General features: G+C 38.0%; 6 protein-coding genes, 2 long non-coding RNA genes and 1 pseudogene across 14 annotated transcripts; 7 read left to right on the top strand and 2 right to left on the bottom strand.

Moving 5' to 3' along the window:
• Window positions 1-17117: 17117 nt before the first annotated feature.
• LOC308641279 (olfactory receptor 13D1-like) lies at window positions 17118-18062 on the top strand (the record flags this gene model as incomplete). The annotated part of the gene is made up of 1 exon (XM_081279749.1): window positions 17118-18062. The coding sequence occupies one exon, from the start codon at window positions 17118-17120 to the stop codon at window positions 18060-18062; it is 945 nt and encodes a 314-aa protein (XP_081135875.1).
• A 22770-nt stretch (window positions 18063-40832) lies between these two features.
• LOC308642389 (olfactory receptor 13D1-like) lies at window positions 40833-41777 on the top strand (the record flags this gene model as incomplete). Its single annotated transcript, XM_081281260.1, has 1 exon — window positions 40833-41777. One exon carries the CDS (start codon window positions 40833-40835, stop codon window positions 41775-41777), a length of 945 nt encoding a protein of 314 aa, XP_081137386.1.
• A 21102-nt stretch (window positions 41778-62879) lies between these two features.
• LOC308641954 (olfactory receptor 13D1-like) lies at window positions 62880-63824 on the top strand (the record flags this gene model as incomplete). The annotated part of the gene is made up of 1 exon (XM_081280538.1): window positions 62880-63824. One exon carries the CDS (start codon window positions 62880-62882, stop codon window positions 63822-63824), a length of 945 nt encoding a protein of 314 aa, XP_081136664.1.
• Window positions 63825-79087: 15263 nt separating this feature from the next.
• On the top strand, window positions 79088-81113 carry LOC308640759 (WW domain-binding protein 11-like; annotated as a pseudogene). The gene has a single exon. The product of its transcript is annotated as a WW domain-binding protein 11-like (transcript).
• A 4235-nt stretch (window positions 81114-85348) lies between these two features.
• LOC308640832 (protein NipSnap homolog 3A-like) lies at window positions 85349-117153 on the top strand. Of its 3 annotated transcripts, none has more exons than XM_081278755.1 (6): window positions 85349-85517; window positions 90363-90573; window positions 92276-92434; window positions 93810-93959; window positions 97305-97391; window positions 116724-117153. In XM_081278755.1, the coding sequence occupies exons 1-6, from the start codon at window positions 85458-85460 to the stop codon at window positions 116735-116737; spliced, it is 681 nt and encodes a 226-aa protein (XP_081134881.1). In that variant the 5' UTR covers window positions 85349-85457; the 3' UTR covers window positions 116738-117153. The 3 variants fall into 3 exon arrangements, with proteins under 3 accessions (XP_081134881.1, XP_081134880.1, XP_081134882.1); XM_081278754.1 differs by lacking the exon at window positions 116724-117153 and adding an exon at window positions 97482-98453; XM_081278756.1 differs by lacking the exons at window positions 93810-93959; window positions 116724-117153 and adding an exon at window positions 97482-98453.
• A 2959-nt stretch (window positions 117154-120112) lies between these two features.
• On the bottom strand, window positions 120113-121604 carry LOC308640884. Its single transcript, XR_014020370.1, has 3 exons — window positions 121491-121604; window positions 121252-121320; window positions 120113-121109 (listed from the first exon to the last, which is right to left on the bottom strand). It is a non-coding gene; the product is annotated as an uncharacterized lncRNA (long non-coding RNA).
• Window positions 121393-132370, top strand: LOC308640882 (protein NipSnap homolog 3A). 3 transcript variants are annotated; one of them, XM_081278859.1, is made up of 6 exons: window positions 121393-121609; window positions 124717-124927; window positions 126216-126374; window positions 128579-128728; window positions 131352-131438; window positions 131529-132365. In XM_081278859.1, the coding sequence occupies exons 1-6, from the start codon at window positions 121550-121552 to the stop codon at window positions 131603-131605; spliced, it is 744 nt and encodes a 247-aa protein (XP_081134985.1). In that variant the 5' UTR covers window positions 121393-121549; the 3' UTR covers window positions 131606-132365. The 3 variants fall into 3 exon arrangements, with proteins under 3 accessions (XP_081134985.1, XP_081134983.1, XP_081134984.1); XM_081278857.1 differs by lacking the exon at window positions 121393-121609 and adding an exon at window positions 121653-122186 and having other exon boundaries at window positions 131529-132370; XM_081278858.1 differs by lacking the exon at window positions 121393-121609 and adding an exon at window positions 122201-122616 and having other exon boundaries at window positions 131529-132370.
• An 8658-nt stretch (window positions 132371-141028) lies between these two features.
• ABCA1 (ATP binding cassette subfamily A member 1) lies at window positions 141029-273345 on the bottom strand. 2 transcript variants are annotated; one of them, XM_081278752.1, is made up of 50 exons: window positions 272688-273345; window positions 252580-252741; window positions 241854-241947; window positions 238031-238172; window positions 236577-236695; window positions 219080-219201; window positions 216854-217030; window positions 203512-203604; window positions 198821-199061; window positions 196410-196549; window positions 195964-196080; window positions 192047-192244; window positions 191154-191359; window positions 190387-190563; window positions 188732-188954; window positions 187189-187410; window positions 185898-186102; window positions 184717-184830; window positions 182237-182408; window positions 180952-181083; window positions 179769-179911; window positions 179414-179551; window positions 178468-178688; window positions 177111-177189; window positions 176107-176309; window positions 174948-174996; window positions 174603-174716; window positions 173396-173544; window positions 171595-171719; window positions 170303-170401; window positions 161801-161990; window positions 160808-160902; window positions 159660-159692; window positions 158521-158626; window positions 157627-157701; window positions 156952-157121; window positions 155267-155444; window positions 153187-153302; window positions 152933-153077; window positions 151302-151425; window positions 150153-150282; window positions 149773-149893; window positions 148710-148772; window positions 147971-148077; window positions 145222-145363; window positions 144745-144879; window positions 143606-143709; window positions 142922-143014; window positions 141897-142140; window positions 141029-141295 (listed from the first exon to the last, which is right to left on the bottom strand). In XM_081278752.1, exons 2-50 carry the CDS (start codon window positions 252643-252645, stop codon window positions 141155-141157), a joined length of 6792 nt encoding a protein of 2263 aa, XP_081134878.1. In that variant the 5' UTR covers window positions 252646-252741; window positions 272688-273345; the 3' UTR covers window positions 141029-141154. The 2 variants fall into 2 exon arrangements, with proteins under 2 accessions (XP_081134878.1, XP_081134879.1); XM_081278753.1 differs by lacking the exon at window positions 177111-177189 and adding an exon at window positions 177217-177289 and having other exon boundaries at window positions 272688-273343.
• On the top strand, window positions 147958-173389 carry LOC308640833. The gene is made up of 3 exons (XR_014020361.1): window positions 147958-148095; window positions 169921-170028; window positions 173212-173389. It is a non-coding gene; the product is annotated as an uncharacterized lncRNA (long non-coding RNA).
• Window positions 273346-288358: the final 15013 nt, after the last annotated feature.

Below are 288358 nucleotides of genomic sequence, written 5' to 3'. Positions count from 1 at the left end.
CAAGAATCTTATATCTAGCAAAATTAAGCTTCAGATTTGACAGCAAAACAAAAACCTTCCATGATGAACAAAAGTTAAAAGAATAAAAGAAAAACAGAACATCCTCAGCAAAATATTCCATGAGGAGAAAATGAAAAACTATAAGGAAACCCAGCAAAGGAAGGAACTACAGTAAAGTAAAAGCCAATCAAAGGAGAAACCAAGTCAAGTAAAACACCAGAAACACACCAAAATGACCAGGAATAAAGAAACATATTTCAATAATAATCCTGAATGTTAATGGCCTAAACTCATCAATTAAAAGACATAGACTGGCTGATTGGATTTTTTAAAAACAAGACCCAAAAATATACTGCCTTTGAGAGACTCATTTTATTGAAAAAGACATCCACAGGCTGAAGGTGAACTGAAGGGAAAAAAACATACCACTCACATGGACTGAGCAAACAAACAGCAGTTTCCATCCTCATATCAAATAAAGTGACTTCAAACCAAAGTCAGTCAGAAGGGAGAAAGAAGGATGTTTAATACTGCATAAGAGAATCATACATCAACAAGACATAATAATCACAAATATTTAGCCCCAAACAATGGAGCATCCATGTATATCAAACAAACCCTTATAAATTTCAAGAATTGAATAGACCACAACACATTAATACTGGTGAATTTAACACACGTCTTTCACCACTGGATAGCTTTCCAAACAAAAAATAAACAAACTATAGACCTCAATAATACTATCAATAATTTAGACTTAACAAACATACATAGACTATTTCATCCATCAACAAATGAATGTACTTTTTTCTCAGCAGCACATGAATCCTTCTCTAAAATAGACCATATGTTACACCACAAAGCAAGTCTTAGCAAATACAAAAAAATGGAGATACTACCCTGAATTCCATCACACCATAATGGAATGAAATTAGAAATCAATGATAAAATAAAAAATATAACAAAGTCCAACACCTGGAGACTAAATGACAGACTACTAAATGATGCATGGATAATAGAAGACATCAGGGAGGAGTTAAAAAAATTTTTAGAGGTAAATGAGAACACTGACACAACATATCAAAATCAACTATGAAGGCAGTGCTAAGAGGAAAGTTCATTGCATTAAGCTCTTTCATTAAAAGAAGAAAAAGTCAACAAATAAATGACCTGGAATTACATCTCAAAGCCCTAGCAAAAGAAGAACAAATCAACATAAAAAGCAGTAAAAAACAGGGAATAATTAAATCAGGGCTGAAATCAATGAATTGAAACAAAAGAGACACTTGAAAATTTTGAAAAAAAGTAGATTATTTGAAAAAATAAATAAAATTGATAAACCCTTAGCCACCCTAATGAAAATAAGGAGAGAGAAAACACAAATTATTAAAATTTATGATGAAAAAGGAACCATCATGACATCCACAGGCTGTCAGACACTACTGAAATACAGAAGATAATTATGAACTATTTTGAAACTTTATACTCCAATAAAATACAAAATCCCAAAGACACCAACAAATTTCTAGAGGCCTATGATGTGCCCAAACTGAATAAGGAGGACATATACAAATTAAACAGATCAATTACAAGTAAGGAAATAGAAGACACCATGAAAGGCCTACCAACCCAGAAAAGCAAGGGACTAGACAGATTCTCAGCCAAGTTCTACAAGACCTTCAGAGAAGAATTAATACCAATACTCCTCAAATTATTCCATGAATGAGAAAAGGAGCGAACCCTTCCAAACTTATTCTCCTAAGCTAGTATCACCTTAATACCAAAGCCAGACAAAGACTCATCAAGGAAAGAAAATTTCAGACCAATATCCCTGATGAACATAGACACAAAAATTCTCAAATTCTGGTAAATTACATACAGAAACATATTAAAAGGATAGTGCACCAAGATCAACTGGGGTTCATCCCAGGGATGCAAGGATGTTTCAACATAGAGAAATCAATAAATGTAATTCACCAGATCAATAGACTCAAAATAAGAACCATATGATCATACCAATGGATGCAGATAAAGCATCTGACAAAATACAGCACACTTTCATGTCCAAAACACTGGAAAAACTAGAGATAGTAGGACATACCTCAACATTGTAAAAGCTATCTATGCTAAACCCAAGGCCAATATCATTCTAAATGGAGAAAAATTAGAAGCATTCCTTCTACAAATGGGAAAAGTCTAGGATGCCACTTTTCCCCATGTTTATTCAACATAGTCCTTGAAACTCTAGCCAGAGCAATTAGAGGGACAAAAGAAATTAAAGCTATATGAATAGGAAAAGAACTCAAACTATCACTATTTGCTGATGACATGATTCTATACTTACAGGATCCAAAAAAATCCACCAGAAAAATATATAGATGAAATAAAAGAATTCAGCAATGTAGCAGGAAATAAAATAATACCCATAAATCAAATGCATTTTGATATATCACTGGTGAATCCTCTGAAAGAGAAATTGGGGAAACCATCCCATTCATAATAACCTCAAAAAAAAAAAACACTTGGGAATCAATTTATCAAAAGAAGTGAAAGACCTCTACAAAGAAAACTACAGAACATTTTTTAAAAGAAATTAAAGAAGACATCAGAAGATAGAAAGATTTCCCATTCTCTTGAATAAGTGGAATTAGTGTCAAGACGGCCACACTACCAAAAGCACTATACAGATTCAATGCAATACCAATTAAAGTCCCAATGTCATACCTCACAGTAATAGAAAAAGCAATCATGAAATTCATCTGTAAAAATAGAATAGCCAAAGCAATACTTAGCAAGAAGTGTGATGGAGGAGGCATCACAATACAAGACCTTAAACTATACTACAAAGCAATAGTAACAAAAACAGCCTGGTAGGCACTAAAACAGACATGTAAACCAGTGGTACAGAATAGAAGACAAAGAAACAAACCCAAATAAAAATAGTTAGCTCATAGTAGACAAAGGTGTCCAAAACACACATTGAAAAAAGACAGCTCCTTCAACAAATGGTGCTAGGAAAACTGGAAACCCATATTCAACAAGATGAAATTAAACCCCTGTCTCTCACCATGCACAAAATTCAACTCAAAGTGGATCAATGACCTAGGAATTAGACCAGAAACCCTATGCCTAATAGAAGAAAAAGTAGGCCCAAATCTTCATCATGTTGGATTAGGCCCCAATTTCCTTAATAAGACTCTGAAAGTGCAAGAAATGAAATCAAGAATCAACAAATGGGATGGATTCAAACTAAAACGGTTCTTGTCAGCAAAAGAAACAAACAGTGAGGTGAAGAGAGAGCCTACAGAATAGGAGAAGATTATTACCACACACACATCAGATAGCGCACTACTCTCCAGGATTCATAAAGAACTCAAAAAACTTAGCACCAAAAAACAAACAGCCCAATCAATAAATGGGCTAAGAATTTGAGCAGACAGTTCTCAATGGAAAATATACAATAAATCAAGAAATATTTGAAAAAAATGCTCAACATCTCTAGCAATTAGAGAAATGCAAATCAAAACTACTCTAAAATTTCATCCCACTAGGAGTCAGAATGGCAATTATCATGAATATAAGCAACAATAAGTATTGGGGAGGATGTGGGGGAAAAGGCACATTTTGTTGGTGGGACTGAAAATTGGTGCAACCAATCTGGAAAGTAGTAAGGAGAGTCCTTAAATACTTGGAATGGAATCACCTTTTGACCTAGCTATCCCACTCCATGATCTATACCCAAAGGACTTAAAAATAGTATACTATACTGATGCAGCCACATCAAGGTTTATACCAGCACAATTCACAATAACCAAACTGTGTAACCCACTTTGATGCCCTTCAATAGATGAATGGACATAGAAACTGTGGTGTATATACACAATGGAATATTAGTTGACAATAAAAGAGAATAAAATTATGGCATTTGCAGGTAAATGGATGGAGCTGAGAATATAATGCTAAGAGAGGTAAGACAATCCCAAAAAAATAAAGACCAATGCTTTCTCTGATACATGCATGCTAATCCATAATTGGGTGGGGCATATGATGAGTGGAGGAACTTTGAGTTGGGCAAAGGGGAGGGAGGGATGGGGAAGGGGAATGGGGATAGGAAAGATGGTGAAATGAAATGGACATCATTACCCTAGGTGATTGCACAAATGGTGTGACCCTATTTCATGTACAACCAGAAAAGTGAAAAATTGTGAACCATATGTATTAAATTGAAGAGCATTCTGCTATCATGTATAACTAATTGAAACAAATAAATTAATTTTTTTTAAAAAATAACAGGAATACCTGTATGAGTATATCTCAATGAATTCCACATTTATATAAAAATGAATGTAAACACATGAAGGAAGACCAGAAGAGTATAGGAAGGATAATGGGGCTGCAGGGAAGTACTAGGGAATGTATTAGAGCAAATGATGTTATGTGCATTTATGAATATGTAAAAATTAAACACAATACTATGTATAATGAGAGTGCACTAGTAAAAACACATTTTTAAAAGAGTAGAGATGCAGTGGCTGCTTTATTTTCCTCCCAAAAACATTTAATTCAGTATTCATCACCCAACAGTTACCTAACAAAAATCTAATGATTCTACTGGGACTCTGTAAGGAAAAGTGAAGAAAAGTTTTTATTCTTTTAATATCAATTACTGTTAATAATAAAAATGCAACATCACTTTATTGCAATTTTGTCCACTGTATAATCCAGCATTACACACATGAAAATGCATACACACAATAAAAATAGTCATATATATTCAGAAACTTAATGAAGGGAAAGTTGGTCTATGCCTCCATCTAGTGACTATATAACAGGGCATTAAAAAAAAAAAAGAAGGTACTTACACAGGGATGTACCTCCAGAACATAAACACCTAGAGTTGAGCTGAAGCTGCTGCCCACCTACTCAGTTGAGCCAGCATTGAATCCACCTCTCCTACTTCCTGCTGCACACTTGTATGATCCCAGCTTTTCAACAAAAGCTAGCAGGAGCACCATCAAGAGACTATATACCCTCAGCCACCTAATAATTTCCACCACCATGCAATTCATGTCTATTTGTAATACAAGGTGTAACAATGTATCTTCACACTCAAAGAGGAAATAGGCAAAATAAGTTGGTCAGATAAACCTCATAAACTGCTTTTAAGAGGATAAAGTTATAAAATATTTTGTCAACACTTGGTAAAGATTAATATGAACATAATTTATGAACTAGGATTTCCACCGCGTGTTTCGTATACTACAGCAGCAGTTTGTAATCTCTAGTACACACAGAGTCAAAGGAAGTCTATTAAGGACTCTGTAGATCTCGTAACTTACATAATTAAAGGTTATATATTTATTGTAACTGCATTCTAATTGAAATAAAGCATTCCTTTGTTTATGAAGGGAGGTAATAAACCACAATATTATAGCAGATCTTCTGACTTTGTTAGCCAATAAAACTCATAGATAACATCAAACTTCATTTACAGTTCCTGCAAATACAACAAAATTTCTAGGCTCAATACCACTTTAAAATTATGTCTTTTTCACCCAGCACTAGATCTTCTGAGTCCCCTGATAAGAATGAAAAAAATAAGAATGAAATGAAATGAAATAGAAGATTTAAATCATGACATTTGCTGGTAATTAGATGGAAATGAAGAACATCATGCTAAATAAAATAAGCAAGACTCAGAAAATCAAGGGTCAAATGTTTTTCTCATATATGAAAGGTAAAGCAAAATAAGAAGTGGAAAGGATAGGGGATCCCATAAAAATAGAAGAGAGCACAGTGGATTAGAGGAAGGAAATACAGAGGGATTAAGGGCAGATGGGAAAAGGGAGGAACTGCAGAATTATATTGACCAAATAATTCTATGTACATATATGAATATACCACTGAATTTCACATTTACCAATATCTATGAAGCACTGATTTTTAAAAACAATAAATAAATAGATGAAAAAACCGTAGAAGAGAGTAAGGGGAATAGGGAAGCAAGGAAGGGCAGGAAAAAAGTACTAGGAACTGAAATACAGCAAATTATATTCCATGCAAGTTTGAGCATATCAAAATGATTCCCCAATATTACACATAATTTTTATGCTATAATAAATATACCTTTTAGAATAAAAGACTTAAAGGCAAGACCTGAAACCATGAAATAACTAGAAGAAAACCTAGGAGAAATACCTAAGGACATTGGAATGGGCAAGAATTTGGGAGATAAGACTGAAGCACAGGGAATAAAAGTGAAAACAGACAAATGGGATTATAATGTGCTGGAAACTTGTAGAATGGTGGAATTCCTTGCACACTTCTCTTAAGGGCCCATGGCATGGCAACAGCTGAAAAAGTAGACAGCTAAGATGTGAACTAGCTTGAGGAAGTGCAACCCTATTTCATTTAATATCCAGACAGGAAGAAGTGGTTAAACTGCTACAGAAAGTGATAATATATAGCAATGAGTACCACTGTCCTAAAACTCTTGGAAACTGAAGTCCCAACATCTTCTCTTTCAGAGTGATAATAAATTTTGAGAGACGAAGTCTTTCTCCCACTGGACAGTATTCATCTTATTTGATGGTTCGGCCTTTTTTATATGCATGAAAACCAAATAAAAGAACACAAATCTGATGACATCATCAGGCTACCTTATGGATTGATAACCCCGATGTCAAAAAAGCCTAATGAATAAGAAAATTAAAGAAGCTATGAAAAGAGTCTTGTAGCAAACACCTGTATTTTCTGAAAACTATGAAATAGTTTGAGGCATTTGATATTTTCAATGGGAAAACAGATCTTGTCTTTGTGTTCTGATATTGTGATATTATGAGAGTTTGCATGCTTACACAACCAGATAGCAACTCCCATTTTTTTTTCAACATAAAATATTCATGAAAACATTCAGAACAGTGTCTTATCTGCTGGATTTACAGTTGTCAGGAAGTCTGCCAACTGGTCCCATAAGGATCTTGATGCTCTTTATCAGGATAATATCAAGTGCACACACTCACTCTCTCACACCACCTCATTCTATGAACACAGCCATCATATTGTTATGTAGCTACATTCAGTTGTCCTAGTTTTATCCTAAAACCCCAGCCAACAGCTAGCATTCTACTATCAGACCTGCAAGTAAGCAAGCATTCAGATGATTCCAAACCACAGATTTCAAACTGCCGAAACTAACACCAGGAGGAAACCTGTCCAACTAAGCCCAGCAGAAATTACAAGGTCAATAGCAAACTAAATGTTGTTCTTGTTCTAACATACTAAGTTTTGCTATATTTGTTATCTATAAACAAATACCCAGAAATAAAATAAGAAAAAAAGAAAAAAAAAGAAATCCAGAATTTCTACAATGTACCATTCACAATGTTCAAGATATAACACAAAATTTCTACACACACTCAAGCAAAATGGAAACTCATTATGAAATAATTCAAAGGATGCAATAAATAAGGATTTTCAAGTAGACATTATAACTATTCATTAAATTTTTAAAACAGATCATATGAAAAAACATAAACAACATACTTAGCACCACATAAAATAAGTAAATAAAATAAAGGCATTGTATCTGGCTACAACTAAAAATATAAATAAATAAATAACATTACCCAAATCCCAGATTTGGGGGAGACTGAAGTAACAGATTCACACAAAATAATAAAGGACCAAAAGAAAATTCCAGAAGTGAAAACTACAACATGTAATTTTTTAAAACCACTGAAATTTTAACAAACTCAACATGAAATTTAAAAAAAAGAGGTGCAAGTAAACATAAACTCAATAGTAGTTACCTAAGTTAAAAAGAGAGGTAAAGAGTATATGATTAGTTTTCTACCAGAAAACTAAGTGACATAATAGATACACAATAGCAATTTCTTTTCTTTCTTGATAACAAAACTGAGATTTATATTTAACCATCAGCTTCATGGTCAGGAATGGTGGGAAAGAAGAAGCATGTTTATTTAAGGCTAATATGTAAATCATATTTCCTTTTGTAACTGATGTTATGTATGCTTATCTTTAGATAGGCATATGACCCAGGTCTCGAAAATTAGACTGAGAATGAATTAGACAGACTTTCTGGGAATGCTTCTCGCCCTTAAGAAGAGCAATAGGCAGGGACCTGATCTATGTTCCTGACTTTTCTAGTATGAGGATTTGATTTCTGTCACTGCCAGCACAGTAGCAATAACCAAGAAAAATGGGAATAGCATGGATGGTGGAAGGAGACCCTCATCGTTGTACAAAATACATGTATGAAGATGTGAATTTGGTGTCAACATACCTTATATACAATCAGAGACATGATAAATTGTGGTATAAAGGTGTATTAAGAATTGCAATTCAAAAAATAATAAATAAATACAAAAAAATAAATGAAAAAAAAAACTGGAAAACCCTTGGGTCCTTGATAATCTCTCTAAGTCTTGAATCTATTAAGCTATGGAGTTCTTGTTAAGTGAGTTAAAAAATGCTTTACTTTATAATACACTGTGAAGTTGCATTTTCCCTAAGTTGCATCCAAGGAAACTTTTCTGACATGAAAAACTTGTCACTGAGTCTATTTTATCTCAAATATTTCCTGATTCTCATGACCAAATAAGGTAATAATTTCTTCCTTTAAGTCGCTACTTTTTTCTTTGCACATATGCTCTATTTTAATCTTGAATAGTTGTAATGTTATTTTATTAACAGTGTCTATTTTTATTTTCAGAAGTGCTACATATAGAGGAAATATTTTGAATCTCCAAATCTACTATGACTTTTTTCTAATAGTTTCATTTAGATTGTCTCCTGCTTATTGATGATTCCATAGTAATCTTTATGACAAGGACTTGTGTTTATCATTTTGTATATCCATACAACAATGACTATTTTGCATCAAAATTGAGCAAAGGGCTACCACATAGATCCTATTTCCTTTTAATTTTAAAGGCAAACAGAGGTGAAATAATGGAAATGAGAAACACATATGATGCCATAAACTGTAATTGATTGCTTCTCTTTCAAATTATGTGTTCTATCCTCTCATTTGATATTGAATTTACTTTAAACGAACTAAAGTCCTTGAGAACAACTGTTCTAAATAAGGCCTACATGATTACATAGGTGTCAAAAGACTACAAGAGGAACATAATTAAAATATTAAAATCTGGAGGTAGTACAGCATGCGCAGGGTTAAGGAAGTTGAAATAGGATAAGTAGAGGAAGAGGACGCTACCAGGGAGCCATGGCAGGAGTTTGTTGTTCATTCCCTAGAGGATACATGTCCACAGCTTTGGTTGTTACACACTTATATCTATTTCACACAACCAAGATAAAAATGTATTGCACACTCACTCATTTTCTATTCTATGTAAAGGGCATTACAAAATTTATGATAATTGGAATTAGATTTTATTAATAGGGAATAAGAATAATGCCCTCCAACCTTGTAATCATCTTAATGCTGAAGACAAGTAGAAAGTACCAAGAAATTCAAGAGGGACCTGTATAATTTCCACTCATCCATTACACAGGTTTTCTTCCTCTCTATATTCCATTTGAAAATGATAGGTTTCATTAAACACCTGCTTTAAAAATAACATAAGCCTGGGGCTGGGGTTGTGGCTCAGCAGTAGAGTGCTCACCTAGCATGTGAGAGGCGCTGGGTTTGATATTCAGCACCCCATAAAAGTAAATAAATAAAATAAAGGTATTGTATCTGGCTACGACTAAAAAAAATAACATTACCCAAATCCATCTTTTGGGGAGACTGAAGTAACAGATTCACAATTTTGAGGCCACCCTCAGCAACGTAGTGACACCCTGTCTCAAAATAAAAAATAAAAGGGGCTGGGATGTAGCTCAGTGGTAGGGTGCCCCTAGGTTCAATTCTCAATATCAGAAATAAAGGAAATCAGAAAACTTATAAAATACATGAACTTTAAACAGAAGGTTATAAAATAGCAAGTACAACATGCTATCAATTATACTTCATACCTTATGAAGTATATTCATAAAAATATGCTAAAATTTCAGTACTTATATCTAAAATTATAAATGACTTTCATTTCCTTCTTTGGTATTTTCTGAATAAATCAATTCTCCATTATAAATTTATATTATATCTAAAATAAGAGAAAATTAATTCAAAGAAGAAAACAATGCTATTTAATGAGTAAGACACGATTAGGTCTTTGAGACATTATGCTTCGTATCGTACAATTTGTTACCATTAGGAAGATTTAAATTCAACTTTAAATCACTTGTGGGATTATAGAGTCTCTTAGAAGAAATCAAAGATGGATTTTAAATTGGCTGCCAGAAGCACCAATAGGCCCACTGGAAATAGTAGGAACCAAGAGGTTAGAGAATACATAGGTGGCAGATTGACTTACTACAAACTCCAATTTATAACATGGGTTTGTATTAGACATAAAAGCTTTACTTTGATGTGCTTCTCACTGACCCCAACTACTAGCATTCATCAGGAGCTGCAGGATTCTAATGTATGGGTGCTATGATATTATTAAGCTCAAAGAGAAGATAAATAAGTTTAAAACTAATATGAAGAGGAACAATCACAGCTACTTAATTCTTGAATTTATACTTCAGCATGAAGCCATGAAGTATCTTCATACTTCAATATATAAATAGAAACAATCAATGATTTACTAGAGGAAGTGAATATTAGTTATATCCATGCTTATGTCTACAATGTCTTATTTGTTTTGAAGATTGTAGTCCCAATAAACCAGGTAATTTATTCTATGTGGAGAATTTGAGAACCCTACACTAATATTTAAATGAGGTAAATTACAGAAGAGTTGGGGAGAGCTATTTTCAGAAAACAAAAAGGATGTAGCAGTTAAGAATTCTGAATGATTCATTGTATTTGGTAAGTTTTAATAAAATAGTGAAAAGAACATGGGCTATATTTATTTGATGAAGGAAATACCTTCAATATTTATGAACATCATTTTAAATTATTTTCTTCTTACGCTGGAAAATTAAAATATGGCAGTTTAGGAGTTCAGAGTGAACTGACGTACTATATACTGTGCACTCCCTTTGTGCCAAAATCTTCAGGTATGTTATGTTAATCATCTTAACACTGCAATGAGGGCATGATTAACCAATTTTTCATGACGCTCATGACACACAAGTTTGTACAGCTGGTAAATCATAGACCCAGACTGAACTCTAGGAATCCTGACTCTAAATCAACTGCTCTTTCTATTAAAACATGGTCCTTCTCCATAAAGATACATACCTAACAATAAGAGCAAAGAAGATCAGACAAAATAGGCTTACATGGCAGAGCCTTAGAAATAATTGTGTTGCATGTGCTAATCAATCCCAAAGAGCCTATGGCACAGATAGAAGTTCCTATAGGTAAGAGTTTAAAGCTTCCTCTGTATTCCTGGTATGGGAGGGATGCATTTTGTACTCACATAATGATGGTAATTTAAAAAAAGAATTAAAAAAAACAGAATAATTTTTAAGACTGTGTGAAAAAAGAAAAAAGAGGGCTTAATTCTAACTCATCCACTACTGTTTATTATCAACTCCTTTTGTGGCTTCTAGGAAGTTATTTATTTAGATAAACACTAGGGGCTTCATGCCAGTGAGTGATATTTCATGCTGTGAAGAAAAAAGGCACTTTGTAAACATTAGGATAACCTGGAGGAAGCGAGATGATTGTTGTCATATACTGTTCAAACATTCCATGGGTTAAAATCAGAGAATTTGGGTAAATAACATACTTTACAACTTAATACTCTTTCTTTTTGATAAACATGCAGAGAAAAAGAGTGAATGCTTCATGATCAGCAGTTTGCTTTCTTTCTTCCCACAAGTGATGCACAATGGTGAGGACCAATCTATGACTGAGTTTTTGGAGAGATGAATAAAATGTGAAGGACCAGGAATCAAAATTATACAGTTTTCTGACAGAAAGAAAAGAGAGGTAAAGAAGCCCCTGATCTTTCCTCATGCTTCCTTTTGTCTACCAGGTAACTCTGTTTTTGTGTGTGCATGTGTGTGTGTGTGTGTGTGTGTGTGTGTGTGTGTGTGTGAGAGAGAGAGAGAGAGAGAGAGAGAGAAAGAGAGAGAGAGAGACAGACAGACAGAGAGAGAGAGAGACTACAGTATGATTTACAATGACTCCTATATACACTGTCAAACTTTATCACATTCATGTGAGTGTTATTTGTTCTTTTTAGTTATACATGACAATAGACTCCATTTGGACAACTTTATACAAACATGAACTATATCTTATTCTAATTAGGATCCCAGTCTTATGGATGTACACAATGTTGAGATTCTAAATGGTGGATTATGGAATTATTTTACAATAACTGAGACTGTGTCAGGCTGTTTGCTAATAGTGGATATCTGTGTGAGATTTACTGAATGAAATCAGAACACTAAATGGCATTGTATTCATCTAAATAATATAAAGCAACAAAAGTTTCCTTCAAAATTTCTGCCCAATGACTGTTTTATTTTCTGCTTGGGTTTGAAAGAAAACTGGTGTGAAAGTTGTGGATGTCCATTCTGCTATTCGCTTCCTATAAAAATTGGGAAATAGTATATTCTATATTTACAATAATAAAATATAGTCCAATTAAAAATTATTTGGAAAATATGGAGAAGATTAAATTCTTAATGCTTCAAGTCTCACATTCCAGGGAAAACCTCAATAAACACAGTGTAATTCCTTTTGGCAGGTTTTTTACAAAACTGCAATCATTTATATAGTTTTGGGAAACTTCTTTTCTCTGGAAATATGTCATGAGCATTATCCTCCATTATTTTTAACACTTCTCTAAGACTACAATATGCATTGGTAATATTACATGTGACTTTATGTCTTTTCACTTGTTACGCCATGGCCATCATATGCCAGAATTTCAGTATCTTAGAGGAAATAATATAGCAATTACTAAAGTATAATTTAACTTGAAATAAGAGACTGTGTGCAATGTCATTTATTTTTATATTCTGATCCAGTTGTTGTAACTGTCCATTAAAATGTCAAATAGTAATAATGCATTTTAATGGCTTTTAGGAAAATACTTCCAGCATCTCAACACTTGAAATTATATTGATCAACACTTTGAGAGAGATGATTTTATCATCTTAATAATTTATCTTCCTCAGTCTAGATTCCAAAAAGTTTGTACCAAGAATAAATCCTGTATTCTATCAAATGCTCTTGCACATAGAGTTAGATGGCAGTGAATCTTATTTTTGTAACGAATTCACTTCATATTTTATCTTGACAATCTTTCAGGCATTAATGTGGAATTTCAAGCATTAATAAAAAATAAGTAATTTCACTTTATTGTGTAGTTGGATGTACCTTGTATGCTTTATATATACAGTTATAAATTGGATTGAACAAAACTTTATTGGCTTTCACACATTTGGGTAAAAATGATATTTTAATTTCATAAAATAATTTGTAACAATTTTTCACATTAAAGTGTTAGATAGCATATAAATTATTTGTTTCTTAAAATCCCAATAGTTATTCTGCATTCAGTGTCCACCTGGAAAGTCTCACATCGGAGCCCTGCTAGATATCACAATATAAATGGCATTGTTTGTGTTGAATAAATAAGTAAATGAAGTATGCTATGAAAGTAGGAAGCAAAGGGTTGTGTGACATACCAGGAGCATCACCCTCCCAATAGAAGGTGACAAAGTTTCCTAGAAAAAAACAACATCTGAATTGAAAGAAGTCCTTCCAGTTTAAGAAAACAGCATGTACAAAGACAAAAAGAAAAAAAGAATTTAGTGTTTCAGGATGACAAAAAGTCACTAGTGTGGTCATTGCAGAGCACTGCAAGTGTCACTAATGGTTTCAGAATTTCTACTTCAAAGGGACCAAAGAATGATTCCATGGTTGGCTGGAGGTCTTTTAAGCTGTGTTGCATAGGCAGCACATAGTTTTTCCTCAGACTGTATTCCTCTGTTGGTGTGACTTTTATGAGGATGCTGATGAGGAATATTCCAGGGTAAACCCACCCAGTAACTCCTTACTGCACACCAAAATGGGAAGAGAAATATCAGAAATGAGAGGAGGAATGAAAACTGAGGGAGACAAGATAGACTTTTTGTGATGGATTAACTATATTTATGGCAACATTACTTTTTTGCTTTCTCTTAAAATCATCCTTAATATTGAAAAAATATACACCTTGCCTGAAAGTTTTTGAACAGAGAAAAAGGAAACCACGTTTTCTTCATGCCTATTTTTCCAAGAACCCTACTCTAGAATACAAATGTTTAGTGAACTTTATTTAACTACTTTATTTTACTTTATTTGACTACTTTTCCTTCTTTTCTTATTCTTCTCTTCCCTGTCCTCCCTCTCTTCTCCACAAATGTCTTACAATAAATTAAAACTACTATCTTAACTCTTTCCTTTATGGAATAAGTCCCTGTGGCCAATGTGCCTAGACAGGAAAGGAAAGATAGGAAGAAGGGAATAGTTTTCAATATGCTGATACTAGCACTATCACGTTTTTAGCCTTATCAAAAATCACTGTCCCAGGGATACTCTCCAAAAGGAAGACAAATGTAAAGGGGAAAAAAGGAAGATGAAATTATATTTCCCATCCTGTCTTGTCCCTGATAGGAAGACGGTTCTGTCATCTTGTGACCCCCCAAGTAGTAAGTCGTTCGTCTATATCTTCAAGCTCTTGGGATACAAACAAGCCAAAGAAATCTATAGTTATGTGATATATATGATTCAAATGAATATTTTCATTCTATCACGACAACTCAGAGAACACAAGCTACAACAGTGAAGAAATAAAAAATAAAAGATGAAATCCTTTATATAATATGTTTACATTCGTGTTTAAGCATCTTAAAAGTAAGTATGAAATAATTGGAATACAACTAAGTTTTTGATTATATAGTTTAAAGTTATAAGTAGACAGAACTTCAGAAAATATGAGTTGGGAGGAAAAAGGTAGAAAAGGCCAAATCTTTGGCTAAATTATATTGCTATATTGTGTGCATGTCCAAATATCAACAAATCTCATCATTATGTATGACTATAATGCACCAATAAAAAATGTGAAAAAAGAAAAAATGTTAATTTATGAAGCATAACTCGAAAGGATACAAAATTCAGAGAAGAAAGCAAAAGGCCAAAATTAAGGTAACTGAAGTTCCGGAAGTGTTTACTTTTTTTGAGAGGAAAGCCAAATGCTAACAATTCCAGGTGTGTGTTTGCTAGAGGCAAATATATTGGTACGGGTTCTCAGCTCATTATTCCTGATTATTCTAATCCTCATAATTGTGAAATTCCTTCCTACATGTGGAAAATTAAGGATGCTATGATCCAGCCTTCAGAGCTTTCTGTCATAACACTTAAGGTCAGAAATAAAACAAACTGTCTTGATTCCTATGTAAGTAACATTTTTTAAATAGTTTTCTGCTGCTTAAAATCAGTATAGGAATCTGTGACATATAGTCTGCTCTGGTGGTTAAGAGGGCTGACTCTAGAATCATGACTAAAATACTCAATTCTAGTTTGATCATCTATTATATCATGACCTTGTGAAAGTTACTGCAATTTTTGTGTCTTTGTTTGCTCCACATAAAATGGAGTTTAAAGTGGTATCTGTATTACAGAGTTGCCCTGAAGTTTAAATCAGTTAACACATACAGTGAGTTACATTAATCTAATATACTTACAGCAAACTCAATATAAAATAGCCAGTATTAGTTTAGTCATTTACAGAAGCTTCATGGCCAAAAAGAAAAAAATAGGAAGATCCATGGATGCATTACAAAGCATCAAATATAATAAATGAAATAATAGATATATTAATATTATTTTGTGCAATGATAGGAATAGGCCTAGAAAACATAAAATATACACCTAAAAGGCAAGTGGTAGAGAAAAAGGAACGGAGATTTTAGATTGACTGGAAATGTACACAAGTAAGAAGGAAAGGTAATGTTTGGTACTTAAATTGAAGAACGGTAAATTACAGGCCCTAGAAAATGTGTGCATAGTTGTGTACAGTGAGGCACACCTGTAATCCCAGCAGCTCAGGAGGCTGAGGAAGAAAAGTCACAAGTTCAAGGCCAGCCTCAGAAATTAGCAAGTCACTGTCCAAAAAAATAAATAAATATATAAATAAATAAAAAGTGCTGGGCATGTGGCTCAGTGGTTAAGTGCCCCTGGGTTCAATCTCTGGTATGTGCACCCCACAATAAGGAAAACAAAATCTCCGCATAATGGCAGCTCAGATCCCTTTGTGCCAGCTAGTTGTTAGAAACCAAACTCCAATGAATCTCAGAATCTTAATTGATTACATGTCCTACAGATCAGGAAATATTCATTTTCATCAATGACATTTCCCAACTTCAATCCACATTTTTTTAAAAATCAACTTTTCCTTCTAAGCCCATCAAGGAGATTTTTAAATTGTAGTTTATTACAGTTACAAATAAAGAACTATATATTTATTTTTGTTATATTTTATTATATTGTATTCTAACAGAGTTTTAGATGACATGTTGAAGCTCTCTATTGTACTTGCCACCTAATAGATGTTATCTTATTTAATTCTCACAAAAAATGCCAAATAATTAATAACATCCTCCATTTTCCAGGCTGAGGTTAGTAGCTGAGCTAGTTGAAACTCAAAATAGTTAGGTAAGTTAAAATGGATCGTACTGAAGATAAGTGGCATGGCACTAAATCTACATGGTACTTTAATTTTGAATGAGCTTTATTAGAATAGTTTTATTTCAAAACATTCATTAATAAAGATTTTTTAAGGTATACATATTTGAATGCAGTTTGTCTTAAATTTATACATAATAAAAGGCCTGGCACTTCTTAGCACAATTCCAAGTCTCCATTGCTATTTGATGCTGGATACTATTACCTATCTTTCAGTGTCTCTTTCATCATTAGTAAAATTAATATACTATCCCTGCTGTTACTGATTACAGGACATGTTCTAAAAAATCAAAATAAATAAATAATGGAAGTGAAATTATTAGATATAATACATCAAAAGTTCAGATTTCCCTGAGTCACCTCCTGATATGAACTCTGTAGTTGACAAGGGCACATGAAGATGAGGAATTATTCTGCAGTGACTGAATTCTTTCTAATGGGGCTTTCTCAATACCCAGAACTACAGCATTTTCTCTTTGTGTTCTGCCTCATCATGTACAAGATAATCCTACTAGGAAACAGTCTCCTCATTATCATCAGCATCCTGGATCCTCGCCTCCATACTCCCATGTACTTCTTTCTTGGAAATCTCTCATTCTTAGACATCTGTTACACATCATCATCCATTCCCTCAGTGCTTATTATATTTATGTCACAGAGAAAATCCATCTCCTTTCTTAGCTGTACTCTACAGATGTTTTTCACCCTTGGCTTGGGCTCCACTGAATGTGTTCTCCTGGCTGTGATGGCCTATGACAGGTATGTAGCCATCTGCAACCCACTGAGGTACCCCATCATCATGAACAAGGTGTTATACATGCACTTGGCTGTGTGGTCCTGGGCCATAGGCTGCATGAACTCCTTAGTGCAAACAGTCATGACAATGGTGTTGCCTTTCTGTGGTAACAATGTTATTGATCATCTTACCTGTGAGATCCTGGCTCTTCTAAAACTTGTGTGCTCAGATATATCAATGAATGTGCTTATTCTGACAGTGGCAAGTATTGTTTTATTGGTGATTCCTCTGCTGTTAATTTTTGTGTCCTATATTTTCATTCTCTCTTCCATCCTGAAAATTAATTCTGCTGAGGGGAGAAAAAAAGCCTTTTCTACCTGTTCAGCCCACCTGACTGTGGTGATCTTATTCTATGGGTCAGCCCTTTTTATGTACACAAAGCCCAAGTCAAAGAACACCAAAGTATCTGATGAAATCATTGGACTGTCCTATGGAGTGATAACCCCAATGTTGAATCCCATCATCTATAGCCTGAGGAATAAGGAAGTAAAAGAGGCTCTGAAGAAAATTTCAAACAGATACTTGCATCTAACAAAAGTATGAAAGGCCTTGAAACATGTGATTCTCTCAACACAGGATCAGATCAGGTGTATTATAGTCACAGAAAAAGTCTGCTTGTAAGGCCATACATAGGACTCTGTTCTTTTCAACATGGAATGCTCATATAAAGCTTCTGAATATTGTCTTGTTTGCAGTCTCTCTATGTGCACAGCTCCTCTAATTAGTCTCTAAACATCTGTCCATCATATGCATCTTATTCTCTCTGCCCTCTGCTATCTCTTCTATTTTTCTTCCTTCCTCATTTTTTACTCCCTCTTCTCCCCTGTCTCCTTTTCCTCTTTGTCCTTCCTCTCAACTCTCCTTCATCTATTTCATCTCTCTTCCTTTCTTTTGTACTCTCAGTCTCATTTCTCTGTCATTTTAAATTGAACATGTATTGATTTATTTTTGTCTGGAATCCATTCTTCTGTTAAAAGTATCCTTCTTTCGATGAATCCACAGTCCATCCACTTGAGTTTGTATAGTTCTGGACAGAGCTGATCCAATCCTTTGGAAATAGTATAAGCATTAACATTGGCCTAATTGATTAAAAACAAAATCCTTCCTGCCTCAGTGATTGATTTAACATTTCAAGTGAGCCAGGTCAGGCTATTCAAACACAATCTGTACTGTCCCTGTATGAGAAAAAAAGGGAACACTTCTTGCTAGAGTTGCTAAGTAGGTAGAGTATTCATCTGGAGGCAATCTTTGCCCATACATAGAGAAAGTCTAAATGAAAGATAAAACAAGAGTTGTGAGAGGGAGGGGGAAGGGATGTATGATGCAGTGATTTTAGCTCCTTTATCAAGCTGTCTAAAGTCAAATTCCCAAGCATTTTTTGGTTATATGAGTTATTATTTATATATGCTTATATTAGTCAATTATTTAATTGAATAATTAGAGTCAATAAAAGTAATTTCTTTAAAAAACTAACTTTGAATTGGACTCTTAATTACGTACAATCAAATAGTCTTAACTAATGTATTTCTTTGTCACCGCTCCATTCTTATTTTCAGACAAAAAAAAATGTGGGGATATATTATTTAAGTAGCCCCAAGTTCTCCAGAACTCAGGGGTCCTCCAATTCCTTTCTTTAACTAAATTATGATCATATAATTTCTGTTCTGAATGAAAGTAAATACTTTAGTCAACTCCCCAATAATTTCTTTTATTTATTTATTTATTTATTTATTTATTTTTATTTATATATGACAGCGGAATGCATTACAATTCTTATTACACATATAGAGCACAATTTTTCATATCTCTGATTTTATACAAAGTATATTTACACCAATTCATGCCTTCATACATGTACTTTGGATAATAATGACTATCACATTCTACCATCATTTCTAACCCCATATCCTCTCCCTTCCCCTCCATACCTCTGCCCTATCTAGAGTTTATCTATTCCTCCCAGGGTCCTTCTCCCTATTCCACTATGAATCAGCCTCCTTATATTAGAGAAAACATTCAGCATTTGGCTTTTTGGGACTGGCAAAGTTAGCATTATCTTTTCTAACTTCATCCATTTACCTGCAAATGCCATGATTTTATTGCTAAGTAATATTGCATTGTGTATATATGCCACATTTTTTAATCCATTCATCTATTAAAGGGCATCTAGGTTGGTTCTACAGTTTATCTATTGTGAATTGTGCTGCTATAAACATTGATATGGCTGTTTCCCTGTAGTCTTCTCAGCAAAAGAAACAAAGTGAGGTGAACAGAGAGCCCACATTTTGGGGAGCAAATCTTTACCCCTCACACATCAGATACAGCACTAATCTCTAGGGTATATAAAGAACTAAAGAACTCAAAAAGTTAAACACCAAATAAACAAATAACCCAATCAATAAATGGGCCAAGGACCTAAATAGACACTTCTCAGATGATGATATACAATCAATCAATAAATATATGAAAAAAGTTCATCATTGCTAGCAATTAGAGAAATGCAAATCAAAACCACTCTAAGATTTCATCTGATTCCAGTCAGAATGGCAGCTATTATGAATACAAACAACAATAGGTAATGGCTAGGATGTGGGGGGAAAGGCACACTCATACACTGCTGTTGGGACTGCAAATTGGTGCAGCCAATATGGAGAGCAGTATGGAGATTTCTCCCCAGTAATTTCTAAGCAGCATTTATGTTTTCTAAAATTCTGGTTTTCACTTTTGCCCCAGACTATCTTTCTAAACTTTACTACCATTCCTTGGGTAATCTTAAATGCCTTTTTGTTTTAAAACTCAACAGTATATTTTGCCCACAAGGAATGGACATTAGTCTCCTAAATAACCATATTCTACAGGTCACTATATTTAAAATCCTTCTGTAGACTGAAAAATAAGATCAGTGAGACAGCAAGAAAAACATCACTGTTTTTGTTATCTCTTAGCCATGCCAATGCCCATGGCCCCTCTCAAGTCTATTTTCCTCTTTATAGCTTTCCTGCTACCAGGTTGATAGTGTCTATTCATTTTTAAAAGAACAGTGCTTACTCACCAGGAAATTGGGCCTTAATGATTTTAAAATATTGAAGTCCAATCCACAAGAATCTTGAATTATGAGTTATGTTTGAAAAATGTATCAAGCTGCACACTTAGGATTTGTCCACTCTCAAAAAGATCCAATAAAGTAATGCACAACCCATTGCCTGCCTCACATTATAAATATTAGAATAATCATCACAGCCTTCTAATACTAAGGTCCACATGATTCATTCTTCACAATGCAAGAACCATGATTGGAATCCAAAAATCAAAACCAATTTTAACATCCTTTATTTGAGTTTCTTATAAGTTCAAATACTAGAGTAATATTTTTAAAAATCCCATTGTATTTTAAAAATCCCTGCTTACAGCTGCTCTGGAGAATCTCCTTCCATCATTTCCTAAGACCCAGTCTTCTTACAGTTTACATCCTTTCTTTTTCCATTCCAACCTTCCATGATCAGGATATTCTTTTCATATAAAATAGTGAATACTCTGATGGCAAGGAATATAGAGCGACATGGATTTTAAAGAAAATGAACATTTGAGCCCAAACTTCAGGGCAGGGGGGAAAGTTGTTAAAATTCTCAAAAAGATTTATCCTACAATATTACTTACCAATGCAAATCTAGCTTTTTACACCACACTTCACAGATGTTATCTTTCTACCACTTTATCAACTTCTTTAGGAAGAAATTATTTCTTTCTCTTCTATTCTAATATAGGTTTTATAATGTGTCTCTATTACATTTCTTATATATGTTTTATATGTATTCAATGTAGCATAATTTGAGGATGGGCTTAGAGGTCAAGAAGAAATGATTATGAACAATGGTTTACTAGAATTAGGAACTTTCATGCATTAGACTCTACATTTCCCATGAACTAAAATGTTGAATTTAGTACCTAGACTGGGGGGGGGGGGGTAATTAGGAGTGAATTAAAAAATGCAAAATGTCTTATTAATGTTTTTCCAATGTCATGCAATGAAAAATACATACATTCTTCAAAACTTTATACATATATACCTATCTCTTCAAATAGACTCTGAATTTCCTGAAGGGAAAATATGAAACTAATCTTTATTTAAGAGATCTTGGTATCCAGAAAAAAAGGCATTTATTATAAAGTGTGTTGACTAATTGAATACATGTGTTGCCAATGTCTAGGCTTGGCACAGAATCACGAGCCACCACAGCTTTGTAGATTCAAACAGCAATCTTTATTCCTGAACTCACACTGGCCTCTATACACACGTTCTGGGGAAATCCAGTTCTGCTGCCGCCCAATTCACCTACTCCACGAGGCTTTCTTCTCCAATATCCCCTTTTTTCTCACGAGAACTCAACGGGAACAAGCAGCAGGAACACCCTAATCCCGGCAGCAATAATCTTCAACCTCCAACTTCCCTAAAACCCCTATTGTCTAAAACCGGGAACGCCCTAAACCCAAGGAGAGGGATACTTCCTCAAACCTGCAGGATACACCCTAATCCTGGATCCACCCTGGTACTTGAGCAAGGTCACCTTACATGCAATGTCAACAGCGAAATTCCAAGGCAAGTCCATTTAACATGGGGTACGCTGGCAAGGAAATTTCGATGCGTCATATCTACTTGGCAATGGCCCTCAGCAATGTGTGACTGCCTTTTTATGCTATACATAAATAAGGATATTTTCCATTTCCTAAATAAACCCTATAATGGCCATTCACTCCCACAAAATTGCCAATACTGTAATCAACCTGTAAAAACTCAAACTGCCTCTCAAAAAGGTCTCCTCTAACTTAAAGCCTTTTTTAAAATCCTAGCACAATTCTTAGCTCTTCTTCATCTGTGTTAAATTTCCATAGCAAACTATTTAGGTTTTGGAATATTTATTATGTTAAGGTTTATATTCTCTTTACAATTAACCTTCTATTCATTGAAATTTTAACAGGGGAAAAGCCTATGACTTATCTGGTCTTGTAATCATACTGTAAGGGTCCAGCGAAGCGTCGGAGATGGAGACTACAGGAGACTAACTTCATGCAATGGCAAGGGGGATTTTTATTAGGGATCCGTTCCAGCGCGCTGGGGCTCCATGCTCACTCAAGAAGGGAGAGCAGCCCAGAGCCCAGAGCAGAGGTCAAGCATAGCTTAAGTACACTTTTTGGAGAGGGCGATGGGCTTTGCATACATCAGAACAAATCATCATGAGGCGCGGGAAAATTGAACAAAAATTCTGATACATGATTAGTCCATTCATTGGTGGGAACAGTTTGGGCAGGGGTGATTGGTCACTTCTAAGTGGGGTACACATTCAAACTGATTGGTTCTGGGGCCTATATGCTTACGTGCCATGCTACCTGGAACCCTTAGCTATTAAACAACCAGGGAATCAATGGAGATATTTACTGGGCAGTTCCTGCATTGTCCTAACAACTTCACAGAGATTACAGGTTCCGGGGATAGCAGGGGAATTGTAACAATAGACTTTTTCAATTCTAACAATGGTCTTTTACTTTTTAGCCCGGGCCTTGTAATCTAGAAGCTTTACAATGCCCTAGTCTTTTACACTTTAACTCAGGATTGTGCAGCTTAGAAATTTTACCTTTACAATACAATTATTAACAAAGTGGGCTTCAATAAGAACATTAACGATGTCATTGTAGAGTGCCTTTTTGTATGAAGTTTACTAACTTAAGAGAATTTCATTTTCATAGAATATGGGAAATATGACTGTGATATACATAATACATGCAACTACTAAAGAAAAAATTCTGGTTAAACTAATATGCCCTGTTTTATATATAGTATTTTTTAAATTCTGGGCATCAGAATATTGACTGTTAACAGATTGGCATAGTCTACCCAATCCATTTACACATACATATAATCTCCGAGCTAGTTGCAGAGACTTGACAATAACCAAAAGAAAAAGACATTAATATGAAGAACAATGAGTCCTATATGTGTACCTTGGCCCTGAGATCGAGCATAATAGGCATTTTAAATATAACCAGTCCAAAACAGAAAGTTGATTTCCCTATCCTCAAACTACTTCTCAAGTCTGGGTCATCTCAGGAAGTATAGCACCACACAGGAATGCCCATCCAACCCAGCATAATATATTGTGATCACTTTCATTGCTACCATACTATTCCAAGGCACATGGTCTCACCTATGCTAATGCAAAGGCTTCCCAAATTCCATTACAGACTTTTGTTCTCCCACATTCCACTTTTGTTCTCCCATAATTCATTATTTGCACAGCAAATGGAGTTTTGTTTTTAGAATGGCACATACTTAAGTCATAAAAGGGATAAAAACCTATTAATGGTATTTTTAAAATCAGAATAGTGGCTGTAGGAGAGGGGTTATTTCAGGTATCAACTGGGCTGGGGCACGAGGGAATTTTCTGAGGTTATGTTAAAGTTCTATAACTTGATAGGTGTTTCAGTGAAACAGGCATGAATTTGTCAGAACTTTCTTACATTTGTTTATTGAAATTGTTTAAAAGAATAACTAAATAAATATGAAACTCTAGTTAAAAAAACACATGCTAAACTATTTAGAGAAAAGTGTAAGTAATACAGTTTGCTTAGAAATGTATCCAAAAAATGACTTGGACTTAATGGAGGGTTACAGAAATAGATACTCAGACTGATATAAGCAATTCTGTAAAATATTGATGGTAGAATCTAGTTGATGGGTATGTGATAATTAACAATTTTTTTTTACTTTTTCTTTATGTTTCATATTTCCATAATATGGTATACAAAAAAGTATATCATTAATCTGTCAGTAATACACTTTTTGAATGAATTTTGTATCCATAAATGAGACAAGGAGAGAATTTGGATACTAAATGATATCATTATAAATTCTCTTAAACTTAGTTTAAGAAAAAGTTCTACTATTTTAAAAAGGAAAACTTTTTAATAGGTTATTTACAACTTTTACAAGAGAGAAATTAAAAATAAATTTTAATGGTCCCTGTGAAACTTAATTTCCTATACTGAACTCTTGTCATGGTTTCGGTGGCTAATCCTAGGGGGATGAGCACAAGGGGAGAAGGAAAGTGAAGAAAAGAAATACATAAGAAGATTTGTTAGAATCAAATTCTAAGATAATAAGGAAATGAGAAAACAAGAAATTCTTTGATATGATGTGTTGTTGACTGTGGTCATTCCTAGGTTTTTGGCTATTTCTGACAGAACTAATGATTCCGCAGGCATATCAGACTGTATAGACTTTAGCAGTTGGCTTTAAAGTTGGCTCGTCCTACAGCATTTATTTTTAAGTATACTTATTGAATACAATTAAAGCCAAGAAGTTTTGATGATGCCATTCATATATCCACAAGATATTTGCCTGTAAACCTTATAACACTGCTACCCTTAAAACAATCAAATTACAATAGATTAACTCTAGATAGGGAAGAGGGGTGGAAGGGGAAGGGAGGGGGCATGGGGTAATTAATGATGGTTGAATGTGTTTATCATTATATCCAAAGTACATGTATGAAGACACGAATTGGTGTGAGTATACTATATATACAACCAGAGGTATGAAAAATTGAGCTCTACATATGTAATAAGAATTGTAATGCATTCCACTGTTATATATAAATAAATAATATGGGGAAAAAAACATTAAAGAAAGCAAAAAAAAAAAAACAGGTTACATAATCACATTTCCTGGAGCCTTTTCTGACCTGGAACCTGAATAAAAAATAAGTTGAATTTAATTCAAACAATCTATAAATTAGATGATCTATTACTATTCCATGCTACTCATGTTCTCACACCAGACATGTGACAAACATTTTTATAAATGTGAGTTACTATTGGGTAAGGCTAACATAAATAGACAGTGGATATATTGTAATAATAATTCAGGTGATTACAGAACACAGGTGTTAATATGTAGGCTATATTATGTATCATTATTTAAAATGGGAAATGAGACTACTCAACGTATTGAACACTAATGGTATTAGTGATGAAAGACCTACTGAGTATGAATTTTATGCTCCTGATAAAAGTTAAAATTTCCAAGTGTTGAGAGACAGCAAAAATGAAAAAGTCAGTGACTGAATAACAAGTGAAATAAATTACTTAAGACATTAATCAAGACAATTTGATGACAAAGACTATATAATATAATAATCTAAATTCAGAAGGAATGATGTCTTTGTGAGAAATGCATGAAGATTTAGGAATCTTAATGTCTTTTACTCTCTCATACAGCGGAATGGTATTCAGGAACAAAAACGCAAACATATAATCCCAATGCAAATACCACAATAATTATATAAGAGTCATAAAGCAAAACAGATTTTATTGAACTAAGATAGAAAATTTTATCATGTTTTTAAACTAGTTGTCTCACTATAATAGTGAAGTCATAAGAATAATTATGTAGATATATGGTGTGTACAAAACTACATGCTTCTATATGTATATTGACATTGGTATTTGCCTTACATCTCTTCTTTAAGATACCAAATTATAAAATAAAGAATTTACTTATTAGCTTTAAAACATAAAGAGTAAAATGATAACACCTAGAATAAGACCCCGTCTGAAGTAGATACCTTTCGGGTTTTTTGTATGTGCAATACAGCCTAGGTTTTGTAGTTAAATTTTGCAGGTTCATTTAGATTTTAAAATCTAAAACTTATGAAAGGTGGTTTTAATTCTTCATTTTATAATATGTAACAATGATTACATAAGGCTTACAATTAAGTAACTCACTTTTAAAAAGGTAAATACAAGTATATAAGCATGTTTATAAATAAGCAAAATGTAATGGTAAAAATAAATGCCTAAAAGGAAACCTGGAAATTGGTCTAAGACTGTCATGATGCTTCCCACATAGAATAGTTATTCCAGTTTCTTAAAACTGAAGTTCAGTCTGCTTTTAATAGTGAATGATCTTATTATATATTAATATTATATAATAGCATTTATTTTCTCAGATGCTTCAAAATAATAAAAAAGTTAGCAATGAACACAAAACCTCAGGTCAATGGAATAATTTATTAAAATTATCCAAATAAAATAACTGAAAACTTGGAATTCTATATCATATTAAACTTTCATGAGAGAAGGCAAAGTAAAGACATTTTTAGGGAAAAAAGAAAAAGATTTTTACAATACAGACAGTCCTAGAAAAAAAATCCCTAAGCTAAAAGAATGAAATTAAAATGAAAATACAGTAAACAAGGAAATTGCTAAATACATAGGTATATCTAAACTGTCATTGGCTTTGTAAAAGAAAGAAAGAAAGAAAGAAAGAAAGAAAGAAAGAAAGAAAGAAAGAAAGAAAGAAAGAAAGAAAGAAAGAAAGAAAGAATAAGGGACTTAAAAACAAGATCAAAAGGTACAACATGAAAGATGATAAGAGAGTTTAAATGTAAACATTTTAGGGCCCTTGTATACCCATCTTTAAAAGTTAATGTAATCTTGGGGGGTACATGCTTGATAGTAGAAAATGTTTTAAATGCAATAAAATGTTTATAAAACTGAGGATGCATTGCAGGGTGGGGGGGAAGCAAGTTTCAATGAATACCAAAGACATTCAAACCAAAACCCATATTCACAATACAAAATACATTATAAATTCATTTCAAAAATAACCCCTCCCAGAAAAATAACATTTAAATATAGAAATTTGTTCAAATGATCAGTAGTATTTGAAAGTTAGAAGCAGCTGAAGATTGTAATTTGGTTTATTAGATGTGATAGACATGCTAAAATGTAAAACCCAACATGATGAATGGGAAAATGAAAATGCATAAATTTGCTGTAAGATATATGGAGATTTCTTTTCTTTATTAAAGAATTCTTATAAGAAAACATGCATATTTATTAAAATGGTCTCCTATGTCAAAGTATTTGCACAATCAGAGCTAACATATAAACTCTTCTTGTAATAGCTGATTATTTTGAAAGATTGACATATTGAATTCTGGAGACACCACCAATAAAAGTGATGAAACAAAAAAAAGTGAGAATTAAAAAACGAACACTGTTAAATAATTCATAGGTTAAAAAGAAGATAATGGAAACTTTAAAATATTTATAAAGTTAATGATAATAAAATTACTCTCAAAATTTGTGTGATAAAGGAATTACGTGGTCAAATACATACTCTGGAAGACAAGAAGGATGGAAAATTAATGCTCTAAGAATCCAGCTTAAAGATTTAGAACAATGAGTAAATAAGGAAATCCAAATACAGGTAGAAGACTAATAAGTAGTTTAAAAATTTAGTAAGACACAACAAATAAAAACAAATAAAAAGTGGGCAAAGAAGTTGAATAGGCATATTTTCCAAAGAGGACATGTGAATGGCCAAAATGGGCAGGAAAGATGCTGAGTATCACTGATCATTAAAGAAATGCAAATCAAAACTACAATGAGCTACTACTTCACAGCCATAAAGATGACTACTATCAAAATAACAAAAGTATCATGTGTGGAGATGTGGAAGTATTGGAACCCATGTGCTCTATTAGTAGGAATGTGAAATGATACAGCCACAATGGAAATAGTGTGAGTGTTCCTCAAAAACTTAAAAATGAAATTACCATACAAAGCAGAAACTCCACGTGTGAGTACACACCAAAAATAAATAAATAAATAAATAAATAAAGGCATGATCCCCAAGATATATATATATATATATATATATATATATATATATATATCCATATTCATCACAGCATTATTACAATATAAAACACTGAAGTAACACAAGTTTTCTCTCAATGGATACATGAATAGCAAAATGTGGTGTATACCTTCAGCCTAATAACATTCAGCTTAAAAAGAAGGAAATTTTGACAAAGGCTCTATAGATGAACCTTGAAGACATTATGCTAAGTGAAATAACCCAGTCACAAAAAGTCAAATACTGTATGATTCTACTAGTATGAAGTAGCTATTCCAAAAGTAAAAAACCAAAGAGAGGAAGTAGCTTGCCAGAATCAGAGAAATAAAAGGAAGGAGATTATTGTCTCATAAGTACAGTTTTAGCTTTACAAGATGAAAAGAGTTATAGAGATGGATACTGGTGATGGTTGCATCACATTATGAATGCATTTAATATCAGTGCACTGTACACTTAAAAATGATTAGATGGTAAAATTTAGGTTATATGTACTTTTACCTCAGTAAAAAATGATAATTTTTTTCATTTACTAGGTCAAATGATTCTAATCCAACCCCTATGATATATAAATTAGTTCATAAAAGATTACAAAGCAGGTATGTAAAGCTGCCCTACCTTTTATAAGTCTGATATAAACTTGAAGCAAAAACTGATCAGGGATAATATGAGACAGGAAAACTTATGGAACAATCTCACTTATGAACATATGCAGAAAAATACTAAATAAAATCCTAACAAAATCTATAAAGCTACAAAACAACAATACCTAACAATAAAATAGGGTTTCTTCCAAGATGCAAGGATTTCTTAACATTAAAAAATAATATAGTGCAATTCATGATAATATTAATTGGAGAATTAAAAACAAATTATAATTTCAGTAAATGCAGAAAAATATTTTAATAACATTCCCTATTCATTCATAATTATAAAAGGTAAATAACTTAGCAAACTAAAAACACAAGATTTTCTTAACCTCATAAAACTTATTTATTGAAAACTTAAAATTCATAAATTATTTAGTAGTTCAAAAAGAAAGAAGAGAATGCCTGTTTTTGTACCCTATATTCAACATTGCAGAGATCCTACAAAGAAAGGTGAAGAGGGGAAGATAGGATAAGGAGAGTAAGTGAAAGAAGGAAAAATGGAAAGAAAAATGAAAAATAGGACGATAGGGAGCACATGAGGAAGATAATAAGGAAAGGCATAAAGGAGAAAGGGACTGACAGGAAGTGTGAAGACTACACAGAAGTAACACAATTCTCAGTCCTGACTGAAAAGGCTGTCTATGTAGAAAGTCAGAAAAAAATCTGTAAAAAGAAAAAATTTAAACTCATAAGAGTCTCTGACATGGCTGCCAAGCACAAGATCAATATGCAAAACTCAGTAGTAGTTTTTGCAACATGTACAAATGGTTAGAGAACATACTTGAAGAGCATATTAGGAAGCTGGTCACAGTGATATATCCCTGTAAATCTAACTACTCAGGAGGTTTAGCCAGCCTCATAAGTTCAAGGTCAGCCTCAGTGAGAAACTCTCTCAAGATAAAAATAAAAAGAGCTAGGGATAAGGTTCAGGGGTAGAGCATCCCTGGGTTCAATATCCAGTACCATGAGTTGGGGTACCAAGGGGTGGGAAAGAAAAGGAGAGAAGTGGGGTGGGGAAAAAGGAGAAGGATATCAACAACAAAAGCCAACAAAAAGTATAAATTACCCGTGAATAAAAACTGCACAAGGAATTTTTGAAGAAAAATATAAATATTCACTAAAACACACTGCACAAAACCTCTCATAAGCTGGGCAACTAAATATCGTTTATGTGAGGAAACTCAAGAATAAACATGCAAATTCATCCCAATTCTTTATATGAATGTAATGCAATTTCAATCAAAATATACTTGAGGTTTGTTTTTTTTAATTTTCTAAGTTTACCCCAAAATTCAGATTAAGTAGTAACAATCAAGAATAGGGGATGTGGCTCAAGCCGTGGCGCGCTCGCCTGGCATGCGTGCGGCCCGGGTTCGATCCTCAGCACCACATACCAACAAAGAGGTTGTGTCCGCCGAGAACTGAAAAATAAATATTAAAAATTCTCTCTCTCTCTCACTCTCTCTCCTCTCTCACTCTCTCTTTAAAAAAAAAAAAAAGAATAGCCAAGACGATGATAGAATAAGAAATGCATATTTACTTAGCCAAATGACAAGATCAATAAAAAACAACAGTAATTCTGATATCTTACCATTGGCATAGTTCAAGAGAGATATATCAATGCAGTAGACTATATACAGCAAGCAGAAATAATCTGAGTTTAGGTGGAATTTTTTATCCTAAACTAATGGTATTTGATTTAAGAATACATTACAAACAGTAGGGAATGATCAACTAACTATTTAATAATTTTTGCTTTAGTAATGGCCTTCTAATTTTGAAAAAAAAATCAAATTAAAGCTATACATTACTCTGTGACCACAGTGAGTTTAAGACAGATTAAATATTTAAGGTCTGAAAGCAAAACTATATAACATCTGGTAGAAAATATTAAAGTATCTTCATATACAAGGAAAGGAAAAGTATACCATAAATATGGCCAAAAGAAGCAGAAAATGTAAAAGACTACAAAAGTGAAAATAGACAAATGGGATAATAATGCACCAAAAACTTTGGAATGGTGGAATTCTTTGCATTCTTCTCTTAGGGGCCATGGCATAGCAACAGCTGAAAAAGAAGACAGGTAAGATGTGAACTAGCTTGAGGAAGTGCAACCCTATTTCATTTAATATTGAGACAGAAAGAAATGGTTAAACTGCTACAGAAAGTAATGATATATAGCAAATTGGGAAGGCAGTCTTTCTCCCATTGGACAGTAACCATCTTATTTTATGGTTTAGCCTTTTTTATGTATGTGAAAACAAAATCTCATCACAAATACATCTGATTGAGATTATCAGGCTATTTTATGGAGTGATAATCCCAACATCAAAAAAGTCTAAGGAATAAGAAGATTAAAGAAACTATGAAGAGAGTCCTGTAGCAAACACCTGAAAACTATGAAATAGCTTGAGGCATGTAATATTCTCAATGGGGAAACAGATCTTGTCTTTTTATACTGATATTATGAAAGTTTGCATTCTTACACAACCAGATAGCAACTCCCATTTATTTTCAACATAAAATATTCATGTAAACCTTCAGAACAGTGTCTTATCTGCCGGATTTATAGTCGTAAAGAAGTCTGCCAACTGGTCCCTTAAAGATTCTGATACTCTTCATCAAGATAATCTCAAGTGCATAAACTCCCTCTCTCACACCACCTCATTCTATGAACATAGCCATCATGTTGTTATGTAGCTACATACAGTTGTTTTAGTTATATCCTAAGACCCCAGCCAACAGCAAGCATGCTACTATCAGACCTGTAAGTAAGCCAGCATTCAGATAATTCCACCCCACAGAATTCAAGCTGCCACAACTAATACCAAGAGGAAACCTGCCCAATTAAGCACAGCACAAATCATAAGGTCAATACCAAAATAAACATTTTCCTTGATCTAACCCACTTAAGTTTTTCTGTAGTTGGTTACCTAGAAACAAATAACCAGAAAAAAAAATGAAATCCAGAATTTCTACAATGTACCATTCACAATATTCAAGAGATATCACAAAATAACACACAATCAAGCAAAATGAAGTCTGATCATGAGATAATTCAAAGGATGCAATAAATAAGAATTTTCAAGTAGACATTATAACTATTCATTATTTTTTAAATAGCTCATATGAAAAAACAAGCAAGAAATCTTTGCAAAAAAAAAATACTAACTATAGAAAGAACCAAAAGAAAATTCTGGAAGTGAAAACTACAACATATAATTTTTAAAAGCACTGGAAGTTTAACAGCAAACTCAAAATGACATTTAAAAAAAGAAGAAGAGTTGCAAGTAAAGATAACTCAACAGTAGTTATCTAAGTTAAAATGAGAAATAAAGAGTGTATGATCTGGGGTTGGGGTTTTAGCTCACTATTAAAGTGCTTGCCTAGCACATGTGAGGCCCTGGGTTCAATCCTCAGCACCATATAAATAATAAATGAATAAAATAAAGCCATATAAAAAAGTTACTCCATTAAAAAAAAAGATCCTATGATCTGTTTCCTATCAGAATGTTAAGTGACATAATTGCTTAAACAATAGCAATTTCTTTTCTTTCTTGATAACCAAACCTAGGTTTATATTTAACTATCAGCATCATGCTCAGGAATGGTGGGGACATGAAAAAGCATGTTTATTTCAGGCTAAAATGGTAAATCCTATTTCCTTTTGTGACTGATGGTATGTATGCCTACCTTTAGATAGGCATATGACCCAGGTCTCGAAAATTAGACTGAGAATGAATGAGATGGACTTTCTGGGAATGCTTCTCGCCTTTAAGAAGAGCAATAACCAGGGACATGTTCTATGTTCCTGACTTTTCTAGTATGAGGATTTGATTTCTGTCACAGCCAGCACTATAGCAATAACCAAAAAAAAAAAAAAAAGAAAAGAAAAGAAAAAGAGAAAGAGGAAAACTTGTAACCTTGATGACATCTCTGAGTCTTGAAACTATTAAACTATAGAGTTTTTGTTAAGTGAGTTAATAAATGCTTTACTTTAGAATATAATTTGAGGTTGCATTTTCCATAACTTGCATCCAAAGGAATCTTTTCTGGCACCAAAAACTTGTCACTGAGCCTATTGTATCTCAAATATTTCCTGATTCTCATGATAAGGTAACAATTTCTTCCTTTAAGTCACCAATTTTTTCTTTGCACATATGCTCTATTTTATCTTGAATAGTTGTGATGTGATTTTATTAACAGTATCAAATTTATTCTCAGAAGTGCTATGAATAGAGGAACTATTTTGAATCTCAAAATCTACTCTGAATCCTCTAACAGTTTCATTTTAAATTGTCTTCTACTTATTTACGATTCCCTACTAAATTTGGGGGCAAGGATTTTATCATTTTTTTATATCCATACAACAATGAGTATTTGGCATCAAAATTGAACAAAGGACCCACCACATACGTTGTAGGCCCATTAAATCTTAAAAGATGAACAGAAGTGACATAATGAAAATATGAAACACATACCATGCCACTAAACTGATTGCTTCTCTTTCAAATTATTTGTTCTATCCCCACATTTCATATTGAATTTACTATAAATGAGCTAAAATTCTCTAGAGTAACTGTTCTCCTAATTAAATCCTACATGATTACAGAGGTGCCAAAAGACTATAAGTGGAATAGAATTTAAATCTGAAGGTGGTATAGCATGGGCAGGGTCCAGAAAATTAAAATAAGATAAGCAGAGGAAGATGTTGCTGCCAGGGAGCCATGGCAGGAGTTTGTTGTTCATTCCCTAAAGGTTACATGTCCACATCTTTGGTTGTTACACCCTTGAGTCTATTTCATATCATCAAGATAAAAATGTATAGCACACTTACTCATTTTCCATTCCATAAAAAGGGCATTACAAAAATATCTGATAGTGGGAATTATCTTTTATTCACAGGGAGTAAGAATATTACCCTCAAACATTGTAGTTACTTTAAAAATGCTGAAGACAAGTAGAAAGTGCCAAGAAATTCAATAGGGGGACTATTTAGTTTCCACTCATGCATTACATGTGTTTTCCTCCTCTCTGTATTCCATTTTTAAATGATAGGATTCATTAAAACCCTGTTTAAAAATAACATCAGCCACATCCCAGCTATTTGGGAGACTGAAGTAGGATAATCACAAGTTTGAGGCCAGCCTCAGCAACTTAGTGAGACCCTGTATCAAAATCAAAACATACAAGGGACTGGGAGTAGCTCAGTAGTAGGGTGCCCCTAAGTTCAATCCTCAGTATAATAAATAAATAAAATCAGAAAATTTATAAAATACATGAACTTTAAACAGAAGGTTATAAAATAGCAAGTACAACATGCTATCAATTATACTTCATACTATATGAAGTATATTCATGAAAATATGCTAAAATTTCAATACTTATATCTAAAATTATGAATGACTTTCAATTCCATATTTGGGCTTTTCTGAATAATACAATTTTCCTCAATGAATTTCTACTATTTCTAAAATCAGAAAAAAATTCAAAGAAGAAAACAATGCTACCAATAAGTAAGACACGATCAGGTCTTTGAGACATTACCCTTAGTATTCTACAATTTGTTACCATAAAGAAGATTTAAAATTTTCAACTTTAAATCACTTATGGGATTATAGAGTCTCTTAGAAGAAAAAAAGATGGACTTAAATTGGCTGCCAGAGGCACCAGTAGGCCCCCTGGAAATACTTAGAACCAAGAGGTTAGAGAGTACTTAAGTGGCAGATTGACTTACTACAAACTCCAATTTATGACATCGGTTTGTATTAGACATAAAAGCTTTACTTTGATGTGCCTCCCACTGACCCCAACTACTAGCATTCATCTGGAGCTGTAGGATTCGTATGTATGGATTCTGTAGCATGATTATACCTCAAAGAGAAGATAGCTAAGGTTAAAACAATATGAAGAAGAATAGTCAAGTTTCTTCATTCTTGCCTTCATATTTCAGCATGAAACCATGAAATATCTTCATGAAGAACAAAGAAGAAGATCAGATCACAGTAGGCTTCCACGGAAGAGCCTTGGAAATAACTGAATGGTTTGCATGTTCTAATCAATCCCAGAGTGAGCCTATTGCACAGATAGAAGTTCCTACAAGTAAGAGTTTAAAGCTTCCTCTGTATTCCTAATGAGAAAGTGATGCATTTTGTATTCACATGATGATGTTAAAGAAAAAAGAAACAGAATAATTTTTAAAACTATGTAAAAAAAAAAGAAAAGAGAGTTTAATTCTAACTCACCCATTACTGTTTATTATCAACCTTTTTTAGGGCTTCTAGGAAGTCATTTATTTAGATAAGCACTAGGGGCCTCCTGCCAGTGATCTTTCATATTGGGAAGAACAAAGGCACTTTCTAAACATTAGGAAAACCTGGATTAAGCAAGATGACTGTTGTCATATATTGTTCAAACATTCTATGGGTTAAAATCAGAGAATCTGGGTGAGTTTGTATCCTTTACCAACTACTACTTTCTTGTTGATAAACATGCAGAGAAAAAGAGTGAATGCTTCATAATCATCGTTTGCTTTCTTTCCACAAGTGATGCACAATGGCGAGGACTAATCTATGACTGAGATGAATAAAATATGGAGGACAAAGACCAAATTTTTACTGCTTTCCGACAGAAAGAAAAGAGAGGTAACAGAAGCCCCAGATCTTTCCACATGCTTCCTTTTGTCCAACAAGTATCTCTGTGTTTTCTTTGTGTGAGTGTGATACTACAGGATGATTCACGGTACCTCCTATATACACTGCCAAACTTGATCACATTCATGTGTGTGTGTGTGTGTGTGTGTGTGTGTGTGTGTTTTCTGCTCTTTTTAGTTATACATGACAGTATACTCTATTTTGACAGCTTTATACAAACATGAAGTATATCTTATTCTAATTTGGATCCCAATCTTGTGGATGTATACAATGTTGAGATTCTAAATGGTGGGTTATGGAATCCTTTTACAATAATTGAGGCTGTGTGAGGCTGTATGCTAATAGTGGGTATCTGTGTGAGATTTACTGGTTGAAATCCTAACACTAAATGGCATCGTTCACCTATATGATACAAAGCAACAAAAAGTTTCTCTCCAATTTCCTGTCCATTGACTGTTTTATTTCCTGTGGGGGGTTTTAAAGAAAACTGCTGTGAGAGTTCTGAATGTTCATTCCATTACTCCCTTGCAAGAAAAATTTGGAAACAGTATATTTTTTATTTATAATAATAAAGCACAGGCCAATGAAGAATTATTTGGAAAATATGGAGATTTAAATTGTTAATGCTCCAAGTCCCACTTTCCAGAGAAAACCTAGATAAACACAGTGTAATTTCTTCAGGCAGGTTTTTTTTTTGGTACATAACTTCAATCATTTATATAATTTTGGGAAACTTCCTTTCTCAGGCAATATGTCATGAGCATTGCCCTCCATTTTTTTTAACACTTGTCCAAGACTACAGTTTGCATTAATGATATTACATGTGACTTTATGTCTTTACACTTGTTATACCATGGCCATCAGATGCCAGAATTTCAGTATCTTACAAGAAAATAAATAGCAACTACTAAAGCTTAATTTAATTTGAAATATGATAGTATGTACAATGTCATTTATTTTTATTTTCTGACCCAAATGTTGGAAATTTTAGGTAAGAAGTCTGATAATAATAATACATTTTAATGACTTTTAGGAATATACATGCAGCATCCCAACACTTGGAATTTTTAAAATTTATTTTAATTAGTTATATATGATAGCAACAGGATGCAATTCAATTCATATTATACGAACAGAGCTAAGGTTTTCATGTCTCTGATTGAACACAAGAGTAGAGTCACACCATTCATGTTTTCATACATGTACTTTGGTAATGATGTCCATCTCATTACTTGGAATTTTATTAATCAACAGTTTCAGAGATAATTTTTATCATCTTAATGATTTATTTTCCTAAATCTAGATTACCAAAATGCTGTATCATGAATGAATGATGTTGTATTCTATATATGTATGCTCTTTGACTAATAGTTAGATGAAAATGTATTTTATTTTCGTAACAATTTCATATATTATATTGACAAATTTTCAGAAATTAATGTGGAATTCCGAGCATTAATAAAAATAATTAACATCACTTTATTGTATAACTGGATGTGCCCTGTATTCTTTGCATATAGAGTCATAAATTGGATTGACCAAAGCTTTATTGGCTCTGACACGTTTGGGTAAAAATGGTATTTTAATTTGATAAAATAATTTGCAATAATTTTTCACATTAAAGTGTTCGATAGCATATAAATTATTTGTTTCTTAAAATCCTAATAGTTATTCTCCATCCAATGTCTGTTTTGAAAGTCTCATATTGGAGCCATACTATATGTCACAGTATATATGTACAGTTTGTGTTGAACAAATAAGTAAATGAAGTATGCTATGAGAGCAGGAAGAACAGGGCTGTAAGATAGCACATAGTGGGAGCATTCACCCTAATAACAGGTGGTGAGAAAGTTTCCTAGAAAAGATAAAATCTGAAATGAAAGAAGTCTTTCCAGTTTAAGAAAACAGCATGTACAAAGGCATAAAAAAAAATTACTGTTTGAGGATGACTAAGAGACAATCAGCATGATCATTGCAGAGCACTGGAAATGTCACTAGTAGTTTCAGAATTTCTACCTCAAAGGGACCAAAGAATGATTGGAGGTTGGGCCGGAGGTCTTTTAAGCTGTGTTGCATAGGCAGCACATTGTTTTCTTTAGACTGTATTCCTCTGTTGGTGTGACATTTATAGGGGTCCTGATGAAGATTATTCCAGGGCAAACCCACCCAGTAACTCCTTCCTTGACACCATGATGGGAGAAGTAATATCAGAAGTGAGAAGCGGAAGGAAAATTCAGGGAGTCAAGATAGACATTTTGTGATGGATTAACTGTTTTTGGCAACATGACTGTTTTTTTTTCTCTTATTCATTCTTGATTATTAAAAAATATGCACCTTTACCTGCAAGTTTTTTGAACAGAGCAAAAAGAAACCACTTTTTCTGCATTCCTTTCTTTCCAAGAACCCCACTCCAGAATACAAATGTTTAGTGCACTTTATTTAACAATAAATATTGACTACTTTCCCTTCTTTTCTTCTTCTTTCCTCTCTGTCCTCCCTCTCTTCTTCCACAAATGTCTTACAACAAATTAAAACTGCTGTCTTAACTCTTTCCTTTGTGGAATAAGTTCATGTGGATAATGTTCATAGAAGGAAAGGAAAGATATAGGAAGAAGAGAATTTTCCAATATACTGATATTGATAGTATCATTTTTTTTAGCCTTACCAAAAAATCACTGTCCAAGTGATACTCTCTAAAAGGAAGATAAATGTGAATGGGAAAAAAATGAAGATGAAATTATTTTTCCAGTCCTGTGTACCCTTGTAGGAAAACAGCTCTGTCATCTGTGACCAGCCAAGCAGTAAGTCTTTCATCTACATCTTCAAGCTTTTGGGATACAAACAAGCCAAAAGTTATGTGTAGTTATCAGTGAGACTGATCAACAATTAGTATTTTCATTCTACCATGACAACCCAGAGAACACAAGCAATAATAGTGATGAGATAAAAGAATAAAAGATGAAGTATTTATATAATAGTTTACACATATTTGAGCATCTTAAAAAATAAGTATAAAACTAGTGGAACACAATAAGTTTTTAATGATATAGGTTAAAGTTATACGTAGATAAAACTCAGGGCTGGGAATATGGCTCAGTTGGTAGAGTGCTTACCTTAAATGCACAAGGCCCTTGGTTCAATCCCCAGCACCCCCAAAAAATAAAAAATAAAAATAAAAAAATAAGTAGTCAGAACTTCAGAAATTATGAGTTGGGAGGGAAAAGATAGAAAAGGTCAAACTTTGGCCAAATTATATTGCTATATTGTGCACATGTACAAATGTAACAAATCTCATCATTATGTATGACTATAATGCACCAATAAAAAATGTGAAAAAAGAAAAGAAAGTTAATTTGTACCAGATAACTCAAAAGGATTCAAAATTCAAAGACGTTAAAAAAAAAAAAGGCCAAAACTGAAGTATATTTGTTTTTGAGAGGAAAGTCAAAGGCAAAAGATTCCAGGTGTGTGATTGCTAGAGGCAAATAAAATGGTAAGGGTTCTCAGGCCATTATACCTGATTATGCTAATCTTCATAATTGTGAAATTCCTTCCTACGTGTGGAAAATTAAGGAGGCTATGATCCATCCTTCAGAGCTTTCTGTCAGAAATAAAACAAACTGTCTTGATTCCTATATAAGTGTAACACATTTTTCTAATAGTTTTCTGTTGCTTAAAATCAGTATAGGAATCTGTGACATATAGTCTTCTCTGGTGGTTAAGAGGGCTGACTCTAGAACCATGACTAAAATACTCAATTCTAGTTTAATCATCTATTATATCTGTGGTCTTGTGAAAGTTACTTCAATTTTTGTCTTTGATTGCTCCACATAAAATGGGAGTTTAAAATGGTATCTGTATTACAGAGTTTCCCTGTAATTTAAATCAGTAAACATATTGAGTTACATCAGTGTAATGTGGTTACAACAAAGTGCTCAATAAAAATTGGCCAGTATTAGTTTAGTCACTTACAGAAGCTTCATGGCCAAAAATAAAAGTAATTAGGAAGGTCCAGGTATGCATTCCAAAGCATCAAATATTAAAAAATGAAATTATATATATATATTAATATTATTTTATGAAATGATATGAATATGCCTGGAAAACATGAGGTATGCAAATAAATGGTAGAGAATAGAATGGAGAATTTAGATTGACTGGTAATGTGTAAAAGTTAGGAGGAAAGGTAATGTTTGGTGACTTAAACTGAAGGAGGATGAATTATAGGCACTAGAAAAATCTTCGTATAGTTTGGTGTGGTGGTGCACACCTGTAGTCCTAGCAGTTCAGGAGGCTGAGGCAGGAGAGTCACAAGTTCAAAGCCAGTCTCAGCATTTAGCAAGGCCCTGTGCAAAATAAAAAATAATAAGGGCTAGGGATGTGGCTCAGTGGTTAAGTGCCCTTAGGTTCAATCTCTTATTACTACACCTCCAAAAAAAGAAAGGAAAACATGTGCATAATGACAGCCAGGTCTACTTAGTAGGACTACAAGTTCCTAGAAACCAAACTCCAAAGAGTCTTAGAATCTTAACTGATTACATGTCCCACAGATCAGAAAGTATTCATGTTCATAAGTTATGACTCCCAACATCAATCCTCAGTTCTTAAATCAACTTTCTCCTTCTGAACCAATTGAGTAGACTTAAAAATGGTAGTTTGTGACACTTATGAATATAGAAATATATATTTAATATTGTTATTTTTATTCTATATTTTATTATGCTGTATTCTCACATAGTTTTAGAATGGCATGTTGAAACTGTCTACTGTTCCTGCCACCTAATAGATGTTATCTAATTTAATTCTCACAAAAACCTACCAAAGAATTAATAACATCCCCCACTTTTCTAGCTGAGACGAGGAGCTTAGTTAGTTAAAACACAAAATAGCTAGGTAACTTAAAATGGATCATACTGAAGGTAAGTGGCATGACACAAAAATTTACATGGAACTTTAAATTAGAATGAGTTTTATTAGAATGGTTTTATTTCAAAATATTTGATAATATGAAGATTTTTATGTGTCCAGATTTGAATGTAGTTTGTCCTAAGATTATATGTAATCAGAAACCTGGCATTTCTCAGCACAATTTCAAATCTATGCTGCTGATGCTAGGTAGTATTACCTATCTTTCAGTGCCTCTTTCTTCATTAGCAAAATTAATATACTATCCCTGCTGTTACTGATTCCAGGACATATTCTAAAAATTTAAAAAATAATAATAATTGAAGAGAAATGAATAGGTATAATACAACAAATATTCAGAATTCCCCAAGTCATGTCCTCATATGAACTTTGTAGATGACAAGGACACATGAAGATGGGAAATTATTCTGCAGTGACTGAATTCTTTCTAATGGGGCTTTCTCAATACCCAGAACTCCAGCGTTTTCTCTTTGTGCTCTGCCTCATCATGTACAAGATTATCCTACTAGGAAACAGTCTCCTCATTATCATCAGCATCCTGGATCCTCGCCTCCATACTCCCATGTACTTCTTTCTTGGAAATCTCTCATTCTTAGACATCTGTTACACATCATCAACTATTCCCCCAATGCTTATTATATTTATGTCAGAGAGAAAATCCATCTCCTTTCTTGGATGTGCTCTACAGATGGTTATCTCCCTTGGCTTGGGCTCCACAGAATGTATCCTCCTGGCTGTGATGGCTTATGACAGGTATGTAGCCATCTGCAACCCCCTGAGGTACCCCATCATCATGAACAGGGTGTTATATATACACTTGGCTGTGTGTTCCTGGACTATAGGCTACATGACCTCCTTAGTGCAAACAGTCATGGCAATGGTGTTGCCTTTCTGTGGTAACAATGTTATTGATCATCTTACCTGTGAGATCCTGGCTCTTCTAAAACTAGTGTGCTCAGATATATCAATGAATGTGCTAATTATGGCAGTAGGAAGTATTATTTTATTGGTGATTCCTGTGCTGTTAATTTTTGTGTCCTATATTTTCATTCTCTCTTCCATCCTGAAAATTAATTCTGCTGAGGGGAGAAAAAAAGCCTTTTCTACCTGTTCAGCCCACCTGACTGTGGTGATCTTATTCTATGGGTCAGCCCTTTTTATGTACACAAAGCCCAAGTCAAAGAACACCAAAGTATCTGATGAAATCATTGGACTGTCCTATGGAGTGATAACCCCAATGTTGAATCCCATCATCTATAGCCTGAGGAATAAGGAAGTAAAAGAGGCTCTGAAGAAAATTTCGAACAGATACTTGCATCTAACAAAAATATGAAAGGCCTTGAAACATGCAATTCTCTCAACACAGGATCAGATCAGGTGTATTATAGTCACAGAAAAAGTCTGCTTATAAGGCCATACATAGGACTCTGTTATTTTCAATATCGAATGCTCATATAAAGCTTCTGAATATTGTCTTATCTGCAGTCCCTGTATGTGCACAGCTCCTCTAATTAGTCCCTATACACCTTTCTATCATATAAATCTTATCCTCTCTGCCCTCTGCTATTTTTCACCCTCATTTTTTACTCTCTCCTATTTCTTCTTTTTGTCCACCCTCTCCTCTCTCCATCACCTATTTCATTTCTCTTCCTCCCTTTTGTCCTCTTAGTCTCCTTTCTCAGTCATTTTCAAATGGAACATGTATTGTTTGGGGTATTTATTTATTTATTTATTTATTTTGTCTTGCACAGTCTCTTCTGGTGAACGTATTTTTCTTTGGTGAGCCAACAATCCTCCATTTAAGTTTGTGTGGTTCTAGATAGGGTTGATCCAATCTTTTGCAAATAGTGGTAAGCCATGAACATTGGCCTAGTCAATTAAAAACAAAATCCTCTTGTCAAAGTCAGCATGGTAAGTGAGAAAATCCAAGAAAATCGAACTCAATCCAAGATTACTGTCTCTTAATGAGAAAAAAGGGGAACACTTCCTGCTAGAGTTGCTAAATAGGTAGAGTATGTGTCTGGAGCCAGTCTTTGCCTTTACATGGAGAAATCCTAAATGAAAGATAAAAGATGTGAGAAGGAGGGGGAGAGGATGTCTGATGCAGTTATTTTAACTTCTTGATTAACCTGTATAGAAAATCAAATTCACAAATGTTCTTTAGGTTATATGAGTAAATAAATTATATTTCTATTAAAAACTAACTTTCAATTGGATTCTTAATTACTTACAATCATATAGTCATAATTAATGTATTCCTTCTCCCCCTCTCCATTCTTATTTTTGAAGCAGAAATTACAAAGATAGATAATTTAATAGTCCAGTGTTCTATAGCACTCAGGGGTCCTCCTTTTTCTTTCATTAACCTAAATTATGATCATATGATTTTCTGTTCTGTATGCAAGTAAATACTCTAGTCACCTCCCTGATAATTCCTAAGCAGTGTTTACATTTTCCTACATTCTGGTTTTCATTTTTGCCCCAGATTAATATTCTAAACTTTACCACTATTCCTCTGGTAATCTTATATGCCTCTTTGTTTTAAAACTCTCAACAGTACATTTTGCCCAGAAAGAATAGGCATAACTCTCCTAAATACCCATATCTAAAGATCACTATATTTAACATCTTTCTTTAGGTTGAAAAATTAGATCAATGACACAGCAAGCAAAAGTAGAAATATTAAATATCACTATTTTTTTAAAATTTCTTAGCCAAGACAATGCCCATGGCCCCTCTCAAGTCTATTTTCCTCTTTATCATCTTTCCTGCTACCAGATGGATAGTGTCTATTCATTTTTAAAAGAACAATACTTACTCACCAGGAAATTGGGCCTTAATGATTTTAAAATATTGAAGTCCAATCTACAAGAAACTTGAATGATGAGTTCTGTTTGAAAATGTATCAAGCTGCACACTTAGGATTTGTCCACTCTCAAAAAAGATCCAATAGAGAAATATATAACCCATTGCCTGCCTCACATTATGAATATTAGGATAATCATCACAGCCCTTCTAAAACTAGGATCTACATGATTCATTCTTAACAAAGGAAGAACCATGATTGGAATATAGCAATCCAAAGCACTTCTAACATCCTTTATTTGAGTTTCTTTAAGCTCCAATACTACAGCAATATTTTAAAAAAGCCCATTGTATTTCAGCTCACAGTTGCTCTGGAACATCTCCTTCCATCATTTCCTAAGACCAGCCTTCTTACAGTTTCCACCCTTTCTTTTCCCACCCCACACTTCCTTGATCAGGATATTCTTTTTATGTAAAACAGTGTGGGCTCTGAGGGCAAGGGATTTAAAGCAACATGGATTTTAAAGGAATTGAGCAATTGAGCCGTAAATTGTGGGGAGGGAAGCTATTAAAATTCTCAAGAAGTTTTATCTTCCTATATTTACTTATCAACACAAATCTAGCTTTTTTTCACCACACTACACAGATGTTATCTTTTACCACTCTATCAACTTTTTCAAGAAGAAAGTATTTCTTTCTCTTCTTTTCTAACATAGGTTTTTAGTGTGCCTCTATTACATTTCTTGTTATATGTTGTAATTTATTCAATGTAGCATAGTTGGTGAAGGGCTTACAAGTCAAGAAGAAATTATTATGAACTACAGTTTACTAGAATTATGAACTGTCATGTATTAGACTCTACCTTTCCCATGAACTAAATGTTGAATTTATTACCTAGCTCGGGGAAGGAAGGGAGTTGTGAGGACTAAATTAAAAAATGCAAAATGTTTTATTCGATGCTTTTCTAATGTCATGCAAGAAAAATACACATTCCACATATGTTTGCCCATATACACCTATCTCTTCTAATAAACTGAATTTCCTGAAGGCATGATATAAAAGTAATCTTTGTTTAAAAGACCTTTGGTGTCCGGAAAAAAAATACATGCATTTATTGTGAATGTGTATTGAATAAATGAATGAATGTATGACTGTCTTTCTTATGCTAGAGGTAAATAAGGATATTTACAATTGCCCAAATAATCCCTACAAGTGTAATCAACCTATAACACCTCTAACTCCCAGGCTAGGGTTGTGGCTCAGTGGTAGAGCACTTGCCTAGCATGTGTGAGCCACTGGGTTCAATTCTCAGCACCATATATAAATAAATGAATAAAATAACAGTCCATTAACATCTTAAAAAAACTCCATCTACCTCTCAAAACTGTCTCCTCTGACTTAAAGACTTTTTAAAAATCCTAGCACAACTCTCATCTCTTTCCACTAAGTTAAATTTCTATAGCAAACTATTTAGGGTTTGCAATATTTATTATGTTAAGATTTATATTCTCTTCACAATAAACCTGCTATTTATTGAAATTTTACTAGGGGAAAAGCCTCTGACTTGTTTGATCTTATAATCCCACAATTATTAACAAAGTGGGCTTCGATGAATACATTAACTGTATCATTTTATACTGCCTTTTTAAAAAAATTTTTTTAGTTATAGTTGGACACAATACCTTTATTTTATTTATTTATTTTTATGTGGTGCTGAGGATCAAACTTAGCACCTTGCTGGTACTACTTGAGCACTCTACCACTGAATCACGACCTAAGCCCCTTTATAGTGACTTTTTGTATTAAGTTTATTTACTTGGAAGAATTTCATTTTCATAGAATATGGGAAGTATGACTATGATATATGTAATACATACAACGACTATAGCAAAAATCCTGGTTAAACTAACATGCCTTGTTTTATATATAGTTTTTTTGTTTTGTTTTGTTTTTTAATTCTGGGCATCAGAAGATTGACTGTTAACAGATTGGTACAGTCTACCTAATCCATTTACACACACATATATAATCACTGAACTCATTACAGAGCATTACACATACATAACTTGACAATAACCAAAATAAAAAGACATTAATATGAAGAACAATGAGTCCTATATGTGTACCTCAGCCCTAAGATCTAGCATTATAGGCATTTTAAATATAACCAGTCCAAAACAGAACACTGATCTTCCTATCCTCAAACTATTTCTCAAGTCTTGCTCATCTCAGGAAATACAGCATCACACAGGAATGCCCATAACCCACCAGCACAATTTAGTGTGATCACCTCCATTGCTACCATAGTATTCTAAGCCACATGGTCTTACCTATGCTAATACAAAGGCTTCCCAAATCCCATTACAGACTTTTGTTCTTCCACAATTCCACTTGTTTTCCCACAATTTATTCTTTACACAGTAAACAGAGTTTCGTTTTTAGAATGGCAGATACGTAAGTCATAGAACAGATACAAACCTAACAATGGTATTTTTAAAATCAGTATAGTGGCTATCATTGTGGGGGAGACGTTATTTCAGGTATGAACTGGGCTGGGGCATGAGGGAACTTTTCAGAAGTTATATTATGTTCTATATCTTGATAGGCGTTTCAATGATGCAGAAATGCATTTGTCAGAACGTTGTTACATTCACATTTGTTGAATACAATTAATTAAATGGAAAACTAAATAAATATTAAACCCTAGTTAATAATAAAGATGCTGAACTATTTAGAGAAAAGTGCAATGATATCTATAGTTTGCTTAGAAATGCACCCAAAATATAACTGGGAAATAATGGAAGGATACAGAGATAGATAATACATAGAATGATATAATTAAATTTAGTAAAATATTCATGGTGGAATCTAGTTGATGGGAATATGATGTTTAAAAAATTTTTCACTTTTTCTTTATGTTTCAAATTTTCATAATATGGTATCCAAAAAATGTATCATTAATTTGTCAAGAATATACCTCTTAAAAGAATTTTGTATCCATAAATGAGACAAGGACAGAATTTGGATACTAAATGATATCATTATAAATTCTCTTAAACTTAGTTTAAGAAAAAGTTCTACTATTTTAAAAGGGAAAACTTTTTAATAGGTTATTTACAACTCTTACAAGAGTGAAATTAAAAATAAATTTTATTGGTCCCTTTGAAACTTAATTTCCTACACTGAACTCTTGTCAGAGTTTCAGTTGCTAATCCTTGGGGAATGAGCACAAGGGGAGAAGGAAAGTGAAGAAAAGAAATAGATAAGAAGATTTACTAGAATCAAGTTCTAAGATAATAAGGAAAAGTAAAAACAACAAATTTCTTTGATATGATATGTTGTTGATGGTGGTCATTCCTGTGTCTTTGGCTATTTCTGACAGAACTAGTGATTCCCCAGGCATATCAAACTGTATAGATATTAGCATTTGGCTTTAAAGTTGGCTCTTCCTATAGCATTTATTTTTTAAATACACTTTTTGAATACAATTAAAGCCAAGAAGTTTTGATGGTGCAATTCATATATCAACAAGATATTTTTCTGTAACCTTGTAACACTGCTACCTTAAAATAATCAAGTTACAATAGATGAACCTAGATAGGGCAGAGGGGTGGGAGGGAAAGAGAGGGGGCATGGGGTAATTAATGATGGTTGAATGTGATTATCATTATTATCCAAAGTACATGTATGAAGACACGAATTGGTATGAGTATAATATGTATACAACCAGAGGTATGAAAAATTGAGCTCTACATATGTAATAAGAATTGTAATGCATTCTACTGTTATAAATAAATAAATAAATAATATGAAAAAAAACATTAAGGAAAAGCCAAAAAAAAATCAAGTGACATAATCACATTTCCTGGAGCCTTCTCTGACCTGGAACCTTAATAAAATATAAGTTGAATTTAATTCAAACAAACTATAAGTTAGATGAACTGTTACTATTCCATGCTACTCATATTCTCACATTTTTATAAATGTGAGTTACTATTGGGTAAGGCTAACATAAATGAACACTGGTTATATTATAATAATAATTCAGGTGATTACAGAACACAGGTGTTAATATGTAGGCTGTATTATGTATCATTATTTAAAATGGGAAATGAGACTACTCAACGTATTGAACACTAATAGTGTTAGTGATGAAAGGCCTACTGAGTATGAATTTTATGCTCCTGATAAAAGTTAAAATTTCCAAGTGTTGAGAGACAGCAAAAATGAAAAAGTCAGTGACTGAATAACAAGTGAAATAAATTACTTAAGACATTAATCAAGACAATTTGATAGCAAAGACTATATAATATAATAATCTAAATTCAGAAGGAATGATGTCTTCCTGAGAAATGCATGAAGATTTAGGTATCTTAATGTCTTTTACTCTCTCATACAGTGGAATGGTATTCAGGAACAAAAAAGCAAACATACAACCCCAATGTAAATACCACAATAATTATATAAGAGTCATAAAGCAAAACAGATTTTATTGAACTAAGATAGAAAATTTTACCATGTTTTTAAACTAGTTGTCTCACTATAATAGTGAAGTCATAAGAATGATAATGTAGAAATACATGATGTGTACAAAACTACGTTTCTATATGTATATTATGACATTAGTATTTGCCTTACATCTATCTCTTCTTTAAGATACCAATTTATGAAATACAGAATTTAATTATTAGCTTTACAACATAAAAAGTAAAATGATAACACCTAGAATAAGACCCTGTCTGAAGAAGATATCTTTCTGTTTTTTTGTATGTGCAATACAGCCTAGGTTTTGTAGTTAAATTTTGCAGGTTCATTTAAATTTTAAAATCTAAAACTTATGAAAGATGGTTTCAATTCATCATTTTATAATATGTAACAATGATTACATAATGCTTACAAATAAGTAATTCAATTTTAAAAAGTAAATACAAGTATATAAGCATGTTTATAAATAAGCAAAATGTAGTGGTAAAAATAAATGCCTAAAAGGAAACCTGGAAATTCATCTAAAAATGTCATGATGCTTCCCACATAGAATAGTTATTCCAGTTTTTTAAAACTGAAGCTCAGGCTGCTCTTAATAGTGAATGATCTTATTATATATTAATATCATTTAATAGTATTTATTTTCTCAGATGCTTCAAAATAATAAAAAATGTCAGCAATGAACACAAAACCTCAGGTCAATGGAATAATTTCTTCAATTTATCCAAATAAAATAACTGAAAACTGGGATTTCTATATCAAATTAATCTTTCATGAGAGAAGGAAAAATAAAGACATTTTTAGGGAAAAAAGACAAAGATTTTTACCGTACAGACAGTACTAGAAAAAAATTCCCTAAGTTAAAAGAATGAAATTAAAATGAAAATACAGTAAACAAGGAAATTGCTGAATACATAGGTATATCTAAACTGTCACTGGCTTTGAGAAAGAAAGAAAGAAAGAAAGAAAGAAAGAAAGAAAGAAAGAAAGAAAGAAAGAAAGAAAGAAGGAAGGAAGGAAGGAAGGAAGGAAGGAAGGAAGGAAGGAAGGAAGGAAGGAAGGAAGGAAGGAAAGAGAGAGAGAGAGAGAAGAGAAAGAGAGAAAGAATGAGGGACTTAAAAACAAGGTCAAAAGAATAGATGCAACATGAATGATGATAAGAAAGTTTAAATGTAAACATTTTAGGGCTTATGTATTCTCATCTTTAAAAGTTAATGTAATCTTGTGGGGGATGTGCTTGCATAGTAGAAAATGTTTTAAACGCAATAAAATGTTTATAAAACTAAGGATACATTAGGGGGGGAAAAAGCAAGTTTCAATGAATACCAAAGACATTCAAACCACAACCCATGTTCACAATACAACATACATAATAAATTCATTTCAAAAAGAACCCCTCCCACAAAAATGACTTTTAAATATAGAAATGTATGTGAATTATCAGTAGTATTTGAAAGTTAGATGCAGCTTCAGATTGTAATTTGGTTTGTTGGATGTAATAGACATGCGAAAATGTAAAACCCAACATGATGAATGGGAAAATGAAAATGCATAAAATTTGCTGTAAGATATATGGAGATTTATTTTACTTATTAAAAATTCTTATAAGAAAACATGCATATTTATAAAAATGGTCTCCTATGTCAAGTATTTGCGCAATCAGAGCTATCATATAAATTCTTCTTTTAATAGCTCATTATTTTGAAAGACTGACATATTGAATTCTGGAGACACGACCAATAAAAGTGATGAAACAAAAAAAGTGAGAATTTAAAAAAGAACACTGTTAAATAATTCATAGGTTAAAAGTAGGATAATGGACACTTTAAAATATTTATAATGATACTAAAATTACTCTCAAAATTTGTGTGATAAAGGAATTCACATGGTCAAATACATACTCTGGAAGACAAGAAGGATGGAAAATTAATGCTCTAAGAATCCAGCTTAAAGATTTAGAACAACGAGTAAATAAGGAAATCCAATTACAGGTAGAAGACTAATAAGTAGTTTAAAAATTTAGTAAGACACAACAGAAATACAAAAACAAATAAAAAGTGGGCAAAGAAGTTGAATAGGCATATTTTCCAAAGAGGACATGTGAATGGCCAAAATGGGCAGGAAAGATGCTGAGTATCACTGATCATTAAAGAAATGCAAATCAAAACTACAATGAGCTACTACTTCACAGCCATAAAGATGACTACTATCAAAATAACAAAAGTATCATATGTCAGAGAGGATGTGGAGATATTGGAACCCATGTACTTTATTAGTAGGAATGTAAAATGACATAGCCACAATGGAAATAGTGTGAGTGTTCCTCAAAAACTTAAAAATGAAATTACCATATAAAGCAGAAATTCCACATCTGAGTACAATAAATAAATAAATAAATAAATAAATAAATAAATAAAGGCATGATCCCCAAGAGATCTGTATATATCCATGTTCATAACAGCATTATTACAATAGCTAAAACATGTAAGTAACCCAAGTTCTCTCTGAATGGATACATGAATAGCAAAATGTGGTGTATACCTACAACTTAATATCATTCAGTCTTAAAAGGAAAGAAGTTTTCACAAAGGCTCCATAGATGAACCTTGAAGTTATGCTAGGTGAAGTAATCCAGTCACAAAACATCAAATACTGTATGATTCTACTAATATGAAGTAGCTATTTCAGAAGTAAAAAACCATGGAGAGGAAGTAGAAAGGTGTTTGCCAGAATCAGAGAAATAAAAGGAGGGAGGTTACTGTTTCATAAGTACAAAGTTTTAGCTTTGCAAGATGAAAAGAGTTATAGAGATGGATACTGGTGATGGTTTCATCACACTATGAATGCATTTAATATCAGTGCACTGTACACTTAAAAATGGTTAGATGGTAAATTTTAGGTTATATGTACTTTTACCTCAGTAAAAAAAATGATAATTTTTTTCATTATCGAATGATTCTAATCCAATGCCTATGATATACAAATTAGTTCATAAAAGATTGCAAAGCAGTTATGGAAAGCTCCCCTACCTTTTATAAGTCTGATATAAACCTGAAGCAAAAACTGATCAGGGATAATATAAGACAGAAAAACTTATGGAACAATCTCACTTATGAACATATGCAGAAAAATACTAAATAAAATCTTAACAAAATCTATAAAGCTACAAAACAACAATACCTAACAATAAAATAGGGTTTCTTCCAAGATGCAAGGATTTCTTAACACTAAAAAATAATATAATACAATTCATGATAATATTAATTGGAGAATTAAAAACAAATTATAATTTCAGTAAATGCAGAAAAATATTTTAATAACATTCCCTATTCATTCATAATTATAAAAGGTAAAATAACTTAGAAAACTAAAAACACAAGATTTCCTTAACCTCACAAAACTTACTTATTGAAAACTTAAAATTCACAAATTATTTTAAAGTTCAAAAAAAAAGAAGAGAATGCCTGTTTTTACATTCTATATTCAATGTTGCAGAGATCCTACAAAGAAAGGTGAAGAGGGGAAGACAGGATAAGGAGAGTAAGTAAAAGAAGGAAAAATGGAAAGAAAATGAAAAATAGGACAATAGAGAGCACATGAGGAAGACAATAAGGAACGGTATAAAGGAGAAAGGGAGTGACAAGAAGTGTGAAGACTATACAGAGAGAACCACAATTCTCAGTCCTGACTGAAAAGGTTGTCTATGTAGAAAGAAAAAAAAATCTGTAAAAACAAAAAATTTAAACTCAAAAGAGTCTCTGACATGGCTGCCAAGCACAAGATCAATATGCAAAACTCAGTAGTAGTTTTTGCAACATGTACAAATGGTTAGAGAACATACTTGAAGAGCATATTAGGAAGCTGGTCACAGTGATATATGCTTGTAACTTCAACTACTCAAGAGATTGAGGCAGCCTCACAAGTTCAAGGTCAGCCTCAGTCAGAAACTGTCTCGAGATAAAAATAAAAAGGGCTAGGGACAAGGGTCAGGAGTAGAGCATCCCAGTGTTCAATATCCAGTATCATGGGGTAGGATGGGGTGGGAAAGAAAAGGAGAAGAATGGGGTTGGGGAGAAGGAGAAGGATATCAACAACAAAAGCCAACAAAAAGTATAAAGTACCCATGAATAAAAACTGCACAAGGAATTTTTGAAGAAAAATATAAATATTCACTAAAACACACTGCACAAAACCTCTCATAAGCTGGGCAAATAAACTTCATTTATGTGAGGAAACTCATATTGTATATTTACTTTGTCAAATGACAAGATCAATAAAAAAGCAACACTAATTCTGATATCTTACCATTGGCATAGTTCAAGACAGATATATCAATGCAGTAGACTACATACAGCAAGCAGGAATAATCTGGCTTTAGGTGGAATTTTGTATTCTAAACTAATGTTATTTGATTTAAGATTGCATTACAAATCAGTAGAGAATGGTCAACTAACTATTTAATAATTTTTGCTTTAATAATGGCCTTCTAATATTGAAATAAAATCAAATTAACGCTATACATTACTCTGTGGCCACTGTAAGTTTAAGACAGATTAAATATATGAGGACTGAAAGCAAAACTGTACAATATCTGGTAGAAAATATTAAAGTATCTTCATACACAAGGAAAGTAAAAGTATACCATAAATATGGCCAAAAGAAGCAGAAAATCTAAAAGACTACAAAAGTGAAAATAGACAAATGGGATGATAATGCACCAAAAACTTGTGGAATGGTGGAATTCTTTGCATTCTTCTCTTAGGGGCCCATGGCATAGCAACAGCTGAAAAAGAAGACAGGTAAGATGTGAACTAGGTTGAGGAAGTGCAACCCTATTTCATTTAATATTGAGACGGAAAGAAATGGTTAAACTGCTACAGGAAGTAATGATATATAGCAGTGAGTACCCTTGTATCCTAAAACTCTTAGAAACTGAAGTCCCAACATTTCTCTTTAAGAGTGAAAAAAATAGGGAAGGCAGTCTTTCTCCCACTGGAGAGTAGTCACCTTATTTCATGGTTTAGCTTTTTTATGTATGTGAAAACAAAATAAAAGGACACAAATACATCTGATGAGATCATCAGGCTATTTTATGGAATCATAACCCCAACATCAAAAAAGCCTAAGGAATAAGAAGATTAACGAAACTGTGAAGAGAGTCCTGTAGCAAACACCTATTTACTGAAAACTATGAAATAGCTTGAGGCATGTAATATTCTCAATGGGGAAACAGATCTTGTCTTTTTATACTGATATTATGAGAGTTTGCATCCTTACACAACCAGATAGCAACTCCCATTTATTTTCAACATAAAATGTTCATGTAAACCCTCAGAACAGTGTCTTATCTGCTGGATTTACAGTTGTAAAGAAGTCTGCCAACTGGTCCCTTAAAGATTCTGATACTCTTCATCAAGATAATCTCAAGTTCACACTCTCCCTCTCTCACACTACCTCATTCTATGAACATAGCCATCATGTTGTTATGTAGCTACATACAGTTGTTTTAGTTATATTCTAAGACCCCAGCCAACAGCAAGCATGCTACTGTCAGACCTGTAAGTAAGCCAGCATTCAGATGATTCCAACCTATACAATTCAAGCTGCCACAACTAATACCAAGAGGAAACCTGTCCAACTAAGCCCAGCACAAATTATAAGGTCAATACCAAAATAAATGTTTTCCTTGATCTAATCCACTAAGTTTTGCTGTAGTTGGTTACCTAGAAAAATAACAAAAAAGAAAGAAAAAAAATGAAATCCAGAATTTCTACAATGTTCCATTATAGAAATTTCTACAATTTACCATTCACAATATTCAAGATATATCACAAAATTACTATACACACTCAAGCAAAATGAAGTCTGATTATGAGATAATTCAAAGGATGCAATAAATAAGAATTTTCAAGTAGACATTATAACTATTTTTAAAATAGATCATATGAATAAATAAGAAGTCTTTGCACAAATAATACTAACTATAAAAAGGACCAAAGGAAAATTCTGGAAGTGAAAACTGAAACATATAATTTTTTAAAAGCACTGGAAGTTTAACAGCAAACTCAAGATGACATTTAAATAGTAGTTACCTAATTTAAAAAGAGAGGTAAAGAGTATATGATCTGTTTCCTACCAGAAATGCTAAGTGACATAATTGCCTACACAATAGCAATTTTTTTCTTTCTTGATAACAAAACCTTTTAGTTCATATTTAATTATCAATCATGCTCAGGAATGGTGGGGACAGAAAAACCATGATTATTTCAGGCTAATATGGTAAATCCTACTTCCTTTTGTGACTAATGATATGTATGCCTACCTTTAGATAGGCGTATGACCCAGTTCTGGAAAGTTAGAATGATAATGAACGAGATGGAGCTTCTGAGAATGCTTCTTGCCCTTCAGAAGAGCAATAAGAAGGGACATGCTCTATGTTCCTATTCTTGGAATATGATGATTTGATTTCTGTCACTTCCAGCACAATAGCAATAACCAAGTCTCTTCCTCTTTTTGTTAAAAACAAAAAGAGGAAAAGACTTGTGTCCTTGATGAACTCTCTGAATCTTGAAACTATTAAGCTATGGATTTCTTGAATATTAAGCATTAATAAATGCTGTACTTTATAACACACTTTGAGGTTGCATTTTCCCTAAGTGGCATCTAAAGGAATCTTTGTTGACAGCAAAAACTTCGTACTGAGCCTATTGTATCTCAAATATTTCCTGATTCTCATTACCAGATAACAATTTCTTCCTTTAAGTCACTACATTTTTCTTTGCACATATGCTGTATTTTATCTTGATTAGTTATGACGTGATTTTATTAACAATATATACTTTTGTTCTCAGAAGTGCTACAGATAGAGGTAATATTTGAATCTCCATGTGTACTATGAATCTTCTCATAGGTTCATTTTTTACTATCTTCTGCTTTTTTATGATTCCCTACTAAATTTTAAGGCAAGAACTTGTGTTTATCATTTTGTATATCTATACAACAATGAGTATTTGGCATCAAAACTGAGAAAAGGACCTATACATAGGTAGTAGACCCATGAATCTTAAAAGGTGAATAGAAGTGAAATAACAGAAATATGAAACACATACCATGCCACTAAATAATTGATTGCTTCTCTTTCAAATTATTTGTTCTAGCCCCGCATTTCATATTGAATTTACTGTAAATGAGCTAACGTCCTCTAGAGTAACTGTTCTCCTAATTAAGGACTACATGATTGCAGAGGTACAAAAAGACTATAACTGGAATAGAATTAAAATATTAAAGTCTGGAGGTGGCATAGCATGGACAGAGTCCAGAAATTTGAAATACAATAAGTAGTAGATGAGGATGCTGCCAGGGAGCCATGGCAGGAGTTTGTTGTTCATTCCCTAAAGGTTACATATCCACAGCTTTGGTTAATACACCCTTATGGCTATTTCACACCACCAAGATAAAAATGTATAGCACCCTCACTCATTTTACATTCTATAAAAAAGGGCATTACAAAAATTTCTGATCGTGGGAATTAGTTTTTATTCACAGAGAGTAAGAATAATACCCTCCAACATTGCAATTACTTTAAAAATGCTATAGACAAGTAGAAAATACCAAGAAATTCAACAGGAAACTATTTAATTTCTACTCATCCATTACATGTGTTTTCCTCCTCTCTATATTCCATTTTAAAATGATAAGATTCATTAAAACCCTGTTTTAAAATAACACGAGACATATCCCAGCTATTTCAGAGAATAAAGTAGGAGAATCACAAGTTTGAGGCCAGCCTTAGCAACTCAGTGAGACCCTATCTCAAAATAAAAAGTAAAAGGTGCTGAGAGAGAGCTCAGTAGTAGGGTGCCCTTATGTTCAATCCTCAGTATCATAAATAAATAAAATCAGAAAATATATAAAATACATGAACTTTAAACAGAAAGTTATAAAATAGCAAGTACAACATACATCAATTATACTTTATGCTTTATAAAGTATATTCATGAAAATATGCAAAAATATCAATATTTACATCTAAAATTATGGATGACTTTCCTTATTTGGGCTTTTCTGAATAAACCAATTTCCACAATGAATTTATATTATTTCTAAAATCAGAGAAAATTAATTCAAAGAAGAAAACAATGGAATTTAATGAATAAGACATGATTGAGTCTTGAGACATTATCCTTAGTATTTTAAAATTTGTTACCATTAGGAAGATTTAAAGATTCAACTTTAAATCACTTGTGGGATTATAGAGACTCCTAGAAGAAAACAAAGATGGGCTTAAATTAGCTGCCAGAGGCACCAATAGGCCCGCTGGAAATACTAGGAACTCAGAAGTGAGAGAGTACTTAGGTGGCACATTGACTTACTACAAACTGAAATTCATGACATGGGTTTTTATTGGTGATGAAAGCTTTATTTTGATCTGTCTCCCACTGACTCCAACTACTAGCATTCATCCGGAGCTGCAGGATCCTGATATATGGATTCTATGGCACGATTACAACACAAAGAGAAGATTGCTAAGTTTATGAAGAGGAACAGTCAAGGTACTTCATTCTTGTCTTTATACTTCACCATGAAACCATGAAGTATTTTCATACTACAACATGTAAATAGAAAAATTTAGTGATATACTAGAGGAAGTGAATATTAGCAACATCCGTGCTTATGTCTACAATGTCTTACTTGTTTTGAAGATTGTAGTCCCAATAAACCAGGTAATTTATTGTATGTGGAGAATTTGAGAACCCTACATGAATATTTAAATGAGATAAATTAAAACAGAGCTGGAAAGAGCTATTTTCAGAAAGCAAAGAGGACATAGGATTTAAGAATTCAGAATGATTTATTGTATTTGGTCAGTTTTGAATTAAATAGTGAAAAGAACATGGGAAATAATAGTTCAATAAGGAAATATCTTTAATATTTATGAACATCATTATAAATTAGTTTTCGCTTACCTTGGAAAATTAAAAAATGGCAGTTTAGTGGTTCAGATTAAATTGACATACTATGTATGGTATATTCCGTTTGTACCAAGATCTTCCAGGTATATTATGTTAAGCATCTAAACACTACAATGAGGGTACTATTACCCTATTTTACATGACACTCATGACACGCAAGATTTTTGCAGCTGGTAAATCACAAACCCAGACAGAACTCTAGTTAGGCTGACACTAAGTCAATTGCTTTTTCTATTAAAATAAAGTACTTCTCCATAAAGATATATTACTAACAAAAAGAACAAAGAAGAGGATCAGATCACAGTAGGCTTCCAAGGCAGAGCCTTAGAAATAACTGAATGGTTTGCATGTTCTAATCAATCCCAGAGTGAGCCTATTGCACAGATAGAAGTTCCTACAAGTAAGAGTTTAAAGCTTCCTCTGTATTCCTAATAGGAAAGTGATGCATTTTGTATTCACATGATGATGTTAAAGAAAAAAGAAACAGAATAATTTTTAAGACTATGTAAAAAAAAAGGAAAAAAGAGCTTATTCTAACTCACCCATTTCTGTTTATTATCAACCTCTTTTAGGGCTCCTAGGAAGTCATTTATTTAGATAAGCACTAGGGGCCTCCTGCCAGTGATCTTTCATACTGTGAAGAACAAAGGCACTTTCTAAACATTAGGAAAACCTGGATTAAGCAAGATGACTGTTGTCATATACTGTTCAAACATTCCTTGGGGTAAAATCAGAAAATCTGGGTGAGTATGTATCCTTTACCAACTATTTCTCTTTCTTTTTGATAAACTTACAAAGAAAAAGAGTGAACGCTTCATGATCAACAGTTTGCTTTCTTTCCACAAATGATGCACAATGGTGAGGACAATGACTGGGTATTTGAAGAGATGAATAAAATGTGGAGGGCAAAGAGCCAAATTTTTACTGTTTTCTGACAGAAAGATAAAAGAGGTAACAGAAGCCCCAGATCTTTCCACATGCTTCCTTTTGTCCAACAAGAGTCTCTGTGTTTGGTATGTGAATGAGTGTGTTTGTGTGTGTGTGTGTGTGTGTGTGTGTGTGTGATGCTACAGTATGATTTACAGTGCCTCCTATATACACTGCCAAACTTGATCACATTCACGTGTGTGTATATTATTTGTTCTTTTTAGATACATGACAGTAGACTCTATTTTGACATATTTATGCAAACATGGAGTATATCTTATTCTAATTAGGATCCCAGTCTTCATGATGTTAAGATTCTAAATGGTGGATTATGGAATCTTTTTACAATAATTGAGGCTGTGTCAGGCTGTATGCTAATAGTGGGTATCTGTGTGAGATTTACTGTTTGTAACCAGAATACTAAATGGCATTGATTTCATTTTTATAATATAAAGCAACAAAAAATTTCTCTCCAATTTCCTGTTTAATGACTATTTTATTTCCTTCTTGGGTTTTAAAGAAAACTGGTGTGAAAGTTCTGTATGTCCATTCCATTATTCCCTTGCAAGAAAAATTTGGAAATAGCATTTTTTATATTTATAATAATAAAACATGGGCCAATGAAGAATTATTTGGAAATATGGAAATTACATTGTTAATGCTCCAAGTCCATGTTCCAGAGAAAACATCAAAACACACTGTAATTTCTTTATGCAGTTGTTTTGTAAAAAACTGCATTCATTTAGGTAGTTTTGGGAAACTTCCTTTCTCAGGAAATACGTTATGAGCATTGTCCTCCATTGTTTTAACACTTCACTAAGATTACAGTTTGCACTAAGATTACAGTTTTAATTGGTGATATTACATGTGACTTTATGTCTTTCATTTGTTATACCACGGCCATCATATGCGAGAATTTTAGATAAAAAAATATAGTGGCTACTAAAGCATAATATAATTTGAAATATGATAGTATGTGCAATGTCATTTACTTTTATTTTCTGATCTGATTGCTGGACCTTTATTTAAAAAGTCAAATAATAATAATAATAATAAAAAATTTTAGTGGCTTTTAGGAAAATACTTCCAGTATTTTCCTAAACACTTGAAATTATATTGACCAACACTTTGAGAGAGATGATTTTATCATCTTAATGATTTATCTTCCTCAGTCTAAATTACCAAAAGTTTGTACCAAGAATGAATACTGTATTCTATCAAATGCTCTTACACATAGAGTTAGATGGCAATGAATCTTATTTTTGTAACTGATTCATTTCATATATTATATTGACAAATTTTCAATTTGTGGATATAATATATGAAATTATATTAATTAATTATATTAATTCCATTAATGTGGAATTCCAAGCATTAATAAAAATAAGTAACTTCACTTAATTGTATAATTGGATGTAACTGTATGCTTCACATACCCAGGCATAAGTCATAAATTGGATTTATGAAACCTTTATTGGCTGACACATTTGGGTAAAATTGATATTTTAATTTGATAAAATAATTTCCAATAATTTTTCACCTTAAAGTGTTAGATAGAATATAAATTACTTGTTTCTTAAAATCCCATTAGTTATTCTGCATCCAATGTCCGTTTGGAAAGTCTCATACTGGACCCTTACTATAAATCACAGTGTATATGGCATAGTTTGTGTCAAATGAATAAGAATGAGAGCAAGAAGCACAGGGTTGTGTGACAGCACATAGAAAGGGCATCACCCTCCCAACAGGAGGTGAGAAAGTTTTCTAGAAAAGATAATATCTGAATTGAAAGAAGTCCTTCTTCCAGTTTAAGAAAACAGCATGTACAAAGGCAGAAAGAAGAAAGACTATAGTGTTTGAGGATGACTAATCAAATTATTGCAAATTATCTTATCAAATTAAGGTATCATTTTTATGCAAATGTGTCGGAGCTAATAAAGCTCTGGTCAATCAAATTTATGACTATATATGCAAAGAATACAAGGTACATCCAAGTATACTATTAAGTAATATAAATTTTTTAAATTAATGGTCATTGCAGAGAACTGGAAGTGTCACCAGTGGTTTCAGAATTTCTACCTCAAAGGGACCAAAGAATGACTGGAGGATGGGCTGGAGGTCTTTTAAGCTGTGTTGCATAGGCAGCACATTGTTTCCTTAGACTGTATTCCTCTGTTGGTGTGACATTTATAGGGGTCCTGATGAAGATTATTCCAGGGCAAACCCACCCAGCAACTCCTTCCTTGATATCATTATGGGAGGAGTAATATTAAAAGTGAGAAGAGGATAGAAAACTGAGGGAGTTAAGATTGACTTTTCATGATGGGTTAACTATGTTTTTGGCAACATGACTGGGTTTTCTTTCTCTTATTCATCCTTGATTTCCAAAAAATAATGCAACTTTACCTGCAAGTTTTTTGGACAGAGCAAAAGGAAACCACTTTTCACTCCTTTCTTTCCAAGAACCCCACCCAGAATACAAATGTTTAGTGCACTTTATTTAACAGTAAATGTTGACTACTTTTCCTTCTTTTCTTCTTTTCCTCTCTGTCCTCCCTCTCTTCTTCCACAAATGTCTTACAACAAATTAAAACTGCTGTCTTAACTCTTTCCTTTGTGGAATAAGTCCATGTGGCCAAAGTGAATAGACAGGAAAGGAAAGATGGGAAGAAGGAAATATTTTTCAATATACTGATACTGGTAGTATCTTTTTTTTTTTTTTTTTTTTTTTTTTAGCCTTACCGAAAATCACTGTCCAAGCGATACTCTCTTAAAGGAAGACAAATGTCCAGGGAAAAAAATGAAGATGAAGTTATTTTTCTATCCTGTCTGTCCTGTGTAGGAAGACAGTCCTGTCATCTGTGACCAGCCAAGAAGTAAGACTTTCACCTACACCTTCAAGCTTTGGGGATACAAACGAGCTTAAAGAAATGTATAGTAATGTATAATATAAAGATGAGTCCTTTATATAATAGATTTACACACATGATTGAGCATGTTAAAAGAATAAGTATAAAACTAGTGGAACACAACTGAGTTTTTAATGATATAGGTTATAAGGTTATATACGTTATAATGACAAAGTTATAAGTAGAAAGAACTTAGAAAAATATGAGTTGGGAGGGAGAAAGTTGAAAAGGCCAAAACTTTGGCCAAATTACATCACTACATTTTTTACATGTACAAATATGAATAAATCTCATAATTATGTATGACTATAATGCATCAATAAAAATGTGGAAAAAGAAAAATAATAAAATTAATCTGTAAAGTATAACTCGACAGGATAAAAATTTAAAAAGGTAAAAAAAGAAAAAAAAAGTTCAAAACTCAGACAACTGAAGTTCCTGAAGGAAACACTGATTTTGAGAGGAAAGACAAAGGCTAAAGATTCCAGGTGTGTGATTGCTAGAGGCAAATAACATGCTAAGGGTTCTCATGCATTATTCCTGATAATGCTAATCCTCATAATTGTGAAATTTCTTCCTACATGTAGAAAATTAAGGAGGCTATGTTCCAGTCTTCAGAGCTTTCTGTCCAACACTTAAGGTCAGAAATAAAACAAACTGTGATGATTCTTTTGTAACACATTTTTCTAATAGTTTTCTGATGCTTTTAATCAGTATAGGAATCTGTGACTTATAGGCTGATCTTGTAGTTAAGGGAGCTGACTCAAGAATCAAGACTCAAATATTCAATTCTAGTTTTATCATCTATTATATCCATGGCCTTGTGAAAGTTACTTCAATTTTTGTGTCTTTGTTTGCTCCACATAAAATGGGACTTTAAAATAGTATCTGTATTACAGAGTTGTCCTGAAGTTTAAATCAGTTAATAAATTCAGTGTGCTTACATTAATGCAATATGCTTAAAACAAAGTGCTCACTAAAATTTAGCCAATATCAGTTTAGCCACTTATGGAACTTTCATGGCCAAAAATTTTTTTAAAAATGTGGAAGATACAGAGATGCATTCCAAAGCATCAAATATAAAGAAATGAAATAATATATTAATAAGAATTTATGAAATAATAGGAATATGCCTGAAAAACATAAAATATGCAACTAAATGGCAGAGAAAAAAGAATGGAGAATTTAGATTGACTGAAAATGTGTAAAAGTTAGGAGGAAAGGTAATGTTTGGTGACTTAAATTGAAGGAGGGTGAATTATAGGCCCTAAAAAAATCTGTGCATAGTTGGGTGTAGTGGTGCACACCTGTAATCCCAGTAGCTCAAGAGAATGAGGCAGGAAAGTCACAAGTTCAAAGCCAGCCTTAGCAATTATCAAGGCCCTGTACAAAATAAAAAATAATAAGGGTTGGGGATGTGGCTCAGTGGTTAAGTGCCCCTTGGAATCTCTGGTATCTCCTTCACAAATAGAAAAGAAAACCTCTACATAATGGCATCCCAGTCTCTTTTGTGCCTACAAGTTCCTAGAAACCAAACTTCAGTTAGTCTCAGAATCTTAATTGATTACCTGTCGAATAGATCAGAAAATATTTATGTTCATCAATTATGATTCTCAACTTCAAAACTCATTTTTATCAACTTTTTCCTTCTGAGCCAATCGAGTACACTTAAAAATTGTGGGTTTTGACACTTATGAATATAGAAACGTATATTTAATAATATTATATATTTATATACTTTATTATATTCTCACATATAGGTAGGTTTAGATGACATGTTGAACCTGTCTACTGTTCCTGCCACCTAATAGACGTTATCTTATTTAATTCTCACAAAAGTCTACCAAGGAATTAATAACATCCTCATTTTTCTAGCTGAGACTAGGAGCTTAATTAGTTGAAACTCAAAATAGTTAGGTAACTTAAAATGGATCATAGTGAACATAATTGGCATTGAATAAAAAATTTACATGGTACTTTAAATTAGAATGAGCTTTATTAGAATGGTTTCATTTCAAAATTTTTTAATAAGGTGATTTTTATGTACAGATTTGAATGTAGTTTGTCCTAAGATTATATGTAATCACAAGCCTAGAACGTCTCAGCACAATTCCAAATCTATGCTGCTGTGTGAAGCTAGGTAGTATTACCTATCTTTCAGTGCCTCTTTCTTCATTAGCAAAATTAATATACCATCCCTGCTGATTCCAGGACATTTTCTAAAACTAAAACTAATAATAATAATAATGGAAGAGAAATGATTAGATATATCTACATCAAAAAGTCAGATTTTCCTGATTCATGTCCTCATATGAACTCTGTAGATGACAAGGACACATGAAGATGGGGAATTATTCTGCAGTGACTGAATTCCTTCTGGTGGGGCTTTCTCAATACCCAGAACTCCAGAATTTTCTCTTTGTGCTCTGCCTCATCATGTACAACATTATCTTACTAGGAAACAGTCTCCTCATTATCATCAGCATCCTGGATCCTCGCCTCCATACTCCCATGTACTTCTTTCTTGGAAATCTCTCATTCTTAGACATCTGTTACACATCATCAACTATTCCCCAAATGCTTATTATATTTATGTCAGAAATAAAATCCATCTCCTTTCTTGGATGTACTCTGCAGATGGTTATCTCCCTTGGCTTGGGCTGCACTGAATGTATCCTCCTGGCTGTGATGGCCTATGACAGGTATGTAGCCATCCGCAACCCACTGAGGTACCCCATCATCATGAACAAGGTGTTATACATGCACTTGGCTGTGTGGTCCTGGGCCTTAGGCTGCATGAACTCCTTAGTGCAAACAGTCATGACAATGGTGTTGCCTTTCTGTGGTAACAATGTTATTGATCATCTTACCTGTGAGATCCTGGCTCTTCTAAAACTTGTGTGCTCAGATATATCAATGAATGTGCTTATTCTGACAGTGGCAAGTGTTGTTTTATTGGTGATTCCTCTGCTGTTAATTTTTGTGTCCTATATTTTCATTCTCTCTTCCATCCTAAAAATTAATTCTGCTGAGGGGAGAAAAAAAGCCTTTTCTACCTGTTCAGCCCACCTGACTGTGGTGATCTTATTCTATGGGTCAGCCCTTTTTATGTACATGAAACCCAAGTCAAACAACACGAAAGTATCTGATGAAATCATTGGACTGTCCTATGGAGTGATAACCCCAATGTTGAATCCCATCATCTATAGCCTGAGGAATAAGGAAGTAAAAGAGGCTCTGAAGAAAATTTTGAAAAGACACTTGCATCTAACAAAAATATGAAAGGCCTTGAAACATGTGATTCTCTCAACACAGGATCAGATCAGGTGTATTATAGTCACAGAAAAAGTCTGCTTGTAAGGCCATACATAGGACTCCGTTCTTTTCAATCTGGAATGCTCATATAAAGCTTCTGAATATTGTCTTGTTTGCAGTCCCTGTATGTGCACAGCTCCTCTAATTAGTCCCTATACACCTTTCTATCATATGAATCTTATCCTCTCTGCCTTCTGGTATCTAATCTCTCCTATTTTTCTTTCTTCCTTATTTTTCAATCTCTCTGCTCCTTTTCCTTCTCCCTTTTGTCCTTCCTCTCCTCCCTCTGTCACCTATTTACTTTTCTCTTCCTTCGTCCTCTTAGTCTCCTTTCTCAATCATTTTAAATTGAAGATACATGTGTGTGTGTGTGTGTGTGTGTGTGTGTGTGTGTGTGTGTGTTTTGTCTTGCACAGTCTCTTCTGGTAAAAGTATCCTTCTTTTGATGAGTCAACGGTCCATCCATTTAAATTTATGTGCTTCTAGACAGGGCTGATCCAATCTTTTGTAAATAGTGGAAAGAACTGAACATTGGCCTAGTCAATTAAAAACAAAATCCTTCTTGCCACAGTGATTCATTCAGCATTTCAAGTGAGCCAAGTCAGGCTAATCAAACTCAATCCAAGGTTATTGTCCCTGTAGGAGAAAAAAAAAGGGAACACTTCCGGCTAGAGTTGTTAAACATGGAGAGAATGCTTCTGGAGCCAATCTTTGCCCATACATGGAGAAAGTCTAAATGAAAAATCAGAGTTGTGAGAAGGAGGGGGAGAGGATGTCCGATGCAGTTACTTTAACTCCTTGATCAAGCTGTGTCTAAAATCAAATTCACAAATGTTCTTTTGGTTATATGAGTAACTAAATCACCTTTCTATTAAAAACTAACTTTAAATTAGATTATTAATTACTTAGAATCAAACAGTTGTAACTAATGTATTATTTTCCCGCCTCTCCATATATATTTTTGAAGCAAAAAATTATGGGTATATATAATTTAAGTAGTCCCAAATTCTCCAGTACTCAGCGGTCTTCCTTTTTCTTTCATTAACTAATTTATAATCATATAATTTTGATTATTCATGCAGGTAAATACTCTAGTCACCTCCCCAATAATTTCTAAGCAGTGTTTACTTTTCCCTACATTTTGATTTTCATTTTTATCCCAGATTATTATTCTAAACTTTACTACCATTCCTGTGAGTAATCCGATATGCCTCTTTGTTTTTAAACTCTCAACAGTATATTTTGCCCACAAATAATAGACATAACTATCCTAAATACCCAATTCTAAAGATCACAATATTTAACATCTTTCTTTAGACTGAAAAATAAGATTGATGATACAGCAAGAAAAAGAAAAATATTAAACATCACTGGTTTTGTTATCTCTTAGCCATGCCCAGGGCCCCTCTCAAGTCTATTTTCCTCTTTATCACTTTCCTGCTACCAGGTTGATAGTATCTATTCATTTTTAAAAGAACAGTGCTTAGTCACCAGGAAATAGGGCATTAATGATTTTAAAATATTGAAGTCCAATCTATAAGAACCTGAATGATGAGTTCTGTTTGAAAATATATCAAGCTGCACACTTAGGATTTGTCCACTCTCAAAAAAGATCCAATAAAGAAATATACAACCCATTGCCTGCCTCACATTATGAATATTAGGATAATCATCACAGCCCTTCTAAAACTAGGATCTACATGATTCATTCTTAACAAAGGAAGAACCATGATTGGAATCCAGCAATCCAAAGTACTTTTAACATCCTTTATTTGAGTTTCTTATAAGCTCCAATACTACAGCAATATTTTTAAAAATCCCCTTGTATTTCAGCTCACAGCTGATCTGAAGCATCTATTTCCACCATTTACTAAGACCAGTCTTCTTACAGTTTCCACCTTTTCTTTTTCCATTCCATACTTCCTTAATAAGGATAGTCTTTTTTATTTAAAATAGTGTGCCCTCTGAGAGCAAAAAAAAAAAATTAGAGAATCATGGATTTTAAAAGAATTGAGCAATTTAACCCTTAAATTCTGGGTTGAAAGATGTTAAAATTCTTGAGAAGTTTTATTTTACTATATTATTTATCAACATAAACTTAGCTTTTTTTTCCACACTTCACAGATGTTATCTTTTTACCACTCTATCAACTTTTCCAAGAAGAAATTATTTCTTTCTCTTCTATTCTAACATAGGTTTTATAATTTGCCTCCATTACATTTCTTGTTATATGTTTTATAGTTATTCAGTGTAGCACAGTTGGAGGAAGGGCTTAGAAGTCAAGAAGAAATGATTATGAACTATAGTTAACTAGAATTATGAACTTTTATTTATTAGATTCTATATTTCCCATAAACTAAAATGTTGAATTTAATACCTAGCTCGGGGTGGTGGGGAGTGTTATGATTGAATTAAAAAATGCAAAATATTTTATTCAGTACTTTTTAATGTCATGCAATGAAACATGCACATTCCTCATGCTTCTACGCATATACAACTATCTCTTCTAATAGCCCCTGAATTTCTTAAAGGCAAGATATGAAAGTAATATTTATTTAAAAGACCTTGTTATCCAGAAAAAAAACAGGCATTTATTGTGAATGTGTGTTGAATAAATGTGACTGCCTTTCTTATGCTATAGGTAAATAAGGATATTTGCCATTGCTTAAATAATCCCTACAATTGCCATTCACTTACACTAAAATTGCCCTCCCTGTAATCTACCTATAAAAACTCAAACTGCCTCTCAAAACTATCTCCTCTGACTTAAAAGACTTCTTAAAAATCCTAGCACAACTCTTATTTCTTCTTCCACTATTAAATTTCTATAGCAAACTATTTAGTTTTTGGTATATTTATCTGGTTAAGATTTATATTCTCTTCATTATAAACCTGCTATTCATTGAAATTTTACTAGGAGAAAAGCCTCCAACTTGTCTGGTCTTGAAATCCCACAATTATTAACAAAGTGGGCTTCGATGAATACATTAACTGTATCATTATATAGTGTTTTTTAATGAAATTTATTCACTTAAGGGAATTTCATTAACACAGAATATGGGAAGTATGACTGTGATAAATGTAATACAATTACTATAGCAAAAATCCTGGTTAAACTAACATGTCCTGTTTTACATATATTGGTTTTGTTTTTGTTTTTAATTCTGGTCATCATAAAATTGATAACAGGTTGGCTTAGTCTACCTAATCCATTTACAAGTACATCTAATCACTGAGCTAGTTATAGAGTGTATTATAACTGACAATAACCAAAAGAAAAAGACATTTATATGAAGAACAATGTGTGCCTCAGCCCTGAGATCTAGCATAATAGGTATTTTAAATATAACCAGTCCAAAACAGAATCAATGGATTCTCCTATCCTCAAACTACTCCTCAAGTCTTGCTCATCTCAGGAAGTATAACACCACACAAGAATGCCCATCCAACCCACTACCACAATATACTGTGATCACCTCCATTGCTACCATACTATTCCAAGCCACATGGTCTCACCTATGCTAATGCAAAGGCTTCCCAAATCCCTTTACAGACTTTTGTTGTCCACAACTCCACTTTTGTTTTCCCACAATTCATTCTTTGCACAGCAGACAGAGTGTTGTTTTTAGAATAGTACATATTTAGCCCATAGAACAAATAAAAACTATCAATGGTATTTTTAAAATCAGAATAGTGGCTGTCATTGTGGGGGAGGGGTGATTTCAGGTATCAATTGGGCTGGGGCATGAGGGAACTTTTCTGAGGTTATGTTAATATTCTATAACTTGATATGCATTTCAGTGAAACAGGCATGCATTTGTCAGAATGTTGTTACATTCATATTTGTTGAAAACAATTGATTAAATGAAAAACTAATATTAAACTCTAGTTAATAATAAACATGCTAAACTATTTAAATAAAAGTACAATGATATCTATAGTTAGAAATACACTCAAAAAATTACTTGAATTAATGGAGGGATACAGAGATGGATAAATACACAGAATGATATAAGAAAATCTGGTAAAATATTGATGGTAGATGTAAGTTGATGGGTATATAATGTTTAACAAATATTTTTTCAGTTTTTCTTTATGTTTCAAATTTTCATAATACGGTAACCAAAAAAATATATCATTAATCTGTCAGGAATACACCTTTTGAATGAATTTGGTATCCGTGATGACACAAGGACAGAATTTGGATCCTAAATGATATCATTATAAATTCTTTTAAACTTAGTTTAAGAAAAATTTCTACTATTTTAAAAGGGAAAACTTTTTAATGGATTATTTACAACTTTTACAAGAGAGAAATTAAAAATAAATTTTAGTGGTCCCTATGAAACTTAATTTCTTATACTGAACTCTTGTCAGGGTTTTAGTCACTAATCCTAGGGGAATGAGCACAAGGGGAGAAGAAAAGTGAAGAAGGAGATCAGATGATTTACTAGAATCAAATTGTAAGATAATAAGAAAAAGAGAAAACAATAAATTTCTTTGAAATGATGGAAGTTTGATGGTGGTCATTCATGTGCCTTTGGTTATTTCTGATGGAACTAATGATTCCCCAGGCATATCAGACTGTATAGACTTTAGCAGTTGGCTTTAAAGCTGGCTCTTCCTACAGTATTTACTTTTTAAGTATACATTTTCAATACAATTAAGGCCAAGAAATTTTGATGATGCCATTCATGTTTACACAAGATATTTGCCTATACACCTTGTAACACTGTTACCCTTAAAACAATCAAGTTACAAGATCACATTTCCCAGAGTTTTTTCTGACTTGGAACCTCTATAAAAAATAAGTTGAAGTTTATTTCAAGCAATTAATATATAAGCTAGCTGAATTATTTCTATCACATGCTACTCACATTCTCACACAAGATAGGTGACAAAAATTATTATAAATATGAGTTACTATTGGGTGAGGCTAACATAAATGGACAGTGGTTATATTATAATAATAATTTGGGTGATTACAGAACACAGGTGTTAATATATAGGCTGTACTCTATATCATTATATAAAATGGGAAATGAGACTACTCCACATAATGAATACTAATGATATTGGTGATGAAAGGCCTACTGAGTATAAATTTTATGCTCTGGGTTCAGAAGGAATGATGTCTTTGTGAGAAATTCATGAAGATTTAGGTATCTTAATGTCTTATACTCTCTCATACAGTGGAATGATATTCGGGAACAAAAAAGCAAACAAACAACCCCTGGCAAATACCAAATTAATTATTTAAGATTCATAAAGCAAAACAGATCTCAAGAGAGTGACCTATATTTTCCAGCTTTGAACAGGGCTAGGAAATTTTATTATGTTTTTAAACTAGCTGTCTTATTACAATAGTGAAGTCATAGAATGATTATGTATAAGTATATAATGTGTACAAAACTACATAATGTTTTGATATGTATATTATGACATTGGTATTTGCCTTACATCTATTCTTTAAGATGTTTAAGATGCCAAGTTATGAAATATAGAATTGACTTTTTAGCTTTGCAACATAAAGAGTAAAATGATAACACCTAGAATAAGATTCTGTCTGAAGAAGACACCTTTCTGGTTTTTTTATATGTGCAATGCAGTCTAGGTTTGTAGTAAAATTTTGCAGGCTCATTTAAATTTTAAAATCTAAACTTATGAAAGGTGGTTTCAGTTCATCATTTTTATAATATGTAACAATGATTACATAATGCTTACAACTAAGTAATTCACTTTTTAAAAGTAAATACAAGTGTATAAGCATGTTTATAAATAAGCAAAATGTAATGGTAAAAATAAATGCCTAAAAGTAAACCTGGAAATTGGTCTAAGAAAGTCATGATGCTTCCCACATAGAATACTATTCCAGCTCTTTATAACTGAAACTCAGTTTGCTCTTAATAATGAATGATATTATCATATCTTAATATCATATAGCAGCATTTATTTTCTGAGATGCTTCAAAATAACAAAAAAAAATGTCAGCAATAAACACAGGGCCTCAGGTCAATGGAATAATTTCTTTAGATTATCCAAATAAATAACTGAAAACTGGGAATTCTATATCAAATTAAACTTTCATGAGAGAAGGCAAAATAAAGACATTTTTAGGGAAAAAATAAAAAAGATTTTTACCACCCAGACAATACTAGCAACAAAAATTTCCTTAACTTAAAGAAATGAAAATACAGTAAACAAAAAAATTACTAAATACATATCTAAACTGCCACTAGTTTTGTAAGAGAAAGAAAGAAATGAAAGATGTACTTAAAAACAAGGTAAAAAAGAATAGACACAATATGAAAGATGATAAGAGAGGTTAAATGTGAACATTTTAAGGCCCTTGTATACCCATCTTTAAAAGTTAGGGCAATTGTTTGTGGGAGGTGGGGGTAGGGAATGTTCTTTCATAGTAGAAAATGTTTTAAAAGGCAATAAAATGTTTATGAAATTGAGGATACATTAGGAAAGAAAGCAAGTTTCAATGATTACCAAAGACATTCAAACCACAATTCATGGTTACAATGTAACACACATTATAAATTCACATCAACAATACCTAACAATAAAACAGGGTTTCTCCCAAGATGCAGGGAAATCTTAACTTTAAAAAATACAACAGCACAATTCACCATAATATTAATTGAAGAATTAAAAACAAATGATAATTTCAGTAAACGCAGAAAAATATTTTGATAACATTCCCTATTCATTCATAATTGTAAAAGGTAAATAACTTAGCAAACTAGAAAGAGAAGATTTCCTTAATAACCTCATAAAAGATATTTAACGAAAACTTACAATTAACAAAATTTTTTAAAGTTCCAAACAAGATGAGGATGCCTGTTTTTACATCCCATATTCAATGTTGCAGAGGTCCTACTGCACCATAGAGAAAGGGAGATGAGGAGGGTAAAATAGGATGAGGAGAGTAAGTGAAAGAAGGAAAAATGGAGAGAAAAAATGAAAAATATAATGATAGGGAGGACACAAGGAAGAAAATAAGGAAGGGCAAGAAGAAGAAAGGAAGTGACAGGAAGTGTGAAGACTGGAAAGACAGAAACAAAACTGTCATTACTGCCTGAAAATAAGTCTGTCTACATAGAAAGTCAGAAAATAAAAATCTGTAAAAAGAAAAAATTTAAACTCATAAGAGTCTCTGGCATGGCTGCCAAGCACAAGATCAATGTATAAAATTCAGTAGTAATTATGCAACACTTACAAATGGTTAGAGAACATACTTGGAGAGCATATTAGGAAGCTGAGCACAGCGGTATATTCCTATAATCCCAAACTACTCAGGAGGCTAAGGCAGCTTCATAAGTTCAAGGTCTGCCTCAGTGTCTCAAGGTAAAAAATAAAAGGGTTGGGGATAAAGCTCATGGGTAGAGCACCCCTGGTTTCAAAATCCAGTACCACGGGGTAGGATGGGGTGCGAAAGAAAAGATGAGGGGAGGGGTGGCAGAGAAAGAAAGGATATCAAAACCAAAAACTTACAAAAAGTATAAAGTGCCCCTGAACAAAACTTCACAAAGAATTTTTGAAGAAAAATATTAATTTTCATGAAAAAACACTACACAAAACCTCTCGTAAACTGGGTAAAGAAACTCAAAAATAAATATGCAAATTCATCCCAATTTTCTCTATATTCAATTAACGCAATTTCAATCAAAATATACTTGAGATATTTTTAATTTCTTAAGTTTAACAAGTAATTGTTTACAAATAATTGATTATGAAGTAGGATCAATCAGGAATAGCCAAGACAATGTTGTAAATAATAAATGAATATATACTCTGCCAAAAGACAAGATGGATAAAAAGCAACAGTAATTCTGGTTTCTTACCTCTGGCACAGTTCAACACGAATATAACAATGTAACAGACTACAGCTAGCAGAAATAATCTGCGTTTAGGTGGAATTTTGTATCCTAAACTAATGGTATTTGATTTAAGTTGACATTACAAATCAGTAGGGAATGATCAACTATTTAATAACTTTTGCTTTAATAATGGCCTACTAATATTGAAAAAAATCAAATTAAATCTATACATTACACTGTGACCACAGTAAGGGTAAGACAGATTAAATATTTAAGAACTGAAAGCAAAACTGTACATCTGGTAGAAAATATTAAAGTATCTTCATACACAAGAAATGTAAAAGTATAACCTAATAGGGCCAAAAAGAAGCAAAAAATATAAAAGACTAATAAATTTAGAAACTTTTATATTGCAAAATAAACTCCTAAAAATTTAAATAATAACCACAAATAAAAGCCTATATCAATAACACGTAGATATTAGAATCCATATTTTTTTGTTTTGTTGTTTGTTAATTTTCAGTGCTGGAGACTGACCTCAAGGCCTTACGTATCTTAAGCATATGCTCTACTACTAAGCTGACCTACCAAACTTCAGAACATTAAAAACAAAAAATCCCATTCAAATCAATATGAAAAACATGACCAGCAAAACGAATGTGGGAGAAGAATATAAACAGGGACATCAACAAAAAGGAAAATAATATGGCCTATAAATGCATGAAAAGATGCTTGATCACAGGAAATCCGAGAAATAGATATTATACCAATAAGACATTTCTAACCCCTATGGTGTGCAAAATGAAAGTCTTACAAGAATTGACAAAAATGTGCAGAAAGAGGAAATTCTCTTCACTGCCTGTGGAAATATGAATAGAAACTATGAACAGAAATTGACAAAATAATTCTACTTACATCAGTGTTGCCAAGAATATATCTATGAAGTTTCTCATTAAAACATTATTTACAAAATAAATATACAAGATCACTTAACAGAAAGGGGGAAGAAATAAATAAGAACCAGCTCACACACTCAAGTACTAAATTATAGGAGCACAATGAAAATGCCTGAGCCAATTCTAAACTATTTGGCTGTCTCTGGCAAGCTACTTAATATCTTTGATTTTTTTTTTCAAATTTTATTTTATTTTATTTATTTTTTTTTATTGGTTGTTCACAACATTACAAAGCTCTTGACATAACATACTTCATACATTGGACTGAAGTGGGTTATGAACCCCCAATTTTACCCCAAATGCAGATTGCAGAGTCACATCGGTTACACTTCCACAATTTTACATAATGTCCTATTGGTCATTGTGCTTGTTTGCTGTTTGTGGGTTAAATCTGTAAGATATAAACATCAACATCACAAAGTGAAATGAACAAAAGTATCAAAGGATTAAGTAAAAGACTCGTTAACAGATCTATAAAATATTACGTATAATAGAATCTAATTTTCTCATCTGCGAAATAGGTATAAGTGATATTCTCTGAAAGATAAGGGGACAGAAATATATGCTTATAAAATATATTTTTATTACAACCACTGTTAAAAAATGAGAAGGGCAGCTAAATAGGTCTGAGGATTAACCAATCAAATGAGGGCTCAGCACATGTTAAACAGGTAATTATGAAAGAGCCTCTATAACATGGATTGTCAGAAATACCTCTTTCCAAGAAACAAAGGCTTAGAAACAACTGATTTCCAATTAAAAGGGGTATAAAACAGGAATTATACCGAAGTAGCCTTTAAAGTTATGACTTTAACTTTCCTTCTTTTTGGTTTTTAATTTATGCTAAGTGAGAGAAGCCTCCAAAATCTCTAAAGGAATAGGAAAATTGGGAAATATATATTTTTTCTCTTTTTAATTTATTTGTTCTTTTAAAATATACATGACAGTAGAGTGCATTTTGACATATTACACATATATGGAGTATAACTTCCCATTCTTGTGGTTGTATATGATAAGGAGTTATACTAATCATGTATTCATATATGAACTAGGAAAGTTATTTTTAACAATAATTATCCAGATATGTGAAGAAATTCATTTTGAATATGAAGCCTACTGTTAAGAGCCCTATTACACTATTTTGAAAACATAATTTGAAATGTTTTTCAGTCAAAATTTTTATCTAAAGTGTTCTGATTTTCCACAAATTATGTGTGTCAACCTTCATAAGAGATAGAAGAACATCTGAACTTAGATCATAGAGTATATGGACATATCTCAGGCAGTATCCTTAAACACCTAATGAGTCCCACAAGCACATGAATTGATGCTCCATTCCTCAACACAATATTGAGACTAGGTAAAACAGAACAAATTATAAAAATGTAAAAGCGTTCATGAGGGCCAAGAGAAGCTAAAAGAAGTTAAAAATTGAATTACTAGCCTAGGTGCGGTGGCACACGTTTATAATCCCAGTGGTTTGGGACGCTAAGGCAGGAAGATCTTAGAGTTCAAAACCAACCTTGGCAAAAGTGAGGCACTAAGCAACTCAGTGAGACTCTATCTCTAAATAAAATACAAAACTTGGCTGGGGATGTGGCTTAGTGGTCAAATGCCCCTGAGTTCAAACCCTGGTACAATTAAAAAAAAAAAGAAACAAGAATAAAGAAAGTTAATTTCTCAGCTATTAGGTACCTAGGACAACTTGTGGAGGTAAAGAGAAATAAATACTTTGGAGAGTATTGGATACAGGTGTTTTGGGGGGTGTTCATGAAAAAATGTTCCAGGCTGTGTACAAGTGCATAAAGATAGAAGGAATCTCAACTTATACCTAGGAAAGAAACAAGCCATATTTAATTAAATAAAAATCTAAAAAAAATAACAAAAGATCTAGTCACAGATTATTCAAAGCAAAAGATTTGCAAAGCCATATTTGGAAAATGTTTGCATTTATTGATAACAGGTTTTAAAATGTCATTGGCACTAAAATTCACTTTCCAAAGCAAAACCTAAAGAAAGTTAATACATTTTTAATATTTAAAAATGATATAATGAATATCCATTCAATGCATGTTTTAGTAATAAAAATACTTTGTTGTATTAATAAAAACATTAGAAATTTTACAATTCGATATTTAAATTTTTCTATCACTTATTCTAATAATAGCAACAAAGAAACTGACAAAGACATACCAAGACTTGTTGACAAACTCAAGAACAGGGATAAATGTATGAATACATCACAATGAATTCCACTTTTATGTAAAAATATCTGTAAATAAATGAAGGAAGACCTGAAAAGTAAAGCAAGGATTACGGGGTTTGGAAGGAGCACTAGGAAATGTATTGGAGCAAATGATGTAACGTACATTTCTGAATATGTCACAATGAACCCCACTGCTATGTATAATTACAGTACACTAGTAAAATACATTTTTAAAAAGAAGAGGAGGGATGCAGTGGCTAGTTTCATTTTCCTCCCAAAAACATTTAATTCAATATTCAACACACAACAGTTACCTAACAAATATCTAGTGATTCGAGTAAGATTCTGTAAGGAAAAGTGAATGTAAGATTTTATTTTTTTAATACCAATTACTGTTAATAATAATGCAACTTCTAACTTTACTGCAGTTTTTTAATATAATCCAGCATTACACACACACATACCTGAAAGTAAAATCCCCAGTCAATATCTGTAGCTTATATCAAGGAAAATTAAAAGACACAAACATATACACACATACACCAAAAATAGATACACATGCTCAAAAGCCTAATGAAGGAAGGGTTGGTCTATGTCTCCATCTACTGACTACATAACACTAAAAACAAGAAGGTACTTACCTAGGGATATAGCTCCAGAACATAAACACCTAGAGTTGAACTGTGGCTGCTGCCCACCTACTCAGTTGGGCAAGGATTGAATCTACTCTCCTGCTTCCTTCTGTACAGTTGTATAAGTCCAGCCTTTGGATGAAACCAAGCAGGAACATCATCAAGTAGACTACACCCTGCACCACCTTATAATTTACACCATTTTGCAATTCATACCTATTTGTAGTAACAGGTGTAAAAATGTATATTCACACTTATAAGACCAAATTGGCAAAAATAAAAAATTAGTCAGATAAACCTCATACACTGCTATTAAGAGTATAAATTTCTAAAATATTTTGTCACTACTTGGTAAAGATTAATGTGAATATAATTTATGACCCAGGATTTCCACTGCAAGGTATGTATTCTAGAGCAGTAGTTTGTAATCTCTAGTACACACAGAGCCAAAGGGAGTCTATTGAGGACTCTCTAGATCTAGTAACTTGCATAGTTAATGGTTGTGTATTTATTGTCACTTACTTCTAATTGAAATGAAGCATTTCCTTTGTTAATAAAGGGAGGTAATAAACCATAATATTAGCAGAACTTCTTTCTTAGTCAATAAAATCATAGATATTGTCAAACTTCATTAACAGGTCCTGCAAATACAACAACATTTTTAGGCTCATCATACTTTAAAATTATGTCTCTTACACCCACCACTAGATCTTTTTATTTAGTGCCCTGATAAAGATACATGTCCATTTCTTCTTGAAAATTTTGCTGTTATATTTTAATTATTCTAGTTCAATTTTTTCTAAGTATTTGTTTTCTTTGTAACCTGTGCATTTGCCATATACTTAGAAACCTAGATATGCATAGGCTCACAAGTTTGACAAAGGGTTTTATGATACAAGAAAAGATTAGGAATACCTACTCTAGAGAAATACTTCTGGTGAAAGCAGGAAAGAACTACAAAGACATTCAAATAGCTGTATACATAATCATCAAATATGCACAAAATAAGGTATATTCATACTTTAATGGGTACGTAATAAATTACAATGCAACAGAAAAGTAAATGAATTACTGCAACTGCATTAATGTGCACAATTTTCAAAAGCCTAAAGTTAAAATAAAGAATCATGCAACAAAATAATAAAAACAGTCTGATTAGATTTGAAGAACAATCTAAGATAAACAAAATAATATAATGTTCAAAGTTATATACCTATGTATTTGAATTTTAAGAAAATCAATGTAATGATTAATTCAAAATTCAGGTAGGGTGTGGTAGGGAGAATTGACCAGAAAAGAGAACTGACCAGAATTGAACTTCTAAGTTGCTGGCAATATCTCCTATTTCTAATAATGGCAGGAACACAAGCACTCACAATGACTCAGTAAGAAAGAGATATTGAATCCATGAAACAAAATTAGGATAATATTTCTGATGACAGTCAAAATAGGGAAAAAAAGAGACATTCTAGAGAAAGAAGTTAAAAAAAATAAACTACTGAAAATAAATATTATAAGACTAGAGGTTTAAAATTTTTGCAAATAAACTAGAAGGAAAAAAGTGGTACATTTATCACTCCCAAAATACACACACACACTCACACACACAATTTTTTAAAAAAAAATTTAGTTGTTAATTGGCCTTTATTTACTTTATTTATTTATATGTGGTGCCAAGAATCATGCCTCTCTACCACTGAACTACAACTCCAACCCCTCCACATGCAATTTTTTTTAAAAAGGAAAAAAAATAGAGGATCAAGTAACAACCTAGTGTTTGAATATCAGAAATTCCAGAGACAAGGCAGGGGGGAATCCAAGATCCAAAAAAGAAAATAAGTTTTTCAGAATTTAAGATTTACAGATTGAGGGCTGGGGATGTGGCTCAAGCGGTAGCGCGCTCGCCTGGCATGCGTGCAGCCCGGGTTCGATCCTCAGCACCACATACAAAGATGTTGTATCTGCCGAAAACTAAAAAAAAAAAAATTTAAAAATATTTTTTAAAAAAGATTTACAGATTGACAGCATTTATTATATAAGGAATGATGGATTTTTTTTTAAAAAAATCCTATTCTGAAGAACATGATTGTGAAATTCTGATCTGGACAAAGAAAAATCATAATAGCTTACAGAATGAGGAACAAATCATATACAAAGAATTAGGAAGCAAAATGACATGAATTTGTCACCACAACTTATAATACAATATACATTGCCTTCATAAATATGAGGAAAAATGATTTTAAGTATAGAATTTATGCCCAATGAAACTATAAGGGGGTTGGTAATGTATTATTATTATTATTATTATTATTATTATTATTATTATTTTAGAGATACAACTCTGTAAAGTTTCATCTCCTTTTCCTAAAATTATAAGTTAAAAAAAATTCCAAGATCCTGGAAACAAAGGTCCAGCACAATGTAGATGAGATTCCCAGCAGTGCCAGTGAAAGGACATCCCAGAATCCCTGTCAGACCTCTTAGAGAACAAGAAGCTTGACACCTGCGCGGGAGAACTAGGAGACCTGAGACGTTGACACTGATAAACTGATTAATCATATTGAAAGGAAATTTATGCTTTCGGCAAAGAATTTGGTGATTAATGTCAGAAGTACAGCTGGGGATATAACTCATTGGCAGAGAACTTGCCTAGCATGTGTGACACCTTGAGTTTGATCCCTGGTACCACAAAAAATAAATAAATAAAATGAATGTCAGAAGTAAGGAAAACAATACAAACAAAATCAGACAGAGACAGAAACATACACAGAGGCAGAGAAGGAGACAGAAAAATAGCCTCCTCCTATTTATTTAGATTATAGTCATATAGAAGATGATTTATTTTTATTATTATTAATACATGTTAATTGTACTGGGTTTCACTGTGGCATTTCCTTACTTACTCGATATACAGTACCTTGATCAGGACTGTCCTCTCTTCTACCCTCTCCTCCCCTCTCTCCTACTACCTCTTACCCACTTATTCTGATTTTTTTTTTCCCTAATAGCCCCTCTTCTACTCTGAGGACATCTTTTTGTTTGTTTGTTTTTGTTGTTGCTTTAGTTTCCAAATATGAGAGAAAACATGCAATGCTTGCCTTTATGCAACTGGCTTATTTCACTTAACATGATGTACTCCAGTTCCTTGCATTTTCCTAGCAGATGATTTCTCCTATAAAACAAATCCAGAGAAGGGCAGTCAGAGCTCCTAGTAGAGTTCTCCAGGGCATCAGAAACCTAAGCTTCGCCCCTTATTCCACTTTCAAGAGCATGTGCCTTCTACCTCATAGACCAAAGACCAAGCCACTACATCCACATTTCAGCAAGCAGAAATGAGGAAGAAAGGAAAAAGGAAACAACACCTTCCTTCTTCCCCCATACCTCTAGACCACTTACAGGTCATTAATGCACTGATATTTCTCACTAGCCAGGACTATCACATGACCACACCAAACTAAGGGTTAAATTACTCAGTTAAGAAAAGATTCAAACTATACAAAGAACTAAAAAACAAAACAAAAAATGATGAATGAGCAAAAGAACTGGCATTTCACAAAAGAAGAAATACAAATATCCAACAAAAAATGTATGCAAAAAGGAGGTGAAGGCCTCTACGAAGTAAAAAGGGCCCAGAATCGCCCCCTCCCCGCTTCTTGCAGTCCTGGGAGCCCAGCAGTACTGTTTGTTTTTTTAAGTGAATAAGTGAACCATACATATTGTCAACATGGGACGGAGATCAACATCATCCACCAAAAGTGGAAAATTTATGAACCCTATAGACCAAGCCCGCAGGGAAGCCCGGAAGAGAGAATTTAAAAAGAACAAAAAACAGCGCATGATGGTACAGCTGCAGTTTTGAAGATGAAAGATCCCAAACAGATTATCCGGGACATGGAGAAACTGGATGAAATGGAGTTTAACCCAGTGCAAACAACCACAGTTAAATGAGAAAGTACTGAAAGACAAATGTAAAAAGCTGCGTGAAACTTTTCAACGTATTCTGGCAACTTTATGAAAAAGAGAATCCAGATATTTACAAAGAATTGAGAAAGCTAGAAGTAGAATATTAACAGAAGAGGGCTCAACTTAGCCAATATTTTGATGCTGTCAAGAATGCTCAGCATGTGGAAGTAGAGAATATTACTTTGCCAGATATGCCGCATGCTCCTTCTAACATCTTGATCCAGGACATTCCACTTCCTGGTGCCCAGGCACCCTCCATCCTAAAGAAGACCTCAGCCTATGGAACCCCAACTCAGGCAGTTTCTATCCTTCCTCTTCTTGGATATGGTGTTCCACGTTTGCCCCCTGGCAGAAAACCTCCCGGCCCTCTACCTGGTCCACCTCCTCCCCAAAGCAAAGTGGGCTTTGCTCTAGATCTTCCCCCTCGAAGGCGAGATGAAGACATGTTGTATAGTCCAGAACTTGCTCAACGGGGCATGATGATGATGTGTCCAGTACTAGTGAAGATGATGGCTATCCTGAGGACACGGATCAGGATAAGCCGATGACAGTAGTGATGACAGTGACACTGACGGATCAGATGGAGAAAGTGAGGGGGATGTATTTGTGCACCGTGATGATAGTGAGAGAGACAATAATGAAGGAAAAAATGTCAGGTCTGAGTGTACGATTTGAAGATATGCCTGGAAAATCAAGGAAGAAAAAGAAGAACATGAAGGAGCTGACTCCTCTTCAAGCCATGATGCTTCGAATGGCGGGTCAGGAAATCCCAAAGGAAGGACGGGAAGTAGAGAAATTTTCAAAGGATGATGATGAAGATGATTCTGATGATTCTGAAGCAGAAAAACAATCACAAAAACGGCATAAAGAGGATCCTCATTCTGATGGCACCTCTACTGCTTCTTCATAGTAGCAGGCTCCCCCGCAGTCTGTTCCTCCTTCTCAGATACAAGCACCTCTCATGCCAGGACCACCTCCTCTTGGACCACCACCTGCTCCACCTTTACAACCTCCTGGGCCACCCACGGGCCTTCCTCCTGGACCACCTCCAGGGGTTCCTCCATTTTTGAGACCTCCTGGAATGCCAGGACTCTGAGGGCCTTTACCATGACTTTTACCTCAAGGACCACCACCAGGCCGACCCCCTGGCCCTCCCCCAGGCCCACCTCCAGGTCTGCCTCCTGGCCCTCCTCCTCGGGGACCCCCACCAAGGGTACCTCCCCCTGCACCTCCAGGCATCCCTCCTCCTCTCCCTGGCAATATGTGCCCACTTCTGGTGCCTCCACTTGAACCTGCCCCACCTGGGCTTTTCCACCGGCTCCCTTGCCGAATCCAGGGGTGTTGAGTGCCCCACCCAACTTGATTCAGCGACCCAAGGCAGATGATACAAGTGCAGCCACCATTGAAGAGAAAGCCATAGGAACCATCAGTGCCAAGCCACAGATCACTAATCCCAAGGCAGAGATTACTCGATTTGTGCCCACTGCACTGAGGGTATGTCGGGAGAATAAAGGGGCTACTGCTACTCCCCAAAGAAAGTCAGAGGATGATTCTGCTGTGCCTCTTGCCAAAGAAGCCCCCAAATCTGGTCCTTCTGTCCCTATCTCAGTACAAACTAAGGATGTGTTTATGAAGTTTTCATGAAAGAAATGGAAGGGCCGCTGTGACAGCTTTTGATGTCAGAACAGGCTTCTGTTCACCACAGTGGTTTGTGGAGCAAGAGGCTCTTATTAAACTTAGGTGAAAGAGCTACTTCCACTGTCAGGGTATTTTCTAATTTCAGTTCAAGGAAAATCCTAAAATATAGCCTTGTTCAGAATTTACTGCACATAAGAGGGTATTTCACTCAGAATAGATTGGCTATTGCAGCAGTGCTGCTAACATCCATTTCCTTTCATACTACCATCTTCGTCCAGTTTCTTCCCCTTCTCCAGTTCTTTGGAAATTTGTGATCAGGGGAGTCTTAGTTACTTATTTGTTTTGACTCTCTTTTTATGTGCTGTGGGCATCGGAGTAGAGATTTCTGAAAACCCAGTTTATTTCATCTTGCCTTTTGTGTTTGAGTTACTTTTAATATTTTCCTGTAAATATTTTGTAATAATTTTACTTGTAGTGAAATGGATCACAATGTCATTTCCTAATACAAAGCAGGATATGTGGGAAGAAAATGTATAATTCTTTGATTAAAATTATTCCCCACAGATCTGAACTTTGAGTGTTTCATGGAAAAATAAATAAAATAAATGTTCTACACCAAGAAGAAAAATGTATGAAAAAAAGTTCAACTTCCCTGACAATCAGGAAAATACAAAACAAAACTACACTGAGAGTTCACCCCAAACTAGGTTAGAATAGTAATTATCAAGAATACAACTAACAAATTCTGGCAAGGATGTGGAAGGAAAGGTACACTCATACACTGTGGGTGAGATTACAAGTTAGTACAATCACTTTGGAAAGCAGTTTGGAGATTCCTCAAAAGACTAGAAATAGAACCATCATATGATCCACCCATCCAATTCCTAAATATTTATCCAACATAACTAAAATCAGCATACTACAGTGAGGTAGGCATATCAATGTTTACAGTAGCACAATTCACAATAGCCAACTTATAAGACCAGCCCAGGTGCCAACAACAAATGAACTGATTAAGAAAATGTGGTATATATACATAAGAGAGTTTTATCAGCCATAAAGAAGAATGAAATTATGGTACTTAATGGTAAATGGATGGAAATGGAGAGCATCATGCTAAGCAAAATAAGCCAAACTCAGTCAATGGTCAAATGTTTTCTCTCATATGCAGAATACAGAGCAAAGTAAGGGGGGAAAGTGGTCGGGGCAGTGAGTTCCATGAAAATAGAGGGAATATCAGTGGAGGAGAAGAAGGAGATTGAGAGTGGGGATGAGGAACCAGAAAGTAGAAGAAATGTGGAATGAAACTGATAAAATTATGCTATATACATATATGAGTGTACCACCATAAATTCCACCTAGATGTGTATCTAAAAATTTCACCTGTATGTGTATCAATTTTTAAAGAAAATAATTTAACAGAAGGAAGCCCAGCAGAGTAGAGGAAAGGAAATGGAGGGTAAAAGGGAAGGAAAGAGGAAGCACTGAGAACTAAAATGGGGAAAATTATATACCATGCAGGTATGATTGTGTCAAAATTAACCCCACTATTTTGTATAACTATAATGCACTAATACAAACATTTAATAAAGAAAATAAAAGGTGAAAGGAAAGAATATATATTGAGAAATAGCCAGGAGTCTCTCTTATCTCCTCCAGTACTTTCTGCTCTTCATATTCTACTGTATTTTCTTCATACTATTTATTAAACTCTGAGACAGCTGACCCACAGTATCTGTAAGGTACTGGATTCAGGATACAAAGAGGATAACAAAATTCACAGATGGCCAAATTCTTTTTTGGGGGGTAGGGGGAGTGTACCAGGGATTGAATTCAGGGGCATGTGACCGCTGAGCCACATCCCCAGCCCTATTTTGTATTTTATTTAGAGGTAAGGTTTCACTGAGTTGCTTAGCGCCTCACTTTTGCTGAGGCTGGTTTTGAACTCCTGATTCTCCTGTCTCAGCATCCCAAGCTGCTTGGATTACAGGTACGTACCATCTCACCCAGCCCAGATCCTTTATATAAAATGCAAACACCATTACACTTATCTTCTTGTATGCTTTCAATCATCTTTAGATGATTGTTAAACTATATCGTTTAGTTAATAATGTCCAGGGGGAAAAATCTGTATATATTTAGTACAGACACAACATTTTTACCAATATTCTCCTTCCCTCTTTGGTTGAGTCCACCAATTCTGGACTTGTGAATATGAGAAGTGACTGTATTTCTGTTTTGTGCTAGCTGAAAGTTTCAAGAGGAAAAGAATTATGTCTTATGTAAAGTTCTGGATCCATTTCTGGAAAAGTACCTAGAGAATAGAAGGAATTTTTAAAATATTTTATCAATGAGAAAATGAATTGTTAATTTCAGGGTGAAAGAAGGCTAAGAAAATGAACTTACTTATAAAATCCATTCTAAAAAATCCTGAAGCACCTCCACCAGAATTACTACTTTTAAAAAGTCTTTTTTTTTAAAGAGAGAGAGAATTTTTTAATATTTATTTTTTAGATTTCGGTGACACAACATCTTTATTTTATTTTTATGTGGTGCTAAGGATCGAACCCAGCGCCCTGCACATGCCAGGCGAGCACACAATCAATAAATGGGCTAAGAAACTGAGCAGGCACTTCACAGAAGAAGATATACAACTGATCAACAAATATATGAAAAAAAAGTTCAACATGTTTAGCAAAGAGAAATACAATTTAAAACTACTCTAAGATTTCATCTCACTACAATCAGAATGGCAAATATTAAGAATATAAGCAACAATAAGTGTTGGCAAGGATGTAGGGGAAAAGGTACACTCATACATTGCTGGTGGGACTGCAAATTGGTGCAACCACTCTAGAAAACAGTATGGAGATTCCTTATAAACTTGGAACAGAACCAGCACTTGGCCCAGCTATCCCACTCCTCAGTTTTTACCCAAAGGACTTAAAATCAGCATACTACAGTGATGCAGCCACATCCATGTTTATAAAAGCTCAATTCATAATAGCTAGACTATGGAACCAACCTAGATATCTTTCAACAGATGAATGGACAAACAAACTGTAGAATATTACTCAGCCTTAAAGAAGAATGAAATTATGGCATTTGCAGGTAAATGGATGAAGTTGAAGAATATCATGCTAAGTGAAATAATCCAAAAATCCACAAAAATCCAAAGGCCAAATGTTTTCTGATTATGTGGATGCTGATCCATAATGGAGGAGTAGGGCTAGGGAAAAATGGAGGAATTTTGGATTGGGCAGAAGGAGTGAGGGGAGGAGAGGGAGTGTAAGGGTGGGAAGAATGGTAGAAGGAGAGGGACATCATTACCCTGTGTATATGTATGATTGCAGCACCAGTGTGACTGCATCATGTACAGCCAGAGAAATTAGAAATTGTGCTCCATTTGCATACAACGTATTGAAACGCATTCTGCTGTAATGTACAACTAATTAGAACAAATAAATTTTTTTAAAAAGTCTTCCTTTCATAAGCACAGGTGGTAAGGTTGTAATAATTACAGCTTCATGATGTAAACAATGTTGCTTAAACATGTGCATAAAGTGACTACTAGCAAGAATAATGTAAATATTAATATAATGTATACTAATATAAGTTAACAAGAAAATTAATTTTAATATGAACATTAATGAGAGAAACAGCTTTAAAATTGTTAAACCAAGATGGGGGGAGACCAATAATCAGAGGACCACCTGAGAAGTCAGCAGTTCTATTTCAAGTATTATAGAAATATTTTATTTCAATCTATGCAAGTTTAAATTTGAGTTTCATATGTCAGGTTTAGTGCACCCATTCTTTTGGCTCTTGGAAAGTTTAATTCAAACCTTTGGGAGCCTTCAAAGCCATGCTGGACTGGCAAGTGGGATGGAGAATACCTTCAGTGAAGACAAGTTAAGACTCCCAGCTCTACTCTCTGTCAAAAAAAAAAAAAAAAAAAAACATGATTAAATGCAAAGCCTGCACATGCAAGCATCCATACAGCACCTTCCTGCTCATAGACACGCGCTCTACCCGGAACGTTTGCACAACAGCGCCCTGAGGAGGCGACAAACCAGAAGGTGAAACAAGCATGAACTCCGCTTTCAGCTACTCCAACATCAACTCTCACGTTTGGGGCACAAACCATCGAGGAAACAGAGAGGAAACCCTGAGTCAGGGCTGGCACCACACTCGTGCACACTGGCCCCAGGGATGAGCCTCCAGGGCGGGGGCGGAGCTGACCCGCCGAGTCCCGCCCCCGCCCACGCCCTCTAACTGTTCCTTCGCTGCGCCTTTGCAGTCAGGAAGCCGTACGAGGAGAGTGTCACGTCGGACGCCAGCTGGCTGCCTTCCTCAGCGGCCCACGCTGCGCCATGCTGCCCCTCCGAAGCGTCCTGGCCCGGACTCTGACCTCGCGAACGCTCGCTCTTCAGGTATCGGCCGCCTGGTGGGCGCGCCCTTTGCCAGGCGCAGGGCTGGGATGGGTGAGCCCTGCGCATGCGTGCCACGCGGTCAGCTCTGTCGGCTGAGGGTCAGCGCCCGTGGAGGAGGGATCCTTGCGGGGCAGGGTCGTCTACTCACTGGAGCGAGGCTTTCTCTGGCTTGGGAGCCTGACCGCCCGGAGGTCGCTCCCGAAGCGCTAGCGGTTGCAGCTTTGCCGCCAGCACCTTGGCAGCTGTGGCTCCGGGAGCACTCGCCACTTCGTGGCTGGGCCCAGGCGCCGTCGGCCTCGCGTAGGTGTGGGTTTGAAGAGCCTTGGCTCCGTCCACTCTAAAGGTGCTGGAAGAGGACCACCAACAAGGGGTGGCGACCCGACCAGCCTTCTCCTTTGTAACGAGCATTTTGCCGAGAACCTTGGTGTAGGCCAGGGTCCCAGTGTGGGGCATCGTGCCCGCCCTCCCCGTGTCCTGCGGTGGTCCCCAAACCCAGCAGGGACCTGAGCCTGAAGACCCTCAAACATGACCTGCTTCAGCCTTAGATGAGAAAGGTCCAAAATGGAGCCAGGGATCAAACCTGAACTGTGGGCACCTGCTTGTTCCGATTCATCCTAGGGAGTCTTTTCTTTCCATCTTGAGGCTTTTACTCCTTTCTCAGCCAGCAAGATGCTGGGTGTGGGCTTAGCCGCTTCTGGAGACAGACTTTCAGGAGAAGAGTAAGGAAGAGCCATTAATGGCCTTTCACCTCGTGTTAACAATCTCTCTAGTGGGGCAGGGCCAAGAATTATTTCTTTGCGACTTTTCTTTTTTACATTTCTAGCAGCATTCTCGTATAAGTGAATTCACAGTAATTGCTCACAAGAATTAATCCTAACTTGGTGATAAGGGAGGGTCAAATGGTGAAGATTTCTGCCCCAGCATATTTCTAACTAGCTTTGCAACAAAAACCTACAAAATCTCTTCACTTCCTCACACATACACCCGTCTTTATCACTACGGTGTCCCTTCTGTGTATCGTCTCATTGAAAAATAATACAAATGCCCATTAGTCTACAGCTGATATATCTTACTTGTAATTTTTAGATTGTACATATTAGGTTATTGTTTATTCTACTAACATTATTATAATCTGGTTAAAATGCACAAAAAAGAATATCTACCTGTGGCAGAGACTGCTGCGGTTGTTTTTGATGGAAAGCTTTGTCCTTTGGGCAATAGAAAAATAACTTAAGAGTTATGACAGTCATGAGTGGAATAAACTCAATTGAAATGATTATATTAAGTCTATACTCAACATACATATTGTAAACAAACATATATAAGAATATATAAGAACAAAGCCTCCTGTTTCTCTAAACATGCAAGGTGGTCAGTGTAAGCACTAATTTGCCCATAGTTTTGTAGGTACCAAGTCTTCTTTAACAGATTTTTCTGGTATAATTACTTTGGAAATAGGCACCTACTAACCACACTTCATGAGTTTGTAAAGTGGAATGCTATATAAGTATCTGTATGTGTGCATTTTTAATATATACATATACATACACAGATGATAATTCTGGCAAGTTATTACTTAGTAAAAATTAGGTTCACTCAGAAATAGATTTAGAAATTTATATACTGAGCATATAAACATTTTAACAAGTTAACGGTTCTTAAAAAAATAATTCCCATCAAACCAATATAACTGGATGCATTAAATGCACTTTGCATTGCATCTGTCTTAAGAACCTAATAATGATTCTGAAAATCCTGACTCCTTGAATTTATCTTTTTCAGCATTCATAAAGTCTATCACTATATTACAATGGAGTTAGATAGCATATAGTTTCCTAATGCTTACTTAAAATTCCAGTCTTATTTTTGGCCACTGGTTTACTTCATTTAATGTAGGAAATACTTTGACTTGAAGAGAAATTTCCATTTTATAAGAAAATAAAAGTGGAATTTTCTATTAGTACTATATTTTAAAATAATTTTGCCTGCCAAAAGCCATGCATACTGAATTTAGTTCTTTCAGATGCATAACTCTACACATATGCTATCAACTAAAAATCAAATATTGGCTGAATAAAGGAAAGCTCTTTCTAAATTTATGGGAATTCTAATTATAGTTCTCCAGTACAGGAATATCATCAAGATACCAATGTCTTCATATGAGTAACTTTTCATGAAACAAATGACTAAAGGTTGTAAACCCTTTCCAGGAAAGCAGCAGATATATATTCTGCGTGATTTTTATCTTTTTAAAATTTATTTTTTCTAACTAGTTATACATGACAACAAAATGCATTTTGATTCTTAGTACACAAATGGTGCACAATTGCACAATTTTTCATTTCTCTGGTTGTACACAAAATAGAATCATACCATTTGTGTCTTCATACATGTACCTAGGGTAATGATGTCCATCTCATTCTACCATCTTTCCTACCCTTATGCCTCCTCCCTTCCCTACCACTCCTTTGCCTTATTCAAAGTTCTTCCATTCCTCCCATCCTGCCGCCTCCCCACCACCCCCCGCCCCGAAACACACACCACGCATTATGGATCAGCATCCACTTATCAGAGAAAACATTGGTTTGGGGGGCTTGGCTTCACTTAGCATGATATTCTTCAACTCCATCCATTTACCTGCAAATGCCATGATTTTATTCTCTTTTAACACTGAGTAGTATTCCATTGTGTATATATACCAACTTTCTTTATCCATTTATCTATTGACGGGCATCTAGGTTGGTTCCACAATTTAGTTATTGTGAATTGTGCTGTTATAAACATTGATGTGGCTACGTTACTGTAGTATGTTGATTTTCAGTCCTTTGGGTATAAACCCAGGAGTAGGATAGCTGGGTCAAATGATGGTTCCATTCTAAGTTTTCTAAGGAATCTCCATACTGCTTCCCAGATTAGTTGTAATACTTGCAGTCTCACCAGCAATGTACTAGTGTGCCTTTTCCCCCACATCCTTACCAACACTTATTGTTACCTGTATTCTTAATAACTGGCTTTCTGACTGGAGAGAGATGAAATCTTAGTTTTGATTTGCATTTCACTAATTGCTAGAGATGTTGAACATTTTTCATATGTTTGTTAACTGACAGTATCTCTTCTGAGAAATGTCTGTTCAGTTTCTTAGCCCATTTATTGATTGGGTTATTTATGTTTTTGGTGCTAAGTTTTTTGAGTTCTTTATATATCCTGGAGATTAGTGCTCTCTCTGATGTGTGTGTGGTAAAAATTTCCTCCCATTCTGTAGCTCTCTCTTCACCTCACTGATTGTTTCTTTTGCTGACAAGAAGCTTTTTAGTTTTAATCCATCCCATTTATTGATTCTTGATTTTATTTCTTGCACTTTAGGAGTCTTATTCAGGAACTCATGGCCTAATCCAACAGGATGAAGATTTGGGCCTACTTTTTCTTCTTTTGGGCATAGAATCTCTGGTCTAATTCCTAGGTCCTTTATCCACTTTGAGTTGAATTTTGTGCATGGTGAGAAATAGGGGCTTAATTTCATTTTGATGCATATGAATTTCCAGTTTTCCCAGCACCAAATGTTGAAGAGGCTATCTTTTCTCCAGTATATGTTTTTGGTGCCTTTGTCTAGTATGAGATAACTGTTTTTATGTGGGTTTGTCTCTGTGTCCTCTATCTGTACAATTTGGTATACCAATCTATTTTGGTGCCAATACAATGATGTTTTTGTTACTATTGCTCTGTAGTATAGTTTAAGGTCTGGTATTGTGATGCCACCTCCTTCACTCACTAAGTATTGCTTTGGCTATTCTGGTCTCTTATTTTTCCAGATGAATTACATGATAGCTTTTTCTATGAGGAATGTCATTGGAATTTTGATTGAAATTGCATTAAATCTGCATAGTGTTTTTGGTACTATGGTCATTTTACAATATTAATTCTGCCTATCCAAGAACAAGGTAGATCTTTCCATCTTGTAAGGTTTTCTTTAATTTCTTTCTGTAGCGTTCTATAGTTTTCATTATAGAGTTCTTTCACCTCTTTCATTAATTTAATTTCCAAGTATTTTTTGAGGCTATTGTAAATGGAGTAGTTTTCCTAATTTCTCTTTAAAAAAAAAATAGTGTACCTCAATCAAGTGAGGTTCATCTGAGAGATGCAAGGTTGGTTCGACATAGAGAAATCATTAAATGTAACTCATCATCCCATCAATAGACTTAAAGGTAAGAATCATATCATCATAACAGATGCAGAAAAAGCATTTGACAAAATACAGCACCCCTTCATTTCAAAACACTAGAAAAACTAGGGAAAATGGAAACATCTCAACATTGTAAAAGTTATCTATGCTAAGACCAAGGCCAACATCATTCTAAATGGAGAAAAATCGAAAGCATTCCCTCTAAAAACTGGAACACGATAGGATTGCCATCTTTCACCACTTACATTTAACATAGTTTTTGAAACTCTAGCCAGAGCAATTAGAAAGACAAAAGAAATTAAAGGAATACAAATAGGAAAAGAAGAACTCAAACTATCACTTTTGGCTGACGACATGATTCTATACTTAAAGGATCTGAAAAATTCCACCAGAAACCTTCTAGAACTAATAAATCAATTCAGTAAAGTAGGATATAAAATCAACACCCATAAATCAAATGCATTTCTGTACATCAGTATTGAATCCTCTGAAAGAGAAATTAGGAAAACTACTCTTTTTACAATAGCCTCAAAAAATGATTTTTATCTTTAATCTCTGCATAACAAAAAGTCTATAGAGAATTGACAAGTACAAACATAGATTTGGTTATAACATAATAAATTCTCTCTCTCTAAAATCTTTAAATTTGTCTTATCTTTCTTCAGGTGTGCTCATCTTTTGCTACAGGCCCCAGACAAAATGATGGAACATTCTATGAGTTTCATACCTATTCACTTAAACCCTCGAAGATGAATGAGTTCCTGGAAAACATCAAGAAAAACATGCATCTTCGGACAGCTCACTCTGAATTGGTTGGATGTTGGAGTGTAGAATTTGGAGGCAGAATGAATAAAATGTTTCACATTTGGAAGTATGGTAGGAGTCATTCCACTTAAGTGTTTGTTATAGATTTTCATTCTGTTCCATGTTTCATGAAATTTAGTTCTTAAATCTATATTTATAAACTATATTTATAAATCTATGTATTTATAGATACATACAGGTTAAGTAAAATCTTAATTTAAAAAGGAATACAGTACCAAAAAAGTAAATTCAGTGATTACTCTCACCAATGGTCTACTTCTAACAATTCCTTGCTCAAAGTCTTATATTACCATAACTTGGAAAACATTAATTCTCATATATGAAATGATAAAATTATAAACTAGCTTTAACACTCAGAAAATTTAGAATGGTTTATTACAAAGATGGTTGATAAAAATTTTAAGGTGGTGTTTGAAAAAGCCCAAACGTGTTAAGATCACAAAAGGAAAGAGGAAGTCTAATAATTTAAAAATTTAGGGCCATTAAGTAAATTGAGATTTTGAGAGGATCACAGATTTTAAACTTCATTCAACCATGAGATTTAATATTTCCGTTATGTTTAGAAACCAATTTTTTGTTTCATTTCTTACACCCCAGAGTTTCAAGGAATTTACTTTCTTACTACTCAAAGGAAAAGGAATCAGTTCTTCCCATGTCACACTGACCTACCCCTGAGGAAGGAAAAGAAGTTTCAAGAGTCACCAGAATGTTTGTTTCTCCACAGTCTAGTCTGTTAGGGTCACATCAGGACTTGTGGATATCCAAAGACCTGGTAATAATTTTATTTACAATTTGATCATCAGTGTCCAGATTAATATTCATAAATGTTTTATTATGAAAAATATTCATTCTACACCTAACTATGGGCAGAGTGTAGGGTTTTTACCTAGTGTAGTAAAACAAGCCCCATTGAAACACAACTTGTGCTTTAGATGTGCTACAAGTTAAATCATGGCCCACTAAGAAAACTAATGAAGTCCTGATATACCTCACTTAAGCTGTGAGATAGGTGTTATTCATTATCACCATCATAAACCATATAAAACTTTTATCATTAGTCTTATAAGGTCTTCATAGTAAATACAATGCTAGGCCCATATGTGGGTAAATGTCGATACCTATTGGAATAACTCAGAAGAAAAATAAGTGCTGGGTGGAAAATGGCTGGTAATAAGTAAGAGAATCAACACTATTTTTTGAAGGCTCTTTGTTCAAAGGAGAAGAGACTCACCAAATACACTTTAATTTCATTTATTGTAATTTGATTCAAGGTTTATCTTGACCTGGGCACCTGCCACCACCAAAGAAAAATCTTTCTCTGAACTAGCACTATCAGTTAAATGCCTCAACTGAATTAATTAGTCCACAAATGTTGATACTAACTGGGTGCTAAATATTGTTCTAGGCTCTTTTTGTGTATTAATTCAGTTAACCTTCACAACAGTGTTATATTCTTTCCATTATACAGACTTAAAAACGGAATGCAGAAAGATACAGTAACTTACCTAATTCACACAAGCTTCTGCAAAGTCATAGAACCCATGAAGCCAATTCTGTGACATTTTGTATTTCTATTCCCCTTAAGCCCATGAACAACTTGAGGACAGATGTCACATCTTTTCGTGTTGGTATCTCCAAAGGCATAACAATGTTCCTCTATGCTGCAGGTGAATGTTGTTTGGATGAAATCCAGAGAAGCATAGGTGATTTTAAGTTGTAAATGTTTCTTTTTCTTAATTCTTTTCTCCCATAGAGAATTTTGCTCATCGAACTGCAGTTCAAAAAGCCTTGGCTAAAGATAAGGAATGGCAAGAACAATTCCTCATTCCAAATTTGGCTCTCATTGATAAGCAAGAGAGTGAGATTACTTACCTGGTACCATGGTGCAAATTAGAAAAGCCTCCAAAAGAGGGTAAGTCACTTTCCTTCTTCACCACTTAGAATTTAGATGAATGAAATACTAAAGATCTTAAGTGATAAAAGGTGAAGTTCCACTGGCAAACAAGGAAGTTAATCCTTTGTTTTATGGGAACATACTGTGGTTATTAAGATGAAACTAAGTTGAATCTTCCAGCTTATGCTTAAAATGAGAATTAAATAATGAAGAATTTTTCCAAATTGAAATTTTACACATTGCTAAGTTTAGCTGTTACAGAAAAAGTCTACATAGTCAGTTAAACTTGAGAAATTGCACATTAGAAATAGGGACCACATGTGGGAAAATAAAGAATAATTTTAAATAAGAATATTTTCCACAAAATATAATTAATCTTAAGTCATGAGTACACCTTTGCTTATAAAATTAACTATTTGAGGGGGGTTAATTAACTGAATCTACCAATCTATATCACTATAGTTTTTGTGTCTAACTTTTGTGTCTTCCTCTTTCTTCTCAGTTTGAAAATAATTCCTTAAGATATATCTTCTTGCTGATTTCACTTCTTGATGATTTAAAGAAACTATTGCTTCAATCCAGTATTAAACCAAGGTCAGAATAGAAAAATCAATTTAGATTTATTTTATTTCCAACTCTGTTTTTAGACTACACTACAAAAAAACTTGACAAGAATTATTTAGATCCTACTTAGATCTCTTTCTCTGTCAGCACTATCTAGATAAAATAGTTGACTTCTCAGACAGTGTCTAACGTTGATCCTCTTCCTCTTTTTTATTAACCTGAGTAATCTTTGCATGTTTTCATGTACCTTTCAAATCTACTTGTCTCTAGTTTCTTTCTACCAGTCCTTTATTTCTGTCCAGAAGATAAAATACATTTCAACTACATACTTGGATATTTAGGGACAATAAAATCTCATTAGGTTTGTTTGGGTTTTTTTCCTCCAAAACTCAGAGACATTACTTTATTTTCATTGTTTTCTATGTTCTTCCTGTTAGAAAAAGAAGCTTACAGGAGAGAGAAATATAAATGGAAAAAAGTACAAATTGGAAAGAAGAATGAAAATATAGGAGACATTGGAAAATTATTTTATTCTTTTCTGAAAGTATAGACTTGGCTCAAAAATCCGATTTCATTATAAATTCTTAATATCTGTTTTATTAATAGATTTCAGATCATAGTTTATATATTTATAACTCCAGACTTTTTATCATCTGCATGATAACCAAAGCAAAGAAAAATAATGCAAATACAATAAATATGTCTATGTAACCATATATGATCCTCTAAATCTGTATTTGTAGATTAGTTTTCCATGGAAACAAGACAGACATGATTAGAAAATGCTGGAATATCTTCTGTAAAATAGTCATTTTTCTTTCTATTTTAGGAGTCTATGAATTGGCTTCTTTTCAGATGAAACCTGGCGGCCCAGCTCTGTGGGGTGATGCATTTAAAAGGGCAGTTCATGCCCATGTAAATCTAGGCTATACAAAACTAGTTGGTGTTTTCCATGCAGAATATGGAGCACTCAACACAGGTATAGTTATCTGTTTCATCTATAAAATTTCAGTGGTGATCTACTAATAAGTTCCTTGGATAAGTTTCTCTCTCTCATTCTGTACATTTTATTTTTTATTGCCAAATTTTTGTATTTTTGTCAATTTTAAGGGTTGAAAAAAACCTGTGTCACATCTTTTTATTTAGAATGTTAACATCTTTATGAAGCCTTTTCAAACACAAAACTGCTATTTTCCTGATTATCAAAATGATTAAATTTTAATAGGTGCCAGAATCTCAAGAAATAACCTATTCCTTTTAAATATTTTTTCTTCTGAATTTTTTTATTGATTTTTGAAACAACATTTATGGGGAGATTGTTTCTGAATAAAAACATAATTTATTTATTCATTCATGTGTTAATTAATTTATTTATACTAAAGTCCCCCCATAAAAATTCACCCATTTCCATTTGGGGCATGTATTTATATACATGTATGTACATATCCATTGGTAAATTTGTAAATATAAATTTCTTTAATAAAATACATATTTGGAGTATTTAACTTTTAAATGTATTTTTTTGTGTGCATAGCCCTGGTGATTGAACTCGGGACGATGCACATGCTAGGCAATGCTCTACCACTGGACTATATCCCCAGCCCACAGTATTTTAACTTTTAAATTTGAAAGATATTACCATCAGAATTTCAAGATTTTTTTTGACGAATTCTGAAAATACTTGTAAAGCTTATCTGAAAGGACAGATGACAAAGAATAGCTAGTAAATATTTGAAAGACTGATAATACACAGGTACCTTTTATCTTCTCTATTTTATGTACAACAGAAATCTCAAACCTAATATCGTCGGTGCTGAGCTTCCAACTCAACACAGATAATTCATCTCTTTTCTGAAATGCATGGACCAGAAGTATGTCAGACTTTTTATTTTTGGATTAGGGATATTCAGCCTGTTTATCATAAGAAAATGGTCATAATATACAAAAACAGATGTATATTTATGTTGGAAAATAATGGAGGAGAAAAATTATTATAAAAATTATCTCATACTATATGCTAAAATAAAATCAAGATTTTAATAGATTTCAATGAAAAAATTTAATTCATAGAATTGCTAAAACTTTATGTAGATGAACTTACTTAAAAATATGAATGGGGACTATATTCCTAAGCTAAAAATTGAAATAAAAATGAAGAAAAAAAATGATGACTTTATTATAAAAAGACTCAAACTCTCTATATGTGGAACAAATCATCATAAGTTAAATTCAAAAGCAAAAAGGAAATGAAAATTTATGTAAAGGTAGTAACACATATGACTGTCAAATATAAAAGAAGAGGCAGATTAAAAATAGTAAGCAGATACCACGTTTTACTTAATGTAGACTTGCTTATATGGGTATAATGTTAGATCAGGAGTAAATAAGTACTCATATAATATATAGGGTTCACATTAATCTTTCCTTCCCAAATTGGGCCATATAAATAAAAAATTATTTTCATTGTCTTTGGCAGTATTCTAGAAAATATGCAGGAGTACATATATCTATAAGGGCTTTCAGTTATATACGAAAGAAATTTGAAAGTATATAAAGTAGTCATATTTGAGTGATGAGATTAAATGTTACTGAAAGTCTCTCTTTTAATCTCTGATATTGTGTATGTATGATTTCTATAACTTTTTTATTCTTAAATTCATTTTCAGTATCCTATGAAAATGTGGCATGATGAGTATAAATCAGTAGAGCTTCTTTTTATATTTATCTTCCATTTTAAGAAGACAGTGTATAATACATACAATATATAGACAGTATAATATATACACTATTTGAAAATTTAAAATATATGTATATGTATATAAGATATACTCCTTGGATCTCTCACTTTACATTTTAGGAGATTTTGTTAAGGAAATAAACAGATACAAACAGCCTGGATTTGAATCCCAGCACCATTGCTTAGTAATTTTATGACCTTGGGTAAGTTAACCTCACTGGGCCTTAGTTTCCTCATCTATACAATGATGATAGTAATAACCTACCATCTAGATTATTATGAGGACTAAATGAGTTAACACATGAAAAATGTTTAAAATCAAGCAAGGTATTACACATGTGAAATCCCAGCTATCAGGAGACTGAGGCAGGAGAATTACAACTTCAAGGCCAGTCTGGGAAACTTAGCAAGATTTTATCTAAAAATAAAAATAAAAAGCACTACAAATATAATTCAATGGTAGAGCACATGCTTAGCATGCCCAAGGCCCGACAGTTTCCATCACTAGAGACAAACACATTCCAGGCAATTAAATGTTAGCAGTAGTAGTCACCATCATCATTATTATAGATACATACATAGGTGTGTTCAAATGAAATTTATGTAAATATTGTTTATATAATAAATAATGTGGTATGACCTTCTTTATGTAATATATTATGTGATATAGAAATATGCTATATATATTTGTAGTATAAAATGTATGCATAGATATAAATATATGTATAAATATGTCTATAAATATTCGTATATTTCATATACATAACAACATATATATAATATGTACAAGTATGGAAAGACATAAACCAAATATAAAACTAGTTATTTCTGGGTAGTACAGAAATGATTCATAGCTTCTCTTTGTGTTTATCTGTATTTTTCTATACCTCTACTTTGTATTACATTGCAATTATAAAAAAATGTATAAATAATTATAAACAAGAATATTTATTCCAGAATTTTATACAATAGTGAAATATTGGAAATAATCTAAATGGCCAACAATAAAGATTAGTATAAAAAGTTGCTGTGTATTATGAAGGAATCCATATCATCATTAAAAAATAATATTATTGCCACAGAAGATAATCACTGTTAATTTTAAAGAATCTGTTAGTAAGCATAATATACAATAGACCCTAAGTTAACTTTTAAAGAAAATGCCCTAGGGGTTTTCTCTAGGTAGCTAACATTATGCTATTTTTTGTTTTCCTGTTTGTTTCATATAAATTTTCTATAATAAACACAATTTTTTATAATCTTGGTTTTTTGCAAAAGTCAACTGTAGTGGGAAGTCATGAAATTTGAGTATGTCTTTAACTGTCTTACCTTACTTTCCTTTTCCAGCTTTCTGTTTTTACACCTAAAAAAGAGAGAGAGAGAGAGAGAGTTTGATTAATTCATGTATAAATTTCTTTCTCAAGTCTCTGATTCCTCTGAAATCTTATCATCTAAATATTTATTTACTGACATTTTAATTTAAAATAATAGGATTTTTTTACTCATTCTCACTTTAAGAATTATTCTTTTGCCCATGGCAATGTCAGTGTCATACACTTTAAAAACAATTTTGGTTTATTTCTGCAGTTCATGTTCTGTGGTGGAATGAGAGTGCAGATAGTCGTGCAGCTGGGAGGCACCATTCCCATGAGGATCCCAGAGTCGTGGCAGCTGGTAAGCTATTTCACTAGGCATGGGTTATTTTTACAACAAACTTGATTTGCTCAATAACTTTATATGCCTTCTTATGAAATGTTTTTCCAGTTCGGGAAAGTGTCAACTACCTAGTGTCTCAGCAGAATATGCTTCTGATTCCTGCATCATTTTCACCATTGAAATAGTTTTCTACTGAAACACAAAAGATTTCATTAATTGGTATAAAATGTGTCTGCTAATGGTGTTTAAGTTCTCCCAAGAGAATTATTCTCACTTTTATTTTAAGGAGGTGATAAATTAATTTACTGTGTCCCTTGCATTTTATAAAGGTCTCCCTTGTTTGTCACCACCACTTTAGGAAGTAAAGAGTTCATTTTTCCCATGGCATTTCAATATCTGTCACATATTAAAAATATCTACCATTTGGAAAATAATGTTATTTGGTCCTGAGATTAAAAATCTTTGAAGACTCTTTGGTTTACATGCTGAAATGCCTTCATTTATAATTAATTGTACTAATATTTACTTCATTTTGCATTCTACTTAACAAAGATACTTGCCACTATTTCAAGATCTTGATTTTTCATTCATTTCAGAGGATGTCTTCTGTATGTTGACAAACCTTTATTCAAATACTAATGTTATATTTCCATCCATGCTTGAAACAATAGTTTTAAATTATTAATATACATTGTCAAACTTTTAATCATGTCTGTTTTCCTGATTTTCCAAATTTTTGTCAAGTAAAGTTTATTTTGTAATATCAAATGGTATTCATGAGAATATTAAACATATTTATTTGTCATGGAAAAGTACATTATCATTTGTGTCATCTGTGTTAATTATGGTCACACATTAGCTCTATTGTCACTGAATTGGAAAATAAAATTATTAGGTCCTGGTATTTAAAGTCTTTGAAGACTCTTTGGTTTGTATGCTGAAATGTCTTCATTTATAATTAATTTTACAAATATTTACTTTATTTTGTATCCTACTTAACATAAGATGCTTGGGATATCTTTGTTTGAATGTGATCTTCATGGATATGGAAATGTTTGACCTAATAAAAGCCTACCTGTATATTCTGATTATTTTTCTAAGTTTTATATTTTTATCATCTTTGAAGCTGTTGCTTTAACAGTATGCTACCAAACTCAGGATGAGACTTCTTTAGTACTTCCACAGATGTGCTACAAATTTAGTTTTTGTTTTGAGTGCTTCCAACTTAAAAGAGATTTCATACTTCCAAGTTTCCTCATAGCTGTATTTACAACTATATTATTTTAATTTTTATTGATTTTATTATGTTAATTTTTAACATGTATTGAAAATATAACATAATGAATTATGTCCGAGATAAAATTGAAAAACAGGAAGTATGTCACTTCTCATTTATTGAGCCCTCAGAAATCCAAAGGACAGATTAATTTCATAGTAAGGCAAAGAATACTCTTGACTCTGGAGGTAAAAAACTATCAAAGACATTAGAGCCATTAGCTCTGAGTTATGTTTAAGAGTTTTTTTCTTGATGTTCCTTTGAAAAGACTTCACACAGGAAACTGGGTGGTGGAGGTAGTATTAATTGCAGTCACTGTGGACAGACTTTCTCTCTAGTATGAGACAAGCTTCTATATCCAAACCATTGGGATCATGGAAGTGTACAACTGCCTCTGCTTTTCCCTTTTCCATACATCTTGTGATCAGTTTGAACACTTGCTGGTAAGAGCCAGTCATTCTTTGCTTATACACACCAATTTATGACCTTGATGGAGATTTATAGACAGGCGGTGTTATTAACATACAGACAAAATAGGAAGCTAGCAGGCTTCACTCCACTGATGAACTTCAATCATCCCTGGCATGAGAGTAACTATAAGGGTCTGCTTGTGTTCTGCTCAAGAGTTCTATGGGTCCTGGACCTTGGGAAAATGGCACAAAGGAAAGCTGAGAAGCAATAATAGAGATAATTTTTGAGGAAGCCATGTAAGGTACTTTGTTTTCCAGTGGTATAAATTGACTTTAAGAATTATTCTTTTCCCTAGTCTTCCTTAGTTCCTGATGGTCCTTCAAAACCCAGAAGGAAAAGAAAGGAATATAGGCAGTTTTGATACCTCTGTTATTCCAGTCCTTCTTGGGCCCATGCCAAAGGCCTGAATACTTCTTGAGTCCCTATGATCAACTGAAAATCTGACTTTGGGGAAAGAGTAAGTAGGAGATGAAAAACATTCCTTGAATGAGCCAAATTTAAAAAACCACCTTACAGATCAAAGTTTGACCAACTAGAAGCTTTTTCATTCCAAAGTAATATTTGCATTATACATGACATATTTGTACATCATGCCTCTTTCTCTGAAATTCATGCTCATTATCACTCCAGCACATTCTTACCATCTGAAGTCATTGAGAACTACTAACCTAGAGACTCAGCTGACCAAGGTGTTGGGAAGAAAATTTTAAAAAGCATTCTAGAGCATCAGCTAAGTATTCAACAGTGTACTATGATGTCTGGAAACTATAAGGCTGTTAAAAAAAAAATTCCACAGTCAAAATAGGCTCAGTCGTCCCAGGGCTCTCCTCATGATTCCATGTATTAGAGTCCATCTGTGAGAAAGGATCTAAAACACTTTATGCACATCATTTTATGAGTAACATTAACATTATATTTTATATAAATAAGAACTTTAAAAGGATAATGGGTTGTCTCTGACCAAGCAACTAGTAAGTGGCAGAAGTCAAATTTGAATCCATACTTTGTTTCATTCTAGACCAGCCTGCCTCAAACTTTTAGCTGAAAATTGAATATTCACCGATAGCTCTCGCCATCATGTCTAGTTAGGGATAACATCCTAACTTTGCAGTAGAAACATCAAGCCATAATCTGACAATCCCCCCAGGGGGTTCACTATTTGTAGGCCTTCATCTCCTCTAATCAATGATGATAAAGCATGGACTACAATTAGTAAAGAGTTACCTTTTGGCTATGATCTGCACATACATCTTCACTAGGTAATCTGAGATGTTCCTTCCCGTCAGATTCTGAAGGATGTCTGCAGTGTTCTGTTTTCTCTGTCACCACATAAAAATCAAGCATGTGTGTCTTCTTAGACAAGAATTGGCACAAAAAAACATATCAAGGGCTACAGTGACACATGTTCTTCCAACACATGCCATTATATGACTGGAGCCCTAACCACAGGGCCCAGGCATCACCCTCCACCAACCACCACCAAGATCTGGTCCATGCTGCCCTCAGTACTGGTCATTCATATATAGCAAGCCAAGATCTTCCCTGAGGAATTACTCTAAATATCTAAACAATAAGCACTGAGATGTGATTTTTCTTCACCACAAGAGATGTTAAGGAGCAAAATTGTAAACTATGCCTATTGAGTTTTTGTGTTCATTGGGGTTATACTGATGTCTGGATTAGCAGTTATTTTAGGGTGGTAACCAAGACTTCTCACATCCACTTAAATTTGATTGTCCTTACCTTGCAACCTATATGCTGATAAAATTGCAGAGAGCCATCACAATCAATACCATTCCTGAAATTGTCAGGAAAAAAATGGCCCGGATGTCCTTCCCAAAGTTAGAATATCAGAGAATGACAGAATTGATAAGGCCTACAAAAGTTTTCTGGTTCAGCCTCCCTAATCCAGAAGTGAAGAAAGAGGCCTACGTGGGCTGGGGATATAGCTCAGTTGGCAAAGCGCTTGCCCTGCATGCACAAGGCCCTGGGTTCAATCCCCAGCACCACAAAAAAAAAAAAAAAAAAAAAAGAGAAAGAGGCCTATGTGTTAATTTCACCTGTAGAAGGCCCATAACTAACTTGTGGCAGTTAGATGTTAGACCTGTGACAGTCTCCTATGGCTCCACCACTTTGGGACAGGCCATAGCATGTCTTCCATAGCCCATTCATCCAGAGTATTTTACTCTGATTTTAACTAAAACAAACCTATGCTGATCTCAAGTAGAGAAAAAAGCTAAATACCCTCACACAGAGGCACAATGTGGGCCAAAACTCCTCCCCTCGAAGCTCATATGCTTTTTAAGATCACAGCTCAAACATGACATGATATTTCATTCATTCCTGATCACAAACAGAAACTACCAGCCCACCCCTCCATTTGCTCAGTTATACACTAAAGCACTACAACCAAAGTCAACAACAGCATAGGTACAAATATCCTCAGAAAGAATGAGTTTTTATATACAAGGAACAACAGGGGATGCAGTAGGGCTAGAAGGTGATGAACTAAAAGGAGAAATAATGGGAAATGAGGAAGAGGGAAACAGAGGAGTCAGATGACACAGGCCTGTTCAATGTGCTAAAAATCTTCTGGAGAGTGACAAGACTCACTTCAGTTTTGAAAATGAGTACAGAACTGGAGGAAGAGAGGGAATGAGAGTGAGCTATAGTCTGAATGTCTGAATCTTAACCCCCAAGGTTGTAGGATTAGGAGGTGGGATCTGTGGGGAGGTGATTAGGTCTTAACAGGATTAGTGCCCTTATAAGAAGGGCCCAGAGAGTGCCTTGCCCACTACAACATGTAAGGACACAGCAACGCAGCAAATATATAAATAATATATAAATATATTTACACCAGACACCAAATCTGCCAGCATCCTGATCTTGGAATCTGCAGCCTCCAGAAGTATGAGAATAAATGTTTTTTGTTTATAAACCACTCATCTTGTTGTGTCTTGTTAAAATAGCAGCCTGAGTGGACTAAGACACAGTGCTTGGTATAGGAAAGCTAGGTTTAAAATACCCCAGGAGATTTTATCTCAGACTTAAGCTGGGAATTACTGAGAAAACATCAGCAAGTCACTTGCCCTCTCTCTAGGATTATTTTCTTCACTAGTAAAATTAAAATATGAGTTGTTTCATTGAGTTGTACCTATGTCTCTTTGCTGGCACGGACTCCCCCCGGCCCCCAGGGCCTGGATCCAGCCCTGATTTTTGTGCACGTCAAGGAGGCCAGCTCACAGGGCCTTGAAGGAGCTCACAAGGCCTTGGAGGATTTGTGGTGTCTGTTTTCATATCATTCAGCCGATAATGGCCATGTGGGAAAGTCCTGACCTGCTTGGGTCCGATAAGGTTCCTGGTTGAAGGCTCCTTTGTTTTTCCTCCCCCCTTTTCTCCCGCCTACTAGTAACTTTCCCTGCCCTTTGCAAAAGAATATATATAAGTATGTGCTGAGCTATTAAAGATTAGATTCCCCCTGGATGAAGAACCTCGGACTCCTGTGTCTTTTTTAATCCCGCCGCCTCTCGCCGGACTCGGGCCATTAGCCGGACGCGGCAGGTGGAGGTTCCACCGAGACCGGAAAGCAGAGGTAAATAAGCGGACGGGACTCACCTTCCATAAGAGAAGGGGAAAACCCTTCCATAAGAGAAGGGGAGAAAAACCTTCCATAAGAGAAGGGGAGAAAAACCTTCCATAAGAGAAGGGGAGAAAAACCTTCCATAAGAGAAGGGGACCTTCCATAAGAGAAGGGGGAAAGAGGTGCGCACCATGGGTAACTCAGCAGCTAAAGTTCGTCTGGCCAACGAACTCAGAGAGCTGTTGAACACACAAGGAACCAGAATAAAAACAAAAACTGCAACAGAATTCGTTGAAGTTATTGCCCAGGCATGTCCTTGGTTTCTGACAGGGGGATTTCTTAATAACAATGATTTGGATCAGGTCAGATGTGATTTACAAAGATTGTTGAGGGATCAAGGTCCGGAAAGTATCCCAATCGCCACTTTCTCTTTATGGAGACTGGTTAAAGATACTTTGTTAATAGATAAAATAAAGATTAAGGAACAGCTTACAAAATGTGAACAAGTCCTTGGCCAGGTCCAGGAAGAGCAAATGGCAGAGTCCTTATCCCTTTCCCATTATTCTTTCACATCTCCTTCTTCATTCTTAGATCCACCCTAGCTGCTCTCAACCCTGCCTTCTCATCTTCCCCCTCCCTAATAGGCCCACAGAAAAGTCTTAACTGACCTTCTCCAGAATATTCACCATGGCTTATTTTAGGATTTTCAGCAAAAGAATCTCTACAAAAAAGTTCAATGTGGATAAATTTCCTATTTTCATATTACCCTGTTTTATTTGGCTACTGTCTGAAAAGATCAGCACTCCAGGCGCTAGATACTCCCTTACTAGTTTTTCACAAAAATAGGTAAACAAGGCCTCTGGCCTTGAACTGGGCTTCACAGTGCTGACTACATTTCTAAGATAAGGGAGTTACTAACTGGGCTCCATAGTAACAGCTGGCAGGAGGAGGAACTGGAAAGGGAGATAGAGGAACTGGAGGGTCGAATGAAGAAGCCAAGATTTAAAGCACCTATGGCCCCAATCCCTGTTGCGCTCCCTCCTTACAACCCCAATTGAGACGAGGACAACCCCAGAAGGCGGGGGGACAGGGGTGTTCAGTGGCAGCCTAAGACGGCCCAAACTTTTCCAGTAATTGAAAACCTGGATGCCTATGGACAGCCGGCCAGAGTGTATGTTTCTTTAGCCTTTAAGGATATTAAACAACTAAAGGAGGCAGTTACTAATTACAGACCCCATGCCCCCTTCACATTGACTCTCTTCAAGTCTTTCTCTGCCAATCAGCTGACACCTAGTGACTGACAACAGCTTTGTAGGGCTGTATTGTTCGGAGGGGATTTTTTTTGTTGTGGGAAAGTGAAAATCAAGAAAGTGAAAATCAAGAGAGGTGTCGCGAGCTAGCCCGAGTCAATCAGGACGCCGGCTTCCCATGGCGTAACCTTGAAATGTTAACAGGCTCGGGACAATATGCTATCATAAATCAACAAATTAATTATGATCCTGGGGTCTATGCTCAGATAGCTACAGCAGCCGTTCAGGCTTGGAAGGCTCTACCTATTTCAAATGCTAAAACAAAAATTTCAAAAATTGTTCAAAGACCCTCTGAGCCTTATTCTGACTTCATAGCCTGATTGATACAGATAGAAAAAAATGAAATTGTCCCGAGGGGGATAGGCGGGGTCGGGAAGGCATGCCTGGCCCCTGTCCCCAATGTGGCAAGGGGAATCATTGGAGCAACGAGTGTCCTTCCAAGTTTGTTGCTCAGGGACGCCCATTGCAGCCGGGAAACGGGAACAGGGGCCCACCCCGGGCCCCGAAAGCCAGAGTGTACGGGGCGATACAGAGACAAAACAAGCTGCTACCGCAGTAAGATCTTAGCCAGGCAGGGAAAAATGCAGACAAAATCAAACAAAATGCAATCGGCTAAGAAAACTTGGAGAACTTTTGCCCTAAAAATGGGCAGCGAACTCCATGCTGTTTGCATCACCATGGTAACCATGGGCTGCCTGGCCGGAAGAGCGGCTTCCTGGTCCCACCTCCCACACTTTTGGGGCTACCGATTGGTTCTTCCACAGTCACTCAGACAGGACTTCTAGTCCCACCTTCCAGCCACTAACCTGTACTGCTGTGTTTCAGATTTCTACCGGAGCTGCTCAGAGCCTGTATTTTTAAAAGATGCCTACCTGTAAATGCTAACGAAAGATATCTTTTTCAGACAAAATTTAATTCTACAAGTTTCTATGTTGCAGTCCTAAATTTAAGCTAATTCTAAGTTAAATAACCTGACTTTTTCTTTATAGTTGTGTTACTAAATAATGTTCTATTGATGAGAGATATCAAATATGCTTCTTTATATTTTACTTTTAATTTTAGAGGTTATAGGGATGCATTTGATCGCCACAGGAACAAGCCGGCAAAGTTCCTGTGATGACCAAAAAATCCTTATTTTCATTGCTAACTATAAAAATAAAAATGTATACTCAAGGATCTTATTTCAGTACATCAAGTGACGTCACATAGAAGAGTGCACTCCTAATTAAAAATAAATTAAAATGGATCCAAATATTTTAAGGCCACGTGGTTACATAAAGTTAATACAATTATAAGTTAAGTTCTTATTCTTAATAAATATTTTTTTAGATATTTAAATAACCTATATTTGTTAATCTATAAATTAATTAGCACATGCCTAATTGATTAGTTAATATATATTTGCCTAATTGTTTTTCTTCAACAGGAAACCCATAATTTATGTTTTATATTTACATTTATCAAGATACTCTGCCTTTTCAGTTACAGATATTTGAGATAAATGTGTTTACTATAAATTTGCTTTTAAGTGAAAATACAATCAAGTAGTTTCTAATTCTCAAGGTTACTGTTTAAACTTATAAGATGATAAATTATTATAATTATTTCTACAAAATATCTAAGGGTTTTAACTATATTTTCATTGATATTTCTTATCAAAGTATAATAATTTGTTTATAGATTCTAAGGTTTTCAGAAATTGTTCCAAAGTATATTTTTTTTAAGAAAAAGGTGCTTCAACAAAGAAAAAGCACACATGGATCCTAAAAAGAAGAAAGAAATCATCTTTGGGTAAAACAAGGTCTTTATATTCATTTTCCTAAAAAAAAAAAAAAAAAAAAAAAAGGGGGTTTTATATTGGTATCTAAACAGATGATATAAAAAGTTAGAACAATTTAAAAAGAGATTTATATATACTAAACTGACTATAATTAATTTAAGGGTATTTCAGGTTATTTTCCTAATTTAACTATACTAATGTGAGCAAAAATTTTGTCCATATTTTGACATGACAAACACCTATTAAAATGTAAGTTTATTTCTTTAAAGAAAGATCCTTATTGCCTAATAATTCTTACTGTTTAAGATAAAGATTAATTTTGGTAAATAAATTCACATTGTTGATTAAATATTAAGTATATTGAACTACTAACTTAAACCCCTGTATGACCTTTTGAGAGGAGACCCCTCACCCACCTCCCTGTAAAAACCTACTCCAAAAGCCTTGAAGGCACTCAGGTTAATAAAAACAGCCCCACAAAAGATACAGGTTACCCAGATAGATTATTCTATACCCCTATCATTTATAATCCTACTGGAGTGTTTTGGCAAGCAGGCCCTATCTATTGGGTCCATTTACCCGCTTCTAACTCTCGGGTAATAACTCCCTTTTATGAACTAGTAATAAATCTGATTTGGAAAGCCAAATATTTGGGTGATGCATTGTTTGGAAAGACTTTCGATATTCTCATCCAACCCTATACCCAGGATATGATTTTAAAATTGCAACAAGAAAATGATCTTTGGTGTCTCTTCCTTTGTAATTTCAAGGGTAAAATTAATAATCACTTTCCCCGACATAAACTTCTAGAAGGCCTTAAAAAATGTCCTATTATTTTTCCTAAAATTATTAAAAGAGAACCTATCTCAGGAGCTCAGACTGTTTATACAGACGGAGCTAAAGGGGGGTTTGCTGTTGTGTTTGATGGATCTCAAGTAATTCGACACTCTGTTCCTAAACTGTCTGCCCAAAGATCAAAAGTTGAGGCTTTAATTATGGCCCTTAAACTATTCAATTCTATTCCACTTAATGTGTACACTGATAGTCTCTATGTTGCCAATTTAGCCTTAGTTATTGAAACAGCCCCTTATATTGGCAGACAATCTACCATCATGGAACAATTACAAACGGTTCAGCTCCTTGTTTGGGCTAGACGAGATCCTTTGTTTATTGGACATATCCGAGGACATTCGGAGCTTCCTGGGCCTCTGGTAGAGGGTAATGCTAAAGCAGATGCCGCCACTCACAATATGGGCCTGGTATTTGCCATAACCAGGCATGATGAGGCCTCACAGCTCCATGCTAAATTTCATCTAAATGCACAATCCTTATGCTTCCGCACAGGATGCTCGCGTGATCAGGCTTTACAAATTGTTTCCCTATGCCCAGTATGTGCTCCATTTATTCATTCTCCCAGTTTAGGTGTTAACCCTAGAGGCTTACACCCCAATGATGTCTGGCAAACTGATGTTACCCATTTCCCAAGTTTTGGAAAGCTGTCTTTTGTGCATGTTTCTATTGACACATATTCTGGCTATATCTTTGCTACCTTACATACTGGAGAGAAGGCTAAAGATGTAATTGGACATCTCTTAAAGGCTTTCTCTTACATGGGCACTCCACGATGTCTCAAAACAGACAATGGACCCGCATATACAAGCCAAACAGTTCAACGCTTCTGTGCCCAGTGGGAGATTAAACATAGAACTGGAATCCCATATAACCCCCAGGGACAAGCAATTGTAGAACGGGCCCATCAACATTTAAAAACCTATTTACAAAAAACAAAAGAGGGGGAGATATATAGATGCTGCCAGGGACCACAAGCGCTATTATCCATAACCTTGTTCACTTTGAATTTTTTGCTCACGGATGCGAGGGGACATACGGCCGCACAGCGCCATTTCTCTCCTCCAACTGTACAAAATGCTCAAGTACGGTGGAAAGATTTATCCACCAGAAGGTGGCAGCCTTTGGCTCCACTCTTAGCGAGAGTGAGAGGAGCCGTATGTATTTTCCCTCCAGGAGCAGAAAAGCCCATTTGGGTCCCGGAACGCTACATAAGGCCGGTAAATGACACACATGAGGCTCCAGATGAAGACCCCCAGATGCCTGACCCTGCCGTTGCCACCGATCTTCCACACCGTGAGATGGACTCTGTTGGTGATGCTCCTTCTGGGTGAGTTAGTCCATGGGGGCCTCGGCCTCCCAATAGGTACAAATTTTCAGACAAGTCCCCATATTATTAGGAATTTGAAATGGACTATACAAAATGTGGAAACGGGAAAGATTGCAGTTTTGGCCCAGGGTACCGGACATTATCCCTCACCAGGATGGTGGCCGAACATTACTTTTAACCTATGCCACCTCGCCCAAGATTCATGGCCAAATACAGGGAAAACCAAGGAGGATTCCTACCCCCCCTGTCGATTCCGATCATGGTATATATGCCCAGGATGACAACGCACCTGGAAGTGTGGAGGACCTGAGGCCTATTATTGTGCCTCGTGGGGATGTGAAACCTCTAGTAATGGGCATTGGCTTAAGAATCCACCCAGAAAAGACTATGCCCACTTCTGGCAAACAATAGAGGGAGAATCAAATATTACTATTCAGTTTACTTCTAATGGAAAACAGCAGCCAGATTGGACTCAAGGATATCTCTGGGGGCTGCGTATTTACACCCCCGGACAGTATGACCCTGGCCTGCTTTTTCGACTCAAATTAACCACAGAACAGCCTACTGGAAGTCTAATAGGACCCAATCAGGTGCTCGGAGATCAAAAGGCCCCATCTGAACCCAGGCAGCCCATGGTCCCAACAATAAAACCTTCCCCTAGCAGTCAAACAATAACTATGGGCTATCAAACTTTTAATCATATCCCTGAGCCCACATACCCTGGAACTGGAGACCGTCTTTTTAATTTGGTCCGAGGAGCCTTTTTTGCTCTCAATGCCACTAGTCCTAACAAGACTCAAGATTGCTGGCTATGCTTGACCTCCAGGCCGCCCTATTATGAAGGGGTAACAATGCTGTCTAATTTATCCTCTAATACCATCGCAGACCCTAAATGTTATTCTCTGCCCAGTTATAAGTTGACTATCACGGAGGTCATGGGACAAGGGGTTTGCTTGGGAAAGGTACCGCCTTCACGCCAACGTCTCTGCAATATCACCCGATCTATAAATCAATCCCAATCTGACTATTTGTGGGGTCCCAAAGGATCCTATTTTGCTTGCAATACTGGGTTAACTCCCTGTGTTTCCATGGCAGTCCTAAATGCAACCACTGATTTCTGTGTGCTAATACAGTTATGGCCACGGATATCTTATCATGGGTCAGACTATGTCCTGGGACACCTTGAGGGGCATGTTCGGCTCTCCAGAGAACCCATAACTATGACTATTGCCCTCCTATTGGGCATAGGCGGAATAACAACTGGAATAGGAACCGGGACAGCCGCCTATGTCCAGGGAGGTCAATTGTTAAATTTACAAACGACTATGAATGAGGATTTAACAGCCATGGCCAAGTCAATTACTGCTTTGGAAAAGTCCCTCACCTCCCTCTCAGAAGTTGTGCTACAAAATAGGAGGGGACTAGATTTATTGTTCCTAAGGGAAGGAGGACTATGTGTAGCCTTAAAGGAACAGTGTTGTTTTTATGCAGATCATACTGGGGTAGTCCGTGAAACTATGAAAAAGGTCACGAAAAGATTGGCTAAAAGACAAAAGGAGTTTGAAGCACAACAAAGATGGTTTGAACAATGGTTTAAAAATACCCCATGGCTGACTCCTTTGATATCCACTGTAATGGGACCGCTTTTCGGTCTCCTCCTTATAGCTGCTATAGGCCCCTGCCTTGTCAAGAGAGTGACACAATTTATTAAAGATCAAATTAACATTCTGACTTCTAAGCCAATACAGGTTCATTATCAACGCCTACAAACCAAGGATGATTTTGCTGAAGTTTGTCTCCGACCAATTCGAAGATGATTTTTTCTACAATAATCCCTGCTTCATGCCTTCCTCCTTTCACCCTCTTTCTTCTTTATTTTATTATTCTTCTCCTCTGACTCTATGCCCTGTTGAACCGGAACCAATTAAAGACCTAATAATGACTGGCTGAGTAGATACCACTAAACGCCTTGGCAACAACGAGCTGATCTTGTAGTACCCAGAGACGGGCAACTTTCACGCTTGCACTGCAACCCAAGACAGGGGAATGGGGCCTCCCCAGAGACGGGTAAGCACTGTAAGGGCAGTGAACGACCTAAGACAGGGGCTACTTGATTCCCTTTGACGTGCAACAAACAAAAGAGGGGGAACTGCTGGCACGGACTCCCCCCGGCCCCCAGGGCCTGGATCCAGCCCTGATTTTTGTGCACGTCAAGGAGGCCAGCTCACAGGGCCTTGAAGGAGCTCACAAGGCCTTGGAGGATTTGTGGTGTCTGTTTTCATATCATTCAGCCGATAATGGCCATGTGGGAAAGTCCTGACCTGCTTGGGTCCGATAAGGTTCCTGGTTGAAGGCTCCTTTGTTTTTCCTCCCCCCTTTTCTCCCGCCTACTAGTAACTTTCCCTGCCCTTTGCAAAAGAATATATATAAGTATGTGCTGAGCTATTAAAGATTAGATTCCCCCTGGATGAAGAACCTCGGACTCCTGTGTCTTTTTTAATCCCGCCGCCTCTCGCCGGACTCGGGCCATTAGCCGGACGCGGCATCTCTTCCAGTTCCAGAATTCTATAAAGAGCCACAATATTTATGTTATTTTCATATGTATTGAATAATCCATCAAATGAATAATTTTGAGGTTTGTTATCTTTAACGTTCCTTAAATAAATAGAAAAGCCAAACTAGTAACAGTACCCTCTTGTAGTGCAAACTTTCAAAAGATGACTGGTGAGAAAAACTTAAATACCCATGGGCACGTCCTAGTCAGATTTCCCTCAATCCCAACACAGATTCAAACACTTTAACATTTGAATTTCATTCAAAGTTGTCAGGGCAGAATCTCTTCCTTCATTTAGTCTCCAACACACATCAGTGGTGCTCTTCATCAACACAGAACTCTTTGCATCAGGTGCAGTGTCTCTTTTGTCTTTGTACCCAGGGAGTTGAAAACATGCCATCACTGGACTCATAATTGCTCATAATTGCCTACCTATTCTCATGGTCTTTACTCAGTGATCTGACTTACATTCCCCCACCAACATAGTTGGAATCCTGAGTCATCACTGAATTTATATAGGCCTTAAAAAGGGATTCTGATGGACAGTATAATAAAAATATGAAACTCTTAAGAAGAAATTGATTATTATAAAAAGTTAATGTTGGGCTGGGGATGTGGCTCAAGCGGTAGCGCGCTCGCCTGGCATGCGTGCGGCCCGGGTTCGATCCTCAGCACCACATACAAACAAGGATGTTGTGTCCGCCGAAAACTAAAAAATAAATATTAAAAAAATTCTCTCTCTCTCTCTCTCTCTCTCTCCTCTCTCACTCTCTCTTTAAAAAAAAAAAAAAAAAAAAAAAAAAAGTTAATGTATGATATTTTCAGGTTTCATGGGAAGAATTCAACAAAACTTCAGATTATATATAATGAAAGCCTGTTGTAACAGGTAGGTGAAAGACTTGGGAAAAGTGGAAGAAGGAGAAAGTATTTGACAAGTAAATATGAAGTGCTACATAAATCTTAATGTTCTAAAGCAGTGAAAAAAGGTGTATAATGATTTGCTTCCCAGGATGTTAGACTCTCCAAATGTTTACTCCCAGATGTTCAGAGTAAGTTACTATAGTTACTCTCTTTAAAATAAAAAATAACTCAAAGGCCAAATGATGATGATAATGTGTCGTGTAGATGATAAATTTAGTGTATCAGAAATCAAAGCAGGTGACAAGCATAAGAAGCCAGCCATGGAGAATCTCATGGCCAACATGGCATTCTCCATACTTTAGGTCCCAAAGCAAGGGTGTTTTGGAGAGGGTATTCAAGAGTTCCTGGGAGCCTATGTCTTCAGAAGCATTATTATTGTAACTACAAGTAAATTCAGTAATTAATTCAAATCAGGAATTGGGAGGAAGAAATGTTTTTCTACATAGAATGATCTACTAAGCACTTTCTGGGAGCCAGGTTTTAAAATTAAAATGAATAAAATATAGAAACCACCTATGAAAAACTGAGACTCTGCCCATATATTTGGCATCAAGGTAATATAGAATACTCCAAATTAGAGGTTTTATAAATATGTATGAAGGTATGTGTATATGTGTGTATTAAATGTCAGTATATTAAAAATCAGTATTTAGAAAGGGCTTTCACAATTATCCATTATCGACATACATCAGGATTTTCCTGGAAAAGGTATGCAGATTTTATTGACCAAGTAGTTGCATTTAAAATAGAAAGCACAAACAATAATGGATATAGGTAACAAACACAAAATAAACTGTGTTCTATAGCTCTGGGAAATACAGCCTAAGCTTGGAAAACAGAGTTTGAAGAAAGCAAATGAGCTAACAAATACATGAGTGCATGCGTGTGTGCGTGTGTATATGAATTTTGTTTAAAAAAGCTTCCTTTCTCTTCTGTATTACTGGCATACTTCCCTGTCAGCAGAGCCATTAATCTACAGGACTGAAAATAAAAAGCTTGCCTAACAACATTCATATAATTCCTTTGTTCTTAATTTAAAGGACTAGATTGCTATGGAGTTAAAGATATTTTTGTCTAAAGAATACAAACTAGCTAATAAGTACAGATTAACAGATAGCAATTATGAGAATCACACTGTACAGAAATCAAGTTTGTGGAAATTTATGCAGTGTAGGAAACCTCTGTGATGAACATGAAATTAAATTTCTAAAAATTTAATAATCATAGATTTTTATTGAGGGCAGATTACTTTACCTAAAACACATATGGTTGTTCCCCACAACAGTATTAAACCACGACGGAAAGAAAAGACCACTGACTCCAATTTTGAATCAATTTAAAGAAAGCTTATATTTGTGTACACAGTAGCTAGCCAGGACTGTCTCTCCCAAAACCCTGGACTAGAAATCAGTACCCCAGCTCTCTAGGAACATAGTTTTATAGCACAAAAAGTTGCAAAGAGGGGTTGTTAACTTACAGATAAGAGGATTTCGACAAGCATAATACAAAGGCATATAGTAGGTTAATGATCTACATGGCTTAACATTTCAAGGTAGGGAAAAAATTTAGATCCCAACATCAAAATTTATAAGGCGCCACTGAGGTTTCAGAGAGGGTTGTTATCTGGTCATGGGGAGCCAGGATTTACGAGGTGCCACTAAGGTTTTAGAGAGGGTTGTTATCTGGTCAGGGAAAGCCAGGCATGGGTAAGTTCAAGGCATGGGCAGAAATTCCAAACAAGTTTAGAAATCGCAGTAATTTATAGTAAAACAGAAATTAACTTTCCATGACTTTGTGATGAGATGGCTCCTAATCTTAAAATGGAATTAGGCTGGGTTCATCAAACAGCAGTTAGAGATATTGACTGAAGTACTCACCAGAAAACTAGACTGTTATTTCAGTAGTTCTCTATTCTTTGCATGCAGTAGTAGCTTGCATAGGGGCCTGAGCCACAGCTGGTAAAACCCCTTCCACTGTGCAATTCTTAACTCTATTCTTTTGACCCTCAGCACAGTGATCACCCTTGATCTACTTGAATCCTCCTCTCTCCTGGGCCCAGAAGACAAACACGTACCTGACAAACGTATACTGCTCATTGTACATCCAGGGCTGAAGTTCCAGGCTAGGGTACTTGCCAAAGGGTGGCACAATCAGGCTGAACACCAGGGCAATGCAGACAAACACAGCTGGCAGGACAATCTGTAACCCAGCAGTGTAGGGGGTAGGGGGATGGCAGGAAAAGATAAGGTTAGAAAGAAGTCCAAGGAGCAAATCCCTGCAAGTCCAGTCAGGTTCCCAGACCAGGCAGCACAGGAAGGAGGGTGACAGGGCCCATGGCTGGCCCAAGACCTTGTGGGCAGAGTGAAAGCAATGGATCCTGAATACTAAACCTCTTCCCTCCAGGACTTTCTAGAAGCTGGCAGTACAACGCCAGAGTCTCTAATCACCTGGCAGAAGCACTAGGCTAGGAACTTCACAGAGTAAAGAGCAACCCCACATTAGGGTGACTCAGAATGCTGGGTCCTGCATTTCTTCCCCTGAAGACTGAGAAAGACCACACTAGGCCATGAGCACAGTTCAGCTCAGAAGAAAACTGAGTGAATAAGCCCTGGACTAGGAGCCAGAAGTCCTGAATCCGGGGTCTAACTCTACTACAAGTGTACTCACATGAAATCACTTCTCCATAAGGCCTCACTGTTCTCACTTGTAACCTGAGGACCGAGAAGAAATTCTGATTCCAGAGTCCTGAAACCAACTCTATAGCAGTGACTCCAATCACAGACAATAGCAGCCATTGCCTGCCATGATCACATCAAAAAGCATAAACATGTAACTCCTTGAAAGTCCTCAAATTTTTTATACAAACCTTCTCTGAAAATAATACTTGCACATACTTTGCAAGTAAATTCAAAGGTTGTTCCATCTGTTACTGAGAAATTTATTCTTTACAAACTTAAGATTCAAATGAAGTCCTTGGTTCTAGTGTTGTGAGGTTTCAATATAGGAAATTATCCTTTAATGAATACAGTCATATACTGCATGTCTTGCTAATTATGGACTGCATAAACAGCAGTGATCCCATAAGACTGTATTGCCTAGTGACATCACAGCAGTCTTAGTTTTTGTAAGTACACTCTACTATGGTATTCACACAAGAACAAAAAAATCACCTACTATGCATTTCTCAGAATGTATTTTTGTTTTTAAATGACACATTACTGCAATGCTATGGGAAAATACTATATGAAAACATTTCATTGTCATTACTACCCTAAATAGTAGTATCATTTTCAGCAATCAATAAACAATGTAACTGGACTCAGAGATACTAAGTAACCTGCCCAAGGACACATAGCTAATAATTTACAGAGCCAGTATTCAAAACTAAGACAGTGTGCTAGGGTTTTTGCATCTACTAGGGAAGACTCTCTGCAGACCATTATATATATGTTTTAATTTTATAGAGTGAAATAACTTTTTTTCCCTCCTAAACAAGAAAGTTAGCATGCAAAATTGACTTGTGGGCAATGGTGTAATGAGTATTCTCTGTTGGCCAATTATTTTCTAATCTCCCTAACTTTTCTATCAGCTTGAGTTAAACATCAACTTAGGAAAGAAAATCAATTTTCCAATAGGTCATATGCTGAGTGCATCTAGCTAGCATAACATCTCTCATATTATGAAAGTTTAAATAAAAAGTACATATTAGTATCAGTCCCCACTCTAAGAACTTACTCATTTTTCCCTCATAGCAATGCTATAACATAGGTAACACTGTTAGCCCCATTTTACAGATTAGGGGACTAAGGTGCAGAGAAGTAAATTACCAGCAGATACACAAATGGCAAGAAGTAGAACTGCAAATGAAATACAAAAAAAGAAAATCTGGTTCCAGAATTAAACTATGACCATATTCTGACTTCAGTGATCCAACCTACAGCCCAATCATGAAGCCAGATTGCTTAGCCTGGAACAACAGATCTTGTTTGAGCAAAAAGTCCTTTCCAACTCCATTTGGGAATCAGAAGCCTCTTCCATGAAAGGGCTATAACTTGTTGCTGTGTGGGTTTCTAGCTCTTCACTGGTAGGAGACTTTGCCATTCATCTACTGAGCAGGTATGTCTCAGGCTTCTGCAAGAAGCCAACACTAAAAGTCATTTTTGGTATTTCTAACATTTATTTGTTCCTCCCTCCAGTATCTTCAGTAAACCTTCAAGTCAATAAGAAAAAATATGAACTGAAAACTGAACAAATGCAATAAATTAGGACTTTAAAAAATAAAAATGCAAAAAGATGATTAATTTGCCAGAAAGCAGAGAATTTATTAACAATGAGTTACTGCAATTTAAATAGCAAATCAAGGCAAATAGTAGTCTCACATAGTAGGAAAAAAATGGCAAGGATGAAAGGAAAGGAAATCCTATTCACTGCCTGTCAGAATATGAGTTGATACTTAAAATAAGCAGGATCTAGTGGAATTGAGTCAGTAATTCTACTTACAGGTATGCCCAGGGAGATAGAAACAAAGTTTTTAAGTGAAGCAGTATTTGTACAATAAATATATGAAAACATGTAACTATAAGTAGAAAAGGAATAACAACATTTTGGTATACTCATCCCCTGGAAGAGTGGAGAGTAATGAATGAACCAGCTCTAAACTGCTTAGTTACCTTTGGCAAGTACTTAACCTCTTTGAATGAATGTTTTCTATATGTTCAACTCCATAAAATAGAAATCTAGATTTCACAATGAAATGAGAGTAACCAAAAAAAAAAAAGAATCTTGAAAGGATGTAATGAATATATCAAATGGATATATAAATGTGTTTTAGTGCTAAAGATACTTTGTTTTATTAATAGAAACAATAACAAATGTATACTATAGTTAAATATTAAGATGCTCATGAGTCTTTCCTACCACTGATTCTAATAAGGATATCAGCAAATAGGCTGAGACAGAAATAAAAACAGATATTGGCAAATTCAAAAGGAAAGATTTGGTCTTTATTCTTCTACACAGCATTTCATTCAATATTCAACACCCCAAAGACACTTAGCAAATATTTGGTGACAGGAGTAGGACAGTTATTGAGGAATCCTGAATGAAACTGAGTTTTATTATAAGTGCCTTTTAATAATAATAATAATTAAAAAGCAACCCATAAACATTATGATAGTAACTCAACTTTTACTGAAATTTCTTCTCTGATACATGTGTAAATATCACAAAACTATTAAATTATCTCCACTAAATTTAAATAAATATTGTTTAAATTACAGGAACTCAAAAATAGATGTGTGCACAGTTTAACACCTAGTGGAAGGAACAGTAGTCTATGCCACCATTTGGTAGCTGCAGAATAGAGAAGTGGGGGAGAAGAGACAAGTCTCCAGGAATGCAGCACCAGATGCAGCATCTATAATTGACCTGTAGCTGCTACCTTCCTACTCAGCTGGGCCAGCATTGGATCTACCTCTCCTGCTTTCTTCTGCACAGCTTCATGAGCCCAGTCTTTGGACAAAACCAAGCAGGAGCACTATCACCACCCTAAGCCACCTCATAATTTCTGTCACCTTGCAAGTCATGCCTATTTGTAATGAGATATAAAAATGTATCTTCACATTCATCAGCCCAGATGGGCAATAAAGTTTGTTCTTATTATAAAATAATAATAACTTCAGGGCTGGGGCTGGGGCTCAGTGGTAGAGCGTTTGCCTAGTATGTGTGAAGCACTGGTTTCTATTCCCAGTACCACATAAAAAAAAATAAATAAATGAACAAGATAAATATAGAAAAAGACAACATTCTTTTTTTTTTTTAAAGAGAGAGTGAGAGAGGGGAGAGAGAAAGAGAGAGAGAGAGAGAGAGAATTTTTTTTTAATATTTATTTTTTAGTTCTCGGCGGACACAACATCTTTGTTGGTATGTGGTGCTGAGGATCGAACCCGGGCCGCACGCATGCCAGGCGAGCGCGCTACCACTTGAGCCACATCCCCAGCCCAAGACAACATTCTTTAAAAAAATAATAACTTCATCACTGCCAATAAGAGTATAAATTTACAAAACATATTGTCACTATTTGGTTAAGATGAATATGCACATAACTTATGGTCCAGGATTTCCACTGCTGCATATGTACTCTAATGAAGAGGTTTGTAATCTCCAGTACACAAAACTCAAGGGACAGTACTGACAGAACTCAAAGGGTCTGTTAACCTTGACGGTTAAAAATTACATCTTTATTGTCACCAACTTCTATCTGAAATTAAGCATTTCCTTTATGTATGAAGAGAGGCAATGAGCTACAAGATCTGTGACATTTTAGCCAATAAAAATCATAGATATTGTCAAATTCTAACTTGTAGTTGTAACAAGTACACTTGAATTCCTTTTATGCTCATCATGACTTCATAATTGTACCTCTTACACCCACCATTAGATTTGTCAGTTAGTACCTTAAGGAAAAAAATAAACCTCCTCCAAGGCACATCAACTCCCGTTGAGAATAAGAAACAATTTCATATAATGCTAAGTGAAGTCAAGCCCCCCAAAACAAATGCCAAATGTTTTCTCTGATATAAGGAGACTGATTCATAGTAGGGTTGGGAGGGGGAGCATGGGAAGATTAGATGAACTCTAGATAGGGCAAAGGGGAGGGAGGGCAAGGGAAGGGACAAGGGGGTAAAAAAAGATGGTGGAATGAGATGGATATCATTTCCCTAAGTACATGTATGAAGACACGAATGGTGTGACTCTACTTGGCATACAACCAGAAATATGAAAAACTATGCTCTATATGTGTAATATGAATTGTAATGCATTCTGCTGTCATATTTAACAATTAAAATTTAAAAATAAATTTTAAAATTTATTTTAAAAAAGAAACAATTTTATGAATTTCTCACTAGAATCTATCAATGAAGCATTGCCTTAAAAATATGAGGACAAAAGATTTCTAGTGTAGAATTTCCAAACCATGAATAAATTTGGCAGAATAAAGATAATTTTAGAGACGCAAGTTTCAAAAGTTTAATTGCTATGTACCCTCCCCTAAAATTTGGACATAGGGAAATATAAGAGCCTGAAATGGTGGTACAACACAAGGAAAATTAAATTCCCTGGGACACCAGTAAAAGGAGATCCCTGAATCTCTGTTATACCATCTTAAATAACTAGTCCACCCTGAAGCAAGAGAAGTAGGAGTCCTGAGATGTTAACTCCAGAGTATCAAAATGATAAACTGATGAATGGGTTTAATCATGGTGAGAGAAAATTTATGACTTTAGCACAGAATTTAGTGATTAATAAATGATAGGTATAAAAAAATATAAGCAAATAAGTAAAAGAGAGAAAGAGAAAGAAGAAACATTCACCCTCTCATTTAAAGTACATGGATGAACAAGGATGGTGGAATGTGATGGACATCATTACACAAAGTACACGTATGAAGACTTAAATTGGATGTCAACATACTTTATATACAAACAGAAATACAAAAAGTGTGGTATTTATGTGTATTAAGAATTGTAATGCAAAAAATCAAATAATGTTACCTTAGATTAGGTAGAGGGAAGTGAAAGGAGGAGAAGGCAGGGGATGTGGGATAAGAAAAATAGTAGAATGAAACAGACATTATTACTGTATGTATGTATGTGACTGTATGACCAATATGATTCTATAATATATATATATATACTCAGAAAAACGAGAAATTATATCCCATCTATGTATGATACATCAAAGTATATAAGTGCATTCTACTGTCATGAATAACTAATTAAATCAAATAATAAAAAATTTAAAAAAAATAAAGTACATGTTTAAGACATACAACAGTGGCTTAAACTAGAAGGCGATTTCCTTTTAAAAGAAATCCAAAGGAGAGAAGTTCAGGACTCCTAATGCTTCATGGTATAAGAAACCTAAACTGCTCCTCTCTTATTCCATCATCATCAGCATGTGCCTTCTATCTTGTAGGCCAAGGACTCAAGCCATTATGCCTATATAGTAGCAACAAAAATAAGGAAGGAACAAAGACAGGAACAACTCTTCTCTCCTGCACCCCTTTAGATCACTTACAGGTCATTAATGCACTAACACTCCCCACTGGTCAGGACTCTATCACACAGCCTCAGTAAGCTAAGTATTCTATTACTCATCTTTTTAAAAGTGTGAGGGAAGAGTGAATATTGAGAAATAGTTGGCAGTCTCTGCTATCTTCCTCTGGTACTTTCTATTCTCCATATCCGACTGAATTAATTGCCCTATATCCTACTATATTGGATATTTATTAATCCCTGATATATTTTCTCTTCCCCCACCCTATATGACCCCAAAGTATTAGAACTTTGACTTTTGTTTCCCTCAGTACCACAGTATCTGGAAAAAGGCCTGAAGCACAGAAGGAATTTATTAACTATTCATTGAATTAGTGAGTGAATAGTTAATCAAATTGCTAATTGGAGATAAATTTAATCATCTAGATCCAGTTCTGACAAACAATGCATTATTTAGTCTTGCTTGGTTAAAATGGATCTTCTCTTCCAGGAAAACTGATGCAACACATCCAGAATTAATAATTTTATAAAGGATCCTTTCCACTGAAGAGATGACTCAAAAGCCCTTCCCAAAAAACACAACTTATACAATGAGATAACTCTGTAATTCTGTAGTCCTAATGACCTAAACAATATTATTACAACATGTGTACTATATAACTGTTAGTAAATATAAACATAATATAGACTGAAGTACATTAATGTGACAATCAAAGAATTACTTTTAATGTAAACATTAGTAAACATGGGAAAAGAAGTGTATTTTGAAGAAATATAAATCTTTATCTTACAAATCAATAGATACTATGGATATGGAACAGACATATGTGAGTGGTGAGCCCACTATGCTGACCCCCACATGCTTCCCAAGAAAAAAAATTACCTGCAACCCTGCCTGGCAGGGTAGAGGGGAAAGCTTTTGTGACTCTTAAACAAACCAGTCAGCATGAGCCAAAGTAATCTAGAGTTGTCATGTGCAATGGAGACTTGAAAGTCTGATGTCATCCTGCTGTCAGTCAAAAGTCAAGAGGTGAACCTAGGCCAGGCTTTCTGAAAACTTCCCTAGGACCCCCCAATAAAACCAGAAGGCTGGAAGAGCAAGCCATCCTTCTTCTCTCTGAGAGGACCCACTCTATTCCTTGAGAGTATCCCCTTTTCCTATCCCTTCTAATAAACTCATGCTGATCACTCAGAGTGACAGGTCTCTTTATGGCTTGAATGCAAGAATCCAGAGGTGTTCCCAGCTGACAGTCTCTCAGCAGGCAGGTGCCTTGTAACACTATTTACAACTGAAAAATTATGAAGCACTACAATATGCCTATTTGATAAAGATAGAAACACGAATTAGAGGAAACAGCTTTAAAACATAAAATAGTTACTATAGGAACCAATAATTACATAGACAGGACCACATGAGAGGTTGACTGTATTGAGTCTTACTGAATTATTCAATCTCAATCTATGTATGCTGAAATTAACCAGTTTCAGTGCCCCCATTCCTCTAAGTGCATAAAAAAACTAATCTGAATCTCTTCAAAGCCATGCTGGCCTGGCAAGTGGGATGGAGAATATCTGCAGTGAAGACAAGTGAAGGCTCCCAGCTCTGCTCTGTCAAAAAAAAAAAAAAAAAAATCATGATTTTAAATGCAAAGCCTGCACATGCAGGCATCCATACAGCACCTTCCTGCTCATAGACACACGCGCTCTACCCGGAACGTTTGCACAACAGGGCTCTGAGGAGGCGACAGACCAGAAGGTGGAACAGTACGAACTCCGCTTTCAGCTACTCCAACATCAACTCTGACGTTTGGGGCAAGAACTGTCGTGGAAACAAAGGGGAAATACTGGATCAGGGCTGGCACCACACTCCTGCACACTGGCCCCCGGGGTGCACCTCCAGGGAGGGGGCGGAGCTGACGCGCCAGTCCCGCCCCCGCCCGCGCCCTCTAACTGTCCCTTCGCTGCGCCTTTCCAGTCAGGAAGCCGTACGAGGAGAGTCTCACGTCGGACACCAGCTGGCTGCCTTCCTCAGCGCCCCACGCCGCGCCATGCTGCCCCTCCGAAGCGTCCTGGCCCGGGCTCTGACCGCACGCCCGCTCGCGCCTCAGGTACCGGCCGCCGGGGGCCGCGCCGGAGCTGCAGAGAGGGGCGGGGTGGGGCCAGGGCGGAAGCGGGGCTGGTAAGCGAGTCCCACGCACGCGCGCGCCGGACGCGGCTCTGCCTAGTGGATACGGGGCGGCGGCCACGGAGGAAAAGGGATCCCTTGGGTCAGAGTCGTCTACCCGGTGGACAGAAGTCTTTTCTGGCATGGGAGCCAAGCAGCCCCAAAGTCGCTCCCAAAGCACTGGCGGTTGGATTTTGCCGCCAGCACCTTAGCGGCCGCGGCTCCGGGAGCTCTCGCTGCTTGGAGGCGGGGCCTGGTAGCCGTCGGCCTCGCGTAGGTGTGGGTTTGACAAGTCTTCGCTCGGTCCACACTAAAGGTGCGGGAGAGGACCACCAACGGCTGGCGACCCGACCAGCCTTCACCTTTGAATGGAAGTGCGCAGCTTGCGAGCATTTTGCCGAGAACCTTGGAGAGTCGGCCAGGGTCCCAGTGTGGGGCATCGTGCCGCCCTCCCTGTGTCCTGCAGGGGCCTGAGCCTGAAGACCCTCAAACGTGACCTGCTTCAGCCTTTGATGAGAAAGGTCCAAAAAGGAGCCAGGGATTGGATCTGAACTGTGGGAATTGGCTTGTTGTGTGTGGTCCAGTGGATTTATCGTCGAGATTGTTTTCCTTTCCATGTTTAGGCTTAAAATTCCTTTCCAAAAACAATGGGAAAGGAGAAGCAGATTTTTGTTTTGTTTGTACTGGGGATTGAACCCACGGTCGCTTTACCGGTGAGGTACATCCCCCGCCCTTTTAATTTTTTGTTTTGAGACAGGGTCCAACAGTTTTTGAGGCTGGCCTCCATCTTTCTATCCTCCTGCCTCAGAATATGGAGTCGCCGGGATTACAGGCATGGGCCACCTCTCCTGGCTAACAACGCAGTCTCTATCCTATTGGTTCTCTCAGGTGGAGCAGGGCCAACAATTTATTTCCTTACAACTTTTCTGTAAACTTTACATTTCTACAAAGGTACTCAGTGAATTGTTAGTCATTGCTCGCAAGAATAAGGCCTAACTTGGGCTGGGGATGTGGCTCAAGCGGTAGCGCGCTCGCCTGGCATGCGTGCGGCCCGGGTTCGATCCTCAGCACCACATACCAACAAAGATGTTGTGTCCGCCGAGAACTAAGAAAAAATAAATAAATATTAAAAAAAAGAATAAGTCCTAACTTAAAGGGAGTATGAAGCACTGATGATTTCTGCCCCAGCACGGTTTTAGTCCTGCAGCAAAAAAATCAGGAAATGATGTCATTCCCCTGCCCAAGCCCCTTACCCTCAATGCAGGTTCTCTACTCTGTGTGTGTATAAGAGTGTATAAATACGTATATATGCACACACACACACACACATACATACACATTCTCCTGAGAAAGATTATACTTTAGTGTGTGTGTTTGAATAACTGTTTCCAAATAGAAATTCATTAACCAACCTAAAATGTGTAGTTCCTTATGTCCTATTGGTTCATTTTTGACATATTTTATTTATCATATTTTTTAAACTGTGGACAAAAGTTGTTTGTTCCACTAACATTCTGTTATTATAATTTGGTTTAAAAGTACAGAATTTCCACCAAACAAGACCAGCTGCAGTTGTGTTTGATGGCAAACAGTCATTTTAGGCATATGACTATAACTCCTAATAGACATGAGTGGAATGAATTCAAGTGAGATGTTGATATTAATCCTTATATACAATTAAATGAAACCCATATGCTATTGTGTTTTGTAAATAAATGTATCAGAGCAGGGGCTGGGATTGTGGCTCAGTGGTAGAGTATTTGCCTAGCGTCTGTGAGGCACTGGTTCGACTTTCAGCACCATATAATAAAATAAAGTTTTTTTAAAAAATCAGAGCAAAAAAAAAATGGATATACAAAGTTATAAATGTCAATCCTAATTTGTAGATTTGTGGGTACCAAAACTGTTTTAAAAGATTTTTCTGGTGTACATAGTTCAGGCTAGTGAAACTTACATAACATGTATTTGTAAACTAGAATGCTATATGAATGTGCATATATGTGTGCGTGTGTGTACGTATATAATATATGTGTATATATTATATACATATATATACATGTATATACACATGTACATATATATATGTGCCATATGAATGTGCATATATATATATACATACACACATATGTATGTATATAGACATATACATATACAGGATAATTTATGGCAAGATGTGCCCTAATGAATATTAAGTTCACTGACAACACGAATTAGAGATTTTCATACTGAGCACATTACTATTACAAAAGGAACTACTGGCTCTTAGGGGATGTGTCCATCAAACTGGTATGACTGATGCATTAAATGTGCTTCACTTTGCATCTGTCATTAGAAACTAATAATGAGTCATACAATCCATCTTGAATTTTTCTTCTTCAGCATTCATACAGCCCACCACTATATTACCATTAATTGAATAACATATAGCACCTTCTACATTTTTGACCAATGGTTTAATTCACTGAATGTAGCAAATACTTTGACCTAAATAGCAATTTCCATTTTTTTTTTTTGGGGGGGGTAATCAGGGATTGAACTCAGGAGCACTCAACCATTGAGCCACATCCCCAGCCCTATTTTGTATTATTTACAGACAGGGTCTCACTGAGTTGCTTAGCACCTCACTTGCTGAGTCTGGTTTTGAACTCACCATCTTCCTGCCTCAGCTTCCCCAAGCTGCTGGGATTACAGATGTGTGGCAATTTCCACTTTTTAAAAGGTCTTGTAGTAAACATTTCATTGTGCCTGCCAAATGACATACATACTGAATTTACAAAGTTCTTTCAGATGCATAACTAGCACATTACTACCAAGAAAAAATGGAATATTGGCCAAGTAAGGAAAACTGTAAATTTATGTGAATTTCATTTGTAGTTCTCCAGTACAGAAGTATCATTGATACCAATGCCTTCGTATAAACAATTTCTCATGGAAAAGTGGCTAAGTTTGTGAAACCTTGCCAGGAAAGAGTAGCTGTATGTTCTGCTTGTTTTGTAACATGATACATCCTACCTTTCCCAAAATCTTTAAATTTGCCTTTTCTTTCTTCAGGTGTGCTCATCTTTTGCTACAGGCCCCAGACAAAATGATGGAATGTTCTATGAATTTCGTACCTATTCTCTTAAACCCTCAAAGATGAATGAGTTCCTAGAAAACTTCAAGAAAAATGTGCATCTTCGGACAGCTCACTCTGAATTGGTTGGATATTGGAGTGTAGAATTTGGAGGCAGAATAAATAAAGTGTTTCACATTTGGAAGTATGGTATGAATCATCCTGGTTAAGTGTTCAGTACAGATTTTCATTGCATTCCATGTTACATGAGTATAAGACTTAGTTCTTGGATTTATATTACTAGTAATACATATAGGTTAAGTAAATCTTTTAAAATATATGACACCTTTGTGTGTGTGTGGTGTGTATGTGTGTGTATTTAGTGATTACTTCTTCCATTGATCCATCTCTAACAACCTCTGGCTCAAATTCTTCAGTTATTATGAATGAGAACTTGTGTCATAAATCATAATATGGTAAACTTCTATTCTCATAAAAATGGAATGGTTTATTTGATCAGTGCCCAAATTAATATTCATAAAATATTTTATTATAAAAATATATTCATTCTACACTTATCATGGGCACAGTATAGGATTTTTACCTATTGTAATAGAACAAGCCCCATTAAAACACAACTTGTGCTTTAGATGTGCTACAAGTTAAATCATGGTCCACTAAGAAAACTAATGAAGTCCTGATCTACCTCACTTAAGCTGTGAGATAGATGTTATTTCTTATCACCATCATAAACCATATAAAACTCTTATCATTAGTCTTATAAAGTCTTCATAGTAAATACAGTACTAGGCCCATATGTGGGTAAATGTCGATACCTGTTGGAATAACTCAGAAGAAAAATAAGTGCTGGTGGGGGGAGGAAATGGCTGGTAATAAGTAAGAGAATCAACACTATTTCTTTGAAGGCTCTTTGTTCAAAGGAGAAGAGACTCACCAAATACATTTAATTTCACTTATTGTAATTTGATTCAAGGTGTACCTTGACCTGAGCACCTGCCACCACGAAAGAAAAATCTTCTTTCTCTGAACTAGCACTATCAGTTAAATGCCTCAATTGAATTATTAAGAATATTCCACAAATATTGAAACTAACTAGATGCTAAGGATTGTTCTAAGCTCTTTTTGTGTATTAATTCAGTTAACCTTCATAACAAGCCTGGAGGGCAATGTTGCATTCTCTCCATTACACAGACTAAGAAACTGAATGCAGAAGGATACAAAAACTTCCTCCTGCAAAGTCATAGAACCTATGAAGTCAATTCTGTGACATTACACTAGTCATTTGCAATTCTTTTCCCCGTAAGCCCATGAGCAATTTGAGGACAGATGTCACATCTCCTCATGTTAGTATATCCAAAAGCATAACAGTGTTCCTCTATACTACAGGTGAATGTTTGATGATTTGGATGAAATCCAGAGAAGCATAGGAGATTTTAAGTTGTAAATGTTTCTTTTTCTTAATTCTTGTCTCCCATAGAGAATTTTGCTCATCGAACTGCAGTTCGGAAAGCCTTGGCTAAAGATAAGGAATGGCAAGAAAAATTCCTCATTCCAAATTCGGCTCTCATTGATAAGCAAGAGAGTGAGATTACTTACCTGGTGCCATGGTGCAAATTAGAAAAGCCTCCAAAAGAGGGTAAGTCACCTTCCTTCTTCACCACTTAGAATTTAGATGAATGAAATACTAAAGATCTTAAGTGATAAAAGGTGAAGTTCCACTAGCAAACAAGGAAGCTAATTCTTTATTTTATGGTAACATACTTTGATTGTTGAGATAAAATTAAATTATGCCTTTTTGTTTATTCTTAAAATATGAGTATTAAGATTTTTTCCAAATTGAGATATTTGTTGATTGGTAAATTTAGTTACACTGTGGAAGATTGCTGTAGCTGCTAAAGTTTAAGAAATTTCACTTTGGGGGCAGGTAATAAGGAATAGTGTATGAAGTTTTGTTATAATTTCAAAGTAATAAAACATTTAAATGTAAAAAATATATTCAATAGCTGGAAATGGTGGTGCACAACCAATAATCCTTAGCTACTTGAGAGGCTGAGGTAGGAGGATCCCAAATTGAAATCCAGCCTGGCAATTTGACTGTCACTGTCTCAAAGTAAAATTTAGAAAGGGCTGGGCTATATATAGCTCAGTGGGATAGCACTTGCCTGTCATGTGTGAGGCCCCAGGTGGAATCCCAGTATTGCAAAAAATATTTTTTTTTCACAAATTACAACTAATCTTAAATCATTAAGTATATCTTTGTTCATAAAATTGACTGGGGAGAATATATTTACTGAAACTGCCAAGCTGTATTAGTGTAGTCTAACTTTTGTGTCAAGAAAGTTTCTCAGCCAATCCCTAAAAAACAAATGCCAAATGTTTTCTCTGATATAAGGGAGGTGATTCAAAATGGGGTTGGGAGGAAGAGCATGAGAAGAAAATTAACTCTAGATAAGGAAGAGAGGTAGAAGGGAAAGGGAGGGAGAAGGGGAATTGTATGGAAGATAGAAGGAGGAGACTCTCATCGTTATACAAAATACATGTATGATGATGTGAGGGGAAAAAAAAGAAGTGTGTCACATTAGATTGGGTAGAGAGAAGTGATGGGAGGGGAGGGGATGGGAAGGGGAATAGGAAGGGCAGCAGAATAAAATAGACACTAGTATTGCTGTATGTATATACATGTCTGTATAACCAATGTGATTCTGCAACCTATACACTCAGAAAAATGAGAAATTGTATCCCATTTGATTCAAATGTATGATACGTCAAGATCATTGTATTGTCATGTGCAACTAATAAAAAAAGAAAAAAAAGAAAGTTTCTCAGTTTGAAAATAATTCCTTAAGATGTCTTCATGCTGCTTTTACTTCTTACTGATTTAAAGAAACTATTATCTCAATCTACTTTTAAACAAAGGTCAGATTAGAAAACCATAAACTAGCTTAAATTTCTTATTATTTTCTATATTATTGCCAACTTATAGTGTATTTTAGATTATAAGAAATTTGAAACATCTATTGGGATTCTTAATTCACTTATATTTCCCCTCTGATTTCAGCACTATCTAAAAATAGTTGTCTTCTGTAGTACTGTCAAATTTTAGTTAACTTTCTCTGTATTGTTCATAATTCTTTAGTAACTCTGGAATTTTTTCCTTTTATTGTCTGATCTTCTCATTCCCTATTTTCTTTGTCTCTATCCTCTCTATACTTGTGACTAGGTATAAAACTTTTCAATATTATTTGGATATTTAGGAATCATAAAATCCTCTTTCAGACTTTTTCTCCCCCCAATCCCTAAAAAACAAATGCCGAATGTCTTCTCTGATATGACTTCAGATCAACCATTTGCTTGCTAATTCCTGTTAAAATGGAATTCTGTAATGGAAAAATATACAAAGAATAAAATATCTGCTCTCCAAATTAAAAAGAGGGAAACATAGGAGATCACAAAATACTTCTTTTGTCAATTTATTTTCTTATAGACTTGAGCAACTCAAAATTTGACTTCGTTATAAATTCTCAATATCTGTTGCATCAACAAAGTTTTATAGATTAAAAATATTTTAGATAATAGCTTTGTATATAGCTTCTGGTCTTTTTTCCTTTTCTTCTCTTTGATTAAACTTAACAAGTGGCCGTTAATCATGGACAAGAACTTTCTAAACATGAAAGCAAGGAAAAATAATGCAAAGAATTAATTAATATGACATAAATATATGTTTATATAGGTTATGTAGATGTATATATGTGTTAGTCCTTCACTACTGGAATCAAGCACAACTGATTAAAAATTATTTCAAGATCCTCTGTAAAATAATTATTTTTTTCCCTATTTTAGGAGTCTATGAGCTGGCTACTTTTCAGATGAAACCTGGTGGCCCAGCTCTGTGGGGTGATGCATTTAAAAGGGCAATTAATGCCCATGTTGATCGAGGCTACACAAGACTAGTTGGTGTTTTCCACACAGAATATGGAACACTCAACAGAGGTACACGTCTTCTATGGAGGTGTAATGTACATTGGTGATCTGTGTTTCTTCTGTTGGTTTAAAATTTATAAACTGGAAGGATCCTTAAGAAAATACTATTTTTGTCTTTTTTTCTCAAAATATATTTTTCTTGATTTTTTTTCAAAATAACATTACTTAGTTTAGAGAGATTTTTTTGAATGATAATTTAATAAATACGTTTACAAATGCTAAACACATGGAGAAGCCCAAAGAAAAAATTACTCATTTCCCATTATTTCAAAATAATGCATACATATCAGGAATGTAAAAACCAAACCGTTATCAGATATAAGGATAGAAACAATGTATATCTATGACTGGTAATAACTTCATAACATTCTAGCATGGATGGATAGATGATAGATGGATGCATGGATGGATAGATAGATAAATAGATAGAAAAATAGATATAAAGAAACAAATTTTAATAAAGCATATCTGGAGCATTTAACTCTTAAAGCTGAATATAATTTCAGTGAAAATTTCAGAGAGGTTTTTCTGTGGCTAACTCTAAAATATCTGTGTAAAGTTCACCCATTGGATAGAAGATTAAGAAGAGCTAATAAAATATTTGAAAGATCCATTGTATCCAATTGCCTCCTCTACTTTTCACTTGAATGTTCAATAGATATCTCAATGCCTACCCCAATCAAAGCTGAGCTCCTGATCTTTACCCAGAAATTGACTAGTCATATGTCCAAAGAAACTAATCAGAATATATTTTTTAAAATGTATTTTTAAGATGAGGAATGTATGAAGAAGATAAGAATTGTGAATATTATTAGATTTCTATCTCCCACCATGTATTAAAATGAAAGTAAATTAAAATGGAATGTAGATTCAATGTAAAAGTCAGAATTGTTAAAATATCAATTAATTTTGGTAATAATACGGATGGAGACTGTATTTCTAAGCCAAAACGTAAATGTAAAAACTATGTAAGAGGAAAAATATCAACTTGATGCCTTTATTATACAAAGGCCTAAACTTTCCACATGCTCCATATCAGCATGAGTAAAATTCAAAAGCAAAAAGGAAAATAAAAATTTACATCAAGGTAGACATACAAGTAACAACCACCTATATGTTAAAGAAAATGCAGATTAAGACATACTGAGATGTCACATTTTAATTAATGTACTTATATGGATATACTATTTGGTCGGGAAAAAATAAGTATTCATATTTTGTACAAATTCATATTAATCATAATTAATCTTAATGACATTTGTATTATAGATATACATGTAGGTACTGCTCTAATAAGGTTTATGCCAGCTTTGTTTATAGTAGAAAAATACTGGAAATAACACAGTTTGACCCTGTTTATGTAATAAATAAACTCATAATACTTAACTAGAAATATATATAAATTATGTATATATATATATATATATGGTGTAGATACAGAAACATAAATATTAAGTGCATGCATACATATAAATATGTAAATAATATGCCAAATAGAAAAGTGGTTGTTTCAGAGTGGTAGGATTAAATATGTTTGTTATGATCTTCTTTTATTTTCCAAATGCTATATAACTATTATAGTAAATTTTAATGATAAAAGCAGGCATGATGATGCACGCCTGTAATCCTAACAACTCTGGAGGCTGAAACAGGAAGATTACAAGTTCAAAGCCAGCCTCAGCAATGGCAGGGCATTAAGCAACTCATTGTAAAGTTCATCCACCATTTCTCTAAATAAAATACAAAATAGGGCTGGGGATGTGGCTCAGTGGTCAAGTGCCTCTGAGTTCAATCCCCAGTAGCAAAGAAAAAAGAAATTTTTAATTATAAAAAACTATAAGTAATAATGTACAAAAAAACATTTATTTTAGCATTTTGTAGAATACTACAATGTTGAGAATAATTTAAAAATCAACAATAAGAAGTTGGGAGAAAAGATTGTATAGAATACTGCAATATTGAGAATAATCTAAATAATCAACAATTGAAATTGGAGTAAAAAAGATGTTATAAGAAGAAATGTATATAGTCATTGAAAATAATATTAACATTACATGATATGCCATTAATGTATACATTTTTATGTTTTTATGTAGCAGGCAAAATTTATTTTTTTTAATTAATATCATTGACAGAAAGTTATCATATTATTGCTGGTTGTGGTGACACAGACTTATAATCTTAGTGGTTTTGAGGAGGCTTAGGCAGGAATATTGAAGTTTGAGGACAGAATCAGCAACTTAGGGAGATCCTGTCTTAAAAAAAATTAAAAAGTGGGACTGGGACTGTAGCTCAGCAGTAGAGCGCCTGCCTTGCACGTGTGAGGCACTGGGTTTGTTCCTCAGCACCATATAAAAATAAATAAAGATATAAAAAAATTTCTCAACAATTAAAAAAAATTAAAAAGAGTTAGGGATATAGCTCATGGGTTCAATTCCCAGTACCACCATTTTTTAAAAGGAATTTCACTATATATTAACAGAGGTTTATCTAGATAATTAAGATGATTCTAGTTTTTAGTTTTCTTCTTTGTATATGAATTTTCTACAGCATGCACAATTGTCTATGATCTATTATTTAGAACTATTATAGAAAAACTAATGTAAAACTACTGTATGGTTTATTTCTGCAGTTCATGTTCTGTGGTGGAATGAGAGTGCAGATAGTCGTGCAGCTGGGAGGCATCAGTCTCATGAGGATCCCAGGGTCGTGGCAGCTGGTAAGCTATTTCACTAGGCATGGGTTATTTTTACAACAAACTTGATTTGCTCAATAACTTTATATGCCTTCTTATGAAATGTTTTTCCAGTTCGGGAAAGTGTCAACTACCTAGTGTCTCAGCAGAATATGCTTCTGATTCCTGCATCATTTTCACCATTGAAATAGTTTTCTACTGAAACACAAAAGATTTCATTAATTGGCATAAGATGTGTCTGCTAATGGTGCTTAAGTTCTCCCAAGAGAATTATTCTCACTTTTATTTTAATGAGGTGGTAAGTTAATTTACTATGTTCCTTGTATTTTTTTTTTAAAGCCAACTCTGTCATCTATTTATCACCACTTAAGGAAATAGTTCTATTAATTTCTCCATGATGTGTCCGTGTTTGTTATATGTGAGACATAGTTGTCACTACTTCATGATCTTGATTTTTCATTTGATTCAGAATATCTTCTGTATTTTGAAAGCCCTTTGCTTTATAATATTTTCTCAAATTCAAATAATGATTTACATTTCCTCGTCTGACAATATTTTTAAATTAAGTACATATAATATATCTATCTTTTCATGTTTGTTTTTTCTGATATCTAAAACTATATTTTTACCCAGTAAAGTTTACTTTGTGATATTAAATGGGATTGACAAAAATATTAAATTAAATATATTTCTTTACTTTGGAAAAGTACAGTATCATATGTGTCATCTGTATTAACTGTGGTTTTCACATTAATTATTAGGTCATTCTATAAAATAATATAATTAGCTCACATTATTACAGTTTCAAGGAAGACTTGGTTTATATGCTGAAATATGTTCATTTATAATCAATTTTACTAATTTTGACTTACCTTGTGTCACAAAGATCTTAAGACCTTTTTTTAAAGAAATATTTATGATTATAAAAATGTTTACCCTAATAAAAAATATATATATTCATTCTGATTTTTTTGACTTTGTGTTTTATAGTTATATCCTCTTCTCTGGAGCCCTTACTATTGCTATAGTAACATAGTAATAGTTTACCGTAAATACTAAGTTGCATCATGAAAACACCATTCTGACAACCCCCAGAAGCAGAGTTCCTTTAGTACTACCATACTGCATTTTCTTTGAAACCTCTTTAATTTCCATTTTACTTAATGCCACTACATTCTAAACCAGGTTTAGTACTCCAAGGCTCTCTTGATATTCTATATTTATAGTTATGTTATTTTATGTTTCTAAAATATTTTGTAACTTAAATAGTAAATAATTAATTAGCTTTTTAAGGAAAATGGAGAGTAGAGTTTCCTCTCATCTGTCATGCTCCATGTGCTCTGTAGTTTATCTGAACTATTATGCAAGGTGATATTATTCAGGAAAGGTAGGCCGGCAGTTTACATAGACTGCCTCAGTATTCTGTCCATGATGGTGTTACCGCTGTTGACTGGTGACAAGTCCTTGCTTCCTCAATGTTGAAGAATAACACCAGAGAAGCACACCGAGGCAAGGTCAGAGTGGAAAATTATAAGTTTATTAAAGGACACCAGAAAAGACTTCTCCCGGAGGAAGAAGGGGACCCAAGAGATGGAAGTGTGGTTGTCTCTCCATTTTATAGTTTCTTTCAGTGATGGAATGTAGGTGGGAAGGGCCGAGGGGTGGGACACAGGTGGGCCAAAGAAGTAATCTGGATAGGAAGGACTTCTGAGTTAGCACCTTCAAGTTTGCTGGGGGCTGTTCATTAACACTTCTTTGGGATGGGCTATCTTCATGTTTGCTGGGGGCTGTTTATTAACACCTCTTTGGGATGGGCTCTGGCCTTGGGCTTTTTCTTGGACTTCATTAACATTCCATGAGTTGTCCTGCGTTTCAGGAATTCATTCTCAACATGGCCTCCATTTTAGATCTTACTCCATGTTAGACCCGATTTACCTAACTACACTGACTACCTAACTTTAAATCTGGCTTCAGTGGTACTTGGAGATGGGGCCATTGGGAGGTAATTATGTTTCTGTGAGGAATTGGAACCTCCAGGATAGAATTGATGCCCTAACTTATAAGGGAATGACAAGTCCTGAGTTCTTTTTTCTTTGTGCCATGTGAAGAAACTAGAAAAAGGGACCTCATTGGAACTCAATCATGCTGGTACTGTTATCTCAGACTTCCTAGACTCTGGAACTGTGAAAAATGTTTGTTGTTTAAACTACTCACTCAGTCTATGTCCTTCTGTTATGGCAACCTAAAGTAAGACATTGTCTATCACCCCTGCCTTATTTTTGTCACTTATCATAATTAATATATTGCGTATTTATGATTTGTTATTATATGTCTTCTTCTACTAGAAACTAAATTCCATGACAGTAGGGGTTATTGTTTTAATCTTTGTAGTGTCATCACTGCCTGGATTATGGTAAGCCCTCACTATTTGTTGATTGAATTAACACGTGGAATGTGCTGTGGTTTAGATATGGTTTGAGTATGTCCTCCTAAGATTCATGTCCTGGAAGCTGGTTTCCCATTGTAGTGGTGGTGTTGATTCTGCCTGTTATCAGTGATGAATCCTGCTTCCCCACATGTTGAAGTTTGAACATTAGAGAAGCACTCCAAGGCAAGCATATGAAGCAGGGTTTATTTTAAAAGGGGTAACATAGACTTCTCCCGCAAGGGAGAAAGGGGCCATAGCTGGTATCCTGGTATCCCCAGAGTGGAGCTGTTCTGACCTTTTTATATGTCCTAGGCTTTCTTTGTTCTCCTGCCTTTTCCTCTTTATCTTTCTCCTTCCTGCATAGGTGACTAGGCCCAGGAATGCTCAGTGGGAGGGCCAAAAGGTGGGTAACAGGTGGGCTAAAGCGGGGGAGAGCTGGATGGAGTAGCCAAGACACATTAACAACCTTATAGCTCACTGTAGGAAGGGGAAAATCCTGGGAAAGATTACCTGGGAAAGTTTACCTGGGAAGCAGGTTGGACCAGGAACAGATTCTTGATAAGGGTGGAGAAAGGGCTCTGAAGGGATTAACATTTTAATTCCTCAGGGGACAGTCTCCAATTTCTTAGACTCAAAATTGGCTTTCTTGATCCTACCTGACTCAATTTACCTATCTACACTGACTGCCCGTCTAATTCTGGCTTCAGTGTGATGGTGGAACATTTAAACTATGAGGCCTAGTGTAAGGTAGTTAGGTCATGGGGTATACCATAAGATGACTAACATAGTTTTCTTGGGACCTTTGTTCCCTTGAGAGTAAGTTGTTATAAAAAGAGCAAGCCTACCTCTGAATCTCTCTGGGTTCCTGTCTTGTGTGATCTCTCCCTCTTTCACATACTTCCACCATGATGCCATTTTCTATGAGGCCTTTTAACAGGGGCTTGATCAGGGGCCACCTGATCTTGGACTTTCATCCTCTAAAACTATGAGCTTTATATATTACCCAGCTTCAGATATTTTGTTGTAACAATAGAAAACAGACTAATACAAGATGTTTGAGTTTAAAAAAAAAAAAAGTTCATCATCCTCCACACACTTTATGTTGCCCACCATTAACAGTGGTTTACCTGACTGATATTGGAGGTGCCTTACCAACCTCTGGAAAGTATTCCTGAAACACACAGTGAATGATCGATTCAATGAAAGTTCTTGCTGTGGGTGCAAAAATAATACTAATTGCCTGCTGGTTATAAGTTATTATCCCAGACTGTGGAGGAAGAGAAACAGATTATGTGACCCATCTGATCTGGTTCCACACCCACCACATAACTCCCAGAGGACAAGTAAATGCTGTTTATAGACTCACCCTCTGAACTTCATTCTCAGCACTAGCTCCTTACCAAATCCTACATAGCTGACTGTTATGGCAACTGAAATCACAGTTGATTCAGTTTTCAAAGGAGTGTGAACCTGCAGTATGTTAGAAGAAGCATAACGCTCCCTAGAGAGACATTTTTCATAACTTCCATCACCTAGAATGCTATTTTTCTGGGTATCATCTTAAAAGAAGCACACATTATTCCAGGAGGCTATGGTTTGGTTTCTTGTTTGAGGTAGTGGCCCAAGACCAAATAAAAGTTTTTGTAACTCAGCTATTGTCCTGTTTTTCTGCTTCTCTTCAAAACCCCCTGCAGATTTCTGTATATTCACTGTATCCTCATCTCTTGTTCTTCCTGAATCCATTCTAGATAGGTCTGCATCCTGTCAATCTGCTGCAGTGATTTACAAAAGCGACTTATCAAGTGTAGTGGTCATTCTTAGCCTTTACCTTACTCATCTTCTCAGAAGTTTTTGGACATAATTTACAACTGCCTTCCCCAAACATGATGTTTTGAATTTCAGTGTATGGCATCATACTCCAATTTTCCTCCTCCTCTTTGGCCAGTCCTTCTCCATTACCTTTGCTGGCTTTTCTTATAAATCTCAGGCTCAAGAACATTCCCTATTTTTTGCTCACTTTACGTAAGTTCATTCAGTCTCATGACTTAAAACTCATATGTACATATGGTTGATTTGCACATTTTTATCTTCTGTCATTGTCTCATGAGCTCCATAGTGAAATCCAAATACCTTGGTGGCAAAATCCTATGAGACTTGGTTCCTGCCCTCTCTAGGATTCCATCTCCTATGACTTCTCTCCTTGCTAACTCTGCACCAGGAACATTGGAATATTCTCTCTTTTAATCTCCCTCAACTTGCAAAGCTTTTTTCCCCTTAGAGTTTTGTATTAGGTGTTCTTTCTTCCAGGAGTATTCTTGTCACCTACCTTCAAATGTTGCTCCTGCTTATTAAACTTGGATCTAAACTTAAAGGCCACTCCTCAGGCTGTTTCTGACTCCTTACCATCATTAACCCATCACCACATTTTTTCTTTGTAGCACTTATTGCATCAGATTTGTTTGTCTACACATACATTGTGCTTCTCCCCCAATATATTACTTTATTAAAGCCAAAATTCTGTTTTTAACGTTGTAGCCCCAGAACCTAGAAGAGTGATTGACACATAAAACTAGATATTATTTAAATTATGAACAATGATGGTGAAAGCAGATTTTACAAGGACAAATCTGGTATCTAACTTAAACAAAAAGAACCTATATCATTTAGCCCTATAACTTTGTACAAATTCCTTATTCTCTGAGTTACAAATTATTCACATGTAAAATGGTACTACTTAACTCATAGAACAGGATCAGTTGAAGATCAAAGAAAGTGTCTGACAACACAGTAAAAACTTGAAAGAAGTTGCTGGTTTTCTTAGACTTTTCCATTCTTAATATATGCATTCCAAAGGGTCTAGAATTTTTGGAATCTAGAAAAAGTCCATATAGGCTTTTGTCTAGATTTTGGACAGTACTGATAGGTAACCTTTATTTTCATCTCCATTAACTGATGTTTTGTTTTTCTATAGTTTTTGTTTGTTTCCCTCTCTATTGGGATTTTTTGCAAACAGTGTTTTCTATCATTTTGTTAAAGTCACTTGATGGGAACATTGCAGGGGAGGGTGAAGTTGTGATGCAGATACTGAGGAGGCATCTAAGCTACTCAATAGCCAAGAAACTTCTGTACACAAAGTTCAGATCTGTGCCTCAGCAGAAGGACCACTTAACCATGTGTCATTGCAGCTATTCCAAAGAGATCACAGTGGAACCAGGACTCATGTGCTGCCAGAAAAAGGACTGTTTGACAGAAGTTCTTCAAGTATCAACATAAGCATACATCTGTTTATGAGACTGGTTCTTAATGAGCTATCAAAAGTACATCCGCATTGTCTCATAACACCCACTTGTGTGTAGACTGCACAGCACTTATTTCAGGTGAAGGCATCTTGATGTTGGTATTTCTCTTTCCACATTGCCACTCTTGCTGTGTGCTCACCTTTTTCATCACTGCACCTTGCCAGTAGACATGCTATACTATGTTCTTGTATTTTTTGTTAAACAGAAGCACAACAAAGGCTGCCTTTGTAACTGCCTAAAAACCAAAGTGAAATTTTTATTAAAGAAGCTTAGCTACAGAGTATGTTCAGACATCTCTGCAGCTTAGCTCATTTTATTCCATCATCCCAGATGTGGAACACCTATAAAAACTTAAGCAACAAATATGCCTCTTTGATAACCTTGAAATAATATTTGAATATTAAGTTACCAGAATTGAAAGCTTGAGACTTAATGGGTTAACAATCATTGCACAGAATAAGTTCATCTACAAACCTCTTAAACTTTCTTAATATCAGTTATTCTTATCTCAACTGAATTATGAAAGAGCATAACACCACTTTCTATTCAAGTGGTCCCGAGTTTTGTTTTGATTAATAAGATATTTGAACCTTTTCTAAAATTTTTACTTTTGATCCAAATAGCAACCCCAGATCTATGTGGGACATTTCTTCTTACTTTTGCATGGCTTTATTAACACTTCAACAGCAGGTGGTGCTGTGAATCCACAAAAGTAAATTTGCATAGACAACAGAACTGTCACAGCTTTATTTCGTGACTCAATACAACATAGAAATAAGCCTTTTTAATACATCATATAAAGTTATTGACAATACAAAAATTTTTTTGTTTTTTTCCTTTTAATGAAAATGATTTAACTTAGAAATCTATTGTGAACTTTTGTCTAGTTTTGCAATTCTCAGATATTCCAGTGCAAAAATAGATCCATTACAGATAGCATAAAGTGCTTGGAATGAAGGGCCAATGATAAAGAAAAAGCACAAGAACAGCTTTACCCAAGGGTATAAGAAGGAATAATAGCATACCTAATCCTTATGGAAATATAAACATTCTATAAAAAGGGATGCAATAATTTTGAAAAGAATTAGAGCAGTATTAACTATGGTATTACATTATTACTAGTAAATACAAATTAATATCTCAGTATCAAAGTGGTTCATTATTACATAACACATGGCTCTTTGGAAAAAAATTTACCTGATATATACATCCATGAGAAGAAAACATAGACAAATCCCTTTAGTCAATGATTACTATACAGTGAATGAATGATGTGCAACATTTAATAGTCACAAAGAAATGCTTTCAGTACAGATATCAAAATACAGTAGTTGAGGTTTGGTTGTTTGTTTTATAACAATGAATAGTGCTGGGTATTTATATAGAGAGGACTTGTTATTTTCTTTTGTATTTTTTATATTCACAGTTAGTAAGTTTTCCAAGGTATCCAAAAGATGCAAGAGCAGAAATCTTTGAACACTTTTTGAGAATTTATGAAACTCACATAGTTACATTTCCACAGTTAATATACAGAAATTTTATTTAAGGATAGAGTTGGTAAAAATTTCTACCATAATTAAGTTTACACAGGGAACTTTAAGATTACTATTTGGATAGTCTAAAAGGTAACACAATAATAATGAGGTTAATGTAGAACTGTATATTATTTCTAGCTTCAGAAAGACCCTTTTAAATCTACATTTAATTTTTTTTCTCAAAATAGTTCACAGTGCCTTTGAAGTTTTAAAATGTGACCTTGAAGTCAGAGTAATTAGAAGCAAAGAGTCACTCATGGATTTAATATCGTGAATGAGAGTGATTCATGGTGAAATGAGAAAACCACCAGATTTTGATTTTATTTTTAAAATTAATGAGAAACTAAATTATTCTTAGAAACTAAATTATTCTTATATCTTTGAAAATGGTATGAATGTAGTAATCTCATGCTAATAGTTATTGAAAATATGCTTTATCATTTTAGAAAATAATGACATTAATTTTTTGAAAATCATTTTTCTTTTTAAGCAAGGAGTTACTTAACAGTCTATGAATCTAAATATATATGTATATATATTCACATATATATACATACACATTTGAAATATATCTGAAATTGTATACCTTTAGAGTTAATATTTAAATTTTAGAAATAGTTAAGATAAATTAATGATGATATTGAAAGTTCACTTGAACTTTGCCAAATAGCAATTCCCTCATATTTTTGTTTTGTCTCAAGAAAGATGACACTGAGCATTACTGAAATAATATTTTTTATTTAAAAACTAAAATAAGATTAAGTCTGAAAACTATTCTTTGTGGAAGCATTTGCTGTTTTTATTTTTTTCAGGATAGTTTAATGATTGAAGAGATTCAAAATTTGAGATTGTCAGAGATTTAATTGGGTGTCTAACATTTCTGCAGAACCAATTATGTGGAGGTACTAAATGTCATAAGTACAAGTTGTATTCAACAAGTTCCCAAGCTAGCTGATTTCTCTTTGAAAGAATCCATTGTTCAGCCTTGTGACCTTTTCTGGCTTTTGCACTGTTGCTATTAAAAGAAAAAAAAAAGTCTAGCCAATATTCTTTAAGTGGGCTTCTATAATCACAATAAAACAACCTATCTTTTGTAAACCAGTTAGCTGAATAACATGGCATGGGAAATCTACTGAGACTTAATTTCTCTTCTTAATTTCTCTTTTGTATCCATCCATCTATACGTACACATTCAGCTATAGCATATACTCAAAAAATACTTGATTGATGAACTGATTTAAGAGTATTCTACGTGATTTTAAATTTAACAACAATATCATGAGATCTTGACCACCACATTGTTTTCTAGTCACTAGGCACTAGTTAGACATTCTATCTGCAAATTTGTATAGGAAAAATAAAGCTAGTGAGGCAGTGTGACCATACTCCTCTATACCACAGGTCCTAAAAGAGGTCATTCTAAGGTTTCAGAAATCACTGATATAACTGAAAATTCCAAATGACATAATAGTACAAAGATTTTTGTCAAAATATAACTCAATCTTTTCATTTCTAGATTAATTCAAAAAGCCAGAAATAATACTACACCTGTGTCAAATAACAAAATTTTTGAGATGCAGTGTACCGTGTTAACAATCAGGACAAATGGGCACTAGGTTTGAATACACCATCTCTTTAATCCCATGCCTTGACTTCAGCAGCTTACAGTTCCAACAGTTTGGCTGCTAAGCCTTTGCTTCTTACCAGAATTTAAGTATATTTAAACAGTCCCAGAAAGACCCTGGAAACCCATGGCTCCCAAGCATGGGGCAACATAACAATGGAACCAAGTTTCTTATGTGTAGAGATATCCATACTTTACATATTATAGCCACCAAAGCAGCTCATCAAAAAGGGACTCAAAGAAGGACGTTAGCCGTACATGGCACCATTTTGTCACCTGATATTTAATGATGTTGATAGACTCTGAGAAGAGCAGCTTTACAAAGGTGTATGTTACACACTACGGTGTTTCAGACTTTCTGAGCAACTTGGCACTAGTAATTCTGGCACACACATTGCCAGCAATGGTTGTGTCACCAGGAAACCGGTCTCCTGGAATGGGATGGCTTAATGGATGAGGATGTACGCCTTTGATTTTGATAATCACTGGCCATGGTTATTTGATGAATTGTTGCTGCAATCCCAGTGAGGATACACAGGAACAAAAAAGTATGACTTCAAACCCAAATGTCCACTGGGTTCCATACTATAGTTTCACATAGGTAAAGGTAATAAACTAAATTCAAGTCTTTTTCACATAGAGCCATACAAGACATAGGCTACAAAGGCACTGCCCCTGTAATGGAATTTTGTTTTCATTGCATTGAATTGCATTGCATTGAATAGTATCAGTACAGTATCCAGTTTACTTCTTCCCACAAAAACTTCCAGCCTGTTCCTCTGGAACACTTCACACAGTGTAAAGGAAGATCTCGTTCTTCCTTATGTTCAGCCATCCTGTATGAACGACATTCTTCATACATAACTTTCTTTTACTTTCTCGTCCTGTAGAAAAGATGTGAGAACTGAAACATCCACTACTGTCTGGTTTTTGTGTAATGACAAGTCCTTTAAGTGGTCATCATCACTTTGGTCCTTGGCAAAGTTCACAAATACCTGTCAAAACAAAGAAGGGCTTTATAAGTACCTCTTGACTTGTTCTTTCTTTATTCTAGCTGCAGTTTTATTCTAATTGCACTGTCCTCATGTTGAAATTAGGTCATGTAGGAGAATACAGAATTGCAAAGTAGATTAACTAGAAAACTGTGTGAGGGAAGATAAGATACTTGAAAAACATTAATAATCATTTAAAAAATCATCTTCTGTGTTAATCCCACATCACCAACTTCCATTGATTAAAGGGAAGAGTGAAGAGAACATTTACTGAAAACCTATCAAATGCCAGGATCTGTTTAGTAGTTTTTGTTATCTAAATGGGACAAGGCACATAGCAAAATGCCCTATCTATGATAGGTACTCAATAAATTATAGTTGTTCTGATTATTAATTCAGTAAATTCTCACAATAATTCTGTCAGGTAGAAAGCATTATCTTCCTTTTTAGTTCAGAGAGGTTTAGTAAAATGCATTGCTAGTAATCATAGATGAGGAATTCAAGCACAGATAGTCTGAACTGTGCTCAGGCTAGTGGTGAAGGTGTGAGTAGGCAGGAATCATCAACCTGGGAAGAAAATCTATTTTTGACACTAAAAGCTTACTTGGTCAAGTGTTGTCTGAGAAACAGAGTAGTCTTCTATGTGGAGTCGCTTTTTGCTCTGGGAGAGGATACTGAATATCCTGGCCAGAGAAGATAATGAAGAGGGAAGCTGGTACTGTAACATGTTCCGGTGTTTCTCTTTTAGGACGCTTCCTGGGAAGGCAAGTCCAAAGAATTCCTGGACCGGCTTCAGGTCAGGATTGGATCCTGCTATTCGTACAACTATTGTATAACCATCTCCAAACCTGAAAGCAGGAAAAAAAAAAAAAAAAACACCCAAATGAAGTATCCCCAGGAAACTTCTCAGAAGAATATTTACCTCTGAGAAACCAACTTGTGCCATGAAAATGGGAGGTCCCTGAAAGACCCAGAGATCAGTTTCAGAAAGAAGGAACCAGTTATCATTTATTGAGAATCTATGAGCAGTGCCCGATGCTGAGTGCCCTGATTCTGAGTGCCCTGTTTCTCAGTGTCTTTAATCCTCACCTAGATCCATGAAGTCTGACAGATGTTACTTAAGCCCAGGGAGTTAGTCACTTGCCCATGATACAAAGTTCCTAAGTAGTAGAGCTAGGAAGCAAACCCATTTGCATAGACTCCAAAACTTGTGCTAGTAATCACACTGTCATGTGAGTTTTTTAATTTCATAAATAAAGCAAAGCCAGGAAGTATTATTCCTGGGAAATAGACTCTCAGAAAGACTAAGTAACTTGCTTATGAGTCAAACAACCAGTATATAATAAAGTATATATATAATATAGTATATAATAAGTATATAATAAAGTATATAATATAGACATATAATATAATATAGTATATAATAAAGTATATAATATAATATATATATATAATAAAGACAGAATTTGACTACGGTTCAGTTTGACTTCAAAGCCCTGATTCTTTACTCCATACTATTTTTCCCAGTTTAATTTCTCTTTATTTTTAAGCTACCATTTATACACCAATGAAAGAATAATCATCAAGGTTTCTAAATAGGTGCTATCCTAAAGAAATAGTCTCTTTTACCTATTTTTCAGATGTTGTACACTGCCAAGGCACCTGAACCTCCCATTGACCATAATTGCCATCCTAGTGCAAAGAGCTTCACATTCCTCCATACTGTGGGAAAACAGAACAAAGTTTTAGTTTCAGAGACATGCTCCCATAATCATCACCATGACATCTGGCATTTCAAAGAAAAAAGTTTCCCAGCTTCCAGTGCATAATCACATCCTATTCTAAAGACATGTCGATATACAGATGAAGCTCCTCACTGCAGTGCCATTTAGAATTGTGAATAAGTTGGAAACAATTCAAATGTCTAACAAATGGAAAGAATTAAATAAATTAGGGTATATACTAATGGAATACCATTCAGGTATAAGAGATGATGGCATTACTTAAATTTACTGACTTAGAATAATGTTGACAATAATATTAAGTGAAAAAGATCAGAGTATATATACTATGCTTGCATTTTTGTTTGTAAAAATCCATACACACAAGTACACATAGGTTTGCATAGGAAATCCCTGCAAACATGCATAAGCCAATGAGAACAATAGATGTTTTCAAGTAATACAATTTCAGGTGATAAATGTAACCTTGGCCTTTCTGTACTTTCTAGCTTTTACTAAATGAACATATATACTATTTAGCAGATTTACAAATAACACAATGTAAAAGCCAAGCCAAGACTTCACTACAGACCTATGAGATGTAAGCACTACTGATCTCCCCTCCTTGACGATGCTTAGGGCACAATTCCACAAGAATCTTCGGGCTTTGGGATCCATGCCTGTGGTTGGTTCATCCTGAAATTAAAGTAAAATAAGTTTTATCATTTGCTAAAACTAAAACACCAAAGATAGACTTGTTTTTAAAAGCTGAAGCATTCTTAAACATCATAAGTTTTAACTTACTATTTTAGTTATTTTGAACCAAAATAACAATAAATTTCAAACTCACTTAGAACAAGTTCACTTTTATGAATGTCTCATTGAAGCAAGAAACTCAAATATTCTAAGGAATTTTTTTAAAAATTCAACAAATTTCTCCAAATAAATAGGGAAGGTAAAGAGCCATTAGTTTCAATCATCTTTTCATTACTAACAAGTATATACTAAAAATTCTCTTTGTCAGGATAAGGTTTGAGTAAAATTCCTTTTCTTCTCTTTTTATTCTAATATACTTCAGCTTACCCAATTATAGTCTAGACCATTCATATGATCTAGATTATTCTATAGCCTCAACCCAAGGTTTCTTCCTATAGTAACTTCAGTGCTCTTCTCTAGCAAAGAAAGGAGATCAAAGGCCACTGCTTTCTAATGTATTTTTCATTTATCTCTCTTAAGGAAGAGATCCAGTGAAGAGATCTTTTTTTTTTTCTTAATACTGGGGATGAAACCCAGGAATGTTCTACCCCTGAGATACATTGTCAGCCCTTTTTTAATACTTTGAGACAGGGTATCATTAAGTTGCCCAGGCTGACCTCCAACTTGTGATTTTCCTGCCTCAGTCTTCCATGTAACTGGACTTACAGATGTACACCACCACACCCAGCTATTAAGGGGATCTGAAACTGTGTCCTCACTCTCCATATTCAGGTTATGAACACATGGATGATCAGAAAGAATGTTCCAGAGAAGACCAAATCACACATTCAGCCTCACAGACTTATAGGGATTCTCCAAGCCAAGTACGTGGGGTGTCTATTTAACAGAGTCACCCCTGCTTGTGCCAAGAAAGAAGCTTCCCTATTCTTGAAGGCTGCTCTGCCACACAGTCATACAATGGCCTGTTTTCCATTCAGGCCAGAACAGTAGTTTTCCATCCAAAGTCACACTTACCAGAAATACCACAGGTGGCCCACCAATCAAAGCCATGGCTGTTGAAAGCTTGCGCTTGTTGCCTCCACTATAGTTACCAGCATATTTTTCTCCATACTTCACAAGGCCCAGTTTCCGAATTGCCCATTCACCAACCTGGAGAGATAAAGCACCTTGACTTTTGTCTGCCTTGGTAATTTTAGCATGCTTTGTTACACTTATATGTGAAAGTTCTTTGATTAAGACTGGATTCTATAATCATGACCTGCAACTACAGAGGTACCAGAAAAAAGGAGAGGAAATTTATGTGATGGGAGCAGTACTCCCTCTCTGCACACCCCCAACCAATGCATACCTATCTACCCCTACTCCCCCCACCATTATGGGTTCCCACCCATGCATGAGGAAAACAGCCTGAAGTAGTCATATGTGAAAAATCCGTAAGGTATGCTGTCAGGATGCCAAAGAGACAGGTTGGCTTTCTAGTATCCATGGTACCTTGCCAACTTCTTTCTCTGGGACTCCTCTCAAGAGGGCAAAGAACTCTACATGCTCTCTTCCAGTCAGAAGCTCTGTGATAGCATCAAACTGAGGGCAATAGCCCATGTTCTGATGTACTTCATGGATGTTTGACAAGATACTGCAAATGAAAATAAAACTTGTTAGGTTTTAAGCATTTAGACATATTCTAATCAGACAATCTGGGTTAACATTCCTATAGAGTATGCATGTGCTTTACAAAGATACCAATATCTGCTGCTTAAAGGAATAGCCTTTCTGCCCCTAGGATGACAGCTGTTCCCATCTGTCAGGGTTTCTGTTTCTACCCTGCCTTATCCTTGCATTTCAAACCTGCATGCTCAGTCCTGTTTCAAAATCCCTGAGTCCATGCCCACTGCAGCAGTCTTTACCAATAACCTAAATAACACTATCTGGAACTTTAACATCTTCATCCCAGAATTGCTCCTGTGGTCATATGTACCAAGTGCATTGTCAGCCCAAAGTTGTCTTCATGACCATCTGGACCCAGAAATCCTGGGTATGAGCTCCCTTCGGCCTTCTGCTGAGCCATACATTGACTCAACCACAGTGTGCATATTCCAGATATTCTAGTCCTACCAAATACCTAGCCCAGATACCCTCCTATCTTTTAAGGGTTTTTTGCTTGTTCCTTTATTGTAGACCCTCTGAACATGTGGAAACAGAAAAATACACCTACAATCTTACGGGTGGGGGCAATTTTTAGGTTCTTTGATGCCAATAAGGTTACATAATAATTTCATACATAATCCCTAATGTATGAAAATTTCAGTGTCTATATCCCATTTTCATGCCTGCACTTCACACCCTCAACAAGATACATTAACACTCACACATATGATTTAATTAAATGCTTCATAAAATGGTACCTGTTGTTACTACTAATAGTACATTCTGATAATTCTTATTCTATTCTCTAACATGTCATTTGAAAAGTACTACTTGAACTTGGCCTTTTGGAAGTGGTCATTCATCTCTGCTTATCTATTTAGAACTCCCAGTGTTAGTTTTCTCCAGAATTATGACTGAGTCAGTTCTTATAACCCGTTACTATGATAAACCTTAGGTTGAGCCAGTTACTGCTGCCATTGCTAAGTGCCCCAGGAGCATTAGAAATAAGCCTGGGGAACAGTGTTATTCCCAAAAGTTCTGTTCTTTTAAGGTTCTTAAGTTGCTACTGAAATGATTGATAAGGGGGAAAAAAGATCAACGAGTGCATCAATTTCCTTACTCTTCAATATTATTGGTATTCCCCTGTTCAGTGTTTTAAAATTTAGAGTCATCTCCCATTAGTGAGTTATAAAATAAATCCACAACCAGCACTTTTTAAATGATATGATAGGCCGGGTGCAGTGGCGCACAGCTGTAATCCCACAGGCTTGGGAGACTGAAGCAGGAGGATCTTGAGTTCAAAGACAGTCTCAGTAACAGTAAGTCACTAAGCATCTCAGTGAGACCCTGTCTCTAGTCAAAATACAAAATTAGGCTGGGGATGTGGCTCAATGGTTGAGTGCCCTAAGTTCAATCCCCAGTAACAACAACAACAACAAAAATTAAATGACATGGTAGAGAATAAAATAAGAATTATTAGAGTGTATTTTAAGTAGTAACAGCAGGTACTATTTATGAAACATTTCATTAAATCATATGTGTGTTAATGTATCTTGTGTGTATCAGGCTAAAGTATAAAACATTATATCCTACATGGATCATGGTTCAGAAAAGTTTGAAGATCACTGCCTTTGTACCATGTATCAATATAGAAAGCCTGAAGAAACCCCACATATTTAGAGCATTCAAGGTTAATACTGCCTAACAGGCCTCTAATGTGCTGCTGTACTCCCAAAGATCAGACTGCTTGGTAACTGTACAGTCTCAGAAATCAGCCTAGTGATGGCTTCATCAGTGGGTCCACTCTTTCTAGAAGATGAGCTGGCAGGTATTACCTTGTAGAAACTAATACAAAGAAACAATAAAAATTGTATGCAAGCACATATTTATATAATAAAAAATGAAAATTAATAAATGCCCAACATTTATAAGGAATAGATTAAACAAATTATAGGTACATGTACACAGAGGAATTTTATGGAGCAATGTATTTTTAACCCACTGGAAAATATTCATAATATAACCATTAACAATAAAAACTAATTTTAAACCTATATGCAGAATAATCTCAATTTTATGATACATTTATATGTGTAGAAAGATAGATTTGGGGTGATAGAAAACATCTAAAACTGGATTGTAGTGATGATGGCACAATTCTGTGAATTCACTAAGAATTACTGAATTGTTCTTTAAAAACAAGTAATTGGGCTGGGGTCATGGCTCAGTGGTAGAGTGCTTGCCTAGCACGCACGAGGCACTGGGTTCGATTCTCAGCACCACATAAATGTAAAATAAAGATATTGTGTCCACCTAAAACTAAAAAGTAATTATTTAAAAAAAATAAAAACAAGTAATTTACACGTATGGAAAAGCTGTTAAAAGTGATGCAGTAAGACTGAAAGAAAATGTAAAGAGTGGTTATCTCCAGGTAGTGAAATTATGGATAATTTTTTGTTCTTCTTTAAACTTTACTATATTTAAACATTTTTATGAAATCTAAAGGGTACTATTATAATAAAAAAATAACAATGTGTTTCTTTAAAACTAAAAAAAAAAGTCCTTGTAACAAAATACAGATCACTTCTTTTCTCACCTATTTTTGTTAAGGAAAGCATCCCCTCTGGTAACAGTGGTGTCTCCAGTTAGCATCTTGAAAGTGGATGATTTCCCAGCACCATTAACTCCTAGAAGTCCAAAGCACTGAAAGAATAAGACCAGGTGAGTTGTATAATCAAACTACTAAAACTAAATTTGAACAACCCTAGAAAATAGCCAACTGAGCTTCATTTTTATATGACATCATCCTGAAACATCATTCTTAAATATCAATTACAAATCAAATATCTTTTTGGTTTAGGACATCATACAGATATTAAATATGTATTTTATAATGGGATCATTTTCAGCAAGTCTGTATTTTTAAATACCATTTGAGTTGTCAGATTAAGACAAAAGTTAATGGATGTGTGAAAAACAGTAATGAAAGCCAGTTAGTCAAATTATACCACCTTATTTGACTATAGGGCATAAAAGGACACATCAGAAATGAGAAGGAGAAAAATCTATTTTTAAAAATCTATTTGAATTTCCTCATCCTCTGAAATAGATCACAAAAGCACATTTTGGGTGTACATGCTTTTCTTAAAATGCCCGAGATTATCCAAAATCATTCTCTTGATATAAGGGGTCCCCAATCTCTTGATGACTGATTGCTTCACACAGGCATAAGGAGAGAAGCTTTGAAAGCCACTTTCATCCTTTATAAACATGGTTGTTTGATTGGACAGATAGAGTGTGAATTAACAAACACAATACAGACAAAGTGTGTTTACCTCACCAGGAGGAATGCCAACACAAATCCTGTCAACAGCAGGCTTCCTCTTCCTCCTATATATCTGCAACAAACAAAATGTAAATTCATGAACTTCAGTGACTCACAGCTCTTCCAAGCAACTGTGGCAGGGAGGATTATAACCCAAATACACCATGAAATAAGACTCTATCAATAAGACTAAGTCATATATGATGTGCTAAGAGCCATCTCTCTCTCTGCCAACCAGGTGTAACTTTGAAGCTCAAAATAAAAGTGAATTTCTTTTTAATTTTTAATCTGGGTCTTTTAAAAAATATATCAGTCACTAATATCTACATATTTTTCCATGTATTGTTTATAGTTCATTTTTAATTTATTTTTAATTTTTTTTAGTTGTAGAGGGACATAATACCTTTACTTCATTTGTTCATTTTTATGTGATGCCAGGGATTTAACCCAGTTCCTCACATGTGCTAGGCGAGCACTCTTCCACTGAGTCACAACCCCAGCCTAAAATTAGATTCTACAGGATAAAATTTTGCAATCAAAGTATTTCAAATACTCTACGTGTTACAAAAAGTGAAATTTGGGATTCTGCCATCTAAGAGGGCATTGAAACAGACCCTCCTTCTGAGCAATAGAGACATGTCAGCTTTGGTGATTATAAAATTTAAAAATCAACCATTTATTCTCCATACCTCAGTTTTGACCAGATATATAATATTAGCATGTTTTTTCTTCATTTTTTATTGGTGCATTATAGTTGTACATATTGATGGGATTTGTTGTTACATATCTGTACATGCACACAACATAACAATATAATGTTTTAATAACTAACACACAAATAAATATAAGTAAAATAAATAAATTTGAGAATGGAAATTCACATTACAAAAGTATTCTCAGTAGACTCTCTAATTAAGAAGTTTCCATGTATCTTTAAAATAAAATTAAATTGACAGTAGCTTAGTATAGATGCACATTTTGGGAAGTAAACTTTTTCATTAAGCAACTAGGGTAGTTTCTAGCACATACAACTGAAAAATTAAGCCTGTAATAGCCCCTACTCACTATCTCACCTTAGTCAATTCCTTGATTTCCAAGATATCATTCTGTCCTCCACCATCCAGAATTCTCTGTCTTTCCCGCCTTACATCTTCATCCTCATCATTCAAAGGAGGAAGCTTTGCTTTCACTGGTCTTAGAAGAAAAATTTTAAGAAAAACAACCTTTCAAACTCTTTTTAAAAACAAAATCCAGTCTCTAAAGCAATCTCCTAAAACCTACTTGCCACAACTTCCAGCCTTGGCAGGGTAGGGGTTGCAGGATGCCCATAATAGGAAAATCAATTTGATTTTCTTGAGTTCAAATTCGATCCAACCATCCTTGGCAAGTGTCTCCCTGTGTCCCCTCTGTGACCCTCTACCAAGCGCTCCATGAGTTCTGAGCAAAAGCTTACCTGGGTCTGATGAAGAATCTGTACTGGATCAGAACAGTAATGAGGAAAAATACCACCCCTTCCACAGCCATGGCAAAAAGGTTTCGTCCTACCAAGTCCCAAGAGAGTGGTGACACAAAGCGATTCTCCCCTAGTAAACAAAATACAGAAATAAAGTCAGAATGAAGGTGTCAAGAACCATGCCCTTCTTCAAACATGGGGTCAAGTTCACCTATTTTCCTAGAAACACCAATGGCTATTACCAAAGAAAAGGAGAAAAAATAATGAGAATGACTACTTTTCAAATCTGACTCGTGGGAACATACTACTACCCTGTATCAATCAGAATTTTAGAGCCAACATGTCTTAGATCTGTAACTTCATGTCAGATAGCTAATATCTTTTGAATGAGACAGGCCAAAAATCCTTTTAGATTAAGGCAAACAATCCAGGATAATTTTTAAGATCAGTATTTTAATGAATTCCAAGTTTTAGTAATAAGAAATACTAGAAAGCACATTAAAAAGATGACCATTTCAATGGCACATAATGTAACCCAGTGACTCAATTAAGTCACCTGATTTTATCTAACTATTCCCTAAATTCCTTATACATCTCCTTTGTACCTCCAAGTGGAAGAAAGTCCCTCTTCTATGTCCGTCAAATAACATGGCCCATCTAACTACATTAGCCAGTAGATGAATGATAGTCATATGATGATACGAGAAATATTTTTAACCACTCTAAAGGTAGAAAGAGCTGCAGTGAATTATCTTTTTATAGATTGTGTAAAAGATAATATATGACCTCCAGGCCTGTGATTTTCCTAATAGAGTCAAAGTGTACATCTCTCCTGATTCTTGTTCTGTATCTAAATCCCAACGCTGTGTTACTTTTTCAGTAATTCTGACAAACTCAAGTAGTAGCATGAGGCACTGGGTCCAAGCAAATGCCAGCATTTTCCTTACTCCAAAAAATGCCCTTTCACAGATAAATAGCTATGTCACACTACACCAGAACAGCTGTACTGGCATAAACATTCAGGGGAGCAAGAAGAATATGGACATACAATGCCCATTCATCAGTCCCTTTCCAAAACAAAAGCTAGGGCCCAAGGCCCATGCAATTGCCATCTCTTCTGAAGCCTCTAGCAGCCACTGCTCCACTCACCAAATCTTTCCAGGGCATCAGCCATTGCCTGGTTTTTCACCATATCAATGAGCCCTCGTCCCAAGCAAAAATGTGGGAAGATCAAGAACACAGACTTCAGGATATCATTGATGTTATTCAGTTTCTAAAAAGATAACAGAGAGAGAAAGTATGGATATCAATCATAGTTTAGGCTAAAAATGTATCCAAGTCTGAAATATGGGAGTAAAGAAACAATTTGATTCTCTGGGGATAAAATGAACCTTTGAATTCGGATACCAATAAATAGGAGTAGGCATTTTCCATATTTTTAAAAAACTTTGGAGTAATGCTGTGGGTATAAAGAAATGAACAAAGAATAGCAACAAGGCTATGTTTGACCATAAGCAAATCCATAACAAAATATTTGCTTAATATTTTAAAAGCAAATTGCTTGTGTCTGGGTCAATATTTGAATTTTAGGACTTTGCTAGAATTTTACAAAAATCTTCTTAAATACATCAAAAATTATTATGACACCCAGCCAACATTGGCCATATATCCAGGGATTAAGGAAGTTACTATTTGTAAGATGCACTGTGCTGTGGCATGGGAGAGGTAAAAGCTAATGAATAAATAGTCTCTGTGGTTAGGAAGAGAAACATGGAAATAGGAAACGACTATGTAACTGGATATGTGTGGTACTAGAGGCAGAATGGAAGGCTCTGAGGGCCCAGGGAAAAAGAGAGCACATCCCAAAGGGCAGAGTAGCACAACAACACCTTTGCGCTAAATCTTGAAGGGCAGGGAGAATAGTACCAGGCTCTGCAATAGAAGAAGGGCATTTCAAGCCAAGCCTACAGGATTATGCTGGGTTTAAGGGACAACTCTGCTAAAGTTACAGGGCTTTGAGAAAGGGTGTAGTGGGAAGTGGCCAGGAAAGGTTGTTCATCTATGAAACCCTTGTGTGCTGAGTTAAGGTATTTGGACAAAGGCAGTGACAATAGGAATGGAAGGAGTCTTGTTTATGAGATGTGTAACTGAAAGAACTGATGGCATGACCAGTCAAACATGTGAAATAAGCAATAGCAAAGCATCAAGAATGATTCCAAGAGAGCTGGGTTGGACAACTGCATTGGATGGTAATGCCAGCAAGTATGACAGGGATGGCAAGAGAAACACTAGGTTCTAAGGGGAAAGATGATGACATATCCAGTTCTGGGTATCTATAAGTTATTTAAATGAAGCCATCCACCAGGTATGTGAAAATGGGAAAGTAGAGTTCCAGGGAACAATCAAGGCATAAATCTGAGAGAACAATAAGACACTGGGAAAGGCAGTGGTGCACGCCTTGGGATTGAATGGCATTGCCCAGATATGGTGTCTCAAGTGGAAAGCAAAGCTGACAGAGGACTGAGCCTTTTGCAAAGTGACACTGAAATGGAAGCATAAAAGAATTTGACAGAAGAAACTGAAATGTTTGGCAGGGAAATATAAGGCACAGCAGGAGACAAAGGTATTGTGTAGACCACGGAAGGCAGTATCTGAAACAGGATGGAGTAGTCAGCAGAGTCAAAGTCACAGAGAAGTAGAATAAGATCATAATTAACCACTGTCCTCTGGCACCCAGAAGTGCCCATCCCAGTAGGAGGTGCTCTTTCTACAGAACTCACATTGTTGGTAAAGAGCTCTAGCACAAAAGTGGCCACACTGCCATTGATGCCGATGAAGAGGTTCACGCTGGTGAGCACCACATAGGCTGTGCTGGGGATCTTGAACACAAAGGAGGCTGGGTACATAAGAGGTGTGATTGACCACCTGGTGAGACAAGAAGATAAATGTCCATTGGAGTCCTCTACCCTCCCTATGACATTGGGTACTATATGCCTTACCCACTTTCAGAGTCCTCTACCCAAAAGTGCCTTACCCATATAGCAAAAGAAGAAGGGCTAGCACAGGCAGGTTGGTGGAGGACACATAGGACTTCTGCTGAAAGCAGATGAAGATGATAATGACCAATGTAGCAGGAACCACATAATTGCACTAAAAGAGAAAACAAGGAAATAAAGTTAACTCGTAAGTCAAAAATACAGCACATTTCAAGTCTTTACCATCACCAGACAAGAAAGGGCAGACAAACATATTGGAGAATAACTTTGAATTAATGAAGCCACATAAACTATTAATCAAAATACGGACAATACATTGTGACAAGCATTTTACCCTTGGTTGGTTTTATAAACTGCATGCCCTTTCTGTCTTTCTCACAACTAAGCCAAGGTGTCACGCTCAGTAAACTCACTGAACGATGGATCCTCAGTCGGAGGAATTTCAATTTCACAGGGGACAAATAAGCTTCCATTATTCTTCCCAGAGATGATTGTGTCTGTTTCATCATTAATGCTATATTATAGTCTGCCCAAGTTCAATCTCACATGTGATCTATTTGTGAGGTAAGCGCTCATAACATGAATGTCAGAATTGTTTCATCACACTGAGAATAATTTGAAAGTCTGTTCTGAAACTGCTTCAAGCATTAAAATGCAGAAATAAAGACCTGACCATAGAACAATTATGAGATTTCATAGCTGGCAGGGAAAAACACAGGCAGGGAGGTGACAGTGATTTTTGTCAGCTGTTAAAAGAATTGCAGCTTAAGGCTACCAGACTCTGCATTAGTCCTATCCTATTCAATGTGTTTATCAACAACTTAGATGAAGATATGCTGATAGCAAACTGCAGATTCTAAACCAGGTAGAGGCAGATAATATACAAGAATATAAGTGATGTCCCTGAAGGTAGGGACTGCATCTCATCTGTGAATCTCCTATGCCTGGCATAGTCAGACACAGAGTATACACTCAGTATATTTTAAATGAATGAAGTAATTACTGGACCAAGATAAAACAAATACAAAACACAATGGACACTTAACTAGATGCAGTTTAAAAGGGATAAGCATAAAGTTTAAGTTCTAAAAAGTTAATTGTATTAGCATAACACAAAAGCTATCCAATTTAACAGTCATTTTTGTGAAGTAAGATTCCAGTTCACTATCAAGTTGCCAATAAGACAGTGCTCTTTCTAAAATGCAGAATAGAAGTATGGAAAAAAGATCAATTCCCTCTAGACTTGTAACCATTCAAACCATCGCCTGAATACAAGGTTGATTCTGGACCTTGCTTTTCAAAAGAGACATTAACAATATGGAGTATGGCCATGACGGGACAATCAGATCATACAGGGGCCAGTCTTAGAGTCTTGGTATAGTAAGTAAAGACATCATCATCATCTCCATCATTATCACTCACATTGTTATAGCGCTTTAGAGATGACTAAGTGTGTTCTCATATATCATCTCATCTGTGGAAGACTTTGGTTAGATGAGAGTTGTCTTTAAATATCTGAGGAGCCATCCAAAGAGGAAAGAACTAGATTTGTTCCTTATGGCTTAGAATTCATGGAATTCATAAGGAAATATAGGTCAACTTCACTTTATTATTAAATTAGAACTTCAGAATTCTTTGAAGGCTTCCATGTTGGTCCAAATAGAAGCAGTATATTAATTATAGCTGGTACAAAAATATATTTGCAAATGAATGAATAAGTTTATGATAAAATGTATGGAATTTTTAAAGAACATATGGCTTTCCTAACAAGATAAAGAATATCTTGACTTTATAGGTCAACATTTATCAGAGAAGTTAAAAGTACTGGCTTGGGAGAGACTAAGGTCCTTCCATTTCTGTTTCTTGGGAAAGTCTTCAAATAGGAAATTAGGTAATAACTGTCATCAGTTAGTCAGATATTCTTTCCTGTGTGAAGTCAGCTCTGCATCCAGCACCATATTTGGAGTTATGGAAGTGTATAAGTGTCTCTCCCATTCCCTTTTTCATGCACCTTTAGAACAATTGGAACAATTCTCAGTGACAGGTGCTCTATCTTATATATGCCATTTCATGGCCCTGATGGAGATCCATACAAAGATAGTAGGCCTGTGCCCTTACCATATCCCAGACAAAATTGGAAAGCCAGTAGATGACAGGCTTCACTCCACTGATAAACTGTAGGTGCTTGGCTTTGCTGACCCGCTCCTGGATCAGGAACACAACAAAGCTGGCTGGGACAAAGGACATCGCAAAGATGACACATATGGACACAAGTACATCTACTGACGTGGTCATCCTAGAAAGAAAAAAGGCAGTGAAGATCAGAGATGTCTTTGATGCATTTATATGGAAATACAATAAATGAGGAGACATACACACGGAGAGAGACATACATAAACACACACATCCAAAGAAAGCTCGGGAAAAACATCTGTTCACCAAATATGTTTTATTCAAGGTTAAATATGATCATTTTCAAGTTTAAAAAAATAATGCAAACCTGAGCCTGGTATAATGGTGTACCCTTATGATCCCAGCAACTAGAGAGGCTGAGGCAAGAGGATCGAAAGTTCAAGATCAGCATCAGAAATTTAGTGAGGCCCTAAACAACTTAGTAAGACCCTGAGTCAAAATAAAAAGGGCTAGGGGTGTAACTAAGTGGTAAACTTCCCCTGGATTTAATTCCTGGTATTATTTTTTAAAAATCATATGCAAAGCTGATTTCACTAAGGTTAAAGAGTCCACTGCCATATGAAGCTGTTAAAGGAAGTCTGGGTGTGGTCTAACAATATTCAATTTTATCCATTGTTCTTTCTTAAAAATATTGTATTTTTAGATGGACACATTACCTTTATTTTTTTTAATGTGGTGCTAAGGATCAAACACAGTGCCTCATATGTGATAGACAAGTGCTCTACCACTGAGCTACAACCCCAGCCCCTTGTCCATTGTTCTTAACATTATAAGAGCAGTAAATAATAAATATCCATACACACAAAAAATAATGGTATGAAACTACTCAAATAAGTTAATATTTGTTGCTCTAAGTAAGTTTTAGAACAACACAATGTAGCATACCAATCTAACACATATAACAATTCTATCAGATTCTTTTTGTAAGACACTTTACAAACCAATTAAGAAGGTGTTGGTATAAAGATCCCTAGTGTCTATTATTGATATTCTATAGGAATTAAGTAGAAACTAACTGCACCATGCTCCATTTATAGAAAGGGGATCTGACATATTGAATGTCATCTCTGGGAGCTTGGTGTGGCAATTTACATAAATGGCCTCATTTAATATCAGACATCTAGAAAGTTTACAGTCTAGATTTAAACCCAGATCTCTATAATTCCAAAGACTGTACTGGCTTTAAACTTCACACACACACACACACACACACACACACACAAATTCAAGACAAATTCAAGTCAAACTATTTAAAGCATGTTTCACTGGGTTAAAACAGTTTTGAAACAAATGAAACTGACTTTTATGTGTTAATGGTGAATTTACTTATTTTAGGATTGTATTAAGAATTTTCAACTTGATTTATATGAATTCACCAAATATAATGATTTTTACATATCTGTGCCATTTTCTTCTACAATTCAAAAAGGCCCTGCTGGTCAATTTGTAAAGTGATCTTTTCTGCCCAGAGTCTGGATGGACCCAGACTTACATACTGTACTTGACTGTGCAACAGCTAGCCTACAAGGAGCCTTCTATCTCCCTCTCCTGCTCCAGATTTCCCCAGTACTCTCTCCTCACCCCATTCTTTTAGACACAGCTATACTTACAGAGCCACTTCTGAAAGCTGCTGCTTGGTGAGATTCAGGGGGTGATTGAAAGCAGTAATCCCATACTGGCTAGGGTTCTCTCCCTTCTGCAGGTTGGCCCGGAGAATGGCATTGTTGATGACATTCAGGAAAGAGCTGATAGCATGCCAGCCTTTGTTATTGAACCACACCTGAGATAAAATATAGCAGGTAAAAGATAATGTCCCTAAACACTACTCTCAGAAGTAGGTACATACACATACACACACAAATCATGCACCTAAATTTTAGAAACTCAAGTCATATACCAATACAAAACACTGCAGAACATGGCAGAGTGATGATAACACAAGGATACAACCACCGACCATGGGGCCCAGGGTTGTACTGAGGACTTTGTATCTTTAATTCATATATTCCCCATAACTATTTGGAGAGAGCCATGATTATTGTCCCCATTTTACCGATGAGAAAACTGAAGGTTAAGTAATTCAAGTCAAAGTCATAGTGGTTCACCTTTAAAGTCTGGCAACAAAACAAATTCTCTTAATCACTCCACTATACGGCCTCCCTAGTGGATTTAACCATTTGCTCTTTTCTGTCATGAATACCCCTATCAATTTTACTATGGCTGAAAATACTTCATGGAACAGGATAGGTTACCAAAAAGTCAGTAAAACACAGACAGCATTTTACCTTGACATTATTTTTGGTGTCCAGTCCTGTCATGAACCTTCCCAAGTTGTTGAGAAATCGATCTGCAGAACTGTCCTGTAAACAACAGAAACCCACCTCAATTGTGATGATTCAAACGGGTAAAGGGCAACAGTCAGTCCGGAAGCTGTGGACAACAAGACACCCCTATCAAGAGCAACACCACCACTACTACACTAAAATTAAATTTAAAGCCATTAAATGATTCCTGAGAACCACAGTCTTAAAAATATCTGAGAAATCCCGTGGCTTGAAGTCCCAAGACTGTTGTCTGTATAACCTGGCAATGAGAATTTCTTCCAAGTGTTCCCCTGGCATCATCCCAAGAACCACAGCCACAATTTATGTGCAGATGTGTTAGACATTAGGGCCTGTGTTCCAAAGGCAGAAGTACAGACTGGACTCTAGGACTATCACTGCTATCCAGGATCAAAAAATCCATGTCATATGACTCCCTCAATTCTTAGTTCAAAATGGGAAATCTGAGATACAGAGAAATGAAGTGTGTGCTCACTAGGACCTGAAGACCAGCCAGCCAACTTAAAAATGAAACTGATCCATTTCTGTTTAGTTAGTGATTGTTTTGGAAGTCTGCTTGAAGGCCAGTTTATTTACTACTGGCCAAACTGACAAACAGTTATTCTAAGAACTTTTAAGTCTCTGAATCTATTTGTGGTCTACACTTTCAGGATTTTAAGTATACATCGAATAATTCAATCCTGTCTTGCTGAAGTCACAGAATACCAGTTATGGCTCAGTAGTCAAAGATAATCTGAACAATGAGCTGCTAGCTGGTCAGATCTATTTGCCCACTATGCTCATGTCCCAGCAGCTCCAAGCCCTTTCTTCCAACATATCTCAAGATGGATATACTACCTTGGCCAGCTTCAAGTGTTTCTTCATTTGCTTGATGGCATCATTAACTTCTTGACTTGGAGGAAGTGCTTGAGAGTTACTGACACCGAGGGAAAACCCACCATACCTAGAAGAACAGCTTGACATTAAAACCCAGTATGCCACATGTGATCACCAGCAGCAGACACCACATGAGTGTGGACAAGCCTCTTAGAGACCCATTTCTTATTCAACCAAAGTTTGATTCAGACAAGTTATACCTTGGATTCTAGCAAGCTATTAACTGGGTTGCTGCCCAGTAGGGAGGTCCTGGGTCTGATTATAGTTAGATATCTGAGACACTGAGAAAAGTAAGGTCATTTATTTCACATTCACTACTGCCTTTGTAGGCAAGCAGATGGGGTAGAAGGGTAGGTGGTGAGGGACACTGTCCCATGTGGGCCAGATGGGGATAAGAGACCTTGTATCTTTACTAGCATGAGGGCTACTCTGCTCTGCCCAGAGTTTTCAAAGATCCTGGCCCTTGGGGACAAGGCAAGGAAGAAAAGTATGAAACAGTAACAGGGAGCCTTTAAGGTCCCCTGAGGAAGTCACACCAGCCATCTCATTTCCATGATATACAAACTGGATCCAGAGATGCTTCCTTACCCCTTCACATCTTCAAGACCCAGAGGGACAAATGGATTGAAATACAGTGAAAATGCTTTTTATTTTCTCCAAGACTTTCTTGATCTTATGCCAAAGGCCTGAAAAATTGTTCTTGAGTCCCTGGGAACCCCTGGGAATCTGATTTGGGTAAAACTGCAACTAGGATAGGTATTTCCCTCATAATGTTACTAGTCCCTGGAGACCCACAAGAGATTTCTAAGTGCCCTTAAGGAAATCAGTGAACCAAATTGTTCAAAGGCCTCTGAAGTGGCAGCTGGACACTGAGTAGAAATGCTCTGGGCAGAAAATCCAAGTCTAATCTAAGCCTGTCTATACCCCACATGTTCTACAGATTCTGCAGGGCCTTTCTCTCCTCACAGTGATGTGGCACCCAGGAGTGTGTGAGGGACAAACAATCCTGAAACCAACAGCTTCCCTCCATCCAAAATGCCTGCATAAAAATCATTCTCCCAAGACTAGAAGCACCAGGGAAAATCTTGAGATCAACTTACCTAAACTCATTCACCCATATCTTATTCTTTAAGCTGCAGAAATAAAAACAGAAACCAAAAATCAGTTCTAGAAAGACTGATGATGCAAAAGGAGTAAACATCTACCTGAAGACAAAAGAAAGGACCAGAAGTAATCCTATCATCAGGCTGGCACTACAGGACTGTACCGATGGAAAAAAGCCTAATCTCAACATACTTTGTATTCTATCTTATAAACCTTACATTAAGGTCATACTTGGGTTGGGCCAGTTTTAAAAACCACCTTACAAACCAAGGCATGAATTAACTAGAAGATTTTTCAATTCAAATAATACATCAGTTATAAATGACATATGGAGAAGTTATGTTAATGACTCAAGGTCATTACATTTTTGAACAGCTTTATCATTTAAAGATACTGAGCTTCTAACACAGATACCCCTCTTTATCAAGCTGCTGGGAAGGGAACAGAACACAAATTTTCTGAGCATTAACTAAACATTTGACACTATGCCACCAGGTCCCAGAAGCTTCAAGTTTCCATAGCCACGAGCTACTATATCTTCTCAAGGTTCTCCCCATGATACCACATGAGCATCTAAGACACTTTACATATATCACTTCATTTAGTTCTCACAACAAACTTGTAGGAGCAACAGTAATATCACTTTTATATAAATTAAAACTTTTTTCCACAATACTGGAGATGGAACCCAGAGTGTCGTGCATAGTAGGCAGGCACTCTACCATGGAGCTATATTCCCAGCCCCCAAATTAGAGTTTTAAAAGGATAACAAAGAGAAAATTTTGATTACTGTCACTCAGAGTTGTCCCCTTAACCTGGAGGTAAACCACCACCACTCTCTTTTTCAGATTAAAGTTCTGCCTGATAATGCTCCTGGTCAAGCAACTAGTTAGTGGTAGAATTCAAATTTGAATGCATACTTATTTTCATTCTAGACAAGGCTGCCTCAACCTTTAAGCTAAAAACTGAATGCTCACAGTACCTCTACGCATCATTTCTAGTTTGGGATGACATCCTAAACTTCCAGTAGAAACATCAAGCCATACTCTGGCAATCTCTCCACCATGTGGGTCCACTATTTGTAGGCCTTTAACTCCTCTAATCAGGGATGATAAAACACAGGCCACACTGCATAAAGAATCACCTTTTGGCTATGATCTGCACATACGTCTTCACCAGGTAATCCGAGATGTTCCTTCCCGTCAGATTCTGAAGGATATCTGCAGTGTTCTGTTTTCTCTGTCACGACATAAAAATCAAGCATGTGTGTCTTCTTAGACAAGAATTGGCACATAAAACATATCAAGGGCTACAGTGACACATGTTCCTCCAACACATGCCACTGTGTGACTAGAGCCCTAACCACAGGGCCCAGGCATCACCCTCCACCAACCACCACCAAGATCTAGTCCATGCTGCCCTCAGTACTAGTCATGCACTTATACCACACCAAGGTCTTCCCTAGGGAATTATTTGGAATAGCTAAACAATAAGCACTGAGATGTGATTTTTCTTTACCACAAGAGATATTGGGGCACAGAATCACAAACTTTGCCTAGTGAATTCTTGTGTTCATTGGAGTTCATTGAGTGGATTAGCTACTTAGAGTGGTAACCATGACTTTTTACATCAGCTTAAAATGCCTTATTCTCACCCTTCAACTTGGATGCTGATAAAGCAGCAGAAAGGTAGCACAAACAAGACTTCCTAAAATTGTGAGGAAGAAACAAAAAGGCTCAGATGACTGTCCTAAACTCAGAATCTCAGAAAAATTACAGAACTGGTAAGGCCCATTGAAAGTTTTCTGGTTCAGCCTCCCTAATCTAGCAGTTAAGAAGGAAGCCCAGAGAATCAAAATGGCCTTTTGAAAGGCCACCAGTTAATTTGTGGCAGAACCAAGGTTAGAAGCCATGCCTACACTCTCTTTCCTGTGACACCAACACTGTGGGACAGGCATAGATACACTGTGGTCCAAATCCCCTTCCCTCAAAACTCCCTTGCTTTTCCTTATGATAAGCATTAACCTCAAGGCTGAAATAAACTATCCTAATCTCACATCTCACTCATTCCTGCTCCCAGCAGATGCTGGCTGCTGACCCTGCGTGAACTATGCAGTCTTACTCTGATGGGGACTCACCTGTGGAGGTGGCATCCCCCCTGCCCCCGGGGGACACACAGGCAGCATCTTTTTGATTTTGTCACTGCTACACTGGCAGGCAGGTGAAGGGTTCTGCATTGTCCAGTTCCCATTTTGGAAGAGGTCCATGATGGTCTGGGGAACTGGGGCAGTAGTCCACTCCTCCTCCCCTGCCAAGCAAGGTGTGTCTCTGCAAAGGAAAAGCATCAAGGGCGGGATCACTGGAGAGGGCCTGGCCTTTCCTATTGCCTTAAGAGCACAGGATCATTCTGTAACAACCACAAACATAAGCCCATCCCTCACCATTTACAAAGAATGGGCATAGCCTTGTTTGATCATCTGATCTCACAACAGCCTTGCAACACTGTTTTATAGATAAGGAAAATAGAATACAAACAGATCCTAAATGTTCATAAACTGAACTCTGTTTGATCCAGCCACCAACATTTGTTGAAACAACACACACACTGAGCATTGGCTATGAGCCAGGTGCTTTTGTGCATGTCTGTGAGTCTGCAGTGAGCAAGACAAACTCACTGCCTTCATGGCATTTGCATGCCAAAAAGGAGTTAGACAGCAAATAAACAATTTAATTTTATATGACTAAAAATAAAATAAGGGGAGAGCACATGGGAAGAAGCCTCCTCCTGAAGAAACAATATTCAGCCACAACATCAATGATGAGAGAGAACAAGCCAGGCAAAGATGGGGGGGGGGGGAGAATACTCCAAGCAGAGGCAATGAAAAGTCAGGTAGAAGACCCTGAGAAGCAGTGTTTCTGTATTTGAGGAACAACAGGAAGGCAGTGTGACTGGAATGTGATAAGCTAAGAAGAAGAGAGATGATAAACAAGGAGAAAAGTGAGGCAGGTGCCAGAAGGAGCCTGGGAAGGGAGTCTGGATTTTATGCTCAATGTGCTGAAAATCCTGTGGAGAGTGGCAAGATCCAATCTATGTTCTAAAATGAGTAGAGAATTCAGGGGGGTGGGGCGAGTAGGGTGAGAATGCTTGGTATATGAAGAGCTAGTATAAGCATCCCAGGAGACAAAACACATGGCCTTTATTTCTGACTTGAACTCTGAATTCTTATGAAACCATCAGCAACTTCCTTGTCCTCTCAGGGCTTATTTTTTCCACTGGTAAAAGTATAAAATGACTTGTTATTTCTAGTCTCTCTTCCAGTTTCAAAATTCTACAATTTAAAATAGAGCCACAGACTTCATACAATTTTCTTATATATTAAAAGAAATCAAATGAACAGCCTTTCAGATTGATCTCCCACTCTTTAAAGCCTGTTGACTAAATGGAAAAGTCAAACTAAGACATTGTGTCCTCCTGAAGCTGGCTCCTAAAACCTTCAAAAGACAATTGACTGAGATGAACTTACAGACCACTGAGAAGTACCCAGTCAAATTTTCTCCAGTCCTACCACCTTCTATAAACCTAAAATTGGAATTTCAGTGGGGGTAGCCAGGATGGTTGCCCTTTCCCACATGCAACTTAGTTCCAGGAATCTTTGAGCATGAAAAGTTCTAAGTAATTTCTTTCTAAGGAATTTTCTGTTTTGATGGTCTATCTTTCTGGATAACTGACCTGGAGAAGACATAAGCAACTACAAATCTGATCAGTACTGCAACAACTGTAGAAGAGAAGACACAGGAACAAGAAGCCACCACTGTCTTTACCACATGATCTCCTGACTTGCTTTCCCCTTAACTCAAAAGAGTCGTTTGCATATGATCACTGAATTTATTTGCCTACTCTTTAAAAAATATTCTGTAGGAAAGTAGGGTAAAAATATGCAATGGACAGTAGGCCTGGGTCCATTCTGCCATCCACAGACACCCCCCGGAACTCAGGCTCTGGCACAGGACCACCTCTTCAGACCAACAGAACACCATGGGAGCCCAGGCCTGGCCTAGATCCACCCACATCAACATATGTGGGACAGGCCCAGAGTAGGTCCAAGTTCACCACCCCCACACACACACCTGGATGCCCAAGCCTAACCCACTTCGATCTTGAGACACTGCAGACATCGCCATAGCCTTCCTCACACAGTAGCCCCTACCTTTTGACAACAGTCAGGGCCTAGAAGCAGCTGCATCTCAGAGCAGGCATCCCAAAGACAGTGTAAGGCCCACCCTTTCAGCCCCATCTCTATAAGACATTGCATCCATCTTGGGGCACCCCCACTATTATCTCATGTTACCTCTGCTATTGCTGCCACCACCTTTAGTTGCAGTAGCATACATTGAGGGACACCAGCAGGGTCTGGAAGCCCAACATCAAGGTGAGGTACAGACAATCTACACAGATACTATAAGAATATGGGGTAGAAACTGTAATATCTCAGATCCACACTGCAAGAAAGGAAGAAACATAGATAAGTGGCCTGGAAAGGACATCAGTAACTACAAATCTGATCAGTACTGCAGCAATATGAAAAAAAAAAAGGGGGGAGGAAAGTGCCATAAACAAACCAGGATACTACAATAACATAACCCATGGACAGTGAAGTTGATGAAATGTCAGAGAAGGAGTTCAGAAGGTTCATAATTAAAATGATCTGGGAATTAAAGAATGACCTAAGTGAGCAAATACAGTCAAAAATTGATCACTCCAACAAAGAGATAAGAGCACAAATACTTCAAGAAAGAGATAGAGACTCTGAAAAAAAAAAAACAATCAGAAATCCTTGAAATGAAGGAAACAATAAACCAAATAAAAAACTCAATGGAAAGTATAACCAACAAACTAGATCACTTGGAAGAAAGAATGTCAGATAATAAAGACAAAGTATACAATCTGGAAAATAAAGTTGACCACACAGTGAAGATAGTAAGAAACCATGAACAGAACATGTAAGAATTTTGGTATGGTATCCCATAATTCTTGCTATCCATCAAAAGACCAAATCTAAGAGTTACTGGGATAGAGGAAAGCACAGAGTTTCAAACCAAAGGAATGCACAAAATCTTCAATGAGATAATATCAGAAAATTTCCCAAGCATGAAGAATGAATTGGAAAACCAAATAAAGAGGCTTACTGGACACCAAATTTACAAAATTACAACAGATCTACACCAAGGCACATTATAGCATACCGACTAAGGATAGAATCTTAAAGGCCGCAAGAGAGAAGAATCAGATCATGTATACAAGGAGACGAATTCATAGCTCAGCTGATTTTTCAACCCAGACCCTCAAAGCCAGGAGATCATGGAACAACATATACCAAGCTCTAAAAGAAAATGGATGCCAACCAAGAATCTTATATCCAGCAAAATTAAACTTTAGTTTTCAAAATTAAACTTTAGTTTTATTTCATGAAATAAAAATCTTCCATGATAAACAAAAGTTAAAAGAATTCACAACTAGAAAGCCTATACTACAGAACATCCTCGGCAAAATATTCCATGAAAAGGAAATGAAAAACAATGATGAAAATCAGCAGAGGGAGGGATTACACTAAAGGAAAAACTAATCCAAGGAGAAACCACATCAAAAATTTAAAAATGGCTGGGAATACAAAGCATGCCTCAATAATAACCCTGTATGTTAATGGCCTAAACTCACGGATCAAAAGATACAAACTAGCAGACCCAACAATATGCTGCCTCCAAGAGACTCATCTCATAGGAAAAAACATCCACAGACTGAAGGTGAAAGGGTGGGAAAAATCATACCCCTCACATGGAATGCAGAAACAATCAGGGGATTCCATCCTCATATTAAATAAAGTAGACTTCAAGCTAAAGTAAACCAAAAGGGATACAGAAGGACACTACATACTGCTCAAGGAAACCATACATCAACAATACATAATCATTATAAATATATGTGCTCCAAACAATGGAGTACCTACATTCATCAAACAAACTCTTCTCAAGTTCAAGAATCAAATAGACCACAACACCATAATTTTGGGTGACTTTAACACACTTCTTTCACCACTGGATAGATCTTCCAAACAAAAGCTGAACAAAGAAACTATAGAACTCAAAAACACAATCAATAACTTAGACTTAAAGGACATATATAGAATATTTCATCCTTCAACAACAGAATACACTTTATTCTCAGCAGCACATGGATCCTTTTCTAAAATAGAACATATATTATGCCACAAAGCAACCCTTAGCAAATATAAAAAAGTAAAGATACTACCCTGCATTCCATAATGGAATGAAATTAGAAATCAGTGTAAGAAATAAAATCCACTCCAACACCTGGAGACTAAATAATATGCTACTGAAGGTACAATGGGTTGCAGAAGACATCAATGAGGAGATTAAAAAAATTTAGAGATGAATGACAACACGGACACAAGATATCGAAATCTCTGGGACACTATGAAGGCAGTTCTAAGAGGAAAGTTCACTGCATGGAGTTCATTCCTTAAAAGAAGAAAAAGTCAACAGATAAATGACTTTACATCTCAAAGTCCTAGAAAAAAAGAACAAAGGTATTCCAAAAGCATAGAAGATAGGAAATAATTAAAATCAAAGCTGAAATCAATGAAATAGAAACAACTGAAAAAAAATGCAAAACAAAAACATAAATAAAATTAAATTAAATAAATAAAATTGACAGACCCTTAGCCATGCAACAAAGAGAAAGAGACAAAAAACTCAAATTACTAACATACGTGACAAAAAAGGAAATATCATGAATGACACTACAGAAATACAGAAGATAATTAGAAATTATCTTCAAAATAATTAGAAATCATTTTGAAAACTTGTACTCCAATAAGATAGAAAATATCGAAGGCATCAACAAATTTCTAGAGTCATATGATTTGACCAAATTGAATCAGGATGATAGACACATTTAAACAGATCAATTTCAAGTGACAAAATAGAAGACGCCATCAGAAGTCTACCAACCAAGAAAAGCCCAGGACCAGATGGATACAGCGGAGTTCTACAAGACCTTTAAAGAAGAACTAACACCAATACTCGTAAATTTATTTCAGGAAATAGAAGAAGAGGGACCACTTCCAAACACATTCTATGAGGCCAATATCACACTGATTCCAAAACCAGGCAAAGACACATCAGAAAAAGAAAACTTCAGATCAAAATCTCTAATGAACATAGGTGCAAAAATTCTCAGTAAAATTCTGGCAAATTGAATACAAAAACATATCAAAAAGATAGTACACCATGATCAAATGGGGTTCATCCCAGGGATGCAAGGTTGGTTCAACATACAAAAATCAATAAATGCAATTCATCACATCAAGAGACTTAAAGATAAGAGCTATATGATCATATAATAGATGCAGAAATAATAAATGCAGCATAATAGATGCAGAAAAAGCATTTAATAAAATATAGCACACCTTCTTGTTCAAAACACTAGAAAAACTAGGGATAACAGAAACATGCCTCAACATCGTAAAAGCTATCTATGCTAAGCCCCAGACCAACATCATTCTAAATGGAGAAAAATTGAAAGCATTCCTTCTAAAAACTGGAACAAGACAGGGATGCCCTCTTTCAACACTTCTATTTAACATAGTGTTTGAAACACTAGCCAGAGCAATTAGATGAAAGAAATTAAAGGGATACATATAGGAAAAGAAGAACTTAAATTAGGATTATTTGCTGACGATATGATTCTATACCTAGGAAACCCAAAAAGCTCCACCAAAAACTTCTAGAACTAGTAAATGAATTCAGCAAAGTAGCAGGATATAAAATCAACAACCATAAATCAAAGGAACTTCTATGTATCATTAACAAATCCTCTGAAAGGGAAATAAGGAAAACTACCCCATTTATAATAGCACCAAAAAATAAAATAAAATACTTGGGAATCAACTTAACAAAAGAGATGAAAGACCTCTACAATGAAAACTACAGAATGCTAAAGAAAGAAATTAAAGAAGACCTTAAGAGATGGAAAGATCTACCTTATTCTTGGATAGGCAGAATTAATATTGTCAAAATGACTATACTACCAAAAGCACTATACATATTTAATGCAATCAAAATCCCAATGACATTCCTCATAGAAATAGAAAAAGCAGTCATGAAATTCATCTGGAAAAATAATAGACCCAGAATAGCTAAAGCAACCCTTAGCAAGAAGAGTGAGGTAGGTGGCCTCACTATACCAGACCTTAAACTATACTACAGAGCAATAGTAATAAAAAGAACATGGTATTGGTACCAAAACAGACTTATAGACCAATGATACAGAATAGAGGACACAGAAACTAACTCATATAATTATAGTTATATTTGACAAAGGTGCCAAAAATGTACATCAGAGAAAAGATAGCCTCTTCAACAAGTGGTGCTGGGAAAACTGGAAATCCATATGCAACAAATGAAATTAAACTTCTATCTCTCACGATGCACAAAACTCAAAGTGTATGGGGGCGGGGTAGGGTTGTGGCTTAGTGGCAGAGCGCTAGCCTAGCACGCACAAGGCATGCGAGGCCCTGGGTTCAATCCTGAGCACCACATATAAATAAATAAATAAATGTAGTAAAAAAAAAAAAAAAACTCAAAGTGGATCAAGGACCTAGGAATTAAACCAAGAGACACTGCATCTATTAGAAGAAAAAGTAGGCCCAAATCTCCATTGTGTCAGATTAGGGCCCAACTTCCTCAATAAGACTCCTATAGTGCAAGAACTAATATCAAGAATCAATAAATGGAATAGATTCAAACTAAAAAGTTTCTTTTCAGCAAAAGAAACAATCAATAAGGTAAATAGAGAGCCTATTAATTGGGAACAAATTCTTACCACATGCACGTCAGATAGAGCACTAATCTCTAGAATAGATAAAGAACTCAAAAATCTTAACACCAAAAAACCAAATAACCCAATCAATAAATGGGCCAAGAAACCAAACAGACACTTCTCAGAAGAGGATATACAATAAATCAACAAATATATGAAAAAATGTTCAACATCTCTAGCAATTAGTGAAATGCAAATCAAAACTAAGATTTTATCTCACTCCAGTCAGAATGGCAACTATTAAGAATACAAACAACAGTAAGTGTTGGCGAGGATGTGGGGAAAAAGACACACTCATACATTGCTGGTGGGACTGCAAATTGGTGCAGCCAATATGGAAAGCAGTATGGAGAATCCTTGGAAAACTGGGAATGGAACCACCATTTGACCCAGCTATCTCACTCCTCGGTCTCTACCCAAAGGACTTAAAAACAGCATACTACAAGGACACAGCCACATCAATGTTTATAGCAGCACAATTCACAATAGCTAAAGCTGTGGAACCAATCTAGATGCCCTTCAGTAGATGAATAGATATAGAATGTGGTATATATACACAATGGAATATTATTCAGCATTCAGCATTAAAAGAGAAAATAAATCATTGCATTTGCAGGTAAATGGATGAAGCTGGAGAATATAATGCTAAGTGAAATTAGCCAATCCCCAAAAAACAAATGCCAAATGATTTCTCTGATTTAAGGATGCTGATTCATAATATGCGGGGGGGGGGGGGGGGCGGGGTGCAATGGGAGGATTAAATAAACTCTAGATAGGGCAAAGGGGAAAAGGGGAGGGAGGAGAAAGGAGGGAACAGAGGGGTAGGAAAGATGGTGGAATGCGATGGTCATCATTACCCTAAGTAAATGTAAGAAGACACGAAGGATGTGACTCTACTTTGTGTACAACCAGAGATATGAAAAATTGTACTCTATATGTATAATATAAATTGTAATGCATTCTGTTGTCATATGTAACAAATCAAAATTTAAAATAAAATAAATACTGCTTCCTATTAAAAGGCACTAAAAATCTTGGATAAATATCTGGTTCCAGATCTAGGGCAGGAAATAAGAAGTAAACCTAATACATTAAGGTCAAATGTTCCTGAATGTTCAAGTACTGACACTGGTTTAAAGGGACACAGGAGCTAACCTGAAAGGGTTCCCATTTGCTTAATATGGGACTATCTGAGTATCAAGGAAAGACATAACAACTGTGATTATTTGGTACATAACAAATATACACTCATTACACTGAAAGTTGTTTAATAAAAGAATAAAGCATTATCCTGAAGAAAAAATATGCAATGGAACAAGAAAGTGTCCCCTCTTAGAAAAATCTATTTTATCTTTTCAGGTTGTTAAGGTGAAGAAGCTGATGAGCAAAATTGCAAATTATATACAATGGCAGCCTATTATTGCACTAAAACACAGGAGTTGGGGGCAGAAGTGAGAAAAGCATTTAGTAAGTATAAACTGCTATTTAAATTAAATATTAATGTTCTAAAGAAGTAAACAAATGTCTTTAATGATTTCCTTTGCAGGATGTTAGAAGTCTCTCTAAATGTTCCTAAATGGGTCTGATTAGGTTATTATATTCACTTTTTTAAAATAAAAAGTGATTCAAAAGACAAATAATAGTGGTTAAAATGTGGCATGCAATTGATAAATGCAGTATATCAGAAATCAAACCAGATGGCAGGCATGAGAAGACAGCTTATGGCAAAAGTGACACTCACGGGATTGGGTTTCCTTCCATACACCGGGTTCCAAAACCAGGGTCTTTGGTGAGGGCATTCAAGAGTTTCTGGGTGCCAGTGTCCTCAGGAGCATCATTACTGTGGGTACATGGGAAGCAACCATCTCAGTAATTCATTTAAACCAGGAACAGGGAGAAAAGAAAGTTTTCTAAATTAAATACTCTATTAAGTACTTCCTGGATTCCAGGCTCTTAAAAGCAAAATGAATAAAACACAGAAACTAGGTATGAGGAGCTTGGACTCTGGCCATATATTCAGCATCTGGGTAGTATACAGCACCCCAAACTGGAATATGTATGAAGATGTGTGTACCCGTGTGTACCTATGCACACATATACACACATTTACATATATATTGTAATTTGAAGTAATGAGACTCATTAAGGATCAGTATTTCAAAATTGCTTTCACGATTATCCATTTGGCCCAGATAACCAGTATTTTCCAGGAAGGACAGGCAGATTTTATTGACTGAGTGTGTGCACAGACATCTCGAAAGTACAAAAAATAATAGGCACAGGTCACAAACACATGCCATATTTTATAGCTATAGGCAATACAAGGTCAACAGATAGAAAGGGAAAAAGGCAAGTAAACCTGAATTAAGAAGAAAGCATAGTTTGGAGAAAAAGAGACAAATTCATATGTTTGGTATATGTTATTTTCATTTTTAAACCTCTTCTATATATCACTTATATATTTCTCCTATCTATACACCTATAAATCCCAGAAAACCTTTGCCAAACAATATCCAGAAATTCCTTTGTCCTTTTATTTCATGCATAGGATTATTATGGAGTAGAAAGTATTTTTGCCAAATGTTAACATTAGCTAAAACCATAAATTTAAAGAGTAGGAAATAATTATATGAATTATACTATGTAGAAAATAAGAATGTGGAGCTTCTGTTTTGTATGGAAGCCCTATGATTAGATAACAAAATTAAAACATAACTCTAAAAATACAAATATTTTATAACAATTTTAGATTTTATCAAGGGCATATCATCTAAAATATGCAGGGTTGTCCTAACACTCGCAGCATAAGGAGAAGGGGTGAAATGTCCAAGAGAGGACTAGCTGCTAAGTCAAGGGTAGCATACTGTTGTTTTTCGCATGCAGTAGTAGCTTACACAGGGGCCTGAGCCACAGCTGGTAAAACCCCTTCCACTGTGCAATTCTTGACTCTATTCTTTTGACCCCTCAGTACAATGATCAACCTTAATCTACTTGAACCTTCCTCTCCCCTGGGCCCAGAAGACAAACACATACCTGACAAACGTATACTGCTCATTGTACATCCAGGGCTGAAGTTCCAGGCTAGGGTACTTGCCAAAGGGTGGCACAATCAGGCTGAACACCAGGGCAATGCAGACAAACACAGCTGGCAGGACAATCTGTAACCAGGCAATGGAGGGGGCAAGGGGATGGCAGGAAAAGATAAGGTTAGAAAGAAGTCCAAGGGGCAAGTCCCTGCAAGTCCAGCCACGTTCCCAGACCAGGCAGCACAGGAAGGAGGGTGACAGGGCCCATGGCTGGCCCAAGGCTTTGTGGGCAGAGTGAAAGCAATGGATCCTGAACACTAAACATCTTCCCTCCAGGACTTTCTAGAAGCTGGCAGCACAAAGTCAGAGTCTCTAGTCACCTGGCAGAAGCACTAAGCTAGGAGCTTCACAGAGTAAAGAACAACCCCACGTTAGGGTGACTCAGAATGCTGGGTCCTGCATTTCTTCCCCTGAAGATGAGAAAGACCACATTGGGCCATGCGCACAGTTCAGCTCAGAAGAAAACTGAGTGAACAAGCCCTGGACTAGGAGCCAGAAGTCCTGAATCCTGGGTCTGACACTACTACAAGTGTACCCACGTGACATCACCACTGTAGGGCCTCAGTATTCTCATTATAATCTGAGGACTGAGAAGCGATCAGATCCCATAATCCTGAAACCAATTCTTAAAAGCAGTGACTCCAATCACAAGCAATAGCAGCCATTGTCTGCCATGATCACCTCTCAAAGCATAAATACGCAACTCCTTCTTGAAATTCCTCAAACTTTCTACAAACCTACTCTGAAAACAATGACTCATACACACTTTACAAGTAAACTCAAATGTCTTTCCATTTATTGCTGAGAAACTTATCCTTTAAAAACTTAAAGATTCATATTGACTCTGGCTCTTGGGCTTCAATGCAGAAAATTATCATTAAGTGAGCAATTCTCTTGGAAAGTACTCTAATGATAATTATCTTAATTATCATTACTACCCTATGTTGTTATTTATGGTGTTACTATCCAAAAACTTGGTTATTAAAGATCAGAGAGTCAAGTTACTTGCTCATGGTCACAAAGCCAGCTAATAACACAACCAGACTTCAAATCCAGGTCTGTATGTCCCAAACTCATAATACTCTTAGTATCATACATACAGTCTGTAAGGAAGACTCTCTATAAACTTTTCTCCACATTTCTTAATTTTTACATAGTGAAATAATTTTAACTCTTCTAACTAAGCAAGTGAGCATACAATCTCTGACTTGAAGGCAGTAGTATGAGTCTTCTCTCTTTGCCAGTTACATTCTGATCTCTCTGGGTATCTTTTTATCATTTGAGTTAAACATCAACTTAGAGAAAAATCATGTTTCTAATAAGTGCATATGTCAAGTGCATCTGAGCATAACATTACTTATATTATGATAGCTGATAGCTGAATTTACCTAACAGTTTTTCTAAACTCTGACCCTTTTATGTTGTTCTCTAAAATAAAAGACATACATACATACACACATACATACCCCTAAACCCAAGCGTCAGACTCCATTCTAAGCATTTATTCATGTTTATCCTCAGGATAACATGGTGTCATAGGCACATTATTATCTCTATTTTTCAGGTGAGGAGACTGAGGCCTGGAGAAGTCATTTGCTGGCAGACACACAACTGGCAAGAAATAGAACTGGGATGGAAATACAGATAATCTAGCTCCAATATCTATATCTTGACTGCAGCAGCATTCTGCTTTCACTGGTCAGAGAGTGTGCAGCCCACCCATGAAGCCAGAAACCAGCATATTTCACCTGAGCAAAGAATCCTTTTCTACTCCGTCTGGCGATCAGCAGCCTCTTCCACAAAAGAGCCACAAACTGTTGCTGTGTGAGTTTCCAGCCCTTCACCTGATAGGAGCCTTTACCATCCATCCCGCTGAGCAGGTCTGTCTCCCTGGATTCTGCAAGAAGCCAACACTGAAGGTCACCTATTATGTTAGGTGTTTTTGACATGATGTATTCCTTCTTCTAAGATCTTCAGAAACCATTTGGAGGCTTGTGTTTGAAACTGAAAGTATCTCACAGAGGTGAAGAGTTTTCATGACACATCTATATTCAAGAAAAACTAATGACTCAACATGTCCAACAGGAGCAATCTCTGTCTTTCAGTCCTCGTCTGGTGAGTACAGAGAATGAAGGTGCCTTGAGACTACTGCAGAGATGTTCACACATTCCTACCTAGGTGTTACTGCACATCATTCAGATGAGTGGAGACATTGCTGATTTCTTACAGATTATTCTATGGAACAGGCCATGTATGCAGATGAACACCCTTGAGAACACACAATGGCAGTCTCTAATCTTTTATATTTTTGGTAAAAAATGGACACATTTGAAATGATCTAAGTACTAACAATGCATGAAGTCAGGGAGAACATAAGAGCCACATGCTCATGTAACCATGGACTGGGACAGTGAGAAAATTCTCTGTTCATAAAAATTATGTAGAAATTCTTGTCTGAAATGAATGATTCCTAACAGAGACACTCTGACATCAAATTTGTTTGATTTCTTATCTCTCTTTTTCATTTCAAACACACAAGGACACAGTCATCCAAAATACCTACATCTAAGGGCACATTAACTGAAAGCAAATTACCCTCCCTGACTTTCTCAAAATCATTCATCCATTCAATAAATACTTATTCAACAATAAAACACTTAATGTATGCAAGAAACTTGAACCCTACAGAAAAGACAATAAAAGAGCAGTCCTTTTTTAATATGTGCATCTTAAGATCTCAGCTAACTGAAGGAATGATGAGGATGGGCTCTTTCATGTTTGACCTAAACACATGCACAAAACTGGAAAAAGACAAGCGGCTTTTCTCATTTTTCCACTTCCTTCTGGAGACTCCAAGGAATCTATCATCTTGTTCATCAAAAGAAAACAGCTGAGAAGAACATAAAGGATAAATTCTTCTTCAAACAACAGAACCTAGATCTTGCCCAAACGAACCTGGGTCTATGTCAGAATCATTGGGATCAATAGCATCATCTTCAGTAAATGGGCGAAGGCAGCTCTGCTTGTCTCCAAAAGCCCGTCGGTTTCGTCTCGCTGGCAAGGTACCATCTGAAGGCAAAAGGAAGGAATCCCTCATTTTACTTTATTTGAAACAAAACAAACCTTCTCTACCTGTAACAAACATATACTCTAAAAATGGGACTGTATTAGAACAATGTAAAGGGAAAAAATCAAAATAAAAAATAAAAACAATATGAAGAGAAAGGTACAACACTGGTGAGTGAAGTTTGCCTGCCCAAGACTCTAGCCAGACTGTATAGTCCCTCTCAAAAGGGTTACCTGAGGTCTCAGCATCCACCCCACTCTCTTCAGCCACTTTGAGGAATATCTGAAAAATTAGAGTTGGTGACAATATAAGTACTAACATTATGAGAATAGCCATCACTACCCTGACTATATTATTGACTTGCATATTACCACCTCTAAGACAAAGAAAGTAGAAGCTACATTTACTAATAACACTTGATCAGAGTTATTTGGGAGGTGTTTTGCCAGAAAACATTCCCTTAGTGGTGAGAACTATCAGTCCAGACAATCATTTTCAAAACACAGCTATGACATCAGGACACTGAGACAGAGGAAATCTGTTAGGAACCTATAGGGAATGAGTAAAGTGGTTTCTTTCAGGCTGTGGCTTCAAATCTTTAAGTAGAACAGCACTGTGCTAAGTTAATCAAGACAGAATGGTCAGGAAGACATGGGCTCCCCATCAGTAGAAATATCATGGCAGAGGTCCAAACATCAGAGGAGAATCTGAATGAGGCCACTGATTTCCAAACTCTTGTCTATAGACCGCTGTTTACAACATATGCAATGGAAGTACAGATTTAAGGCCTTACTTCCAGAAATCCTAATTCAAAGACACTAGAATTGAGACTTGGAATTTTTATTGTCAGTAATATCCTCACATGGCTACTATACAATCTAGCATGGAATCACCAGGCCAGACAACTTTTATAGCCCTTCCAGCCCTCAAAGTCTGTGATGTGTCTCTAAAGGGAGGAATTACTACTTCATAAAAACAACCTGGGTTTTGAAGCCCAAACTTCCCATTCTGAATCCCAACTCAACATCCCTGATTAGTTAATGTTCTTGTCTTGTCATGAGGATTACACAAGATTACAAAGATTTTAAAAAGCAAATCAAAAAGAAACACCAAAAACATATAGCTCAGAACCTGGCCCTAGTAGACTATAAATGTTGGTCATTTCTTATGATGCATAAGTCCAGTTAACACAACCACACCAGAGGCAATCCTAGTACTTCTTTCCTGCCTGCTATCTCCACTATGATCTTAATTGGTTCACTGCGGCCAACATTACCCAGATATCAATGACCTAAAATCTCAATGACCAACCCCATGATGATCCTGTTTCCTTCCTGTCTGACCTTGAGGTGGTTGAGGCTGCTATATTTGACAGTCAGCCACCCAACTTACTTCTTCCAAGGTAGTCTCTGAGATGCCATAACTGGATATGCCCAAGTCTGAGAGCCGGTCATCGATCTCATGGAAGAGTTCCACAAATGCCCCCTCCTTAGCAGCTTCATATGGCAGTACATAGGTCAACTCATGCCCAATGTCTTCCACTAGCCGGGCTTCAGACACATGCTTCCTGATGAGGTTGGAGATGGCTGAGACATCTGCAAGGACCACAGTGCAAGGATGGTTCAGTCATTTCAGGGGCTCCACAGCAAAGGCCAGTCATCCCCTTTGCCTACTCCTCAGAAGCCTGCTGCTTATACACCACACTGTCCAAGATATTTTAGCCATTCCACATGCTCAACTCCAAGAATTCCAGGGGACAAGAATTGTATCTCATTCACTTTATATCACCACAACTAGGCACACTGTGGGTACTCCATGGGTTATGGATGGATGGATGACTTGCTGAGGTTGAAGATCTGGTGTCTACAGCTTACACGCTGGGATTCTTTAGTAGAAAACTTGAGTAAGAAAATCATAGAGATTTTTCAGCCTTTCCTAAGCTTTCTTTCAAAGGGAGCTTCCCTCTATTTACCTCAATAGAGGCTAACCAAACAGTTCATAGAAGCAGAAGTCTTCCTGGAAAAAGCCAGCTGTTAGAACTGAGCAGAGATGGCCAGGTCATGATTTCTGTTCCACATGCTACTGACGACACTGGGTTCCCATACGCACTGCCAAGAAAAGCCTAAAAGGCTGTTTCTTATCTCCTGGGCTCTCAACTTCTTTATATACTATGCTCAAATCCCTCCCTGCTGGCTTGACACTCAATGGCTCATCCGGTGTCCAGCCAGATCCACTCCCCTAAGGGATTCCCCAAACCCCAGTCATCTCAGTTCTCTGGGACACTGCCCTGCCAGCTCCCAGACCAAGCCCCAGGCTCCCCAGCAAGCATTAGGCCACCACCACCAAGCTGCACCCACTCCCACAGCCACCCAGCCCAGCCCAGCCCAGCAGCAAACCTTGAGTCAGCGCCACCAGCCTCTGCACCTCTCCTCCTCTGCCTCCACTCTGCCCAGCTGGGGGAAGCTCAGGCACCACCTGAATGAGAAACCCCAGAGTCCTTACCGATGGTCAGCGTGTCACTTTCATGGTCACTGCCCAGGCCAGCATCAGAACTGCTCTGAGAAACACTGTCCTCCTGATGGCAAAGAAGGAGGTGAGAATGGGTCAGGGACCAAGCAAGGTACAGCCATCACCACCTTTGCCAGCGAGGGTTTCCAGAAGCTCTATTGTGTAAGAACTGCAGCAAAAGCTTTTCCTGGTGTGCATGAAGCTGGAAGCCAGGGCTTTAGAGGCCACCGTGTGATGTGTGTGCCATGTGGACAGCCTCTCTTCCTGGGGTGAGTTATGAGCTACCAACAGAACTGTGGCTTGGCAGGAACGGTGCAACCAGGATTTGCCAATCATTGCAGGCATGGGATTTATCTGGCTACTTGTCTAATTCAATGCAACCTAAGCTTTAACATATGTTCAACCATTCCAGGACCCCATTAAAATGCAGATTCTGACTCAATAGGTCTGAATTGGACCCAAGTTACTGCATTTCTAACAAGTTCCCAGATAATCCTGATGCTGCTGGTCCTCATACCACACTTTAGTAAGGAGGCTTTAGTTAAAAGGTAAGTAAGTGGACAGAGTTCAAGGTTAGGATTAAGATGTATCAGGTGCCACTGGTTTCAATCCATGAATAAATCTCAGGCATGTACTATGAAAGAGAACATGTCTGGTTTGGGGGTTCTAGTCCCACCTGCTATTTATTTTTTAGATGACTTTAAATAAGCTAACAAATCCCTACAGGTCTCACTTCCCTCATCTGGGATAGTAATCATGTACTGTCTTCCTAGGATTGCTCTGTACTCTGAGATGACAGATGGGGAAAAAAAAATTGTGACAAAACAATAACTATTATTATTTTCTTTTACACCCAGTCTGTGTGGTCTGAAATAAGTGCTTCATAAATATTTGTGTTTTATAGTTCAAAAGTAAAGATCAATGAGATTTAAAGATTAAGCAGGAATAGCAGGACATTTTTTAGCCATCTCTTACCTCTTAGCTAGTCTCTTTTCTGCAACACAATAAAGTCCTGAAAGGACATTCTCCATTGCTCATTGAATAGGAAAAAGGAAAAAATGGGACTCAACAAAACTAGCACTACGAGAACAGAGGGCTCTAGAACTTTCCACATAGGCAGTACAGAGCCTATGTACCGAGCAGGGAAACAGTGGCCACAACTTGGGTGAATGGGGCAGAGGTGGACAAGCCATCTGCAGCCAATAAGTCCCGACGGCCCAGCCCAGCACTGAGACTGCAGCTCACCTTTTTCAGGTATGACACAGTGCTGCTGCTATTTCGGCAGGAACTCAGGGAGGATTCCACATCTTTCTTGACCAGTGTCAGGTAGTAGCCTGTTCCCAGCTGGTTCTTCAAGAACAGGGAAGAGCCCACACAGCACAACTTCCCATGGGAAATGATGGCAATCCTGTCCCCCAGGATGTCTGCTTCATCCATGTGGTGTGTGGAGAGAATAATGGTGCGGCCTGCCAGACACAAATACAAAGATGTGGGACACGTGAGTCCTGTCTTTTCTCATTGATTGTAGTAGCAAGGACTATAGAGACATTGGCAGGGGTGTAGGCAAGAAAGACTGAAAGCTGACTTCAACCCTCTGGCCATGACCCCGAGGCTGGCAACGCATTTATTTGGAACTTGCAAGGTGTCAGAAAGCATATTAGGTGGTTTATGTATATTCTTTAATTAATTTTACCCTTCATGAGGTAAGCACCACTCTTATTACAGGTAAGGAAATGGGGCCAAGCTAAGTGATTTTTTCCCAAAGCATCAGGGCTGCACAAGCTCTAAGCACACTACCAAACACGTTCTTGTCCTTTCCCATTCCATTCATTTATTCATCCACTCTTTCAATAAACAAAATTAGTGCAACAAGTTAGGGACAAAACAATAAACAGAGCCTCTGCTCTCAGAAATCTATCTTAGCGTAGTATAATCACGGTACACCCGTGTAAGTCTATACCATTTCTGTTCTTACAGGCCCCTAGGTAATGAAGCATAAGCTTAAAGTATCTTACAACCAGGTCTCCCATATCCATACTAAAGGCAGACACTGAGCTTTAAGAAAAGTTCCATTTTTTTTTTCCTTGAGAAGCAATTCTGTTACCCCCGCAAGAGCAGCCATGAGATACAGCCATACTTCTCAAGAACCCTTCTCTCCCCAAGTCCGTGACTCAGAGTACACATTGGTTACCTTGTCGGTATTTCAGCAGCAGCTCCCATATTCCCCTGCGGGAGTAGGGATCCACACCAGCTGTGGGCTCATCCAGAATGACAACCTTGGACCCCCCAACAAAGGCCAAGGCCACAGACAGCTTTCTCTGCATCCCACCTATAAGACAGAGCAAGAGATAGGCTCCAGAACCAGCCCCAGATGGTGAATGAAGGAGGAGGGGGTGAGAGATGAAGACAGGCACCCATCCTGGGACATAGCCCAGGAAAAGGGTCTGTTACCTTCCACCCTGCCTGGGACCCTGGGCAGCTTTTCCTCTGTGTATGGACAGGTGGAAGAGGAAGGGGAAAGACAGGGAAGGTGCTCAGGGCCTCACCTGACAACTGACTTGTTTTGCTTTTCAGCTTGCTGGGCGGCAGACCAACATCCAGGGCCATCTGTTCCATCTCTGCTTTCACATGCTTCTGGGAAAGTCCCTTCAGGCAGGCATAGAACCAAATGTGCTCTTCCACAGTAAGCCTGGGGACAGAGGGGCAGGTCAGCTCTGGACCCTGCAGGACACACCAGAATATAGTGTCTCCTGACCCAGGACAGAAAAGAATGTGCATGTTTTTCTTCTCTCCCACCTCATTCCTACATTTCTTTTTTGACTTATCAATTTCTTTTATTTTTATTTTTAGTGCATCGTAGTTATGCATAATAGTAGATTTTGTTTTGACATGTTCATAAATGCATATATCATTTTTTCCCATATCAATCCCCAGTACTTATCCCCTTAATTATCAATTTCTAAAAAATAATCAAAAGGAAAGATTCAAGGTAGAACAACAGACAACAACAACATGAGCTTCTCAGGAAGTCAAAACTTAGAGGTAACAGATCATTTCCAACCTACTCTTCACAGGGCTGGCCACCAGGCATCAGCAATTGCAATTTATTTTTCAGGTCCTCAAAAGTCTTACCCATAGTTCCATTAACCATGCTGGGTCAGCATTAACCTGGAGAAGCATCCCCTGAATCTCAAAGAACTCAGACTCTGAGCAAAAGCAGGTTCCTAGGGAGCCAGAAGCTCAAACTGCTCACTTTAGATAGAAGAAAATGGGTTTTCTGTCTCAGGTTTTCTCTGATCAACTACGAGGGCTCTCTGGGGTCTCACCTGCTGATGGGACAAGCTGAGTGGGAGCAAATGTCATAAGCCATAAACACAGGACCATGCTACCAAGTGTCCTTAGGCCCTGCCAGGGGATTGGTGGTGGAGACGGGGATGGTCAATGAACCAGAACTTTAGAGACAGGTACAGCAGGGGAGAGGATGGGATGAAAGACCCTCCAGAAGCACATGATGAAGTCCACTGCTTCCCAAGCCCCCGTCAGCCATCTGAACTGAAGTGACATCTCCTGCCTAATAGTCACCCCTGACTTTTCCTAAAACAGATCTCAATGTGTCTAAAGAGATAAGAACTGCTACCTCCAAAGAAGGCAAAATGCCTAACTCCCATTTCACCCATGACTTCTAAATCCAAAAAGGGGCCTCTCTTCTCAACATACTGCGATACTCACATGTCAAATAGCACATTGTGCTGGGGACAGACCCCCAGGTTCTGCCGGATGGTGCTCATCTCAGAGCGAATATCCTTTCCCAAGATGTAGGCCGTGCCGGAGGTGGGAGGGAACAACCCAGTCAGGATTGACCTGAGGACAAAATTAACAAATGCAGGCATTAGGGCTAGCCCACCCCACCACTGCAGAGCCCATCACAGTGAGCACAGGGTACCAACCCCCTGCTTCTATTCCTTTATGATGGACCCTAATAGATCCCCAACAAAGCAAAATATGAGCATTTGAAAAATGAAGCCTCTAATATACAATGGAAAGTGAACCTTAAGATATGTATTTTGTATGCCTAACATTAATTATGTCCATGAAAAACAGATCAAAACAAATTATTCAAAGATAAAAAACAATGTCTGTTTTAAATTGGGTTTGGTGGTGCATGCCTATAATCCCAGCAGCTCAAGAGGCTGAAGCAGGAGAATTGAAAGTTTAACGCCAGCCTCAGCAACTTAGTAAGACCCTGTCGCAAAACAAAAAATAAAAAGGGCTAGGGATGTGGCTCAGTTCCCCTGGGCTCAATCCCTGATACCAGTAATAATAATAATAATAATAATAATAGTAATAATGTTTGTGTTAGATGGTAAGATTTTCAAGTGTCTTTTAAAAAATGTTCAGCAGCTATATCCACAATATATTGATTTTATGTTTAAAAAAAAAAAACAAGAAAAGAACATTACCCTCGAAGATCTACCCTTTGGAATGGTTGAGAGGCCATACTGAAAGCCACTGAGGCTAACGAGTGTTTTGTGGCCCTTACCCATTCTGGAAGCTGTCAGGAAGAAGGTCCTCATGGGTGCCAGGGAAGGCAATGGGAGCCAACAGCCCACTTCCCACATCTGCTTAGAGACAGAGTTCCTGGAAATTGCCATCTCCCTCGAGTGTCTAATCTTTCTTTCCAGATTTCTGCTTTACAGTTCTGACCAAACCAGCTCAGAAGGAGACCCTTTCTCAAAGCTGTCATAGCCTCAGATTCCAAGAACACTGCATAATTCTGAGCCCTACCTGCGAAAGGTCATCAAAACACCCACCCTGCTTTAGGCTGAAGAAAAAATATCTAGCAAAGACTAACCCTTGGAAAGCACACTATGATTATATGATGTTTTACACTTATCACTTCCTCATGTGCTCTATCCTTGCCCTAGCAACCAACCCCAATTTCCTCAGCTATGAATTTCTAAGTACACCACAGAACCTTCTAGTGGCAGACTCTACGGCCGCATCCCCTTCTTACATGGTGGTTGTCTTCCCTGCTCCGTTGTGGCCCAGAAAGGAGGTGATCTGGCCCTCATAAAAATTCAGTGCCAGGCCATCAACAGCCACCTTCATGCCATCTCGGTAAATCTTCACCAGGTTCTGAATGGACACACCCAGCTTCAGGTGGGTGGGTTCCTCTTCCATGCAGACTGTGAGAAAAGAGAGGAGAAAGGAATGAACCCACAGAGTATATTGAAAGTAGAATGTAAAGACACAGAGGGCTGCACTTGGACTCTTAGAATGGCTTTTGTCCATAGCCACTCTAGTTTTATAAGCAAGCAGGAAGCTATACATATTTATTTAGGCCCTATTTATTTAGGGCCCATGTTGGCACTGTTGTCAGAATTAAATGATAAAGCAAAATTGGCAGCCTATTAAGGAAGAAAGACTTGACTAGCAATTAAAATACAGAATGCTGACTGCTGTTTTAAAAAAACATCTGAAAATGCCATGGAACTATGACATGCATACCATGGAATGCCACTGAGCAAGGAAAAGGAATGAACTGTTGATACACACCACAATTTGAGTGGATCTCTAGGAAACTCTGCTGGGAGATTTTATATATAGAGAGAGGGGGCAGAGAGAGAGATATTTACATTGTATGGTTCCATTTCCATAATATTCTGGAAATTTTAAAAATTGGAGAAATTGGAAACAGATGAGTGGTTGGGTTAACAGGTGTCAGGGAGCCATAAAGAAGGGAGGTGGCTGGGACTGTTAAGTGATAACAGGAGAGAGCTTTGTGGTAATGGGATACTTCTGCTACTTGACTGAGCTGATGAACGTACACATGATAAAACTATACATATCTAAAACCACACACGATTGAGTGCATGTCAAAACTAGAGGAATATGAAGGTATGACTTGTACTAGTGTCAGTTTCATGGTTTTCCTCCCACCACTGGAGGAAATTGGATGGAGGGTTCCAGGGAACCCTTTCACACAGTGAATCTACAGTTATTTTAATATGAAAATGTTGAGGGTGTGTGTGTGTGTGTTTGTGTGTGTGTGTGTGTGTGTGTGTGTGTGTGTGTGTGTGTTACATGCAACAGAAGCTCAGAGGAAGGAGAATCTAGGAGGGCTGCTCCAGGGAGGGAATACTGACCAGATCTTGAAGAGTGAGGAGTTTAAACAATAGGAAAGCAGGAGAAAAGGTGCCCCCCAGAGGAATCAGTACAGACAAAGGTACTGAGACAGAGAACAATGTGTCAGGTTCCAGAAGTGGCTAACAGGAGCTGGGTGCAGAGAAGAGGCAGGGAAGGAGAGTGGGAAGAGCAGGAGAAGCAGAAGAACAGTGGCACATGTGCCACATGAAGGAGCTTCGTACATTTACCACTGGCCATCAGGGGACGGACACACAAGAGATCAGCAGAAGAGGGACCTACTAACTACTTGGGAAGGATCCACACTGAGTGCAAACGTAAACAGAGAACCCAGAAGGCAGAACCTCTGCTGAGCTGTGGGCATCTCTACCTGCTGCTGGGAGCAAGCGAGGATCAGGCCTCTGAGTAGTGACCAGTGAGAACATTAAGAAAGACCACCAGTGAAACTCCACATCATGTACAACCACAAGAAAGGATCCTAATTAGAATAAGCTACACTCCATGTATGTATATGATGTCAAAATACAAGCTACTGTCATGTATATCTAAAAAGATCAAATAACAAAATAGAAAGAAAAAAAAGAAATAGGCTGACTCTTGGTGCCCACCTACACAGGCTCTTACATGGGTTGCCAGGACAAGGCAGGCAGCAAGACTTCCTTTACCTCTCCCTGCTAGCTTGTTAGGACAGCATGGTAGTAGGAGAGCAATAAGTGAAGGTACAGTGATCAAAAGACACTTTGCAAGGAGCCAAGAAAACAGGAAATGTTCCTCAGGGACCCATACAAGACTCCCCATCAAGTTCATAGCTTTGGACATGAATGGTGTGGGACAATTTGGAAGGGATACATTGTGTGAGATTTCTTTGTCTTTAAAGTAATTTTGGTTTTTTATGTGCATTCGTATATTTATTCTTTTTTGAATATTTTATTTTACTTTTATTGCTTCTTTTTAGTTAATATATGACAGCAGAATCCATTCTGACATAATTATAGAAGCATAAAACACGTATACATCTTATTCTAGTTAGAGTCCCATTCTTATGGATATTATGGTGGTGGGATTCACGGTGTTGTTTTCATAACCCAACATGGGAAAACTATGTTAGATTGATTCCACTGTCTTTCCTTTGCTTATCCCCCTCCCTTCCCTCCCTTCCCCATTGTCTAATCTATTGTATGTGGGTTCTTCCCCTTGTTGTGGTTAGCTTCCAATTATCAGAGAAATCATTGGACCTTTGGTTTTTTAGGACTGGCTTATTTAAAGTGACTTCAGCATAAAGTGCAGGACCCATCCATCACTTGCCCCTGTTGGCACTTGGTTGGAGGAGGGCAGGACAGCAGTACTTACTTTCTGATATTCCCTTCTGGCTAGAACCAGGATGGCTCTTCTCATCACTTTCCTCACCAAACCAATAGGACTTGGTGCAAGGAAAATACCAAGGCCTCGGGATTCCATACTGGCCTGAAAGCAAAACACCGGTGTGATCCAAGCTGAGCACCATTCCTGTATTCCTCAGGTGTCCCAGCCAGCCCACTCCCTCCTTGACACACCCTTTGGAAAAGGAATAGACTGGAATGGAAGTGGGGGAAAAGGGAGGTAACCTTCGCTGAAACCTACTAAAAACACTGTACATTCTGCTTTTCTCTGAGGCCTCCCAACAACCCCCTGAGGCAGGCACCATCCTCATTTTGAGGGGTAAACAGCCTACATAAGATCACTCAGCCAATGAGTGAAGGACTCAGAATTTGAATCCAGATCTGCAATGATGCAGAATTTCATATTCAGTGAAGGAAGTTCAGGAAGGGGTAATAAACATCTCATGTCTACCTCCTCAGAGGAGAATGAGAAGGTGAACTACATGGAACAAACTTTCACTCTCCCACAGTTTCATCTTGTATGAAAACATATCCTAAGACTGGTTCCTCTTGGACTTGGTCAAGAAGATTTGTTAATGAAAGTATCAAAATGAGCTTTTATTGAATATTAATTTGATTTCAATCACATGTAAAGGCTTAGAGCCAACAGATTGTATTATTCACAATCTGTAATCAGGGTAAAATTACCCTCTCTGGGGACATGGAATTACAGAATTGAGTCAGCACAGGGAGGAATCTCCTGGCTTGCTGATCCAGTGTAACCCAACTGGGTTCACTTCTGAACACCAGAATTTAGGAGCTGAGTGTCCTCAGGCAGGTTACTTAACTTCTCTGAGTCATAGTTCTCTCATTTGAGGAATAACAGTTATAACAGTAAAACTTCTATGTAGCCTTTTGGGAATTAAATGAACCACAGTATATCAAACACTGCATAGTGCTGAACACACAGTACTTGAGAAATGATTGCCATAGTAGTAGTATTTTTCAGCACTGGTTGCCCCTACTGGAACTATCTGTTTGCCATAGGTCTAAATCCAAACCACTTTCTAGGGAGCCCCATGCCATGAAAAAATTCCAGCACAAAGAAAGGGAAGCTCTGCAGCCAGAATTCTTTCCCTGACAGATGCCAAAGCAGTGAGGAGCTCAGTGTACCTGGAAAGACAGCCTCAATGTACCAGGTCATCACCCCATAGAGGAAGGTGTCGAACAGCATCATGGAGACTGAAGTGGTGAGATTGAAGCCATCTTCCTCCACAGGGCTCTCAAAGAGGTTGTCCCACTGCACACCAATGCCCTGCTCCTCAAAAAGGGCAAAGTACTCACAGCCAAACCCAAAAGCCACAGGAGATAGCAGGCTCTGAGAGAAAGAGGCAAGAGTCACTTATCTAGTTAATCTCATTCCTTGTCTCTCTCATTTTCTCATAACATAATAAATTCCACACTTGGAGAAATTTGAATTTGCAAAATAGATCAATTATAGGATACAGAAGTATTCACCTACAGAGTCCCTTTAGGGGAGTGGGCTCCCTTACAGCATATTAAATTATTCCATTTATAAGTACTCATTATGCACACACATTTTATAAATTCATGCAAGATAGCATGTGAAATTTTTGGATTTTATGCTTCCAAGGATGCTCCAAGACTCACCTATCCAGTCCCCTACTCCCACCTCCTACCCATAGTGACATTTATCAAGGTCTTTTGGGCTCCCTGCTCAGCCAGGGAACATTCAGGATCTTGTATAATAGCCTTTTGGGGGCTGCAGATGTCTATGGGGCCCAGACTGAGGCACCTGAAGCTCCTTATGAGTGACAGTCAGTTTCCCTTATAAGTGATCCAGGGGGCAGCTGGCAAGTAGTCTCACAGGGGCTCTCATACCCTCAAAGGCTACTCCTACTCTGTTCAAGGAAAGGAAATATCTAACTCAGGGATTTGTGGTTCACTGACTCCTAGTCTCCCTCAGTTCATAAAATATTACTCAAGCCAAACACCACACTGGACACGAGGAAGGCAAGAGTCAAGAATGAGCCATCTTTGACCTCAAGAACCTTCATGTCTATTTGTGGCTATGACTTTGCAGCCAGTTTAAACATGGCCAACAAAACTGGGAGGTTGAGGGTGGAGATGGCATCTATTGCCGAAAGCCATTCCCCAATGTACCCCCAACAGGTTTAAGGTACAGTCTGATCCAGGAAACATTCCATTCAATTCAATCCAACCAGCATTCACGGAGAGAACTAAACATAGACAATCTAATAACACATAGTCCCTGCCTTCAAAGGAATTAGGATCTAGAACTAAGATTCAAGTCCTTTTATAAAGCAACTCTCTCATTTTGTATTCACAGCTTGTTGCTTGGATTCATGAGCAACATCAGGGGAGGTCAAGCACCTGCTGTGGCTGTGACTACAACCGCTGCAGAAAGGCCAAAGTTACTCACCGCGAAGATCTTGACTGTGAAGCCCACATAGTCCTGCCATGCCACGCACAGGACATAGGGCAGGTACAGCGTGAAGTAAATGATGCCCCCACAGGCTGCTGCCAGGTTGGCTCGGGAGAAGAGTGTGCTAATCAGGAAGCACTGCAGGATGGTCACCACAGCAAACACAGACAGGAAGACAAACACCACGCTGGGGTCGCTGTAGGGCAGCAGGTTTCCTAACTGGAAAGGAAAAGACTCGTTAAATGTGCTGCCTCCACAAGCCCAAGAACTCACTTGCATGATCTGCGGGATCTGCATTCTTGACTGAGAGAGAAAGCAATCAAATCTTGATTCTGTAGTCCTGCTGTGGGCCTTGGAGAAGCTTTGACCTTCCTTAGCCTCCTTTCCTTGCATGCTAAATGGGTCATTTAATGAGAAAGTAATAAGGCAGCACATGGAATGTGTTTTAAACAATGTCTGGTGTCAGTAGCTACTTATGCATAACAGACAGTAGTCAGTGTTAAAGTGAAAGTTAGTTCCTGTCCCATTGCACTCCCCACTCTTTACAAACATTTAATTTTACATGATATATCCTTATATAAATAAATATGGAGAAAGAAAACTGGGAAGTACATTAGTGTATGGGACAAACACAGAACAGCACTGCCCAGAGTCAGTTTGAAGGGAGGGTTTATTATCTGGCTGTCACAAGGTGGCCTCCAGGTGTCAGCATCTCTGGGTTTGTCACAGCTAGAGAGAGCCACCTGGCCCTGGGGCACAGCCTGCCCAGGGTGGCCCATATCCAATGAGTGACATCATGGGTAAGCTAAAGAACCGGACACTTTGGCTCAGTGCAGGATGCCTGCATCTGGATGCCCCCCAAGAGCGTCCCAAGACACTGGCCCCACATCACAGCTCCACTCCTCCCTCTGCCAATTCTTCAGGCTTCATCTCTTTCACAGCTGTAGATCCCTAATGAATTCCCATGTGCCATACTCTGTCTCAGCCTCTGCTTCCAGACAACCTTAACTGCACCAACAGTTGTCCTTCTGATTATTGGTTTTAGAAATTCAGTAAGAGTTTAAGTGTTAAGCTAAAGGTGGGCTATTTCAAAGCTAAAAAATAAAATCCCAACTCAATCTCTGACAGAAGTTCAGTATCTCCAAGGTCATCTCACGACTGACTTGCTTAGTTTAATTCTCATCACACTGCAGAGAAGTATTTCCAGTGGCTCAAATCACCACCTAATACATCTAAGGAAAGGATCAGCTACACTGTAAAACAGACAGTGGGTGCGGTTAGATGTTTGCCTGTCCTGGAAAGCCTCAGCCCTGGGTTCTGGTACACCTTAGCTACTAATCAGCTAGGTGGACCCTGGACAAGTCACTGCCCCTCTCTGGACCTCCCTTTCTCCAACACTAAGATGAGAGGATTACAGGATATGGCAGGTAAGGCTCCTCCTTCCCTCCTAGAGTTTTGGCTTTTATTCTTCCCCTCCTTTAGCTCATACTGGGCTGTTTGGGAGTTCCCTGGCCAGGAAGAGCAAGTGGAGCAGCCTCACCTTCAGGATGACCACTAGCAGGCTGGCACTCACGAGCAGAGGGATGAGGCTACTGATGAACCAGCTAAACCACAGGATGCTGTTGTCCAGGCCCATGATCCGCATGGTCTCCTTCAGCCTCGCCTCCTTCTCATACACGATGCCCTTAATGATCACAGCCACAGAGTAGATCCAGGCCAGCGTCATGAAGAGGGGCATTGAGCGGCTCATTACCCGCAGGAAGCTAAAGGTAGCAAGGAGGAGCAGGGAAGAATAAGAGACAGGTATGAGCCATGGGCCAAGGCCTCTGAGCCTGTATGCTAGAGAAGCACCACATTTGGACCACTTTGGGGCAGGCCCCTAGACTCCAAAATATACAGGTTTGACATAGAGATAAAAGCTAGGCTAATGAAGTATTGCCAACCCAAACTCCTTTGGAGGCTTGCTTTTAGTAACTTGGTAGCTGTGAGATGGTATTAAGCTAAAGCTAAAAAATAAAATCCCAACTCAATCTCTGACCGAGGTTCAGTATCTCTAAGGTCATCTCACGACTGACTTGCTTAGTTTAGTTCTCATCACACTGAAGAGAAGCATTTCTAGTGGCTCTTATCAGTAATATTTCAGATTCCAAACTAGCACAAGAAACACAGTGCTACAAAGTAAGGGGGCACAGATTTTGGATCCCAAAAGCTGAGGCTCAAATCCCCTCTGTACTGCTAATGAACTTACTACATGACCATAGGCAAAGGCCCTTAGTACTTCTGAACTCCAGTACCCTCATCCTAAGACATCCTTCCTAAAGTAAGCCTTGGTGTAGGGCTCTTCGGAAAAGTCTTCCTTTGAAAAATTCTATCAAATCATTTCAGGTTAAAAAAAAAACAGAATTTCTAGTGGCCTGGAAAAGCTAGAGTTCATTATACAAGGAAATGGGTAGTTCAATGCAAGAGAGAGCAAATGCAGGAGAGGAATACTGCTCCTTCACACACACACACACACACACACACACACACACACACACACACCACAGAATAAGAAACTATCCAGAATTTGGGGACTTGACATATTTGAGATGCCTGCAATAACTACATCTACCTCTGCCCATTCTTTATGAGAAATCATTAGCTCCCAGGGCACAGTTCCCATAATGAGAACCTGGATGCTTAGTGACTAAGTGCTAAAAGAATATATAAAAAGACTAAAATAAATAGGTTTTGTTCAGTCTCACATGCATTGTTTCAAAATGTGGTGCAACAATTATTCAGAGGAAACAGACAAATTTACAGGAAATCTGCTTTTACAGATCTGCCATTCTGAATTTGGGAGGATGTGCGTATATGTATTTGCATGTATTTGTCATGACAAGTTTTGCAAATTGGGTAAATTTTGACCAAAAGTGTAAAAAAAAAAGAGTGTAAAAAACAGAAGTGCTGGTAACCACAGATGAGAAAGGAAGGAGGATTACTAAGTGTATGTACAATTGTGTCTCTCTGCCATGTGAATGGAACTACTGACCACTTACATCTGGCTAGTTATTTTCACTTTCTCTCTCTCTCTCTCTCTCTCTCTCTCTCTCTCTCTCTCTCTCTCTCTCTCTCTCTCTCTCTCTCTCCCCCTCCCTCCCTGGAACAGTGTTAACTGGATATTCAAATAAAGCTGGTAGTTTGCTGGTAACTTACATGTCATCGACGTAACAGGGGTAAGGCATCTGCTGCACATAGACACCAGTTTTCTTCTCAGTGCCCGTCAGTACCCTGATGATCGCCTGCTCCACCACATCTTGCAAGTAGGCGAAGCCTCCCCAGACGTACCGCATATCCTCAAAGGGGTCAGCCCGAGGACCTGGATCCCAGTACCTAAAACCAAACCACAGGTGATTGAACAGTCCTCAGAAAACCTCCAATAAGAAAATCCCATCCCCACAATCCCACCACCTTTGTCAAGCCACTCTCTTTTTATTTCCATAACTTAATTTCTGGTTTCAGTCAATATGTACACATATTTTTAAATAGACACAAGCAAAATAAACAGACTACTTTGGTTTTTATCCATCTTCCATTTAGTACCTAACACTGCATTGAGTAGATAAGCCAAAATTTACTTAACCATTTCCTTCTTATTGGTTGTTTGCTCCTTTTCAGAAAAATTAATAATATTAGCATGAAGAACCTAAAGGCTTTTTTTTCCTTTTCTTCTGTTATCTTAATTTCTTGAGATTAGTTCTCTTGAGTGGAAATGCCGAATCAAAAGTTACTAATATTTTATGACCTCCGAAATCATATCCCCCAGCAATGAATGTACCAGTTTTATCAAAATCATACTGTAACCAGTGATTTTTTTTCCATTGAAATTTCTACTAAATTATTAATTCAAATAAAGAAGCTCTAGACATAACAGCTGTCTTGACTTCCCTGAGACTGGGCTGGTGTTATGGGATTCAACTTACCCATCCTTGATTTTATTTGTTCTCTCCACATTGTCAATGTCCATTCGGATTTTGTACTTGACGTGATGGGGCAGCTCGGCACTGCCTGGAGCGATTCCTGTGAACACGATACCAGCCCAGAACTTCCTCTCATCCAGCAGCTCCATGGACTTGTTGATGAGCCGGACCTCTGTGGGTATGGGTTCCAGCTTGTTCAGGTTGACACACTGATGGAAAAACAAGCTTCATGAGAACACTGGGGGCCAGGAAGCAAGCAGTGGCCCAGGCAGACCCCACCCCGAGAGGCAAGAACTGATTGCATGACTTAAACCTTCACGATCTAATCTCTCTAAAGTACTTTTCCAGTCTTAACCAAGAATGAGTCTTTTCGTTTTTAACTGACATTTAAGAGAAATGCTAGAAGAATCCAGAGAAAAGTTACTTATATTGATTTTTGTGGGGGAACAGAAGTTGAAGCAATCATTATATCTTATTTCCTCTGTTGAGTCATAGCAATAACCAACTAAACAGATCCCAAAAACCCTTTATTCATCCCTACAAAATGCCATGATTTTCAGGATTATATTTTTAATATTTAATCTGTCCCTAATTAAAGCTCGGCTATCTTTCAAAAATAATGATTTTTTTAAGGAAATATATTTACTGCCATTACGCATGCCAGGAAACCTAGAAGAAAATGGATGGAAACACTTGTATCCATACAGAATAAAGCTGGACTTAACTAACATTTATAGAACGTCTTTTATACCCCAAACTGTTAGGCTTGAGGGATACTGCTGGAAATGGGACTGTACACCAACTCAAAGCTTTCCTCCTGCCTCTGACTTTATTGCAACATATTAAAGAAATGAGCCCTAGGCTTTTTCTAAATGATAGACACAACAGATCCTCACCTCCATGAAGCGAGATATGGTCTGGATTGCCCTGTTGGTCTCGTTGAAAGCTTCTCTCCAGGTGTACACAGAGCCATTGGCAGACTGGACATCCTCTGGGTACTTGGCCAGAAATGCCACGATGTCTTGGGCTGTCCAATCTAAGCCGTCCAACTGCTGTTCCCAGAAGCGGTCATTGCTTCTGCTATCCAACAGCGTCTGCCATTCCAGAGGGAACGTATGAGTGGTGATCTACAACTACATCTGGATGAACACTTACACGATGTACCAAACCCTGGCATATACACTGTCTCTCTGTGTGATTTCAAAGAAATGTTTGAGGTACGTTATGGTGTCCCCATTTTACAGGAGAGAAGACTGAAGTTTAAAAATAATGATCTTAACCACAGCTGGGTCATCATGCTAATAGGCATGGGGCTGACTCAAAGTCAGATCAGTCTGAATTCACAGTCCACATGCTTCCCACTATACCTAACAGCTCAGGCCTCCAATACTAACTGTAACAATGGAGATAGCAAGACAATGTTGAGGGATCTATATACTTTACATCTCACATAGCTCCATGAATGAGGTATCTTTAATATTCCCCATTTCACACAGGGGAAAGCTCGGGTTCAGGGAAGTTGTCTCTCATATAAAGACACAGTTAATAAGTAGCAAAGTCCTCTGATTCTAGTGCACCCATTTTATTGAATACCTTCTTCTTTTGAGGACCAGTCTGATTACCCAAATAAAACCCCTAAATCTACACTAAGTCCACTTTTACTGCTTAATTTAGTGGGTGGAGGGGGATGATGCTGGTTAAAACAAATGCAGTCTTTTCCAATCTCAGCACATATGGTTCATGATGCGAAGGAGACCCATTTTCCATTCCTTTTATTCCTCCCTCACCAGTTGGTTGCTTGTGTGGGTCAGTGTGAAGGAGAGGGGTAAGTCAATCTGGTGCTCAGACAGCAGACCCACATCCAGCAGGGCTGGAGCAGAGGTCTGTAGAGGTATACAGCCAGGAAAATAAAGCAGTTGTAAGCTTGGCAAAGATTTGCAGCTTTCAACACAGCTTCAAGTGGGAAGAGGAAGCCCTGGCTTCTACTGGACTGGCTCTCCGAGGGTCTGAAAACTACCTTTGAAAGTCAATCTTATTTTCACTAACATTATAAGCTTTTCCTCTGTGGCCCTTCATTTCCAGGCCCTGGTGTCTGTCACATCATAATGATTTTACAGAGTAAATATACTGTAATTTCATTAACTATTCCTGAACTTCTGAACATTTAGTCTATTTCTGATTTCTTGCAATAGCAATTATTACAGCAATAACATTTTCTTTCCTATGGTGACGTCTTTAAAATGATTTCTGTAGGATATATCCCTGAGGGTATATGAAATGGAGGTACATGGATGGCATGGTTTTTGAAACCTTCATTCAAAATTGTTTTCAATAAGGAATAACAATTTATGCTGTCATCAGTAAAGATTAGTACTTATTTTTGCAAACAGATACAAAACTGTACCTCCCAGAAGTGCACAGAGGCAATTCTGAAACTACTTTATTTGGATGCATGAGACAAATAAGAGTAGAGTAAAGGGATATGGCATTTTGGGGTGAGGCCTGCCCTATTAGATGTGGCTTCTTAAAGCAATATGGCCAAGGAGGATGGCAAGAGCAGAGTGATGTGCCTAGTGACATCACTGACCATGTAATACTTCTAGGAACTTGAGAGGACCAGGAGACTTAAGAGTGCCCCTGAAGTGTAGGCAGAGACATACCAGGGCCTGGAGACAAGGTGCCAAGAACAGCTCAGTAAAGAGCAAATCAGTATCAAAGGTTGCTGGCACTCAACAAAGAGAAGTACCTCCAGATCTACAGGGTAATGTAATAGGAGCAGACAGAGCCAGACACGGCAGACAGAGAAGAGCTACCCCAGCAGAAGCAGAAGCCTCAGGCATTGCCTCATGTACCAGAGGCCAGGCTGCAGGAGGTGCTGAGGACTGAGAAGCCCATGCTTGTGAAGTTAAAGAAACACTCCTTAAGTCAGAGAAGAAAGCCACTGGACAAGGTTCCTGTGATTCCAACCCACAGACAGACAACTTCCAAGTCAGTGTCCACAGTCCAGCTGCCCTCCTGCACTATGATCCCAGCAGCCAGTAGCCTGCTGGACATCCCCACCAGCCTGCCAGAAATCAAGAATCATCCTGGTGCCTCCCTCAACCAAGCAGTCAGCAGGCCTCCCTCCCTATCTATGCCTTGGCCACTCACTTACACAGATACTGCCCTCATGTTTACCCACCCTCCCATCTTGCCTGTTCAATCCATGTCATATCAGAATAATTCATCTATATCTCTACTTGCTTAAAATCCTTTCATAACTGCCCCCCGGCAAGCTTAAAGATCCAGAGCATGACACACAAGGCCCTCCAAGGCACACTATGCCTTTCCCTCCAGCCTCCACTCCCCTGCCTCCTATCACACATCCAGGATTCTCCTAGTCATATTTCTGAAGCTGCCCTTAGGGCTCCTGATCCTCTCAAGTCCCCAGATCTGCTGCTACATATTAATCTCACTGGGCACATCCCTCTGGTCATGCTGCCCTCTCTGGCCATACTGCCTTAAGAAGCCACACTGGGCAGGGCAGGGCACATTCCTAGTGCCAACATGACCACCATCAAGTATACAAGGGTCTTTTGCCTTAAGAACTGGGAGCTTACAAGCAATTGGAGATTCCAAGGCAAACTATCAATTTAAGAGCAGGGAAACATCTACTTACCCCCAAATTAAAGCTCATGGAATCCCTTCAACTGGGCTCTTTATCATTCTGAGACCAGAGAGAACAAGTCCAACTAATAGAAATATAAATTCCAAGAAGAAGACCAGGGAGAAGAACTCTGAGACCATGCTTAGCTCTACAGCACTGCTGGTGGATAGATCATGTGACTCCCTTTTAGGAGATGGACTGAAGCCCAACAGAGAGCTATGCTTAAGGGACATGAGCTATTCCTGTTATTCAGTATCAGCCCATACCAATCATTGTTCATGTTTTTCTCACTTGAATCCCGTGTTTTCAAAGGCCCCAATATAAGAATTTTGCACATGTGTGACAGGATTAGTGCAGCACAGAAGGTTTGGGTTTCTCCATCACAGGATGCTTCTTCCTTAGTAACCTGCCCTCAAGGGGATAGTTCTAAACTTCAAAGGAGTTCCCTCCAGATGGGTATAGCTTCCAAAACCCCATGCCCCTTGGGTCAATGAGGTGCAAAACAAGCAAACTGGCAAGAGTCTCCTTTGCCTCTTAAAGGCAGCAGAGACAATAAGAAGCATACTCCCTCACCATGGAACAGGAAATAATCCACAGGTTCTGACTCAGCCCAAGGCAGGGATGATATGATTAAATGACTCTCAGGCTCAAGCAAAGCAGACATTCTGTTCTTCTTGGGCTGCTCTGCTTTTCAATCTAATTGTCTCCAGAGCACTTATCTCCTTCAAGGGGCTCGGAAGCATTAAGTGCAATTCCTGTTCCACGCAGCAGTGGCAGTTCTGCACTCATGCAGCACCTCAGGGACCAGTATCTCCAGCAAGTCTGCATGTCAGATGATGCTTTTTCTCCCACACCTCCTTCCAAGACCTACCTCCAGTGAATGAAGCCAGAAATGAAAATAGGGTCCCGCAATCACCAAACTACTTCCCAACATCAGTCCTTTCTACATTTTGTAGGAAACAGGTATTGATGCTGAAGTGCACAGAGTTATCGCTACACTGTGTCCTCTTCTTCTGGATGGGGGGTGGGGCAGCCCTGTGGATGGAGCTATGCTCACTACATCTCAACCGATGAAACAACTCTCATCTCAGTGGCTTCTGGCAAAATGACCAAAAACTCACCTCTCCAGGATCAAGCCAGGCACAAAGCAATCAGAGGGACACTCACCCGAACAAGGTCCATTTCTTGGCTGTTCTCCATGAAGGTCCAGATTTTGGGGCTGAGCTCTTCCCACATGCCTTCCAGGTCATGGAACACAGCCAACTCCTGGAAAGTCTTGTTCACCTGGAGTCAGGTACAGAGCCAGGGGCCACAGAAGAGGAGAAGCAGAGATGGTGAGGGAATGCTCACTAAAAAGACACTCCATCATAGCAGCCCCTGCCCAATCCTCTCTCATCCCCAAGGAGTGTCTGCCTGAAGCTATCATTCAAATACCTAGGCTCGGGGAGCTGGTCCCCACACAGCTGTGGGCTGGATCAGACTTGAGGTTTCCACTATTTAAAAGTCCCAGAGGCCAAGAGCATATGCACACTCCATCTGAACCCACCTTTATTATTTTTGCCCCTAATTCTAACACAACTCTGGGGAGGGAGTCTTGGGTCTGGGCAGCTTACCTCTGCCATAACCTGCCTCGTGGCCGGAGTGTCAGGTGTATACAGAATCTTCCCAACAAGCAGAGGCTTGAGAGCTTTCCAAATGATGCGGGAAAGAGGACTAGACTCCAAATTCTTCATCAAATCATTGCAATAAGGAGCTACAAAGATGATAGAAGACACTCATTCATATGCCTGGTCATATACTGGTAGGAATTTACAAAGGTTTGGGAATGAGAAAGACAGTCATGGATTCAAATCCCAGCACTACCATGTAACAATCACATAAATATAATGTTACTTTTCTGAGTCTCAGTTTGATACTCTGTAAAAAAATAGACTTCATAACAGCTACTTGGTAGAGATGTGGGGAGGATTATCTGAGACATTTTCAGTGAAGCCTCTAAAATGATGTTTTGTAAATAATCAGAGCTTCTTGTAACGTACAACTGTGCGGGACCTAGAAAAAATGTTTTTACCATGCACAAGACCTCATAACTCTAGACTCATACTCTCATGCCAGCCCTTGAACTCTGTTTTCACTGAAAATAAACAAGATTCCCAATGAGCAACCAGAGGCCTGAATTCAGACTTTAGTTTTCAAACAAAAGCCAAAATTATCCCTTTAATTAACAGACCTCATCACAAGTATGCTGACATTTATAAAAACCCCAAACTGAAAAATCCAAAGTTATAACAGACCAATGGGGTTTATCTCTGATATTTTTTTAAAAGTTCATTCTGGGTTTTTCAATTTGTTTTAGCTTTCATTTTGGTTTTGTGATACCAAGTAACTTCTATATGCTTCAAAGATAATAGAATTGGTATGCTGGGGATCCATCTCATGGTGACACACATGCTAAGCAAGTGCTCTACTGCTGAGCTGCATACTCAGCCCCAGAATTTTTTATGGAGAGGATACTCTCCCAATTACAACTATTGCACAAATGAATCCTCTCCTGAGTTGATTTGCAAGCTGGGAGAGAAGAGGCTGTGGTGTTTCATAAAGCAGTTTTAATGCCATTCTTTAGGGCTTGTAAAGCAACTTGCAACTGTCTGGTGTTTTACTCGAGAGAAGAATAGAAGGTTCTAGTGTTACAGTAATGCACAAAAAGCTGTCTCACTCACTGTCTGAAAGACACACCAATGGCTGGAAATGAAGAAAGGCTCAGTTGCTTCATGTTTTCAGAGAAAAGGATGCCATTGTTGAAAACTAACACTGGATCCCTGCTGCCCCTGGTGCAAGACTCACATCCCCATAAAACTGCCCAAGTGTGGCAAGCAGATATGGAGTTACAAGGTTCTTTAACACTGCCTGTGGCTGCGGACGCAAAACAAACAGCAGATCAAACGCCCAAGTGTGATGGTACACACATGCCAACAGGTATTTTAAAAGCAGTGTGGTTTACAGGAAAAGGCCCAGAGCCAGAAGAGTTTGGGCTTGGATCCCAGCTCTTTTGAATTAGCTATGATATGGTTTTGACCAAGTCACAACCTCTCTGAGCCTGTGAAATGTAGGGTTATAGAACCTTCCCTGCAGGGTTATTGTGAGGGTGAAATGAGATAATTTACAAAGAAGGCATGATGCATATGAAATTTTGCCTACAAGTTAGATTCTGTTATAGTTATTGTTAGGGTTATTACTTTGATTGATTTTTCAGTTTTTACTATAAAGCATAACTCAACAGTAATATTTGTAATAATAATAATAAAAAAAGCATCATCTCATCCTTTTTTAAAAAAATTCTTTCCAGCTTTAACAAAGTATAATTGATTAACAAAATTGGTATATATTTAAGGCATACAACCTGATGTATGAATATATGCATATACTGTGAAGCAATTACCAAAATTCAGCTTGTTATCCACACCTCACTTAGTTATCTTGAGTGTGCGTGTGTGTGTGTGTGTGTGTGTGTGTGTGTGTGTGTGGTAAAAGTAAATTTTAAGTATACACCACAGTGTTATTAACTATAGTCACCCTACTAGACATTAGTTCTCCAGAATTTATTCATCTTGCATAAAACTGAAACTTTGCACCCTTTGGCCAACATTTGCCATTCCTCCACACCCAGGCTCTGGCAGCCTCCATTCTACTCTTTCATGAGCTTGATTTTCAAAGATTCTACAAGTAAGTGAGATCACATTGAATTTTCTTTCTGCCAGTATCTCATCATGATTACTCTGGGAGCCACCTTCCAACATCCTCCAGAAAGCTAGGGAGACTGGTTTTGGGTGGTTTTGATGAACACCACTGTGCACCTAAGATGTGCCAGGCCTCATTCAAAGAACTAGGGGAAATTAGCTGGTTAAGAAAAGATTCCTTCCTGAGCTCATTAGGAAAAACCAGACATGTCAATGTCAAAGGCTGCTACGGAGACCAAGGTAAACGTGAGGAGTGGGGACAGGCTTTGGGTGGCACAGACACTCACTTGTAGAGTTGTCATAGAAAGTGTCAGCATCTTCCTCAGTGCCATTGCCTCCAAAGAGAGCTTTGTAGTTGTTGTCCTCGTACCAGTTCAGAGACTTGATCTTCAGCCCCCCGCCCTCTGGATGGCCACAGACGATGCGGGACACAGCCTGGTATATCTGGGTGGAGGAGCTGGAGCTGTTCACGTTGGTCAGAAACAATACCTCCTGTCGCATGTCGCTCCAGCTCCTCATGCTGAACAGCTGATGTCAGGGACAGGCAGGAAGAGGAGAGGGAAGGGGAAGGCAAGCCAAGGGCACAGAGGGGATGGGGACAGAGAAGAGAAAGAAACACTTTATTCTCTTGACCTCTTAAAATCCATGTCCCAGAATATATTTTGTCTGACATCATCTCAAAACCTTGTGATGGGCTTGCTAGAACTTTCCTACCTTGTCTGTGGTCCTAGAATCAGCAGCATCTACATTGGACTATTTGAAATGCAGATTACAAGACCCCTCTGCACCGCAGCAGAATCCACACTTGAATTTTTACCAGATACCCAAGCAATTACCCCTTAAAATGCCCATTAAAGTTGGAAAAACAGAGAAATTAATGGAGCCCCTGGGATGGCTTATAGGAGAAAATGCTTTCTGTAAACAGCCATTCCTGATGGTGGATGGAGTCCCGTCGTTGGCTGCTGACTCAGTGAGGAAATTTGGAGCCCTCTTCTGGGAGGGCATGAAGTTCCCTATCCTGGTCTCAGTTACGTGATAGGCAATGGAAAAAGTTTAAGGTGGGGGATCTGAGTCTGAATCCTAGCTACAACCCTCTCTAGTTTACAGACTTAGAAAAGTCATTGCATGTCTCTGAGGACCCAACTTCTCATCAAGACAACAAAGACAAAACAGAATGGTGAGGAATAATTGCACAGAAAAGTCCCAAACAGGATGAGTCAGAAGTGCTAAGCAGTCAGGGGCTGTGACTGTAACTTAGTCAATAAGCATCAGTAACACAGCCAGTGTCTGGTCTCACATGCAAATATACTCTTGGCCCAACTGCTGTATGGAGTACTTCGTATTTCCACATATTTCACAATAAATCATTAATAAACTCCTAACTCATTGAAAGGTCACTGTATGTTCTCCCCACCTGGGAAGACTGGGCTGTGGAGAGCAGGGGGAGAGACTGCAGGATCCCACCCACCGTGAAGAACTCCATTTTCCCAGTTTTTCTACCAGTCTGAGGCTGCTGGTTCCTGTGAGTAATACAGTCTAGGACATGGTAGCTCCTAATGGTTGCCTTCTGCCTCCAGATAGGAACCAGCTTCTCCAGAATGGGTCAGATGTCACAAAGATCTCTCTCCATAGAGGGAGCATCTAGCATATCCCCCAAGAACACGATTAGGGGAACAGCTATTCCTTGCTTTATCTTTTCATAACCTGTATGGGACACGCAGTCAGGGAGAGGCTACCTTTCCCTTTGTCAGTTGATGGACCATCCCTAGGGATTTTTAAAATGACAAGGAATCAAAGCCACTGACTGAGCTTTCCACAGGCTGCCTCACTGCCACCTCCCAACCTCAAGAACAAAATGCTTCCCACAAAAAGCCAGCCCATCTTTGGAGACAAAGATGGAATAACTATTGAGTTATTCCAAACTGTTGGTTTTTCCCAGCACTTGCCTTAGGGGCAGACTCCTGCTCATCCTCCTCTACCTGCTGACTCACAGGGAGGGTGGCCACTCGTTCTCCAGCCCAAAGATGGCAATAGTAACTGTCAGTGTTTGATAACCATCCCCAGTGAATGAACGAGCCACCAACTTCCTCCTTTCTCAATCCATTGCAAGGTGTTCATTCTTCCTTGCCCCAGCCCCAGTCTCTTCTCAGACCGGTAGTCAGAGTGTAAAGAAGTCTATAAACCCCAGGTCACACCACAGCCCCCTCTGCTCCAAACCCTCCACTGGCTTCCCATCTCATGTGGTGAAAATCCCAACTGCTTGTGTCATCTCATCTCTGGTCACCCTCCCACTAGGTCATGTTTTTCTAACCACACTGATCTCCTTCCTGGTCTTTAAACAGGTCCTTAAGGGCTTAAGCATGCCCTGGAGTCAAGGTACTTAGTTAGCATCTTCTCTTCTTCCTGCAGATAGTCCCCCCACCCATCCTCATCACTCCCTTTCAGATGGCACCTCATGGCTCTCTATGCCCCTTGCCCTGCTTTATCTTCTTGCACATATCCCTGATGTCACACTGCACACTGACCTGTTTATTTCTGTCTCCCACCCCATACAAATCCCTGAGGATAGAGAAGTAACTGTGTTCACTACTGAGTCCCCAACATCTAGCAATGCCAAGCACCTGACTGGTACTGTGCGGGTGTCTGAGACACCACTTCTCTGTCCTGCTTTCTCATTCTTGTCCAGCACACCTTCCCCATCACCCAGGTGTGAAATTCACATCAGTCCCAACACGTCTCACTCCTAAAGTCCCCCAACTGCCAAGTCTGCTAAGGAATATCTTCTTTCTTTGAAGAGTCTCCTTTCCATCTTAGTTACTATCAAGGTTTGTGACAAATTCTTGAAATAGAAAGGAACAAATGAGAACATGAGCTTTGGAATCCAACAATCCTGGATTCAAATTTCACTTTTGAAATTAACTCACTGGGCAACTTTGGGAAAGTTGCCTCATTTTTCTGAGCCTCGGTTCCATAACTGTATAATGGGTACAAGAAGATCCACCTGATGCTGCTCGTGGTGGTGCACACCTGTAATCTCAACAGATCAGGAGGCTCAGGTAGAAGGATTGCAAGTTCAAAGCCCTCCTCAGCAACTTAGCAAGGCCCTATGCAACTCACTGAGACACAGTCTCTAAATAAAATATAAAAAAGACTGAGGATGTGGCTCAGTGGCTAAGTGTCCCTGGATTCAATCCCTGGTACCAAAAAAAAAAAAAAAATCCACCTAACATTTGTCATGCGGATCATCCAGGAAAATAAAGTAAAAATGCCTGAACCAAAGCAGATCTTCAAAATATGCAGGCTCCCTTTTTCTTTTTTTTTTCTTTAAAGGCTAGTGCTTTGGTGAAAATAACTAACCTTCTTTCCAAGCATTGACCAAACACAGAAGTGCATTTTTTATCTTCTCCCATTTGTCTCACAGAAATAGCAAGTTAGACAATGAATAACTTGTGATCAAAGTGACTTGAAGGTGTTCTATTAAGAGAAGCAGGTGGCCCTCACTTATCCTAGACCAGAGCAAGCAGAGCCCAGGAAGCAGCTGCCAAGGGAAATGCACATCGTTCGGCTGTTGACATCACATCAGCAATCGGAACATCATGTGTTTTCAACTATTTTTTTTTTTTTTTACCCCAGACAAAAACTAGGGCCAGTGATGTAAATGAAAACAACTGTAACAAACCCTGAGTTTCAAGGCAGCCTCCCCGTTACTACCCCTGCTCTGCTTTCTCTACGGACAGGAATGAACAGGGTAGAGGAGGGCTGTGAAGGAACCTGCCAGAGCAAAGCAGGGCATGTCCACGTCCATCAAGAGGGCCCTGGGGAAACAGCTGAGGCTTGCAGAGCAGTTTATCTTTCTCTTTCTGTCTCCTGGAAGAGCCCCAGTTGGCAAAGCCTTTCCACCTAGCCAAAGGTCACCAGCCTTCATAACCAAAGTACAAATAACAAGTGGGAAGAGGGGTGCTCCTAAAAGGAGGCTGGTCCGAAAGCCAAGCCTCTGCTGTCAGAGACACATGGGCAGAATTAAAAGAAAGAGATATATTAAAGGGTTGGCATGTGGTTACTCGGGGTTTTCTGTATTTTCCACAATGAACATGCAATACTGTTATTGTCTGAAAACATCAATTATGATATTTGAAAAAATGGTCCAAGTATTTTTAAAAATGAGTCAAAGACAGCTAAAAACAAGACCGGACCAAGTTTGAGAAAATTTCTCCACATATTACTCTTTTCCTATGTCCTATACATTAAAGCCTACATTGTTGATGACCACTGCCCAGCTCGGCCACTAGGCATGATGGCTCCAAACAGCTCTTCCTTGCCCAATCTAACTTGAACTGAGCCTGGGAGTCAGAAACTGAGAATCAGAAGAAGGGTTAACTATTTTGCAACATCTATAGGCCCTATGGTCCTAGGACAAAGATTACTCTGACACATCTGTCAATGTGTGGACCTAAAAGGCTAAATCAACTAAATGTTCCTTAAGAGACCATATTCCCCAAGTTGAAGCTCAGAGCGCATATTTTATAAGGGAAAGAGCTGGATTAGAGATAGCTCATGATCTCATTATTAGCAAACACATTTTGATAAAATGACTGAAGGATCTTGCTTCTGAATACACAGTATAGAGATAGAGAAGTTTCTGGTCAGACAAAAGCAGTGCATGCAGGTAGGAGAGAATTCTCTTCACAAGTGTGTGACTATCAGGGACTGAGGGGATGGGGTGGGGATAAGGGGGTGAGTTCGAGACTAGTTATGGACCCTTTAGCCACTAATTAGTTCTGAGACATCAGTGAATCTTGGTTTCTTCGTCTCTAAAGTAAGAAGATTAAAACAGATGATGTTTTTTGATCACTTATATTTCTAAAATTGACATTAAGGCATCTAACATGATATTCCAATCTAAAGAACCCTCTTAGCCAAACTGGGAACTGACCACAATGGATGGTCCACTTGCTGGTGCTAGGAAGGCACGACTTACCTCTTGGGCCAGACTCCCGAGACTATCCAGCAGAGTCTTGGTGGCTTCGGCCAGCTGTTTGCTTGGGAAGGGAGATGTAGAGTTCAGTCTTGTCTGGAATGAAAAACAACACTTTGTTCCTAAGTTCAAATGGAAGCCTGAAATCTCTATTGAAAATAAACAAGTTAATTCAAACCATGCCCAATCCTGAATTTAATAATAAGAAACCAACTCCTAACCAAAAAAAAAAAAAGGACATAACAATTATTCTAGTTGTATGTCTGTGTGAATTTTTTTATTCAGATAAGAATTTCTAATTCTTTGATAAATGGTTGTAAGTGCTGCGGGAATATATAGAATAAAAGAGCTATCAAACGTGCAATGGAATAAAAACATCGAGTGAGTGTGTGTGACTGTGTTCTGACCACAATGTCCCAAGTCATGATTCTACAAGACACACATGTGGGAATGGCCTTGAGAAGCAAGTGTGTGATGTCTCACAGAAAAGGAAGAAAATGTAAAGTTTAAAGCTGTCAAAATGGGGGAAGAAGGAATTATCTCTTTTTGCTCTCTTCAAGTCAGCACTGTAACGCTGGAAATTCAAAGTAGAACATTTGTTTTATGTCTAGTTTGAGTCAAAGCTTTATGTTTACTAATTCATTTAGTTGCTGTTATCTTCGACCAAGGTAAATACAAGAAAATAACTAATTAGGTTCAAGGGAAAGATAAATCAGAGCAGAAAGCTTATGCTAAAGAAATAACACAGCCAGGCATGGTGGCACACACACCTGTAATCCCAGAGGCTTGGAAGGCTGAGGCAGTAGGATAACAAGTTCAAGGCCAACCTTAGCAACTCAGCAAGGCCCTAAACAACTTAGCAAGACCTGGTCTCAAAATAAAAAGGGTCGGGGATGTGGCTGTTAAGCACACTTGTGTTCAATCCCTGGTACCAAAAGAAAGAAAGAAAGAAAGAAAGAAAGAAAGAAAGAAAGAAAGAAAGAAAGAAAGAAAGAAAGAAAGAAAAGAAAAAAGAAAGAACAATAATGCACAGATTCTGAAGCCAGAATAGCTGTAGTTGAGAAGCTTCAGATTGGTTGTGAGATTTTAGGCATCCAAATAAAAAAAAGATATTAGGTCAATTTCATCTTCCTCATTTGTTAAAGAGGAAAGAAAAACTCTCCAGGGAAAACGTATCTCTCCCTGGTGTTTCTATGGGCCTTGTTTGATGTCATATCAGACACCCTCTAGAGAAGGTTGAATCAGGAGGACATTTGTCCTATCAGACTTTGCTGTGAACTCATAATGTCGACCACACAGAATATGGCTGGAAGTGGACTATGAGAAAGAGCAGCCTGGGTTGTGTTCTTTTAAGAAGATCTCCAAGTGCAGAAGGTTGGGTTACTATCATCTTAATCACCATAATATCCAAGCACAATCCTGATTGTACATTTCTGGGAAAAATGTACCTAATAGTTCTCTTGTAAGAACTTTTCCAGCCCCATGCAGGGACTCCTGTGGAATGGCTTATTCTTGAGAGTCCCAGTATTCCCAGACTCAGTCCCCAGAGGGCCCTAACATCTCCCACAAATGCTCCACACAGGGAGGTCTCTCTGCAGCCACTCGCAGATGGTATCCATGATTGTTCCTTCCAGAGGGAGTAAGTCATGAGCAGAAACAGTGGGGTGTTTTTTTTTTCACTTTCCCCCTTTAGGTTCACTTCCTAACTGGAGATTATCACACTGCAAGTAGAACCTCCCAAAAACTTGCAGTGAGGGAAACTCTTACAAATGGAGAAGTCTTAATTGGAAGCGACAGGAGGTAAAATGTTTACCAGGAGGTCTACAGGATGATGAATGTTCAGGATTGTAGAGCAAAACCAAAGCAAACCAGGACAAAACAAAATGTGCCAAATTCACTTAAGGTAAAAATTTGAGACTTTTAAGTGTAATCTGTAATGTGGTAGGTGATCCATTTCTTTTATCAAGTGTGAATGGAAGTAAGATTCTTATAATTCTTTCTTGTCACTCATCCCTGTCTTCTATTCTCAGGTCATGGGGATCTGGGGTGGCCATAGAACCCTGAGCAAATGACTCGAATTCCCTGTCCTTCCATATTCCCAACTGTATAGCAGAGCTAACAATGCTATGCATGCATCACAGCGTTTTCAGGAACACAGAATTAGAGGACATGTACACAGCACCTTGTACACTGTCTGGCACATATTAAGTCCTCTCAATTATAAACAATTTCATCTCCTGCCTTTTTCTTTCCTTCTTCAAAAGTTTATTGCCATGGAGCAGGAGTGATGGTGCAGGCCTGTAACCCCAGTGACTCAGGAGGCTGAAGCAGGAGGATCACAAGTTCAAGGCCAGCCTGGGCAACTTATGAAGGCCCTGTCTCAAAATAAAATTAAAAGGGCTTGGGGTGTGGCTCAGTGGTAGAGAGCCTCTGGATTCAATCTCCCAGTACCTTCCCCCAATAGACAGATAGAAAGACACAGACACACAGACACACACACACACACACACACACACACACACACACACACACATTACTGTCAAGACTGGCAGGGTCCTATCTGCAGGCTGACTTTTCCAGTTCTTCAAAAGACAAATCCTTCCTCTGTTTCTTAACTAGGCCTTTTTTCCTGTTAGGATACTCTCCCTGCACCATGCAGAGAATTAGAGTTATCATCCCACAGCACATCAAACACATACCAACGTGCTATTTCTAAAATTACAAACACTTCTCACTGCAAAGTTAGATATCCTCACCCTAATTCCCACAGGCTGGGGCTAAAATGCCTTCCTCTCTGCTGTAGCCCTTTTCTTTTATTCGGTGTGTGCCAAACTATGAAGAAAAGATGATGTTAACTGGATAAAATATTTCATATTTCATGCACTTAGCATTATCTACATGAGTCTCTATAAACACACAGAGATATATACTATATATAATACAAACATATATTATATATAATATACATATATATGATATACACACACATATGTACTATATATATACATATACATATCCCACACACACACTGCCCTGAATTGAAGTTGACATTTCTATTGAAACCCTGACAGACAACTCATTACCTAACCATATATACACGCACAAACACACACCTTCATTTCTATGTATATCCATGTGCACCATTAACACACAGCATTGGACAACGTTCACAGAGCCTCTCCTTCAGAGTGCTTTTTGCATGAGTGCAGGATTTGTGCATTCCACACCACCATCTGCTTTGAACTGTGAAGCAGTGAAAAAAAGGTTGTCAGCCCACCTGGCCCTGAGGAGACTCCAAGATGGTCCCACCATATGTGTCATGCCAATTAGGTGTACAAGTCACCAAACACAAAAGATGTTTGAAAACCTCAGACCTAATACTGGCCTACTATCACCAGTACCAGGCATCTGTCCCCGAAAGGGTACTATCAGTGAGCACTTCCTGTCACTCTCAGACTTTGTTTTCTCCATCTGCATTTACATTTTCATAGGTAATGATTTTTCTTCAAGGATTTTATTTGAATGCCTTAACTTATGCTCATTTTAAAAGTACCATAATTCAGCATACTCCATGCACACAGCAGACCTACTACATGACTGTTCAACCCAGGAGTGTAACTGACCATGGTCAACACAAGAACCTCACTTAATCTGCTGTCGGTGTCAGACCTTTATGGAAACCATGTCCTGTGATACGGTTTTATTGTCAATAGTCTGTACTTTGCTCTGTTGGCTTGTTTGATGGACTGATTTTGATTCTGGTCTCTAAACAAAGGAACTGTCTGAGCCTATCCATAAACAATGAGGTAGAGCAGTCAACACCATTATAAGGATCCTTCTTACATTAGTCACTTGTTTAAGAATAAATGCTCAGTATTCTTCAACAGTAGTGACAATACATGCAAATTTCCATGTTTAAAGGTGTGCTAGTTGGAGCTACCTATAGAGGAATGGGTTGACAAAATTCAAATTTAGCATCAAATTTCAAGCTGGGATTACTCAGATATTTTGCTCAAGACTTCACTTTACTTTTCTGTGCCTGGATACTATAAAATACAGAGAAGAGGCTGATGCAAATCATCAAAACGAATGCTACAAACTGACAGGGCAAGGATAAGCTATTCAATAACTACTGCTGCGTCAACTGGCTATTTGTGCAAGAGAAATTAAAATATTTTTTATCTCACACTCCTATTCAAAAATAAATTCTTGGTTAGATTAAAGAGGTAAAAGTAAAAGTGAAAAGTTCAAAATATATAGAAAAAACTATTAGATAATATACTTATGAAGTTGCGGTAAGGAAGAATTTCTTAAACAAAATATTAAAAACCCCAACCAAAAAGAAAAAAAATGAATCCACATTTTAAAAGTAAAAACTGTACATCAAAAGATACCATAAACAATAGATACACAAAAGATACATAAACAAAGACACCTAAGAAAACAAACTGAAGATTAAAAGAATGGATTTTTTTTAGAATAAAAATGGGATACCATGCAACCGATAAAATGAAGCAGATGCTACATGTATCAACACTGATAAATCTCAAAAAGATAATATTTAATAAAAAGGACCAGTGACAGGGCAGATAAATATCACATTTACCCAATGTAACGCATGCAAGCCAAGGCTTTATCTGCTATTGACAGAATGTAAATACATATGGAATGAAGTATGAAAACACGCAGCTCCAGACAGGGATTCTCTCTGAAGAAAGAGACAGGGATATACAGGTGGAATCAGCTGAATATACCATATTATCTTGAACAGAATCAGAAGCAAGGGTGACAAAATGTTGACTGGTAATCTAAGGGTATTCTTTATATTATTCTCTATACTGTTTTATAGGTTTAAAATATTTCCTGATTTTCTTTTTAATTCAATGAAAGGCTAACAGAAGGAAGATGCTTGGACAGGAATGCAGGGAGGGTAAAGAATGTATGTTGGCCTGAGCGCACATCAGACCTGAAAGACGGCTGGGCTCCTTGAAGAAAATTAACCCCAGGAATTAACTCAAGCCTCAAAACTAGATCACAAAACAAAACCCGAGAATCATGTCGGCACCCACTATTAACTGTGGTCTGTGGCACACACTCCTCCTTGACAAAGGGGACAAAGCCTGCCAAATCATATTCCCAAAGTGCTCTGGTCAATAATTCACAGCTTGAAATTCCACCTGTTATTTTTCCTAACCAAAAACATTCTCTCCGCTATGAACTCATGCATGGGGTCTCACTGTGCACAGGAGGCAAATGATTTTCTTGTATGGAGTAGAGAAAGGGGATTAGGGGGAACAGGACCTTTAGGTATGGACTATACTTCCTGTGCTAACAGGAATTCATATATTATCCAATATATTTAGATTATAACTGAACACCATAATATCTTCAGGGGAATAAAACACAAATACTTATTGTATTACTCAAAAATCCACATCCGCTTCTTCAAAATACATTCATCACAACAGAATAACATTTACTAATAGGATGACCGTGCCCCAGCATGACAAAGGCCACTGTGCTCCATCCTTCCTGGGTCTCACCGCTGACTTCATCATATTCTTCCTATCCTCACTAGCTTAACAGTTAAGTCATTGAAGATTGAAAAGTGGGAGAAGGTAATAACCTAGCAAAGTCGATTTTGCTTTATATTTTGAGCGGATATTTTATTTTAACACAGCGTCTAGGGCCGTTGACACATCACCTAACATATCAGAGCCAGGCACCCAGCAAATGGGGGCAGAAGAAAAGTTAAAAGGAAGGGAGGACACCTCCATGAGGTGATAGATGGGCTGGTGCCAGTCCTGCTTCAAACTAACATGCGCCACCTTCCTCTGGCTACAAGCTTTCCCTAGCTACAACTTCCTCACTCAGCTATCTGCATCATGTGCAGCTCCCCATGAAAGCCACCTTCTCTCCCCTCTCCCGCTACCTCTGGACCCATGTGCATACCAGGTCCTTGCCTGGAACATTCTATTCCCTGTTCCTTACCCAGCTAAGATCTACTCTTCAGGTGCCTAAATAGAGGATGCTTCTTTCCTGATCCTTTACAACTGGGTTAAGAGGCCCTGTACAGCACCTAGCTGAGCCCCAATGGCCCTACCCAACATGTGCTCATTTCCTAGTCTGTCCCACAGAACAGAAATTCAGAGAGAGCTATATTTCCACACCACTGCCTCCCCGGCCCCATGCACAGCACTGATTAGGACTCAATGAATGTTGGCTGAAGGAAGGAACTTGTTTACAGATTACCACTACATTAAATGAAAACTGGAAAAGAATATTGCCAATGCATTAGAAGTCACACAAATATAAATAGAGGACAGAACACCCATGAAATTAAAATGCAATCAAAAACTATTTTCAATTTGCAAAAATCATATCCACATCCCAATTTTTCAGAAACTCTGCTACTAAATAAAGTGAGATGTAAGTGTGCATATATTTGAATCATATTTTCAATACAATTTTGTTTTCCTCCTACAATCGTACATGACAATGTGATCATTGGGACATTTCCAATTTCCCTTAAATACCTTCACAAAATAAATGCAAATCTCTTCTTATTTTTTTCTATATGCAGAAAATCCGACTTAGGGCTAGGATTTAATATGTTTTAGTTCAAAATGAAAATAAGTCAGTCACCTACCAAGTACAAAGACTATCACTGTCTCTTTCCAATGATTTATATGACAGCAAAATTTCCTTTGAGGGACATCTTAATTTTTTTTTTTAGTTAAAGTAGGAAATGATAAAAGTCATGTCTGAGGAAGGTATTAATATTCCAAAAAACAATTCAACAACTTAAATATCAACTTTTACCTTTGTTGTACTTCATGCATTAAAATATTTCATCTTTGTGTTGCTTCTAAACACAATTAGGTGTATTTACCAGCATGATTCAAGACAAAAATCAAACCTTTATTTTAGAAATGATAGGGTTTTTTTTTTCAAGGACCAAAATAATATAATTGAGGCAAAAATGTGCAGATGGAGTTGAGTAGTCGTACTGACACAAATGCTGAATTCACCACTTCATCCCTCAGTTCTTTGTTCTCCTTTTCCCGTGGGAATCAGGTGAACACAGAGGCTAAGGAATAAATCCACACAGCATGTTGCTACACCAGACACCCAATGATGAGGACTGCAATTGCTTCCAGGGTAAAAAGCCTATTTTGTAAACAGGTGGGCAGTAAAATCAAACAAAGCCGAACAAAATCGGATCCTGTCCACAAGTGTCTGAGTTTCAGGCAGGAGGAGAGGAAAAGCAAGTGTTCTCCCCTGCAAGAAGCCATGTAACAAGGTGAGGGATCTGGCCCTGGGCAGCCATGAGACAGAAGGTAACCCCAAGCCCCATCTAGATTCCAAGTCCTTGTCTAAGAGTAAAGAAGGGGCTGAACAAAGACCCCTCAAGAAAAGGATGACTGTCCATCCCTTACCCATATACCCCTTCAACCTATCCACAGCCCAGCAGTGAGACCACTGGTCTTCCCAGGGCCTCAGGGGACCCTCACTTATGAGGCACGTTCTGCCCTGCTGGGGTGGGCTGCTGGCACCAAAGGACACTCCAACAGAACTCTTTGTTCCACAGAAGCAAAACTCTCCCTTTTAAAAAGGCAGAAGGTACAACAGAGGTCAAGGCAATCAGTGCATGTAGTTGTGTGGGCAATATCCGAGTTGTTACTGCAATGAAGGACGGTGATCTTTAAATCTGTCCTTCCACCCTCAGGGATCAGACACCATTTTCACATCACGGAGACAATAGCGAGCCAGCACCCAAACCTGGCTAACTCCCATCCCACATTCTTCCCGCTGCATCTCAGTGTCCCATGTTGTCAAAGACTGCTGTCAGGGAACTGGCTGGGAGGTCATTGTTGAAAGTGGGGTGGGAAAACAGTCCTCACACTGCACCCCCAAAACCTGTGAAGAATTCCTCAAGTGCCCAGTTGCAGCCTTAAAGCTGGTTCTCAGTGCCTACTAGAGGGTCCATATGAATGTCACCTGCCTTTCCGTGGCTGCACCTTCAGTCCCTAAACAGTGCCTGGTGTAAAGCAGCATCCCAGGAATATTCATTGGATTTTGTTGGCTGAAAATCTCCTGCCTTGTTCTCATGCTCTGCTTCCCACCTCTCTTTGTTCTGTGCATTAAAAACCTTACTGGGTAGAATTTGTCACTCTCAGAATATGGGCAAGAAAAAGTAGAGAGCTGACAAGGAATCAGTACAAGTCTAGGACACCGAGTAACACTTCAAAGACATAATGAGATACACTCTCCAATCAAAAGGCCGTTGTGACAGGTGAATGATCCTCCAAGGATGTTTGAATCTCTGGAACCTGTGAATGCATGACATTATGGGGCAAAACGAGCTTTGTAGATGTACTTGAAGTGTGTACCTTAAAATAAAGAGAGTATCCTGGATTATCTGGATGGGCAGGCTAATCCCATGAAAACTTAGAAGCACAGAACTTTCTCTGACTGGAGGCAGAGAGATTCCGAAGAAGGAGAAGTAAGAGTTAAAGTGTGAGAGAATTCAACCCACCTGCTGAATAGGGGCCACATGAAAAAGAAGAGAAGGCACACTGGTGCCTACAGGAGCAAAACCCAGCCCCCCAGCTGACAGCCAGCAAGGAAACAGGGACTACATCCTACAGATACAAAAAAAAAACTGAATTTGGCTGACACGCTAAATGAGCTCTGAAGCAGATTCATCTTCAGAGTCTCCGAGAAGAGCAGAGCCCTGAGAACACTCTGATTTCAGTCAATGAGATCCTAACTGATCGCAGGTGGACCTCCTCCGAATCCAGACTTCTGGCCTTCAGAATTGTCAGAGAATTAATGCATATAGCTTTAAGCTGCCAAGTGTGTGCTAATTTGTTATAACAGCAAGAGATAAACCAATACAACCAGCAAGGACCTCAACAAGAGAAACAAATAAATCACTCCGCCTAAAATTTGCTGACCCACTATTATGGCTCCTTCCCGCCATCCAAAACGGAGTGGAGGTGACTGAGGGGCAACATAGGGAGGTCCCCACAAACACTTCTGTGTGCTCTCTGGGAAAGATGCGTGCTGCTTCAGGAAGGACCTCGGGAGAAGGCCACCTGTCTTCACCTGCTGTGCAGAGAGGTAAGAGAAGGGGTTGCCAGGTGGCTCTGAGCTCCTACTGCAGGAAAAACACTCTTAATACTCCGTGACATGAGCCTTCCTTAGACTCAGAGGTAATATTTCATGTATGAACCCATCAGAAAGCCTTCTTTCTTTCTTCCTTCCTTTCTTTCTTTCTTTCTTTCTTTCTTTCTTTCTTTCTTTCTTTCTCTCTCTCTTTCTTTCTTTCTTTTTCTTTCTTTCTTTCTTTCTTTCTAGTTATGCATGACAATAGGATTCATTTTGACATAATTATAAAAGCTTGTAATATAATTTGTTCTAATTCAGCCCCCAGTACTTCCTCTTTCCTTCCCCTCCGCCCTCCCCCTTTCCCTCTCCTATACTGATCTATTTTTTTTTTAATTTTTTAATATTTATTTATTTTAGCTTTCGGCAGACACAATATCTTTGTTTGTATGTGGTGCTGAGGATCGAACCTGGGCTGCACGCATGCCAGGCGAGCGTGCTACCACTTGAGCCATATCCCCAGCCCCTGATCTATTTTTTATAGTTTTTTTTTTAATTAGTGCCTTGTGGATGCCCATATGGTGAGATGTACTGTGGTACAATCACATAGGTACATAGGAAAGTTAGGATAGATTCATTCCACTGTCTTTCCCTATCCCATTCCTTCTCCCTTCCCTTCAGTCCCTTTTGTCTACTCCACTGATTTTTCTTTGATTCATTTTTTTTATCTCCCACCTCCCTTATTTTGGATTAACTTCTGCATATCAGAGAAAACATTCTACCTTTCACTTTTTGGAACTGGCTTATTTCACTTAGCATGATAGTCTCCAACTTCAACCATTTACTGGCAAATGTCATAAAATCATTCTTTATGACTGAGTAATACTCCATTGTGCATATATATATATATACCACATTTTCTTTATCCATTCATCTGTTGAAGGGCACTTAGTAGCTAACCTACGGAGCCAGCCTGTGAATTATGTTTCTATAGACATTGATATAGAAAGCCATATTTTCTGAGGATCTCAGCTAGTCCAGCTCTGTAACAGTCCTGACACATAATAAGCAATAAATATCACTCTATGGATGAATAAGTTTTTAAGTAAAATATAGAAAACTCTTAATTAAAAACATATCTTAACTCTAGAAAACTTGAAGCACTCCAGCATCCAGTATTTATTTTCATGTGAGATATGGATTGCAGCACAGATATAAATAAGGCTTTATAGGGTGAGAGGTTTGGGTAATATCTGGACCAAAAATGTGATTTTCATGGAAATGTTCTCCAGAACCACCTTGCTTGGTATGACTCTAATTCCCAACACTGATCTATGGAAGGGAATGTCTATCTTACCAGCAATTATTTTCAGCACATAATTTATATTGTGTCAATTAAATGATCGGTTTATATTTATTGAACACCTATTGTGTGCCAAGTCCCATGCGAGGCTCTTCATATATGTGGCCGATAATCACAGCAAAGATTAGCATATATTTATCTGCAAGTAAAGGGAGAGGAAGCTGAGGCCTACCAAGGTTAAAATAATCTTTTCAAGGTCAATTCCAGGAAACAGCAGAAGCAACACTTGAACCCAGGTGAGCTGACCCCAAGCCCACAGCCCTTCCAACTCTGCCACACTTCCCCATTTTGTCCCAACACTATTTTCCAGAAGTCATTCAGAGACTGGAAGAGGCCCAGGAAAAAGACTCAGAATACCCTTGGCTGAAAAATGAGGAAACACCCACGTTAAAAAATAATTAAATGAGAAAAAATGTTTCAAAATATGTCCCTCCTGATGATTCCCTTTTGGTACAGAAACACGTATTGACAGAAGTTTCCCCCCATGATGCTGTCCCTGGCATCTGGTTGCTGCTTCTGTTGTAGTTCTTGGCATAATTAACTGGCCACATGCGATGATGTCACGTGTCACATACATCTACCATCACAAATGTTAAAATTGCAACCAAGTAACAGGAGGAAAAGCCTGCTTACTGAAAATCAAAGATCAGTCCAGGGACCCCAATTAAAACTGGGCTTAATTCAATTAATAACATCCCAAAATGTTAGAAAGTCATTTTATCTCAAAGGCAACCTCCAAAATCATCTTTCCACAGAACAATCCAAACCACTCAGAATAACTCATCACTAACCCATCTTCTGACTTTATGAAGACAGGTTTCTCCACAAGAGCAGAGGGGCAGAAGCAGAACCCATCAGATGTTCTGGACACTCAGGAGATGTGCAGCAAGCATCCTCCAGCCACCTTAGTCAACACCTGTACAGCCACCACACAAGCAGATGGAATGCAACGCGGCTGACAGGTTTGAAGGACCCTCTCCAGGTACTTGTCATGTTGCTGATCGTCCCAAATGGAGAGGAATTTCAATTTGAAAGCTGAGCTGTTAATTGTCAGCATTCTTCTCTGAGTGAAATTCAGACATTATGTGATTGGGTGGGTTTCTGTACTGGGGTTGTGTATACAACAGGTGTTTAATGAGTAAACGGAAGTAAAACAGAATGAAGGGGCACCAGAATAAATTACTATGTCTTGTAAAAACACTCATCTTTCTAAAATATGAAGGTTGAACATTTCTGTCTTGTAGTGAAGTGAAGAAGCCAAAAGCAGTCCAAGGAAAGGTTTTGTACCCCAACCTTTTGTACCATTTGTAATAACCCTGACTTTCTATGTCTCACAGTGAAAAATGCTAATAAGCTTAAAATCTCTGCACAAGTGAGCTTATCTAAAATTTAGGGATGTTACTTGGGGCTTCAAACATCCCCATTAAGAAATAGATCAAGCCAGGTGCACTGACACACGCCTATAATCCCAATGGCTTGGGAGGCTGAGGCAGGAGGATCACAAGTTCAAAGCAATTTAGAAAGACCCTAAGTAACATAGTGAGACCCTATCTCAATTTAAAAAAATAATAAAGAGCTGGGGATGTGGCTCAGTGGTTAAGCACCCCTGGGTTCAACCCCCCAGTACCAAAAAAGAAAAGAAAAAATAGATCATACTTGAAATTATAATATAGAAACATTAGCCAAGAGAATCACAGACCATTGAACAAAGCACTAAGCTAATTTGTTTTTTAACTGAAATAGAATGTACTACCTCTGGAATAAAATAAAAGGAGATCTTAAGCATCAGGCATAAGCTGGTCATAAAGACTGAGCTGAGTGTCCGCCAAGAGGCATCTAGAACCTCACAGTGTTCCTACAGCCTTCTCCTCAGGAAGGGGCTGCAGCATCATAGGGTTGAGCAGTATATAAGAATTTCTCAATGGTCAGTCCAGAATCCATAACCTAAGATGTGTTTCTAAGGTCACATCCAAGGCACAGGGTCCAGAAACTGCATATTCTTAGGACCCCCCACCCCCCCACTCCCGCCCAGGGAAGACCCAACTCTCTATAGAGAAGTCATGGCACACAAAGTCCAAGAGAATTATAATTTCATTTTCTAATAATAAAGAATCTCTCTTTTCAGGCACATTCTTCTTCCAGGGCTTTTTTCCTGGTTTTAAGAGAGCTTACTGACAAATCAGAGCACTCTCTGTTAAGTAGGAAACCTGAATCCTGAACATTAAGTGATATCTGGGCATTTCACCAGAACTCTCAGAAAACCCAGAGACATTTTTATTCTTGAATTCCTATCTACAGGCTCATGCTCATCCACATGATTTGGTTAAAAAGGAATGTGTATTCTCATGGAGTGCTTCTCTGAACAATGGATTCCTGAGCTGATCAAATTTTGTTGGGATTTTTTCCTTTGGATGCAATTTTGTCATTGATTAAGCTAATTACTGGGTGTGGTCCCCTCTAATTCCAGGGTTTTACTGTGACAGCCTACTGTATCTCCTTTCTGAGTGTTTTTAAAGCACCTATAAATAGCCATCTTCCCATCAATGGTTTTGAGACTTAAAAAAAAAAAAAAATCCAGGGAACGCTTTCTTCAAAAGAACTCTGACTCATAGTTATAGTATGAAAAACATGAAAAAGCAGGTCTTCTCTGATTGAAATGGGCACAAGGGACCTTGGGCTTGGACTCAGCCACACCCTGCACATCCTTCCCTCATTCACACTTAAAATACCACTTGGCTAAACAGTATCACAAACTCCCAGCCAGCCCTGTGTTTCTACAAAAACAAAGACATGTTGTCCAAGGAAAAATTTTACATTCCAATAGCATTATTAGCACGTGAAGCTTCTTTTCCACAGAGCAAGTCCACTCACCACGATCGGCTTCAGGATGTCCATGTTGGAACGCAGCACTCGCTCTGCCGCATCCAGTTTCTCCCTTGGTAGACTGCAAAGCTCAAAAACTTCTGCATCACCAAGTCGAATCACTTCTCCTAATTTGGATCCATTGCACAGATTGGTCAAATGTAACTGGTAACCTTGCAAAAATACCTGGAAATATTCATGCAAAGAGAGACAAGTGAAATGGGATTACAAAGATGGGAAGCAGGGTCCGTGAAGCCCTTGGGGTGCTTCCCACAGGTACAGCTTTGAAGGTCTTAAAATGAGCACTGCTGATGATAGTTGAAAGCATCGGGTCTTTTTTCTGAATTTCAGAATAAATCACGGCATGATCTGACAGCACATTTTAAACCTGCATGATGTGTTGGACTCAGTGATCTTCCACATTCTCGTCCCTCTTGCAGAGAGGAAATCCAACTCTGAATCCAACTCTTTTTTTTTCAGTGCTGGGACACATGATTCAGTGAATAGGAATCCAGAATCTAAACTCCTGGAACCACTTTTATTAGAGTAAAACATCCTTGCTATTTTGGAATTTATGATTTCTTAAACTGGGATTGGGGTGGATTCTGAAAAAAAATATGATTTGTCTACAGGTCTCGATATTTAATCAATGCACAGAACTAAAGGCAGAATTTGGAATTTGGAATTTGGAATTTACTGGAAAATAAATTTACTGGAATTTATTGGAAAGTTGGACCTCCTATCATCTCATTGATAGGCCAGTTTAAGTCATTCTTATCTATTCAGAATAGCAAACCCACTAGGAAGCCTCTCCTTGGTCATTTTTTGTTTACTTAATTAGCTGTCCTGGCCCTGAATAAATTGTGCTTCTTGGTCCTTATTCCACTGTAGACAGTAGGCTTTGTAAAAAGCAGGGCCTTGACTTTCAGTGCTGACTTTGTATTCATAGAACTGGAACACTAAAGTCTATAAAGATTTGTTGAATGAATGAATGAATGATACAGGCTCTTTTTTTATATATGTAGAGTTACTAACTTCCCTGTTTAAATAAATACAGCCTGTCTTGCTAATAGAACAACCTAATGTGAATGATGGGCCAATAGCTTCTCAAATAAACTGCAGAGTATTTGGCCTGCCACGGTTTCCAATAAATTTTCTCCTATGCCAGATACTCAAGTGCACTTCTGTTTTACTCCTTTCTTTAACCAGTTCTTGCCACCAGGCTGCCAGTTTACCCTTAGTGTCTGTGTTTAAGAACACCGACAACTCAGAAATTCTAACTACCATGTGCGGACCACCTCCATGCTTAGGATGCCCCTTATTCTAAACTGATGGGATGTGACAGATATGGAATTGGCAGGGGACAATGGAAATTGTGCTAAACACAACCATTTTCAAAAGCTTGCTGCCTCTGGCCCACCTCCCAGCCACACAATTGGTAAACACAAGGCATATTTTCCTAGTTTCATAAGGGCAAGCAGTAAGCACATTTTTCTAATTTTAAAAATTCTGGATCTTGTGAAGCAAAGACCTTATTTTCAAACATAAACATTTCCACTCCTTCTGCTTATTGTAAAGACCAGATATTATGCAGACATGAGACCGGGTAAGAAAGCAGTTCCCTTCCTGCCAGAGAATGCACTTGAGAAGCATCTCTGAAAAATCAATATCAGGTCATCTGCTCCATGAGAATTAACGATGCCACAGGAAGTTCTTTCTCGAAGAATCTAAGGTTAAAATTCCATATAAACTCTAATGTTACTTCCTGCTTTTATAAATTTAAAAAGAAAACTCTCCTTATGTATCTTTGCTCTCTTTCAAAGCAGCATTATGCTTTTTAAATCTCCTGTCTTAGATTGCATAGACGGAATCTCTCCAGGTCAATAATCCTTAACCCTGGTTCTTATCTCAGAACTGTGAAACATATTTTTTAGAAAGTTTAATTCATTTGAACTTAAAATGTAACCCTTTTGGGAGGAAGTCATCATAAATGCCAACCAATGGATAGTAAATCAGTTTTATTTCAACCAGCCGGCCCTTGACGCCGGGCTGCACATTTTGCTCTCTGGAGGGTTTCATGATGCCCAGCCTCCTCCGGAAGTCACATTAGGTGAAGATGAATTTGAGCTAACTTCTTCCTTCACCATCATTATAAAGAGAGAGGTTTATTCCTTTCTTTCTAGGCAAACAATGTAACTGCCATCAGCCGGCTGAGGAAGTGAAGCGGCCACTTACCTTCTGCAGACTGACATCAGCCCCCAGCATTTTCTCCACAGTTGGCCTTGGTAGAGACAGATTGTGATTCAGGAATCCTGAGAAGGTTTCATTGTCCACCAGGAAATCCTGAAGCTTCAAGCCTATCAAAAAAAACAAAAAAGTGGTGTTTTGTTTTCATTTAATAAGTAACTCAAAACAAAACAAAACAAAAAGCACTATGAGGCAGGTGGAGAAAAATATCATAATATTGATTGCCTGGTTTTAAACTGATTGATGACCACAGGCTTCTGGCTTAAGCACACATCGAAATGAGCTAGGGGAGATCTGCCTCATCAGGAGAGACAGGAAGAGACTGCCTTCTGATAGTTGAGTCTCACTCCCAGACTCACACAGTGCCACAGTGCTGTCACACACACACACACACACACAGCTTCTCCTTGCTTTTCAAACAAAAAGCCCAATCTTTTAAATGATCTCATCCTTTCCACCAGAGATTTGAGATATCAACCCCATCACTCCTGTCTCCCAGGACCATCTACCATAGCTAAAATCTGAGCGATTTAAAGGCTTATTCCATAAGCCATAGGGGCAGATCTCATGGAGCTGGCAATGGTTCTCAAACTTTAATGTGCATCAGAATCACTAGTGGGACAGAACAGACGGCTGGACCCCAGCCCCAGAATTTCTGATTCAGTGGACCTGGGATGGGGCTGGAGAACCTGCATTTCTAACAAGCTTCCAGGGGATATTTGATGCTGCCCGCCAGGGACCACTGGTGTACACATTATGCATATCAAAGCACTCTCCTGGTCTTATTTTAATTAGAAACAAAACATGTGATGTTAGGCTCTAAAGCCCAGGCTTGCCATGCCTTAGAACAATACATGGGCATATATCTTTAAATCGTCCCTACCAAATAATTTGCTTGCTAAAGGATTTCATATAGATTCCTATTAAACAATAAGCCCTCCAGGTACATTTAGAAAAAGCTTCAATCCAGTGATGCAAATCAGAAAAAGCACTCGTTAGGAACCCGGAATTCTAGAGCCTAGATTTGGAGGATGTTTCTGATACCATGTCACATGGGTATTTCAGGCCATTGTTCTGAACCTTAGTTTCTTCATCTCTAAAACAAGAGATTTCTAAGCAAATGCCTGGAGGGGCCCTCTGATTCTGAAATAATATCACTTTCCCCGTCTTATTTCATTTGACTGTCCACCTCTTCTCTTTCCACCCCATCCTCCTAATAGTCTAAATTCTTGTTTGCAATAAAGATAAAACCAGCTCATCATGACCTCAAGGCAGGCTGGGCAGTCACTTGTCCAGGCCCAGATATAAATTGACCTCTAGGGGGCAAACTTTACAAACACAAATGATTCCCCTGAAGAGGTTTGATCTGACCACAGGGTTCCAGTGCGAGGCTTAGTGAGTTCATCCTAAACTAAGAGGGTCAAGCACAGACATAAAGTAGCAGCTAGGACCCTACAGACCATGCTGATTTCCATTAGAGCTGTGTGATCCAGGCATGTTCTGCCTTAAGCAAATTTCAGTAATACTGTATGGAGTTCTAGAAAAATAACTAAGAAAGATTCACATCTCTAGAGAAATGATTCCCCATGACACCTATGTGGCCAGCTCCTAGGGATTCCTCATGACCCCCAGAAGCTGTTCCTGGGCCTTTTAGTGTCTTTCTCAGAATAGGTTCTCCTGCAAACTGCCGCCAGCCTGGTGTTCCCCCTCACACATGATGCATACTGCACCTAAAACTCACTTAGGGGGGTATGCTAAAATGCAGTTTTGGGGTTCAATCCTTACAGATTCTAAAAATGGATCTGGAGAGGGTGGCCCACAAGTCTACATCTGAATTAACTGCCTTGTACTTCTAAGGCAGGGGATCCGAGAGCCATGTTTTAAGAAACACTGTTTTACTTACATGCTACTCCACTTGACCATGCCCATAAGGACACAGAATATTTGTTTTATTAGTGTCCCCAATTCCCATTTCAGGGCCCAGCACAGAATTAACATTCAGTGAATGACAGCTAAATAATAAATACCAGGAGATGGGATTAGGACTGAAAAGATTCACAAGTATCTGAGCAACAGCCCAGATTTCTTCCATCTCTGAGCAAGCCCAGGAAGAGCCTAGGGAAGTCAGGACCATCCCCAAGCCACACCCCAGGACCTCAAGCCACTAGAACAGCCTTCCTAGGGACAGAAAGTGATCCAGGACTTCCCAGTACCCATGACAGGGGTAAACAGGAAGGAAAGTGGTAGGTATGTGGCGACTTCAGTTGAGGCCTAGCATTGAGAAGGCCAACACCGACTATCCTACAACAATAGGAAAAAAAAAAAAAAAAAACACCAGCAAGTCAGAAACCTGGTTCTGCATCTTTATTTACCAGGTCATTTCACCTAGTTGTGCTTTACCCCCAAAATTGAGGGGCCAAAAAGAGTCCCCATAAACCCTTGACAGAACAAAATAAACATGTGAACTAACTCATCAACCGGTTCAGCCACACTCTCCTCCCAAGCAGAGCCAGGGCAGTGCACAGCACTGTGCCAAGGAACTGCAGAACAACCCCCTCCTTCCCACAAAGGGCGGCAGAAATGTGGGAGGCTGACCCAGACTGCACTTTCAATGGGCCTAGGTCATCCAGCAACACTCTTGGGACCAGCAAATGTGCTCAGCATGTTTATAAGACTCTTCTGTTATGTCAACAGGCTCTGAGGATGAAAACAGCTGGATATGATCAAACTCTAACCGCCTATCCCCTGGATGAGGCACAAGAACCAAGAGGCTGGTTAAATAGTCAACAACCTTTGTCAGTGCACGTGCGTGGTGTGGTAGGATGGCCCGGTGGGGAAGCGGCACAGAGAGCCAAAGAGCCCTGGCTATGAAGAACTCACAGTCTGGTCACATGGATATCTACACATGCTGGCTCAGTCTCACATCACCCCTGACAGCTGCACTCATGTGGACACAGGAAGGCAACGTGGTACTGTAAGCTGATTCTCAGTCTTGGCTGCATGCTAGACTCACCTGGAAGCTTTACAAAAAATTCCCAAAGCCTAGGCCACACCCCAGAATGCCTAATCAGAACTGCTAGGGGTAAGACTCAGGCATACCAGAATTTAAAAAAAAAAAAAACTTTCTAGGTGACTCTGACCAAGTTTGAAAAACAATAATATGCAGAGGGAAAAAAAATCAGGGGTTAGAACTAGAAAAACCTAAATTTGGTAGTACCCACTCCCATGAATTGGCTATATGACCACAGAAGTGCACTTGGCCTTCCTGAGATGGAGTTTTCCTGCCTGTGAATGAATGTAACAGTCCCCACCTATTGAAGACGTGTGGACTGGAGAGATTCATATGTAAAGCATGAATAATGAGCAGCTGGCTCATGACAGGTGCTTAATAAGTGGTAATATTTTGTTATTGAAGAGACAATTTCCTTCAGGTTTACCACTGTACAACGATGCACTGTAAAGAAGACGAAGACACAGTCCTGCCTTCAAGGAACTTTCTGGGCTGATAAGGAAGACAAAGAGGCACATTTGACTCAAGAGAGCAAAAGGAGAGATAAGAAAGCCCAAGGAAGAGAGTTAATAGAAGCATTTGTCCAAGATGAGGTTTATCTGCAAGTGCTTCATGGGAATTGCAGGGGACAAGTTCTAGAAAGAACCCAACAGCCCCAAATCCCCAGAAGCTGCTGAGGAAAGAGTAAGATCTCCCCTGATGGCAAGGATGAAGTCATCCTGTACTCATGTACTCAGAGTGCTGTGCACACAATAGGTCCTCAATTATTGTTTATGAATGAATGAATAAAATAGCAAATAAATTCAGAGAGAAGAGATTCCTCAAAACTTAAGATTTCAGAAGTAGGGAGGAAGAAGAGAGGAGAGGGGTGTGTGTGAGGACAGAGCAGGGTGACTCTGTACCTGCTAGAAAACAAGTAAGGGAGCCAAGAGTAGTGTGAACACCAGATGTCTGAAGCGGCCATCCTTCTCTCACTCCTTTATGACTGGGCCCATGAGTCACCACCTCCAGGAAGCCTTCCCTGAACTTCCCACCTACCCACCTTCAAACTAGGTTAGGAACCCTCTTCTGTCTCCTGACAGCAACTTCATTTCCCCCAAATACTGCACAGTTGTCTGTGTGTACATCTTTCTCCCAGAACACTAGAAATGTGTTGAAGACCAGGATTTGTAACTCCAAAGCCAGCAATGCCTGGCACAGAGGAGCACTCGGTGAATGAATGAATGCATGAATGAACAAATGAACAAATACAAATGAGTGAATAAATTAATGAATGATGTGATCTGGGAAACTACCACTGTGGAGGGTTGGAGGGAAAGCTACAGCAGATGGAACTCAAGTTCCTCTAAGCCCACTGGGTCACATTAGTGCAGGTCAAGAGAAGAATCGGGTTAAGTAGTAGCTGGGAGCAGAGCAGAGAACAGAACAGAGGGAGGCTGAGTCAATACATGATGAAATGAAAATGTCACTGGCATTTGCTTCACTGGGCTGAGCTTGGGGTCGAATGACAGAACATACTTGTAGGCCCAGGATAGTTCCCGGCACTGAGTAAGATGCTCCATAAAAGAATGGATAATATTATCAGTCTTTCTAGGAATTACCAATATCATTCCTAAATTCAATCCTAAATTAACCCTAAATTCAGGTTGTTATGGGGGCACAGAACAGGGTCCCTAACCTAGTTTAAGGGTGGGAAGGTCAGGGAAGCATACGCAGAAGAGATAGGAACAGAGAAGTGACTTTGCCAAATATGCTGACGGGCTGTATTCACTCACGGTCCAATTACATTTATACACGTATGTGTGTGCATATGTACGGGCATATTGTATATTTGCCTGGCTGAGTTCCTGAGCTGATAGAACTGACGAATTCTTGCTGGTGATACTGTCTACAAGGCAAAGGAAAGGTTGAAGCAGACTGACTTGTCTATTCAGAACTTTATAAAAGAACAAATAAATCTAGCATTTTACAGAGAATCAACTCCCACCAATCACATCTGCTGGTCTCTGCAAGGATGGAGACAGGTAGAAGATGACCACCAAGAAAGACCAGCCATTCCCAGCCGACTAGGAATACTTAATGCAAAGGACAGTACTAGGTCACTTAAGTTTGATCAAACGAGATGACATGGAACTGGATTTTATCAAGTATAAAACTTGTGGGTGGGATCTCTGAGGTATTCTTACTTGTGGTACTGAGAGGAGTACAAGGTCAAATAAAAACTGGAGAGAGCATCAGAAGAGCTGAACTGTAACATGAAACTCTTTCCCCCTTTTCTTGGTCTTTCTGGGCCTCAATTTCCTTGGATGTAAACATGAAGCTAATAATATCCACAAATTATTGTGAAAACCAAAGATCAGAAATGTGAAAGTGCTTGGCTCTGGGGAAGGGCTGACTGGCTTCACATATTTACACGGGAAACTGAGAAGGTATGACCACTGTCACAGACGCAGGGACGGGGAGCCAGGATACTTGCTAAACTAAACCTGAGTCCCTGCTTCCCTCAGGGAAGACTGAAAGCTGCTCTCCAGCAGAGGGCCAAGAGAGCTCTCCTACCACAGTGTCTTCAGTACTGACCAAAGTACCACTGAGCTCAGCCTTCTTGGTTTGGTTTTGCCTGGAAGAGCAAATAGGGGCCTACCAATTCCCCAGAAACTTTTGCCATGAGTGCAGTGTGGCAGAGCAAAGGAAAGGAGAAAGGAAAAGCAAAATCAAAAAGAACTTAGTGTTGACAAAGAACAAACAGGTGAAATGTGTGTGTTGTGGGCTGGGGAAGAGCTAGGCAGAATCCTCAGTTCCTCGCCATCCATAGAGGCAGGGCCTCTCTGCCCACACTAAGGAAGGGCTTCAAGGCAGGCAAAGGGGTGTGGAGAGGCGAGGCCCTGCCTCAGGGGATGCTTTCTTGGCCACTTAGTGTTCTTTCCCTTCTCTCCGGGCAGCCTTCCCAGCCAAGGCCAGCCACCACCTCTGAAACAGAGAACCATGAGGGAGAAGGGATGCAGAAAGAGAGGGAGGGAGGAGCAGAGGAGGGGGACAAGGGAGGGCAGCGGAAAGCGGAGGAGGGACGTCCTCAGGCAGGCCAGGCGAGCTGGCTGGGGTTACTAGCGGTCAATGCCCTCCAGGACCCAGCTCAGGTTTCAAGATCTCCCCAGCCTTGGGCTCCCCGTGAAAAGGAACCACAGCAATCAGCATCTTGAGAAGAGGGCGGAGAAGGCAAATTTTAAAAAGCAGAAGCAAAGAAAGAGATCACTCAGCACTGGAGGCCCAGATACTCTTCTTAAAAGGACACCCTGCTGGAGGGGCTGGGTCTCCCAGACCTGGCCATGTCAAATGAGCAGTGATTATGGCCAGGGGAGGGGTGGAAGGGCACGGAGGAGACAGGCTGGCTGTGCCTAAACTTGTCTGGCCTAAAAACCAAGACCTTGGAACATTTCTCTGCTACAAAGGGGCTGGCAACAAATATGCTCTGCTGTCTTCTAGGGTATCCTTGTGTTCTGTTGGTTTGTTTTCCTGATGCAGGGGCTCTACTTTCTTCAGGGGGTAAGATGACTGAGCCCTCTCTGGGAAGACCTTGATGTTCTAAGTTAGAGAACGGGAAAGGCACTGACAGGCTGCTCCCTGGTGGGACTCCCTCAGGCAGGGGCAGGAGACAGGGAGCACACACAGATGGGGCACATGGCCTTTAGACCTCCCTGCTGGTCATCTGGGACCTGAATTAGTTTCTTTCTCTACAGTAAAGGCTTGCTGAGGAGTCTCAAGGCCTGAGAGAACTCAGGCTTTGGAGTCTGGCTAACCTGGTTCGAATCTCAGTTTCAGAGTTTTCCAGTTTCATGGGCTTGGGAAAGTCACTTGTTAGGCTCTCTGAGCCTCCGTATTTGTAAATGAAGGTCTACCTTCCTCCGAGTGTGGGTTACGCAAGCATTAATAGCACCCAAGTGTGTTAACTACCCTAAATACTGACTCACACATAATGGAAAGGGAAAATCAGGCTGAAAATTAAATATGCTCAAAATAAAGGTTGATAAAGTCATTATGACAATTACGTGAAGAGTTCCCAAGAGAAACCAGACTGTTTATGGTTATGTGCCCTGAATCTTTGCAGAACGTACTAGGGAAGCCAGAGTCTTCTCTTTAGACCAATGGAAGTGATATAGCCTTAGGAACCACATGTTTCTTAAAGAATTTTACACATGTGAATGTACACTCATTCAACCAACTCCTAAATAGCTACTGTACCCAAAACACTAGTGCTTTGGTTGAAAGGAGTGAGACCTTTTTCAATGTTGCCCAAAGGCAGGCCCCTGTAACAAAAGAGGTGTCATATGAAGGCACAGTCCCTTCCCTTCCAAGAAGAGGTGGGCAGAGGGTAAGCAGAGTGGTGAGCCTCCAGCCCCGTCTGCCACTATAGTCTGTCAACACTGAGATGGGGGTAGAAAGTGTCCTCATTTGTTTCCCCACATTCATCTCCTAAGACAGTAACACACCTGCTATGATTTGAACATTGGAAAGTTCCTCTGTTGAAACTTCACCACCAATGTGATAGTATTAAGAGGTGGGACCTTAAAGAGGTAATAAGTCATAAAGGTAGAACCCTCAAGATTAGGGTAGGTTATGTCCCCCTTAGTACCTTCTGCCATGTGAGGACACAGTGTTTGTCCTTCCCATAGGATGCAGTGACAAGGTGCCATCTTGGAAACAGAAAGCAGCCCTCACCAGACACTGAATCTGCAACACCTTCATTCCAGATTTCCCAGCCTCCAGAGAAATAAATTTCTATTGTGTAAAATTTCTCAGTTTTGGGTATTTTTGTAATGGCAATCCAAACAGACTAAGACAATACCCAGGTCTGACTGGTAGGAAAGGTTGTTGGAAGCCACTGGAATAACGACTGATGTCCACTGGTAGGAACCTGAATGGTAATAAGGAGCCTTTATCAGAAAGGCTGAGATCTGACAGGTCACACTGGACAGAAGGCTATGAGCACCCTCAGGCTGGCTGGGGAAGCCCAGAAGAAATGAAAGTTAATACTGAGGAGGTCACATGAGCCCAAAAGAGTTCTGAACCTAAACAGAAAGACAGGAAGAAACAAGGGTCCAAATCACAATAGCTGATAAGAGAACGTTATACAGAGAACACTTTGGGAAGACCAGAGAGGCAGAGAGAGGGAAGAGGAAGCCCAGAAGATAAAGCGGTGAAGAGAGGGTAAGAGTCTAAAGTAGGAAGAAATGCAGAGTCCAGAAATGAGAAAGGCTGAATCAAACAGAAGGGGAGCGAGAGAAGAGGAGCTGAGGAGAAGAAAGAGTTAGAGGCATTCAGTTATCACAGGTGAGATGCTCTGACTAAACATGGGGCCAAGAACTCCAAACACCACATAACACAGGGCTAGAATTATCCTGCGAGGACCTTCAAGGTCCAGGGAACAAAAGGAAGGAAAGAAAGATGGGCCTACAAATTAGGGACTTCGATGGACTTTTGTCCAGGGCTGGTCTAGGAAGAATTGTTAATATACATAATGTACAAATAGCTTAATTTTTCCTAACTTCTAAAATTAATAACACTTGTTAAAGACATGGTAGTATTTTGTGGGCAGAGAAAGAAAGGCGATTCATATTTACTAAGCCTTGGACACCTTATATTATTTTCCAGAATCCCTAAAGCAAGCTTATAAGAAAGGTATTATTACTCCCATGTCTCACGCAAGGAAACAGATCTGGAAGTTAACATCTTGCTCAAGGTCACAGAACCAGCGAGTGGCATATTTGAACACAAACAGCTTCAGCTACAAAGCTTTGGTCCCTTCCACTTTATTAGCAATTAAATGAATTTTTCACTCTCTAAAAATGCTTAATTGAAAGCTAGTATTGCTGCCCATACTTCCTGGTGTTGGATGACATGACAACATAGCATAAAGAGGCTGAGCTTGGAGTCACACAGACCTGGATTCAACTTACAACTTTACTCTGTGGTCCGGGGCAGCAGACAGAACCCTTTGAAGCCTCATTTTAATGGTAAATAAAATGGGGATCATACCACCAACCAGCTGTTTTAAGCCTTTAATTAAATAATCCATTTAAGACATAAAACAGCATCATTACCTGGTGCAACCTGGTCTGTTGTACAAAGAGTCGCTCTATGATCGTCTTTTTGTGCCTCAATGCAACAGTGATGGAAGAATGAGAAATGGGGAGGCTCTCAGCAAGAAATAAACTGGACCCCCAGGGGCTCTTTGCCACCTAAGGGGTAAAGAAATCTTACACTGGAAAAGCAGGGGACATGCAACACAGTTTTTGATGTTAACAATTCAAAAAAGTTTTAAAGCAATCTGATATTGGTGGGGTACATGCCGTTCTGTAATTGAATGCAATTGTGTTTTCTATTCTCGTCTGGGTAAAGCTGACCTTTGATTTGATTTAGTTCAAGCAATATTTCAACACTGCAGTGGAGCGCTACACCCCCCTGCTTACAACCCAGCTGGGGCCAGGCTCCTGCCCTGATGAAAACCAACGGCCTGTACTCAGGGACACAGCCCTAGCTTTGACAGGTCTGGGAAAACCTTCTCATGGTAGGTGGAAAGGTTTCAAATCATGAAATTCTTAAGGTCTCCATCCTAAACTTTTGACAAGTGCACGCAAAGATTTCAAGGGATTTCCATTTTGATGACAAATTCTAACACATATGTCATCAGATCTCCCTATAAGATGACACATGGGGTGGGTACCCAAGGACAGAAAATGAAGTTTAGAACTACAACCTCAACTTCAGCAGCTGCTTGAATGGAATGAGGGACTTCAGGCAAGAAAGGAGAAGTGGCTATGAGTCACAGGAAGTTCGTTATAGATGGGACTTGGGACATGTTACCCGTCCCCGTGCCTGTTACCCATAGAACCAGGAAGGGGAGGAAGTCTGGCCCTCTGTCTCCTTTCTCACCCCAGCCTGTTCATACCTAGAGCCCTGTGACCCCTTAGGGAAGTTTCTGGCTCTTCCAGGCAGCTCTCTTTAGGATATAATAAACAGCAGAGCACTTAAGACTAAGACTAGAACTTTGTTCCTACTGCGGCCCCTTGCAAGCTTCATTTGAGTAGAAAAAAAAATTAAATCCCCTACATTCCATGATGACTATGAAAATGCAGTAAATCAAGGCAGAAGCCTAGTACTTACCATGTACTAAGTGCTTTCCCCTTCTTAATTCATTTATTTGCTAAACCATCCCCAAAGAAGGTGCTATTATCCCATTTGGGGGAAATTGAGATACAGAGATGTTATGAAATTATCCAAGGGCAAGTAGCTGGTAAGCAGCACCCAGAAGCAGGATGTGAACTCAGGCAGCCTGGCTGCCATGTCAGTTCACCAAATTGTACAGCTTAGGGGATATTTACACCATGTTAATTTTATAGCCCTTTCTTCAAATGCTGACCACAGCCAACTACCTTGCCATGTCACCACATCCACCGGCCCCCTGGAACTCATATCTTCTAGGCTTTCAAAGATTAAAGCAGAATCAAAGGCCCATACCATGATTTCTAGGTATTACCTAGATTGACAGGCAGAAAATTATGACCCTATTCCCTAAGTCAAGTCCAGCAAAATTTGCACAACAACCTTGAATTGAGCGCCATTAGAAAGGTCAAACAAGCCAGATTGTACGCTGAATATACGGAAAATGACGACCACTCCATTGACTCAACACAAAACCTAGCTGAAGAGATAGAAAAATCAGGATGTTGGGATCCATATGGCACTGCTCTTCAAAAAACACCATTTGTTGCATGAAGTTGGAGAATAAAATGCTAAGTAAAGTCAGCCAATCCCCAAAAACAAATGCTGAATGTTTTCTCTGATATAAGGAGGCTGATTCATAGGGGGTTGGGAGGGGGAGCATGGGAGGAATAGACAAACCCTAGATAGGGCAGAGGGTTGGGAGGGTAAGGGAGGAGGCATGGGGTAGAAAAGACGGTGGAATGAAATGGACATCATTACCAAAGACATAAATGGTGTGAATATACATTGTATACAATCAGAGATATGAAAAATTGTGCTCCATATGTGTAATATGAATTGTAATGCATTCTGCTGTCATGAATAAAAAATTAGAATAAAAATTTAAAAAAAACGCCATATAGAGTACAATTCTCATGGAAAGTGCCATTCACATGCACCATGAGGTACATGCACATCCAGAAATGTATAACTTGCCAGCCTTGGGTATAGCTGGAAGGCATCCCTCAGCTGACCCATCTACCCTTCATGGCCAAATTCCACAGGTGCAGAAAAGGATCTGCAATCCCACAAAGTAACCAATGGTCTTCTGTAGTTAAAAGGTGTCTGTGTTGCCCTAACTTGGGACAGGGCCAGACACCTGGGAAAACTAAGAGCCAGGATCTTGGCTGAGTCCTACTCATAGGGGAGATTGGCTATCTGACATCCTGCCATATCACAGAACCCATGGCCCTATCTATATGGTCACAGTGATAAAAGATAGAAAAACTCCACAGGACCCATAAATGCTCAGGAACTATCTCCAGATCAGCATAAGCAATGGTGAAACTCGTGGAGCCACCATGGGGGACACAGCAACGGACAAGAGCCCAGCTAATTATGGAAATGGGGGGTAGGGGATTAGAAAAGCCGAGAGGATGGATGATCTACCCCAGAGAGGCAAGAAGCCTCAGCCCCAGCATATGCATTTTCCAACTTCCAGGGCAAGCAGAAAGCCCTGACCGCTACACAGAGGTACCCACTCAAGTGGGGTCTGTGTCCATGGAGCCACCTGGAATTGAAGGGGAGCCTGAAGTCAAGATTCCAGGATTTGGGAGAGGAGCAAGCACTGGGAAAAATGGATGCCTGAGCAGAAACGCTCGCAGGAAGCAGGGAAATGAGACCATTAGGCATCACTAAGCAATGCACTTGGAGTCACAGAAAAGGAAAAATAGCAGTAAAGACATTACAGACAAAAGGCCACCTCCTTTTCCAGCCCCATCCTGATTCTGGAAGTACCAGCCCCACCAGGAAGGCCTTAGCTTGGTCCAGTTTCTGCTGTTAACCCTTCCTGGAAAGGACAGATTCATTGGAGCAGGGACACAGTGAGGCAGGTGGCTGTGGGTGGAGAGTAAGGCTGAAGGGCAAGGCCAGGGAGAAGGCTGAGGAAGGAGCCAGTTCTTCCTCCTTCCCAGTGCCCCGGCAGGAGCAGATGCAGGTTTGTGAGGCTCAGAAATGACACAACGTGGGGGCAGACTTTATGAAAGAATGTGTAAATACATTGCTAAGACTCCTCAGAGCAGGTTGCAAGGGGCCATGAAAGTGAAACAGCTAGTTTCCCAGTAAATGCACATTATGCCTCTTGGTTCAAGGTAAAGTTCTGAAAAATAAACTTTGTGAAAGTTGAGACTGTTTTAAGAATTTCTATTAATTAGTATTAACTTTGAGCCCTGCTGACCTGGGTTCATACAAGGGAATCAATTCTACTATTACATGTGCTGGATTTTTTAATTTTTGTAACCAATTTAACCTGACCCTTTCAACACTGTGTGAAGGAGAAAGGGCAGCTATTTTATTTTCTCTTAGCTTCATCCCATGAAGACGAACTGATTGCCTACCCTGCCTGCTATTGGGTTGTGCCTGGGATAGAACCAGGAAAAGGGCCTATGAAGGGGACAGAGTCTAGAGGTCAGGCACACGGTTTGGTCCTGACTGTCCTCCCAAGTTTCCAAGCATCTTTGGGTTGTTTTTGCCAAATCTCAATTTTGAGGCAAGGAAACCTGAGGCCCAGAGAGGGTAGTCCAGGCAAAGTGTAGCCAAGGCCAAGGTCAAACAACCAGGAACAACAGGGAAGTGGAGCAGCTCAGACTTATTATGAATCAACTACGGGTTAGGAGCTCTCTACCAGACAGCCACAGAAATCATCTCATTTAACATTCAACCATCCTCAGGGTAGCTAATCTCCACATTTTAGGTAAATAGAGCACCAGAAATAATCAAAACTTACCAAAGGTTCATATTTAATGAGGGATAGAGCCTGAATTTGTTACCAAAACAATCTTTACACAGGGCTCAAAACTCTTTCTCTTTTACCAGTATTTTCCAGTCTTCAATGATTCACAAATTATTCTCACAACTTTACCCTATCCATGTAAGATGATGTTTTCTTTAATTGCCTTTTTTCCTATTTAACATCCTTTTTAGTAACAATATCTATGAAACTACAGTCTAAGTTGGAATTAACAGATATCATCCATGCACTGCCTGAAATCATATCAGCTATCACTCAGAACTAACTCAAAGAAACATTCATCTTTGTTGATCTCCATCTCACAGGATCAGAATCTAGACATTTCTAGGGTTTCTGAAAATTAAGCCATTTTTTTTTTTGTATTTCCTTGGAGCTGCAGTCATGACAGGCATTTAAGAAGAATGAATTCTTCTTACACTAACTCCCAGACATCAATGGTTCACCCCTCAACCTTGTGGTTATTCTCTGGTTCAGAAATAGGATGACCAAAAAGTTCACCAAAAAGTTCTAGTGATAGAAAAACTAGGTTAGCCACCTCTGTTAGCCTCCTTCCTTGGGTTTCTCATGAGTACAACTTCCAGAAAAATTAGAAGATTCATCTATGAATTAATTCTTCAAAACTGGAGGCCTTCCCAAATGGAAGATTATCACAACAGCACATGATAGCACTGTAGAAGGAGAACTGCATGGGGCAACAAGGGTGTGCAAACTCGAAGTCACCTCACCTTTCAGGATCGGATTATTCTCCACAACAGAAGTTTTACATTGTTTTGTACATCTCTCTATCTCAGCACCTTGAACAGTGATTGGCATGGTTGAATGATTGAATCAATCAACCCATTTATCTATGAATGAATTAAACAGCCTCTAAGGTCTCTTTCAAAAGATGTTTTAATCTTTCAAAAGACCTCCAAGGTCTCTTTTAAAAGTATGTTCTAGTCCAGGAAACCATGAGATTAGAAGAGAGTATTTGAGTAGAGACTTCCATATCTGTTGAGAGCCACAGTCAAAGGGGCCCCAGCAAACTTCCAGCTGCCAGCTGATTGGCTCCTCTGCCGTGATGCTCATTGGGCTGTTTCCCTGCCCTTTCAGGCCACAGAGCTGCTCATTGGGGGACTTTTATTGGCTCCGCCCATGCGACCCAGCAAATCGGCCTCAAGAGCAGGAGGAGTGGGGTGGGGGGTGGAGAGGCTTGTGGGAAGCTGGTGGTGGCAGTTGGGCTCTGAGGGAATTCCTGAAGAGCTGTGTGGTGCCCTGTGCGTGTGTTCTAAAAATAAAGTTCCTTTCTGCTTGATAAGTGGCTCTTGAATTGTGCCCAGCCAGACTGCGGCACATATCCACAACTTATCTGTGGATAGTCCACTGGATTCAGCAGATGTCTGTTGAAGAAAAGATAAGTCCTCCAAAAACAGGACCCAGTGACACTAACATTGGTAACAAGAAAAGCTGGTAGTTCTCTAAGATTCTAGGGGTAGTGTCTGAAGGGTTTGATAATCTCTAGGCAACTGATCCAAGCTTCAAATCTTGGTCCTACAGTAATCAATGACTTGAATGAGAACAAAGAGAGTTATTCATCATATTCCTAGACAACAGGACACAAGCAGCAACAGATGTAACACATGGAAAAATCAGAATGTAAAATAGTTGAGGTAGGATTAGATGGCACTAGGAATCTAAAAATGGAAATTAGAAAAGATACATATTCTTCCTTTAGTTCAAAAAGTCAACAGCAAAATTTAGAAAAGGAGAACAAGCAACTTGCCATTCTGTATTTAAAAGAATCTGCCATTTTGGTTGGCCACACATGGGTTATGAGTCAACGGGTACGGTGAATGCCAAAGAGCCTAATGCAATCTCAGATTGCGTGAACAGAAGCAAAGCACTTAGAGCAAGGGAGTCAAAAGTCCCTTTCTCTTCCACACCAGAATACTTTTGTAATGTCTGGTAAACTTTAAGAAGGAGATAAACACAATGGAGATATCATCAGAGAACAGGCAGAAATTTGGGAGGAAAAGCATTCCAAAAAAGGAATGGAGGACATTTAGCCTAGAAAATTCAAAGGCTCCAGGAAGAAAGGGAAAAACAGTAGAGCCATCTTCAACTTTTCAAGGAAGTAAAATTGGACTTGTTCCCTTGAAATGATAACAAGGTAGTGAATATTTTCTGATAGAAAATATTTGGTTGACACCAAAATGCACTACCTCCTGAGACATAGGTCACTATTTCAGGAAATGATGTGCGGTACAGAAGATGAACCAGGGCAGAGCTCTGGACCAGATCATCTCCAAGGATCCTTCCAGCTCTGAGAGAAATGGTACATAGGGTGAAGCCCATCATGCTAGGACCAGGGTGTCAGAGCAGATAAACACACGCCCAAAGGGATCAAAACTGACATTTCCCCAATGCAGATTTTTTCTGAAACATACAGTGCTATTCAAAATCAATACACATTCACTGAATTCCTCTAGGAAGACAGAAGTAGCAAATCTGTGCAGTTCCCAGTAGAACGAGATCTGGCTTTGCACTGCAACACAAAGCAAAGAAGATGGTAGGAACAGAAGAGGTATCTGCAGGGAGGTAAAGGGGACAAGCTGGAGAAGAGGGAGGAGTTGGAGACGTTCTCTCTGTACAGCCATGCATTCTCTTCTCTAACCTAACTCATATCTCCAATTGCTCAAAGGAGAAACATAGTTCTGTTTCTAAGGTTGTCTCTACTAGATCTGAAAATTCTGGACAACTCAGGCCATCAGACAATTTCAACAGCCCCATGGGTTGAGAGGCAAAAGAGCTCAACCAAATGGTCAGAAGGCATCACTGTCATCTAAGAGTAACAGGGACTCCTGTTTATTGATCATCTCCAATGTGCCAGACATTGACATTTCAAGAATAGGTGTTATTTTACAGCTGAAAAAAATTAAGTCTCAAAGAGGTCACAGGTCTTGGCTGAGATGCCAACAATCCAAAACAATCATAGTTCATATTCACTGAGTACTTCCTAGGTGCCAAATAGTATTTTCAAGCAATAAAATGTTTTATCTCATTTATGCCTCCTAACAATCCTAGATAGGTTATCTGTTATCTCCTTTTTACAGATAAGAAGAAATGCCCCAAAAGGGGCTAACCAATGTATTCGCAAAGTCACATAGCTACAAAGCAAAGTATGCTCACACTCTTTGCTCTGTGACACTCTGTCCCTGGGTGGTACAAGCAATAACCCAGCTCTACCCTTGGTCAACCAGATAGGGGCCCTCTAGTACATCAGGAAGGACTGAGGCTTTGACCAGTGGCCTGCAGGTCAAGGAAACAGCACCCAGGGTGATCCAGCCATAGAGTCAGCAATGGTCCAGTGGGAAACCACTCACAGCTGACCCAGGGGCCCAAGTACAGCTACATTTCTCCACTGTGGAGCAACACATCCTCTGTACCATCCCCAAGACAGCTTTGCTTCCCTTTGTCATCAGGTCCCACTTTGCCCACTGCCTCTTCCTGCCCAAGGAGAATACAGCTCTGTCTGCCCAAGAAAAATCTGGTTTAAACTCTATATCAATTTTTTTTCCAAATGAATCACAAACTGGGAGCCCCACAGCAAAAGCCAAATTACTCCATTCCCTCCTAGGACACCAAAAAAAAAAAAAAAGTAAAAAGTGCCTCCCTGGAACAGAGGCAGCGGTTGGCCCATGCTGGCCAGGACTATTCATCCCTGACACTGTTTGGAACTACTGTCCAGGGTGATAACAAAAAGCCAACCCACTTTCACTAGACTTCATTATTGCGTCTGAATCCTCTAGATCATCATGCCATTCTTGCCTGCCCTCAGTGGACTGTTCTCACTGGCCTCTGTCCCTTGGCAGGCCACAGACTGGGAGGTTGCACTGTGACTTCTTCGGCCAATGCCTGGGTCAGCAGACTGCCTGCTCCTCGGACACTTCAGTGGCATGCAATAAACCGCCTGGGCACTTACCAGATCAGAGGGAAAGATTTCACTTTTTAAAGATCAGAGTTCAAATGCCTAACAGACTAAATCAAATGACTACAGGGAAGATAAATTGTGTTTTCCTTTAAGAAGTAAACACTCAACTTTCCCTTACCTGTATCAAGTTGCAACTCTCACTGCTTATATACACAGAAGCATCCCCTGTCTGTAAATCTGTCCATTCACAGCAACCATATGACTGGCCCAACTCAAAAATAAACATGCAGTTGCCAGCAATCTGCACCCCTAACTCCCTCTCACCAAGCCTGTGCCATTCCTATCTAGGGATTTTTCTTCCCAGAGAAGGCCAGTCCATTCACTGTGGCAACCAGCTTCCCTAGTTTTGTTTCTAGTGCCTCCCTCAGCTCAGAGAAGCCCTAGCTCCCAGCCAGTGATGAGAAAAACCTCTTAAGGAAGAGCTAAAAGCAACAAGCCCCAGGCCAGCATGGCAGGCCAATGTCCAATTCCAAAGGCTACGCAGGAAGGCTCTGCTTACTTGGACTGGAATTCTTGATCTGCTGTAATGTCCTCAGAACTTTGTGTATGTCTTTCATGCTGGTGTCTCTCCGGCTGTATAAAAGAAGCCTCCGAGCATCTGAGAACAGGCGAGACACACTGTAAAGAGTACAAGAAAAGTGGAAAAGCCCTTGTTAGGCCAGCTGCTGCTTCAAGAAAGTGACTACCATCCACCTGCCCCAGCCTGGCTTCCAGGCCCTCTACAGGCCAATCCCATCCTCTCCCCTTGCCCGGCCTCACTGACAACCTGTGCTCCCACCCACCATCCATGCCTCAAGATGCCCTTCCTATGACCCAAATCAACCTCAAAGGCCCAGCCCATCTCTCTCTCTCTCTCTCTCTCTCTCTCTCTCTCTCTCTCTCTCTCTCATACACACACACACACATACACACACACACATACACACACACACACACACACCAACATGCCCCCAGGTGCCCCCAGGGCAGACTTATCTACAAGGCACAGTGAGCCCATGATAACCTTAAAGGCCCATGAAAATGGTTTCACTTTTTATAAAAATCAAAATTTAAAATGAATATAATAAGAAAGCACATTTGGTAATGAATCTACCCTGGATTATATTTGCTTTTGTGCCAACAGTCAAAAAATGTAATTTTTAATATTTTTTCAAAGAAGAATGGGCCCGTGAAGGCCCCAAATCCTGTGATCCATGAACTTTATAATGTGGCTCTGCCTGCCCCAGCTGCCGCTCCCTCAGAATTATCTTCAAGTGGGTCCTTAGCACACTCTAACTCATGTCAAGGTTCCAGATATCTCAAGAATCTTCAATGGCTCATTTGTTAGATGCTTTATTAATTTCATACTTATGTCCACATTGAAGCCAGGAGCCAGGAATACAAATCCAAGGTAGAATCCTGGGCTCAGGATCTCCCACCCAGGAGAGAAAGACCTGCAGACACAGTGACACTGAGGACTGAGATGCAGTGAAAGAGGTAAGAGCACGGATCTGAGAACATAGAAAAGGGCTCTGCCAGTCTGGATCTGAAGCTCCTTGGAGGTCACAACCCATCCAGGGTGCACCTTGGTGCCTGCCCCTGCACCCTAAATCTAGAACCAGCCATTTGAGATGTGCAGTAAATACTGCTGAATGAGGCAGATTAACTATGAGATGGAGCCAGTGCACTGTGTGTCCCTTCACTACTTACCAGTCTTTGTGCAGAAGAACAGCCTCCAACCAGACAGCTTAGGTTACGTATTACTGTTACTCCAAAAAGACATCAAAGTAAGGTCCCACAGTCTTAAATCCTGGCAGTGAGCCTCCCTTCCCTCATTCTGCAGACTTTTCCACACAAACCTTTACAGAAGCAACTTTGCTCAAATCCAGCCATTCATTACTCTCTAGAGAGCAAGAAGGGAAGGATAAGTATTCACTGACAAGTCTGAGAAAGAAAACCTGATCCGGTACTTACATGGACTTGTTAAAGTTTCCAACAACCCCTGGAGCCTCACCAGGGGTTGGATAACGGAAACAGGGGTTGTTGGCATTACAGATAATCCCCTGAACCCAAGGAAGTGTTCCTGCAGAGGGCATGGCTTTATTTGGAAAGTGACCTGTTGAAATCAAGGAGAAGAAAAAACACACGGAGAAATATTAATTCCTTGAAGCCATTTTGAGACTCCTCCCACCCAATGCTTTGTCCCATATTCTGTGTGTCCCATTCCCCTCATCCCAGAGACCTGCCTCCTCTGGATTAATCTGACCCTGAGCTGGAAACCTGGTATCAGATAATGGTTCTTAATCTACATGGCATGTCTGTAGAGTGGGATTCACAACATCAGCCTTGGAGACGTAATGAGAGGAGTAGATTAGACCATGCACAGGAAGTGCCGGCCAAGTCACAAGTGTTTTGCCACCATTTGTTCACCTTGGACCACCAGATGGGTCTTGGGGATGACCTAGTCCAATTTCTTTACACTCTGAGAGGAAGTTATAGCAAGACAGACAGCCAATGAAGAACCCTCAAGGAGCACAACTAGGAGCGGAACCTGCATCTCCATGATCCTAGTCCCAGCCCCCTCCTCACACTGTGGCCTTCTTTGTAATCTACTCCACAGTTCCCTCTGGTACTCTCCTTAGTTGCCAGATGTCTGTCAGTTTGCTCCTCTGCCAGCTCCAAAGCTTCTCAAGGGTACCTCAAAAACATGCTGACTTGGGGGCAGATGTCATCCATGAAGCTACTTTTGTTTCGCTGCTGTTGTTTTGTCACTTGTCAAAATAAGGAAGCCCCATCCACCAGGTGAGCTCCTCACCTGCCTCTCCCCTCATCGTGGGAGCTTCTTACAAACAGGATGAATGGGCATGTCTGGGCTGGCTCTGAAGCCTTGAAGGCCCAGGTTGGCACGTGGCAGTCACCCACGGGTACTGCTTATGGGGATCAAGATAAATCAGGGACTCTTAACCCAAGGGCCTATTTATGTTTGAACAAAAAGGCCATGGCTGCAGCTTTCCTCAGATTCTCAGGATTAACTGTGACCCTCAAAGAGTTGGCAGCCATTAAGAACCACAGCTTTAGGTAGTGAAGAGCTTGTAGTTTCACAGACTTCTGGGTCAGACCAACTGGGCTTCACATTGGGTCCCTGCAACTTGCTAAGCAACAACTTTGGTCAAGTCCCTGACAGACCCCCTAATCCTCTGTTTTCTCATCTGTAAAATGGTGATAAAAATACATGTGATAAGTATTATATGAGCTCTTCTAGGTAGAGCACTTTTGCAAAGTGCCTAGCACAGAACAAAAGCTCAACGAATAGGTCTGTGCAGACTCTGGAGGCCCTGTGGTGTGAGCCTGCAGTAGTAGTTCCTCTGCTGTTGCCCAGCCAGAATACTCCTTCAGTCTCACAGCTACCTTCTTCCTCCAAAGTAGGACCCTCATTTTATTCATTCTTCTATTTTCATGCAATTGGGCTAACAGAGGCTTCCCAGAAGTTAACCAAAGCCAGAGCTTGCTGTACTTGGCATGCCCGAATCAGGGGCCTTCTATCTTTCTTCTCTCCATACTCCGACCAGAGACAACATCCAAAGCAAGGATCCAATCCCTGCAGTCACTCTCTGCAGGGACTCTGGCCTGTTGAACATTTACTTAGTTAATCTCTTTATCTCCCTGTTAACAGTTCAAGGAAAACCAAACAAAGCCCCTTGCCTAAGTCAGCTGCTCCTCATTCAGAGATTTATGTAATCCAGTCAAATACTCCAAGGACCCAGGGATTCTCCCCTTTCATCTCCGGAAGATACTGGAACTAAGAACAGATAGGTTCAGCCAAAGGCAGCACAGGGCCCTGAGGTATTTGGGGCTGTCCTTCCGTGGGGGAAGCAAAGGCCCTTTCTGGCATGCTGTCCTCTATCTCATTTGCAAACAAAGCAAGATGAGGACTAGGCACTGGGTGCACAGGATGACAGCCTAAGGGACTCCTAGGACCCAGGGAAGTTAATGGGACCTTGATGACTAGGGCTGAACCGAGGTTTATGGGGAAGAAGTGTATCACCAGCCCTTTGTTCCCAAAGTCGGAGTCTTCTCAGGAGAATGAGAAGCCCAGTGTCCTGGGCTCCCCTAGTAAGTGACCCAAGCACTCTCCTCCCACTGCAAAGATAAGACAACTCCATGCACTTCACCTTAGCTTTCAACCTGCCCTTCTAACTGGGTCCCTAGGAAGGTAGTGAGAACAGGAAGGACATGGATGGATGGGCAAAGTCTCATCTGTCTTCCATATGTTCAAGAATTTCACAGATTTCCAAAATTCTCTGGTCTGGGGTCAGAGGGCCTTGGGTCAGAATTCAACGACTTACTCAAGATTACAACCCCACTGCACAGCAGAGGCAGCATCCACACAAACCCCAATTTGTCAGGTGCCAAAGTCTGTGCCTATTCCATTACTCTACCTTCCCTCTTTGTGATCATTCCAGAAAGAGAACTGCCCAGGGGATGAAAATGCTGAGCACGCCCTGAAACATACTTCTGTGGGGCTCAGGGTAATGTTTAAATAAAATCAAATATCCATTTGCTAATCAATCAACCTCTCTTTGAGATTGTAAAAGAGAAAGCAGAATTACCTCACAGGCCCATAAATTGAGTATAGATTTAATTCGATGTTCCATTCCTTTCTGGTGAAGTAAGAAAATCATGCCTGAGGGAAAAAGTTCTTCAGTTGTGTGTGTGTGTGTGTGTGTGTGTGTGTGTGTGTGTAACTTGAATATGTATGATGGTGTATTAGCAAATTAGCATGTAAATAACTTCTGCTCTGTACTGGGAGAGATGAGGCCAGACCAAGAGACAAAATTAAAAGTAGCCTTGGCCTCCACAGCTTTCCTAGGAGAACAGAATCCTATAAATTTAGGGTCTGGTGGGAGATATAGATACAGTTGGCTAGTGGCAAGAAAAGTCCCTGGAACAGTGAAGCTGAGGTCTCAGCTAAACGCCTACATAAATGTGGGTCCTTTAGATTTGGACGGCTCTGCCGTGTCAATCTACCCATTGAGCCATGCCACAGAGAAAGACTATGGCTGTGGGGTGACGACACAGACAACAATAATATGACAGGGGTATTATTATTCCCTCCTTTACAAGAAAGTAAAGTTACTCGCCCACCATGTAAGCTTAGTGAATGCTGTGCCAGGATTCAAACCCAGAAAACCGTGCATTCTTCATCACTTCTCACTGTAAAGGACTGTCCTTCAAAACACATGACTGAGAGATGACCTGAATTGATTCCATCTCTACCCTTATTACCAAGTCCCTGCACCTGTGTGAGCCCTAATTTACTCAGCAAGAAATTAAAACAAATGACAATAAAGTCTAGGAGGTTGTGACTGAATCAAATGAAATAATATCAGTCAAATAATATCAGTCAGATGTTCTGCACAAAGGCTACTTAAAAATATATGTTCTATAATTTTAACTGCATGTTTAAGACATTCATACAGTGGTAAAGACCAGCAGGACCAAAGAGAGCAGAGCCTTAAGGGTGCTTTTTAGTGGCCACTGTCAGAACTCTATTTAAAGTAAAGTTACTTTATTTTCATGACTTAAAAATGTATGAAACAGATGGTAGCTATTGTTGTCATTACTCTTATCACTATTCACTAGAGATCAAAATCAAACTATTAGAAGACTAGATGTTCTGTGCCAAGCTATTTGTGTTGTTTCCTAGAGTCTTTGGGAAAGGTAAACTCAGCCCATGTTTATTGCCTGAATTTTGCATGGGAGAAGTGAGTCTCAGGCAAGACCCACAGATACTCACATTCATGTTGTTCGTAGGGTGGGTAGCTCAGCCGAACAGAGATTAGGATCAGGAAGATAAACAGAGGCCAGGCCACTTCCAGCAAGAGCTGACACTGAGTAGGAAATAAGACAGAGAAATGTGAATTCAAAAAGTAGTATGATACCCAACACTACTGGGTTCTGAAAAATCCACAGAGAAATTCATTAACAATTGACCATCTTCTGCAGCCTCTCCTTCCATGAGCTTTGATAACACTGAACTGTCTGCAGGTCTCACCTTGTAACATTCCATTCCACACCTTCGTGCGTGGCTTAAGTCAGGAAAGATGCTTCCCTGCCAGCTTCATCAAGCTCACTTCTTCTTAGTCTTCAAGACTCAACCATGGTGTCCTTTACTAAATCTCAGTTTGAGAAGCCCAGTCTCCTGGGCTCCCCCAGTAACTCAGGCACACTCCTCCCAGTGCATCTCCATGAGCCCTTGAAGTCACTTGTTTGCATCACTGGCTTCCCCCACCATAGCCTTAACAACACACTGGGAACATTTTCCATTGCAGAAAATATTCTCTTAAAATATGGCTCTTAATGGCACTTCATATTTCCATTCTATGACAAGATCATAATTTAACCTTCCTGCTACTGCTGGTACTTCAGAGTGTTTAATGGAGGGTTTGTTTTGTTGATTATTTGTTGTTGGATTTTTTTTTGCTGTTTCAAATAATTGACTTTTAATTTCCCAAGAACTTTGATATGGTTTCCATTAAACTCATCATCAAATCTTCTTTGGGGAAGGAAATACAAGATAATAACCATGTATGTTCTAGGGTGATAAGAACACGTGTGACTTTTAAAAAAAATGCCTTCTTATGTGTTCTAAAATTTCCACAATAAGCCTGTATTAATTCTCTAATAAAAAAAAAAACACTATCACCATAAAACTATAAAGGCAAGTGGATCCATCTCTGGAAGAAAACATACTGACTATGGGGTTACCAAGATAAAGATGGGGCTGTTCTTGCTAAATATTTCTATAAATAATCCCCAAAAGACAAAACACACTGAAATGTCCAAGCTTGCAAATGACATTCAGCTTCTTCCCTTTTATTTCATACTAATTTTTATTAATGTCTCTTTATTTCATACTAATTCTTAAGTCAATATATATGTATATCACAATATCACATTGCCCCCCTTAAATATATACAACTTTTATCTGTCAATTACACCTCAATAAAGCTGGAGGGAATAAAGAAGACTATTTTCTTTCTGCCAGAACAAAGTCGTGACACTCAAAATAAATGTCTCTACCCACTGAGCTGAAAGTCCCTCCTCTGGATGGTACTCAGATCCCCAGGTACTCTGTGCCTTTATCAGCTCTTGGCATAGTAGGGCTATAGTCATATAGGAGCTTCTACTCCAGTGTCACTTGCTGCTCACTAAGTCTGCCACATGATAAAGGCTTAAAAGTGTTTCTTGGGTGAGAGAATGAACTGAAGTTTATAAAATAATGAAGATGAAAACATAAATCAAGTGGGCCCTTTGGGAAAGCAATGTAGCAATATGTATTTAAAAGTTATGTTTATCCCCTTTGACCAAATAATATTCCTGGGAATTCATTCTAGGGAACTAAATTTAAAATGCCAAAAAGCTATATCCATCAAGTTATTCATTGAAACATTATAATTGCAAAATATTGGAAACAACTTAATTGCACAGCAATGGGGAAATGATTAAATTGTGGTACATCTAGTTGGCAATGGATTATGCAGTCATTATAACAATGTTTATGAAACACAGATACCATTAACCAAAAATAAAATTTAAAGAAAAGGACACAAAATCATAAGCATTCCAAGCTCACAGCTAAATAAAAGCACTTACAAATATTAACAAAGACAGGAATGAAACTTTTAAAAAATGATCAGACGAAAATGAATTCAGAAAAGAATAATGAACCTTGAAGAAAATAAAAGTAAAGAGATTATGCATAAGACAAATAGTCATCAACCCTGAAGCTCTGAAGCTACCATTTGCACTGGTAGGATAAACAGTAGCTACTATTCACTTAGAGTCTAATATGTACTGGGCATATTTTCTATGGCTTATTTCATTTAATCCTCAGAACAACCCTAGGAGGTAGGAACCATTACTGTCCTCACTTTATACATGAAAAGGCTAAGGCTCAAGGACAGTGAATCACAGAGCCTGTGAGCAACAGGGCTGAGATTAGTGGCCAGTTCTGTCCCATCTCTAGGGCGCATCGAATCCTATTTGATACTGCAGGAGTCTCAGGCAGGAAATGGCCCCACTAGGTGGCAGGGACTAAAAACAGCAGCAGGTTCCATAGACACAAGATGAACTCACAGCTTGCAGATTTATAAAAGGTACAGCCAATACTGAGCACCTACTGTGCACTCAGGGATTTTTGTACATTTCATCTCCAATATTTAATCCATAACAAGACTGAGGGGTAGATTGTATCATTTCTATTTAAAAGTGAAAAACTAAGGTTCAGATAAACCACGAGTTAAAGCCTGAAAATAGACTGCACCAACGTTTGAACTCAGATCTACTGACCCCTAAATTTCTGCTCTGGTCATGCTGTCATGCTGCCTCTCACTGAACAATGTTGGGGACATATCCATTTTAAGATCTGCCCCTGAAGTGGAACCCTGTACTTGCCAGCCCTGCTGAGAACTGATCTGACCCAATGAATCAGGCCTTATGTTTCTGGACATCTCTGCAGATCCACATCTAGAACCCTGTAGAGCAGCAGATGCTCAAAATATGTTGGTTACTTGAAAAAAAATGAATGGATCTTCCCCATGATACTGGTAGCAAAAGGCACAAGGAAAATCTTACAAACCACTGTTAGCAGCTGAAGCTAGCATGGGTAAGCAGACCAGGGAAAGAAGTCACATTGAAGATAGCAGTAATAATAGCTAATACTTAAAATAGGTCTTTCTATGTACCAATATGCTAAATGCTTTGCAAATATTGACTCATTTAGCCTTCAAACAACTCAATTAGTAGTAGTATTATAATACCCACTTTATAGATGAGGAAACTGAGGGTCAAGAAGTTAATGAATTGCCCAAGAGTACAAGATTAGTAAATAGCAGAGCTGATATATTCAAAGTCAATTGAGTCCCTGCTCATAGCCACTATCACATCAACCTCCTTAGGCCCTCTGCCCTCCTATGGCCAGAATATGTAGACCCCTGATCTTTCAAAGCCCCTGCTAAGCAGAGAAACTAACATGAACTGATGAGTGAAGACATCATCACCAATATTCACACCACCCAAATGAGGGAACTCATGAGACAAAATGTAATCATGTCCCTTTCTCCTATACCTCCAAAAACACTTCTACCATTGAACATAGAACTCACCTTCCAAGATCAGGGGGATGTTCTAGGTATTTCTTTTCCTAATAGCCTCACTCTAGCGGGAAGGGCTGCTTCAGAAATGCAGTTCTTGCTCCACTCATCAAAATCAGATTTCTCCTCCACCACTACGCTTAGTACTTTTATTAAGCACAGGCTCTCAGAAATAACTTATAAATTAAAGCTGACCCTTTACCATAATACACTTCTATAGAAAACTTAAGTCTTGCTTTGGTACACCACCAAACTCCACACCTCCCCACCATGGTGTTGGGAAGATGAGGAACATTGCTTCCAAAAAAGTGTTTTTCACCAAAGTCTAAGACGCTCTGGGGAGAGTCAGAGCACTACTGTGTACTTCCCATTGATATTCCTCATCATCATGTGGGCCTGATTTCTCAACAGTGGTGCCATCAATATTTTGAGCCTGATAACTGTGTGGGAGACTCTCCTACTAACTGTAGAGTGTTTAGCAGAATCCCTGGCCTCCACCTGTTCATACCAGCAGCACACACATGCCCAGGATTGTGCCAACCAAAAACTTCTCCAGATACTACCAAAAGGACCCAGGGTGGGGGAGGGAGATTGCCCCTGGATAAGAATCACTGCTCTAGAGTAACTGTGAAAATTAAATATCATTTCCTGAAAAGGATTGAGGACACAGTCCAGCTCATCATGGCTATTATGAGCATCATGTTATTCAATATGCATCAAGTCATTTTTGAATCCTCATTCAGAACTGTGCCAAGACCTCACACACTACGCATGTTCACTGTCCCCTGAGTGTTCATTGCTGCTGGTTGCAGAAGTTCATATACCACAATCCAGTCACTCTGCGAAAGCATTTAGCTACCTAGCCTGAGGACAGTCATGGAACTCCTGAATTCTCAAGATTTATGCATATTAATTCAAAGTTGGGCACAGCAAGGACCATGTTTAAAGAACACAGAAACCAGTGAAATAAAGTTTGGCCTTAGGCAAAGGTCTCCTGAATAATGGAAGCCCAAAAAATTCCCTTCATACTGAAAAAAGAAATCACTGTTTCTTAGCACTGAGTTAAAAAATGTTTGAGATTTCAATGGGGCATGAAACAAGAAACAAAAAGAATATACATCAGAAATGCAGAGATGAAAATGTCCTTTCCATTTATAGCATGGTCACAAATCTAGGAAAGCCCACAAAATTGATTAAAAAGCTGAAATTGAAACTGAATTAAAAATAGGGGTTAATTAATCAGAACCAAGGTAAATCTAAATAATGGGTATTGCTAGAGGCCTGTGATAATCAGCTAAATTAGTAATATGTAAGAGGAGAAAAAAATTACTATTCACAGTAAGAACAGACACATAAACAGAAAAGTTAGATATTCTCTTAATGTTAAATATTCCTGAACTTTGGTGAGGTAAGTAAAGGAAGATGGGAATTAATGAGAGCTAGGCCATGCTTCTTGATGGGAACATTTAATATCCAAATTTTCCAAACCAATTTATAGATTTAACATAATTTCACTTGAAATAGTGATAGATACTTTTTAGAACTTCATATGGAAATAAGATTCAATGAGAAAAAGAAATGGATGAAAACAACAAAGGCTATCCTAAGAGGTCAAATCAAAGGAACATATAACACAAGCTCCCCCAGGTATCAGAATGGTCACCAAAGTAAGGACACTCCTGGGGCTATATTAACACACAGGTAACCAACACCCGTCAACCAAACAAAAAACTCCGAAATAGACCCCCACAGACATAAGGTCTTATGAATGTCCCCAAAATAACTAGGCTACAAAAGCTACAGGGATAACATTATATGAATGTAAAGAAAAATTAATTTTAGACCCATTCCTAACATGTTTCAGTGAGGTGTGGGAAAACTGAAGTGAAATCTGAAAGATTAAATCAGGTCAATGCTAGAGGGAAATACAATTTTTAAAACCAGGCTGCCCTCCTGGAACTACTGAGCCTGATACATTGATAATGGCTTTTTAAATTGGGTCTATCCTTTAGAAGGACATCTGGTCCTATACTTCAAGGACCATTTCCCTTTGTCCCGGTAATCCTAGTCCTGAGATTTTTAGCCTAAGGAAATAATATAAAAGTAAGAAAAGTCTAAGTATATAAAATCTTTACAGTAATTTAATTGTAACAGCAAATGCTGAGAGCAAATTAAATGTTGTCAATAGGGTTTGAGCTTATAAAATGAAAACTGCATGGATGGCTTACTAGAGAACATAAATGGTGTCATCCTATGGTTGGAGCCAAAGGTCCAGCCTTTCCTCCTACTAACTTACTAACAGTACTTTCTTCACCTGTGGAACAGAAGTTGCAATGCACAGCTCTCAGCATCACTGTGAAAACTGAGATATAATAGGTATAAAAGCACTTCCACTACCACCAAACACAGCCTACCCTCAGGAATCCTTATTATAAATATAAAGATTATTTGGAAACATGGGATTACACACACTAAATACTGTTAAACTAAAGAAGAAAACAGCATCAAATGGTATACATGTATTAATGATTATAATTACCCCCTGGGGCTCTCCTCATTCAAGTTCCTTAAGTGTGAAGAACCACACGACTGATCCTAGAGATCACGGCCCACCATCAAAGATTCATTGTGAACATAAAATCACAGCTACAAGGCATTATAGGATCTGGCCCTGCCTCTTTCCATCCATCCCCAGCCAGTTTTCCTTCATTCCATCAGTGCCACTGGCTTCTTTTTGTTCCTTGATCCAAGAACATATACCCCTAGTCTCTTGGCCTGGAATGCAGGGCCTCTGATCTCAGAACCCCTGATCATTGGTCAACACTGCTGCTCAAATTTCAGGGCTCTATCTAAGTTAAATGTCATGACTTCCATTCTAACTGAAGTCCCTACTCCTGTTTGTACCATCGTTTGGTTGTGTCTTTCATAACACTTATCATAGTTTATGATTATATTTTTTTATTTTTGTGCAATGTGTTTCATATCTGCCTCCCTCATTCAACTGGGAGTTCTGCAAGGACAGGGACCATGACTATCTGGTTTATCAATATATACCCAGCGTAATCTCCCAAAAGTAATAGATGCTAAATAAATATTTATCCAAATGAAACAACAAATAGCTATTTGTTCTGATTTTCTTCATTCCATAGAAGAGAGAACTAAAGCTTGGAAGAAATGACCACTGAGGCACACAGTGGCTAAGGTGAGTTTAGATCATGGCCACTGGAGCTGGGCTAAGACTAAAGTCAGGGGGAAAAAATGTGTCAGTGAAACTGGAATTCGGGAGGGGGTACAGATTTTTCATCCACCGTAAAATTCTCCAATGGCTCAGAAAGGAGGAGTTTTATTTATTGATTGATAATTTATTCCTTATTATTAAAGAGTACCAAATAGTAGTACTTCTAAGTTATAAAAAAATTATCTATTTTCTTAGCCACATGATTGAAAAAGTGATCTAATAGAAAAAAAGTAATGGTAAAGGAAAAGGGAAAGAGGCCACATGGTCACCCTCACTCTGTCCCACCTGTCCCACGGAGACCTTGGCCTCTGGCTCAGCCTAACACCAGATGAAGAGCCTAAAAGCTCTGAAGGCCCTCCCCCTTCCTGTCCCAAAACCTGTTTGCACTGAATGACTGCCACCCACACAAGCTAACTGTTACTTTGAACCCAAACTGAGCTTTGCACCCAACTTTCGCAACTCAATTCAGTGAACTCTTTGCCCAACAGAAATAGTGGAAAACTAACCCTGGTTGATGGTCCTCATGAGTCTGCACAATGAAGGCCCAGGACAGGGGTCCTTGGGACACATCAGCAAACAAGGACACCAAGAAGGGCAAAGCCACCTTTCAACAAGGTTGCAGTGGGATGTACTGCTCAGTTCTGGGCTTTGACGTGTTCTCTCTATTCCTCCTGGAAGCAACAAACAAGACCCCTGACCCAGACCTCCTCAAGATCCACACTAACGAACCAGGAATACATTGACCGCTCATTCAGCAAACTCTCATTAATCATGTCCCAAGTTCCAGGTTCTGTGCTGGGCTTCTGGACCAAGTATATGCATTCCTGGATCTCAGGAGCAAGGAAACATGCAATATGGGCATTTATTGTGGGAAAGAGCTATCATGCACATATCATGGTCATATCATGGTCATGCAGGTATCATAGTCAGGGCTGGCTCTGACTATGTGAGCTAACAAAGTGGCACCAAAACCTTTAGCAGGTTCCAGCGTCTACACAATATAACGTAAAAACTCAAGCCAGGATTGAGAGGTATCCACCAGTCAGAATCTCAGATTCAAGAATATAAAACCTTTCATGCCAATAAAATAAACCCTGCTAAGAAGGATCCAGCCTTATTATTTGTACCCAACTGAGGCCACCAGGAGATTAGTTCTGGTGCTGCTTTCATGATGGACCCTCTCTGGACCCCTCCATCCCTCCAAACCCTAATTCCATCAAGTATACAAGAGGCAAGTCAGATCTTTCCAGCTCCAGCCCCATCTGACAATCTGAGCATCTGTGACTTAAAATAAACCACCTTTCTTTCTGATTCAACAAAATGGCATTCCTTTAGAAATCTTGAAGAGAAGTAACTCAAACAGGCTAGCAGGTAATGGCACAGCGTCTAAAAAAGGCCTTTTGTGTCAGGGGACTGTGTTCCTACTTCCTTCTTCAACAAGAACTCTGCACAAATTGCCTTTAAGTAAGCCTCCCTATCTCTCTAATCCCAACCCTTGTAAAGACATAAGTAATACTGAGCAAAAAGCTCAAAACAACCTCAAAACCAGTGTAGACTGGCCCAGACGAGAGGATCCAGCCCACATCCTGTTCTACTCTTTTCCCTGATTCCTTTCCTGGTCAAGCACAGAAAACCTTTTCCCTGCCATTTAATCCTCTCCCAGGCTGGGCACTGCTAGGCAGCTGCTAAGCATTTGGAAGAGAGAAGGAAAGAACTGTGATGGACGGAATGAGAAAATCACAGCCTCGGGTCCTAGCTCAGGTGCTACCTGATGACTGGGGGGATCCCTCCCATGCTCTGTGCCTCAGCTTTCTCATCTGTAAAACCACAAGTTTGAACTGGACTGTCCTTGAACCCCCGCCCCCTTTAACTGTCAATATGATTCCTTTCCATGACTCACTAATGGACACACCATGGCAAAGATAATTTCCCACTAAGAAGGCAGCTGCCACTAGGTTGAAAAGAATCGGGGAACATGGACCACATAGTAGCTAAGAAATAAAGAGATAAGGACAAACCTACTAGAAAATGGAAATATCAGAGACTGGGAACAACTGCAAGAGGCAGGAGTTAAGGCAAGGAAGAAGTCAGAAACTTCAAGATTTTCTATGGAGGATAGAAAAATAATGATGCTACTAATCATTACTAAAATAATTATGCTACTAATAATGATGGCACAATGGTGTAGAATATCAACTCTGGAATGAGATTATCTGGATTTGAACCTTACCTGTGTTCCTTGTCAGCAATGTGGAACTCTGTCTATCAAATCCCTCTCTTTAACATCTCTATCAAATCCCTCATAACATGAGAAATGACAGCTATGAGAAAAAACAGCACTTTATGAGGCCTTAAAAGGAATAATCCAGTTAATAATCCACTTCATGCCTGAAACATGGATGCTTATGTTTGTTTTTATATTAATATTATGCATTATGTTTCACTACTATTTTGACTAAAACAGAGAGGATACATTTAGAGAGCTAGTCCCTGCTCTCTTACTAGTGACCTTGGGATTCAGGTTCCCCATCTGTAACATGAGAGGCTGGACAAAATCAGTGTTTCTCAAGCTCAAAGCAGTATGCATACTTTGGAAGCATTATACGTGAGTTCTTTTAAACAAGGATTTTAAACATTTTGTGTTTTCATTTCAATGATCATCTAAACAAATCCTGATAAAAGTATCTGGATTTTCTGAATGCTTACTTTAGAATCAAGTGCTGGCACAAGACTTCAAAGCCCAAGTTTATATTCGTGCATGCGTTTGTGTTGGCATCAGTATTACTGTAGAGGACTGAGAAAGGAACAGATGAAAACTCGATTTATGAATGATGGGAATGAACCAAATGACATCAAATGAAACTTGTTCAAGCAGGAAAATGTACAGAGATTTGAATAATTAGCACACAGAAATACAGACTTGCCAAACTCAAAAGGAACAGTCCTGTACCACCCACTACTATATTCATGTTGCAGCTTATAATATGCATTTTTAGCTAAGCAGAGTCAGTTGTTTTATCACATTTATTGTGTTAAATTTTAATTGTATTTTTTTGCAATTTTGTTTGCATTTAATTTGTAAAAATACACATGGATCATATAGTTATATCATAGCCTATAAAAGATAGATATCTAGTTATATATATGAGCATACTTAAGTAACATTAAAATCAAAATTACATGAACAAAAGGGTATCCTGACATTTTTTGTTCTTTTAAGGAAGGTCCAAGCATCACTCTACTTTGAGAAACACTGAAATAAATTCTCTCCAAGGTTATTTACTGCTATTTGTGTTTCTGAAAGATGAACATTTTTTGGATCCAGATAAGTTGTGCTTCATTAAGACAGTGAAGTGGGGATGCAGGCTTGGAATTCGAGAAATAGGCAGAACAGGAAAGAGAGATTTAGAAACCAACTACAGAGAGACATAGCTAAGCCAGGAGGACTAGATAGGATCACTAAGGAGGGGTAGCCAGAGATAAAACAGCAAAGAATTGACGCCTGAGCTTCAGGGAGATCACCCTGCCTTTTAGGCCTCCTGTTCCTTTGGAAAAATACCAAGCACCTGTGCATTAAAGATGACCTCCTCAGGATTACTCAAGGCATTACTGACCCATCTAGGAGGTGAAAGGCATAGAATCCTCCACAGAAATAAGACAGGCCTTGCTTATCATATTCCTCCAGGCCTACAAAGTTGGAAGGACAGAGCACAGTCTGACACCAAGAGATCCAGGAATTGATCTCTAAAGCTGTGCCATTATCTCACTGCACTCCCAATTCCCAGAAATACAGGGGCCCATGTGTTGCTCTTAGAAAGCCAGAAAGCTCCCAGGGCTATAGCAAAAGGAAATACTGGTGTGAGGTGGCCAGTGGCAATTATCTATTAGGTTTCAGAAGTCAGATCTCATGGTTCTAGGGGCTAGCACAAACCAAAGACAATATTCCTGCCTGGTTGCAAATCTTCCCTCTATGCCAAGCCACAAGGCCACATCAGGATCGCAGAGTCCTGGGTCCACAAGTGCCAGATTCATTCAATCTCTCTGGAAATCCAGAATACTCCCTTCCCTCCCTCCTCTAACCCGCTATGGAGGAAAGCATGAGAGAGCCCCTCAGAGAAACCCACACTTACTGTTTGTCTTCTTCTGAAAGTGAGGTTCTTCCACAGCAGCAACCTCAACTGAGGCCAATAAGCCATGTTACCTCAGCTGGCACCCAAAGCAACCTGTGTGTGGCTCAGGAGCCCTGGAGGCACTGGCCGAAACTCACAGCAGACGCTGTGGCTGGTCATTAACTGAAAGATAAAGCAGAAGAGGAGACAGCCGTCAGTTATTGATGCAGAGTCATACACCAATGAGGGCCGTGGCTCCAGCCCTCTCACCTGAGACCGCCAAAACCCAAGTCTACGTCCTAACTGCTCCTCCATGGTCAGGTGTCCTGGACTCCAGCCAGCCTCAGGATACTCCAGCAAACAGGGCTTCGAACTGCTGCTTTCTGGCAGCAGACCGGGAGCTAATCATTATGGTCCTAATCATTTGAACTCCATTGGTGTGATCATTTGGGAATGAAAAATGCACTTAGAAAAACAGATTCAAGGGAGCAAACTTAGGTGATCAAAACACTGAGGACAGAAATGGCACATTGGAATCCCAGGCCTGTTTCCCTTCTCTAAGAAAGTAGCTCTCCTTACATAAAGTGTCAGCAGCATTGATAAATTTTGCCTCAAGCCTGGCATGACTATTATGCTATTTCCTAAAATTCACTGCAGACAAAATTTTCATGTGGCCACAAAGTTGGGTCCTTCAAATGATAAATGGCACCATCAATAAAGCAGTTTCCCTATCTGGAAAGCCTCAACGTGACTTTGATGACTGTGAATAAGCACCAAAGAAATGCCACAATATCTGGCTCCCGGGTGATAAAGACAACCCGAGAGCTACATCTCTGTGGAAAGAAAACAACATCCCACAGAGAAGCAAGGGCTGCTGAGGCAGACACAGCGCAGCACCTGTGAAACTGACAAGCTCCCACGGCCCGGGCATATGCACACTTCTGGCCCTGTTCAACCTGCACCTGGGCGCACGGCCTGACTACTCCTTGTCAGGTGTCACAGCTGCCTCCTTTGGAGAAGGGTTTCACCACGCTGGGACAAGGAGTTCTCATAAACTGGAGATACAAGATTCTGTGTGTTCCAGCTGTCCACCCAACAGCTGTATTTATTGAATGCTGAAATAATCCCAAGGAATTATGCTCAAGTTAAAGTTGAGAAAGAGGCAAAAACTGAAAAGTGAAAAGAGAGAGAGAGAGAGAAGAGTGTGGCACACACAGGTTAAAGTCATACCCTGTCAGCACTTGGTAGTCATGAACCCTCAACAGAACCAGAAACCAACTTTATTGATATAAATAAATAAATAAATAAATAGATAGATAGATAATGATTGTGGCTTCTAGTGGCACAGGGTGGGACATTAGGCCTAAGGAACCAATAGCAAAAGGAGCTAAGGATGTAGAAACCATTTATGGATAAGAAACCAAAAACTGGACCAAAAATCCTTGAATCCAGAGGAGCTCTCAGTGCAAAGGTTACCCTGCAGTAGAATATTATCCTTTGTTCCCCACTCTACAAAGACTCTGATTAAAATCTTCTAGGGAAGCAAAGAGACTGGAGGAAATTTCCAGTGTCTGAGAAGAAAGGATGACCTATCATAAGATATTCTACTTCATTCCTTAGCAATCCAATAAAACAGGAATTCTTTCGAGATAGTCAAGATCTATCTTTTCTTTATTATTTGTTCAGCAAACTGCTAATAGACACAAACCTCCAAAGTTTCTCATGCCACAAAGAGAGTTAAACCAGAACTATCACACTGGTTTGCAGTTCCTTGTTTAAAGATGTCAACTGGACTCGTGACATGAGAACCAGAAAGGCATCCGGAGGACCATGCTTATAATCCCAAATTGTTTTGTAAATGGCTAAGGATTAGGACAGGGTTTGTACTCCAGAACTTCCAAAAAAATAAATGATTAACTAGATTTTTCTCCTGCAGAAAGCTTCTCTCAAGGAATCACTTAGTTGATTTATCTACTACAGGAACCTTTTCAGATCCCCAAGGTAACATTGAGGAATCTAGAACAAAGTTTGCTATTAAAAAAGGAAAAACTAACCAACAGAAAGCAGAATTAGCCCCAGTTTCCCAAGCACGTGTCCATGGCCAAGGCTTCAGGGTCGCTGAAGGGGGTGATAATACCTGCCTGCCATGGCAATCCGAGGACTAAATGAGATAAAATAAGTTCCCAAAACAGTCCAAGGCAAAACCTAAGTTGCCAAAGAAATATGAGTTCCCATCTTCCTACTTATATTTCTCTGTTTTATTATAACCCAGATAAATGGTTACAACCTGTTCAAACTGGTCATTCTATTATTTCTAGCAAATCCATTGTGAGTTCCTGGGAAGGAAGGAGGGATCAAGTAAGAAGGATGAAATCTGAGTGGCCTAGAGCCAGGGGTCTCCAGGGCTGAACCCAAGTATAGAATTTCCTTCCCTCAACTATGCACGGAGAAGCTCAGAGGGAGAGAAGAACCTCCAGAATGCTCATAAGAAAAGGAGGAAAGGAAAACCAGGAGGGGGTTTCTTGGACGGCATTTATATAAAATTGCATTTTTAGGTCTCCAAACATGGGTGCTGACCCCACAGACCCTCAAGAGACATACAGATGGTTAGCAAGAAGTAGCCCAGGGCAGCAGGAGAAAGTTCTACTCTGGCTTCACTGTGTGCAAACAGGCAGGCTTCCTGCCCCAATTCCTCCCGCCCACCTTGGCATTTCCTGGCCTCCTACACAATCCCCCACCACCGCCCCCATCTCAGAACACAATGATCAAGGCTGGGAGCAAGTCTCTCCAAAGAGAAGGGTTTGTCAATGCCTGAACCCTTCTGCCCAGGTAACAAAGCCAAAGGGACATTACCACATCAGTTTTCCAAGGAAGTGAACAAACAAAACCAGAAACCATTAAAAAAAAAAAAAAGCCAGTACTATGTAATGTACTGGATTTCTCAATGTTTCAAAGCATAGCAGGCTCACTCCTGCCCTTCTACACATTTCCAGTTACTGGCTGGAAAGGATCCCACTTCACAATCATCACCAGTCAATAGGCTACTCTCATCTTGCTCCTGGAGAACCACAACAGCCACTTTACTGGCCTCCCTTCCTCCAGTCTTGCCCCACATCCATCCCTTTGACCCACAGCACCTAAGTTCTTTGACCAAACCAAATATGCCATTCCACAATCCTTTCCAGCTCCTCACCGCCCTGAGGATGAGGTCCAATCCTCCACAAGGTTCACCAGCCTCTGGCCTCTTGGCTGGGACTCCAGCCTAACTCTCTCACCATTCCCCACCTGCTCAGCAATGCCTGGAGCTCTGAATCACAGGCTGTGAAACACTCAAGGACCACCGGGAATTCTCTGGTGTGTTCCCTTGTCCTTTCTCCAGCACTATCACCCTGGCTAAGTCTTCCTCCACCTTGGGTCTCCACTTCGTCATCACTTCCTCAGCTTCCTTTCCTGATCACCTCCGCTTCCTAGGTGGCCCCAGGGAGACCTCTGTTTTCCCTTATATGAGTATTCCTCTTCTGGGTCCCAGTCCCTTCATGACTGTTTTCAAAGACAATACAGGCAAAACTCAGGGGATGTTGACGTAATTAAGAAAATGATAGACATGAGAAATAGGGTCTCAGCATTCAAGGGTGGTGACATTCACGGGCCTGTGGTAACTGATTTCACAAGCTTTACTAACTGATTCAGACAAATTGTCCCCAGAGAGGAAGCTCTGTGTACAGCAGGCTTCCACCTCACACTGAAGAGGGTCACAAAGGACTGCTGAGCTTGCCAGGTGGCTCCTGGGGCATCCTGGAAACTGTAATTGAATCTAAATCTGCTTCTGTTAAACATCAGGCTTAGCTATGGACTGAGCAACCCTCCCAAAGCCACAGAGACCGCTGAAATCCGTTTCTGCCAATCCTCAGACTCAAGTCCTAGTGGCGGGCTCTCTAGGTCTTGTCATCAGTCACTCAGGTGGGTCACTCCTGGCCAGAATTTGGTAATTTCCATATCTCAAACTTGTTTGGAGCAGCACGGATCCGGAGAAAGTAACTACTCAAACGTGACCAATGTTTTTCTGAAATTTTCACTTCAAATGCCACTGATATTCTGAAGCTGTTCATATCTGCAGAATACCAAAGATTGCTAAAAATAGAACCATCCCAATAAGCAAAGATGCATAACATCACACATTGCAGAGAAATGCAAGTTAAAACCACACTGAGATATCACTACATATCCACTGGAAGTTAAAAAAAAAAAGTGCTAGGGAATAAATATGTGGAGTAATTGGAGCTCAGGACACTGATTGTGGTAATACACAATGAAAGAGCCACTTTAAGAATTTTGGCAGTTTCTTGTTAAGGTTTACATATACTCAGGACATCACCCACCAATCCCAGCCTAGGTATTTACCCTCCAAAAAATGAGAGTATATGTCCACACAAAGACATAAATATAAATGTTTACAGAAGTATTATACAGAGTAGCCCCAAACTGCAAACCATCCAAATGTGCATCAACAGGAGAATAAATAAAAATGGAATACTACTTAGCAACACAAAGGAACCAACTACTAATAGATGCAACATCATGCATAAATCTCAATTACCTTATGCTAGAAGAAATAAGCCATTTATTTGTCATTCTGGAAAAGGTGAAACAAAAGAGACAAAAATCAGGACAATGGTTGCCAGGGGTTATGGCAGGGGAAGAGGACTGAATGCGTAGGGGCATAGAAATGTTCTCTATTAGAATAGTGTAGGTAGAACATCTGTGAAAATGCATCACACTGCACAGTTTACAGGGGTGAATTTTACTGTATGTAAATTATATATCAATAAACCCAACACCAAAAAAATCTGCCTTCTATTATAATAATTAACTTCCCTAGAGGTCAAATTACACCTTGGAAGATCTAAGAACCGCAGAGTAGAAAGCCTGATTATTGTGTGATCCCCTCCGAAAAGAAAAAGTAGATAAACATTCATAACTACTTATTAATTCCACAAACAACTGCAGCCTTAACTCGAAAGGCTCCCATTAGCCACAACAAATATTTATCGAGCATCTATCATGTGCCAGGTGCTTGCAAGACCCTAGAGATTCAGCAAGGAACAAGAGACGCAAGCTTCCAGCCTTCATGGGATCTCTGTTCTAGCAGAGGAGATGGAAAATAGACAATAACTGTGGGTTGCCAAGACAGTGGGTGAAGAGGAGGAAGAGGAAGGACACAGAGCATAACAGGGAAAGGAAAATAACTCCTCTGAGGAAGCATCTTGAGGATAATGAAGTGACAGTGGCTCAGTCATATGCTACCCACAAAGAGGTCATTGAAGTAACAGCCAGTATCAGATATTATTTTTACTTTCCCTAGACCAGAACTTGGAATGACAGTCAGGCCCAGTGATGCTGCAAAAGGAAAAAAAATTTAAAAATAAAACATAAAAATAATTTTAAAACAATAACAATAATAATAAAAGCTCACAAGAAGCTTGGTAAGACAGGAGAAATGAGGACCCTGGGCTCCAAGCTATTCTCCTCACCTCCTTTTCTCACCAAAACATTTTTTTTCCCCTTTTGAACTTGACATGTCCAGTTCCAAGAGAGACGAAAGAAGAGTTTAAAAAAAATTTTTTTTTAACTTAAAAAAGAAGAAAGGAAGAGTTAAAAAGTCAAGGTGGTAGGAGGATTTATTTTCCCCCAATTTGGCAGAGCAGAAAGAAAAACAGGAACTCCTTCCTGTGGGCTCTACCCTCTGTAGCATGCAGTCTATGGAAAAGGAGGAAGGGAACTTGTGCAGGACTGCCCTGCTACCAGAAGCCGTCCTCACATGTGACAAAAGGCTGATCTGGTCTTGCTCTTTCTTGCAAGAAATGGCCAGCATGAGAGCTCTGGCACTGGGCTCCTCTTGAAGGGTGGCAGTCAGTACATGTGCCTTAATCAGGCATGTTCCCAGGAACAAGGTCTCCAGGCAGGGACCACATCAATGTCAGGTCACAAGGAGACAGGAGCCGACCCCCTCTGGGCAGGAGAGAAGGGCCTTTCCCAAGATGATACTCTGTCGGATTGCTGTATTATTAGATGGAGGGCCTTGGGATTTTGGAGACCCAATCCTACTATATCCCTCCCACAGTCATGTAGGTAGAGAAGCTAAGAACCCAGAAGCAAGTGACTTAGAGCTGCCCCAAGGGAGCTCAGGAGATCACTTTTTCAATGACTCGCACTACTCCTTCCCACCAAGCTATTTTTCCTATGACTGTTTATTCCTCTGAACACATTTCTCTTATGAGTTCTATCCAAACAGTTCACATATACAGAATGTGCAGGCAGCAGTTAATTTTCACTCTTCAAAACCAGTGATTATATGATAGCTATTTCTCTAAACTAAAAGTAAAAAAGAAAGAGAGAAATGTATATGTGAATATTGTTCTTTAAGACAAGTTTCCACATCATTACCAGAAGTGAGACAGAAGTTGCAATTTCTGACAACAGCTCAGTATCTCTCTTGATGAAACTGTTCATAAATATCCTTTTCTTACTTGAGGTAAGAAATGGACAAAGAGTGTACATATTTATAGTGTTCTAGATGTTTTATGTTAATAAACAACTAGCCAGTAAACTACAAAGCAAGAGTTTAATGTAAATGACATTACATATGAACAGAAAGATGTCGGTGCTAAGGCTCAACTGACCATCTATTTATGAAATGTTGATGCAAAAGCAAGAATCACAGATGTGAATCATGTGCCCAGGCTCCAGAGAGATGTGCAAGGTCCTGTAATATTAGGATATGAAACTTGTAAGCCCAGCAGAGCATGCCTGCTTTGGAAAAGGCCTGTTCTCTAATTGCCTCTCTGACTGGCCATCTCTGGATCAGTAGCCATCTTCAGGGAAAAGTCTAATGAGGTTACTAAAGTCCAGAAGATCTGGCTCAAACAGGCTCAGCACCCATGATTGAAGACAGAATGTGGCTGCCAAGGGGGCAGGAGAGGATTCTGAGTCATCCCTGATTTCTCCCAGGCTAACCCTTCAGCTTTAGCAAGCCTTAGGCTACTTTGACTGCCTCTGTTTAACTCTTCTGGCCTCCAGAAGCTAATGGGCTCTCTGTCCTTAAAGCCATACTTGCTAGTGCCCCTAAAATTGCACCCCTACACACACACACACACACACACACACACACACACACACCCTGTAAACTCTACAACCATCCCATGGACCCTCAATTCCAATGACATCACCCTGGATTAAAAAGAGTGCTACCAAAGGGCCATGGTATAAAGGGTTGATACTCAGTCCCCCTGAAATTGTGTCCCTAAATTGTAATTTTAATACTCAAATTTGAGAAAACAAAGGCTAAGAAACCATACAAGGTAAATGTCAAGGATAAAATGAAGTCATTCTACCATTCCAGAAGAATTCCATCATTCTAGAAGAAGCTCTACTAACACACAGCCCATTTTAAAACTACATAGATCCAGTGAATTATATTAATTCCATCTGTCTGTAACATGAGGTGGGGGGTTAAAAGTACCAAATTCATCATGCATACTTGATTATTAGTAACAATAAGATATGATAGCTGCACACCCTTCTTTCACTCAGGAATACATATCCGATTCTCCAGACAAAATTATTTGTTAATAGCCAATTTTCTATGAAGTGTCTATGAAGTGAATATACAAAAAACGAAAGAAGAAATCCAAGAATAGTGCATAAATCTATAACTAGCCTTTCTTTTGGGAGTACTGGAGATTGATCCCAGGGCACTTTACCGCTGAGCTATATCTCCAGCCCTTTTTATTTATTTATTTATTTATTTATTTTGAGACAGGGTCTCACTAAGTTGCTGGAGCTAACCTAGAAATTGCAATCCTCCTGCCTCAGCCTTTTAGGTTGCTGGGATTACAGGCATGTGTCACCATGCCCAGCTGTAACTAGTGCTTAAGAGGCATAATTTCTCACGTTATCAACAATTCTGTTTTAAAGGAGATCTTGAAAGTTTAAAGCTATTTCTATCATGTCATTGACAGTTAGACAACCAATGATTCTATGCATTACTCTCAAAAACCCAGATGCTACCAGCTAAATGGTCTTAAGACCTACAAATCTTTGAAGAGTCAGGCTTTGTGGAAGAAGACCTGTTTTAAACCCACATCCTTGTTTCATTGTAGTAGAATTATGGAGAATTCTTAAGAGAGCCCCTTTTCCCCTACTAGTTTCCACAGAGCGACCTTCAAAGGAAGATTTCAGCAAACAAAACAACTATTTGCTTTTTCTTTGGTGAGTCTATGTAGCACGTAAGAAAATGAAACTTTCTCTTAGAAAAGAAACAACTATCAGCATTTTAGGTCATAAGAAAAAAAAAATCACATTTTCCAACCATAATGATAATGCCAGAATAAAGGCAACCTAAAGAACAGGGACTCTCGCATTTATAAACACTGTGAGCTATAGAAACACCAGCAAACAAGCCCCACTCAGCAATCTGTGAGCTGCAGAAAGACTTGATGGGTTAATATTCCCTGTTGTATGGTTTTCCAAGAGGATTTTAGGAAAATGATTTTTAGCAAAAATTATTCGTTTGGCTTAATCTCTGAAAGGTCTTCAGACATCCAGCATTCCCCAAGCCTAAAGAGCGTATATTTATAAAAAATGCGCAAAGATATGAGGGATAGGAAAACCCAAATCTTTCACTCTTTCCTTTCCTTTGGATTTATTCTGCTATGCAGCAAGCTCCCCAAATCCTTAACTCTTCTATTTTCCTGAATCAACTGGTCCAGTAGGAAGAAAGGCAGATCTGGAGTCAGAGAAACTAGTTTTGAATCCCGACACTCCTATTCACTGGCTCTGGGCCTAGGGACTCTGAGTCCCTGTATCCTCTCCATAAAATAGAGCTAATAATGTATAAAGCATTTATCCAGTTCCTGGAACAGAGTAAGTACAGCACACAGTAGCTATTATGTGATGAGAAAGGCTGACCTGCAGAGTGAAGCTGTCATCCAGGGTGGGGCTCAGCATTAAGTAAAGGAATCTTTCTTCTTTGTCTTCACAGGATATCATTTCCCTTAAAGGCCTTTCCAGAGCAAACTGGAGCTTTCTCCAGTGCCCAGCAAGCTCACTGGAAGAAGTGACAGTGTTATCTGGGTATCCTGGAATCACTTTTGGCCATTGTTTTACCATAAAATTCCCTTTCAGGGGTCCCCACTCACCTGCACTGTTCTCTCCACACTTTCATGGCTTTCAGCTCCTGCTTTTTTTTAATATTTACCTATTTGTTTTTAGTTATAGGTAGACACAATGCCTTTATTTTATTTGTATGTGGTGCTGAGTATTGAACCTGGTGCCTCTTGCAAGCTAGGCGAGGGCTCTACCTCTGAGCCACAACCCAGCCCTCAGCTCCTGTTTTCCTAACCCACAGCAGCTTTCCTCCAAATCTTCAGCAAATACTTCAGTTTTCCACTCCTTATATTAGAAATCTGAGCCTTGTAATTCCTACAACTTTCTTTTGAAGATATCTATAATAGTCTTCAGTAGATCAAATTATCAGATGGGCCCTACTAAATTATAAGCTGCATGCAGCAAGCTAGTGTGTCTCCATATGTTATTCTCTGCCATCCTGAGCCCAAGGATGACCTGGTGCTACATAAACATTTGTAGAATGAGGCCCTTGGGAAAAAAACCTCAGGGATGAAAAAACAGTCAAGGTAGATTTACTACAGTAACAAACCAGAAATTTCACTGAAAGAAAAGGTTCAGGTACCCAAAACCACGAAATATTTCCAGTTGTGTTCAAAGAAGCAAGTTTAAACAGAAGAACATTTCATTCAATTTCCCTCAAAGTGTCTGTAGTTTGTTGGGAAAGTCATTCATCTTCATTAACTTTGTAAGAATAAGAGACAATATGGAATTGGCCAGGCAGAAGCTCTGGAACCCTTGTGAACTTGACATCGGACAGAGACCCCTTCCCTAGGTGCTCACCCTAAAATACAAGACTTTCAGTCTTGCTCCAAGAGCTTGAACTCTAAACCCACAGGCTCAAGTCAAGAACTCACTCAAAAGCTGTCGACATCTGTATAGGATTTTTCCATAATAATACTTTATTCCCTCCACTTTGGCCAAACTGAGTCATCTAATCTCCAGGCTCACATCTAGTTCTAGCTCAGAGAGTGAGTGACCACTACCAGGACCCTTCTCCAGAAGGTTCTTTCACCAGCCGGCTCTTGAGGCAGTGCAGGATGTCATGTGTCCCAGGCACCTCTGTTTTCACAGTCCAGTGAGAGCCAGCTGACGAGATAAGTGAGGATTTCATCAAGGTGCCAGGCAGGGCACAGAGGAACAGGTCTTGTCCTCCAAGCCTAATAACTGAAGTCCTCCTCTAAAGTAAACCAAAACAAGCCACTTTGTTGGCAGCCTCACTAAATTAAGAGAAGAAAGAGGAATCAGATCATAAGTTTAAATCCACATTCTATTTGTGATTCTGAAAAACAAGAACTTAAAAGGCTATTAGCTTTTAAAAAAAAATTTGCAACATGAACACTATTATTTGAGATCTGGGAGGATCCCACAAAAGGAAATACACCTTGTATTACTCCAGTATTATCAAAGATTCTGTTTATTCCTTGTAAAAAGTGCCAATGTGGTTAAGATTTTTCACAAGTCAAATATTCCAGATATCAAGAAAATGTACTCAAGGAAAAATGGAACTAATTTATTAGGCAGAACTTCTGCTAGTCTCCTGTTTTTCAACTGTGGTTTTATGGTGGCATTTAAGTAACAGTGTGCTAAGTGTCTACTTCACAAGACAGCCAACTTCCCCAGATGCAGCTCCGCCTGAGGACAAGAACTCTGTTCCTCTCTGCAGGCTCCTGGGGCAATCTACTCCCCTTAATGGAAGCCATTTGAACCAAGTGTCAGACAACCCTCCATTTGCTCCCCAGAGGAGAAAGCCATGCCGTGACCATGTGAAATGTTACTGGCACTATAAACTGGAAAATGACACTAATTCCATTAAATTTGCAAATCCTGCAGCAAGACTGACAACTAAATAAATACTACTTCACCAAAAGCTTTCTTTATTTTCAACTCAAGGTCCTTTACTACAATTAACACAGTCATGAAAATTATTACACATACATACGTGTGTGTGTGTGTGTGTGTGTGTGTGTGTGTGTGTGTATCCTCAAATCACAACTACTCTTAACCAGGCAAAATTAGCACAGGATTTTATACTTTTGCATAAAGAAACAGTGCCTGGAAATTCTCAACATTCGGGATTTCTACAAATATTCCCTTCTCATTCAAACTGGCCTAACAGATAGAATTTAAAAAAAAATGAGACCAGCATGATATTTAAGATGTCAGTGTCAATTTAAGCTGAAAAGGACAGGATTTATAGATACAAATTCTTTTCTCTCTCCTACATGGCACTGTAAAGAATACTCTATGGGTACAGTAGAAAGAAGTCTGGACTAAAGACACAAAAGACTTAAGAGACTTCCTCTTTCTCTTTTGCTCCCTAGCCATGAGGTGAGTGACTTTACTTGCCACTATCACCATGACATGTTGCCTTGCCACAGGGCCAACTGAGGTACTTAGATCCACAAAAAAGACAATCTTCTCTCTTTACAAGTAGACTGTCTCTGGCATTTTGTCATAGTGATAGAAAACTAACACAAATGCAGCAAGTTATAAACAGTACAAACTCAGAAGTCAGCAAGACTTGAGTTTGAATCCCTAGCTCTGCCATTAGCCAGATACAGGAACCATGAACTTCTCTCTGTCAGGTGTATCATGTGGAAAATGGGACTAAAACAGACAACCTCAACATTGCCTCAAATGTGACAGAGTCACACAAGACAGATTAAAGTGATACTCAGAGGGGTATCCAGTTCCTGGAACAGAGTAAGTACAGCACACAGAAGCTATTATCATGTGAGCACAGCCGACCTGCAGAGTGAAGGTGGACAGGCACAGTACTAAACACTGAATCACAAAATGGGAAAATATTGTTGCTTCGCACTTCTTTAGCTCAAAACTTGATTACATAAAGGAGATGGTTTTTGTTTAGTCTTTTCTTCGGCACCTCTTTTTTCTTGATAATTTCCCTTTTTAAGAAAGTGAGAGCAAGTTTCTGAGTTAATTAGTGCTTTTGGAAAGCAATATTTTATAGACAGACCTCAACAAAAGTGATTCCATTTCATTCTAATGATTTTTAAATTACTTTCTATTTACGACAACAATTTTTAAATTGTAGGCTTAATGGAATGTTAATTTTTAAAATATATTGATGATTACAAAAATGTAAGCCAATTTAAATAACTTGAGCCATCTTGAATGCTACCTGTCCTGGGTGAATATTAAATGAGATAAAAAGATGATGTGCAGGAAGCCCCAGCTCACAGTGGGCTTTCATTAGCCATGGTGTGATTGATGGGTCAAATTTCAGTAGGCAAATATATGAGTTTAGGACACAGTGAAAACAAAGGCAAACACAAAAGATGGATGTGAGATTCTAGAACAACAAGGAGGGAGAAGTTCTCAAAGCAGAAGTCAGAGAAAAGATAAAAACTGTAGAGGGAGATTCATTTAACAGTTACTGAGCAATACAATACGTCAGTCACTCACCAGGTAGTTCCTTCTAATACACTTCTTATAATCTGGGACAAAGCTGTCAAAATAGATCCGAAGCTTGTTTTAAAGAGCCTTGAATGCCAAGCTAAAGAAGTCATTTACAGTGACAGATCCTTACCTGTCTTGACATTTGTTCAGAGCCTAGTATTTTACATGGTACGTGGTGTTTAATAAATATTTGGTGAACAAATGAATTTCAGTTTAACAATACTGTTTGGATATTAGTACATTTAATTTCAAAATATGTAAATATTTTGTAGTTGTTGTTGTGACCGTCAATCATGTAATTCCTCTTACATCCTTTTCCCAGCAGCAGAAATCAAACCACACCCCAGCTAAAGAAAACTGTCACCTCCATCCCAATGCCCTGTGTCTGAAAGTGAAGAAAGGTCTGCAGGTCATCTGAGCTCATCAGTTTGGGCCTTTGCTTTCTCTCTGCATTCCCAATAATGCTGCTTTCATCAGTATTGCCTTTATGTCAAATCTGGATCATCTAAATACCAGATCCAATCGATTTCAAAATGCCACCTCCAGAGACTCGTTTCTTTAAGAAAACAAGCTTAGTTTGACTTGTGGAGAAAAATAAAAATAAAAAATAAAAATAAATTATTCCAAACCTGGTCCCCAAAAGGAACTTCGCAAAACGAGAACAAGCAAGGATTTGACACCCAAGCAACCTCTTAGCAGCTCCTTTCCCTATCCCCTAACCCTGTCAAGAACCTTTTGTTCTTCCTTCCAGTCCTAATATGATTTCTGAAGCAACAAATTCAGGAAATATTTTAGGAAGTAATGGGTCTTATCCACCTACCCACAATGAAGTTCTTCCAAGCTCTTTAGAAATATCCCTATAAAGTGAGCCCAATTCTCATCCAGCACAAGCACCCGTGCTATATTCTTGGAGGCTGAATGAGTCTTAGCAGTCTTTTATTTTTTCCCTTTGACCTGGCTTAAGTATAAAAAGCAAAACCTATGCCCAAATTGGAGCAAGAAGAAACCCCTTTCTTTCGGAGGGGTTTTCCAAATGGTCAGTCAGAGGGAACACAAGAGTCTCATTCAACCAAACTATTGAAATTTATTAAAACTGAACCAACTTTCTTTCTTTGCATTTCAGATGAGAACCTCATTCTGAGACTTTGATCCAACTCTCTGTCCCCTCAATATAGATAAATAGGCAACTTCAACAGCTTTCTCTCCTCTACCTTCCTCTTCCATTATTTTCCTTTCTTTCATCCTCACTTCCTCAGAAATGCTCTGAAGCATTTCTGGGGTGCTTTCCCCCACCACTCCAAATCACATGAGGCATTACAATAATGTTGAATATGTCCCGTAGAACACATCTCTGGGTGTCCAAAAATCAAAAGACTGCCCCTTCTCCTATGTACAGGCCTGGAGTCAGAGGACCTAAAAGCTTGAAGGGCTTTTTAAAAGTCAAGAAGTTTCCTATCATAGGCCCACAGTCTAAATCTCAGAAAAGTAAAATGACTTTCCCAGGGCCTCATGGTTTCTTAGTGATTTTGAAGTAGTTTCTGAATATACTATAATTAAACATAGAATCTGGAGTATATGAGCCCAGGCACGTTTCTTCTTAAGAGAGAATCCATAAATTTCAACACATCCTAAGGAAATTATCTAAGGAGCCCCTGTCCCCAAAAATGATATCCATTAGTAAGATTAAAACCTAATTCAATAATTATCATCTACTTTTTCCATGTGTGAAATATCAATGCAAGTAACATGCAATAAAACAGTCTGAGGTGGAAGTAAACTAAAAATCAAGTTTTTAAAAATCAGTGTAAAATGAATAGCAATATTCCAAGCATCATCATATCATATGCTTAACACTGTATAAACGTGCACCCCGCCCCCTGCACACACACACACAAAATACATATTTAACAGGTTAAACATGTATTATGAGGTAAAGAGAGACTGGCAACGTGCCTAATGCATATATTCACTGATAGGACCAAAATTCCAATATATGTTAATTTGACTTTAATATCCATGCTCATTTTCATAATATCTGCACTGTAGTACAAGATGCTCTGAAAAAAATATGTCTATTTTCTTGTTTAGAAGGAACTAAATAAATACTCTAAAGATAGCCTCAAAAGAGTATTTTATAAATGGATCACTAACAGTAAATTCTACCTAGAAAATGGCATATAATAAATACCAGTTATCATAAAACATCTTGATTTTAAGACTAGCCAGATAAAATGCTTTGACTTCCAAATGCTTCTTGGAAGTTGTATTTGGCATAGAAAACACTGCACAGTTCAGCAGACACCAAAAACAGAAACAAAAACAAAAGTATAAAGGAATAGATCTGATGCATACCAGGTTATTTTGTTTTTTAAAAAAGTGTTATCTCCTTCTTCTCCATAAAAATAAATCAATGTACAACTCAAAGTATTTAAATGTGGAATGTCACAGACTAGCACATTTGCTCAAATCACAGCTGCCTCCAAAAGGGAAATGAAACTGAGCAAAACAGAATTGTTTGTTCTACAAGAAGTAATCTTGCCTAAATAATTTAAATACGCACTAAACTGTATCTATCATAAACCTAGCTTAAACTACAGTTATTTGTCCTATAATTTTTATTGCTAATGCTTTTTAGTGGTTATCCCATCAACTCAAAAAACTTTAAGAAAACAGGAAACAAGCATGAGGTTCCATTCCCTGTTGCCTTTGTGCAAGTCACCACTTATTATTAAACCCCTTCCGTATAACTGGGAATGATTAAGGACAGGGGAGAGTGAGTCAAAGACCTTCTTTAGAGAAGCATGCGTGCAAAAGAAAGATAAATAAATGTTAACTATAATTTTAAAAAATACGAAATACAGGACATGAAGAGTACAGCAGGGCAAGAAGGGGATAACTAATTTTAACTCAGTGTTGGAAGGGAAGTGTGACCCCAGGTGAGGATGGTGATGTTCAAATCAGGTCTTAAAGTAGGTTTGCAAAAACCTCTCCAGGTTTTGAATCCAAGTTCCTCTTCAGAATGGAAAAAGATAGGACTTCTAACTGTAGTTTGTCTTGGGAACCAAATGTGATGCTCCTGCATGGTTAACAGTAAAACCTCTTTGCTTTAATAGTTTATGGTCTTAATGGGATGCAGAGTAACTGAAGGCCCTGGTTTGAAAACACTTATATATGAGATTTGCATCCACTAGCTTCATGTATTTCTAAAATGTAGCTCTAATAACATCTGTGCTGGTAACTCAGGACACTATCTTCAAGTGAAAATACTCAAAAGGAAGATCCATATTTTTTTTCCTTTTGCTAGTACTTCATTTATCAAAACGTTTTTATATTTTAACAAAGTTTTTAACCCCAAGATTGGTAAACTCATGCAAGCGGAACTAGTTAGGCGATAACTTGGGACCATAACCAGGCCAGTTAACTCAGTTTCCCCATCTATAAAGATAATGATAGGACCCATCTCATGTGGTTCACATGAGCATGAACTGAGTTATCACATGTAAAACCCTTGAAAGGACATTCAGCACACACTAAGTCAAGAGTAAATACAGCTGCTTTACTGAGAAGGGTTTTCAAAGAGTTTATTTCTAATTTGCTACACCAATTGAGAAGAAATGCAGTGTTCTGTTCTATTTCACTTTTATAAGGCGGACTCTGAAACTGTACTTACTTCTAGAGAATAAACCTAAGAAAAAGCTGATTTCATTTCTAGACGATAATAGCAGTAACAGAAATAGCTTACTGCAAAAGGTTCACAACCCATTTAGGGGGTAAGTGAAGTAAGAATCACACTGTATAATAATCAATTTTTTAAAAATTCACCAAAGCTAGGATTAATAGCTAAGCTAACATTTCTCTTCCCTTTTTCTTTGTTCCTTACATTTGCAGCCAAATACTCCACCATTCCATTTTCTATATTGTGTATCACACAGAAAAACACTTTTGAGATCACAGATTATTCACAAATAATTGGCTGAAGCAATCATATCATATTTATTTTAAACCAAGTTAAAAAAAAATTAAGAGTTGAGTAAATGTCACTGTGTGTCACACAGTGTCACAATCCCTCTGCAACCAAGGTCTCAACAAGCTGAAGAGAATTTGGCTGGCCCACTCAAGGCAGCCAAGGAAATATATAATAAAGGTTGGAGATTCTGATAAGCACTACAGCAGATGGATATACAAAGAGAGCACACTGGGCATCTTTCAAAGTTCCCTTCTCTTAGAAGCTGAAATTGGTCTACTTAATGTAGGAGTTAAGAACTCTAGAACTGAGTTCAAATATAAGCTTTGCCACCGGCAAGCTGTATGGCCAGGGACAATTTAGCCTCTGAGCTTCTTAATCTGCAAAATTAAGATAATGAGTTTGTTGTAAAGATTAAATTAGTATTTGAGAAGCATTTAGAGCAGTACTTGACACAGTGCTATATAAAGTGTCTACTACATAAACACTGCAATAACTTGGGCATTCATGCTAGTTTCACTTGCAGATGTGAAGATGGTTTCAGTTTTTAGTGTAGGCCCTCTCTCAGCACAGTTATATAAAACAAGCATTCAGAATGATCTTTTAAAAGTTGATGCTGGCCAGGAGAGGTGGTGCATGCCTGTAATTCCAGTGACTTGGGAGGCTGAGACAGGAGGATCACAGGTTCGAAGCCAGCCTCAGCAACAGTGAGGTGCTAAGTAACTCACTGAGACCCTGTCTCTAAATAAAATACAAAATAGGGCTGGGGATGTGATTCAGTGGTTGAGTGTCCCTGAGTTCAAGCACTAGTACTCCTTCCCCCAAAAAAATTTGATGCCGGAGTAATTACCATATGGGACATTATAATTTTGTTCTTTAATATTAGACTTAGAGTGTTTCAGAAATTTAAAAACAACATGCATTTTGGTATTTTCTAGATAGCCAAAGGTTCATGATTATAATGAGTTTGAGACCAGTGTCCATTTAACTATTTTAATAGCTAAAATTTGAAATAGCAAAGATCTAACAATTTGCCTCTACAAATATAGTAAGCACATGCATCCTGGCTTATGAAGAAGATACCCTCCCCTCAAATAGTTTAAATGTAAAAATATCCAACCCCTCTCCTATAAGGTAGGTACTACAAAGGATAATAAAAAGCTTGAGTTGCTGAGTTTCATTCATTTTTAATAATGTTTGGATTGGAACTTTTCCTGAGCAGAGGTTGGAAACAATCAAGCCCTAAGTATTCTTTTCCAATTCCAGACTAATGCATTGTCTCACATGAACTGTAAATACCCTCTAAGCCAAAATGTGCCCAAGGTCCATTATAAGCCTACATTTAGATGCCAATCAAAATACTTGTAAGAATTGAGATTTCAAATGCTCATCTATAGGCAAGACATATATATCTTGGGTCATAGTCAGATATGTCATTTTGGGAAAATGCTGTTTTGCAAAGGGACTCTTTAATTACTTTGACTATAGTAGCAATTCTTGTCCCATAAAGGGACTGTGGTCATCATGAAGGCCAGAGACCCTCTTCCCTGGTTCCTCTGATTCTACTGCTTGTTTTCAAATAAATACTGATTCACTCTGTGAAACCAGGGTTTTCCAAAAATTCCTCACTGTGAATTATTTTAATGGGTTATGGGAACATTTGGGAAACAGTCTAAAAAATGGAAATTTCGTACTTAAAAATTACTTTAGTAACTGAAGATGTTCTATTAAGGAATATTCTCCAAATATTTCTTTAATGTGGGAAGAGTTTCTTACAAGAATGCTACAAACAATAGAAAGCCTCCATTATTTTTGTGGTAAGTTTGAGAAAAGCAGGCTGAAATAAAAGGCGAGACGAGAATCTAAGTACTTTTTTTAGTAGGCATTTAAATTTTGTCTGAAAAGAAAATCAGAACTTGGTTGTAAAAGAGTCAAACTCTGCTCTTGGGGAGAAAACTTTCAGATGTTTGTAGGAGATGAGGACTGAGCCAAAATAGTGATATGGTGATTCCCATCACCAAAGAATTTTTTTAAAAAATACCAAAGCTGTCCTCTACTATATGAATACATATACCATTCACTTCTTATGTGCAGTATTATTGAAAAATCTGAGGATTTAAAAGCTGGTGATATCCATGGAAATAGAGGAAGGCCAATTACATCTAGTGCCAGATATTTATTTCTTTCTTCTTTAACTTTAATCTTATTTCTTTCTTCTTTAACTTTAATCTTATTTCTTTCCTTCTTTCTGATAAGTGCTGATAAAAACAGGCATCTACACACAACCCCGATCCAGGCAACTCTCCAAAAACCTCTGGTTTAGCAATGGCCTGGGAGTCGAGAAATACGCGAACACACACACACACACACACACACACACACACTCTCTCTTTCTCTCTCTCTCTCTCTCTCTCTCTCTCTCTCTCTCTCTCTCTCTCTGGCTTTCTTTCTCCTGAGCCTCCGAGGTTCCTCCAGTCTGCAACCACCGGTCTTCACCAGATTCACAGTCTGAATTCGGGAGTGAAGCCCACCACTATGGAGGCCGCCCTGCTCCAGCCATGGGCCAATACCTGGACCACCCGGCCAGGAGGCGCTGCGGGCCATTCTCCAGGGACCACTGGCAGCCGGCGCCCAGCCCCCATCTCCTCGCGCAGAGCCCAGCCCAGCCGCCAGCTCCGAGTTCTGCGCCGCCCGCCGGGGTTACTCGCGGTCATTTCGCTGCACCACCTCGCCCCAGCTTCGCCACCCGCGCCCGTCCTCAAGCTGTCCCAAGGGACGAGCAGCAAAGGGCAGAAGATGGAGCAGAAGGTGAAGCGGAATGGGTCCCCCGGCTCTGGTTTCCGCAGGCTCTTCTAAGTCTTGAAAGGAACAAAACTCATTCCCCCACCCCCACCCTCTGTGCCAGGGACAACAGCTCCGCGAACGCACGGAAATTGCAGGCAGGACCCCCAGGTCTAACAAAGCTCCCGGGCCTCAAGCGAGCCATATCACATCCGACTCCGTTTGGGACACAACTACTCCAGTTCTGTGGATACAACGACGAGCCTCTCCAGTCCTGGGGCGCTGAGCTGATCCAGAGCTCAGAGCTCAACACCGACCAGTTTCTTAAGAAAGGAGTGAGGACTCAAAGCTGGCATTTGTCCCCGTGGGCGCCGGCTCACTCGCAGCTAGAGGGGTTTCCAGCCGGCCCCAGCGCTTCCAAACAAAGGGAAGCGCTTTGAGTCCGATCTGCCACTCTCCCCACCTCAGTAGCAGCGCCCCCAGCATGCCCAGGAAACCCCGACCTCACTGCGCCCAAGGTACTGCTCCTGGTTCTCCATGCCCAGAGATGCTCTCCGGACACCCTGACAGGGCGAGCCCCGAGGGTAGCAGCAGTGCGGCGACCCGGGGTCTGCACAGCAGGCATCCTCTCCCCCTTTACTTCGCTCCTACCCCATTTGTATTGCAAGAAGTGGGAATGTGGGGGCCGGGAACAGAGTCCCCGAAACCGGGTACTTCCCAAAGCCTCTTCCGCCCCAAAGCAAAACAATAATGTCCGAGTCTCTAGAAAGCCTCTTACCTGTTTTCCACTTTTGTGTTTGCGTCTCTTTCCCCCACCCCTTGACCAACCGTTCCGGTGAAGGGCAGAGAAAGAAGTGTGGGAAAACGGGGAGCAAAGCGCCCCTGGAAATGGGCTTCGGCTGCGCGGTCCTGCGGAGCCCCCGTCCTGCCCACGCGCGCAGGGGAAGAGAGATGTGGGCTCGGCTCGGCCGGTCCCGGCCCCACTCACTCTCCCTCGGAATTACTGGGTTTTGCCGCGACTAGTTCCTTTTATAGATTCGGCTGCGCCGAGCGCAGGGGTTACTATCGGTCAAAGCCTGTTCTCTCCCTCCTCCCCCGCCCCCTTCCCGGCCTCTGTTTATGTAGTTCAGTCACTCAGCAAGAAAGCACGTGGAGCTGCGGCCCGCCCCTTAAACCGGCGACGCAGACCCGGCCGGCAGCGCTGGGCTGGGGTGGAGAGTGCTCCAGACCCAAAGGGTCCGCGGTCGGGGTTCCGCACCCACTGCCCTGGCCCTGACCTGCCAGCCTCAGACGAGCGGGAAACTGGGCTTCAGCTGCGACCAACTGGGCTTCAGCTGCAACCAAGACTCGAGTCTGTGTTCTGGGCAGCCAAAGGCGCTGGTGGAATCGCTTCCTCTAAACTGAATCTATCTCATTTTCCCCCGCTTTGTTAGTTTACTCAACCGTGGGATTGAGGGAGAGAACTGGAGGTCAGCAGCCCTCTAGGCGGCGACCCTTTAGTCTCTCTTCCTTTCAAAGACCTAGAATGTGGGCAAATGTGGACAGTCTCTAAATAAACTTTTTTTTTTTTTTTTAATTTTTATCCCAAACCTTGACTCTGGTTTTCAGAGGAGACCTACTACTGCCTTTGAGATTCTCTGCTTGAGTCCCCCAGGTTCCTCGGAGTACCAATAAAGAGATCTTGCTTCTTGTCTTCCTAAATAGGAAGGGGGGACACGGGGATGGGTGGGGGCAGAGGAACAGTGTGGTCCAGAACCCTTTTTACCTTCATTACATTGGTTAAGGTCCCTATGGTAAATACCCAGGGCTTGTGTTTTAGCTTGTTTAGATTTACAAAGTTCAGCTAGAGAATCACCATCTCTAATCATGTAAAATTATATAACCACTCCAATGTTCCAGCCTCTTCCTTGGCTTTGGCTTTGGCAGTCAGGTACAAGATTGCCCCAAACATATGAGGGGCAGAGGCAAGAGTATGAACAGAGGTCTACATGCTATATGTTTAAATATTGAGGTCTTAAGTCAACAATAAATGTCTCCTACCATGAAAAAAATAACTTTGCAGAAGCCTTGAAAGCAAGATCACATTTAGACCCCCTCACCGCTTGACATGCTTTTGGACACTAATATAGTGGAATGGGAAAGCTGTTCCCTGTCCCCTTCTCTTTACACCCTGAGTTTCATCATATTCCAGAACTTTACTGCTTGCAGGTGCACCCCCAACTGCACACACACCCCCTGCACAATTAACAGGCACTTTTGAGGCACAGCAAATATGAGTGGTTCTGTCAACATTCAGGATAGACCCAGAGAAAAAGCCCAAGCAGTCCCCGGAAGTGCACTGGGGAGTCTGAGGGTAAGGAATTCTTGGGTCCCAGATACCATAACTCAGGGTAGCTAGGTCCATTTATTCTGTAGGCTGCTTGCCCTTAAGCTGGAATGGAATTTAAGGAAGGCCAAAAGCAACCCTTCTAAAGTTGGGGCCCAGGAAAGGGACACCTTAAACCTCAATCAAAGGACAACCTGGTGAAGAGAGTGGATGCTAGCTAGCATCAAACTGGAAAAAAAAGCACTATAAACAGAGAAGGACACATTAGCTATTAATGTCATTTTCAGTTGCCACCTATGGCCTATAAAGTTTTTCTCCTGCCAGAGTTTTACAACACCAGTACTGGCAAAGAGTGAAAATGAATCTCTCTGAATCTCTGTATATAAAGGACAACTCCTACAGGAGGAGCTACCACCCCTAGCATGATTTTAGGGAGTGATTAGATCTCCCTGAGTGTCTGTCTCCTTCTACCCTCCCCCACACATTACAGTTTAAAATCCCACCACAAAAATCATTCATTTTGGAATTTTAAAGGATATGGTTCCTAAGAACATTCCTTTAGATTGCTCTAATGGGGAATGGGTGGTGATAAGTTCTATAGGAATAAGATAAAGATAGGATGCCAGAGAAAGGAATGGAGCCCAAGAAAAAAGTGAAACCAACCCCAGAGTGAGGACAACCATTGATTATAAATATGTAAGTCTATGGCCCATGGCCAAACTTGATTGCATTTAACTAAGACCACCTGTGGTACAAAACATCTGCTCATCCCCACAATGCACACATCAACACCCTGCAGCGTTTGAAACATGTTTATTCGTCTTATTGATGTCTACTGTCAAAAGAGCCCAAACCCCTAAAGAGGCTCAGTGTGTGTTTCTGCCAAGTTACACAGGACTTAAGTGGCATACTCTCCAAGTGTGACAGCTTCATATGATAAAAATACTGAATTTCAAAAGTTAGAACCAAAGAGAATTTACTGTCATTACAGTATTTTTAATGTAGAAATTACAGAGAAAAATATCACAAGTTCAGAAAGACTGCTTGATTGGTAAGGCTGATGACCTCTTTTAAGTCCACCCCAAGGGCTATTTGATCTCTCCGGTATTTGACACTATTGACCACACCTTCCTTCCTGAAAACTAGTTCTTCTCTTGAATCTGGTTCTCTTCTGACTCTGCCTCGTTAGCCACGTTTTCTCTTCCTGTTTGTTTGTTTTAATATGTCCTCTAACATTGATTTTCCTCTTTTTATTTCTACATGTTCCCCAAGCACCACACTGGCTTTGTTTAAGCCCTGTATGTCCAGCACTCATCTTGCCCAGCTCCCTAACACACTGGAGAACACACAGCAAGACCAGTGGTGTGCTGGAGCCTGCTCACACCAGCTCTGGGCTGCATGGCTTGTTTTCCCAGCTCCTAAGTGACCTCCCTGGGGCCACCTTAACATCACCAACAGTGTGAGTATTCACACCATTAGAAATTATACATCAAAGAATTCTTTCTTTCCTTTTATTTTGGTTTGGTTTTATTTTTCTAAAGACACTTGTTAACACCAGCACATAATTTATCAAGACATTGTACAAGTAACCCCCCCACCCCCCACACACACACACACACACGAAGGAAAACCCCAAGTTTCTCATCTTCCCTTTAAAACTCCCTCATACATTTGCCTTTTACAAATCTTCTTCCAATGACATCATCATCCAGATATTGACTATGGGAAATGATAGTCGTTCTTGCTTAACTTTTTTCTTCTTTGTCTCAATCTTCTCATTTGAAAAAACACCGAGGTCAGGTCAATTGTACCTCCCAAAGTCTTTTAAAACTGTCCCTTCCTGTATTACAGTCCCCTCCAAACTCCTTTCCTGTGTCCAGTTTTTCCCCTTCCTATTTATCTTCCTAACTGTAGTGGAGTAATTTTTACTCAGGGAGGGTGGGATGGGAAGCTAAGCAAGTCAACACAAAAGCAAAAACAATCTAATCCTATCTTTCCCCACTGAAACTTCCTATGCTGTCCTTTGCTTACAAAGAAAAAACACAAAGTTCCTTAAGACGACCTTTGAAAACATGACATTTGAAAGCCTCTGAAGCCTAACTGTGTGTACATCCTTCCCTGTTTCACCCTTACCCACCCCATCCCACAAACTTACCATCTACTTTCCTGTGGCTTAGAAACTCCTCCCCCTATCAACTCTGTCCTGTTATGTCACTCTAAAGCATGAGATAAGAGGGACAGAAATTATAAGGCCTACAGAATCCATTTCTTTCATTAAATGAGAAGTTGTGGGACAAAGGGTGGGATCTATAAAGTGTCCAAATTAATAGACAAATATTGCCCCATGCACAGTCAGATCTATTAGCAAGCACAGCAGTAGATTCACAGTGGGTAGTTAGTAGCCTTACTTTTGAGAAGAAAATATTTGGACTCAGGATTAAAAGAAATGAAACATTTACTTAGTATAGAAATGATATATCCATTTCTTTCCTTATTCAGAGTATTTTTCTGGCACTTAAGAATCCATATTCCTGGCTATGATTTCTGGGATGAGAGACACTTTTATTTCTTAGCCAGGAGCTTTCCTTCCCTTTGACATATTAATAAGAGAGTAAATTATTTAAGAAAACAAAGAAATCCTAAAAAATGTTTCAGATTCCCTTGCCTATTATGCCCCTGGAGAGACAAGCCTCTTTTTCTCCCTGCACGTTTGGGGACAATTCCTCCAGTAATGCATGGCATTCCCTTTGTTGTTCTTAATTGTCCTGTTTTGTTTTGACCTATCCTGTGGACCCTTCATCATGTCTCAAAAATTGTCTGAACAAAACAAATATTCATGCCTCCTCAAAGAGCAAATGACCCAAAGGTTCTTCCACCCCTGAAATGAGTCGATCATCAAATAACTTACAACTTCTTAAGCTAAGTGGCATTTTATTTTTCTCCAACCTTTCCAATAAACATGATCATCAAGACGAGGGGAAGGGTAGGAATGTCCACATGTGCTGTGACCACACCACACTGGAGAGGCAGGCTTTGATTTTCCTTCCTTGTGGCCCTTCTCTGGTGACTGATGTTGCCCAGTAAATTCTAAGCTGTTTCTTAGAATTCTGGCTACTTACCCTGGTATGTTAGTGGGTAATAGGCTCCCAGTTTAGCCCACCCTAAAGCGGGTTCCTACTTAATCAGCTCTTGATCAATTCCTTCATCTTCCAGAGAGCCCCAGGAAGTCCCCACAGCTGCCTCCTTACCACTGGGATTGGGCAGCCCTGGATACACTTCCTAAATGGGAAAAGAAACCTAATGGGCAGGGCGGAGGGCAGAGTGCAAAGTGGCCTAATACTCTGACAGTTTAACAACATGCATCAAGAATCTTTGATCCACTAACTTCACTTGGAGAGAAATGATCAAAAATATGATTAAAGACTTATGTTCAAGAATATTTTTCACTAAATTGTTTATGAGGGATCATTATGAAAATATGTAATTATCTAACTGTGGAAATTCTAGAATAAGTGCTGGTAAACTCATATGATAGAATATTATTGTTATGGTTTGGGTATGAGGTAGCACTCCCCCCTCCAACTCCTATGCTAACGCAGGAATATTTGGAACTAAAATGATTAGATTATGAGAGATGTAACCTAACCAGTTCATCCTAGTTTGAATGGACTAACTTGGTGGTAATGGTAGGCAGGTGGAGCATGGTTGGAGAGGTGGGTCACTGGGGGCCTTCCCTGAAAGAGTTCAGCTTTCTTGCAGCCTCTTTTCCTCTCTCTCTCTCTCTCCTTCTCTCTCTCTCTCTCTCTCCTTGCTGGCCACCATGAATGGAACAGCTTCCCTCCACCATGTCCTTCTGCCATGATGTTCTGTCTCTTCTTAGGCTCTGAGCAATAGTCAGCCAACCATAGACTAAACCTCTGAAATCATGAGTTCAAAATAATGTTTTCTTCCTCTAAGTTGTTCTTATCAGATATTTTGGTCTCAGTAACCAAAACTGACTAACACAATGATATAGCCATGAAAACTAAAATATTTTCAAAGAGTTGTGGTACAGAAAACTACTCATGGTAAATGTTAATTGAAAAAAAAAAAAGAAACCAAAGCTATAGTTATGTGTATAAGTGATTTATATTTAGTAAAAATAATTTTAATATACCTGTAGTCATTTCATTGTATAGAAAAGACTAGAAAGAATCCCACCTAGATGCTACTAGCAATTTTCTGTGGGTGGTGGAATTATGAGTAATTTTTTGTACGTCTATAGTTTTCAAAATTTCTAGGATAAACGTATGCTATTTTTAACTATAAAAATGCATAAAAAACAGTTTGTAGATATGCAGTGGGAGGAGAAACTTCAGAAAGCAAACCATAAAATGAAAACAGCACATTAAACATTTCAAAAATATGAGTTCACAGTAACAGAACAGAAGAGAATTTGGAGAAATAAATTGTTAAGGCAGCTAGAACTCTTTGGCAGGTGGATTTCTGAACTATAAAAGACAACAAAGAGAGATTTCAAACCAATCCTAAGAGCTCACTACTGAGTGAAAAGTCCTATATATTTCAACCTTCTTACTTATGTGCTCTTCTGATTTATCCCTCATATCTGTAGAACATGTATGTTTCTTTGCATCTCTGTGCTTCTGTTTAGTCATTGGTCAAATGGAAACAATAGTAGAAGCTACCTTATGGGGTTTGCATGGGTACTAGATGAGTTAGTACATATGAAGTGCTTGGTACTGGGCTTGCCATGTGGTAAATGCACATGTTAAATAGGAACTGTTGCTATTATTGCCATTTGTCATCATTAACATCATTATCTCAAATAATATAATATTATTTATTCAGAATCCAATAATAACTTGTTAAATGTGACTCCTTTTCAAAACATCAATCTATGGATTTTTTTTTTTTTTTTGGTACTGGAGATTGAACTCAGGAGCACTCAACCACTGAGCCACCTCGCCGTTGCTGAGGCTGGCTTTGAACTTGTGATCCTCCTGTCTCAGCCTCCCAAGCTGCTGGGATTACAGGTATGTAATTACAGGTATGTAATCCCACCTTGCCTGGCTGGATTTTTAAATTGATGTTCTCAATTAAATTAATCAGTGTGAAATGACTCATCAGCCTAAATATCAAATATGTTCATATCTCTTTTAAAATTGTGTTTAATCATGCAAATACTTCCCGTATATTAGGAGAAAGTTCATAATATCTTTTTTGAGATATCCTTTCCTCCCCACAACCCTGAATTGCCTAAAATTTCTGGAGTTCTACACATCTAGAGCAGTCAATCTGTTCACCATCAAGCTGCATGTTTTTAGTGACCAATGACATGGTCACAAACACATAGCAGTTTAGCGAAAGACTGGATCACAAAGTCCCACCTGCTTTATCCACTGCTGAAACCATGGCCGTGCTGGTCAGAACAGCCTCACCATTACGTGCCCTCAGTCTCCCAAAGTTAATATACTTTAGCTTCTATCAGAAGTTGCACACTAGGGGCCCTCTGTCCACATCCGGCTCTTTGACATGTGGTTTGGGCTGAAGAATGTGTTGATATTTTATTTGAAGTAGTCAACAAGACTAGAAATGTCACACAAAATTTGACCACACATGCTTATTCCCAGGTAGCAACAAATGGCTGACACTCTTTGAAAGGTGCATGTTCCTTCCACTCTGCCAAAGACCTCTCTAATCCCTGTTTTTCTCCAACATTTTACCTGATTCATTTGCACTACATGCCGGATCTCTGTAGTCTTCTGGACTGGTAGCCCTTTGGCCTAAAAGCTCTTGAAGGGCTGTGACAGGGGTAGAGGAGACAGTTTGGTATGCAGTAGTACCTCCTGCACTCCAACAATTTATTGGAGAAGTGTCTCAGCTTATGAGTATAGTAGGCAGTGAATTTTTGTTAACCTTGGTGAAGTGAAACCTAGCTGAGAATCCTTTTATAAATATAGCCAGATTTTTGTGTCCACATTAGTAATAAGAATCCCATCTTTCCTTGAAGATCTTACAGAAATCTGAGTTTCTACTTTTGCCACTTTGAGCTTGACTTTTGTAGGCACACATTTATGAACACTACTTGAGTCAAAAAGCAATAAAAGGCTTTACTACCTCTAACAAAAGCAACAGCACTGCCTCAAAAATCTCACCCCTCTCCAGAATCAAAGGCCTAGTAAAATCAGCAGGGGAGAGTCAAGGAGGTCAGAGGCAGGCCTCTCCTTTGGTGAGTAAAAATGAGACCAAAGCATACATCAAACCCATAAGAGTCCAAAGTTTGATACAAGCCACTTTGTTTATTGAACTGAACCCTGAAGATAAACAAAAGAAAGCAAGATGAAAAACAGCACTCCACTGGGGGTACACCATAAGGCAACTCGGAAAGGACATAGATCAGAAAAACATGTGGGCTGCTGGGGAGACAAAAGCATTCCCAAATGAGCCTTCAGCATGTGGCAAGAGAATTTTCAGTGGCCTGAGATTCAACAAGATAACAGCAATTATATCTTCTGTGAGTGATTTGTTAGTCACCTTATGTGTCTAAGAAATGACCAAAATATCATTTAAAATGCAATACAATGAAAACTAAATTTGCAGTTTTGCATTCTTCATTTTCTTAAAACCAGGCTAAGGCAAACAGAAATGTGAGACTGAGATTTCAAGGAAACTGTAGAGTCACAGTAATTTGATTCTAAAAACAAATGCTGGACAAGAAGTTATATTTAAATCAACCATCAATCCATCAGGACACAATTTCTAAATTTAGTCATAGATAATCTTTCCATTTCACTGTCCCCATCATCCTATACATAAAATGATATGTCTTACTAAATAAAGTCTATTATTTGATTTTTAAGCTCATAAATATTTGGAGGTTATTTTCTTCAGCCCAAGAATTTGCATTTTAAACATCAAAAACAACTTCTCAAAAGTGTAGAAGAGTGTTTATAATATACACATATTGAGAGTGAAAAGTTAAACAGGGAAAATAGTATTTTGGGCTCAGCAGTCTCCTAAAAATGCAGCTAAATGCTTTCTTTTGTGGTATACAGTTCAGCAGTACACTTTGGGTTGTGGTACATAATCTTTGAATAAGCCTGTGTTGATGGCAAAATTTTAACATGGTCTCAAACTCAAACCTTCAAACCTTGCATGGATTTTAGTAAAAAATGAAAATAAATTTTAAGAACACATAAGTAATATACTTGCTCATAATCAAGTGTTCAGACTACAACAAAAATATAAAAATAAAATGATTACTAAAAAGGCAGAAGGAAGAAAACAAGAATAATTATAGGACCCTAGCCAAGGAGATGACTTCTGTTAATGTGTGATTAATAGCCTTTCAAAATTATTTTCTACAGCCAGGCACGGTGGTGCACACCTGTAATCCCAGCAGTTAGGGAGGCTGAGACAGAAGAGCCAGCCTCAGCAACAGCAAGGCACTAAGCAACTCGGTGAGACCCTGTCTCTAACTAAAATACAAAATAGGCTGGGGATGTGGCTCAATGGTCGAGTGCCCCTGAGTTCAATCCCCAGTACCAAAAAAAAAAAAAAAAAAAAAAAAAAAAAGCACTGTGCTAAATATATATATAATTTTTTTCTACAAATAAATATATTTGGATATGTATATTTTGGGTATTATGGTACTTACATTGTTGGTGAACTATTTTCACTACATAATATATCTTGGACATTATTTCATGCAAACTGTAGATTCTATCAGTTTAAAGGGATACATAATATTCACCTGAACCTATCATAAAATGAAAGCAAATCCCTACTGATAGACATTTCATTTTTCTCTCTTTTTTTTAATAGTCATTAGAAAATACAGCCCGAATCACCTTTGTTTCTACACATGCTCCAAGATCCCTTAGAATATTTTTTCAAGTTAGGAATAGCAGAATAAACAACTGGACATTTTGATACATATAGCTAAATTGTCCTCCATAATAATTGGTATCAATCTGTACTCTCATGAACATGAGAAAGCCTAGTTTTGTTTGAATTATCATAAAATAAAATTTTCCTTTTGATGTACTATTCTATAAATCTTAACACATACATATATTTATATTACCACCATCATAATCAGTTTTCTCTATCAAAACACAACAACAACAAATCTCCCTTGTGCTCTATTCCTTTATGATCATATCCCCACACACACCTTAACCCTTGGCAACCACTGATCTATTTTCCATCCCCATAATTTTGTCTCTTTAAGAATGTCATATAAATGGAATGAAATGTATGAAAAATTTGAGACTGACTTCTTTCACTTAGCAGAATGCTTTTGAATTTATCCACATTGTTATAAACATCAATATTTCTAATTTTTAAAAATTCATTATAGGGATACACCAATTTATTTCTCCATTCACCCATTGAAAGACTTTTTTCCCAAAAATAGAACTACTATTAACACAAGTTTTTTGTGCATGAATATAAATGTTCATTTTTCTAGTGTAGATACTGAGGAGGGTGATAACTGGGTCATATGCTAAGTGTATGTTGAACTTGACAAGAAATAACCAAACTGCTTTCCAAGTGGTTGTTCCATTCTGTATTCTCACCAGCTATGAGAGAGCTCCAACCCCTACACATCCTTCTCATAACTTAATATTTTCAATATCTTTTAGTTCGGACATTGTAATAGATATGTAGGTATGAGTATGCCTAGTTTTTCATCCCTTTATTAATATTCTTCTCAGTCTTTAAGTTATACCCAATTTATTAATATAAATTTTGAATTATATTTTCTTTGATTGAACATCTTTTCATGTGTACAGACTTCTTAAATCCAGTGCTTAACTTTTTCTTATTTATTTGTTAAAGCTCTGGTTAAACCAAACATTTCTCTCTTGATTGTTACATATGTTGCAAACATTTTTCCCAGATTGCCATTTTTCATTCATCTCTACATATTTTCCTTTAGAGTTCTGGCTTTGATGTTTGAGGACTCTATCTCCATTTTAAGTTTATAGAAATATTGAACCACATTTCCCCAAGCACTTACATAAGTAATTAAACATCTGACTTTATCTCCAGTTTCTTTCACCCCATCCATGGCCGAGAGACTCAGAAATGGGCTAAGGGTCAGGGCACACAGCTGCATCATTGTCTGAAAAAAAAAAAAGTATTCAAACCATGTTTCCTATCAGCAGGGATCATTCTATGCACCTCCTCAAAATTATATGTAAAATGGTCTGCAGAGATGGGAAGGGAAAGCCAAGCCAAGCTATAGTCCAAGTAGGGAAATTATTCTGATGCTTTGTGGGGAGTGTAAAGGTGAGGTAGGTCCAGACTGGTGAGAATTCTCTCTCCTTTTCCTCAAAGAGAAAGACAATGGCCTCTCCAAAAAGCAAGAGCTAATTACTAGAGATCCTGATTTAGAAGCTATGCACCCCAAACAACAGTTTTAGTGAGTAAATGACTGAGCTAAGCAGAGGCCACCCCTCAAAAGAGATCTTCATGATGCATGTAGAAGCAGGGTCTCCTTCCATGTTGAAGAGAACCAGGGAAACGAACTATAGAAGAGAAGAGAAAATGTTCATATGCAGAAGGATAAATGGCACCAGGAGAAAGAACACAGGAGGAAAACACCCTGAGAAAAGCATCTGCAAGAATGTGCAACAAAGCAAATGACTGGCCCCGTGAGGGACAAGGAGAAAAGAAAACAGTAGCTGAGAACCCACCCCACCTGGGCAGGTATCCTTGACTGGGTCAGCAACGGTTTAGGGAGACATGAAAGCTATACCCATAGCAAAGGCATAAGTTCTAATGAGTTGTTGATTTGTAACTCTTTAGTAAAATCAACTAATGGGTTGTCTATATATTATATATAAATTATTCTCAAATGTGTCCCTTTTTCAAGAGCTTGTTTAATAACCCCAAATGCTCATTAATTCTGTTAAAAATTCCAACTTCTATCATACCCAGGAAAGGAATGCAAACATATCCTCTTTCAGCAATACCTGCTCACCTGCTGACCTGGAAAAGAAGGATTCCATGATTGGGCCTGAAAATAAGTGTGTTACCTGTGCATACATTTTATCTTCAGCATCATTATCTTCAGAGTGATTCCTTACTTCATAGTTTAGTGTCTTCATTGTCAAATAGTGAAATATTTACAAACTGTCAGCGATCTATGCAAACAGGAAAAAATAAATGAAAAGTTTGAGAAAATTGTCAGGATCATTAGAGCCAAAAATAAAGTTCTTTGCATAATTTTGAAGAAAGAATTTCTGAATGTCCACAATTATCTAGTGATGGTAACAACTGCTTTAGGCATTCTTTTTTTCTAGTAAACATTTATGTGACACCAGCTATAACCTGTATACATTGTGCTATACCCAACCCATATTTTAAAGGAGCTCACAGCTTAGAAGAGAGAGAAAAAGAACAAGAAATCAATATTCTACGACACAATCTATGATTAAAATGTAAGCCAGATGTTGAGGAAGCACAAATGAGTTAAGAGCCCAGTCTGAAAGGTCTGAGAAAATTTCAAAAAGGAGCTGACAACTGAGCAGAGTCTAGAAGGCTGAGGATTTCCCTACGGTTAGTAGAGCTTTCCAGGAAGGATGTGTGAAATATAAAAGCACAAGCAACCAAGTAAAACAAGGTGAGTGTGAACAAAGCTGCTTACTATAGCTGGTGCTCAGGAAAGTCATTCAGTGGCAAGTGGAGACTAGCAATGTTGTCCAAGGCCAAGTCAGGAAGCTCCAAGGAGCCAGGCTGGTGGCTTGGATTCCCTGTGACCTCTCCACTTCTATCTTAGCCTGAAATATCCTAGTAATTAAAGAGGCCCCTATCCTCATTGTTATGTGAATGGAAGCATCCTTCTTCTTAAGGCCATAGAGGGATGGTTCAATGTGAGCCCTGAAAACAAATTGTCACCCAGCTTTGACCCTTGAGTAGCTGAATACCCTGAACAAATTATTTGCCATCTCTGTGTCTTGTTTTTTTTTTTTTCATTTATGATGCAAGGATAATAATAGTACTTGCCCCATAGGTTCAAAGTTAGGATTTATGAGTCAATACGTGTAGAAGTACTTGGGACATAGCTGATAAATAGTCGACAATAATTAGTTCCTCTTTTATTAGAAAGTCGTAGAGTTTTCCGAAGTTAATAATATGCTCTTCAAAAGTTTCTTTTCATCATGTGCTTTCCCACTGCCTCTCTGATTTGGCCACATGTGATTTTTGTTTTTTTTTTTTCCTCCATTCTGCCCACCCCCCTCCGAGGACAACATCCTTCCTTAAAAATTGTTTTTGAAGCACAGCAGTGTGTTGCTATTGTCAGGCTGGTCTGTGTGATTCCCATCCCAGTCTGGCTGCTAATCGGAAGTGAGTGTACAGTTTACAGCCAGATTGGCTGTGCCACCCAGAGCACAGCCCCAGGAGGAGGAGTCTCCACCCCAGACTCCCAGATTATAGCAGCCTAGAGGTAGACTTTCCATTCTAGAAAGCAGGACACCATGCTATCACACCCCCACTGGAGGCATTCCATTTAATTTTCTGAAACAGCAATCTGCCAGCTCTGTGGGTAGTAAAAATAATAAAAAGGTGTCAGCTATAAAGACTGGGAGAGAAACCAGAGACCAGGCAGGGAATGAGTAGACAGCTGTGAGGGCACGGTCACGTTTCTTCCAAACTAACCACAAATGGGTGTGGTTAGTTGCCAGTTTGGCAGACTGTTTCATAATCTGATTTATGATTTAGGATGGACTCAACAGGGTATGGGATTCAAGCACCATTAAACTGCAACTTAAGAGTTATCTTTTTGCACATGATTGACAAAGTCCCTGTTTGGACGTTCATTAAAGTTGTGACTAATACTCCTTTTTCAATTACACAGTGTCTGATGAAACCGGGCATTTCATCCAGGAGCATGAGCATCATTGAAAAAACAAAGAGAAAAAAAAAAAAAAAAGGTGATCCCAGAACTATGGGCCACTTCAGAACTTGGAGGGCAAGAAACAAAAAGACACATTTTCTAAGGCCTCAGCATTTCCCAAAGAATTTTATTGTTAACTCAGTATTAAAAAAAAAAAAAAACAAAAAAAAAACCTAGGTCTCATCTTGCCCAATGAGAGCATATACAATTGAAGGAAACTGAGGCACATGGAAGCCAAATGGCTTTCCTGGGGCTATTTTTAATAAAGAAGGTAGAGCTGGGGATATTTGACTGCCAGGCTTTCTGCAAAACAGGATGATTAAGACACCAGGATACCAGCAAGCTTATAGCAAACATTGCCTTGCTGACAAGTCCAGGTTTCACCTGTCTATGGCTACAGATTAGGTCACATTATCAAAATTTCCTAAAAGCACTGTGCCTCTACCCACTTTGGAGATGTCTCCCCTTTCCAAAGTCTTTCCTACTTTTGGTCTGATTTGTCCTGTTCAGGAACTGTCGGCAGCCCCCAGCCCCTTGTTGGGAGATGCAGGTTCTCCATTAGCCCAGCTGCCATGCCCTACAGAGAGTGTGGCATGGTTGGTCTTCCCTAATGCACTATCTAGGTCTGAATATTTCTGCTCACCAGTCTCTGAACCAGAATGTGCAAAATGTATTCTGGGAATAGGGGCAGGGTTTGGGGCCGGGGTAGGAAGGACCACAGAGGGCTTGTCTCATTAACAGAGAGCTGTCTTTGGCCACCTTGGTCTGCAGTAGGACCCGTGTATGCCACGCCTCTTCAGACCTTGAGCCGTAAGACTGAAGGGAGTAAAAGTCTTGGAGCTCTTCAGTCCATCCCTGCCGTCCTATCCTTTGGGGGATGTTTACTTCATGAGAGCTCTGCTATTTTATCAATGAATCAATGCCAGCGGGAATCCTGTCCCTTTTCACTCCTTTTGTTTCTTCTGCCAGGTGAGGACACAGTGTCCCTCCTCTCCAGAGGATGCAATAACAAGGCACCATTTTGGAAGCAAAGAGTAGCCCTTACCAGACAACAAAACCTGCTGATGCCTTGATTTTGGACTTCCTAGCCTCTAAGACTGTGAGAGATAAAGTTCTGTTCTTCATAAATGACCAAGACTCAAGTATTTTGTTATTGGCGGTACAGATAGACTACATACAAGTAGATACGTTAATAAACAGGCTATTCACCATGGGCTATTGGGGCTCAGTCCTGCTGTGGATCTTCTCAGAAACTATGGAGGAACTTGCCTCAGAATCAGAGCCAGAACTAGAGTGGAATGAATGAGTCACTTTGTGAACCCAATTTGGGGGGACACTTTCTCTTATGGTCAGTCAAGCTCATGTTGTTCAAAAGCAGAGTTAGCCCTGTTCAGAATCATCCCAAGGGAGGATGGGAAGAAGGGAGCATTTACCCACTGACTTTATCTCCCATTGGTCAAAAACTGTTTCCTGTTCCAGGAATGCTAAAGTCCCTGAATTTGTTGGGTGAGCCTCATTGTGGCCCTGCCAATTTCTCATAGTGTCAAGAAAGCCCCTAGACAAAGAAAAATAGAGATGCAGATATTTGAGGTAGGAAGCTGTCTATTCTCTAAAAACTATTTATCATAGCTTCCAGTGAGCATGAATGAACAGAGGTGATAGAAGCATCCACTATAGGGCAACCACTGTAGGCACTATTACTCTACAAGTACCAACAGCATCTCAAAGACATGTCAAAATTATGAAACCTATGTGAAGACCCCAGATTGCTAAGTACCTGGGCCTCCTATAACTCAGATATTCTCTAAAAATTCAAAACAGTTAGTTTTAGGGCAAAAAAATCATGTTATCCTTGTAGGTGCAGAAGAAAAATTATAAAGCTAAGATTTAAGATATATGAACTTTAGGAAATTAATAAGTCACAGGTCTTCAAATTTTTTCTAAAAGAAAGAGATGTTGAGCCAATATCACTCACTGGAGAAATCATGAGTCTCACAGTCATGGGCTTGCATTAAGATCCTCACCATGCACTCTCAGAAACAGTCCATAAGAAGTACAGCCTAAGCAAAATGTAGAGATGAATCTAGAGGTGCGAGAGTCATGCTCCTTAGAGCAGGAGATCTGAAGAGCACAGTTTCATGGAAACCTCAACTGTCACATTAGCAAGATTGAAAGAGACAACGGCAATGCATATATATGTTGAATCCAATGTTAA

The sequence above is a fragment of the Spermophilus citellus genome (assembly GCF_964194105.1).
Source record: "Spermophilus citellus genome assembly, chromosome: 2".
NCBI lineage: Eukaryota > Metazoa > Chordata > Mammalia > Rodentia > Sciuridae > Spermophilus > Spermophilus citellus.
The sequence above is the reverse complement of the archived record's forward strand: the minus strand, read 5'-3'. Positions and strand labels throughout refer to the sequence as shown.

Excerpts from the sequence above, each read along its gene's own strand:
- ABCA1 (XM_081278752.1), bottom strand. The coding sequence starts at position 252,645 with ATGGCTTATTGGCCTCAGTTGAGGTTGCTGCTGTGGAAGAACCTCACT. Across the intron at positions 159,693-160,807 it reads GTGCAGATCATAGCCAAAAG|CTTAAAGAATAAGATATGGG; the intron begins GTGATTCTTTAT and ends TTATTTCTGCAG. Across the intron at positions 155,445-156,951 it reads CAGCTTTCAGAAGTGGCTCT|GATGACCACGTCAGTAGATG; the intron begins GTAAGTATAGCT and ends TTTTCTTTCTAG.
- LOC308640882 (XM_081278857.1), top strand. The coding sequence starts at position 122,034 with ATGGAAGTGCGCAGCTTGCGAGCATTTTGCCGAGAACCTTGGAGAGTC. Across the intron at positions 124,928-126,215 it reads GTTTCACATTTGGAAGTATG|AGAATTTTGCTCATCGAACT; the intron begins GTATGAATCATC and ends TGTCTCCCATAG. Across the intron at positions 131,439-131,528 it reads TCCCAGGGTCGTGGCAGCTG|TTCGGGAAAGTGTCAACTAC; the intron begins GTAAGCTATTTC and ends ATGTTTTTCCAG.
- LOC308640832 (XM_081278754.1), top strand. The coding sequence starts at position 85,458 with ATGCTGCCCCTCCGAAGCGTCCTGGCCCGGACTCTGACCTCGCGAACG. Across the intron at positions 85,518-90,362 it reads CGCGAACGCTCGCTCTTCAG|GTGTGCTCATCTTTTGCTAC; the intron begins GTATCGGCCGCC and ends ATCTTTCTTCAG. Across the intron at positions 93,960-97,304 it reads ATATGGAGCACTCAACACAG|TTCATGTTCTGTGGTGGAAT; the intron begins GTATAGTTATCT and ends TTATTTCTGCAG.